At 38.8% G+C, this 261,530-nt stretch overlaps 2 protein-coding genes across 17 annotated transcripts; both read right to left on the reverse strand.

The window, feature by feature from the left end:
* Window positions 1-112,672: 112,672 nt before the first annotated feature.
* Window positions 112,673-167,962, reverse strand: GXYLT1 (glucoside xylosyltransferase 1). Of its 2 annotated transcripts, XM_022572454.2 has the most exons (8): window positions 167,609-167,962; window positions 153,968-154,060; window positions 144,015-144,186; window positions 138,492-138,617; window positions 135,292-135,543; window positions 129,297-129,420; window positions 128,910-129,082; window positions 112,673-121,626 (listed from the first exon to the last, which is right to left on the reverse strand). In XM_022572454.2, the coding sequence occupies exons 1-8, from the start codon at window positions 167,827-167,829 to the stop codon at window positions 121,465-121,467; spliced, it is 1,323 nt and encodes a 440-aa protein (XP_022428162.1). In that variant the 5' UTR covers window positions 167,830-167,962; the 3' UTR covers window positions 112,673-121,464. The 2 variants fall into 2 exon arrangements, with proteins under 2 accessions (XP_022428162.1, XP_022428163.1); XM_022572455.2 differs by lacking the exon at window positions 153,968-154,060 and having other exon boundaries at window positions 167,609-167,958.
* A 3,953-nt stretch (window positions 167,963-171,915) lies between these two features.
* Window positions 171,916-243,432, reverse strand: YAF2 (YY1 associated factor 2). 15 transcript variants are annotated; one of them, XM_089920562.1, is made up of 6 exons: window positions 242,890-243,201; window positions 242,319-242,444; window positions 183,544-183,633; window positions 181,367-181,372; window positions 180,283-180,435; window positions 171,916-179,534 (listed from the first exon to the last, which is right to left on the reverse strand). In XM_089920562.1, the coding sequence occupies exons 1-6, from the start codon at window positions 242,913-242,915 to the stop codon at window positions 179,297-179,299; spliced, it is 639 nt and encodes a 212-aa protein (XP_089776688.1). In that variant the 5' UTR covers window positions 242,916-243,201; the 3' UTR covers window positions 171,916-179,296. The 15 variants fall into 15 exon arrangements, 12 of the variants coding, with proteins under 12 accessions (XP_089776688.1, XP_022428154.1, XP_022428161.1 ...); XM_022572446.3 differs by lacking the exons at window positions 181,367-181,372; window positions 183,544-183,633 and adding an exon at window positions 219,253-219,324 and having other exon boundaries at window positions 242,890-243,062; XM_022572453.3 differs by lacking the exons at window positions 181,367-181,372; window positions 183,544-183,633 and having other exon boundaries at window positions 242,890-243,036.
* Window positions 243,433-261,530: the final 18,098 nt, after the last annotated feature.

Below are 261,530 nucleotides of genomic sequence, written 5' to 3' on the forward strand. Positions count from 1 at the left end.
AAGTGTCCTGCGACATGCACTTTCTGTTCTAAAACCAGGACTATCTGGACAAACTGGAATGGTTGGTCACCCTGGTGATAATAAACTCCAACATCAAGACATTGACTCCAACTCAACATTTTTACTCCAACAGTAAAAAGTAAATCTGCAAGGGGCCAATATGAATCAGTCTAGGCACATAGGTTTATGCTGGCATGACTCAATCCAGGAATATTTTTAGGTTATCCAGAGGAACATTTAAAGCACACAGCCTTCACACAACCCTCCATGAATATTGTTGACCTCCGCTGAACTTTTGAAAGATGATGCACACAGCCATTTTATGCTGTCAGTTCACTACAGATCCTTACACTTGAGCAGAGCTAGGAATAGAGTTAACATTCTTGGGTGAAAATTGAAAAGCTTGACAAGCACAGAAAGGTGATTTCAGCTCCACTTGGCAGTGAGCTGAGGGAGCATTTGGGAGCAGGAACAAAATTCTCCTTTGAAAGTAATTTTGAATCTTCTCTACTACATAAATGCATGCATTGGGGTAAAAATATTCTACTCCAAGAACTGTGTCACCACAATTTTAGCCTGGAAGAACCAGAAAGTGAAAAAGGCAGATATTACCAAAAAAAATCAATGACAATAAAACATCTATAGAATAATTAACTAGACTCCTTGCCACTTTCAAGTACGTCAACCATAATCAAACTATCTGAGGAATTAACCACAAAGTAACTGAATAATTGCCCAGGACCTGCATCTCATTAAAATGGGATATTCCCATACATTCACCATCTATTCTATAACTAAAATAATAATCCACCAGTTTATAATGCTGAGTTGCCTCTAATGGACTTTACCCAAGTGTTACAGTCAATAATACTGATTTAGGAGTTCCAGTTTAGCAGCTGTCTCCCAGCAAATAACCTTTGGAAGTCATTTAACAAACAAATGTTCCTTTTTCCTGAGTGATCTAATCAGCAATCATATGGATTTTCTTTTCTGGTTAAGTTCTAGTTGTCAATTGTAATTTGTAAAAGAAACTGGGAGGAAGTTGGAAACAAAGATGGCAATTACCCAGCTAAACTGGGGTTTGTGTATGGCTGCACACATGTCAGATATGCTTGAGAATATTTTCTATTTCCATTGACAAAATTTCCAAATGATTGCTAGCATTCTTTCTCATATTCTATTGCATGAATAATCACAAGTAAAACTGAAATGAAGATATTCAGTGATGCCCGATCTGCAAAGCAGAGGCAGTGACAATTGTCTCTTGAATTCACAAGGCATAGAGGTATAGTCAGTTTTATCTTTCCAAACCATAATTTTTTCCTTCCCTTCATAGATCAATCGGTTGAAATAACTGCACAGTAAGACAAAGAAGAGTCCCCTGGAAAGTCCAAACGAGGAAGATTGTCTTTCCTGTGCATTATTTGTAGTTTTCCAGGGAGACATCAACTCTCTTACAAAGTATCTCAGGGATTCACCCCACAAAAGCTGGAGCACTGGCATCTACTGGGGGCTTCTGAGCTGTGGCAATGGCCCCCAAAGATTTTCAGCTCTCAAGAGTCTTGTTTGTATTTCTTTATCGCCTTATTCACCAGTTCATTTCCAACACTTCCATTTCATCGTGGGCTGAGTCAAACCAGTGGAGGACAGAATAGCTAGGTACCCCAGATCACGGTCCCCTACCTGCTTCACACTACCTAAATCCCATTCCAAGCCATTTTGCTATTTGTCTTGCAGCTTTACTTATTAAACAGAGGGAAAGAACACCCTTTGCTGCACAATGAAGTTATCCGTTTCCTCAGCTCATCACACAGGTGAGCTTTCCTTCCTCCTGAATAACTAGTTTCATCTGCGATGAAGAGGGCTGAAATTTTACTACTCAACCTGCTAATTTTGCATTGCACCAAAGGGAAGGTCAGTAATCTTGACAGAAGATTTAAAACATAAGGAGCTTAGCAAGCAGGTCTAGGAACTTAACGCGCCGTGCCCTCACAGTGCACTGCTAATGGAGCTCGATTTCACTTTGCAGCTGGCTTTTCAAAAAAGCTGATGAGGACAGAATGGTCCCTCCCTCCCTCTCCCACCCCATCCCCCTGTAGTTCGGCATTTTGTACACCTCAAGACAAGACTAACAAGCCAGCTCTTGGCAGTGAAAGGCAGGACTGCAGTGGGCATCCCGGCTCCCAGCTTCATGAACTCTTGAATCAGCGTAATTTCCAAATACATCACTGTCAGTACACACATTTATCCTGCCATCAAAGAGCCCAGAAATTGGACTGCCATCTCATTCGTCTTTTCTAAAGGTTAAACGAGCCTTTTGAAAAAAATTAGTTATATTTTACTGTGTGTGGATATTAAGTTTTCCTTGAACAGATGAATGGTATGTAAGCATTTCACTCTCTAAAGAAGAATGTAATATTTCTATTTCCAAAATGTACATGCATACATTTGTTTAAAAATAGCTTCCTTCATTATCATAATGATTTTTCCCCCTGTGTTCAGGAGCTCAGGGAATTAGTGGTAAATGTAAATGTAATCAAGGGCACCACTGTGCTCTTAATTTGGCAAGTGAAAACCATTTATATCTCCCATCATTGTGGCAGGACAAGTCAGTTTTATTACCAGAAGAAGCTTGGAAGTAATGTTTGCCATCTGACTTTTTTTTTTTTCACGTCTATGTCTTGCCTGAATAAAAATCCTGGCTTCTAATATAAAGTGTTGGTGCAGTTATGGGGAAAGGTACTGTTGTTAAGAGTGTAAATCAATACTACCTTTCTAGAGACAATCTGCCAAAAATACATTAAAAATGTAAAACCATGACTATCCTTTGACATAGACACTCCACTTTCATAAATTTACCAGGATGTAGTTGCACACGTAGAAAATGATGCATGTTCACTGATTGCTGTTTACAACGGCAAAAAATAACTAAATAAGAAAACACCCTAAGTGTGCAGTAAAAGGCAACTAGTCAAATATATTATAGTATGCAAATAAAATGTAACACAACTATTTAAATAATAGGATATTTGAAATATTGTTTAATAAGAAACATCTTGCACAGTATAAAGAATTCATATAAAATCTACTTCTGTCACAAATATTTATCAAACATTTACTAAATGACAGACAGACATCATTCTATAGCAGAGGTGGACAAACTTTTTCTACAAAAGTCCACATAGTAAGTATTTTAGGCTTTGCAGGTCATATGGTCCCTTCTGCAGCTGCTCAACTCCGCCACCACAGCATGAAAGCAGTCCAGGCAATATGTAAACAAATGGGTGTGGCTATGTTCCAACAAAACTTTATTTACAAAAAATAGGCTGCTGGATGGATTTGTTTCCTGGCTGTTAGTTTGTTGACCCCGTTCTAGACAATTGGGATATATAAGTGATGCAAAACATACAAAAAGCTCTGACTCCAAGGACCTTACATTTTGTAGGTATCTGTTGACCTATATGTATATATGTAAATATGATTAGGTGGATGTTCACCAATCATTCATTAAACAAATCTTTGGTGATTGTGCCAGACACCATGCTATAATTAGCTAACTATTCCATGGAAACTAAAGAGATTTGGTCCCTGCCCTCATAATGCTCATGGTGTAGTGGAGAAGACAGACAAGAAAGCAAGTAGAAAGAACAATAACAGTTTGTTAAAATTTATAAGCAAATAAAATTATTAACATGGGTTATCCGGTTAGTGATAGTCTAATGAGTTTTCCTTTATCCTTTTTTACTTTACTCCATTGTTTGAGGTTTTTACAATAAGCATATTATATCATTTCAAAAACAATAAAGCTAATCTCAAAAAGTTGTAAGTAATGAAAAGGATAAAAGTTTAATTCATATTTTCTATTGAACACATAATCCTAATGGATTTAGAACAGCAGGCAATCTACGTTTTTCACAGTAATTTGTTTCATCTTTGAAACTGTCTACTTAGAATAAAAGGTCTTACTCTTCTCTAAATAAATAAACAGACAAATAGAAATCCTTATCGTTGGGATATGGATGAGGAACTTAGAAAAGGACAAAAGAAACAATTCTTCTCCACTCACACACTAATCTCAAGTGTAAAACAAAGGGCTTAAGGAAGCATAGGCGATCAATGACACAAAGGCTGGCAACACTTTGAGATGACTGACTCCAAAAATAATTCCTTTTATTTTTATTTTGAAATGGAAGTGTATAGTAAAAAATGTGGCTTTCCCCAAAGAGAGGGCTAGGCTTTGCCCTTGACTTCTGGAAGGTAATCTCTGTCATACCTGATGGGAGTATCTGTGTTTAGAGTGGGGGCTGGCCACACCCAAAAAAGCAACCATGTGATTTAGGGTGTGAGCTTTGGGTCACATAATATGAGTCGACCTGGTGACTGAGATCAATCATAAGGGCAATCAATCAATCACGCCTATAAAATGAAGTCCCAGTAAAAACTGTGGATATCAAAGCTCAGGTGAGCATCCTGGTTGGCAGTACTCCGTGTGTATTATCATACACTGATACCAGGAGGGCTATGTGTCCCCAGGACAACAGAAGCTTTCTATTCAGTTCACTCTCAGACTCTGCCCTAAGCACCTCTTCCTCCTGCTTATTTTAACCTATATCTTTTCCCTGTAATAACCATTACCAAGCATATGGTTTGTTTCTGTGAATTCTTGTGAGTCAACTGAGTGAAATATGGAACCAGAGGGTGGTTTTGAGAACACCCCAAACTTGCAGTTGGTGTCAGAAGTGAGGGTGGTCCTGTGGAGGACTGTGCCCTAAGAACCTGCAGTTTGGCTAACTCTGTGTAGAGAGCATTCAGAGAAAGAAGAAGACAAGACAATCTGTTGGTGGAACTTCAACTCTCCATTTGCAGCGAGACTACATGCTCTGGGTCTCTTTCTGCCTTTGCTTCTTCTGAGTCTCAAACATCATTCACCAGATTTAACAGAAAGAATGACTGCATAGTACATTCAGATTTTATAAATATAAAGATGCACAACTATCCTGATGAAAGGTATGTCTTTAGGGTACATTTACATATATTATTTTCATATTTTACCGGTAACTTTGTCTTAGAAAGATTTATATACATTGTTTTTCTTCTTTCATATATAAGAAGCAAATAATGACTCAAAGACTCAAATCAGTGCATTTCTTTGGGGCAAAGAGCACAAATTTTGCCAAAATATTTTCCTGACAGCTTTTTAGTGAGTCAGAAAAAAACATTTCATTTAATTTTCTCATTCTTTCCATTTTTTATTTTTTTAACATCTTTATTGGAGTGTAATTGCTTTACAATGTTATGTTAGTTTCTGCTGTATAACAAAGTGAATCAGCTATACATCAGTATACATATCAGTATACATATATCCACATATCCCCTCCCTCTTGCGTCTCCCTTCCACCCTCCCTATCCCACCCCTCTAGGTGGTCACAAAGCACCAAGCTGATCTCCCTGTGCTATGCGGCTGCTTCCCACTAGCTATCTATTTTACATTTGGTAGAGTATATATGTCAGTGCCACTCTCTGACTTTGTCACAGCTTACCCTTCCCCCTCCCCATATCCTCAAGTCCATTCTCTATGTCTGCATCTTTATTCCTGCCTGCCCCTAGGTTCTTCAGAACCACTTTTTTTTTTAGATTCCATATAAATGTATTAGCATACGGTATTTATTTTTCTCTTTCTGACTTACTTCACTCTGTATGACAGACTCTAGGTCCATCCACCTCATTACAAATAACTCAATTTCATTTATTTTTATGGCTGAGTAATATTCCATTGTATATATGTGCCACATCTTCTTTATCCATTCATCTGTCGATGGACCCTTAGGTTGCTTCCATGTCCTGGCTATTGTAGATAGAACTGCAGTGAACATTGTGGTACATGTCTCTTTTTGAATTATGGTTTTCTCAGGGTATATGCCCAGCAGCGGGATTGCTGGGTCATATGGTAGTTCTATTTTTAGTTTTTTAAGGAACCTCCATACTGTTCTCTATAGTGGCTGTATCAACTTACATTCCCACCACCAGTGCAAGAGGGTTCCCTTTGCTCCACACCCTCTCCAGCATTTATTGTTTGTAGATTTTTTGATGGTGGCCATTCTGACCAGTGTGAGGTGATACTGCATTGTAGTTTTGATTTGCATTTCTCTAATGATTAGTGATGTTGAGCATCCTTTCATGTGTTTGTTGGTAATCTGTATATCTTCTTTGGAGAAATGTCTATTTAGGTCTTCTGCCCATTTTTGGATTGGGTTTTTGTTCTTTTGATATTGAGCTGCATGAGCTGCTTGTAAATTTTGGAGATTAATCCTCTGTCAGCTGCTTCATTTGCAAATATTTTCTCCCATTCTGAGAGTTGTCTTTTCGTCTTCTTTAGGGTTTCCTTTGCTGTGCAAAAGCTTTTAAGTTTCATTAAGTCGCATTTCCTCATTTTTGTTTTTATTTCCATTTCTCTAGGAGGTGGGTCAAAAAGGATCTTGCTGTGATTTATGTCATAGAGTGTTCTGCCTATGTTTTCCTCTAAGAGTTTTATAGTGCCTGGCCTTACATTTCAGTCTTTAATCTTTTTTGAGTTTATTTTTGTGTATGGTGTTAGGGAGTGTTCTAATTTCATTCTTTTATATGTAGCTGTCCAGTTTTCCCAGCACCACTTATTGAAGATGCTGTCTTTTCTCCATTGTATATTCTTGCCCCCTTTATCAAAAATAAGGTGACCTTATGTGCGTGGGTTAATCTCTGGGCTTTCTATCGTGTTCCATTGATCTATATTTCTGTTTTTGTGCCAGTACCATATTGTCTTGATTACTGTAGCTTTGTAGTATAGTCTGAAGTCAGGGAGCCTGATTCCTCCAGCTCCGTTTTGCTTTCTCAAGATTGCTTTCACTATTCAGGGTCTTTTGTGTTTCCATACAAATTGTGAAATTTTTTCTTCTAGTTCTGTGAAAAATGCCATTGGTAATTTGATAGGCATTTCATTGAATCTGTAGTTTACTTTGGGTAGTATAGACATTTTCACAATGTTGATTCTTCCAATCCAAGAACATGGTATATCTCTCCATCTGTTTGTATCATCTTTAATTTCTTTCATCAGTGTCTAATAGTTTTCTGCATACAGGTTTTCTGTCTCCTTAGGTAGGTTTACAACTAGGTATTTTATTCTTTTTGTTGCAGTGGTAAATGAGAGTGTTTCCTTAATTTCTCTTTCAGGTTTTTCATCCTTAGTGTATAAGATTGCAAGAGATTTCTGTGCATTACCTTTGTATCCTGCTACTTTACCAAATTCATTGATTCACTCTAATAGTTTGCTGGTAGCATCTTTAGGATTCTCTGCATATAGTATCATGTCATCTGCAAACAGTGACAGGTTTAATTCTTCTTGTCCAATTTGGATTCCTTTTATTTCTTTTTCTTTTCTGATTGCTGTAGCTAAAACTTCCAAAACTATGTTGAATAATAGTGGTGAGAGTGGGCAACCTTGTCTTGTTCTTGATTTCAGTAGAAATGGTTTCAGTTTTTCACCATTGAGAATGATGTTGGCTTTGGGTTTGTCATATATGGCCTTTATTATGTTGAGGTAAGTTCTCTCTATGCCTACTTTCTGGAGGGCTTTTATCAAAAATGGGTGTTGAATTTTGTCGAAAGCTTTTTCTGCATCTATTGAGATGATCGTATGGTTTTTCTCCTTCATATTTGTTAATATGGTGTATCACATCGATTGATTTGCATATATTGAAGAATCCTTGCATTCCGGGGATAAACCCCACTTCATCATGGTGTATGATCCTTTTATTGTGTTGGATTCTATTTGCTAGTATTTGTTTGAGGATTTTTGCTTCTATGTTCATCAGTGATCTTGGCCTGTAGTTTTCTTTCTTTGTGACATCTTTGTCTGGTTTTGGTATCAGGGTGATGGTGGCCTTGTAGAAAGAGTTTGGGAGTGTTTCTCCCTCTAGTATATTTGGGAAGAGTTTGAGAAGGATAGGTGTTAGCTCTTCTCTAAATGTTTGATAGAATTCACCTGTGAAGCCATCTGGTCCTGGGCTTTTTTTTGTTGGAATATTTTTAATCACAGTCTCAATTTCAGTGCTTGTGACTGGTCTGTTTATATTTTCTATTTCTTCCTGGTTTAGTCTAGGAAGGTTGTGCTTTTCTAAGAATTTGTCCATTTCTTCCAGGTTGTCCATTTAATTGGCATATAGTTGATTGTAGTAATCTCTCATGATCCTTTCTATTTCTGTTGTATCAGTAGTTACTTCTCCAGTTTCATTTCTAATTCTATTTATTTGTGTTCTTTTTTTCTTGATGCATCTGGTAATGGTTCATCAATTTTGTTTATCTTCTCAAAGAACCAGCTTTTAGTTTTATTGATCTTTGCTATTGTTTCCTTCATTTCTTTTTCATTTATCTCTGATCTGATCTTTATGATTTCTTTCCCTCTGCTAAATTTGGGGGATTTTTGTTCTTCTTTCTCTAATTGATTTAGGTGTAAGGTTAGGTTGTTTATTTGAGATGTTGCTTGTTTCTTGAGGTAGGATTGTATTGCTAGAACTGCTTTTGCTGCATCCCATAGGTTTTGGGTCGTCGTGTTTTCATTGTCATTTGTTTCTATGTATTTTTTGATTTCCTCATTGATTTCTTCAGTGATCTCTTGCTTATTTAGAAGCGTATTGTTTAGCCCCCATGTGTTTGTATTTTTTACCGATTTTTTCCTGTAATTAAAATCTAGTCTCATAGCGTTGTGGCCAGAGAATATACTTGATAAGATTTCAATTTTCTTAAGTTTACCAAGGCTTGATTTGTGACCTAAGATATGATATATCCTGGAGAATGTTCCATGAGCACTTAAGAAGAAATTGTATTCTGTTGTTTTTGGATGGAATGTCCTATAAATATTAAGTCCATCTTGTTTAATGTATCATTTAAAGCTTGTGTTTCCTTATTTATTTTCATTTTGGATGATCTGTCCATTGGTGAAAGTGGTGTGTTAAAGTCCCCTACTATGATTGTGTTACTGTCGATTTCCCCTTTTATGGCTGTTAGCATTTGCCTTATGTATTGAGGTGCTCCTATGTTGGGGGCATAAATATTTACAAATGTTATATCTTCTTCTTGGATCGATCCCTTGATCATTATGTAGTGTCCTTCTTTGTCTCTTGTAATAGTCTTTATTTTAATGTCTATTTTGTCTGATATGAGAATTGCTACTCCAGCTTTCTTTTGATTTCCATTTGTATAGAATATCTTTTTCCATCCCTCCACTTTCAGTCTGTATGTGGTGCTAGGTCTGAAATTCATCTCTTGTAGACAGCACATATATGGGGCTTGTTTTTGTATCTATTCAGTGAGTCTATGCCTTTTGGTTGGAGCATTTAATCCATTCACATTTAAGGTAATTATCGATATGTATGTTCCTATTACCATGTCTTAATTTTGGGGGGTTTGTTTTTGTAGGTCTTTTCCTTCTCTTGTGTTTCCTGCCTAGAGAAGCTCCTTTAGCATTTGTTGTAAAGCTGTTTTGGTGGTGCTGGATTCTCTTAGCTTTTGCTTGTCTGTAAAGGTTTTAATTTCCCCATCAAATCTGAATGAGATCCTTTCTGGGTAGAGTAATCTTGGTTGTAGTTTTTTCTCCTTCATCACTTTAAATATGTCCTGCCACTCTCTTCTGGCTTGCAGAGTTTCTGCTGAAAAATCGGCTGTTATTCTTATGGGGATTCCCTTGTGTGTTATTTGTTGTTTTTCCCTTGCTGCTTTCAATATTTTTTCTTCGTATTTAATTTTTGATAGTTTGATTAATATGTGTCTTGGCATGTTTCTCCTTGGATATATCTTGTATAGGACTCTCTGTACTTTTTAGACTTGATTGACTATTTCCTTTCCCATATTAGGGAAGTTTTCAATTATAATCTTTTCAAATATTTTCTCAAAACTTTTCTTTTTCTCTTATTCTTCTGGGACCCCTATAATTTGAATGTTGGTGCATTTATTGTTGTCCCAGAGGTCTCTGAGACTGTCCTAAATTCCTTCCATTCTTTTTTCCTTATTCTGCTCTGCAGTAGTTATTTCCACTACTTTATCTTCCAGGTCACTTGTCCATTCTTCTGCTTCAGTTATTCTACTATTAATTCCCTCTAGAGAATTTTAAATTTCATTTATTGTGTTGTTCATCCTTTGTTTGCTCTTTAGTTCTTCTAGGTCTTGTTAACCATTTCTTTTATTTTCTCATTCTATTTCCAAGATTTTGGATCATCTTTACTATCTTTACTCTGAATTCTTTCTCAGGTAGACTGCCTATTTCCTCTTCATTTGTTTTGTCTAGTGGCTTTTTATTTTGCTCCTTCATCTGCTATGTATTTCTCTGTCTTCTCATTTTGCTTACTTTACTATGTTTGGGGTCTCCTTTTCACAGGCTGCAGGTTCGTAGTTCCTGGTGTTTTTAATGTCTGCCACCAGTGGGTAAGTTTGGTTCAGTGGGTTGTGTAGGCTTCATGTGGAGGGAACTGGTGCCTGTGTTCTGGTGGATGAGGCTGGATCTTGCCTTTCTGGTGGGCAGGACTGCATCCGGTGGTGTGTTTTGGGGTGTCTGTGAACTTACTGTGATTTTAGTTAGCCTCTCTGCCAGTAGGTGGGGTTATGTTCCTGCCTTGCTAGTTGTTTGGCAAGGGTCGTCCGGCACTGGAGCTTGCTGGTCGTTGAGTGGAGCTGGATCTTAACGTTGAGACAGAGGTCTCTGTGAGAATTCTTGCCAATTGATATTACATGGGGCTGGGAGGTCTCTAGTGGCCCAATGTCCTGAACTCACCTTTCCCACCTCAGAGGCTCAGGCCTGACACCCTACCAGATCACCAAAACCCTGTCAGCCACACAGCTCAAAAGAAAAGGGAGAAAAATAAGAAGAAAGAAAGAAAGAAAGAAAGAAAGAAAGAAAGAAAGAAAGAAAGAAAGAAGGAAGGAAGGAAGGATGGAAGGAAGGAAAGAAAGAAAGAAAGAAAGAAAGAAAGGAAGGAAGGAAGAAGGAAAGAAAGAAAGAAAGAAAGAAGGAAGGAAGGAAGGATGGAAGGAAGGAAAGAAAGAAAGAAAGAAAGAAAGAAGGAAGGAAGGATGGATGGAAAGAAAGAAAGAAAAGAAGGAAGAAGGAAAGAAAGAAAAAATAAAGTAAAATAAATAAAGTTATTAAAATTAAAAAATATTATTAAGATAAAAAAATTTTCAAGTACTAAAAAATAGAAAGCAACCAAACCAATAAACAAATCCACCAATGATAACATGCACTAAAATCTATATTAAGAAACACAAAAATCAGAAACTAGTCAGTCCCATACAGCAAACCCCAAGTCTACAGTTACTCCCAAAATCCACCGCCTCAATTTTGGGATGATTCATTGTCTATTCAGGTATTCAACAGATGCAGGGTACATCAAGTTGATCGTGGAGATTTAGTCCACCTCTCCTGAGGCTGCTTGGAGAAACTTCCCTTTCTCTTCTTTGTTCGCACAGCTCCTGGGGTTCAGCTTTGGATTGGCCCTGCCTCTACATGTAGGTCGCCCTCTGGCATCTGTTCCCTGCTCAGCAGCTGATTAGGGGGCTCTGGCTCCCTCAGGACAGGGGGAGGGAGGGGTACGGAATGCGCGGCGAGCCTGTGGCGGCAGAGGCCAGCATGACATTGCAAAAGCCTGAGGTACCCCATGTGTTCTCCCAGGGAAGTTGACCCTGGATCACAGGACCCTGGCAGTGGTGGGCTGCACAGGCTCCCAGTAGGGGAGGTGTGGATAGTGACCTGTGCTTGCATACAGGCTTCTTGGTGGCTACAGCAGCAGCCTTAGCATCTCATGCCCGCCTCTGGTGTCCACGCTGATAGCCGTGGCTTGCGCCCATCTCTGGAGCTCGTTTAGGTGGCGCTCTGAATCCCCTCTCCTCGCGCACCCTGAAACAATGATCTCTTGCCTCTTAGGCAGGTCCAGAGTTTTTCCTGGACTCCCTCCTGGCTAGCTGTGGGGCACTAGCCCCCTTCAGGCTGTGTTCATACAGCCGACCCCAGTCCTCTCTCTGGGGTCTGACCTCCGAAGCCCGAGCCTCAGCTCCCAGCCCCAACCTGCCCCAGCGGGTGAGCAGACAAGCCTCTCAGGCTGGTGAGTGCTGGTCAGCACCGATCCTCTGTTTGGGGATCTCTCCGCTTTGCCCTCTGCACCCCTGTTGCTGCGCTCTCCTCCGCGGCTCTGAAGCTTCCCCCCGCCCTGCCCACCCGCCGTCTCCACCAGGGAAGGGGCTTCCTAATGTGTGGAAAGTTTTCCTCCCTCACAGCTCCCTGCCAGAGGTGCAGGTCCTGTCCCTATTCTTTTGTCTCTGTTTTTTCTTCTTTCTTTTACCCTACCTAGGTACGTGGGGAGTTTCTTGCCTTTTGGGAAGTCTGAGGTCTTCTGCCAGCATTCAGTAAGTGTTCTGTAGGAGTTGTTCCACGTGTATATTTTTGATGTATTTGTGAGGAAGAAGGTGATCTCCATGTCTTACTCCTCCACCATCTTGAAGGTCCTCCCATTCCATTTTTTTAAACGTTACCTAGAACACCAGGGTTTAGATACATTCCATTTTTTCAAAAGAACAACAAAGAGTATGTCTCTGGGAAGGTTTGAGAGTATGTCTCTATGTGATTGAGATCCTGGGGAGTCAAAAATTTCTACTGAACCTTTCTTGGGAGCAGCCTTAGGATTTTTATAATGGCAGCCTCCATTTACCTTTAAGGTAGGAGAAAATCCCTCAAACTTAGTCTGTCATTTCCTTAGAGATTGCTCTACTGGCCCCACCAATCGACTGTGGGTATATCATAAATCCCAAGTCACCCAGGCCATTATTTTTTAAATATCAAAAAATAATCCAGGAAAATTAACGCATAGAACTTTCATTAACAACTTAGGCTGGAACTCAAAAGTATTTCCTCCATGCCTACATTTCACCTGCATAAGCCTTTTATTTTTGGTTTTGAGGGCTTGAATTCAGGATAGATTGAACCTCTAGAAACTCAGTCTAGTTCTGAGCTTGTCCTTGACTCCAAGTTCCAGTGCCTAGCACTTGAAATGATCAGGTGCAATTCAATTATGAAGTCGAATCTGACTTCTTGAAGTGTAAATCCACTGCACTCGAAAAATGGCAAGTGTAAAATGCATTCTTAAAAAGCACTTGACATTTTCACATACAGTTTTACAGCCATGAAATGTGAGGAAATGGCCAAGAATGGCTTTTAAAGAAAGAAAGAAAAAAAAAAAGAAAGAAAGAAAAAGAATAAAAATTCTAATGATTGGTCAGGAGCAGAAGTCTGATTTTTAATTCTTTGTTTTGACTCAGAAATTAGAACTTCTTTAAAAGCTGTGCTTTGTAAAACTCATCTCTGTGAGCTGATTTTTCCTGATAATGTTTAACTTCTGGTTTGTATGCTGTAATATCACATGCTTTTCTTTTCACAAGGACTCTATAGGTTATCTTGATGTGTTTATTCTGCACTTGCAGCCTGAAAAAATCATATAGATCAGGGGTTGACAAACTTTGTCTGTAGAGGGCCAGATAGCAAATATGTTTGGCTTTGTGAGCCAGATGGTCTCTATCAACTCTATAATATCATGAAAACAGCCACTGACAATAAGTAAACAAATATGCATGGTTGTGTTCCAGTAAAACCTTATTTATGTATGCTGAAATTTGAATTTCATATAATATTCACATGCCATAAAATATTATACTTCTTTTGATTAATCTTCAACCATTAAAAAAAAAAAGAGCTATTCGTAGCTTCTAGGCTGTACAAAAACAGACAGTGGTCTGGATTTGGCTCCCTAGCCATAGGTTGCCAACCCCTAATATAGAAGGCAAAAAAAATTTAACAAAATAAAGCAAAAATGGCAGTGCACGTGATCTGAAGTTTTACACATTCTGTGGAAAAGATCTGTTGGAGATCTCAATATCTCTGAGCATAAATAAGCCAGCAAGTCCATGTGACTCCATCAGTGGTTCAATAGGCTCGTTATCCTGCTGAAGTTGGCCAAGCAATGCTCTGGCCTGGCCTGCTCCTCACTGGGCTGCAGCCCTAACACCTAGGAGTCCCAGCCCCATCTAAGCACCATCCTTATACCACCAGCACCAGCATCATCTGGGAGTACACCAGAAATGCACACCAGAAAGACCTCAGGCTCTGCTCCGACACGTCCCAGATCAAAATCTGCATTTTAGTGCATGAAACCGGACACAAACAGGTCATATATTGTGTGACTCCATTTATTTGAAACATGGAAAATAGGTAAATCCATAGAGACAAAAAGGAGATTGGTAATTGCCAGTGTTTCGGGGAAGGTAGGAATAAGCAGTGACCGCTTGATGGGTATAGGATTTCCTTGATGGGGAAAATGTCTTGAAACCAGATAGAGGTGATGACGGCACAACATTTTGAATGTACTACATGCCACTTGATTGTACACTTTAAAACAGTTAATGATTTTTTTTGTGTGTGTGCATTTTAGCTCAATAAAATAAGTGCAAAGTGGTGGTGGGGGAGGTGGTGGTGGTGGGAAGAATGGGGAGATTGGGATTGACATATATACACTGATATGTATAAAATAGATAACTAATAAGAACGTGCTGTATAAAAAAATAAACACAATAAAATTCAAAAAAAAATTTTTTTAAGTGCAAAAAAATTTTCATTTTAAGAAGAACCCCCGGGTGATTTATTCACACATTAAACTTTGAGGAGGCAACTCTGCTAGATGAAGTATCAGGTATTTCTAGTCATTTTCAGTCTGGCTTATAGAAACACTGGGTTTTCAATACAAAGGAACAAAACTCCACTCATTGATACTGATGCACATAGCATCACAATATTAATGGTTATCTAAATATTGTTGATACCTTTTCTTAAACCTTTGGTTTAGGAAATGTTAAAATAGTCTCACTCTTTAAACTCTTTTTCCAAATTTCTTCTACATATTCAATGGGTAAATTCTAATACCTATGAAATATCAAATACGTTTCTCCTATTGAATTTGAGTTTGTGCAATTCTTTTCTTATTCCAAAAGCTGTGCCCTAGCACCACCTACTTCTTCCTGTTATTTATTCAACTATAACATTCTTTAAATATTTTTTTAACTTTCACAGATTAACTCTCCAGAAGAAGTGTTTCCCTACTTGATATGCAGTATATATTTTCTTGTGACAGCTTTATGGTACAACTAAATTTCATACGTTTTTTCAGCCTTCTCTGAATATGCATTAGAAAGCCAACCATCATAATTCTAAACCAATTGGCTTGATTTGCTTTTTTAAGCCCACATCTCACAGGTCTGCTACATTTCCATACATTCCTTTTCCATCTGTACTCCATCCACCTGCCCAAAGTTATTGATTGTGCTGACAGTGAAGGAAACCACAGGGCATTGACAGTCAAAATATAATTTCCATTAGAAAGTCCTTTTGAAAATATAAAGACTATATTTAGACTCTGAACTTTAATATGCCAAACTGTATAGTGGTACCTATTTAATCCAGGTCACAGAAGAAACTGAAAATTGAATATCAACAGCAGATTGGGCCTGCGTTTTTCAAAACTGTTACCAGACTTTAGCATATAAGAAGTTGATATCACAACTTAGCATATGAGAGAAAATCCTGATGTTCAGATGGACTAAGTAACTTAATAAGGCTCATTTGGATGCAAAAATAAATGAGCATCAAGTTAACATTAACTTTTAATGCTTGCCATTTTATGTTAATTTATATTTTTAAATTATGGCTGATTCTTTGCAATCAGTCTACAGCTAATTATATCTCCAACATATAAATCTGATGGAATGCTGGGGCCAAAGAACAACAAAAAATATCCAACAAAGACCTTGGAGACTCAGAACTGTCACATGCCCCTGTCAACTGGTAAAATCCAGCCTGCACAGCAGACCCCAAGCACTGAACTTCTGTCACCATTCCTTCTGTAAGATCAAAGCTTAGTGTGCTTAACCATGGAAACCATATTGATGCACCCTGTTTGAAGATGTTTTTCCTGATTTTTTTTTAATCTTTGTAACTGATGACTCTATCCTAAGACTCAAGAGCTATATGTTAGGTTGATGTAGACTGGATTTTTAAGTAACCTCCAAGCTAAAACAATCTAAATAAGAAATCTGGTGTTAAATACATCCTCCCACCCAACACTTAGTTTCTACATGTTCTTCAAGACACAAGGATTCTTGCAATTATAAAAAGACATCCAGTTCCAGCTATGTTAATGAAGATTTATTCTAATGGCACATTCTCATCAGAACTTTAGATTCTAATAATACAAAAACTAATAGCTATCATGTAAAGTGGCTCTACCCCAAGCCAGGCACTTTGTAAATGCTGTTTATCTCACTTACTCTCTGCAACAGCCCTGATGAGAAAATTGAAAGACACTTAACCAAAGTTACCAATCTAGTAAATGACCAAAGCAGAGCTGTCTTATTTCAGAGCCAGGAAGATATAGGTTGTTCAAATTCAGTTGCTACAAGTTTAACAAATGTTTAGATGTCTGTTAACTACTAGCTTTAAGAATCCAACTCCCACATTTCACAGGTTAAGACACTAAGAGCCAGAAAGTTAAGCAATTTGCCCAAGGTTGCAAAGCCAGCTAGTGGCAAATCCAGGACCAGAACCCAGAGCTCCTGTCTGCTCAGCTGTCTTTTGTCTTCCATATTTTACTGTGCATGTGAGTCACCTGAGGATCTTGTCACAACGCAGGTTCTAACTCAATAGGCCTAGGAGGGGGCCTCAGATTCTGCATTTCTGCAGACCACCGAGGTGAGTATGGGGCCTGGAGCCAATTCTCCATACTGCACTGCCATCATCACTGATAGACATAACAGATCTGGAGATGTGTCTCAGGATTTTAATTAGGAGAAATGACAGCATAAATATTGTCCACTGACCACTAAGGTGACCAACTCATCTCAATTTATCTGGGATTTTCTCAGTTTTAGCACTGAAAGTTTCACATCCTAGGAAACCCTCCAGTCCCTGACAAACCGGGATGGTTGTTCACTCTGTTGTCAACTGGTTGTTCACTCTGTTGTCAACTTGTTGATATACCACACCTAACACAGCACTAAATTGGGAGAAAATGCTGTATGCAATATGGGTTGAAAAAGAGGAGGCAAAGAGTGAGAGGGCTTAAGAGACTGCTTAGAGGGAGCTGGCTTACTGGGCCACACCTGTGCAGACACCCAAGCCCCAAACTCAGAAGGGCTCTTCACTTAGCTTCATTTTCTGCTCTTGCTGTCTTGAAATTCTCAGTATTTTTTAATTGAGATATAATTCCCATACTATAAAAATCCCATTTTTAAAGTATACAATTCAATGTTTTTAGTATATTCACAAGCTTGTGCAACCATCACCACTACCTAGTTCCAGAACTTTTTCATCACCCCAAAAAGAAACTCTGTATCCTGACAACCATTAATCTACTTTCTCTCTAAGGATTTGCATATTCTGAACATTTCATAAAAATGGAATCATATAGCATGTTTTCAAGGTTCGTTCATATTGTAGCATGTATCAGTACTTCAATCGGTTTTATTGTGAATGACATTCCACTGTATGGATATAATGTATCCATTGCATGGATATATTCATGTTTTGTTTATCCATTTATCAGTTGATGGTTATTTGGGTTGTTTTCACTTTTTGGCTATTATGAATGATGCTGCTATGAAGATTCACATACAAGTTTTTGTGTGAACATATGTTTTCAATTCTCTCGGGTACATACCTAGCATTAAAATTGCTGGATCATATGGTAACTCTGTTTAACTTTCTGAGGAACTGCCAGACTGTTTTCTAAAGTGTTAGTAGATTTTACATTTCCACCTGCAGCGTAGGAGGGTTCCAATCTCTCCACATCCTTGTCAACACTTGTTATTGTCCATCTTTTTTATTATAGCCATCTTAGTGAGTGTGAGGTGGCATTTCACTGTTGGTTTGATTTGCATGAAATTCTTAATAAAATTTGAACAAGGGGCCCCTCATTTTCATTTTACCTTGGACCCAGCAAATGATGTAGCTGGTCCTACCTGTAGCAAAATAACTATAAAAGGAAGTCCCGGCACCCAAGATCTACAGTCACTCCTTGTTTTCCCCAGACACACAAAAGGCTGGGGTGTGGGAGGAAGGAGAAGAAACCCACCTGTCTCTGACATACACATCAGACACCTTACAGGAACTGTCAGGTCATCATCAGAGGAGACCTACTGGAATTTCAGTTCACCCACCTTCCTAAGCCTCCGGACATTCACGCTCCACCATGCCTTCCCCTCTCTCACCCCTTCAGCTTGAATTCCTTCAAGTGAGAGGGAACTAAGCCTTTCATTGTTCATTCAACAACAGTTTGTTATCTATCTACCAGGCACTGAGTAAGATGCTGGGGATACCATGGCAAAACGGTTCCAAGTCCCAGGATTCTCAAAGTTGGTAAAGGCTTGGCTTCAAAACCTCCATATCCATGCAAATTCATTCACATTAAATCAAGATTAATGAAATTGTTACAAAATCCGTTTCTGATGGAAGAGAAGGAAAAACAAGAGGGTGTAGGATGCCTTAAGTCAGGGGAGGGGGCAATCTTAAGAGGTAACAGAAAATGGAAGGTGGAGACACAGAGAAGGCTGAAATACTTCATATATTTGCTGAAGAGTGGCCCTGTTTGCTTACCACTGGGCAGGGCTGAGAGCCACTCTGTTGAGGGATGTTTCTGCCTTGCCAAATGCCTAGAGGCAGTTCTGCCTGGCTTGATTTATGAAGATGAGATTGGAACACATTTTTTTTCAACACTGCCTCTTTCCCTGAGGATTTGTTAATTGAGGTATAACCTCTCAAGAGTCATTGAGTAAAACTAATATATTACATTGCATGTTTCTGGTTTCCACCAGGGCAATTATTTCACAATGTGAATTAAAGGGAAGACCACGCTCTTGAGCATGTCAAATAGAAAGCAGTGAATCAGGACCAAACTGGAAGAGGTTGATTTCCCTAATTTACACACTGGAATTAGACTTTATTTCATTTCTTTATCCTATTTCTAGAAATGAAAACATAAATTTCTCCTAACGCGTCAGCACAAGTTAGTATTAAGTGCTCATAGTTCTATTATCTTTGGTGTGTCTTTGACCAGCATTGAGTAGAAGTTGATCACATAACCTTGTATCACCCAAAACTGTACACTTAACCTTTTTCAATATCTTGGGATGGTTACTTCCTATTTAGAAAGATTATAAAATAACCTGTTACAAATTCTAGGGTTTCCTATCACCTAAGGAAAGTGCAAATGGGAGTCCTTAAGCATTTTTATGTTTCTGAAGGCCCAATGAAAATCAAATAATACATCTGCACAAGTCAAAGACAACAAAAGGTTTGTGATTGACTCAAAGTGTATCAACTCTCCCATTCATTAGACATTTGGACTGACAAACATGTGTTGTTGCTGTTGTTTGATTTATATATATATACACACACACTTTATTAATAGAATTATTAAGAGAATAGAATTATATTCTGTATATAATAACTTAATAGAGTTATTTTGGAGATAGTTTTTAAACTGGGTACATGAGGAAGGTGTCAATCACTAAAAGGGTCCTCGATATTGAGAATTCTGGGGAAAACCTGGAATAGAGTATAAAACATCAAAAAAATTCTGTTCCTTTAGCAGCTGTTGCTTTAGAATGCAAAGTTATTTGGGAATTCATGTTCTGGCCCTTCTCATCCTTGTTCACAGCTTCCTCCCCATATCGCAGTCACTCCCACTTGGGACCTAAAACTGCCCACGCCTGAAAAGTAGGGCTTCCAAGCAGGTTCTTGTGTAGGTTGAATAATCAAAATGACTCGCATTGTTAATATATATTCTTGGCAACACCAACTTAGATTTTACTTTTTAATATTAATAGCAACTGTTTTCTTTCTGCTTACTGGAGGGGCTCTTGTCCAGTATGAAAGCCCACTGAAACCCAAAGGATCATCCCTGCTCCAGGGAAGGTTCGAGCAAGGATAGCTATGATTAACCTGGTTCTTCTCTATGGGGAAGTTCTAGAAAGGACCAGGCTAGTGAAACTTCTGGAATTGGGCCTTTACTAAATGAGTTTCATCATTTGTTAGAAGTGAATCTTATAGAAAAGTACCAAGTCTTATCGAAAAGTAACTTTAAGTATGTATATCAACTGTAGAGAACAAATGTATGGACACCAAGGGGGGAAAGCAGTGGGGGGTGGGGGTGGGGGTGGGATGAATTGGGAGATTGGGATTGACATGTATACACTGATGTGTATAGAAAGGATGACTAATAAGAACCTGCTGTATAAAAAAATAAATAAAATTAAATTTAAAAATTAAAAAAAAAGATAACTAATAAAGACATGCTGTATAGCACAGGGAACTCTCAATACTCAATACTCTGTAATGACCTACAAGAATACAAAAAAGAGTGGATATATGTATGTGTATAACTGATTCATTTTGCTGTACACCTGAAACTAACACAACATTGTAAATCAACTATACTCCAATAAAAATTTTTTAATAAAAATAAATTTTAAAAAATATGTATATCAACACGAATGGGAGGCAAGAGCAAGGCAGCCATGAGCCATTGCCTTGAGATTGAAGATAAAGGAGCAACAGTTTCTTGTGCACTCTCATTGTCAAGAGTGGTAGTAATAAAAATAATAATAATAAAGCAAGTGTTTCATTAATACTTTCCTTCCCCCCCTACACACAAAAAAAACCCTGAACGCCTTCATAGCAATCTCCCCTCACTGGAGTTTACCACTCACAGGGAGATGTAAACTAACAAAAGCAAACTCTGGTAGACGGCCTCCACTATACTATCGTGATCGGTAAACAAAAGCTCTCCTTCATCTCAGGCGAGGAGCCTCTGATACTTGTAGCTTCAGACACTGCAGGACAAAGAGAATAGAAAAGGTTGGATGCCGTCTTGTTTTGTTTCAGTTAGTAAATACAGCTACCATTAGCCATAAATACATGCTATTCATATAACATGTATTTAATTTTTAAAAAATTAAAAATTTTTTAAAATTTTTCTTTATTCTACTGGCAATAAAAAGCCATTAAAGTTTTCTGAACAAGCAAATGACATTCTCCAACTTGTGTGTAGGAAGATAACTCTGGTGGCTGTGTGAAGGATGAATGGGCTGGTGGAGAGACTGAGGATGAGGCAGATAGGAGCTTCTTGCAAAAGATGGTGCCAGGCCAAGCCAGGATAAAGTCAGATAGGGGGTGGAGGTGGCAGATAAAAGAAACATGTAAAGAATAAAAATCACTAGCAGTTAGCTGCTGATTAGGGGTAAGCGAAGGGGAGACACAGAAATGATGCTGAGAAACTGACAATGAGAAAGGCATGTATTTAAAAGCTGTAAAGACTATCCAGTGGTGGTTTTATAGATGCTCGTGAACCCTGCCCACGAGCCTCAATGAATGGTAAATGCCCAGTAGGACCAGCTCAAATGACTAGGCTGATACCTGCCTCAAACCAAAAAGGGAGAAGTGAGCCCACGAGTGCAGCACAGCAGAAAAAGCACAGATTTGAAGTTAATTGCCTGGTTTTGAATATCTGCTTATTCCTTTCTCCCTACCACCCTCATGTGATCTAGGGCAGACTACTAACCCGAAACCACTACTGAAACCACTGCTTCCTGATCTGAAAATGAGGATGATATCCCTTGTAAGATTGTGGTGAAAATAAACAGTCATGCAGGATGGCACCTGCTGCAGGCCTAGCATATATCAGGGGCGTGACAATTAGTAATGGTTATTATCAGCCACAGAAATTTCCTGTACGGGGCTCAGAGAGAATGCATGACTTTCCAAGGTCAAGGTCATGTAGTAAATTTGTAATAAAACCAGAACTTAAAGTCAGTTTGTCTAAAGTAATCTTTCCCAAAGCTATATTTCCTAAACGCAAGCACGTGAGATGCTTCCTTCCACACAGCTTCATGTTCTCTGTGTCCTGTGCATACTTACTTTTCAGATCCTTAACAACAGCCAAGGCAAATCACTAAAAGCTTCCATTCCCAATATCAAAACATTTTTCTCCTTACACAGTGCCTATTATCATTTTCCTTAGCCCATGTAACGATTTTTTAAAAAACATTCTGAATGATACAAACTACCACATTGTTTTTGTCATCTATTGTAACAAAACTGCCCCAGAACTCACTGGTTTGACAGGACAATTTGTTATTTCTCTCAATTCTGTACCTTGTCTGGACGCAGGTGGAAGTTTCTTCCGCTCCGCGTGGTGTTGACTGGGATCAGTCTGTGGCTGTGTTCAGCTAGGATCTCAGCTAGAAAATCCAAAATGCCTTCACTCATATGCCTGGCGCATCTGAGGTTGTGACTGGAACAGGTGGGAGCTGTCTGGGTCCCCCTCTCTCTATCCACATTCTTCAGCTGCCTGGCCCAAGCTTCTTTACAAAGCAGCTGGGTCCCAAGGGGCGAAGCAAAAGTTGCCAGGCAGCTTCCGGCCAGTGCTCAGAAGTCCAGGTCAACCTCCACAGCCTTCTGTTGCTCAAAGCAAATCCCAAGGCCTGGCCAGGTATTGCAGGGAGGGGAATAAACCCCACCTCCTGACGTACACAAAGACAGGGAGAACAGTTGGGAGGAAGTGCTGATGGGCGTCTTTGAAAGTATTTACCAAAAGCATTACTTGTCAAATCTGAGCTTCAGAGTCCACAGTGAACTATTTCATTATGATTTTTTAGAAAATATCTCATCCATACATGAACAAAATTTGCTTTTTGTGTCTTTTACCTTTGATTTCCCAGAAAGCATTTAACAATTGGAGTAGGTTGGATTGTGGGCTTCAGAAAGATGTCCAAATCCCTAGAACCTATAAATCCGACCTTATTTGGAAAAACGGTCCTTGCAGATATCATTAAATTAAGAATTTTAAGATAAGATCATAGTAGATGACCCAGGTGGGCCCTAAATCCAATGACAAGTGTCCTCATAAGAGACACAAGAAGAGAAAACACATAAAGGAGAAGGTGATGTAAAGACAGAAGCAGAGATTAGAGTGATGTGGTCATAAGCCAAGGAAGCCAAGGAATGCCCACAGCCACCAGAAGCTAAAGAGGCAAGAAAGGATTCCCCCCTAGAGCCTCCAGAGGGAGTGTGACCCTACTGACAGCTTGATTTAAGACTACTATCCTCCAAACCCAAGAGAATTAATTTCTATTATTTTAAACCACCCAGTTTTCAGTAATTTTTTACAGCAGCCATAGAAAACTAATCAAGGATCTTCCCTCCCTATAATTAAGACTACAATAGGCCCTCTTATCAACAGGGGATACATTCCAAGACCCCCAGTGGATGTCTGAAACCACAGATAGTACAAAACCCTACAAATACTGTTTTTTCCTATACATACATACCTATAATAAAGTTGAATTTATAAATTAGGCGCAGTAAGAGATTAACAACAAGAACTAATAAAAAACAATTATAGCAAACAATTATACTGTAAAAAAATACAATTATACTGTAAAAAAAATTATGTGAATGTGGTCTCTCTCTCAAAATATCTGACAAACGTGATGCCTTTTCCATCTTAACTGAACACTTATCGCACACTGCAGCTATAACTTTTGCAGTTTGACGTTTGACAGCAAAACTAGCAAGAATTTCCTTTTCCCTCTTCACAACTTCACAGGATCAAAGATTCCTTCTTACCATAGATATTAGCACTTCAGCATAGATCATTTTTCTTTCCTTAAGTCAGGAACTTTCACCTTTCTACCCAAAGGAAGCACCTTAGGGCTTTGGTATATCACTCCTCTTGCCTCTGGGGCCATTGTTAAGCAAAATAAGGACGGTTTGAACACAAGCACTGCACCCTGGGACAGTCGATCTGATAACCTAGCCGGCTACTCAGTGACTAACACGTGGGACACTCGACAAGGATCAGAACACAATGGTGAGTCTTCATCACCCTTCTCAGAATAGCGTGCAATTTTAAACTTATGAATAAACATGGTTTTTTTTTCTGGAATGTTCCACTTAATACTTTTAGATGCCGTTGACCAAGGGTAACTGAAACTTCGGAAAGGAGAAGGCAGAGAAGCAGGAACTACTGTAAATATTCCACTCCCATTTTAGGATTGAGATGTACAGGTCCATGGCTCCCATTTTCCCCAGCCGGTCAGCAGAGATACTGCCCAAGTCCCTTTCCCTGAAAACTCAACTTTGCCCAGGTCTAAACCAATCCTGGCTGGAACATCTAGGACTTAGACGCCTCTGTCACACCAGCTCCCTCTGGAAACAGCCTTGCTGCTCAAAAGTTACCAGCCCCGCAAGCCCTCCCTTCATTTGTCTCGCTCGCCGCGAAGGAAGGGTGCGGCTTCCTGACTACGGCGCTCGGGTGGCGCATCACCTACATCCTTGGGTGACTTCTGTAAACCCTGAGTCTCCAGTTTCTTCGGAAAACGTGATGGCGTCGCCTTCCTCCTAGAGCTATCGCAAGAGTTAGCTAGTGGCCGGCTGTGACCCTGGAGATTGTGGGGCCCCCGCAGCTCCACGAACCCCGCCAGGGGCCCAGGCGCCCTCTGCACGCACCTCCCGCCACCTCCGGCCCCGCGCTCCGTCCGCTGCCGCCCCAGCCCCGCGCGCATGCCCAGCGCTGCAGCAGTGCCCACGACCTCGGCCTCCTCGGCCACGAGGACCCGCTGAGACGCGGCAGCTACCAGACCGTGCTTGTGCCCGGCCGGCAGACGCACAGCCCTGGGGCTGGGGAGGCGCGCCGAGAGCCCCACGTTCCGCTGCTGCCTCCCGCCATTGGATCCCAGCTGCGCTGGGCAGGTCCGGGGAGGCCTTCGCCAGTGTCTGGAGGCCGGGCCAAGATGATCTAACGCTGGGACGAGCCGCAGACGCGGCTTTCGACGTCCTTCCCCACACAGTCTTCATCACCGTGGGCTTTCGTTTTTAATCCCAAAAAGGAGGGAAGGAGAGCAGCAGCCCCCGCTCCCAGCCAGCGCCAAGAAAATGGCCTTTCCTTCTTCTTGAGCCCTTCGCCTTACATAGTCTACCTCCGCCAGGGTCCAAAGGAACTACCCTCCCGTCCTATTCCCCACTTAGCAGTAGACCTGCACATCCCTGCCCATCCTGCACAAAAGGAAGGTTTCCGATGCCCAAGAGAGAGGCGCCATGATGAAGACTCCCAAAAGCCCGAGAGTGAAAGGTTTTCTGGACTCTCTCGGGTGCTTGAGGTTTCTTTCCTGGTGTTATAAATTTATAGAACACTTGCTCTGGCTTTATTGCAAACTGTGAGCAAGAATCATCCGCTCTTATCCCACGTTTGTACCGTGGGCCTCCTCTGTAACCTTGAAAGCTGCAGTATGGCCGATTGTTGGCTGCCAGAAGAAAAATTCTGCGGTTGTACGAAACTTGTCTTCCTGGGAGCTCTCCAAGCCCCACGTGAGACCCGCTGCAGGGTGAGGATGTGGGGTGTGGAAACCTCGCCTTTCTCTGTGGTCAGCCCCACACCCCACTCCCCGTTCTGTGGTCCTGTGGCAGTGGGAAAGCAAGGTCAGGAGTTCCAGTGCCCATGCTTATCTGATGAGGACCTTGGAGAAGTTACTCCGTGGGCACAATGGTAGAAGAGCACCCCATTTGCTCTTGTGAGGTCTGTCACGCTTTATCATCCACAATTCGGATGGGCTCAGTGATTAAAACACGCTGCTAGCTGGGCCAAGTTCATCCTGGACCATGTGCCTGTCACCTGGTCATCCCTTTACCAGCCAGCCCCATCCTTTACTGTGCAGCCCATTCCCTCCCAGAAATAGAGCAGCAAACTGAGAGTTTGAGTCGCCTAAGTGTGGCCCATACTCCTGTTTAGAACCCCCAGACCAACTCCTTGAAACAGGCTGCTGCTCGAGGCTGTGGGGAATTTGGGGAGCTTGGAGTAGAGGGGGACAACTGGGGAACAGGAAGCAAATGGTAGAAACTCCATTCCTTCTTCACAGCTGGATGCGGCTTTTTCTTTTCTCTGATTTGTGCCAGGCAGTTGGTCTTTACTTGGCTAGAGCTGTAGTGTCAGGCAGTCTTGACCCAGAGTCGCTGCAAGTGAGGCATGAGTTGGCTGTGAGAGGGTAGGTGCCTTGGCGTTTGTGCACTGGGGCTGAGTGTAAAGCTGTGGGATAGGAAAATAATTGCAAGAGATCTACCAGAAGGGTGAGGGCCTGAGTACAGGGTCTAAACAAAGCCAGAAGTGCTCCTGTATATTAATACTAATTCTTGCACTAAATCTTTTGTGTGAAATCCTTGTATAAGTTGGGATAAACCCACAGCTAGTTCAGCTTGGTCTCTTAGAAACCATTCAGTTCTCTCCAGCCTTGAGATCAGGGCAAGGTCTTAGTCACGGCTTTGCAGTAATCATACAATTCGGTGGTCAAGATTTGAGCCCACGCTGGTTCAGACCTGCCGGGCTTGGTGAGTCTTGACTAGGGAGGAGGGGGTATAAGTGCTATTAGTTTTGTTTTTGTTTTTGTTTTTTTTTTTGGCCACACGCACAGCTTGTGGGATCTTAGTTCCCCGACCAGGGATTGAACCCTGGCCCACTGCGGTGGAAGCCCGGAGTGCTAACCGCTGGACCGCCAGGGAATTCCTGGCATAGGTACTTTTTTTTTTTAACATCTTTATTGGAGTATAATTGCTTTACAATGGTGTGTCAGTTTCTGCTTTATAACAAAATGTATCAGCTATACACATACATATATCCTGATATCTCTTCCCTCGTGCGTCTCCCTCCCTCCCACCCTCCCTATCCCACCCCTCTAGGTGGTCAGGAAGCACAGAGCTGATCTCCTTGTGCTGTGCGGCTGCTTCCCACTAGCTATCTGTTTTACATTTGGTAGTGTATATATGTACGTGCTACTCTTTCACTTTGTCACAGCTTACCCTTCCCGCTCCCCGTGTCCTCAAGTCCATGCTCTAGTAGGTCTGCGTCTTTATTCCCGTTCTGCTCCTAGGTTCTTCATGACCATTTTCTTTTTTTTAGATTCCATATATATGTGTTAGCATACGGTATTTGTTTTTCTCTTTCTGACTTACTTCACTCCGTATGACAGACTCTAGGTCCATCCACCTCACTACAAATAACTCAATTTCGTTTCCTTTTATGGCTGAGTAATATTCCATTGTATATATGTACCACATCTTTATCCATTCATCTGTTGATGGACACTTAGGTTGCTTCCATGTCCTGGCTACTGTAAATAAAGCTGCAATGCACGTTGTGGTACATGACTCTTTTTGAAGTATGGTCTTCTCAGGGTATACTGGCGTAGGTACTTTTAAAAAAGAACGTTTAATGTTATTTTTCATGTTTGGAAAGAGGGAATGTCTGACATTTTTGAAAACCAGCTACAGGAAGTAAAGCTTAATAAAATGTACAGAAACTGGTGATTCTCAACCAAGGAGGTGGGCATAACAGAGTGGCTTTGGAGCAAGATTCTACCAAAGTTTCCATCACAAGGGGTTGGGATTCTTTTGGGTTTTGTTTGTAAAAACACTAGTAGCCTGTAGTAGCTGGGACCTTTCTCAAGGGCTCCTTGACATAAACCTCTCAAGTTTATTTTCTCTTGCTGAAGATCACAGCCAAGAACATTCCCCGGGACCCCAGAACCTGGAGGTAGATAGAAAGTTCCAGAAGGTTTCAAGCAAGGGGGAAGGTCAAGACTGTGTGAAACTCCTGTAACATTCTAGACCATTCCAGATAACTCCAAGTAGGATAGTCCATAAGGTTTATTAACCATCTAACTCTAAGCCTCTCCTTAGGCCTAGAGAACTAGGCCCACTCTAATCGTGCCATCCTGCTGCCTCAGGCCTTTTTAGGCCAAAGCGGAACTTAGAGAGACCCCACTCCCTAAAGCTGAGTCTGGGTTCTTCATGGAAGGGGAGATGTGTGGGAGGCCTTTTGAAGGATCCCCAAATTTGTTCCCCCATTTCTCCCTCCTGCCCCCCACCACTGATATTGTCCTAGGTTTTTCTTTCTTAGATTCTTACCTGCTCTGAAGAGGAGAGGGTGAACCAGGCCGTGGACATTAGCCCCTGCCTTCCGGGTACTATTCTCCAATGTCTGATAGTGGAGAAAGGCTCAGACATGCTCAAACTTTGTCTCTTTTCTCCTCTTGGTCACAAACTAAAACAAAACTACCTAGAAGTTTGGACCTGGCCTGGGGCACTGGGACAACAGGGGCCCACCCTGCCTCAGGCTGTGCCCATCAGGCTGGGAATGGGGTGCAAGGACAGTAGCAGGCTGAGTGCACAGCAAGCACAGGTCCTAAGTGGGGAGACACGGACAACAGGACAGGAATCAAGGGTGTACACGTCTAGGCAATTGTGATACTGTCTTCGGAGTTGATCAGTAGTTTATTTTATTCCTTCTGAGCCAAATTAATTTTTCCCTCTGTTGCCCCTTATTTATTGCTGAGTGAAATGATCCTTCATAGATCCCAGTGCTGAGAGAGTAGGATTTCTTGCTTTCTTCTGAGGTTCTGGCATTTCATTCACTGGGTGCACCTTGCCTGGAGCCAAGATGAATAAGAATAGGCAAAAAAAATTAAATTAAATAAAGCAAGTAAAACAACTGGCACAAAGGACTTCAGGAGATGGTGCCTATTATTACCACTACTCTTATGCTCTGCCTTGTTTCTTTCTTTTTTTTTTTTTTGCGGTACGCGGGCCTCTCACTGTTGTGGTCTCTCCCGTTGCAGAGCACAGACTCTGGACGTGCAGGCTCAGTGGCCATGGCTCACGGGCCCAGCCGCTCCGCGGCATGTGGGATCTTCCCGGACCAGGGCACGAACCTGTGTCCCCTGCATCGGCAGGTGGACTCTCAACCACTGCACCACCAGGGAAGCCCTGCCTTGTTTCTTTAGTTTACACTCTTGATGCCCAGTGGGGCTGGACCTGAACCCCAGTGTGATAAGTGAGGCCTCTGACCCCTTTCTAGTCCTTTCCAGCCACTCCACCTCTCCCAAATGAGCTGTCCTCCACGACTTTGTCACCCAGCTGCTGCACCACTTTTGCTAGGCCCCACCCACTAGATTTGACCTACCAAGATATTGTAGTGATGCAAGTTCTTGGCCTCTTTGAATTAATCAGAATCTCAGGGGCCTGGGCATCAGTATTTTTCAAAGCTCCCCATGTGATTCTACCATGCAGGCAGGGTTAAAAACCCACAATAGGGGATCGGAGGCTATACCTTTTTTGCTCAGTCCTTCTCACCCTGGTCCTGTCGTCTCCTAGCACCCTCCCTTCCCTACTGGCCACTGCTCCTGAATTCCCTGCAAGTCTCACGACCAAGGTCACCCCACTTTCTCCGTACACAGAGAATACGTGTATCCATGGCAGACACGAAGATGCATCACTCAGATATGCCTTCAAGAAAGGACTCGTGGGGCTTCCCTGGTGGTGCAGTGGTTGAGAATCCGCCTGCCAATGCAGGGGACACGGGTTCGAGCCCTGGCCCGGGAGGATCCCACATGCCGCGGAGCGACTGGGTGCGTGAGCCACAACTACTGAGCCTGCGCATCTGGAACCTGTGCTCCGCAACAAGAGGCCCGCGCACCGCGATGAAGAGGGGCCCCCACTTGCCGCAACTAGAGAAAGCCCTCGCACAGAAACGAAGACCCAACACAGCCAAAAATTAATTAATTAATTAATAAAAGAAAAGAAAGAAAGAAAGGACTCGTTGCCCAGATTTGGAGAGAACATGATCACCTGACAGCCTCCAGCTATTTACTCCTTCAGGATCGCCTCAGCTTTGGCCAACATTAGGCTCTTCTGGGGATGCTGCAGCCAGTGACTGAGCGTGACTGTGGTACCAAGAGCCTGACATTTCTACCCAACAGGGACTCCTCTGGGCAACCTTCATCCACGGGCCAAGATTTTGTGAGATGGGCGTCATGTCAGACTGCCCCCCCCACCCACTTCCACTTCTATTCTTTCTTTTTAGAGGTCTTACTCCCCAATAAACTTTCCACACTCATAATTCCATCTCCTCGCCAGAGGACACAGCTGACTCATATGCCCTATTTCACTGGTTCTCAGAGTGTGGTCCCCCGACCAGCAACCTCAGCATCACCTGGGAACCTCAGCATTACCTGGTTAGAAATGCCAACTCTAGGGTCCCCTCCCAGACCTACTGACTCGGAAACTCTGGGGCCCAGCATCTGTGTTTTAACAAGCCCTCTACGTGATTCTGAGGCACAGAGTTTGAGAATTGTGGCCTTGCTGTATTTCAGTAAAAGTTCAAACCACCTGATATCCTGTAGAGTGAAATGAAATCACCTACCCAGGATACTGAGTGCTGCTACTAGAGGTGCTGCTAGCGCCCTCCACTGGTAAGGGATATAATGCAAAATATACCAGACATTTGCCAGTAGCAAGCTACACTTTGCCCTACCCAAGGTAGCACTCTTAGTATTTTACACACTGGGTATGCCCAGTCTGTAACTCTCCAAGCCCATAACCCCAGCAGCCTGGTCACTCCATTGCAAGCAACAGAATCAGTGCAGCAAAATTAACCACAAGGTCAAAATCTGACTTTGAACTGTAAAGATACAGCATTCAACATTTATACTGCCAACTGCTTTCTATAGTAGCTCAAGCATTTAACTTACAGCACCTCCTGATATTTAATTTTTCAGAGCTAACAATGTATTTGATGTTCATAGGAAGTGGACTCAGATATCGGATTAACCTGCTCATAAATTCTACATTTATCTTACCAGGACCTTGTGAGCCAGGTTGTAAGAGCACAGCATGTTTACAAGATTCAGAGCTGACTGCCCGCACCTAATGGCTGGGGCATTTCTTGCTGTGACCCACCCTGAAGGAGAAAGGAAGCAGATCTTCAGACTCTTTGGCCTCTCTTTGTAATGGTTCAAACAGATTCTCTTATTAAAGTTTCCTCCTTAATTACTGACATACGTGCAATTCAAGTTACTTTCTTGCAATTATGTTATTCAGCAACAATTGGTTTTCTAGTTTTAATTGGGCCCTAAATTAGCAATGGCTTTCATGAAAGCCATTACAGTGATTTCTAACTACAGTTTCTGCTGCTTTTTGGGTACATTATATTTCAAACAGAATGATTCACCAGTAGAAGAAGTCACAGCTGTGGCAAACTCTTACGCGGGTTTCTATTAATGATTACAAGTTGGGCGCTATTCTGTTGTACCTGAACATTTGCTGCAAATACTATCCATTGAGCCTTGCTATATCACAAGCGAGGCTGCCTTCTGCCCAGGGTTAGAGCACACAATTCTCTTCGTGATGAAGGTCCAGCCATGTGACCAGCTATTTAGCTCAGTTAAATGGGGAAAAGGATCTATTTCTTACCACTTGCTACTGCAGATAAACATAATACAAAATAAAGAAGACCACATTATTCTTGAAAGCTATCGAAATCAAAATTTTGTTGAACCTGTAGAAAGCATAATCCCATTGGTTTCTTCCTTTCCTAATGGGACCATCTACTCAAATCAGCCCAACAAATGTGCTGAGTGTCATGTATGCACTACTCATTGCAAAGGACACTAAGCTAGTAAGAGACAACATATGAGCTTTGGAGTCAGACCATGTGGATTAGAATCCCAGCTTTGCTACTTCTTGGCTATGTAACCTCAGGCAAATTACTTAATTTCTCTGAGGTTCTATTTTCTCATTTGTAAAATATATCACAAGGTTGTTGTGTGGATGAAGTGATTTACTACATGTAAAGGACTTTTAAAAGTGCCTGCCATGAGGTAATCACTTATTAAATACTAGTTCCATTATTCTAGTTCAAGGTGGCAAGGGCTTATCTATATTGCTCATCACTGTATTCCCAGCATCCGGAATAGTGACTGACAGACGATAAGTGCTCTACGACTATAGAAAGTACCCTAAGAGAGAAGGGGTTTAAAGGAGAGAGTAATTGTATCTAGTCTGGGGTATACCAGTCAGGACATTTGGTAGTAAACAGATGGAACCCCCAAAAGGAATAATTGAGGAACATTTCATGCAATAATTCCATACAAAGGAATGGGACAAATTAATAGAAACAAACAAAAATGGTAAAGCACTGCAGGGTTAGCAACAGCAGAGCACAATTACTGCCCCTAGACCTGAAAAGGCAGAAACTGTAGAGAGGGGCCTCTGACGGGAGTGGCAGCCTTCAGTATGGAGCGCAGTCTCAGCTACCTGTGGCCACACAGGAAGGGTGTCAGGGCAGTAAATACCCTGACCTCTCTCTCTCTATTGCCCCCTGATATTGTCCCATTGGCCAAACCCAATTAGAAGCCAGAGGGTAAATGACACAATCTATGCAGGTCAGCCTCCTAGGCACCCAGCACAGTGGACAAGGGTAGAGAGTGAATCTGGAGAAGTAGATGGAGAACATTTAATTTACAGGGAAATTAGGAAGACATTTTGTAGGGGTGGAATTTAACATGAGCCTTTAAGCAAGGTTGGGTTACGTATGCAAGGTGAAGTTGAAAGGGTGGGGAAGGTGTCCCAGGTGGAGAGAAGAGCATGAGTAAATCAAGACAGAAAATAGATTCAGGAGTCAAAATTAATCCAACTTGGCTGTACAATACAGCACATGTTTGTAAGAAAAGATAAATTTAAAATGTAGATTGGAACATTTCACAGAATGTCTGAAATGACAGGGCAAGACGGGGGACTTGATCTTGGAGGCAGAAGAGGCCACTGAGGTTGGGGGTCCAGCAGATAAGGATCAGTTCTATGGCTTAAGAAGTCTGATTTTATAGGAGTGCATCAAAAAGACCAGCAAGTGAAAAGATGAGTGGTAATAAGATAATTTGAGAAGTTTTAATAATTGTTCAAGGGAGAGAAAAATAAGGCTATGAACCCAGATGTGAGCAACAGGGGTGGAACTAAGGAAGCAGACGGGTTATGTGGGACGTGGGGGACAGGGCTCAAGAGTTCACAGAAAATCAAAGACCATTCCAATATGTCTGACCTGGATGGCTGGACACTTAAAAGGAGGAAGGTAAGGATAAAGGAGATGAGAAAATGTCCAGCTCCTGGGGGCAGAAGAGTAGTGACAAACAAGTCATTGAGTGTCCTCTCATGTATTCCCCACAGACCTTGTACAGACACCCTTGGATTCCAGCCAGCTGGATTCCACTCCAGCTCATTTCTACTTGTACTCATCCTTGTTACCCTGACAGCCCACCGGTTAACCTGATTTGGTTTCCTTGGTATGTGACTCATTTCCAGGTTCCTGGCTCCGTATCATCCTGAAGCTCAATCCTGGTTCTGAACCCTCCTCAGGACTTCAAGCTACTTGTGTACTTCTTTATGGTGCAGAGATTTTTTATGTATGGTTTCTTGCCATATCCTAAGTCCCCAGAACATATTTGATACATAGTAAATACTTAATAATAAATGAATAACCGTGGTATATTATCCAAATAATTTGGAAGTAGCTGAAGTTAATTTCTTTTTTAAGTAACAGATTTTACTGCTCTAAAATAAACATACGTTCAATCAGTTGGTGGTAGGAGGTGGATTGGCGGGGCTATACAAGAACTGGTTGGTGATGGAGAGGGGATTCTACACCTTCCAGGATGAGTTCATGGCAGAGGTTAGACAATAGAAAGCCCAGAGAAGTGTGGGGGAAGATCCAGAACAGGGGTACTTGTGCTTTGCTTCCTGGGTAAAGCCTGAGAAAACAAAAAGCCTCTTAGACCCAGAACCCCCTGCACCAACTGGGTCTCCAGTAGATTAAAAATGGCTCAAGTATACTTAAGCAGAGAAGAATTGACAGCCCACAACCATCAAGTTTACTCATCCCTGAAGTAATGTAGAAGAGTAAAGAAAGTAACCTGTGTCCTTAAGAGGGGCACAGCCACTTCTGTACCTGAGAGGCCTTGACATCTAGACAAGAAGGATGCAGGTGACCAGTATGGCCCTGGTGCCCAGAAAGCAGGGTGGAGCCTGCAAAGTTCAGCAGCAGTTGCAGTGTGGTTAGTGCCCCCAAAGTAAAAACATCTAGCCAGAGGTGTTAGTAGTGGACACAGCATATGACCATGGAAGAAGGAGTTGGGGAAAAGATGCTGTCTACCAATGACACATGGTTACTACTTGAGGCCCCATGATTGGAATAATCTCTGGGCAAAAACAAGTTAAAAGGAGAGGGTGAGAACACTGAATGGATTGAGTTTCCCTACATTTTACCATTATTATGCACTTGACTCGCCTCTGTGTCAGGCTCAGTGGCTGTACATCAGGTACAGTCTTCACAACCTCATTATCAGTAGAACACCCACATGCATGGAGACCTGGTCTGTGGCCCAGGTCAAAATTCCTGCCAATATCTGGCCGTGTGAGCTTCTTGGGTCTTAGGCAGAGCTTACTCTTGTATGTAGTAGCTTCCAGATAGCAGCTTGTTTGGTCATCTCTGTGTTGTGTCCCAGTTCCTCAGTCAATTTATTGAATCTGATTGATTTCTGTGGCCAACCTTTTCTCAAACTCCGGCATGGATTTGGTGGTTACAGACAGATTCAGGGAACTGGACTGGAGCCAAAAAATGATTCCAGAAGGATAGTGAGCTTGTCTCTCATGCAAATACATATCTGACCTGAAAACCTTTTGTTTGTTTCAAGGTTCAACTCCGCAGACTGGCATTTAAGAACCTACACAGACCAATCTCCAAACATTCCCTTAAGTACACATGAAATTCTTTTATTTTCTCTGAGCACCAGGCTTTTCATCTGTCTCAGCTGTCTTTTACATCTGTTCCGTTTATTGCCTGAAAACTCCTTACTTCACCTTCTACTCTCATACACCCCTCAAGTGCCAGGTCTAGTGTCACCTCCTTTTTTGAAAACTTTCCTAACATCCCTGGGCAATTAATCACTTACTCTTTGGGCTCCCACAAATTTGGTACACACTTTCTCTAAGGCATTTTTCACAGTGTTCTCTAATTATTTATGTTTGTACTTTTTCTTCCATTAGTCTGTGAGCTATTCAAGGGGAAGGATTCATCATGTGTCTAACTTGTTTTGAATTATTCCCAGTGTGCCATGCATCTTCCTGCATGTGTGTGTGTGTGTGTGTGTGTGTGTGAGAGAGAGAGTGTGTGTAGAAAATTCCCTGGGAATCGCATAACCCTAAGATCTTCCTATAGAATATGACATGATTAGGTCTAGTGCATTTTGAATTGTTCTCAGCACAATCTCATTCCTACCTGAGTCCCATAAAGGAAACCTCAGTCTCTGAGAAGTTAGATGACTTGTTCCCAAACCATGGCTCCCAGTCCAGCAGCATCAGCAGCATCTGGGAACTTGTCAGAAATGCAGATTCTAACAAATTGGGTATAGAAGGAATGCAGTGCAACATAAACATGTAGGACAAGCTCACAGCTAACATCATACTCAATGGTGAAAGACTGAAAGCTTTTCCTTTAAGATCAAGAACAAGACATGGGCGCCCACTTTCCCTACTTCCACTCAACATATTACTGGAAGTCCTAGCCATAGCATTTAGGCAAGAAAAAGAAATATAAGGCATCCAAACTGGAAAGGAAGAAATAAAATTGTCTTTTTTTGCAAATGACATATTACATATAGAAAACCCTAAAGAATCCACCAAAAAGAAAAAAAAAAGCCTGTTGGAACTAATATACAATTTCAGTAAAGTTGCAGGATGCAAAGTCAATATGCAAAAATCAGGCACATTTCTATACACTAAATGATAACAAAGTATTTGAAAAGCAAATAAAGAAAACAAACCCATTCACGATAGCATCAAAACAAAAACATACTTAGGGAATAAATTTAACCAAGGTGGTGAAAGATCTGTACCCTGAAAACTATAAGGCATTGACCAAAGAACTTGAAGAAGGCACAAACAGATGGAAAGATATCACATAATCATGGATTGAAATAATTAATATTATTAAAATGTCCATAATACCCAAAACAATCTAAGATTCTATGTAATCTTTGGAATTAGAATCAAAATCCCAATGACAGTTTTTACAGAAATAGAAAATATTGTAAAATTTGTATGGAACCACAAAAGATCCCACATAGCCAAGTCAATCTTGAGAAAGAAGAGCAAAGCTGGAGGCCTCACTTGTCCTGATTTTAAACTATACTACAAAACTTGTAATCAAAATAGTAAGATACTGGCATAAGAACAGACACATAGACTACGAATGGATCAAGGCCAGAGCCCAGAAACAAACTCACACATATATGGTTAACTAATTTTTGACAAAAGAGGCAAGAATACTCAATGGGGAAAAGATAAGTCTCTTCAATAAGTGATGCTGGGAAAATTGGATATTCACATGCAAAAGAATGAAACTGGACTCCTATCTTACACCGCTCACAAAAATTAACTTGAAATGGGTTAAAGACTTAAATGAAAGACATGAAACCATAAGACTCTGAGAAGAAAACCTAGGAAAAGCTTTCCTTGACATTGGTATTGGCAATGATTTTCTAGCTATGACACCAAAAGCACAAGAAACAAAAGCAAGAATAATCAAGCAGTACTATATCAAACTAAAAAGCTTCTACACATAAAAAGAAATGATCAACAAAATGAAAAGATAACCTACAGGACAGGAAAAAGATGTTTGCAAATCATGGATAAAGGGCTAATATCCAAAATATATAAGGAACTTATACAAAAAGTAATCTAATTTAAAAATGGGCAAAGGAGCTGAATGGACATATTTCCAGAGAAGAAATACAAATGGCCAACAGGTACAAGCATTCCTTGTTTTACTGTGCTTCTCCCTTTTGCACTTTGCAGATGTTGTGGTTTTTGTGGGGTTTTTTAACATCTTTACTGGAGTATAATTGCTTTACAATGGTGTGTTAGTTTCTGCTTTATAACAAAGTGAATCAGTTATACATATACATATGTTCCCATATCTCTTCCCTCTTGCGTCTCCCTCCCTCCTACCCTCCCTATCCCACAGATGTTGTGTTTTTTACAAACTGAAAGTTTGTGACAACCTTGCATTGAGCAAGTCTGTCAGTGCCATTTTTCCAACAGCATTTGCTCACTTCATGTCTCTGTGTCACATTTTGGCAATTCTTGCAGCATTTCAAACTTTTTCATTATTCTTACATTTGCTATGGTGATCTGTGATCAGTGATCTTTAAATTTTTTTTTTAATTTTTAATTTTTTAAAATTATTTTTTAAACTGAAGTATAGTTGATTTATAATGTGTTAGTTTCAGGCGTACAGCACAGTGGTTCAGTTATACATATATACATATATGTATACATATATGTATATTTTTTCAGATTCTTTTCCTTTATAAGTTATTTAAAACTATCCAATATAGTTACTATACTGTGTAGAGCTATACAGTAGGTCCTTGTTGGTTATCTATTTTATATATAGTAGTGTGTATATGTTGATCCCAAACTCCTAGTTTAACCCTCCATCTAACTTTCCCCTTTGTTAAACATAAGTTTGCTTTCTATGTCTGTGGGTCTATCTGTTTTGTAAATAAGTTCATTTGTTTTTTGTTTTTTTTTTTAGATTCCACATATAAATGATATCATATGATATTTGTCTTTCTCTGTCTGGCTTACTTCATTTAGTATGACAATTTTTAGGTACATTCATGTTGCTGCATATGGCATTATTTCATTCTATTTTTTTTGCGGTACACGGGCCTCTCACTGTTGTGGCCTCTCCCGTTGCGGAGCACAGGCTCCGGATGCACAGGCTCAGTGGCCATGGCTCACGGGCCTAGCCGCTCTGCGGCATGTGAGATCTTCCCAGACCAGGGCACAAACCCATGTCCCCTGCATCGACAGGCGGACTCTCAACCACTGTGCCACCAGGGAAGCCCTATTTCATTCTTTTTAATGGCTGAGTAATATTCCACTGTATATATGTATCACATCTTCTTTATCCATTCATCTGTCGATGGACATTTAGGTTGCTTCCATGTCTTGGCTATTGTAAATAGTGCTGCAATGAACATTGGGGTGAATGTATCTTTTCGAATTATGGTTTTCTCCGGATATATGCCCAGGAGTGGGATTGCTGGATCATAATGGTAACTCTATTTTTAGTTTTTTAGGGAACCTCCATGCATAGTGGCTGTACCAATTTACATTCCCACCAACAGTGTAGGAACATTCTCTTTTCTCCATACCTTTTTCAGCATTTATTATTTGTAGACTTTTTGATGATGGCCATTCTGACTGCAGTGAGGTGATACCGCATTGTAGTTTTGATTTGCACTTCTCTAATAATTAGTGATGTTAAGCATCTTTTCATGTGCCTGTTGGCCATCTGTATGTCCAAATGTAGACATTTGGAGAAATGTCTACTTAGACTCTGATCAGTGGTCTTTGATGTTACTATTGTAATTGTTTTGGGGTGCCACAAACCACAACCATATAAAGATAGCAAATGTAGGGCTTCCCTGGTGGCGCAGTGGTTGAGAGTCTGCCTGCCGATGCAGGAGACACGGGTTCGTGCCCCGGTCCAGGAAGGTCCTGGTCTGGAATGAAACCCATAATGTCTTGGAGGTATGCCTGTATATATACAATGGAATATTAATTAGTCATAAAAAAGAAGGAAATCTTGCCTTTTGTAACAACATGGATAGATCTTGAGGGCATTATGCTAAGTGAAATAAGCCAAACAAAGACAAATAGTATGATCTCACTTATATGTGGAATCCCCCCAAAACTGAACTCATAGAAACAGAGAGTAGATTGGTGGTTGCCAGGTTTGGGGATTGGGAGAAATCGGTGAAGGTGGTCAAAGGGTACAAACTTCCCATTATAAGATGAATAGTCCTGGTGAAGGTGGTCAAAGGGTACAAACTTCCCATAAAGCTGCTAAGACTATAGATCTTAAAAGTTCTCATCACACACATACACACACACAACTATGTGAGGTGATGGATGTGTTAACTAACCTTATTGTGATAATCATTTTGCAATATATGTATATCAAATCATGATGTTGTATAACAAACTTACAACATTGTGTAAGTTGTGTAACAAACTTACACAATGTTATATGTCAGTTATATATATATATATATATATATACACACATATACATATATACATATATATATATATATTATTGTTGTTGTTTGGTCACTCTGCGGGCTGCAGGATCTTAGTTCCCTGACCAGGGATAGAACTTGTGTCCCCTGCAATGGAAGCATGGAGTCCTCACCACTGGACCACCAGGAAATTCTCTCAATTATATCATAATAAATTTGGGGGAAAAAGAAGTGCAGGTTCTCAGGCCTCACCACAGAGCTACTGAATCAAACTCTACAGGACCCCAGCAACCTGTGTTTCCACATTCCTTCCAGGGGATTCTGTGCATGTCAACCACTGTCAAAGACCCACTCCAGGTATCTCTGTGGTTACTAAGGCAGGGGATTGGGGACTGGCAGGGAATGGGGACAGCTGAGGTGGGTGGACGGTTGACGAGGAGTGAATCTACCGCCACAGTGCCTTTTTCTAAGATTCGGGCACTAGTAAAATCCATGTGGGATAAGGTGAATCACTCTTCCATCCCCCACCTGTTGCTGTCCTGACAGATTTTTCATCCCAGCATTTTTGCTAAAATTAGAGTCCTCTGAGGAGGAGGGCTGTACCTTTTCGCCATGGATGAAATCATCCTGGCGCTTTGATGAATAAAGAGAGATCGACATTCTCTGAGAGCTGGCAGACTTCCGGGCATTCTCCGTTGTCAAGGCAGCGCCCATGGAAGACTCTGCAGGGGAACACAGAGCAGTCCCATCACCCCAAGGATATACGCTGCGGCACTCTTGACAGGCAGGAAGACAGGGAAGTGAAGGTTTAGTGTTTCATAATCATTTGGAGGAAATTGTGTTTTATTTATGTTCATTTTTTATTGTATTTGAATTTTTATTACAGCTATTTTTCAAAGATGCAAAAGCATTGGAGGCAATCCTGGGGGAACACGCACCTCAAAAGAATGTGGCAGGGGTCGACCTGATTGGCTAAGGGGGTGAAAATTATTCATATTTTAAAGAGCAGTCTGAAGTTGGCTTTCAAAGGGACCAAATCTGAATAAAACTCGAAAGTTTTAAATTGCGACTATGAAGGACCTGGTTTTAAAAAGATGATTTAGTATAAGTGAATCACAGCGCCACCTAAGTGATGTGGAGAGGAATTCAAACTGAGAAAACAGAAGGAAGAATTGGGGATGAATCTCAATTAAATGGGCTGATTAATTGTGTGGACCACATCAGTGGCTACTTTTTCAGAATCCCCCTTCTCTGACATAATTGAGCCTGCAGTTGGGTCCGTTTATCGTCCCTGGATCTCAGCTCAGTGGCACTAACTCTTCCAGCTGCCTTCATTACCAATGCTGGTCATCAGGGTTACTTCCCCAGTGGGACTGATGGTGTGGCTACCAGCACCAATCAATGAAGTGGGCCAGAATGACTAAGCAGTGCACCTGTGTGTCTGCACTACAAGGAGGTGCATCTCATGTGGAGGCACGATCAGTGTCCCACTCCTACTTGATTAGCAAATGACTTTGATGCTATTGGAACTAAAATGAAAATGGACGTTTTAATTTGAAATTTTTCATGTTGTGATGTTTGCCTCTACAAACATATTTTTTGCAAGAATGTTGAGTTTTGAGATATAGTTTTCCTTTTCCATCATGGTATGAAGTTAGTTATGGGAAAAATATGTTCTCAATAAAATGAGGAATGGCAAACGGAGACAAGGAGCATTTCTTCTCCAATGTATAACTGAAACAGGACACAGGCAAATATTTTAGGGTACAAAGGTATGTGCCAGTGCCGGATGCTAGTACTTTTCTTACAGTATCTGATTTCATAATTCTCGGGCTTCCCTGGTGGCGCGGTGGTTGAGAGTCCGCCTGCCGATGCAGGGGACACGGGTTCATGCCCCGGTCCGGGAAGATCCCACATGCCGCGGAGCAGCTGGGCCCATGAGCCATGGCCGCTGAGCCTGCGCATCTGGAGCCTGTGCTCCGCAAGGGGAGAGGCCACAACAGTGAGGCCCGAGTACCACAAAAAAATAAAAATAAAAAAAAAAAATAAATAAATACATAATTCTCCCTATTATGTGATAATGTGACAACAAAAAAGTTGGTTCTGAGAAGAAACAGTGCCTTTGGAATGGGAAAGCAAGAGTCAAATAAGAACATTTTTGTTGATAAAAACTGTAAATTAAAAGGTTGTAAAAAGGCATTTTGATTAGCAATATTAGCTGTCACTGATTGAACTGTGCCCAGGACTTGATGTTTATTCACTCGTTAATTCAACTCATATTTAGTGAGCTACTAATGTGTGCCAAGCACTAGCGTGAGCTACAATGGTTAACAAGCCAGACTTGTGCGTACATTTACCCAGCTTGTCAGAGCAAGTGCCTACTGTAGTTCACCGCTGAGGAAACTAAAGCCAGAGACATGAAGAAACCTCTGGAGAGTTCTGCTTTTGAAAATACTGATGTCTGGGCTCTACCCTAGATCAATTAAACCAGAATCGCTAAATATGGGGCTGGGGGGCCAGTCTTTTCTTGTAAAGTTCCCTTGGGGGTTCTGATGTGTAGCCAGGGCTTGGGGACACTGCTGCGAGGTCACCCGGGCCGCCCATGGACAGGAAGCCATGAAGTCAGGTGCACGTAGAACATTGCTATTGACTGAACTCGGTGCCCATGCAGTGGTGTCACTGGTTAGCTGGGGGATGATCCCGGGGCCTCATGGATTCTCAGCACAATCTCTGCTCTAGGCCTCTCAGTTTCTTGAAAAGTTCTGTCAAGGTTCCCAGTTTGAAGACAAATATGTGATCCTCTAAAGGCTTTTCACTTAATAGACTACTACACGCCATGCAGCGTGTGTGCTTTGTAACTTCACTTAAGAGGTTTGTTATATATATATCCTGGTGAGAGCAGTGGCAGAGATAGTGGGGGAGGGAAAGCGCTGGGGAAGGCTCCCCTTGTCCTCTCGGAGGAGAGCAAGTTATCGCTTTGTTTTCAAATAATGCAGTTGGTAATGAGTTTTCGGATGTGTGTGAGCTGTAAATCGTTCTGAAAATTGAACTGAAGATACAGTATCGTAAATCTCTTCTTTGGTGGTGGAATATTTATGGGGAGGGCAATCTAATCAGTTATGTGGGTATGCTGTGTCTGACGGCTGACTGAGCGGGACCCTGTACTGAGGATCTATCGCCTATTAGAAAATTCCTCTAGGTGAGCACGCGCCTGTGTCAGCTGGAGGACTATTTTTAATGGGAATGATCAGATGATCCTTTAATAGAATCAATCCGGAATGCACTGGTGGAGCAGGTAGGGATATCTGGGGCAGCACAGTGCCAGGACGGCAAGGATAGGCAGGCTGCACAGTCACCTTCCTGCGGCAGACTCCTCACCTGGTTGCTGTGGAATTTGGTTCCCTAAATCAATGCTTGTTTATTCTAGGAGCTCAAAATTCTACAGAAAGGCACATTTCATTAGATTTGTTCTGAAATTCATTATCATCACTATAAATACCTCTGTGTGGAAAGTAATGAAACAAAGCCAAAAGAAGTAGTGAAATCATGGCAAGCTGTGAGCAGTGAAGAATCAAGGCAGCAGTATATACAACGCTGTCGTGATTTTTCTTCTGAATAATTATGGCAGTTATTTCAAAGATAAAAATCTATAATTACTATTTATAGTTTTCAGACATTTTTGGGGGGGTGTTGTAGTGAAACACTTTTTTCAAACAAAATCTGATTTGCAGCCACATTATGTAAAACGGGTCAAAGGGTGAAGCTGGGGAAGTGACTCAAATCTTGGCCTACTTAGCTTCTAACAGCGGCATCTCCCTCCAAAGTACCTCCCTCATCCCCAAAGTACCTCCACCACCCCAAGGTCATGCCAATCACGGCTCTATAACAGCTGACCTAGTTAGGACTCTCTCCTTTCATAGATGAGAAAACCAAGTCCAGGAAAAGTCAACTGGCAGAGAGAGAACAGAGACAAGGATGCTTGAATCCGTTCTTGCGCTCCTTCCGTTACCCCACACTGCCTATTGACACAGAAGAACTTGGTCACTTTGGGAGAGATAACTCATTTGATTAATTTCACCTCCTTCAAGTCTTTTCTTAAATTTCACCCTCATTTTCCTAATCAACTTTACCCTGATCACTTCATTTAAAGTTTCAAGTCTCCCTCTAGCTCCCTGTACAACTTACACTGTTATATATATATATTCTCACAGCACTTATCATCTCCCTGCCTATGATATCATTTATATAATTTGTTTGTGTTTATTGTCTGACCCCTGCTCCTACCAGCCCCTCCCCCAACCACTCTCCACTGGAATCTCAGGGTCATGAGAGAAGGGCTTTTTTTGGGGGTGGGGGTCTATTTGTTCACTGATGTATCCCTAGTATATAGAACAGTGCATGGCATATAATAGGTGCTCAATACATATCTGCTGAATTAATAAATTTTATGAAAACTGACTATAGATTAATGAGATGGTCTCCACAAGTTATCCATGACTGTCTTGCTCATGACCACGTATAATCAGGTTTTATTGGGGAATAGAAAAGGTTCAGCAAGTCAAATTAGTTCAACCATTTTCACCCTCCAAGTGAAAGGTAATTGCCCTCTGAATCAACACTCTGTGTTAGTTTTGCTTTCAGTAGCATCTGCCTATTGTGGACATGAAGACAGGCATGATAGGACTAGGCTGGTGGCTCTTTTCTTTTTATGGCTGAGTAATATTCCATTGTATATATGTTTCACATCTTCTTTATCCATTCATCTGTCAATGAACACTTTTAGGATGCTTCCAGATCCTTGCTATTGTAAATAGTGCTGCAATGAACATTGTGGTACATGACTCTTTTTGAATTATGGTTTTCTCAGGGTATATGCCCTGTAGTGAGATTGCTGGGTTTTCTCAGGGTATATGCCCTGTAGTGGGATTGCTGGGTCATTTTAGTTTTTTAAGGAACCTCCATACTGTTCTCCATAGTGGCTGTATCAATTTACATTCCCACCAACAGTGCAAGAGAGTTCCCTTTGCTCCACACCCTCTCCAGCATTTATTGTTTGTAGATTTGTTGATGATGGCCATTCTGACTGGTGTGAGGTGATACCTCATTGTGGTTGATTTGCATTTCTCTAATGATTAGTGATGTTGAGCATTCTTTCATGTGTTTGTTGGAAATCTGTATTTCTTCATTGGAGAAATGTCTATTTAGGTCTTCTGCTATTTTTGGATTGGGTTGTTTGTTTTTTGGATATTGAGCTGCATGAGTTGCTTGTATATTTTGGAGATTAATCCTTTGTCCGTTGCTTCATTTGCAAATATCTTCTCACTTTCTGAGTGTTGTCTTTTCATCTTGTTTATGGTTTCGTTTGCTGTGCAAAAGCTTTTAAGTTTCATTAGGTCCCATTTGTTTATTTTTGTTTTTATTTCCATTTCTCTAGGAGGTGGGTCAAAAAGAATCTTGCTGTGATTTATGTCAAAGAGTGTTCTTCCTATGTTTTCCTCTAAGAGTTTTATAGTGTCTGGCCTTAAACAAATGACAATGAAAACACAATGACCCAAAACCTACAGGATGCAGCAAAAGCAGTTCTAAGAGGGAAGTTTATAGCAATACAATCTTACCTCAAGAAACAAGAAAAATCTCAAATAAACAACCTAACCTTACACTTAAGCAATTAGAGAAAGAAGAACAAAAAAAAACCAAAGTTAGCAGAAGGAAAGAAATCATAAAGATCAGAGCAGAAATAAATGAAAAGGAAATGAAGGAAACAATAACAAAGATCAATAAAACTAAAAGCTGGTTCTTGGAGAAGATAAACAAAATTGATAAACCATTAGCCAGACTCATCAGGAAAAAGAAAGGAGAAGACTCAAATCAGCAGAATTAGAAATGAAAAAGGAGAAGTAACAGATGACGCTGCAGAAATACAAAGGATCATGAGAGATTACTACAAGCAACTATATGCCAGTAAAATGGACAACCTGGAAGAAATGGACAAATTCTTAGAAAAGCACAACCTTCCGAGACTGAACCAAGAAGAAATAGAAAATATAAACTGACCAATCACAAGCATTGAAATTGAAACTGTGATTAAATATCTTCCAACAAACATAAGCCCAGGACCAGATGGCTTCACAGGCGAATTCTATCAAACATTTAGAGAAGAGCTAACACCTATCCTTCTCAAACCCTTCCAAAATATAGCAGAGGGAGGAACACTCCCAAACTCATTCTACTAGGCCGGTGGCTCTTAATTCAGGGAGTCGATGAACTTGGATGGGGGAAAGATTACTATTTTATTTTAACTTACCTCTAGCTGAAATTTAGCATTTTATTCAGCTACAAATGTAGGCAACGAACTGCAAGAGACTTTATTAGCAATAGAAATCACAATTTTTTCATATCATGTTATTGTTTCAGATATATCAAAATATTTTCAATTATTCCCACTTCAAAATTATGGTAGCTATTACACTGGTCTCTAGATTTTATTATTTAATGCATTAATAAAGAATCATATATACTACTATATCACAAATTTGTTAAAAATATTTGATATTTCAGTATATTTTGCTTCCTTTGTAATACTATGTATTTTTAAATTAAATAATTAACTTATTTTTTGGCCACACCACACGACATTGTGGGATCCTAGTTCTCCAACCAGGGATCGAACCCATGCCCTCCGCGATGGAAGCATGGAATCCCAACCACTGGACCGCCAGGGAAGTCCTGTAATACCATGTATTGTATTTTATGCTTTCAAAAACATTACTCTAAAAAGGAGTTCAGGCATCATCAGATTGCTAAGGAGGCCCATGGTATTATTTGTACCAGGAGAGAGTACAGTGGGAAGTCCTCGCTGCTGGGTGACTCCAAAGAAACATCCGAGACCAGACTCACAACAAGAAGAGCCGCATCCTGCTCCCCTCTAGCGAGTGTTCTCTAGGTGCCAAGTCTGGCCTCTGCAAGCCCAGTTTCACCAAGATACTTGGGCCAACCCAATGCAATTCTGTAGTAATTAGGATTTCCAGCCCTCAAGAGGTGGATCTTGAATTTATCAGCTATGTGAAGCCCTCCCGGCTACTCTATCTGAAATTTCAACAACTGTACTCCCATACATACTTCCTAAACCCTGTCTTGCTTAATTCTTACTGCTATTTATCATACTATATATTTTGGTTATTTTGGGTATTATCGCTAGAATGTAAGCTACATGAAGGTAGGGAATTCTGTGTTTTATTCATGCCATGTCTTCTATAATAAGTGTGCCTAGAATAATGCTTGGAACAGAGATAATAAATAGACGTCGGTCGAATCAATGAATGCATCTTGACGCCTTTATTTTGAACTATGTTGTGTCTGTGGGGGACACCGGCATCTCTTGTCTTTCTAACTGACCTGTCTTCCTAATATTACCCTGCTGTGTTTAATGGATTGGATGATTAGGTGAGTGCTTTTGTGTTTTTCAGTGACCTCAAATTTTCCTCACTGGATTGGACACCTGGTCCGAATCACAGGCCCTTGGGCTGGACCCTTAGTTCTTCATTACACTAGTCAAGATAGACAAATAGGGGGCACTTGGGCAATCAGTCCTGCACTCATGGCAGACATAACTAATTGATTACAATGCTCTTTTGCTTGGCTCAGGGTTGGTTTCACAGTCCTTCCTAACCTAGTGGTCAGGAAGTACTATTCTTTGGAATGGCACCCAGGATTTACTCTTTGGTCAAGTCCTGAGCTAAATCCTATTTCCGCACCCTTCAGCTACTGTCTGGGATCCTGTTCTAGTTTAAACTCACTCCTAGAATCTTGATGCCTCCCTATACCACTTGCACAGTCCATGTCTGCCTCACCAGGTCCAGTTCATTTATTCAAGAGACTCAGCTCTAGGTAACTTGGTATATCAGTGAACAATATACACAAAATTTCCTGTACACATTCTTGCATGGGGAGAGAAGCATTAAATAATAAACACAACATAGTTAAATTATGTAATATTTCAGAACATTAAAATGCTATGGAAAAAACCTAGAGCAGGACTTAGAGTGAGATTTAGAATTTTCATTCCCCTGCAGGGGGCCAGCTGGACAGTTTTGTTCGATTGGCCCTGTCCCTGTGTGGCCCTGTCTTCTCTGTTTTATTTGCCTAGTGCTCAATCCCAGCTTGGTGTGGGGACAAGTTGTGACACACATTGTAGATGCTCCAAGGAGAGGCAGGGCAAAGCAGGTCTGGGCTAAGCACTGCTGTGGGGAGCTGAGAAAGTAGCTTCTGACATGTTAAATATATATATGGAAAGGAAGTAGAAGTAAAGCTGAAAGCATGCTAACAACAAACTTTATTCTTGCCACAGTTTCTCCTAGGGTTAGTTCCTGCAAAACCTGCTTGAAAATTCAAAATCTAACAAACCTTCATTCTTTTTCATCTTTCCCACTGAATGAGCTTCCTACCTTGAGGCTATCCAAATTAGAATTAATTAAAAGTTCATTTCCTCAGTCTCACCAGCCACATCCTAAGTGCTCAATAGTCACATGTGCTAACAGTTACCATATTGGACAGTGAAGGGATAGAACACATCCATCATCACATAAGATTCTGCTGGACAGCATTGCTCTGGACTGTGAGCTTGGATGGGTCCAGAGCTGAGTGGGTAACTGGGGTTGGGACTGACATATATACACTAATATGTATAAAATGGATAACTAATAAGAACCTGCTGTATAAAATAAATAAATAAAATTAAATTAAACAAAAAAAATTTTCTGCACCATGAAGCTTACATACTGGAGGGCAGAGACAGACTATAACAAATAAACATAATACTTCTTGTTATATTATTACATTTAATATATTATGTATGCCATAAGATTATATCTTATAGGTACTGATTAAATAGTATATTAGAAGATAATAAATGCTATTTAAAATGCCAGTGTTAGACGGGCTTCCCTCGTGGCGCAGTGGTTGAGAGTCCACCTGCCGATGCAGGGGACACAGGTTCGTGCCCCGATCCGGGAGGATCCCACATGCAGCGGAGTGGCTGGGCCCGTGAGCCATGGCCGCTGAGCCTGCACGTCCGGAGCCTGTGCTCCGCAACGGGAGAGGCCACAACAGTGAGAGGCCCGCGTACCACAAAAAAAAAAAAAAAATTCCAGTGTTAGAGGCCAAATGCAAACCAATAAGTCAGATTCTGTGGGCATGAGGTCCTGGCATAAATATTTTTCAGAAGCTCTCCAAATGATTTGAAAGTGCAGCCAGATTTGAGAACCACTGCTTTCATCCATGGAAAATATAATTATTGCTCTGTGGGAGTTCTTTCTTTTGTTTTGTTAATTCATTTATTCATTAATTCATTTATTTAAATAAATAAATGTTTGTTTATTAAAAGGTAGCACCTCCATTTTCCAGCTTTGTTGTAAACACCAGGGATACAGTAATGAAGAAAAGAGACAAACTCCTTGCTCTCATGCTGTTCACACACCAAACAATTGTTTTTTTTCCTTCATCATCTCATTTAATTCTCACAACACACATAGGCAGTGATCATTATTATCTCCACTTTCCAGGTGAGGAAACTGAGCATTCGTCCAGTTAAGAAACTTGCCCAAAGTCATACAACTACTAAGTGACAGAGCTAGGACTCACACCCAGGCCTGGAGGAATCAAAAGACCATATTCTCATAACCTCTCTCATAACTGCATTTTCCCAGTGACAGGCCTTTATGCATGCTTCTTGCCATCTTATTTTCAATACTTCTTATAGACCAGTTTCATGATATAATTTAATGGAATTAAATCTGAACAGCTCAAAATGATGTAATTGATTGCATTCAGTTTCCATAACAAATTACTAATTTGATTCACACCAGCTGATGTGACACCTAGAAGGAGGGAGTAGAGCTGGGTGGGTAGTTAGGCCTTATTGATCCATGACATATGTGCTAACTAACTGTGTAAAAGAAATGTTATTTAAAAATCTCCAATGGGCTGTGATTAAGCAGACCACATAGCTTTCATCAGCTTACCTGTTAGACACCTGGAAATTACTATAATCTGCCTGATAAATTCTGAAATTAGTTTTCATTAAATCTCCCTATATGGGAGATTCAATGAGGATATCTCCATGTATCGTATGAGATACTCTCAATGCACGCCTCATATATGGATCATACGTTTATGTGAGATCATATATTTATAGAAATTCTAAATTTTTGGTCAGCATTTCACATTCAGTACAACTGTGTGTCATTTTAGAGATATATACTGTTATGGGCTGAATTGTGCCTCCCCTACACTTCAATGTTCAAGCCCTGTCCCCCAGGACCTCATAATATGACTATATTCAGAAATAGGCCTTTAAAGAGGTGACTGAGTTAAAATGAGGCCATTAAGGTGGGTCCTAATCCAGTGTGACTGGTGTCCTTATGAAACGAGGAAATTCGGACATACAGAGTGACACCAAGGATGTATGTGCACAGAGGAAGGGCCATGTGGAGACACAGCGAGAAGGTGGCAATCTTCAAGCCAAGGATAGAGGCCTCAGAAGACACCAAACCTGCTGAAACCTTGATCTTGGACTTCTAGCTTCCAGAGCTGTGGGAAAATAAATTTCTGTTGTTTAAGCCACCCAGTCTGTAGTTAATTCTGCTATAGCAAATTAATACACATGCATGTTACATTTAATTAAACAAATGATTACCATTCTATGCCTGACATAAAACTATACTGTTAGGGAGATGTCGTGGACCCTTTCTTCAAGGAACTTACAGTTTCTTAGAAAGACACATACATGGATGAGACAGAGAGTAATAGGAGGTCCAGTAGAGAAAATAAGTGCTACTCCGAAGCGAGATGGAGCAGCAGGGATCCCCCAAAGAAGAGTTTGAAAAGAGGGAAGTACTGAGGTTTGGTGGGGTAGGGGGTAGAATGGACAATAGCACAGCCAGTGAAGGCTTATGAGAGAGTAAAACAAATAGGTGAACGACATGAGCTTTGGAGCACTCATTGCCACTTACTGGATACGTGACCTTCAGGTGAGGGCGGAAAAATGCACTCTTTGTGGGGCTGTGGTGAAGATTCCCTGTGACGGTGCTGTAAGAGTGATTTGCTGACATATATTAAGCTCTCAGTTAAGAGTAGTGGAATTTGGGGAGAACAGTGAAGAGAGCTCACGCAGAAAGAAAAGATTCAGCCTGAGAAACAGTGAAAGATAAGGGGTGTCCTTGGTGAGGACTTGAGACTAATCTTATTGGGAGATTAATCCTCCCAATAAGATTTTCCCTAGAAGGAATATTTTGCTCCCAAACTTACAATACATCCATATAACGATAGCTGACGTTTGCTGAGTACCCATATGTGCCAGGAGCTATTTTAAACATTTTGTTATGTATTAATTGCTTCATATGTATTCATTGCTTATTATTATGAGTATGATAATCCACTGAGATAGGCCTGATAATAATGACCCCCACTTTATAGATGAAGAAACTGAAATGGAAAAAGCTGACATAGGGGGCCCACAGCTGCAGTTATAACCACGGAGGGAGTCAAGAGCTGGCAGTTCTGCCCCAGAGTCCGACTCTGCACACGCACTGGGACCTACATCCTCCTCAGAAGCACGCACAGTGCCCCGCGGGCATGAGCCCTTAGCACCCTCTAACTGATTAATGAGGAAACTGAGGCAAGAGAAGCATGCTGACTAATTACCCAAAACTGTATAGCAGGCAAGTGGCAAAGCCAGAGCTCAGAGTACTTAAAGCCTGTGGCCTGTGCCCTCCCCCAGCTTGGCCCTGGCTCTCATTTCAAAATATGTCACTTTCAGGGATCCTTTTTTTTTTTCCCCAAGAGAATATGTTGACTTTCACCAGACTCAGGGTACTTCCCTTACTTCTCCACATGACTTGGTGACTCTCAGAACAAAACAAAAAAAAAAAGGAAAACTCTCAAAATATAGATTCTGCGACTTCAGGGAGAAAAAGAAATTTTAAATGCAACTTTTTTTTGTATGCATATGCACAAAAAAAGCTAGTAAAATATTTACGAAGGATCTAACTGAGGCAGAGCACATTCACTGCACTTTCTCATTTCATCCTCACACCAGCCCCTGCAGATGGGCAGATGCCATTATTATCCAGTGGTAGAGATGAAGAGACTGGGGATCAGAGAGGGTGAAGTAACTGGTCCAAGTCTGACAGGTCCCCAGTGGTGGAGCAGGTGAATTCAGAACCAGGTTTGTCAGACAGAGGCCACACCCCTAACTCCATGCTTTACTACCTAACTAACGTTCCCACTAATGTGCTCCTCTGTCCTTCCACTCATGCTTTTTCCCACTCTTGAAAGCCTTCTTTTCCCTCCAAATCCTAATTATGTTCCAAAGCAGCAGTTTCCACCTTCCCTGCCCCACCTGCAGCCCTTTACACCAGGACACACAGGCCTCAAAATGACCTAAGGTGGCTGGTTTATATATATACCTATAGCTGATTCAGTTTGTTACACAGCAGAAGCTAACACAGCATTGTAAAGCAATTATACTCCAGTAAAGATGTGAAAATAAATAAATAAATAAATGTAGTTTCCTGTGCCCCACCCCTAATCCAATGAATTATAACCTAGGAGAGTGGGGCTTGACTCTGCATTTTTAACAAGTTCACTGGGGGATTCTGAAGCTCACTGATGTTGGAGGGCACTGGTCTGCCCTATGCCACATGAAATGTGTGTACTAATTACAGGGTGACCCAGGGACACTTGGAGTCTGGCAAGAGTTGCACCAGCTCCAAGCAGGTTTGGTCTCAAAGATAACTGTTTGGCATCTCTCATAAAAGCAAGATTATAAATGTTTATTGGGCTCTTAGGTTGGCCAACCAAAGCAGGATTATTCATAATGTGGCTTAACTATGGAACCAGTTGAACCTTGGTACTGATAACTGAAGAAAGATTAGGTACAGAGCACAAAGTAAAAAAGAACATGGTGCCTTGCAAAACACTTATTTCCTGGGGTTCATGTTTACTGTGTATTTACAAGTCAAAGAGTATGCATACCCTTTCGGCACTTCCACTTCAAACATATAGATGTGTAAGAAAGGAAAATGGATACCAGAGATTTAAATCAAGCTCTGTAAGAAGCCACTTCTAAAAGCCAGGTGGCTAATTCAAATTAAAATATATTTTGTTTCTTTTCTGAATATCAAGGAGGAGCAGAATAGACACATTTTCAATAACATTTATGAAGCATTGATTTTCCTTTCCTTCTAACCCGGGGATACTCCATTCATTTCACAGATACCTCTCTAAATATGAATATGATTAACAATGATGATTTGATGACAGGCGTATGCAGCTTCTTCGTCAACATTAATAGACATTTACTGAGCACCTAGTATGTATAAATCATACAGTGAAATAGGGATTTGAAAAATATTTAGACTTAATGCCCATGAAGACCTAAAGATGACAGTATCTGAAAGAATGATTAAGCTGAGACCTGGAGCAGATCTGGAGCATTTAAGGAGCATCTTCATTCAGTCTGATCAAAGAAATAATAAAACCAGTGGACTGTAAATTTTCCTCAACTGCTTCATCAACTAGCAAGGTTTAGGGAGCAGGAACTGTCTCCTCCTAGCAGCCCTCCTAGCTCTCCAGAGCACCTGTGATTGCACAAATGGTTCCTAGGCCCAGTCGATGTGAGAAAAAAAAAAAAAATCCATGCATCTTCCATAACATTATTTTTGTAGTATCTGTTAAGAAAATGCATATTGTTGAAAGGTAACAAATTCAGTATTATCTTTAAATAACTTGTATTTCATTAAGCACAGCAGTATCTGCATTCTACATATATCTAAAAAGCAGTTAGTTAAATCATGTGGTTTATTCAGGCTACAGACCACTCTTGGTGCACTGGGGAATTTGAAGTTCTTTTTAATAATTTCAAGGGTCAGAAGCAGAGGCTTGAGTCCCACAGGCTAAGATCTGTTGCCCCAGCCTGTCATCTCGAGGGATTCCCTCCCAGGCTCTTCTCATTAACTGGTCTGTGGAAAGACAGCCCTAGTGCCCCAGTGAAAACAAGGAGGTCAGACGTGTTAGGAAATGGGAAGGCTGGCAGCAAACGCTGAGTTTCTACAGATGGTTTACAGCAGCAATTTTTTTTTTTTTTTGCTGTACGCGGGCCTCTCACCGTTGCGGCCTCTCCCGTTGCGGAGCAACAGGCTCCAGACGCACAGGCTCAGCGGCCATGGCTCACGGGCCCAGCCGCTCTGCAGCATGTGAGATCTTCCCGTACCGGGGCACGAACCCGTGTCTCCTGCATCGGCAGGTGGACTCTCAACCACTGCGCCACCAGGGAAGCCCTACAGCAGCATTATTTAAAGCTGTCAAGGTCTTCACCATGTTTAGAATTGGGGACTGAACCTAGACTGGCTCAGAGCAACTACTTCATCCTCTGCAAAGATCTGATTTCACCCCAGAGGCCACCTTGACTGGCTTAAAGCATGATAGGTAGTAAAAGGATGAGGAAAAAGAGCATTGTCAAGTATCTCATAAATGTCCAGTTCTCTCTAAGGGAGGCGAGCATTGTCCTTAGAAATAGTTACACTATAAAACTGTAGGCAGCAGGGAAGTAGGTTAAAGCAGATCATTCTTGAGGTTTATTTCTCAAATGTTAAACATGATTTCAGTTTGGGGTCATCCACGGAGCATGAAGGTTGTGGATAACAGTATTATTAATATTCCATAAATTCTTTATATAGTACTCAGTGGAAAATCATCATTTGTAATATTTATCTGGTGCTTGAATGAGAACATGCAATAATATGACAATTCAATTTTCTACTTTGACATTTCAGATATGACCAAGTCATGATAATCAATCAGCAATACATTTATCATCTACATGAAGCCAATTATGCGCCAATAATCAGTAGAATTTCAAACTTGTAACCTGGACCCGTGTGCAGTGGCAACAGTGAAGGTGGAGACATTTGCTATAATTATGCTGTTATTGCTTCTAACAAAATGTTTTATACCTGAAAGAGCAGGCAGTGCTTTTAAAACCTCAATTCCACTCTGGCTCTTTATTATTAATCGACTTTTGAATCATAAGCTTTTTAGAAGGGCAGTAGGAGATGCAGTCATCATTAAGGCAGCAGGAGTGCATGGCTTTGGAATCAGAAAGACTGTGGTTCAAATCCCGGCTCTTCATTTATTAACCAAGTAACCTTGGGCAAGTGATTTAACTCTCTAAGCCTCAGTATCTCCAGCTATAAAAGGGGTAGTAATAATTACCTCACAAGATTGCATAGGGATTCACCATGATGTAGGGCACAAAGGTGCTCAAAAAACAGGAGCTATCATTAGAACCAAAAGAATATAACCAAAGCTTAAAGGCTTAGATCATGTATTTAAAAGAATAAATTTAAAACTCTCTATATAAGTGAACCAATGTTGAAAGAAGAAAAACATTTAAAACAGAGCACTCATTATAATCAAGTATCTTTTAAAATATTCTGATTACTAGACAACAATTATATGCACTATTTTAGTAATATCATAAAATGGTTGCACTTTGTTCTTTGTTTATTGCATTCTGAAAGCCCATGTTAGAATTATAGGCATATAAACTGTAGCTATTAAGAATGCCTGTGGAAGGCACTTACTGATGCATCATTTAGCCCGTATCTTGTCTTTGGAAGAGAGAAATCCAAATGGCTGCTTCTTTCAAAGATCACCCAGGTACATAGTGTTCATTTGAGGTTATCTATATATTTTTGTGTATGTGTACATGTGTGTGCACATTTTAACTCAGCTTTCCACAGCACCTCATAGGAGTTTTTCTACCTCTATGAGACAGTTAAGAATACTGTCTGGGGGCTTCCCTGGTGGCACAGTGGTTGAGAGTCTGCCTGCCGATGCAGGGGACACGGGTTCGTGCCCCGGTCCGGGAAGATCCCACATGCTGTGGAGCGGCTGGGCCAGTGAGCCATGGCCACTGACCCTGCGCATCCAGAGCCTGTGCTCCACAAAAGGAGAGGCCACAACAGTGAGAGGCCCGCGTACCGCAAAAAAAAAAAAAAAAAAAAAAAGAATACTGTCTGGGGCAAGGAGGGATTTGGAGGTATCCAATATGCATGGGATGTGGCACTATAGGAAGCTTCCCATGAACCTTTTCCTGGTCCCAAAGAGTGGACCTCAGAACTCACAGAGCTACAGAGTTGCTGCCAAGGGATCCTTGAATCAATATGAACACAATCATTCACAGTGTGCAGAGTACAAAAAGCATATTATCACAAAGGATGTGTGTTCCAGTTATCTATTACTATGTACGAATAATAACAGCCACCCCAAAACTCAGAGGTTAAAACAAAATGTATTCTCTCCCATAATTCTGTGGGTTGACCAGGGGTTCTGCCACTCCACCTGGTGTTAGCTGGAGCTCCAGGATGGCCGCAGTTATCCGGGGACTTGATTGGGCTGGAACGTCCAAAATGGCTCACTTACATGGCTGCCTCTTGTTGACTCTTGGCCAGCAGTTCAGCTGAAGATGTCAACCAAAGCACCTACATGTGAAATCTCCATGTAGATTGGGCTTCTTAGTTGGGTGGCGGGGCTGAAAAAGGCAGCACCCACAAAAGGGACCATTACAAAGAGCCAGATGGAAGCAGCAAAGTTTCTTATGACCTTGTCTTGGACACCACACAGTGTCATTTCCACCTCATTCTATTAGTCAAGCAACTCACAGGGCTAGCCTGATTCAAGGGGAGGGTGATTAGATTTCGATTCGGGGTGGGAGAACTGCTATTTTTCAAGTTTTTCTATGTGTAATAGCTAGAATACTAATTTATTGAAGCACGTATTGAATTCTTAGTACATTTTAGTCATTAAATATTTTTCAGTCAGCTCATAAAAATGTATAAGCAATTTAACAAGGTGATTAGGAGTTCAAGCTCTGCTGTCAGACAGCTCTGAATTTAAATACTGACACCTATAGGTTGTGTAGCCTTGAGAAAATCACTAAGCCTCGATTTCTCTACCTCTAAATTGGCGATGGAAATGGACTTGACAAAGCGGTTCCCAGGATTGCACAAGAACATGCATGGCAGATGCTCAGGACTCAGAAACAGTGAGCCCTTGTAGTTGCTGTAACACTGGGATTACAGCTCTAGCTGACTCTCTCCTTTCTTCTGGCTCCCAGCCCCCTCCCCCATCCCTCCCCTCACGTCATCTTCTATCGTACTTGAATGGATGGATTGCTACAATGCCAGACCGGTTTGTGGCTGGGAAGCGTCTATAGGTAGAAACTTACTGGAAAGATGAATTTTAACATTTGCTCATGCAAAAAAAAAAAAAATTTATTAATGTCAAACAAAATTTAAGGGACATGATATTGTTGGAAAAAAATGAAAAACTTAAAAAGTAGCCCTATTATCATTAAGTATCTTTTTTCAAAAATTCTTAAAATCCCATACATGACAAATAAGCCAGGAGTCAACTACTACGTATTAATCACACGTGGTGGGTCAGTTCTGGTCCACTTGCCCCATTTCTTGGGACTAAATTGACAAAGAGGCAGGAGTGGGCTCTAGGGTATAATGAGTTAAAAGCAGTATCTGAGTGCAAAGTGGGCAGATCAGGTCTGAAGCCCAGGAATGCAGGAGGAAAAGGGGCTGCAGGCCAACACAGAGCAGATAATTAGGAACCAAAAGAAATTCTGAATTCAGCCTGCGCAGTTAGGGTAACAACGGTAGACTAAATAAATGGGGGGCAGGAAACCAAACTGGGAAGGAGCCAAAGGTCAAATAGCAGAAGTATTGGAAGTTCACAGAAAAGATTCTGCTGGCTTTCTTGGGGCTGTTCTTCTTACTGACTATTCTAAGCAATTCTTCCCCTACCTGGAGTAGAAAACTGCACTGGTGTGGCTTCTGACCCAAGCTTAGTCCAGTCAAACCCAAGTTCAGCCCAGCTAAGAGCTCAATGTAGGAACTGAAATTCTGCTAAATTGAAATCTTTTAGTGAAAGGAAGGAAGGGAGTTCTCTGGCCCTAAACTATGCAAGTGGCTGTCTCATGAGGTGAAGTGGTCCAGCAAACATCATGCATGAGGTTTCATTCCCATACTCTGAAGCCAACAAGAGTTATGCACATGAGCAGAACCATGGAACCTGCTTTATAACGTGTTTAGGAAACTCTGAGGGTGAAAATATTTATGAAAATTCCATGGACAGGACCCCTCTCTGGGTATCATAACCCTGGTATGTCATGGATAAAATAAGGTTCCGACAAAACGCTCCAATATAAAGCTTTTTTTAAAAGGTTGATAGAAGACTGATAGACCTGCCTACATCTGCATTCCACACTGCAGTAGCTCTTCTTATGTATTAGGACTCCAGTGCATAATGCTTTTTCAGTAATAGCATTTTTCCCAGTTCTTGGACTATACCTACAGATCCGCAAGTAGCCTGTCTTCATCATCCTCATGTTTGGTGCTATGTATTAATAGTGTTGAAAAATGATTTATAGACAATGCATTAGCCACTGAAATTAGACTCACAGTAAGACATTCACATCTTATTACATACAGTATTTGTTATATTGTTGACAGTAACTTTTATATACTTACCCTTTCTTAATTTATAAGCTAGAAGACAGAGCTGTCATTTAACACTCCCATTCTGGTGCATTTCCTATTCTGTTAGTGCCACCAAACAAGAAACAGCTTGCTAGGACTGCTGGTCCCTTGAGAATTTCCCCAATACACTGATAGCCACAGCCGTCATCTATTCACGACCTTGATGTGAATGTCTTATATATTTTTGTTTAAACTCAAGAGATCGTAGTTGGATGATTAGGTGGTTCAAATGAATCTCATTGCTTTTTGCCCCCTATCCCCATCCAGAGACCTTCTTTTCTAAAAATGCTCATTGGCCACACTACATTGTCACTGAAAAGAAGGGCCTACCTTTGATGATGCTGAAATGACTGTCCCACACCTTCAGGTAGCCATTTATTACTTAAAACCATGATACCAGAGAAAATGACATTTATATCTTGTAGAATTAAATTCTGCTGACTACTCCCTGCCAACTACTTGCATTTAAATGTACACTTAATTAGATGGGAGTTTATCCAGGCAAAGGTGCAGATCTGCAGTCACCAGGCCATGTGGAATTGACTGTCACTCATTAAAGTTATCCTTAAGATAAAGATTTAAATCTATTTCATTTCCTTTCTTGGTATCACTAAAGTAAATAGGACTAAGACATGAGAATTAAAGGAGATTTTCCAGCCAAGAACATTGACAGCTGAAATATAATCAGTTTCTAAGATTTATAATGCTATTGACTTTTCTTGTGCATCATAAATTTCACTGCTGACTCTCTGCCTGAGTTTTATTATAATATCATATCATATTAGGGAGATCAGAGTTGCTGGTGACAAATGAAAATCACTGATACGAAAACAAATTCCCATTATCAGCTCATCACCTAATCATATTAGCATCTTTATATCTTATTATCAACTTTTTTATATAAAATAACATTTCCTAATGACAGGGATTTCACTAATGCTGTATGAGAGGGACTAATATCATTTGAGAGTTCTCGTCATGCATATCCTACTTGAAAGCAAAGTGTATTTGTTTTCTACACAGACTTTGAAAATTTCAGATGAGTGTCTAGCAATTCAGGCAAAAATGATGGTTTATGGAAAAGCTATCTTCCTGATCGGCATTGAGGGTCTTTCACAATTTGGTCCCAAACTTCAATTAACAGCATATTGACTCACAAAATTTGAAGGTAGTTACAGCAGATTTTTTAAAACCCCAATCAGCTAACCTATTGAATGCAAAGTGGAATAGATCTAATTTCTTTAGTTATCACTCATATTATTCTCAAAGTCAAATCAGCATAAAGTTTAGCTGAGTTAACTGTTACCCGACTCCAAGTGTTTGCCGATGCCACTGAATGAGAGATTTTTACCTATTTCTTAGCAAACTTTCTTAGACTGGTTGAAACCTGATAAAGGGAAAAAACAGCATTTCTACAATTTATTTTTTAGAATGTGACCGAATCACTGGAGTTTGTGGCTATATCTGCAAGATACTGAACTAGTCAATCACCTCAGCAATTCAGTATGACAACCAGTCAATGCAGTGAGAAAATCAATTTCATCAGCTCATTGAACTGAACTGATGCCTGTGGACACATGCAAATCGAAGGCCCTTCACAGCTTCCCATCCCTACTTTGGCAGCTGCTTCTCTCTCGCCGGTGGGATAAGGTTCTCACATAGCCAGAATTCCACAAAGGGGGACCGCAGCTCTTGCACGTATTTTTAAGTTCCCCTGGCACCTGGCACGAATGAGAAGACACTGGCGAGGCGGCACCAAATGAGAAGACACTGGCCAGGCAGCACCAAATACCTCTCCTGGCCAACTGCAGCCCAGGGCCCCAGAGAGCAGGCTGAGCTCCCTTGATGAGGACTTCCCCGGCTGTCCTCTCAGTCCTTCTAAAATCCAGGGTTCACCTTTGACCCTGCTATGAGAGTATGCTCCCAGTGATTCTCAAACTGATGTTTCAGTCCTCTCCAGCATTTCATCCAAGAAGCTGACTTACCAGGCCCTCATTTCATACCTCCATAGTCAGCCAAGAGCTTCCAGAATTCTAGAGTGGTTAAACAGCTCAACTTCTCATGAACCCTCCCTACATGTCACTGGCTGAAATGTAAGTGCTTGAAATGGAGGGGTCTGTCTTTATAACCCATGCAATGAATAGCAGATCATGGGGTTCAGTAAATATTGAATGACTGGATTAATTAACTAATTAATTTAAAGCAGTGGCTCCCAAGCTTTAGCTGGCATTAAAATAAATTACCTGCAATCTTTTTTAAATATGGATTCCTGGACCCCATTCCCCCCAAAATGTTTACTTAATAAGTCCTGGATTGGATGCAGATTTTAACAAGTAAAAATCCAAGACTGGATTTTTAACAAGTACACTGGGTGACATGTTTTGATTTAAAGTATCAGTTGTCTTCCAGTGATCTGACTCTTATTTTATTTATTTATTTATTTATTTATTTATTTATTTATTTATTTATTTATTTTTGGCTGTGTTGGGTCTTTGTTTCTGTGCGAGGACTTTCTCTAGTTGCGGCGAGCGGGGGCCACTCTTCATCGCGGTGCACGGGCCTCTCACTGTCGCGGCCTCTCTTGTTGCGGAGCACAGGCTCCAGACGCGCAGGCTCAATAGTTGTGGCTCACAGGTCTAGTTGCTCCGCGGCATGTGGGATCTTCCCAGACCAGGGCTCGAACCTGTGTCCCCTGCATTGGCAGGCAGATTCTCAACCACTGTGCCACCAGGGAAGCCCCCTGACTCTTACTTTAAAAAACAAACTATGTAAATGTTTGCTATAAGACATATTTTCTAAGTTGACCCATTTCTGCTGCAAGTGTCTATTTTTGCTGTTGTTTTGATGCATCATTTATTTAAGCCTAGGAGAATGACCAAGCATTTAAAATGTATTTCCAGCCCTGAGTTTCAGTGGGAATTAGTTGGGAAGCCGTCCCTAGTGAAACGTGTGAAAACATTTTCACACAGAATACCTGAAAGTCTTAACAAATGTCTCCCCTCCCGTGGCTTTCTCATGACCTCCGCCTCATGAATTTCCAGGCACCCAGCATTGGAAGGAAACATGCCCAAGTCCCAAGCAGTTCTCACCTTTAAGGAGAGGTGAGAGGAGTCAAGGAGAAGCCTAACTATGTTGTCAGGCTGAAGGATCAAGTGAAACAAGGAACAAGCCAGCTTCCTGGGAAGCTAGTAGAAGCCAGTAGAAGAGAGGAGGTTAGAAATGTTATGTCTCTGCCGGCCTCTCAGCTCCTCCTGGCAGGAGAATTACCCGCTGTTCTGTGCTCCTTTTCTCACTAGCATATGTCTACATTCCAGTGCTTTTTACAGTACAGTCTACTTCGTAGCCCACAGTTTCCACGAGTCCATAAGCCCTTCAAGGCAAGGCCTGTGACTGACAGTATCATGATTAAGAGCTTGTTCTAGAGGCAGACCCCAAATTCAAGTCCAGGTCTGCTACTTCCTGGCTGTGTGGGCTTGACAACTTACCCGCTAAGAGGCAGCTTCTTCATCTGCCAAATGGACAGAATAATAACTTCCCTGGAGGAATGGTTGTATGAATTAAGTGAAATAATCCATGTGAAATGCTTAGCAAACCTGCTTTGTAAGTGTTGGGTACGTATTAGCTCTTATAATTACTGTTCATTTTGTGTCCCCAGGAAAACTTGTGATAAGCGGAATGGAAATGAGGATTCTGATACCCATCCTACCACAGCCAGCCTCTAGCTCCAGCTGGGCCCCTGAGGAAGACAGACGTCAAGGCCAGGCACATGTCCACTTCTGGTCACTCTAAGTTCTGGCCACTAGCCTTATGTGGAACACCTAACCCTGGTGTGCCTGGACCAAAAGCCCAGGCCAAGAGATCTCCATGGCCTCTTCTGGGTCCATCCACTCTCATCCTGGCTCTTAAAGTTTCACCACTCCATGGAAAGAAGATGTACAGAAAAGGAATGCTGAAGAAGAGAATGGCCTTCCCTAAACCACACTCCTAGGTCAATCCTGGCATAATTATTAATAAGACACCCTCTCCCAAGCACACCCAGGTTTGAAAGATAAATTCTGTGGTTATCCAGCCCCTACACACTGGAGGGCAAGAGTCCCTCCAAGTCACTTGCACCAAGTTGGAAATAGCTCAAGCCTGTCGTGTGACACCAGCCTCGTGGGCTAACAGGGAAAGAAGCTATACAGGAGAAGAACCTCCAAGGATGTAAACTTCAGGCCCTACCTCCACTCTGAAAGGCCTGCCCTGGAGCCTTGCGGCCCAGGTGTATCCCTGGGAACTCCTTTGTCCCTGGACCCCTGTCGAAGCCCCTCTTTCTCAGTGGGAGGGAGCCCGGGGACACCTAGCTCCCAGGAGAGTTTTAAAGAGGCCTTTAAACCGCCACTCCTAGTAGGGTCCCCAAACATTTAAAGAAACTCAAAATATGAACTTTCACTTTAGGAAAAGCTTTTCCATGGACTTGAAAGCTAGCTTGTTTTTGATGATCGTAACATTCTTGGGTAAGAGACAAAAGACAATCTAATAAACTGCTGGTTGAACAGTGGTCACAGACTATCAAAGATACAAGTCCAAAATAACAATAGGGCTTCCCTGGTGGCCCAGTGGTTGGTAGTCCGCCTGCCGATGCAGGGGACACGGGTTCGTGCCCCGGTCCGGGAGGATCCCACATGCCGCGGAGCGGCTGGGCCCGTAAGCCATGGCCGCTGAGCCTGTGCGTCCAGAGCCTGTGCTCCGCAACGGGAGAGGCCGCGGCAGTGAGAGGCTCGCGTACCGCAAAATAATAATAATAATAATAATAATAACAAAATAACAATAAAAACCGCAGTCAGCCACAGTAACTCATTCCTGTCAGCACTTTACATTCACAATGTGCATCCATGGCCTCATCTCTGCCTTTCAACAGCACTACGAGCTCGGCATTGTCAGCCCAAAGTTCACAAGTGAGAAAAAGGGCACCAAGAAAAGTGTTTTGCCAAGATTACACACATGTAAGCGGCAGGCCTGCAACCTGAATACTTGGCTCTTGATTTCAAATCTTTGATTCTCTTTAGTACAATCCACCACATCATATTCAGATTAAACTTGAATTCAATTATATAGAAAAAAAGAAAAGGGAAAAATACAGATAGAAGGAAAAGCCAAGGAGAAACCATTTAAGAAGTGCAGGCAACATCTCTGACCCACCCTTTCAATACAAACACGCCATGGAAGGAGCAAATGATTAGGGACAGGACCACACTATCCACTAAGTTTACCTCTGTCCTCAGATGCTTTCATAATGGAGCATCTCATCTTACTGGATGTGATTCGAAGATTTAAAGGTTTGTATTTTGGGACAACAAACTCCTCAACGCAGATTAGCTAGTTCATCTCATGCTCAACCCAGGGAAACAACCATATATTAGCTATAGGAGGAAAAACCCCAGGGAGGGACAATGACAGGCCCCACATGGCACCTGCCCAGAGCTGTGGCTGCTCCAGTGTCCAGCGTCCCACAGTTGAGGAAATGCTTTCACAGACCCCACCTCACGCAATCTTGTCAGCATCCCGGAGACAGGGAGAGAGAGTGCTTAAGATACTGCGTTGTGTTTTTTCTGTCTGCATTTGTGCTACAGGGAAGGAAGGGATGAAGCGGTTAAGACTCAGGCTGATCAGGCCCCTAGGAGTGGAGCCTTTCAGAGACGGGAAAGGGTTTTGTGCCCAGGCTTTGTCCAGAAGCCACAGAGCTGCCTGCCTCCAAGGCACAGGGCTTAGTGCAGATGCCAGCTGTGACCACACGGGACTGATACTGGATGGTCCTCCCCAAAAAGCAAGCACCACTGAGCCTCCTGGGTTCTTGTCAACCCAAGGGAGTTGGAAGAAGCCCCAATAATGACTATAAGTAAGTGTCTTGCTCACCTTGGGAGATAAGCACCCACAGTTATGTTGATGTTGACTCCTTGTTTGTTTTTAAATTAAGAGAATTTTTTTAGAGTAAAGTTCACAGCAAAATTGTGGTGAAGGTATAGAGATTTTACATATACCCCCTATGCCCCTACACATGCATCGCTTCCCCCCTGTTATCAACATTCCTCACCAGAGTGGTACATTTGTTTCGATGTTTCAATGGATGAGCCTACATGGACATATCCTAATCATGCAAAGTCCATAATTACCACTAGGGTTCACTCTCGGTGCTGTGTATTCTTGGGGCCAATGTATAATGACATGTATTCACCATTATGGTACCACATGGAGTATTTTTACTGCCCTAAAAATTCTCTGTGCTCTGTTTATTCACCTATCCTTCCACCCCCCAACCCCTGACAACCACTGATCTTTTTATTGTCTCTATACTTTCGTCTTTTCCAGAATGTCATAGAGTTGGAATCATACAATATGTAGCCTTTTCAGATTGACTTCTTTCAATTAGTGATATGCATTTAAGTTTCCTCCATGTCTTTTTATGGCCTGATAAGTTCATTTCTTTTTAGTGCTGAATAATATTCTATTGTCTGGATGTACCACAGTTTATTTAACTGTTCACCTACTGAAGGACATCTTGGTTGCTTCCAAGTTTTGTGTTGACTTTTTTTAATGAAAAAATATGAAATTTCTTGCAGATCTTATTTTGTGATTGCAAATTTTTTTCCACCTGTGAATGAGGAAAAAATAAGATGCCAAACATCCAGAAAAATCATATATTTGAGTTATAAGGGCAACATTTGTTGTGGAATGAGGCACTCAGTTTATTAGGCAGAATGTTGGCTAATGTATGCTTCTCCTTTGTTTCCTGTACAGACCTCAGTTGTTTAAAGTGACTTTGGGGTGTCCCTGTCTTTACTGACTTACTGGTCTCTAACACCAATTACCATCCCAAGTATGTGACATCAAAACAACTTGTATGGCTCCTTGGAGACACACAGAAGAAGGGGTTCCCAAGGCACACAGTCATTAAGCAAGTTTTTGTGCCCTGGTGCCAGGGCCTTTCCTTATTATATAAGAAGTAGCTCAGTTTAATGGTTCCTTGCCATCGAAGAGTCTATGAATAAAAACTCACTTGATATTCATCTAGTTGAAAATATCTCCTACGCGTGTCCTGTTCTGCTTTCTCTGCTGCATTCTGAATTTTGGCTTTTGCTTGCTTTTAGTATCTGAGGATTTGTTTTCTTGCTTTCAAGCTCAGCTATAGTTAAGGGTTTCTCTTACATTGAATCCAGCATGTCTCTGTGTTCAGAGCCTGAGGAGGGCTTCCCATAGCACCCAAGTTTGCCATTTTCAGGGTAGTCTCCATAAAAAAGTTCATTCACTCATTCAATCAAAATTTTTGAATCCTTAAGAGGTGTCAGGCAGTATGTAAGGCACAGGGGATGACATAAACGTGAGGGAGATGAAAAGCCTGTTCCCAACCAGCTCATAGCCTAGAGGTAGACCACAGATGAACTCCAGTACAATGGGGCCCCGGGCCAGCCTAGGCACGTGCAAAGGGAACAGAAGCAGAGCACTGACCGTTGACTGTGGCAGGAAAGCTGAGGAAGGCTTTGCATGTACAGCTGTGTGTGATGACTGTGACCAGCCAAAATCTACCCATGATCAGCATGTCAGTGACAGAAATTAACTTTGACATTTCTGATCCGAACCTGTTTTAAAATGCAATAGGGCATAAAGTAAAGTGGGTTGTTAGACTGTTCAGGACACCTGGGTCAAAGTTCTCATTCTGAATCTACGGGCACTTGAGAGAACCCTTGTACACTTCTAAGCATCACTTTCCTACCTTATTATTTAACCAGTTGGGTTAAATAATCTCTAAGATCTCATCTAGCTGAAAATTATATGATTATTATACTGAACTGTTGTCATTTTCCCACAAAAGCATTTTTATTCCATTATTTAAGGAAATAAAGCTAAATGTATCTGTTTGCCAAGGTCAACAAGTGCAATTTAACTAAAGAAACAGACCCAGAAGAAGAAACAGACGCAGACCAAAAGACTAAAGAGAGGAGAGATTGCTGGTGAGCATCAGATGCAATTAGCACAGTAATGCTGGAACACAGCAAAATGAAACTGCTTGTTTAGTATCAATGAGCAGAAAATCGTTTTGACTGAATATCTGCCCGTCACCGTCGCAGCCACAAACTTCTCAAAGTTACGAGTCACATCTTGTCATTGCAGCTCACTACCGAGCATCAAGGGACCCTTAATAAATACAAATTGGTTACGAGAAAGAAGAGAGCATCCTTTTCTTGGTATCTGTTGGGGGCTGCTGAGAGCAGTCTTTCAACCTCCCACGGCAACCATCGGGTCCTTTCTCCTGATAAGCAGCTGGTTCCCTTAGCGGTAATGAGCACTGTTAACCCAATGCATTAAGCCCCCTAGATCAAGGATAACAAAAACTATGTCCTTGAGAGCACAAATCGGTATGAAGTGAGGTGAATTATGATGCTAAAACGTAGCTTCAATTGCTCACCCAGTTCTGAATTTGTTGTTTACAATATTCAGCTCAGCTCTGCCAAAATTGGGTTCCAGTCCCATTACCGAAGGCAGGCAAAAGGGGAAGCGCAGCGCCACCTGCTGTCTGACTGAGGGGAGAGCTGACACTGTGAAGGAATTACTTCTGTGTTCTGAAGGTGTTTCTTCCACGTTCTGTAAAGCAGTTCTCTCTGATATCAACGAATACATGAAATTTACTTGTTAAATTTTTATTATTTATTATCATTTATTTATGTGTGATATTCTAGATAAGGGTCTCAGACGAAAATGAGGTTTGAAGTTTAAAATCTAGTTTATAATATTTATGAATGTCATAGAATCACAGCATACATTTTTTTTAATCACAGCATACCTTTTTTAATAAAGCATCTGACCTTAATTACAGTTCTTTCCCTTGCATTCTTTATAAATACCACAAAATTAATGCCATACACAAAGGGAAATATTGCAGAGGGATAATGTATTCAAACAATGTTATAAAACAGCACCTTTGAGTTAAGATAAATATTTTTTAAATAACATATTAGAACTTAAAGAATGATTCAAAAGTAGTCTTCTTTCCTTAAAATAGCTGAGGTTTTGCACTGGGTTACTGATCTTTCCTTAGCTGGATTCAGTATGTAATTCTATTTTAATGAAGCCTATTTTCAGAGCTGACAGTGGTGCACTGGGATTCTTTCAACTATGAATGAATATGCCCTGGACAGGACTAGATACTGGTCTCTAACTTGGATGATTTGGGGCTTATGTGACCAGAAAAAAATGGTAAACAGGATGTCAAGGACAGCCACAAAAGTCTCGGAAACCTTACCTAATGTACAGCCAGCCCTAAAATTCTGGATTGAGACCACAGCAGAGACCTGGACAGAGAAGCCCAAAGGCAGCTTCCTCTGGCATCTCCTGCCAACATCTTATTCCAGGTGTTGATTTTTACTAAGTTTCTACTCCTGTAACTTGAGGTAGGAGTGACAGCAAGAGATAAACAATGCTTGTTTTTTATTATAAATATTCCCAAAAATATTGGGAAAGAACAAGATGCTAGAAATAGTATTCATGAAACAAATTATAAATTAAGCCATAAGAAACTACTGCTACTTGACTATTTTTTACCTTAAATAAAGCAATTTCACATACCACTTAGGAAATAGGAAACTCGAGGAAAGGTACACTAACATGGATGTGACTAGTGAATAACATTCCTTGTAAGTGCAATTTTTAACTGCACAAAGTTTGTTCACAGCCAAAGCCATGTTTATGCAACATTAAGTTTGTCGAATATTTTAGCTTGCTTCATGAGTTTTATCAAACAGAATACACTGACTCAAATAAGATTCCAGGAGGGGCTATCAATTTGGGTGTTAAGGCTTAGTTTCTCATCCTTCTTTACTAATTAAGTTTCTGTCAAACCTTTTGTGTTATAATATAGATAAGAACTACATATGAAATTAACTAATAGATATGCTACTTTGCAAAAGTCCATTTTTAAGGCAGTTGCTTGAAGGTAAGAAAGTACCTCCTCAAAGAAATAAAAAGTGGTTAATTTCCCAAGCCAATTCATGAGTCTGCGTAATTCATCATACAGTTACATTATGACGTTATTTTACAAACCAAAATGGCAAGCCCAGGAAACAGAAAGCTAAAAAGGAGAAGGAAAAGGATCAAAACGTGGCATTGTGATACTTAGTGTTCGTGACACTATTTACAGTATTCTGCCATACTATGTTATTTTTAAGTACTAAAATACATATTTAGTTCTGGATAATACTGTTGCTTCAATATTTGAAAAAATGTGAAATCTGAATCCTTTATATATTCAAAAATCAGTGACTCAATTCTTCAATTTATGCCACGAAACAAACCTGTGCTCATTTTTTAGAGCTGGGTAAGACCACACCCAAAAGGTTGCAATAAGTAACCAAATGTGCAGTTGCAAGGCTTCCACTGAAAGGGTAAGTCTTCTTCCAATTCAAAGACTTTCTGAGCAAGTAAAATATGAATCTGTCAGTATTGACATTGATAAAGATCTCTCAATCTCAGTCTTTAAGACACTAAGGAAAAAAAAGACAAACCCGAAATGTTTTTTTCAAAACAAAATATTGAAGCTTATGATAATAAAAAGATTGTCAGTCTCAAAAATACTCAAAAAGTACTCCTCAAAGAGATGGCATTGTTTGAAGATGAAAGAGTCAAAAGTAAATGTCTGGAGTTAGCTTCTAACTTGCTTCTCCACTTCTGACAGGTACATAGAAAAAGCATTATCAGCAGCTGAAAAAATTTGTACAAAAACATGCTTGCAACTGAATAATGATACCGTTGACCTAATTTCTTTTAAGTTAGTGCTTCTTAAAAGAACTATAAATTACAACAGATATTTGATTTTACATTTTGTGACTAATTTTCTTCATTTTATAAAGAGCCCATTTAAGTAAAGCATTATTTTATATATTTCATTTTTTAATAATTTTACTATTATAATGCTTATTTATGTTCATGAATTTATATTTTACTTGAGGTTTTCTAGGTTTACAATTTTTATATTTGAAATGTATGACTTTTTAATCCAACTGAATTTTAAGAATTATGAAATTTTGTTTTAAATAAATTATAGGTGATACATGTATTTCAGTGTTCATTTCACTTAAAATCAAAATAAATACTGAAGTGCCAGAAATGTCATTTTTTTCTGGTATATCATAATGTCTAGTGGTGCTCAGAGACAACATGTTGAGGAGGAAAGAACGAACTAGGACCCAAGAGACCTATATTTCAGGCTGAAATAAGACCTGAGGCCATAAATAGTGAATGGTACCCCTTCACCAATATGTAATTAAAAATTAAAACAATACTAAGTCATAAACTAAACTCAACAGTCTTTATTTTTCTCATAATGAATAATAATTTTGTTGTTAAATATTAAAAAATATGACATGCTTCACCCATCTACAGTTCAGTCCTCCCCAGTCTCCTTCTGCTGCCGACTCTGCCTCTGTTCACAAGTGACTTCACCTCTCCAGGCTTTTCTTTATAAACACAATAAAGGATTTTGATTAGATGACATCCCGCCTCCCATCCAGCTCTAAAGAATTACTCCCTGCTTCTAGTCACTGCAGAGTCAGTCCTAGGCAATTGTGACATTGTGATTTATAATAAGATATATATATATTTGGTCTTCATCCCCATTTCTGGCACAGAGCTCCTAAAACCCTTGGAATTTCCTAAGAGGTGAGAGGGATTAAGGTGTCTCTTGTTATGTTAATTAGGTGACTTTGGACCCTACCTAAGGATGGGAACTCGTTGCCAGGAGAACAAGCCATGTGATTAAAGGGTTGGAATATTTAATGCCACTCTCAGACCTCCAGGAAGGGGAGAGAGGCTAGAGATTGAATTCAATCACCAATTCCCAATGATTTAATCAATCATGCCTATGTTACAAAGTCTCCATAAAAAACAGAAAAGATGGGATTCAGAGAGCTTCTGGGTTGGTGAACACCTCACCCTATGCATCTCTTCTATATCTAGTAAGTAAATGTTTCTCTGAGTTCAGAGGGCCGCTTTAGCAAATAAATTGAGGCCAAGGAGGGGATCAGTGGAACTCTGGATCTGTAGCTGGCCTGTCAGAAGCACAGGTGACCACCTAGAGTTGCCACTGGCATCTGAAGTGGAGCGGATGCAGTCTTATAAGACTAAGCCCTTAACCTGGTGGATCTGACTCTACCTCCTGATAGATAGTATCAGAATTGAGCTGAATTGTAGGACACCCAGCTGCTGTCAGAGAATTGCTTGTTGGTGTGGGAACCCCTTTCCCCCACATTGGGAGTTGGTTGCAAAACCTCTTAGCAAAGTTTATGAATACCTTTGAAATCTTCCTACCTCCCTTTAAGACAGAAAACTGTTGAACTAATTCATAGGACTGTGTGAATGCATGATAGATAGCCTTAACACTTCCAGGTGTGTATTTATTTTAATATTATTAACCATGAGTCTCTAATTAAGGGGATTTCAGGCATTTTTTAAGAATGATTTTTTTAGGAGTGATAAGCATGGTATTTGCTGAGAACAAAGGCTTTGGTGCATGACTGATATGGATTTAGAGATTGACCAGTTCTACCAGAGCAGCAGGTACATGGATTTGGCAAGGGCATGGAAAAATAAGCACTCTCAAATATTCCTCTAGGGAGAGTAATTTGGTTATATGTTTCAGATTTTCAAAGGTATGTATCCATTGGCTGGACAATTCCACTTGAGGAGTTTGTCCTATAAATTTATTCACAAAAGGCAAAATTTAGGTAGAAGGACCTTTATAAGGCTGAGTATGCTACGGTGTAGACTGAGCTAGTTATCCTCAGCCCCCCTCCCCACCCTTCTATACTCTGTTCTGTGCTACTGAGACTCTCAGTGTGCAAACTGCCTTTTCCAGCCACCCAGCTGGCTTCCCATTTGGTTCTGCCAGTAAGAGATCCTGGAAGGTAATGAGAAGGCCAGAGAAAAAAGACAAACCTTCTATTTCTGGCTCTGCCCGTGTGGTGGTTACTGCTGGTGGCTGGCATATACTGTCATGGCAGCAGAAGTCCGAATTCAGTACCCCAAGAACCATCTTTTCAGCTATTTCAGTGTGACCTAAGTGCACAGATTCAGCAGGTCCAGAAGCAACTGGCTGCAATAGTATCTCCAACAGAACAGCGCTGGTGCGGGTTTCTACTCAGGGGTATTAGTGCCTTCTGATCTCAGATTATCACGCCATCTTCCATTTTTCCCAGGGCTCCCTAAATCTTCTAACTTCTGCTGTTCCAACCCTTCTAGGACCTTTCTAACCAGTTTCCTATGTTGAATTCCCTCTGTTTGAAATACACAATAAATTCTGTCTTTCAAAATGGTCCTCAAATGATACAAAGATCATTCATTCCAGTATTTAATAGGAAAATACTTTAAAACAATATAAGTGTCACTCAACAAGGGACTGGTTAAATAAACTATGACACATAAAAACAATGGAATACTATACAGCTGGCATAAAGACTGATGCATCTCTATATGCACCAGTATGAATAACCTCCAAGTTATTACAGTTAAAAAAAAAAAGCAAGGTGCAGAATATCATGATAGTATGCAACCATTTGTGTCAATCTCTCTTCCAGTTGAATTTTAAGTTCACAGACCCTGTATTCTGGCCAACCAGATGGTTTAACTGGCACCATGGCCATGCTGAGGCCAAAATACCTTTCTAGTTTTCTCTTTGCTATTTCCTCTTTTTACCTCCTTCCCCACAAAATACTGTTTCTGTCTATGGTCTGTGGTTGATGAAATTAATGTGGGTCTAAAATATATGATTGGATTCTTGGATCATTTCTTTTGTTTGAGATGAGACTATAAGACTACAGTAAGTCCCCTACACATGAACAAGTTCCGTTCCGAGAGCATGTTTGTAAGTCCAATTTGTTCGTAAGTCCAACAAAGTTAGCCTAGGTACCCAACTAACACAATCGGCTGTATAGTACTGTAATGTAATAGATTTATAATACTTTTCACACAAATAATGCATAAAAAACAAATACACACAAAAAATAAAGAAAACTTTTTTAATCTTACAGTCCAGTACCTTGGAAAGTACAGTAGTGCAGTACAACAGCTGGCACACAGGGGCTGGCATCGAGTGAACAGGCAAGAAGAGTTACTGACTGGAGGAGGGAGAGGAGGCGGGAGATGGTAGAACTGAAGGATTGTCAGCAATAGGAGACAGAGGGCAAGCTGCAATTTCACTCACGCCTGACACTGATGGCTCAGGTTCTTGTTCCTTGCTGTATTCAATTCTATCTACCCTCTTGAAAAAACAATCCAGTGATGTGGATGAAAACCAAATATATATGAGAAATATATTTGGTTAAGTGAATGACCAAACATATATTTCTTATAAATCACAATATCACAGTGGGACTTTAATTTTATTATGGTGATGAGAAGAAGGAAAATCCACTTTTTGTACTTTGTTTTGAACAACAGAAGAAAGATTTAATAGTCAAGTGTGCTTTAACTTTCTAATAGAAAAAAATATGATATTAATGAGAAGAGGAACTTAAATTTTTCTGTGAAATCCAGGTGTTTACTTGACAGTCAGGGGATGCTCAAATCAAATTCGAGGTGTATTGCTGGCAGATATGTCCAGTGCTCTAGAGACAAAGGAAATGAGTGACTTCTCCAGGGTAGAGAGACTTCTACCTCTACCAGAATTTATTGTGTATGTAGTCTTCAGGTTTACTTAATTAATGCTCTTCCTTGACCCACTTCAGAATTTCTGTGAGCAACATAAAAGAGGAATTTACAAAAGCCCTTCAGGGGCTTCACTACCTTTTTAATTAGTCCCAAGAAGTAGCTAACATATTTGAAGTGACTCCATAAAGATCCAAGCAGGATTTATCAGTCTGGAGTTGGTCAGAGAACAGAGCCACTACAAGTTTTAAGAAATAAGGAGTTTAACATAGGAATTAAAGTCTGCAGCTGAAAAAGAAGAGAAATAGTGACTAACAACCTCGATTTAGTGGAAGAGAAGTAGCCAGAGCTCACATAGGGAAGCCTGAGAAACTGTTGCTCGTGGTCACCAACACCGGCAGGGGGAGCTCTAGAGAAACCTGCCAAGCCATCACTTGTGGCCGCCTGACTTGCTGTGAATAATGGCTCTTGCTTTCACTTTCAAAATCTCAATACAAGTTTCTCTCTTGCCCAACTCTCGCCATACAGGGAAAGAGTTTCTGAGAAATGTAGTTCCAGCTTTACATGGTGCCTAGTTGGGAATGAACAATCTAGTACAGGGAACTTCACTCTTTCCTCCACCAAAACCTTTAGCATTGGACACAGTTGGCTGCTTCCTTCTTTTCAAAGTACATTCTTCCCTTGGGTTCTGAAATATCACTTTCTCTTGGATCACATTTTACCTAGTTTCTATTTCTCAGTCTTTTTTGATGCTTCCTCTTCATCTCCCAGAGATCAGTCCTGGGACCTCCTTGCTGATCTCATCTGGTCTTATGACTTTATATAATATCTGTGTACAGATGACTACCCAATGTACGTCTCCAGCTCAGATGACCCAAAACTCTTGACTCATGTATCCAAGTGCCCTCTTCTCTGCTCACACGTCTAGTAGCCCAAATCAAACTCTTGATTACCCCCAAGAAAAAGTTCTCCCTCAGCCTCCCGCATCTCAATAAATAACACCACCATTTGCTCATATCCAGTCGTTTTTTTATTTTTCTCTCATCCCAAAGCCGATGCATCACCAAACCCTATCAGCTCTATGCTCAAGATATGTCAAGAATCTGTCCACATCTCATCACTTCTACCTCTGTATCCCTGTGCAAGTTCCCATCTGGATTTCTGCAATGGTCTCCTAATCCACCCCACCCCAAGTCTATTCCCAGTACAATAGGCAGAGGGATCCACCTAAAACATACAACACACCTTAGATCACATCACTTCTCTGCTCAGAATTCTACAAAGACTCCGTTTCATTTGTTGTCACAAAGGTTTGCCCTGGCCACCTTTTATAAAGCAACAACCCCATCAGCATACCCCTTAGGGTCTATCACCATCTAACTACTATGTATTTATGTAGTAGTCTATTTCTCTGCTGTGAGCTGTGCTGCATCTCTCTAAGGTTCCTATGTGAAGCCCTAAGCCCCAATGTGTGATGTTTGGAGACAGGTCCTTTGAGAGGGAATCAGGGTTAGATGAGGTCATGAGAATGAGGTCCTCATGATAGGATTAATGCTCTTATAAGAGACACCAGAGACCTTGCTTCCTCTTTCTCTGCCATGTGAGGACAAGCTAGAAGGCAGCCATCTGCAAGCCAGAAAGAGGGCTTCACCAGGAACTGAATCTGCCCACACCTTGATTTTGAACTTCCTAGCCTCCAGAACTATGAGAAAATAAACTTCTGTTGTTGAAACCACCCAGTCTGTGGTATACTGTTATGGCATCCTGAGAAGATTAAAACAATCCACTCTCCCCAACTAGATTATAAGATTCATAAGGAACCAGATTTTGTTTGTTCACTGCTGTATCCCCAGCACCTAGTTGCCACTCGACATACAGTGTATTTGTGCAATGAAATGACTGAATGAATGAGTTGCCCAATATCTTAGCTAGAATGTGGCAGAGCTTGAACTAACTCAGATGCTAGCTGATAAAAACACAATGAAGGATAAGTTTTCTATCTTAATTGTGTGAATCTAATTTGCAAATGATAATACAAGCAACACATCATGAATATTCTAGTACATTCAGAAAATAAAAATATTAATTCTTCCTCTCAGCCTTTCTCCTATATGAAAGATGTGGTCATCCACTTGGGAAAACCTCACAGCATATCTATCCCAACACAAACTTCACCCAGTAAACAGCATGTGAGGATTCAGAGAGCATAGCATTAAACTCTACTCCCCATTCAAACCACAGAAATATGTTTCTTTCTTGAAAGCTTTTGCCGAGCTAACTCCCAGTACAAGGGCCAGCCAGCACTCTTGAGGTCCTGACTTTAAAACGATGGCGTAGCTTTTTAATTCCCCAAGAGGGAGTGCATTTGTTAACGAGACATGATTCACAATGTGAATTAGCTTCTGAGAGTCATTCATCTGGTTCCGCTAACACAGAAAACTCAAAACCATTCAGACTTCTTTCCTTGAGACTACTGAAAATAAGATTCCTTTCAAAGCAGTAAGTAGTAATTGTCCCTGAAAATCAAGGCCAAATGGGCCAGAAATGAGAAGCAGGATGTAAATTCTGAGTTTGGGCCCACCAGAGCCAATTACTGTAACAGGGACAATCTTGGTGTCTTTATTTGGAAGCTTGAGGTAGGCTGTTTACTGCAAGTTAAACGAATTGATGTGTTCTCTATGTGTAATTGAGGAGAAACCTGTTGGGTCACAAATTCATCCAGTAATTGCCTAGGATTCCTATGAGAACGCTTACATAATTTCCTTTGTATGTGTTTTCCAAAAGGACATAGTCTCCTATCCAGTGTTCTCTAAACCCCACTGATTTTCTTGGTCTACAGTGTGTTGATTTTCAGCCCATCGTGTATAAGGTGAAAGGAAACAATAGTTGTATATAGAAAATATTGATCTGCAACCATTGATTCAAGGCCCCATGGTATCAAAAGATTAGTTACTTTTAAGAGAAGTACTAAAGGTGACTTTCAGCTACTTTTTATTGACTAACACAAGCCAGATAAATCCTTCTATTCAAAGCCATAGACTCTTCTCCAGAAGCCATAATAAATAGACTATTTTACTCCCTTGCTTGAGATCTGAATAACACGGTGAACGTATTTTCCAAATACATATAAACATGTGCTGCACTATTACCAAATAGTTCACAATATTTAAACTTAACTATAATAGTAAATAATACATTTAGCATTTACTGTGTCCCAGGAATTGTTCCAAGTGATTTACATATATTTATCTATTTAGTGTTCACAATACCCTCGAGTTAGGTACCAATATCATTCCCATTTTACAGAAGAGTAAACCAAAACATAGAAAGATTAAGTAACTGGTCCAAAGTCACACAGCTAGTAAGTAGCAGAGCCAGGCTTTGAACTCAAGTAGCCTGGCTCTAGAAGTTATACTTTTAAGCACTACACAATGGTACCACTCAAATTTTAAGGAAAATGTGAGAAAATGCATGGGTCAAAGATGCAAATAGGGTTTCCCTGGTGGCGCAGTGGTTGAGAGTCCGCCTGCCAATGCAGGGGACATGGGTTCATGCCCCGGTCCAGGAAGATGCCATGGAGCGGCTAGGCCCGTGAGCCATGGCCGCTGACCCTGCGCGTCCGGAGCCTGTGCTCCGCAACAGGAGAGGCCACAACAGTGAGAGGTCCACATACCGCAAAAAAAAAAAAAATTAAACGTAGAATTGCCATATGATCTAGCAATGCCACTTCTGGGTATATACCAGAACGAATTAAAAACAGGGATCTGAACAGACATTTGTACACCCATATTCAAAGCAGTATTATTCACAATAGCCAAAAAGTGGATGCAACCTAAGTATTCACTAATAGGTGATTGGATAAACAAAATGTCATATATACATATAATGGGAATATTATTCAGCTTTTAAAAAGGAGGATATTCTGACACATGTTCAACACGGATGAACACTGAAGACATTGTACTAAGTGAAATATGCCAATCACAAACAAACAAATACTGCATAATTCCACATATATGAGGTACCTAGAGTAGTCAAACTCATAGAGACAGAAAGTGGAATGATGGTTACCAGATGCTGGGGTAAGGGGGAAATGGGGAGTTACTGTCCAAGGGCATACAGTTTCCATTTGAGAAGATGAAAAATGTTCTGAAGATGGATGGTGGTGATAGTCGCACAAGAATGGGAATATATTTCATTCTACCAAACCGTACATTTAAAAATGGTTAAATTTTATGTTAAGTATATTTTACTACAATAAAAAAGAACACATGTGTTCATTTGTGCATGCATGTAAATAGATAGATCAATAGATGATAGAGCCTCTCTTTTTTGTACTAATTGAAGCTGTGAACACTGTTCTGAACCTTCTTTTCTTCTCATAACAACATATCTTAGAGAGAATTCAATATCAGCACACTCTTTTAAATGGCTGGTTGATATTCTATAGTACAGGATACTATAACTTATCTAAGCTACCTGTTATCAATGGTCATTTAATTATCTACAGTCTTTTGTTACAATATACAATGCTACAGGAGCAACATAAAATCCTCTAGAATAGAAAGTACACAATAGAGCTTGTATTAGTCAGGATAGACTAGGTAACATGGTGTTAAAAGAACAACCCCGAAACCCTTTACTAAACTCTCAGATTCTCTTAATACAGCAGGAGTTTGTTTCTTACTCATGTGACACAGCCTGCAGGAATCAGCAAGGGCTTTTGCTCCACAGAGTTCCACCATCTTCTTCATCATCCAGAAAACAGCCTCCCTCCTTGATCACTGGGCTTCCTACAGTCTCAGCCCAGAAGTAAACTCATATCTCATTAGCCAGAACTAGTATTTTCTCCCTCTCAACTGAAAAGAGGCTGAAAAAATGTAGGAGAATAAAATAATCTATTTCAGTAACTCTTCCGTACTTCAATCACACAAATAGAAATAATTTCCTCACTAAGGTAAATCCAAAGTTTGCAAATTATTTATGGAAGGCTTTTTAAACTCTCAAGTGGTTATTTTTCATTCAACAAATATTTATATCACTCCTACCATATGCTGAGTGCAGGAACATGGTAGGCACTCAATAAATATTTGCTGAATAAGCAAATAAATGATCCCTAATTATGTTAGTAATTGCTACCATTTCTCCTAGAACAATCCAACTACTAGAAATGGATAGGAAAAGAATAAGAAATGACTTCTGTCTTCTCACCTAGTCACTTGACCAAGAGCCCAAATTAACTAAACTTCCTATTTGAGGGCAAACCTCCTCATCAGGAGAACCAGGAATCTGACTAAGCTCTAAGCTACAATTCAGCTATGGTTATTGCCCAATTCAAAATTCTCATTGTTTCAAGGTCAATCCATGAGCCATGGTTGGCACTTAAAACATTTCGGCTTACACCTCACATTTGCATTCTGCACAAACATTATGCACAGGTAGAAGAAGAGGATTCAGCTTAATCCAATAGCTAATTAGCAACACCTGCACCAAGGAACTATTAGCATCTTGCTATTAGGTTACTGTCTGCATTACAGGATAAGTGATTATGCCTGTCAAATTACGACAGGACTTGTTTCATTTTTTAGTTCATGTATAAATTTAAATGCCATTTTTTTAATGTCCCACAAAATGTTTAGATATGACATTGCTCTTTTTGAATTGCAGTTACAGATTTCGGTTGTCAATGACAAATTTACAATTAAATTCCTAGAAAACTTCAAGGTTGTATTTACATGAATAAGCATATCCTTTTAATTATTAGTATCAGAGTATCTCCTCTACTCAGTCTACCTGTTCTCCCTAAGGCTCTAGTGCCTAGATATAAACTCTAAAGGTAGTAACATGGGTTAATTCTCAAAATTTTATGCCTATGCCTAAAAGAACACCCAGCATGTGTAGGTACTCAATGTATATTTGTTGAATTAATTAACTCAGCTTCTGCATCTATGTTGATGACTCTCAGCTCTCCACTCCTAACCACCCTCTAAGCTCCTGGCTTCAATTCACTTACAAAATATATTTCAGTATTTCACATTTCTACAGACAGTATATGCTCTACTATGATAACCATTTAATTATTTTCTAGGTTTACAGTCACTCAGCTTAAGATAAAGAATTCACAGTATCCCTTGTCCACATGTGAGCAAAATCTTTTTTCCTCTAGAGAGAGGAGTGGTCAAGATGATGGAGTAGGAAAACCCTGAGTTCACCTCATTCCACAGGCAAACCACAACTGCAGTTATTTACAGAGCAATTATCCATGAAAGTGACCTGAAAACTAGCAGAAAAGACCTACAGCTAAGAACAACAACAAGACAGGCAGATGGGGCAGAGATGCAATACAGTCAAGACCCACACCCAGATAGGCAACCCACAAATGGGAGGATAATTATAATTACAAAGGTTCTCCCCAAGGAGCAAGGGGTCTGAGCCCCACATTGGCTCCCAAGGCCAGGGGTCCTGCATCAGAAAGATAGACCCCCAGAACATTTGTTTTTGAAAGCCAGTGGGGCTTACTTTCAAGAGAGCCAGAGGGCTGTGGGAAATAGAGACTCCACTCTTAAAGGGCACACACAAAATCTCACACACTCTGAGACCCAGGGCAGAAGCAGTAAGCTGAAAGGGGCCTGGGTCAGACCCACCTGATAATCTTGGAGAGCCTCCTAGAGAGGCAAATGCAATTGAAACTCATCCTGGGGATATAGACCCTGGCAGCAGCCATTTTTGGAAGCTCATCCCACCACAAAGACACTGGTACTGGTAATCCTCCCTCCAGCTTATTAGTGCTGGGACCTGGCCCCTCCCTATAGCCAGTCAGCATCAGCCCTGGGATGCCCTAGGCCAGGTCCCTACCCACCAGCAGGCCAACTGTCATAAGACCCCCTGAGCACCCAGCCAACCTGGGAAACAGCCCAGCCCACCAGAGGGCCCAGGACCTAGCCCCATCCACCAATGAGCCTGCACTTGCCCCAGGACCCCCAGGGGCCCCCATAGCTAGCCATCAGATTAGCCCCCCCACCAACAGGCCAACACCAGCCCCTGGACCACCACACCTCACAGACAATCAAGTCAAGACCCAAATTACCCACCAGCAGGCTGGCACCACTCGTAGTGGATACCCAGGACCCTGGCCATGCCCAGGGAAGTACAAAGAGTCCCAAACAGAAACAACCCAAAGAGGACCATACCAAGACACACTGTAATTAAAATGGCAAAAATTAAAGATAAAGAGAGAATACTAAAAGCCGCAAGGGAAAATCAACAAGTTATGTGCAAGGGAATTCCCATGAGGCTATCTGCTGATTTTCAGCAGAAACTCTGCAGGGAGTGGCATGATACAAAGTGATGAAAGGGAATAAAAGAAAAAAAAAGCCAACAACCAAGCATACTCTGCACAGCAAGGCTTTCATTGAGATTTGATAGAGAGATAAAAGTTAAAAGAGTTCAGCACCATTAAACCAGCTAAACAAGAAATAAGGTAAAATTACTCGAAGTGGAAAAGAAAAAGCCAAAACTAGAAATATGAAAAGCACAAAAGGAAAATTCTCATTGGTAAAGGCAAATATACAGTAAAGGTAGTAGATCAACCACTTATAAAGCTAATAGGAAGGTTAAGACAAAAGTAGTGAAATCACCTACATCCACAATAAGGAAAGGGATGTACAAAAGAAAAGGATATAAAATATGATATCACAAACAATAAACATGAAGGGGGGAATAACACTGCAGAACTGTTAAAATGCATTTGAACTTAAGAGATCAGCAACCTAAACTAATCATGTGTATGTACCTATAGATTGCTATATATAAACTTCATGGAAACCACAAACCAAAAATCTATAATAGATACACACACACAAAAAAAGAGAAAGGAATCCAAACATAACACAAAAGGCAGTCATCAAGTCACAAGGGAAGAGAGCAAAAGAAGAAGAAGCCAGGAGCAAAAAAGAACCACAAAACCAATTAACAAAATGGCAAATGAGTACATACCTATCAATAATTACTTTAAATGTAAGTAGACTAAATACTCCAATCAAAAGACATAGAGTGGGGCTTCCCTGTTGGCACAGTGGTTAAGAATCCGCCTGCCAACATGGGAGACACGGGTTCGAGCCCTGGTCAGGGAAGATCCCACATGCCACGGAACAACTAAACCCATGTGCCACAACTACTGAGCCTGTGTTCTTGAGCCCACGTGCCACAACTACTGAAGCCTGTGCACCTAGAGTCCATGCTCTGCAACAAGAGAAGCCACCACAATGAGAAGCCTGCACACTGCAACGAACAGTAGCCCCTGCTCACTGCAACTAGAGAGAGCCCGCACATAGCAACAAAGACCCAATGCAGCCAAAAATAAATAAATTAAAAAACAAAAAGACAGAGAGTGGATGAATGCACACAAAGACAAGACCCATATATATGCTGTCTACAAGAGGCTAATTTCAGATCTAAAGACACACATATCTGAAAGCGAAGGAATGGAAAAATATATTCCATGCAAATGGAAATGAAAAGAAAGCCAAGGTAGCAATACTTATATCAGACAAAATAAACTTTAAAACAAAGACTTTAGCAAGATATAATGAAGGATATTACATAATGATCAAGGCATCAATCCAAGAAAATATAACAATTCAAAATATATATGCACCCAACATAGGAGTACCTAAATACAGAAAGCAAATATTAACAGACATAAAGGGAGAAATTGACAGTAACATGGTAGTAGTAAGGGACTTTAACACCCTACTTACATCAATGGACAGATCATCCAGACAGATAATCAGTAAGGAAACACTGTCCTTAAACAATACATAAAATCAGATAGATTTAATAGATTATATAGAGAACATTCCAGCCAAAAGCAGCACAATACACATTCTTTTCAAGTGTACATGGAACATTTTCCAGGAGAGATCACATGCGAGGCCACAAAACAGGTTTTAGTAAGTTTAAGAAAATTGAAATCATATCAAGCATCATTGCTGACCATAATACTATGAGAGTAGAAATCAAGTACAAGAAAAAAAATGCAAAACCTACAAACATATTGAGGCTAAACAATATGTTACTAATAACCAATGGGTCACTGAAGAAATTAAAGAGGAATAAAAAAATACCTGGAGATGAATAAAAATTAAAACCTAATGATCCAAAATCTATGGGATAAGGCAAAAGCAGTTCTAAGAGGAAAGCTTATAGCTATACAAGTCTATCTCAGAAACAGGAAAAATCTCAAATAAACAACTTAACCGTACACCTAAAGAAACTAGAAAAGGAACACACAAAACCCAAAGTTAGAAGAAAAGAAACCATAAAGATCAGAGAAGAAATAAATAAAATAGAGACTAAAAACAACAACAAAAGAAAAGATCAATGAAACTTAGAGCTGGTTCTTCAAAAAGATAAACAAAATTGGTAAACCTTTAGCCAAACTAATCAAGAAAAAAAGGAGAGGGAGCTCAAATAAATAAAATCTGAAATTAAAAAAAGTTACATCTGACACCTCAGAAATACCGAGGATCATTAAGAGATTACTATGGGGCTTTCCTGGTGGCACAGTGGTTGAGAGTCCGCCTGCCAATACAGGGGACACGGGTTCGTGCCCCGGTCCGGGAAGATCCCACATGCCATGGAGCGGCTAGGCCCGTGAGCCATGGCCGCTGAGCCTGCGCGTCCGGAGCCTGTATTCCGCAACGGGAGAGACCACAACAGTGAGAGGCCCACGTACCGCAAAAAAAAAAAAAAAAAGAGAGAGATTACTATGAAGAATTATATACCAATAAAATGGACAACCTAGAAGAAAATGGACAGATTCTTAGAAATGTACAATCTCCCAAGACTGAACAAGGAAAAAACAGAAAATATAAACAGACCAATTACCAGTAATAAAATTGAATCAGTAATTAAAAAAAAAAACTCCTAAAAAACAGAAGTCTGGAACCAAGATGGTCAAACAGGTGAATTCTACCAAACATTTAGAGAAGAGTTAACACCTGTCCTTCTCAAATGATTCTGAACAACTGCAGAGGAAAGAATGCTTCCAAACTCATTTTACAAGGCCAGCATCATCCTGATAACAAATTAGACAAAGATGTCATAACCAAAAAAATCACATGCCAATAACACTGATGAAAATAGATACAAAAATTCTCAACAAAATATTAGCAAACCAAATTCAACAATACGTTAAAAGGATCATACATCATGATCAAGTGGGACTTTTCCCAGGGATCCAAGGATGGTTCAATATCCACAAATCAATCAATGTGATGCACCACATTGACAAATTAAAGAATAAAAATCATAAGATCATCTCCATCAATACAGAAAAAGCTCTTGACAAAATTCAACATCTATTTACAATAAAAACCTCAACAAAGTGGGTATAGAAGGAACATACCTCAACATAATAAAAGCCACATATGACAAGCCCACAGCTGACATCATACTCAATGGTGAAAAGCTGAAAGCATTTTCTCTAAGATCAGGAACAAGACAAGGATGCCCACTCTCATCAATTTTATTCAACATAGTATTGGAAGTCCTAGCCACAACAATCAGACAACAAAAAGAAATAAAAGGAATCCAAATTGGAAAGGAAGAAGTAAAACTGTCACTGTTTGCAGATGGCATGATACTATGCAAAGAAAATCCTAAAGATGCCACCAAAAAATTACTAGAACTCATCAATGAATTTGGTAAAGTTGCAGAACACAAAATTAATATGCAGAAATCTGTTGCATTCCTATACACTAACAACCAACTACCTGAAAGAGAAATTAACAATCCAATTCACAATCACATCAAAAAGAATAAAATATCTGGGAATAAATCTAAGGAGGTAAAAGACCTTTGTATGGAAAACTATAGACACTGATGAAAGAAATTGAAGGTGACACAAACAAATGGAAAGACATACTGTGCACGTGGATTGGAAGAATTAACATTGTTAAAGTGCCCATTCTACCCAAGGCAATCCACAGATTCAGTGCAATCCCTATAAAAATACTAATGGCATTTTTCACAGGTCTAGAACAAATAATTCTTAAATTTGTATGGAAGCACAAAAGACTTCGAATAGCCAAAACAATCTTAAAAAAGCAGTATGGAACAGGAGGTATTACACTCCCTGATTTCAAACTATACTACAAAGCTACAGTAATCAAAATAGTATGCCACTGGCACAAAAACAGACACATAGATCAATTGAACCAAGAAGCAAACCCACATTTATACGAGCAATTAATCTATGACAAAGGAGCAAGAATATACACTGAAGAAAAGATAGCCTCTTCAATAAACAGTATTGGGAAACTGGACAACTACATTCAAAAGAATCTAACTGGACCACTTTCTCACAGCATATACAAAAATAAATTCAAAATGGATTAAAGACTTACATGTAAGACTGAAACCATAAAAATCCTAGAAGAGTATGCTCTTCTAGGCAACATACTCTTTGATGTCAGTCTTAGCAATATTTTTTTTGGATCTCTCCTAAGGCAAGGGAAACAAAAGCAAAAATAAACAAGTGGAACTATATCAAACTAAAAAGCTATTGCACAGAGAAGGAAATAATCAACAAAACCAAAAAACTGCCTACTGAATGGGAGAAGACATTTGCAAATGATATATCTGACAAGGGGTTAATATCCAAAATATACAACATCAAAAAAGCAAACAACTCAATTAAAAAATGATCAGAGGACCTGAATAGACATTTTTCCAGAGAAGACATACAGCTGGCCAGCAAACACATGAAAATATTCTCACCATCAGTCATTATCAGGGAGATGCAAATCAAAACCACAATGAGGTGTCACCTCATAACTGTCAGATGGCTATTATCAAAAAGACAATAAATAACAAGTGTTTGCAAGGATGTGGAGAAAAGGGAGCCCTCGTGCACTGTTAGTGGGAATGTAAATTGGTACAGTTGCTATGGAAAACAGTATAGAGTTTCCTCAAAAAATTAAAAATAGAACTACCATATGAGGGGGAATTAGATGAAGGTAGTCAAAAGGTACAAACTTCCAGTTATAAGATAAATGAGTACTAAGGATGTAATGTACAACATAATAAAGACAATTAACACTCACAATATTATAATGAAAGTTGTTGAGAGTAAATCTGAAGAGTTCTCATCACAAGGAAAAAGTATATTTTTTTGCTATTTCTTTAATATTGTATCTATATGAGATGATGGATGTTCACTAGACTTATTGTGGTAATTATTTCATGATGTAAGTCAGATCTTTATGCTGTACACCTTAAACTTATATAGTGCTGTATGTCAATTATATCTCAATAAAACTGGAAAAAAAATCTTTCTTGCTCTAGTCCTGGAAATGGGCTTTAGAGCTAGTGTCTTAAGCTGGGACCACAAAGGTGGTTTTAGAAATCTAAGAGTCTTATAATATTCACACAAAATTTGTGTTTCATGGGTTTCTCTCTCTCTCGGTGTAGGAGCGGGGTTGTTGCAGGACTGTATCTGTGGTGTTGGCATGTTGGTGATCCCAGTTGCAACAGAACATGTTTGCAGTGGCAGTGTAATGGCAGTGGGGGTAGTTCAAGGTCCATGTTCATGGTGTCCATGCAGGGCTGGTGGTGGTTGCTACAGGACCATGTGGGCAGTCAGGACCAGCTACGTAATTCACACGGCCTAGTGCAAAGTGAAAATGTGGAGACCAGTGTTCAAAAATGATTCAGCAATCCAAGGCAGTGATAATAGAGCATTAAACCAAGTGTGAGCCCTTCTGAACATGGCACCCTGTGCAGCTGCTCAGCTTGCAGAGCCAGGAGGCCGGCCCTATTAGCAGTGTCAACAAGGTACAGATGATGGTTGCTATGGGTCCACGTTTGTAATGTCAACAAGTACTGATGCTTGTTGCTGCAGGACCAAGTTAGTGGGGTGTTTGTGTTTGACAATGCACAGCCTAGCTCCTCATGACACTGCCCGCCATGTTCAACTATTTCCAGGTGTCAGATCAGCTAGGAATCCTCACTCACCTATATTTGATAAATGCAGGTTTACTGGGTTTTGCTGTTAAAATTGCAGGAGGTGCTCAGCAGGTAGCTCCCCTTTCTTGTTGTTTTTTTTTTAAGACACATTAGTGTTTTGTTGCTGTTGTTGTCATTTTTTATTTTATTTGGTTGCACAGGGTCTTAGTTGCAGCAGGTGGGATCCTAAGTTGAGGCTCACAGTATCCTTAGTTGTGGCTCTCTGGCTCCTTAGTTGCAGCACGTGGACCCCTTAGTTGCAGCAGGCGGGCTCCTTAGTTGTGGCATGTGAACTCTTAGTTGCAGCATGCATGTGGGATCTAGTTCCCTGATCAGGGATCGAACCTGGACTCCCTGCATTGGGAGCACGGGGTCCTATCCACTGCTCCACCAGGGGAGTCCCTCCCCTTTCTTGTTATACATTCAGGAAGACCGGGTGGATGCTGGGCAGACACACCATGGCAATATTACCTGGGATTGACCAGGTCTTGTTCCAACAGGAGACTGGCCTTCTCATCCTGTGTGTGGGCTCCTTATGGAAGAGCTGGGAGCTGCTGAAGGAAGACTTCCTTTTGGCACTGACCCAAGGCAGAGATCCTGGCTCAGAACTGCTTCTCTACCTTCACCCTGATGAAGCTGTGGCACTTCTCTTCACTGGGCGGGGCAGCCTAGGGTTCAGACATATGCAGCACCCCCTTCTCATGGACTACAGAGTTAATGCCATCACCTTCTACTCTACAACTTCTAGTAGGGGTGCTTGGCCCTGGCTCCGCCCACCTCCAAGCCCAGTAGACACTGGGTCCTGGAAGGGAGGAGGCTTTTTCTCCTTTTCCTTAAACACATACACACACATACACACAAATAGAAGAAAATAAACACATTTTACCCACTTCCAAAAAAAAAAAATGGGGTGGCAGCAGTGGCTTCAACAACAGTAAATTCCAGAAATAGCAGTGCAAGCTGCATCTTCTAGTGCTTCACAGAAGTATAGCAACGGATTCCTCACCAGACACTTCTGTAAGGGTGGGTTTGGATATTTCTTCCTGGTTGCCTAGTCTCATCCCCGATTCTACAGCTCTCCCAGAGGTTCTGTGAGCTACCAATGTCTTAAAAACATAAAGTCTCCTTTCTATTTCAAAATCTGATTCATTTCTGTAGCTTATAACAGAGAACACCAACAGATATGTGACTTACGTACATTTACTGGGAAGCGGGCTATGGCTTTCGTCAGATTCTCACAGAGGTTCTCTGTTTTTAGAATCAAACCTAACTGAATTCCAGTGTCAACTCTGTCCCTTCCTTGCTTCATGTCCTACTTCCCTCTTATATAAAGCGGGTTTAATAAAATCTACTTTGCAGTATTTTCTGAGGAATAAGCAATAATTCAAGGGGGAAGTATCTGGCATACATGCACTTCATCAAGGTTAATTCCCTTTCTCTAGACTCCTTTAAACTATAAATAAAACTTAAGTTTCATTTTAAGAAAGGGGGTTGTAAGGTAGAGTTTAAAAACAAAGTTCAGTGATAACATAAACATACTTAATATTTGTTAAAAAAATCAGGTATTCTAAATTTATTAAAGATGTTTTGAAAATACAAATAAAATCTACAGAAAACTGAGATGAGATTAAAGTATTCTATAAACAATACAGGGAAAGATCAACAAAAAACTGGGCATAAGAATTAAATACCATTATAGTTCAAGATCGACACAAATGTTTCATTTCTAGGACTGATAAGTCAGGTGAAGTCCATTTGCATAATATCACTGAATTTCAGAACGGCATTTGATAGAGTTTCATTATATTTGGTGATGACCTTGTTAGACATGAGATAAGACCTGTGCTGGAAGTGACTCTGTGTGGTGGATTCATAACTGGTTGAATGACCAGAGTCTAAAACACAGATTATGGATTGAGGGAGCAGGGTTTAATGAGGCACATCATAGGCAACTTCCTTGGTTGTATACATATGCTTCTTATTACTTTGGTGAGGCCAGTTGAATCAAGAAATACATAGTAAAAGCCTACTATATGTCATGCATTGTACTAGGTACTGAATATACAATGGTGAAAAAATATATATTCCTGCATTCAGGATCTTACAGGTTAGTGAGGAAAAGAAGTCAAGGATATGACCATTATAATGTAGTTTGATAAGTGCTAGGATTAACATAAATACAGAGTACTATAGGAGCTCAGAAGTGGGCCACGTCACCCAGTAATAAACAAAGTCCTAAAAAAAGTGATGTCTCAGTCAAGCCTTGAAGAATAAAAGTTAGCAGAGGAGAAAAGAAGTACCACAAAACAGTATGTGCAACAAAACAGTATGTGCAATCACAAAACAGTGTGTGCAAGAGTATGTGCAAAGTATCACAAAACAGTATGTGCAACAGAATGTCTCAATTCACTCAAATTGAGATAAAGCATGACCTGTTCCAAGAATGATATTTCTGATTGTATGTATGGAGCAGGGTATATGATGGTCGAGTTGATGAGAGATGAGACTGGAGGTGACATAAAAGAGTGTTAGGGGATCATTAGATAATATAAGAAGAATCCATGATGATTCTGGTAAGCCAAAATGATAAGCTAAATACAACAAGAAATTTAAGAGGGATAAATGCAAGTTTCAAAGTCTAACTACTCAACGATGGGTGGAAATGTTTAAGAGCATGAAAGAAAGGCACAGGGATTTTAGGTGACCACAAGATTAATATGATTTAAATGAGTGAGAAGGTAACCCGTAGAAGAAACCTCTTCAAAATCCTAAAAGGAAGAAGTCAGAATCTGAATTTATGGTGTGATACTTGCCTCACCATAATTCAAATTTTGTGTCATTGTATTTGCCTTCAAATGTCTAAAGGGATTTTGACATGGAAGAAGGGTCAGACTTGTTCTCTGAGGCCTCAGAGGACAGACCCGGCATGAGGAAGTTATGTTACTGAACTCAGGTTCGGCTGCTCACCACTCAAAAGCAAACAATCGAGGGGCAAGTGTCGGTAGAAAGGAAAGTTGCTTTATTCATAAAAGCCAGCAATCTGAGGAGGAGGTGGACTCTTGGCCAAAGACCATCTCCAAAGATTCTGCTCAGCCATGGCGATTTTTTAAAGGAAAAGGCGGAAACAATCTCAGTTAATCATTAAGGTAAGAGATTAGATTGTCATTTATCCGTTGTGTGCAGACCCGCTGACTTCTCCTGATGCCTTTGGATGCTGTCTTGCCCACCTGGCCCACCTGCAACTGGCTGTCCTCTGGCCCCTGTGGTCTGCCTGCAAATTTGCTATACTGGGGGTAGAGAGTCAGTCATTCTTTAACTACTTAATTCTTCATTCCTACTCCTTTTAATCCAGGAAAGGAGTCAACAGGTTAGGCAAGGCGGGAGTTAAGTTAAATGTTACCTACCGATCTCATTTTTATGATTAAGGTCTGAGGAAAACAGAGACGAACAAACAGAAAAGGGGCCAAAAAGCCACTTACAAATCCCCACTGTCGGACATCATTCCATTTCCATGAGACTAGGGGCAAAGGCCCATCTGCCGTAACTGCTTGCTGCTGAGAGGGCATCAAATTCTTAGAGTGAAAAATGTCGACATGGGTCTGTAGCATCTCTTTGCTGACAGTTTTAATTGCCTGCTTATATACATGGGCAGAGCAAGCTCCAATTATTCTTACGCCAACCAAGATATAGATTATTACGAGCAATAGTGTTAATCCCATTCTTGGCATCAGGCACTGAGTCTGTGACTCCATTGTCCTAATCATTAACTGCTTGAGCCTGCTCTTTTGTGATTCTGGGAGGCCTGGGAGACTTCAGCTTTTCTACAAATGAGAGGCAGGGGACGTAGAGGGGCCTTTGTTCTTGGGGGTAGGGGGCACTGCAGGGTTCTGCTCAATTCCAGTTAGAGGAGAGCACATGTTCACTCAAGAGAAGAAAAAGTTTCCGCCTAAGCCGTCAAAACCAGAATGGGCTGACTGGTGCGGTGGGGGTAATTGTGTTGAAACATGTTCAAGCGGAGGCTCGTCCATGATCATTTAGGTGGATGTCTCCAAAGACCTTCATCCACGACTGACCAGGTGTAGAAGAAGCGGAGATGATAAAAAATGAAGAAGAGATGTCCCTGCCTTCAATCTAATATCATGCTTGACATAAAGAGTTGCATGGTATTTAGTAAGGCATGTTAAAATCATACTGTCACTCAAAACTGTCCTATTTTGGAAAGATTCTTTCCCCTAAATATTAGCTTTTACAACTCCTTGTGTATTTTTTTAATTATATTGCCAAAATATTTGTTATTTCATTTTTTTGCAATTAAAATAGCATTGATTTATGACCTAACATAAGCAAACACACTCTGACTCTAAAGACTGAAAAGCTGTTCTCTGTGCATGCCACCATGAAAACCCATCCAATAATCAAGGCTCCACGCTTCCTGTAAAATGGACTCAGACTTTGCCTCCAGCTGTACAATATAGAACCCTGTAGACAACATTTTAAAATTTGCCATTAAAAGTATAAGAACGTTTTCCAGACCCTACAGAAAACTACTCTTTCAGACAATGGGAATCACTTTTTTCATAGCACAAAACTGAAAAAGGCACTATAAGTCAGAAACTTTATACTCAGAGAGCACATGTATTCATTTATTTCAAATTCCATCTGAGAATGAACCGCAGCAGCAGTGACCTACAATTTGCTAGACTGATTTAGCCTAAAAAGACCCAAAATAGCCTTTCTACTCAGCATACAGTATCTACTCATCTATTCTGAGAATCTAATCTTTGCTGAATGCTTTCTCCAGGTATGGATATTCTTTGTGATATTCACTTGACTTTGATCATCAATTTGATAGTTTAGCCTCTACTGCAGAAAATGTTCTCCAGTTTAAATACCTCGTCTTAAATCTATTACAGAAAACTGTAATAGATTAGTCAAAGCAAGGCACTTTTATCTATTTTAGAATTTTTAGAGAATTTTAAGAATAAGACATTTTCAACTTGCTAATTTTCATGGGTTTTTTAGAAATAATAATAAACTGATTTTTATAATGGACTCAGTAAAAACAATAGTTTGCCAATCTTCTCCTTTATATCAGGGACTAAGAAAAGTAGGTGAGGGAAGAAATAAAGCACAATGGTTTTTAATATTTCTCTTGCATGAGGTAAGAACTCAAAATACCTTCCAAAATAAATGTTACCCACTTTTCAGAGATGGTACAAAAATTGGCACAATGTATAATCAATAGGGCCTGGAAGTTTTACTCTGTTATGCTGATTCTATGAAATTTCTTTAATTTTGTACAATATAACTCATCTAACAGTATTAAAATTAAATGTAATTTGAAATTAATGATGTGAAAATTTATTTCAGTTATCATTTAATCAAACCACTTTCATAATTTAGCTAGTCACCTTGGCTTCCCAGAAACTAATGAAATAAATAGCATCCCAGTGGCAGGGGGGATGGATTTTGGCATCTGATCTTTTATTACAACTCAATCCCTGACTACCTCTATAAACTTGGACAAGTCACTTCACTTCCCTGGTCGCAGGTCCTTATCTGAAAATAGGTACATATTACCTATGTGTCTATCACCATTCCTGTCACTGGCTATGGATTGGAGGTTCCAGTGAATCAAATTGGGTTTGATTAATTTGCTAGAGTGGCTCGCAGAACTCAGAGAAACATTTTACTTGCTATATTAACCGCTTATTATAAAAAGGTATAACTCAGGAACAGCCAAATAGGAGATGCATAGGGCAAAGTATGGGGAAAGGGCCCAGAGCTTCCATGCCTTTTCTAGGCACACCACTCTTTCTGAATCTCCACGAGTTCACCAACCTGTCCTTTTGGGTTTTTATGGAGCCCCATTACACAGGAATGCTTGACTAAATCATTGGCCATTGGTGATGAATTCAACCTCCAGACTCTCTACCATCCCAGGAGGTCAGATTGTAGGACTGTAAGTTCCAACCCTCTAATCACCTGGCTTATTCTCCTGGCAACCAGCCCCCCCAATTAGGTGGGGTCCAAAAGTCACCTAATTAACATAACAAGAAACACCGTAATAGCTCTCATCACTTAGGAAATTCCAAGAGTTTTAGGATCTCAACTGGGTGAAGACCAAATATGTATTTCTTATTACAAGTCAATATCATAGCACTATGCAGGATATACGCAAGGGGTGGACACAGAAAGTAACAGATAGGGTCTTATTTATACGATATGATCAGAATTACAGTAAAGATGACAAGAAAATGGGATCACAAATATAAAACACTTGGCATATAAAAGGCATTCAATAAATATTATTACATTGCTTTAGAACAAGATATGGAAAAAATTCTGAAATGCAAGTAGGTAGGATTGGAAATTTAAAGGAAGAGCAGGCTAGATATTTTCAAATTCTTTTCTATAAGATACTTAGAAAAACTGGATCAAATATAATAGTCATTCTTTCCAACGCATAGCTGAATTCATTAAAAAAGAAAAAAAAAAAAGGTATGGAAAATTCCCAAGGGCCAAGTCTAAAAAGCAAGTTGTAACCCACAGTTGTAGGCTGACACTGAAAGTGCAGTTGGCTTTAAAGCAGTTGACACTTCCCATTTTCTAAATGCTTGAGTTTTAAGGGCGACCTCAAGACAGAAAACAAGATCTTGAACTTGCAAAAGATAGGGATTTGGAGTTGAAGTCCCAGTGCTCACACTCACTGAAAAAGAAGGCTAGAAAAAGGCTGTCTGCCTATCAGCAAAGAGGAAACACAAGAGATTTGTCTGTCTCGGCACAGACTTAGAGTGTTCAAAATAAAAATAACCTCTGAGGGGCTTCCCTGGTGGCACAGTGGTTGAGAGTCCGCCTGCTGATGCAGGGGACACGGGTTCACCCCCCGGTCTGGGAAGATCCCACATACCGTGGATAGGCTAGGCCCATGAGCCATGGCCGCTGAGCCTGCGCGTCCGGAGCCTGTGCTCCGCGACGGGAGAGGCCACAACAGTGAGGGGCCCGCGTACCGCAAAAAAAATAAAAAAATAAAAACCTCTGAGATTCATAACTACAGGTTATGAATCTGCATTTGGGATTAAAATTCAGCCTCTAATTGGTTTGGGAAACCCCAAAACAGTAAATTAACATATAAAGTTCAGGCAAACATGATAATCACAATCCAAAATTACAAAACACACCAGCCATGAGGAAAAATTAGCTGAGATAAGAGATTAGGCCCTCAAGAACTTCAGCTATTGGAAATATCAGATAGAGAATATAAAATTAGAATGCACAAAAGAAGCATATAGTGACTCCAAAGTAAAAATCTAGAAAAGATTACACTGATGATGGGGTAGAATACACACAAAAACTTAATTAGAAATACAAATTAAGCTGAAAGATTTGGGTGAGATTTGGGGAGAATGGGTGACTGTAAAATGTAATGGTATTTTCTGGAGCGTGTCTGAAATTTAGGCAGAGTCCCAAACTGTCTCTAATAAAATAAAATTCATTATATCACAAATTTTTTAAACTTTTAGGACTGAAAAATAAACTGTTGAAATAGTCTCTTCTTCAGTGAAACAAAGATTCCTGTGAATATAATATAATGTAATATAATAGGATGCCTGAGGACATCTTAGGCTTTCATTAGAACTACCTTATTTAGAAATGAAACAGCTATTCATTTTACAATTTTGATCAAGGATCATTTTGACCAAGAACCGCTATTAGAAAAGGAGCTTCACAAAATTGGTATCTTGTTATGTAAGCCCAGGGTTGATCAGGAGTGTGCGAAAGAACAGATGTAAAAAATGTGGGTGTGTACAAGTCAGGACACTGTCGTTTTTCCCCACTTTGTATCTGCTGAGACAGTAGTCTTGCATATCTGCGCCCAGGCTGGCATGAGCAGAGGAAGGGGAACAGGGAAGAAGCAGGACACAGAAAGCACAAGCGGAGTCAGCACTTGGGCTACATCATATGAATAACATGACTTTTCTGTGTGGCTGTGTGAAAGTGCTTGGGCTGGAATTATCCAACCAGAACAACACCCAAGGGAGCCATTTGCCAGGAAAGTGGTGTGGCAGTAAAAGGAGGTCAAGGGAAGAGGCTGATCTGGACCCAAAGGTCCCATAAGAGGGGACTTTGCAGTGGGGACCCCGTCAGAAAGCCGGCACCTGCACTCTGCAAGGAGTTATCTGCCATCAGCATTACCAGAAAAGCAACAAGGAGCAGATTGTAATCACCCAAAGAAGACAAGGGGTGCTTTCCTTCCCTGCCATCCCTTCCCCAAGCTCTAGAAAGAAGACAGAGGAAGAGTAACAAGTCTGACCAGCACTGGGGGAGAGTTTTTGATCAGATATGAAATTAAAGTTTTTAACTGGACTAGATTATTTTAATAACAGAAACTGACCAGAAAGGTATAGGATTTGCCCAAGGTGTTGTTAGGAGGTTGGAAAGTAGTATTTGGCATAGAATTATTAAAGGCGGCTTCTACTCCACTGTTTTCCATGTATTGTAGTTAAAATTGTGTAAAAAGCAGAGAACGATACGGTACTCAGTTTCCAATCCCTCTGTTAAATAGTAGACCTACATTAGAAATGCCAGTTTTTCTTGTGGATTGAAGTTTACAGTCTATCTAGAGGGATGCGGTTCTCAGACTTAAACGTTAATGCAAAACACTTCACATAGGGACAAGGGGTTAAATGCTGAGTGCGTAGCACAGACTATGATTTGAGAGGACAATACTGTGAGCCACCCAGTCAGTTTCACGGACAATATAGGACCTAAGCTGTGCCCGATGAGATGGATATAATTTGCATTGATAAAGCGATGTTGGGAGGATTTTGCAAGAGGAAGAGGTAGCATGGGCCAAGGTGCAGAGGTGGCAATCCAAGCATCATGCTCCTCCTGGCTGCAATGGGATTTGTGTGAGGGAACAATGGGACAGAAATTTACAGAAAGAGTTCAAGGTCAGATTTTAACAGCCAGGACGTATCAGCCAAAGGAATTTGCATCTGATTGGATAAATAATAAGAAACCATTAGTTTTGCACAAAGGCTTTTGAGATGATTGTCAAAGGAAGACAGAGAAAGAAACATTTAGAAAAGGAAAGCAAACATTTATTTTCTAAGAGGGCAAGAGAGTCAGACTTCAGAAGAATTGGCTGGCCAAAGTATTTAAATTTAAAAGCTGCAAAATTGCCCAGGTTACCGAGTTTACATTAGTCTGTCCATGAAGGAAAAACAGTAGCTTTCTCACATGATTATCATATTCAAAAACTCACGACATATCTTCAGACACCAACATGGCAAATATCAAGTATAAAATGGTTTACAGGAAATATTCAAGGTTTTGCTATGCAGGGGCCAAACTCAGTCAAGGTGACCTCATTATTTTTGGTTTATGTCAGAGCATTACATGTTTTCTCTGACTGTCATATATGATGTGCCTAATCATGTTGGAAGCAGGGTAAAATGTCACTTTTTGCTTCTACAGGATCAAAGTGGAATTTGAAGCCAATAAACTTGACACTGGTGTTCAGTGGTGTTGTTGAGATGAGCAGAAGTCTCTGTAGGTCTGAGCCACTGTGTTTTCCAGCTTCACCACGAAGAAATTGAGGCAGAGGTGTCAACTGACGGCTCAATGACATATTCCATGACGTAGCTGGGCTGCGGTATGCAACTGACAGCATGGCTTCCCGTTCCACTTCTCCAGCCCTTCTGATTAGCCTGCTGAACCATTTTACTTCTCTTTCAATGATAACTACCAGCAAATTAATTCAAGTGTGGGTGTTTTGGAGTTGCTATCAACAAGACAAATGATACAAGCCTCACCAGCAGTGCCCATAATTCAGTTATTCTTAATTAGGCAGTGCTAATCTGAGGAAGAACCATCCTACAAGATCCTTGATGCCTCCCTGGATATATCAGCATTATTGTCAGAGCACCTGCCTCCTAATGGCTAGTTCCAAAACATATGATTTACTTCTTATATTATTATATTGTGGGGTTTTCCCCCTTGAACCTGGAATGTGCAGTTGGTGTCCTGTTATTACATTTTCATCCAGCCACAGAAGGAGCAATGTGAGGTTACAAATATGCCTCGGTGGTGTCATACCGATTCAGACACTAAGAGATTCCCATTATTTCCGCTACCTGGCTCCATCTGCTTCTGTGTTGATGGAAGGAAGTTCTTTCTGAAGTCTTGACTGTATTGGTTTGGTCTTTGCTACACAATGGACTTTCTGTTGTTCAATAATTATTAAGTATAAAAAATACGATACTTCTCTATAATATGCTTTATAAAGCAGAGAATTTTTTCCATACATGTCATTCAAAGATGCAAATTCAGACCTTCCCATGTCTTCATTTGTGTCACAAAATGATTTTTTTTAACAGAATGTCGACTTGGATTTTTCTGTTATCCTGATATTGCTGTTAATTTAGTCACTCTTTGTACTGATCTGACATACACAGGAGGACCAAGTGCCAAAATAGATGAACAGCTCCACTCCTTTGAGATTACAATTGTGTCTATGAGCACATGTATAAAACTGCATTAGGGCAGTGGGAGTTGGTGATGGGGGTAGGAGGGGAAGAAAGAAGGATAAATTATAGATGTTTTAGACTTGGGAGTAAGAAGAGACTCTCAAAATGCTCTGAATAAAATTACATCTTTGTTGATATTTTTCCTTATATAAAATGTTTTTACTGTTCTTTGAAATTATGATAAACATGGTTACATCACAAGTAATATCTGAACAGGATTGAGAATACTTCAAAGATGTTTTGCTCATCAACTGACATCTTAAGAAATTCACTTAAAAATTAAATTGTACATTAATACAATGTAAATTAAAATACAAATAGAACTTCCCCTTTAAAAGTAATTTTTGAGAGCAAAGCTTGTCCTTGGAATTTTTGTCTTTTCTCCACTGGTGGCAGTTTTCCCCTCTGCTGGTTTGATGGCATTTTATTGAGAAGCATTGTGTTGTCAATAAATAGGGTGGTAACCCTGAGGTAGGAGGGACCGTCTGCCCAAACTGGATTCTGGGATGAGACGTATGTCAATCACTACAGCCTTTATGGTGTGTGTGGTATAATACATATGCCATACAATTTAACATCTTAACCACGTTTAAGTGAACAGTTCAGTAGCGCCAGGTACATTCACATTGCTGTGCAACCCATCACCAGAACTCTTCTCATCTTTCAAATCTGAAAGATTTGAATCTATTCTTTTAGATTGACCGTGAGTCAGCATTTTAAACACAAGTTTAAAACTTTCCTGAAGGCTGTGTTTGCTGCAGTAGCAGGGGTAGCAGGGGTGTAGGCAGCTGTAGCAAAGCGAAAAAGAGGCTGAGGGGACAACCCAAAGATGGCGGCTTAGAGCACCCAGGCCAGACTTCATTCATGGAAACTCCAACTTCCTCGGCCATCCTCCCGTTAACAGTCTTCAACCTTCCTTTTTCAACCACAGCTCTGTACTTCCACCCTCTTCAAGCCACAGATGCTCCACCTTCCAGCCCAATGTTTATAAACAGCACTGCATAGGAGAAGTATTCCGAGGGTTAGGAGGTGGGGGAACGGCTTCTGTGAGTACAAATTTAGGAAATGCTGCATACTCTTCCCCTCTTGGAAATTCCCAATGTTCATTTGCATAATAAAAGCTCCGACAAGACTTACAGTGAAGAAATCAATGTAATTTTATAACTTTGTCTAAAATAGCCCTTTCCAAATTACTTGACTATGTACCTTATAACATGATGGTTAAGAACACAGGTTTGTGGATTCATGACGCTCTAGATTCCAGGACCAACTTTGCACTTACAAACTACACCAAGTTACTTGCCCTCTCTGGGCCTTGGTTTTCACATCAGTACAATAAGTTAAATAACATCCAGCTTTTCAAGGAAAGAAGGAAGGAAGGAAAGGAGGGAGGGGAATCCTATAAACTCAACTCTATGATGACATGGATTCAAAAGTATAGATTTAACCTAAATGTAACAGTAATAGCAAAAAAAAATAAGTCAAGATCAAAAAGAACTACAAGACGCTGACAAAATATTCCAGATTCAAAGAGGCTAAAGAAACAAGACAATTTAACACAATGTACGAGCGTGGATTAGAGCTTGAACCAGGAAAAAAAAAGCTATAAAGGACATTATTGATTGATAAAATTTGATATGGGCTGTATTTAAAACAATAGAATAGAATTGTATCATTGTTAAATTTCTTGATTTAAATTATTGTACGATGGTTATGTAAGAGAATGTCCTTATGTCTAGGAAACACACACTGAAGTATTGAGGGTAAAGGAGACATAATGTATCCAACTTACTCTCAAATGGTTGAGGGAAACCTCAGAACCACAAGAGAGAGGGGTGGGGTGGGGGGAAATGATAAGGCAAATGAGGCAAAATGTAAAAGATTAAGGGTATACAGGAGTTCCTCGTGCTATTCTTGTAACTTTTCTAGTTTGAAATATATCAAAATGAAAACTTACCTAAAATTCATGATAATAGATATAAACATATATAATGGCTAGCTCAGGGCTCATCTTCTCAAAAACACCTGTGTCTAATGATGCCTTGTGCTGGGTATCTCCCACTTGTCCCTCCAGTTCGGCCTCCACCACCTTCCTCGCCCCTGTTTGATCTCTGGGGGTCTGTCTTTAAGGACTCTATCAGTGGGCTCTGTGCTCTCTGGTCTTTAGCTAGATTTGCCCAGTGGGAGATGCTCTTTGGGTTCTGGCAACCTCTACCTCCCTGCTCTGCCCCTTTGGGCTTAGAAGTGATAATAGTTCCCCAGCGCTATGAGCCCTGGATATTCCAACATTCTGTGTTGTTTTCCCTAAACCTTGACCACACATTTGTAACTTCATTTACCACACCTCAGCTACCCAGTTTGAACATGCTTCAGTATATATACTCTCTAGACGCTGGAGACACAAAGACGGCTGAACATGAATGATGCTTTCTGATTGCTCACAATCCAAAGTAAAAAATGAATGCTGTTAAATAAAATACATTGTGATACCCTCAGTCATAACCTGAATTACTAAGGAAACTTCCCTCAACACTCTCTCACCTGGCCTTATAGTTTGGAGATTAATCCTTCCTAAGTGTCCTCCAGCTCCATCTGAGCAGTCCCCAAAGGGGGCCACCTCATGGGCACCCAGGAGCAGGGTCTTCAGTGTCTTCTGCTCTGGCCTCCTCGTGTTCACCTGCCACTGTGTTTGATGACAATGACACATGTAGGATCACCATGCCCCTGAGCCCAGTTAATGTGGCCATAACTCCTTCCTCAGAGGAATGAACCTCCCTCTTGATTTCATAACAGTATATCAGAGAAAATGTAGTCAAGGTTAGTGAGAAATTACTAACAGTCTTAGAATAATGGAGTATTATAACTTTACAACCAGCACTCTGCTCTGGAATGTCCTGCTGTCCTTCACCTGACCCACTCACTGCATCAGTCCATCACCAGAAGCACCCCAGCCTAAACTTTCAGTGTTAAACAATTGAGAAGATTAACGAACAGATCAAATAAATCCTCAAAATGATGGGAGACTAAGCAGCCATTAAAGTTATGCTAAAGATCTATATAAACAATAGTGTTTACAATGGTTGAAGTGAGAAAAAATAGGTTACAGAACTCCTTGTAGTGTATGAATTCATACATACACACACATACACACATATAGGTACATATACATATAGAAACATATATACACAAAAACATATATGTATGCACTTATACACACACATACACACACACATGTCATTGTCAACTTTGTTAACCTGGGAACTCTGTTTCCCAGAAACCTCTTCCCTGTCTGGCTCTGAGCTGGAGCTGGCAGCCACACGCTGAAGGAATTCCCAGTTAGATACACTGCCAGATAGACCCAGACTTGCCTGGTGGTTTCCAACTTGTCCTAATTCTCATTCCACACCCAAATCTTCTGCTGCTGCCACAGCAGTACCCTATACCAGCCTTCACTCCACAGAGGCAACAGCTTCCCAGAGACTTCACCACAAGCCTCAGCTTTGTAGTGGGATGTGGTAGGGCTTCTCAGATTTCCTGCAAGCTCTGCTTGTCCAACCACACTGGTGCTTCAGGAGAGTAGCTAGTGGCTCTTTCTCAATCCTCCAACTCCCCCTTCTGGACTCTCACTTCTCCAGCTCCCCCCATAACTTGTTATGGTCTAATTCCTATAACCAATCCCTTTTTCTATAACATCCACGGCGACTCTGCTTCCCTGACTGTACCCTAACTGAAATAATACATGAATGTGTGTAGGAAAATGTCTGAAAAGGTAAGTGCTAAATGGAAATCCTCATTATGTCTGAGTGGTAGGCTTATAAGGTTTTTTTCTTTTTATTTGTTTGTGTTTAATTTTTTTTTAATAATGACCATGGATTAACTAAGTTTAAATGGTTAAAGAAAAATATATTTTACATGGCAACAATCCAGTAACAACCCATTCTTTTTTTTTAATACTAGTTTCAGGTGTACAACATAGTGATTCAATATTCTTACAAATTATAATCATTTTAAATTTATTATAAAATATTGGCTATATTTCCCATGCTGTACAATATATCATTGTAGCTTATTTATTTTGTACATGGTAATAATCCCCCTCCCCTATATTACCCCTCCCCACTTCCCTCTCCCTACTCCTAATCACTATTTGTTCTCTATCTGTACCTTTGTTTCTGTTTTGTTATATTCATTCATTTCATTCTTTTAGATTCCACATATGTGCTAACATACAGTACATACTATATGTTATGTCCTTCTCTGTCTGACTTATTTCAGTAAGCATAATACCCTCCGGGTCCATGCATGTTGTTGCAAATGGCAAAATTTAGTTCTTTCTTATGGCTGAGTAATATTTCATTATATATATTATATATACAATATTATATATAACATATATAATATTGTATATTATATATATATATATATCTTATATATGTTGGCTAACGCTGCTATGAACATAGGGGTGCATGAATCTTTTCAAATTAGTGTTTTCATTTTTTCCAGATATATCCCCAGGAGTGGAACTGCTGGATCATATGATAGTTTTATTTTTAAGTTTTTTTGAGGAACCTCCATACCATTTTCCATAGTGGCTGCACCAAATTACATTCCCACCAACAGTGCACAAATGTGCCCTTTTCTCCACATCCTTGCCAACATTTGTTATATGTGGTCCTTTTTTTTTTTTTTTTTTTTTTTGCGGTACGCAGGCCTCTCACTGTTGTGCCCTCTCCCATTGCGGAGCACAGGCTCCGGACGCACAGGCCCGGCGGCCATGGCTCACGGGCCCAGCCACTCCACGGCATGTGGGATCCTCCCGGACAGGGGCACGAACCCGTGTCCCCTGCATCGTCAGGCAGACTCTCAACCACTGCGCCACCAGGGAAGCCCATATGTGGTCCTTTTGATGATAGTCATTCTGACAGGTATGAGGTGATAACTCATTGTAGTTTTGATTTACATGTCTCTGATGATTAGCAATGTTAAGCATTTTTTTATGTGCCTGTTGGCCATCTGGATGTATTCTTTGAAAAAATGTCTATTCAGGTCTTCTGCCCATTTCTTAATCAGTTTGTTTGTTTTTTGATATTCAGTTGTATGAGCTGTTTATATATTTTGGATATTAACCGCTTATGGGTCTTATCATTTACAAATATTTTCTCCCATTTATTACGTTGTCTTTTAGTTTTGTCAATGGTTTTCTTTCTTTCTTCCTTCCTTCCTTCCTTTCTTCCTTCCTTCCTTCCTTCCTTCCTTCCTTTCTTTCTTTCTTTCTTTCTTTCTTTCTTTCTCTTTCTCTCTTTCTCTCTTTCTCTCTTTCTCTCTTTCTTTCCACATTGTGAAGCTTGCAGAATCTTAGTTCTCTGACCAGGGAATGAACCTGGTGAACCCAGGGCCATGGCAGTGAAAGTGCCAAATCTTAACCACTTGACAACCAGGGAATTTCCTGTCAATGATTTCCCTTGCTGTGAAAAAGCTTTTAAGTTTAATTAGATCCCATTTGTTTATTTTTGCTTTTGTTTCCTTTGTCTTAGAGACAAATCCATGAAAAAATTGCTACCATTTATGTCAAAGAGTTTTCTGCTGATGTTTTCTTCTAGGAGTATTTTGGTTTCTGCTCTTACATTTAGGTCTTTAAACCATTTTGAGTTTATTTTTGTATATGGTGTGAGAAAATGGTCTAATTTCATTCTTTTACATGTAGCTGTACAGTTTTCCTGTCACCATTTGTTGAAGAGACTATCTTTTCCCCATTGTATATTCTTACCTCCTTTGTCATAGACTAATCGGCCATAGGTGAGTGGGTTTATTTCTGACCTCTCTATTCTGTTTCATTGATCTATGTCTCTGTTTTTGCACCAGTACCATACTGTTTTGATTATTGTAGCTTTGTCATATAGTCTAAAGTCAGCACGTGTGACATCTTCAGCTTTGTTCTTTTTCTCAAGATTGCTTTGGCAATTACAGGTCTTTTGTGATTCTATATAAATTTTAGGATTATTTGTCCTATTTCTGTGAAAATGTCATGGCTATTTTGATAGGGATTGCATTAAATCTTCAGATTGCTTTTGGTAGTATGGACATTATAACAGTATTATTTCTTACAATCTATGAACATGATATATCTTTCTATTTGTGTCATCTTCAGTTTCTTTCACCAGTGTCTATAATTTTCCATGTAAATGTCTTTTACCTCCTTAGTTAGATTTTTCCTAAGTGTTTTATTCTGTTTGATGTGATGGTAAATAGGATTGTTTACTTAATTTCTCTGATAGTTTGTTGTTAGTGTATAGAAATGCAACACATTTCTGTATATTAATTTTGTATCCTGTAACTTCACCAAATTCATTGATGAGTTCTAGTAGTTTTTTGGTGGCTTCTTTAGGATTTTTATGTACAGTATCACATTATCTGCAAACAGTGACGGTTTTACTCCTTCCTTTCCAGTTTGGAGTCCTTTTATTTCTTTTTCTTGTCCGACTACTGTGGCTAGGACATCCTATGTTGAATAAAAGTGGCAAGAGTGGGCATCCTTGCCTTTTTCCTGATCTTAGAGAAAATTCTTTTAGCTTTTCACTGTTGAGTGTGATGTTAGCTGCAGGTTTGTCATATATTGCCGTTATTATGTTGAGGTATGTTCCCTCTATACCCACTTTGTTGATAGTTTTTATCATAAATAGAGGTTGAATTTTATCAAAAGCTTTTTCTGCATTTATTGAGATAATCATATGATTTTTATTGTTCAATTTGTTAATGTGGTGTATCATATTGTTTGATTTACAGATTTTGAACATCTTTGCATCCCATGGATAAATCCCACTTGATCATCATGTATGATCCTTTTATTGTATTGCTGAATTCAGTTTGCTAATAGTTGGTTGAGGATTTTTGCATCTATGTTCATCAATGTTGTTGGCCCGTAATATTCTTTTTCTGTGATACTTTGTCTGGTTTTGGTATCAGGATGATGCTGGCCTCATAGAATGAATTCAAGAGCATTGCTTCTTCTGCATTTTTTGGAGTAGTTTGAGAAGGATATGTGTTAACTCCTCTCTAAATGTTTGGTAGAATTCACCTGTGAATCTATCTGGTCCTGAACTTTTGTTTGTTGAGAGTTGTTTTATTCCTATTCAATTTCATTAATGGAAATTTGTTAACTCATATTTTCTATTTCTCCCTGGTCCAGTCTTGGGAGATTATACATTTATAAGAATTTATAATTGTACATTTATTCTAGCTTGTCCATTTTATTGGGGTATAATTGCTGGTAGTAATCTCTTATGATCCTTTGTATTTCTGAGATATTGGTTTTAACATTTCCTTTTTCATTTCTGGCTTTATTGATTTGAGCTCTCTTTTTTTTTCTTGATGACTCTGACTAAAGGTTTATGAATTTTGTTTATCTTTTCAAAGAATCAGCTCTTGGTTTCTTTGGGCATTTCTTTCTTTCTTTCTTTCTTTTTGTCTCTGTTTATTTCTGCTCTGATCTTTATGATTTCTTTTCTTCTACTAATTTTGGGTTTTGTATGTTCTTCTTTCTCTAGTTCCTTTAGGTATAAGGGTAGGTTGTTTATTTGAGATTTTTCTTGTTCCCTGAGGTAAGCTTGTATTGCTAAAAAATTCCCTCTTAAAACTGATTTTGCTGCATCCCAGAGATTTGGGATCATTGTGCTTTCATTTTCATTTGTCTCCAGGTATTTTTTTATTCCTTCTTTGATTTCTTTGGTGATCCATGTTTGTTTAGTAGCATATTGTTTAGCCTCCACATGTTTGTGTTTTTTGCAGTTTTTTCCTTGTACTTGATTTCTAGTCTCATAGCATTTTGGTCAGAAAACATGCTTGGGATGGTTTGAATTTTCTCCAATTTACTGAGACTTGTTTTGTTGCCTAGTAACAACCCATTCTTAATCATTTGTTACACAGGAATACTAACAAGAATGAATAGGACTCAGACTGGCTGGCATCAATATCAGAACCTCCTCTCCAATATTCAGCCAGAATTACTCAATTTATTCCCTGGGACAATTAAGGCATCTCTGAAATATTATGGGTTTTTTTTTTTTTTTTAAGGAGAGATACAGAATAATTATAAATTTTCAGACTTTTTATCACCTCCACATTCCTTCCTTGATTCTTTTCTCACCCTGGAAAAATTAATATATAAATCTTAATTTTACAAAGAGAGAGACTGACACAGAGGGCAAATGAGAGTCAATTAAAAAATTAAATTTTTATATTTAATGTTTTTCTAAAACTATTCCAAATAAAGATCAAAGATATCTGTGAATATATAGAGATTCTGTATGGATTTGATCAGTCTTGGGTGGGAAGGGGTTTTTTGTTTGTTTGCTCTTTCAGGATAGGTTGATTTTTCTATAGGTCAAGTGGGCACATGTTTGGAATAATTAATATATTATAAATTAATTTTACAGATGACATTTTGGTATTAAAAGGTTGGCAAATTGTCAGCAGATTTGACAATTGTTTAAAAATGAACATTTTGGGACTTCCCTGGTGGTCCAGTGGTTAAGAATCTGCCTTCCAGTGCAGGGGAGGTGGGTTTGATCCCTGATCGGGGAATCTAAGATCCCACATGCCTGTGCAGAGCCATTAAGCTGGTGCACTCTAGAGCCCATGTGCCACAACTAGAGAGTCCACGTGCCACAATGAAGAGCCAGTGCAGCTCATCTAAAAGATCCCACACACCACAAAGAAGATCCAGCGTGCCACAACCAAATAAATAAATATTTTAAAAAATGAACATTTTATCAAATGAATCTGTAGGGTGTAGCACATAATTACAGAGCTGTGGATATGATGCTAAGCTATCAAAAGGAAAAGTACGAGATGAATTGGACTCCTAGAGCCCGAGGGTAGTGAAAAACACATTACAGCACTCTAATAAACTGCCCATCTCAAATGACCTAAAGTGGTATTAACATAAAAACAAACAGAAAGTCCCTTTAGAAAAGAAAATTAAATGATTTATTCAGTAGCTAACTACATTTTCCCCAAAAGACAATATAGTAGTAGAAAAAGGAAGAACTACAACAACAAAGCAAAAGGATACATATTTGTTGCTTTGAGGTTAAGAATAAGAGCACTAAAGTCTGCTTTTGCCGCTTATAAGTTGCTTTGCCTTAGGCCAATAACATACCATGTCTCTCAGTTGCTCCATCTATAAAGTGGGGATAGTACTATCTAGCTCCTGGAACTGTCATAAAGATTTCATGAGATAATAAATATAAAGCAAAAAGCATCATATTTAGTGCTCTACCTTAGAAAAGGCTTAGCTCCTTTAATATAAACTCATGTGTGGGGTGAAATAAGGAGATTTCTGAAAGCAGATGGAGCTTAAAACACCCAGAGTTTAGCTAAATGAGTCTTTCACGTGTAATTAGGGCCACTAAAAATGTAAGATACTAAAGTAAGAAGCATAGATAGAAAAGAAAATCAAAACCCTTCATGTTGGGACTTCCTTGGCAGTCCAGTGGTTAGGACTCTGCACTTCCACTGTAGGGGACTCGGGTTCGATCCCTGGTTGGGGAACTAAGATCCCCTATGCCTCACAGCACGGCCAAAACAACAACAACACAACAAAAAACTCTTCATGTTAAAAACAACAAATTGCCTAATTAAACATAGCAAATTGAACTCACATACTTACCTTTGTTTCTTCACTAAACTGCACCAAAATGATAGTAAAACAGGAGAAGCATACACCCACATGGACACCTTCATACTGTTTTCATAGTGGCTGTACCAATTTGCATTCCTACCAACAGTGCATGAGGGTTCCTTTTTCCCCGCATCCTTGCCAACACTTGTTATTTGTTCTCTTTTTGATGCCATTCTGACAGGTGTGAGGTGATATCTCATTGTGGTTTTAATTTGCATTTCCTTGATGATCAGCAGTGTTGAGCATCTTTTCATGTGTCTGTTCGCCATTTGTATGTCTTCTTTGGTAAAATATCTATTCAGGTCCCCTGACCATTTTTTAATCAGGTTGTTTGGGGTTTTTTTTTTTTACCTTGAGCTGTGGGAATTATTTGTATATTTTGGATATTAACCCCTTATCAGATGCATCATTTGCAGATATCTTCTCCTATTCTGTAGGTAGACTTTTCATTTTGTTCATAGTTTTCTTCACTGTGCAAAAAGCTTTTTAGTTTGATGTCATCCCATTTGTTTGTTTTTACTTTTATTTCCCTTGCCTGAGGAGACATATCCAAAAAAATTGCTAAGATCAATGATATCATAGAGCTTACTGCCTATGTTTTCTTCTAAAAGTTTTATGGTTTCATGTCTTACATTTAAGTCCCTAAGCCATTTTGAGGTGTTTTTTTGTTTTTCTTTTGTTTTTGTTTTGTATGTGGTATAAGAAAGTAGTCCAGTTTGGTTATTCTGCATGTAGCTGTCCAGTTTTCACAACACAGTTTATTGAAGAGGCTGTGTTTCCCCGTAGTATATTTTTGCCTCCATTGTCATAGCTTAATCGACCGTACAAGTGTGGGTTCGTGTCTGGGCTCTCTATTCTGCTTCATTGATCTATGTGTCTGTTTTTGTGCCAGTACCATACCGTACTGATTACTGAAGCTTTGTAGTATAATTTGAGATCAGGGAGTCCCCAGAAGTTTTCTTAAAATCTGGGAGCAGGCCTTTTCATACCATTTCTTCATCCACGCTAGCTAGAAAATAGACATGCTAGATGGAACCAGAGGGCATTTTGTTACCATTGTTAGAAATCATTTATTGGGAATGACAAAGAAGCGGCCAAGAGGGAGGCTGAGTTCCTGATGTTCCAAATTAGCCTTGAAAACCCACATTTATGTGAGAGAGAAATAAGCTTCTATCTTCTTTAGGTCATCATTATTTTTGATTTCTATCACTTGTAGTCAAATCTCATCTCAGGTAATCCAACCTAATACACAAACTTAGGAAAGTTTTCTTTGCAAGTTATTAAGTTCTAAAAACATGTATATAATATGGATATATATAACATGTTTCTTATTTATTGTGTTATTTAAATCCTATAAGTACATCTGATATTTTTGGTCTTGATGTACAAATTCTGAAAGTTTATTAAAGATTGATACTATGATGGTAGCTTTATCAATGTCATATATTTCTGGAAGATTCTGCTATATGTAAACATTTTCTATGATGTTTGATGCATAACAATTAGTGTATATTTTGGTAGACTACTATATGAAATTTTTAAAAATTTCTTTGTCCAATTTTAAACTTTGGATCTTGATTTTACTCTTTCTGATATTACATTTGATTTCTTTTTAAAATTTTTCTTCTATGCCTTTCCCCATTCCTTTATTTTCCTTCTTCCTTTGTCACTTTGCTTAGGTATTGCAGGATTAACCTCAAAGTGTCAGAAGACGAACTCTTTCAAAGGGTGCTAGGCCTGCTGGGAAATGGCCCTTAAATTCACCCATTTTCATGGTAAGCACTCAGAAATATTGTGGGATTATTTTGTCTCTGCTGAGTGGGAAGGCACAGAGTTTGAGTTTCTAGAACAGTAAGAATAGGAGGGAATAGGAAGAGATGGGGAAAAGAAGGCGATGAAAATCCTGTGAGAATGACAAGATAAGATCTGTCAGAATCCTTACGCAATGCAGCTACTCATATCCACACATGTATGTCCCAGGGAAATTACTGGAGACTAAATAGCCCATACCACCATCAGGCAGCTTTCTGTGTCATCTCCTGCCTTGTCTAAACAAATCCATAAATTTCCACATCCTTTTCTATAAAGAAATATTACATCCTCTAATGAAATGGGCATTTTTCCAACAATTACATTATCATTTTGTTGCTAAAGTTACCAGATATATTTCTCACAGAGAACATGAAGCTAGGTTTTATTTAAACCAAACATCAAGATTTTGGTCTGTATTTTAATAATTTTGTTTATATAAAAATGGTACATGCTTATTTTAAGGAATGTCTAGCATGAAGACGACTAGGAGGAGGAAAGGCAGTTAAAAAAACAAAGTTAACATTTATTGAGACCTCTTTATATGTCAACATTATTTTAGGTACTTTGTGGATATTAACTCATTTAATCCTCACAATGGCTTGATGAAGTAGGACTATTACTGTACACATTTTACAGATGCAGAAACTTAAAATTTATTAACTTGCTCAAAATTACAGTTATTGAGAGGCAGAGCTGCTGTCTCAATCCCCCAACCCCCAACCCCTGGCTCCTTAGTTTCTCTTATACTTCTCAGCAAAAAGTTAACAAAACTATCACCACCTCAAACTCCACCATCCACATAACTATCACTGTCAGGTGAACATCATTTCATGGATCTTTCTTTACATATATACGGGTGGAATGATAAGTAGAAATACTTTTATGAAATAGGGTTATACCATGCGTGTTATGAAGGAATGAATGATTACAAATAGACAAAAACTAAGAGCATATCTTGCACCAAGCATTGTGATTCATCTAATTTTGTGATTAAAACTTTAAAATAAATAAAAATTTTTAAATGAGGTTGATATCCTAATACATTTTTAAACTAGTAAAGGCTTAACACTTTATATACCCTCCTTGCTTTCCACCTCCCAATTGTTTGTGGATTACATTATTAGATTAGATTAGATTCAGATATGTTATCGTAAACCCCCACTATTTCCAATTAGCCCCATAATTGAATGCTTCACTGTTTATTGTAAATTCTTTTATTATGGCGTCTCCACTGCTGAGGTCTCTGTATTGATTCATCAGTTAGTTGTCTGCTTTCATTTATAAGTAGGTTTTTCAAGGACAGCTCAAGGGTTTACCATCTTTTGAGTTCATGCATGTTTGAGAATATATGCATTTTGCCTTTATATTTGAATGAGATCTTCTTTGTTATAAATGTTAGAGTCATTTTCTTTCATTCAAAACCTTGTAGACATTTCCTCTGTCTGTTGAATGTTGCGCTCCAGAAATCTAAAAATAGCTTGATTTTTCTTTTTTCATTCTTTTTTTTGGGGGGGGGTGCCTAGGAGCATGATTTGCTTTTTCTAATAAAAAAAGATTTATCTGAAGAAATCTGTCTTTATTTTTGAAATTTTACAACTTACCTAGAATATATGTTAGTACTCAGAAACAAAATTTCCTGAAATAAGATGTGCTCTTTTAACTTGCTGATTATTCTTTTATAATTTTCATTCCAAGGAAACTTTCCTGTTCCATGTGTTCATGCCCTATTTCTAGTTTGTGGTCCTTTTGGATTTTTCCTAATTATGATGATCTATCTTTCTTTTTCATTGGCATTTGACTCACTGTACCTTTCCTCTATGTCAGCAATTTAAGTTTCAACTGTCTTTTCTGTTCCTTTCTAATTTACTTAACAAACTTTTAATGACCTCCTTTTAATACTCAACTTGTTTCTTAGACCTACAATCTCTTTTTAAAATCTCATTTAATTGTTTTATTTCATATTTGAGGCTTACCTTAATGAATTCATGAGCTTAATAAGTTGTTCCCTAGTATGAAGCACTTGAAGGAAATTTGTTCTTTAGGATATAGTTTCTTCTAGGTTGGATTTTTTTTTTCCTGTAGTATGACCCCATAGTTACCATGCCACTTTTTAAATTTTATCTTGCTCATTCTTGGACAGCTCTGATGAGATCCTCTATATCCTGTGATAAAGTGTAAATTACTTCTCATTCATCCAACAAGACTTTATTGAACACCTATGTTCCAGGCATGTATCAGTGAATAAAGCAGAAAAAAAAATCCCATTTATATTCTGGTGAATGGGAGAAGGGGTCGTTGATTAAGAAGAGAATGGTAATAAATAATAAACATAGTAAATATATTACATGTTAAGGTGATAAGTACTATGGAGAAAAAAAAATAGAACAAAGTAAGGAGAATTGAGAGTACCAAGGTAGAGACAGGTACAAATTGCAACTTTAAATAGGCAGTCAGTGTAGGTGTTCTGGTTGTCTATCATTGTGTAACAAACTACCCCAAAACTTCAGTGGTTTCAAGTAACAACCATTTTATATTATATGATTTTGTGGGTCAGGAATTTGGGTAGGGCTTCTGTTCTACCTGATGTCAACTGAAGTCACTCAGTGGTTTTCAACTGGTGGCAAGTTTGGGCTGGAGGATCCAGTATGACTTCACTGGTCCAAGAGGGTTCAAGATGTCTTCACACACATGCCTGGACTTGGCAGAGATGCTGGAAGCCTAGTTTCAGCTGGGACTCTCTCACTCCTCATGTAGTCTCAGGATGTCTCCAGGTGGTTTCTACAGAAGGGTAGTCAGACTTCTTACAAGAAAACTGAGGATTCTAAGAGTCCAAGGTGGAAGTTGTTAGTCCCAAAGATAAGCCTGCCATACTGTACTGGTCTAAGCCATCACAAACCATTCTTATTAATTCAAGAGGATGGGAAATAAACTCTCCCCTCAACAGTAGTGTCAAAAAATTTGCAGCCATCCCTTATTCTTCTGGTAGGTTTCACTGGGAATTGACATTTAACCAAAGATTTGAAGGAGATGAAAAAGTTGGCCAGGGAAATATTTAAGAGAAGATTTGCGGAGAAAGGAAACAACAGTGCAAAATCTTCTAGTTGGGAGATTGTCGGGCATGCCAGTGTGGTGGAGAAAGAGTGAGCAAGGCAACAGTATTAAATAAAATTAGAGAAATAATGCTGGCAGATCCTGTAAGGTCTTGTAGCCACTTAAAGGCTTTGGCTTTTACTATGAGTGAATGGTGTGTCACTGAGTGATGAGCAGAGACATGACATGATATGACTCATCTTTTGAAAAGGATCAGTCTAGCTGCTATGTTAAGGATAGACTGTGGCTGGTTGCTGCTGGCAACAGGGTCACCATTTAGAGTCTGTTGCATTAATTCAAACAAAAGGGAATGATGGTCTAGACAAGTGTAGTAGAAGTAGAAGTAGGGAGGAGTGGTTGGATTCTGGATTTAATTTAAAGGTTGATGCAATAGTATTTTTAATAGCTTAGATGTGTCATGTGTATGAACAAGAGGAAAGTAAAGAATGACTCCAAAGATTTTAGCCTGAGCAACTAGAAGGATAGATTTGTCATCATCTAAGTGAAGAAGATTCTAAATAGAGTAGGTTTAAGAAAAAAAATCAAGAATTCTGTTTTGGGTATGTTAAGTTTGGGATGAATACTAGATATCCTAGTAGAGATAGCAAGCAGAAACAAGTAGTAGAGGAGAGGAGACTGGAATTTGGCAGACATCTTAATTGATGATATAAATTGGGGACACGGTCCATGTTTGTAAAGGCATTGAATGGATGAGATTGCTGAGAGGCTCTGATACACTCTAGCATTAAGAGAGTGGGAAGAAAATGGAGTGCCAGACAGAAACCTGAAATAAGTATTGAATGAGGAAAGAGGAAGACAAAGAGTACAATGAAATGGAAGCCAGGTGAAGATGTTTCAATGAAGAGAGTACTTCTTCAAATTCTGTCACATGCTACTAATAGGGCAAATAAGATGAGGATGAGCAATTGGAGATTGGAATTAACAACACACAAGTTGGGAATTCCCCGGCAGTTCAGTGGTTAGGACTTGGCACTTTCACTGCTGAGGCCCTGGGTTCCATCCCTGGTTGGGGAATGAAGATCCCGCAAGCCATGAAGCGAGAGAGAGGGAGAGGGAGAAGGAAGGAAGGAAGGAAGGAAGAAAACACAAGTCACTGTGATTCAATGTTTTTATAGAACGCTGAAACTAATACAATATTATAAATCAACTATAATTTTTAAAAAAAGAACACACAAGTCATTGGTGATCTTGACAAGAGAAGAACTGGAGACAGAGAATACAGACAACGCTTTCAAGGAGCTTTCCTGGGAATGATCTAGTATAGTGGAAAAAATTATAAGGTAAAGAGAAAGCAGGAAGAATTAATGGAACATTGTTCTTGAGTTACACAAGAGAGGACAGAATCTGTTACCGAATTCAAGTGTGTGTGCCCGACACACAGTGAGGCGAAACAATACCAAAATGTCAGAGTTTGGAGCAGAGAAAGGTTTATTGCAGGGCCATGCAAGGAGAACAGGGTGGCTCATGCCTTAACCCCCCTACCTCCCCCCACTCCCCAAAAGCTTTCAACAAAGACCTTTTATAGGAAAAGTGAGGGAGGGGCGCGGTTAGTTGCTGCAAACTTCTTGGTGCGGGATCCTTTGTTCTTGAGGTCAGGTCACTGTCAGGTCACGATGTTCCTGTAAACCTCTACCAAAACAAATGTTATTCTAACTTCTGACAAGAAAGGGCAAGGTCCCAAGGCTTAACTTTAGCCCTCTGAGGTCCAGGCCCTGGCTAAGGGGAGGGGGTCCCTGCGCAGGACAGTTACCCTGACTGAGAGCATTCGTCCCGCACCCAGTCTGGGTCTTCCTGCCGGTGCCCAAGCCCAGCTAAGCAGGCAGATCTCAGCTGGAGGTGCCCTCAGGGCCAGGTCCCCAGACCATGCCCAGGCGTCATCACTGAGGGAGCCAGGTGCCCAGGAGCCAGCCGGCCCTCAGGCCACCCAAACAGGGGCCAGGTCCCGAGGTCTGCGACCCATGGAGACAGCTGCCGGCATTAGGCCGCAGAGATGGGAATAGAGGAGAGGTTCACTGCTGCTTCAAGGCCTAAGCCCAGCCAGTGGGCAGCCGTGGCGAGGGCTCTGGAGCTCTGCAGGACACACCCCCAGCCTGTCCCTGGGGCTCCCAGCTCAGCCACTGGCCCGAGGCCGCAGGGCCTGGGGGGCCCCGGAGAGAAGGCCACGATCCACCTCTCATTGCACTCTCTGGTGTTGAGGACCACTGCGAGTAACCACCGCGTGTGCTAACAGCTAACCCGCCCCGCCTGTTACAAATCTAGCGCAAAATGAAGGGACTGGCTTTAGACGGGAGGTGTAGCAACGTGGGGAAGCCAGAATCCATGGGAGCAGACTCAGGTTTATTACGGATTTGAGATCAATGTTTGTGCATGAGTAATCAATGATCCAAAAAGTGGGCTCTAAGGGTATGTGAATCATATGACCTATCATCTGAAGTTGTGTAGTAGCTTCACCGTAACCTTGCTAGCATGGAGCTTCCTCTCATTCTCTCTCTCTCTCTCTCTCTCTTTCACACACACACACACACACACACACACTTTCATTAAAGGATTTTCACCTCTTCTGGTTTAATTTCTTTCACTATCAACGAGGGTATACATTTTTGGGGAACATAATTTTACTTAATGTCTTTTTAAATAAAATGGCCAGAGTTCAAACACTTTTCCAAATTTACAAAAAACAAAAAACTTCCAGTTTTATAAAACATCCCTCAATTAAAATTCACTGAGCGGGCTTTCCTGGTGGCGCAGTGGTTGAGAGTCTGCCTGCCAATGCGGGGGACGCGGGTTCGTGCCCCGGTCCGGGAAGATCCCACGTGCCGCGGAGTGGTTGGGCCCGTGAGCCATGGCCGCTGAGCCTGCGCGTCCGGAGCCTGTGTTCCGCAGCGGGAGAGGCCACAACAGTGAGAGGCCCGCGTACAGCAAAAAAAAAAAATTCACTGAGCTTATCTGTGTGTCTACCATGTACAGTCACAGTGACAGATACCACTGAAAAAACAGAAATGATTTTTGCCTACAGAGTTTGTACTCTATGGAGCTGTGCTGTCCAAGATGTTAACCATGAGCCACAAGTGGCCACTTGAAATGTAGCAAATTTGAATTGAGATGTGCTGTATGTGAAAAATATAGGCTTAGTACAGTATGGAAAAAATATGATCTTGCTAACATTTTTATATTCACTACATGCCCACATGATAATATTTTGGATATACTGAATTAAGTAAAATGTATTATTAAAATTAACTGCAAGTGCTTTTTACCGCTTTTAATGTGGCTACTAGAAAATTTAAAATTAAATGTGTTTGCATTATATTACTGTCAGATAGCACTGTTCTAATAGATTAAAAACCTCTTTTAACCAGTTAAATGGCCCACTTAAAATATTTTAAATGCTAAAGAACAGTAGGTAAAGCACAGGTAAAACTGAGGGTCAAATTTTGTTAATTTCTACAAATAGATTTTTTAGAGCTATTCAAATGTATTTTAATACTATTCAAAATGTATTTTTAGAAAAGAATAGAAAGGTAAAGGAACCCTGAAGTAACAATATTCAGACATGCCAGTCTCACAGAAATGTAACTATTGTTATTTTATTATTATGTATTTCTTACATTTTATATTACTTACAAAAACTTCCCATTTAATTTTTAAAAATTTTAATAATCTGATATTTACTTTGATTTTTAAGGTACACTACAATTTATTCACGATTTAATGCACCTTAAATTACAACTAGAAAAATGGTAAAAGTAGTTAACAACTATTTCCCCTAACAAGTTAAAACTCATTACTTACGCTTTCATACTTCAGAAGTCCATACGCTAATCTCTACTTAAGTACACTACTGTGACATAATATGCAGCTAAAGAACGAGGTAGATCTAATGTATCAACAAGGAAAGATATCATAATATACTGTGTGAAATAAGGCAAGTTGTAGAAGCCATTGTAGAACCAAGCCCGTGTGTGGGTACACTGTGCGTACACGTGCATAGCAAGACAGGGAGGATACACACCAAATGCTCTTAGGGGTGGATTGTTAGGAGCCTTACTTTTTACTTCATATACTTTTAATTCTTCAGTATTGTTTGAATGTTTTTCAGTGAGGGCATTTTGTAACTTAATAAATGATTAAAAATATGATAAAGGTTGCTAATAACTATTAATACATTTCTCAACATAAATTTAGAACTTTTAAACTCTCTTGGAAGTAGTCATCACCTCAATAATCTTTTAAAACCCTTCAAGCTATCACTCTAACCAGAAAACCATTGTATAAATAATAAAATATGTAAAACTGAGAACTGTTGGATCATAATATTACCGAGACCCATTAAGGCACAATTACACCCTGGCACAGAAAAGGTACTCTTCTCTAGATGTGAAATTTGATCCTCTGGGTAGTTTTAAGAAATACTTGGGGACTTCTTTGGTGGCGCAGTGGTTAAGAATCTGCCTGCCAATGCAGGGGACACGGGTTCGATCCCTGGTCCAGGAAGATCCCACATGCTGCGGAGCAACTAAGCCCGTGCACCACAACTACTGAGCCTGTGCTCTAGAGCCTGCGAGCCGCAACTAGTGGGCCTGCATGCCACGACTACTGAAGCCCGTGCGCCCTAGAGCCCGTGCTCCGCAACAAGAGAAGCCACTGCAATGAGAAGCCTGCACACCGCAATGAAGAGTAGCCCCCACTTGCCACAACTAGAGAAAGCCCGTGTGCAGCAGTGAAGACCTAGCGCAGCCAAAAATAATAATGGTAATAAAAAGAAATACTTGGGCCAGTAAAATCATCTAGGTCTGTTGCCTACCCAATAGCTATCTTCTAAGCCCCTACCCTTCTACCCCACAGACTTCTAAAAGAACCCTGATGTTATTTCCTTTCCTGTGAGTATACATTCTTCAAGGGAGGCTATATTTAAGTTTGGGGCAAATCATGGCCTGAGCCAACCAGTGAAGTTTTATTCTCTTTGCAAAGTAATTGTTTTGGACACAGATATTGCTATGGCTATGAGAGCAAGTGGCACCTTCCTCTTATAAAAAGATATATTTTTGCATCTGGTTGTCACTTGAGACGCAGAATATTGGCTGTCACTTGGGGGCCGTGGGGGGAGACACAGCTCACATGGTGAGAACAGTACTGTAAAGACAAAAGGTACCTAGGTTTCTGATGACGTTGTCCAGTTGCCGAATTAGTCAGTCCAGGAACTGCCCTGACTTTTAGTTATCAAGCTTCCCAAGCCTAAAGATTCCAAAATTGCTTCTGACTGCTAGAATAATTCAGACACATCACTTGAAGAAATTAGGTATTTATTGAGTAGATGTTTATTTAGTAAGAACAACACAAAGTTTCTCAAGAAAAAGATGATTTGAATCCCCCCAAAACAGAACAGGGCAACTTTCCATTATTCTCAGGTTACAACCCAATCTATAATCTTATACTGACCCTCCCTTTAATAAATGTCAAGATACACAAAATACTTGGAGGAAGATATCCAAATTATCCTAAAACCGTCATATTTTCAGGTAAAAATCAATTTAAGAGTAGTAATCTCTGTGTAACACAGGACACCATAGCTGCCTTCCTGCAGCTTTAGAATCATTACTACTCAAAATATTAACATATTTATGCAAAATGCTTGTGAAAAATGGAAACACCTTCCAGTTTCTGACTTCGGGAACAAGTACAAACCACCATCTCCTTCATAAATCTTCTGTTACAACATCCATCAAAAGCCACTGGCCCAGCTCTCAGATACTGACAACAATGGATGTGATGCAATGGATGACACAGTTTACAGCTACGCTACAAGCCCTGAATTATTTTTGCATAACATTCCAATATTCCCTGAAGAGATTTTATACACAGGTTGAAAACAGCTATCTTCCATCATAGTCAAAGTCAACTTACATTTTAAATGAAAGGTACACTGTTGCTTTTCTTCAGTTTTTACAAGGAGTTGCTATGATGATGTGTGTTTGACTATGCTCACAAATTCAGACTGTATATGCAAACTACACATAATCAGAGGCTCCACATCAGGTCTTAAGTTTGGCATTAAAATGTCTGACCACAGACCCTCCAAATAACATTCACAGCATTAGAACTGACAGAAATTTTCCTTTCTTTTTCTCTCCGTATCTTTTCAAAGGTTCTCTTTTGTTTGAATACTGGGTTCATAGAAAATTCTTAAGAAACAATCCCATCAGACATTTGGAATTAATTGGTAGAGATGAGGTGACAATAGATATTTTCCATTTAGAAGTTTGACATAGACTTGTAATCAGTTTTAAATTGCCTAGTCCAATATGCTATTCCATGTTCTCGTAATTCTGTAATTGCTAGATATTTGGATTAACATCATATTCATTTTTAGTTAAAAAAAATTCTTGCATCACCTTTCACACCTGCCTTACGTTTATATAATTTAGTTTTAAAAATCTAGTTTCATGTTCAATGAATTAAGAAACGACGAACACCAGGACAGTTTAGCCAGACTTTAACAGGCAAAAAAGGGTTGCTTTGGCAATGTATAAAAGGATAACTGTTACAGTACTAATCATTATTTAATCTACTTTTATTAAATATTAAAATTCAATAAGGCAATTGTTTAAGATGCTTGAAATTACATTTAATAAAATGATAACTGGCCCCACACCTGACATACTGCTTCCCTAATTCTTCTCTATTTTGCTCTAAGGAACGAAAAGTTATTTAAAAAAAAAAAAATCAGTGGTCTCCCTAAATCACTACTGATTAACACTAAGGTGTTTATTACTTACAATATAAACTTCTGAAAAAGAAGACACTGAACACTTTCTTTTTAGGTTTTTCCATTTAATGTACTCCTGCTGCCTCCTGTTCTCTTTAATCCATTCCTAACACTTCAACTGGAAGTATGCCTATTGAGGAATCAGGAGATGTGATGTACTGTTTAAGCTGCCATTCATTCAAGGCAGGGCAGTGGTTCCCAAATCTAGCTTCTTATCAGTATCACCTGGGAAAACCACTGTGATAGATTCCTGGGCCCCCTTCAGATCTGATATGGCCATCCCCTCCTCCTGTGTTATTTTTTTTTTGTGGTCAGTCCTGCATAATCCAGCATCTGGGAAGACTAAAAGAATGTTAAAAAGGAAGATATTTGTCATCGTGTTTCGACAGGTCTTAGCTCACAAACTTGGATCCAATTAACAAAAAAATACAAAAAAAAAATACAATGTTGAATCACAGCACTAAATGATCAGTGAGTAGAGTGACTGGGAAAAGACTTTAGGATCAACAAATCAAACAAAGGTATCCTGGCTGCCCCTTCCATGAAAGCCAGCACAATTCCTGAGCCCAGAGGGCCTCGTGAACTGAAACAGAGGAAGGCAAGCAGACAGTGGTACAGGCTGGGGTGTTGCAACTCAAAAAGTGACTGTTCCCACACCTCCGCTCTCTACCTCTACTTCTCGATTTCCCCACTCTCATCCCCTCTCTTCTTGCACTCTGCCTTTGGCCATTCTCACTCTTATTCCCTTCTCTTTCCTCACTTTTCTCACTTCCTCTCTTTTCCTTCTTCCTTTGATCATTCCTTTACATCATTCTTTCCTTTGCTTTCTCTTCCTTAAAAATTCTTCCTTACATAATCTAAGCAAATTCATACCAGAGATAAAAAACATTCAGCCTAAAACAGAATGATCTGTTCAGGAGACAACAGAGCAACACAGAACTTCAACAGTAATGCTGGTGTGGCATGATACAAGCCATGCAGCAAATCCATTCTCTCTTCTGGGTCTCAACTTCATGACTTCTGAGTCTTACGAGGTGGGAAGGGCATATTGATTGTTCACAAACTTATGGCACAGAGAAGGTTAAATGATATGCCTCGGGTCCCTAACCAAGAAGAGAATCCAGATCTAGTTCACAGTCTGGTTTTCCTTCCATTACACCAATAACATCTGACTGAAGGCAAGATGAGAGAGCAGGGAGTAAGCAGTAGTATTGTTTCAGGCTCTGAAGTGTCCAAAGGTAAGTGGGTTACCGTATACATTATGAACTACTCTTCATAGGGAAAAAAAAAAGTATGTATTTTCTTAAAATGTAAATCACAATATATATTTTCTAAAGGTTTTCCAAGTTCCTCTAATTAGAGGTGGCTACTTCACATAAATGAGGGCTGGCTACATTATAAAGTCATTCCGCTTTGGTAATACTGCAGCCCAGAGATAGTTCTGAGGTCAGAATTGTTCTAACACATAGACTCAAAGGATATAGAATGTAATTCGTATAAACTGCATAGATACACCATCTTATGGAAAGAAATATAAAACGTTCTCTAAGCTGTTCTAGAATTTAACCTCATTAATGCTGAGAACTGCACTTCTTGAGACTTCTCAAGGAAAAAGTTACCCTATCTAAAGATAAACTCAGAAAACTCATTTTAATATTGTTAAGGACTTTTTGTGATACCCTAACTTTCAGGTAAACACAGTCCCTAAGTGGAGAGTTTTCGCCATAAACCAATTTATGGTAAAACGCTCAATTAGGTCAGGTCTGAATAAACCACATGAAGAACCTTCCAACTGATCCACAATGTAGAGTGTGTAACCGTGTAAATAGGTACAACAGGTGTGAGACCACAGCACACAGTCCAGTTAAACTATGACCACACTCTACCCAGTCCCAATCATACTAGAGCCTATGGGGCTAAGAGTCTCTGTTCACTAAGGAAATTAAATCTAAGCAACTTCCTAATATAAATTTGTATCGTGTCAATAACCCCAAGTACTTCCGCTAATGTTTCAGAATCACATTTATAATCCACCAACTGTGCCGAGAATTGTGGTCCTACCTTCAACCTTCAAGTTGGCAAAATGATTTCCAGGGGTTCCCAAACTGACACCAAAATCATCTGAGGTGCTTATTACAAATAGAATCATAATGTGACTTATTTTTGCACTCTGATTCTAACATTGTAGTCAGTAAGGGAAATCTGCCTAAGAACTGGATATTAACCGAAGCCAAAGGGGGTATGATGTCACTGTAGTTACCGAAGTGTTCACAGAGGTGAAATAACATGATGCCTGGCATTTTAAGATACTTCAGCAAAGGAAAAAGGGACAGATGACACAAATGTGGTAAGATACTGACGTGTCTGATCTGGACGAGGAGTCCCACTGTACTGTTCTCTCTACTTCTGTGTAATGTGCAGACCCATCTAGACATGGGGTACCAGAGTCACCAAAGGTGAGGCCCAGGAATCCATTCTCAGCAAGGTCCCCACAAGAGTCTAATGTAGCCAGGCCGCCAATGGTCTCACCTGGGGACCATTAAAAATGATCCTATACCCTCCAAACTTCAAAATTCTAGGGACCTCATTTTTTATTTAGCAAATCAACTTCAACAAGTTCACAAGTTCTCACAGTCACCACGGTGCTCTGCCAGGGACGCACAGACTGTGCTCTCTGAACGCTTCTGTCCAAGGGTGCTGGGCTGGCCATCAGCTTCTAATCTGCCTTTCTTAACACCTTCCTCTCCCAATTTGTCCCTGACTGAACTGCAAAGACCGAGGACCGTCTTCCACGTCTCCACAGAGGGCACTGTGTCTTCATAAACCCAATCACCACTATTTTCACAAAGGTGATAGTCTTCCTTCATGATTTTCTCTTCTCTATTTAAGCGTTAAAATGTCAAAAGGAGAAAAAGAAGTTAACCATACAGTACTTGGTAAAATGAGACGTGTGCCCCAGCACAGTACATGCTAAGTACTCAGAATCTACAGCTATAGAAGACAGGTCAAAAACACTAAGAGAAGTAATATTTTCTTATTGCCAAGATAAAAAAAAAAAAAAAACTGTCTTAAGTGATATTCAAAGAAGGAGGACATGCACATCAAACCAAATCAAAACTAGTTTTTCTATAATCAGATGTGACAATCTTCTGAAGCCAATCAACCATGAAAGTTGTCTAACTTAAAGTAAGGCTCTATACGTATATTTGCTTCTTCAAAAATATCTTGCAAAGCCATTTTGAGGTAGAAGGAAAAAGGTTTAAGTGGACCACTTTTTTTCTGCTCCACTGTAACTATAATGACTGCTCACAGGAAGTACATAGCTTATGCATTTTGGTCCCTCACATTTTCCACCATCATATAAGTACACTCGTTAGGTTCTCATTTTATTATCAGTATATTTATTGTGTCCAGAATGCCCAGTAAAGCTGAAAATTTTCATTTAAAGTGATAAAAAATTTCCTAAAATACCTAATTAATAATCTTAGATATGACTTTTGGCAAGACAGTTAAGCACATACAAATGAAAATTCTACGTTTCACAAATACACACAGAGACTAATAATCAAAACTTTCAGTCTTCCCTCTCAATTTTAAATGTGCAGTTTACTTATAAACTAATAATAATTTTAAGCATGATTGTCACAAAAATATTTTAAAACAGAGATGAAATGTATAAAGGCACACACAGATTGTCGATAGTGACATCAGTTACATCCCATTTCTTTAGAAACAGAACATTTTCTGCTCCTGTAAACAACTTTCTTTTCTCACACATTTAAAGTGAGGTTAGTGCTGACATAAAATTATTGCTATACTCACAGTTTGAGTGTTTCCACTGTGTATGAGGTACATTTTTCTCCAACCATACATCCCTACTGCTCTTACCCACTTGAGAGTAAGAGTCAAACAAAGTCTGTAGGCTATAACCATTCAATAATATCTTCATCAATACTAGAATGATAGCAAATAGCATTACAAAACATCAGAAATCAAAAATATCTTCTTGTTGGGGTCCAAGACTTCAACTTATTCTTCATTACATGAAAATACTGCTCATTAAACTTCTTCGGGAAAAAAATTATTCTGAAGATGAATAATTCTTTCCTGAACACTTCATCTAAGACTATTCCTTCACACACATCCTCTGATATTTTGTTGTTTTAATTCATTTGATCTAGCGGTCACCAAGAATCACCTTTCCTTTGGTGGTCTATCATAACGATCTTGTATGCTTTTCGTCAGCTGTTTGATAAATATTTTGTAAATTTTTCCACAGTATGTATGCACTGTCTTTTGTAGTTCCAGTTCTAAAGGCTTTAATAAAGAATGGATGTTGTCATCTTCAAAAGAACACTAGAGAAAGAAAATAAGACAAAGATGTATATAAAAATTTCACTCTATTCCCAACAACTTCTTCTTCAATCAACTTTACATTGACAACCTCCGTTTAAAGTCTCACAGAAAGTATGTGCCCAACAAATAATTTCAATGAGTTTAACAGACTACGATCTCACAGGAGGAGGGAGAGAGTACGGGTAACTCACTGGGGGTACTGAGGAGAGCCCTTCAGAGAGGAGCATGGAGGCAGGGCACTCCAGGCCAAGGCAAGAACATGGTCAAGGGCAGAGAAGACCAGAGATACTGACAGGTGTGAGATGACAACCAAAAGCTCGAGGTGTCTGAGAGAGACTAATAAGAGCCAAGAATCACTCTGGTAACTCTGGTGAGGCTGGACTGGGAAGGAGGGAGACGGAGGCACAGAGCGCGAGGAATGCAAAATGACAGCACAGGTCAGTGCTTCCCACAGAACTCTAACTGCACAAAGGGATCCCAAGGATAAAGATGTTTGAGAACTGCTAAATACCAAGCACTCTTGGGGGGATTCACAGTGGCACATGAAAAACTATAAAAACAGAAAATACATCTGTTGGGTATTGTTTGGCCCACTAATTCCAAAATATACTTTTTACCCTTTTCACCATAAAATATATTAATAGCCCAAGGAATATATTTTGGAAAACACTGTTGTTCATAGTTAAGTGCAAATAACCTGTGAGCTTAGTATTTTCAACCAGGTACATTTTTTCATTTAGTATTTGCAACTACAGTCAGAAAGACTGATGGGGCTTGAAAACAGAACATTTTACGGGAAAAGTTTGAAGTCAGTGAAAAATGCAAAATCCTGAAGGAAATTCAGAATCTGAAATCTAGGAGGGCTGCATATGACCTGAGGTTCACTACGCTGCCACTGAGGGAGAGGAAATAAAAGCACCATTTGAATCACAATTAGTGAGTCTGTAGGAAGCCACAGCCCATCTAGGGAGAACAGGCTGAACGTAGATGCTAATTTAGAACATGGACGTGTAGAGCTGCAAAGAGATCCTAAACCTGGGTGCCTCTAGTGCAAGAAAACTATGAGCATTAACTGCATGAAACCTTCACTCTTGGGGTGGTTTTTCAAACCTAATTCCATATACTGAAGATAAATATCTTGAAGTATTTTTGCAAACCAAAAAAACCCCAAAAAAACAAAAAGAGGAGAGGCTTAACTGGGAAGAACGTAACGAAAATAACAACAGCTAGCACACAGGGATCTAGGAGAGACTGCTGAAAGCTGGACTGGTTAAAAGAGGGCCCTTCCTACATGCCAGGCATTGTTCTAAGAGCTTTATACGTATTAATGCACTTAAGCCTCATACCAACTTCATGTAACAGGACATCACTATTTACAAAGCAACTTAAGGCAGGGGGAGAATCCTCCCAGTTACAATGCTAGTTAGGTGGCTAAGCCAGGAGTCCGCCTCAGCTGCGAAAAGAAATCGATAGCTAGTGGGAAGCAGCCGCATAGCACAGGGAGAACAGCTCCGTGCTTTGTGACCACCTAAAGGGGTGGGATAGGGAGGGTGGGAGGGAGGGAGGTGCAAGAGGGAAGAGATATGGGGATATATGCATATGTATAGCTGATTCATTTTGTTATAAAGCAGAAAGTAACACACCACTGTAAAGCAATTATACTCCAATAAAGATGTTTAAAAAAAAAAAAAGTCAACAGCTTTACAACCACACAGCACTGCTTATCCAAAACAGCAAACGCAACTGTGCCAAGTCAGTTTCAAAAACTCTGTTAAAAGATGCAGCTCTGTTAACAGTGGTAAACTGTGCTGTGCTGTATACAGACACGTCTACATTTGTCTGGGGTTATGCTGAAGAAGGTCAGGTTTACCTTACCTTCTTCAAGGTTTAACACCTGTATTAAGTGATACTGTCAAGTAACATTTCACTGTGTATAAGCAACATACTTGGACAACTGTGGCTGAGAGGTGAGTAATAATGGGAAGAGCAAACTGTGGTCTTTTTCTTACTCTACAATGACAAAAAATGAAAACATAACAAAGGTGTTTAAAAGTAAACTCCCAGGAATACTAGAGATTCAGTTCATCCACTTTCATGTGATTTAAATCCCAGTTTGTGGTTAAATTTCTTTTTTCTTCACTGGGAAAGTCTTTTGATGAGTATTTTCCCAAAATAAAAATAGTGCCTCATGAATTAGAGCTCTTTTAGTCCAACATATAACACAAGTAATTTGCCCTTTACGGGAGAAGGTGATAAATCACCCAGATGTCTACCTGTAGTACACAGCCGGAAGTCACGCCCTCCACCAGCCACAGACTCTGCAGTGTCCAGGAGTTGTGCAGCATGGAACGCACATCCAGACGTTCCCTTTCCCAGAGGCCACATGTGCCCTTACCTGACTGGGCGCCTCTTCCCATACTGAGTGCTACGTTTGACTGGTCTGCACCATTCCTGCCTGCCTGGTACTCATCCTTCCAGCTCAGTCCAAAGTCAGCTCCTCTGAGAAGCTCTCCTGACACAGTTAATCACTCCCTCCCTCTTCACTGGCACCGCACCCAGCACACAAACTTTTAGGAAGGTCATGTTTTATATCTAAGACTGTCAGTTGAAGGCAGTGAATAAATAGTGAGGCTATGATGACCACAAGTAGATAATTAAAGGCATTTTCAAAAAACAGAACATGTTTTAAAAGTATGGCAGAATGGCAGGCAGTTCAATCTGACAAATGCTGAGTGCCAACTATGTACAAGAAGGTTGTGCAGGAGGGAAATGGTCGAGAATCCCTTGCATCTCTGCAAATCTACTGCATCTTATGCAAATAGAAGAAGGGTGTGAAGTAAATCATAGGTAACACAGAAACACCAAGAAATCTAATAATTCAAACGAAATACAAGAAGCAGAAAATATTTTACAGAGCAATAAAATATTTTGTTCCCATTGCAAATCTGCAATTTTTAATCTTAGTATGTTTATTCACTCAGCAACTAATATTTAACAACTATGTGTGGGCTGTAAAAACTGATTTGCTGGCAGACAGAGCCATGCATTTACATTTTAAAAATGGTTCACGTCCTTATTGTTCACAGCATTCGATGGCTATGACTAAGCTTCTGTCTGACACTTGCATAAATGCCCTTGTCTAAACTGCAATTCTTTTAAATTACACTTCTCACTGAATTATAGATAAGGCAAGATAAAAACACTAACCAAGAGCACCAAAAAAGACTGATTAACTTCATTAAGTTGAAAAATGGGTAATATGGCTATTAATATGGACCCAAAACAAACATTAATCTTTAATTACTTCAGTATTTGAAATAGTTTTTAAAATAAGATTTATTTTTTAAAAACCAAGTGTAATTCATCAGCTTAAAACCAATACTCAATTTTTTTAAAGTATACATTTATAGAAGATCAGAAAAGATCAAATAAAACTAGTAAGATTTAATTCCTTAATAATGTTTTTTTAAATGATCAAAGGCAACAAAGAAATCACATTTTTATAGGAGTGCATTTCTTTTCTATCCTGCAAAGTCTCAGAACCCCAAATGTACCTTTTGTCATTTTTATTACCTCTTGACAACCCATGATAAAGCATTATTAAAATACGATATTGATTTCTGAAGGCATACAAGGTTGGCTACATGAAAATGAACATCACTAAATTTTATAATTCTTCAGTGAGTGTAGCTGTATCGTGATAAACTGATTATTCAGAAACCTTCTCTCTCAGGTTTATAGGACAAGAAACTTAGCAAAAACACTAAAACTGTAGCCTACAATGCTGTCAGCACTTTGCCTACCACCAGGTTTGAGAAACTCAGATTTCCAGGAGAAACCTTCAGCTCCTTGTCACTGCAGACCGTCACCTTACACAGCACATCATCACCGCATCTAGCCCAGCCCTGCTGCTGCCTCCCTTCACCCATCACCCCAAACAGCTCAACGCCTGACCTCCTCTCGGACCTTCCACAACCCTGAGGCTTTTTCTCAGGCAATTTTGGCCCAGCCTGCTCACCTGGCAAACTCTTACTCATTCTTCAGGGCTCACTTCAAATGCCTCATCAACAAACCCTTCCCTGGCTCTTCGGGGCAAAACTTGCACTCTTTCACAGTCCTAGTACAATCTGTGTCTCAGGAGATTACAGTTCAGTATCTTTATCCCCATTCCTATTACTGAGGCTGTACTAGCAAACAATGAGAGCAGTCACGAGCAGATACTGAGCATCTAGCGAACAGGGGCATCAGCTCTTCTCCTGACCCCCACGCTTACACCAAACCACTCCTGTTATTTTATTTATGTTTCTGTCTTCAGGTCCACATAAGATTAGACACAGTCTAGCAGAGCAGTGAACACACCCATGTGAGAGATGAGTGCTCACATACACTTCTCCCCAGGTATCAATGAATTAGCTGCATGGATAGCACTTGATATAATGCTCCTTAAGCAAAATCATAAATCCAGTCCTTATTTGGATTTGCCCCAAGTCTTGGTCCCCAACATATTCAGAGACCTGGTTCATGCATCATCTCCCCCTGTCAATCCACCTGAATTAAACAAGAGCACCGTAAGAACAAGGAAAAAAAAAGAGAGAAGAACAGATATCTGGGGTGGTGGGGCCAGTATAATTTTTTCCCAAAATCAATACAAAGTAAACGCTTAAAAGAGAAAACCCCATTTACAAAGGCAACAAAGAAGATAAAATACTTAAGGATAAACTTAAGATATGTTCAAAATCCACAGTATGAAGAAAACTATTAAACATTCCTGAAAGACACAAATGAAAGACAGACCTTGTTCTTAAGATGTCTCAACACCATTAAAATGTCAGCAGTCACTAAGTTAATATGTGAAGGTGATACACTCCCAACAAAAAAACAAGTTTTTTACGTAATTGAATGAGTTGATATTTGTGGAAAAATAAAAATACAATAGGTAGGAAAACACTGAAAGGACAGGCTACGAAGAGGAAGTAACCCTATCAGATATTAAAATACAGCAGAAAGGCTTTATAATTAAAAGTGTGCAAGAGTACAAAAATGGACAGACCAATGGAGCAGAACAGAAAATCCAGAAATTACAAATGGAACTTTAGTATATAATAAAGTCAGTATCTCAAATCTTTGGGTTACAGATAGACTTTTAAATAAATGGTGTTGGGACAAGACAGCTATTTGGAAAAAGATCAAATTAGACCTATTCCTCTCTCAAAAGAGTAAATTCCAAATTGAGCAGGAGGCTAAATGTAATAAATGAAAAAGTATATAGGTGAATTTTTCTATAAGCTGAGTATAGGTAAGGAAAGACTTTCTAATTACTACTTTTTTAAAAAAAGGTTTTAAATTTGATTACATAAAATTTTTTAAAAACAACTTTGAATGGTAAAAAATTCCATAAACAGTCAAATTGGGAAAAAAATTTACATCAGATATCACAGAAAAAGAACTAACATCTTTAATACACAAAGAACTTGCAACAAATGGTGGGGAGGTGGGGAGTAGAGACCGAAACTCCCTCATGGTGATGACTGTACAACTCTGTAAACATGCTAAAAACCACTGAATTATTTATACTATGGGTGAACTGTGTGGTATATAAAATATGTTATCAATAAAAAAGATGTAAAAATAGCTGTTAAATATATAGAAGGATGTTCATCTCAATCATAAGAGAAAGGCAAATTAAAATTAAACTAAGATTCCATTTCTCACTCGTTAGAATGGCAAAAATTTTTCAAGCTTGGTAATACACTCTGTTAGGGAGGCTGTGAGTAACAGGCCTCGTCATGAACTGTTGGCGGGAATGCAAATAATCCCCACGTAGGGAAAACAGGCGGTATCTTCAATTAAAATTATCCCATGTCCAGGAATTTACCCTGAAGAAACATCTCTCAACAATACATATATGTGTATGGCAAAGTTATGCACTGCTGTGTTATTTATTATTCAAAATGCTGGAAAAGACCAAAATGTTCAAACATAAGAGATTAATTGAATAAACTCTGGTACATGCACAAAACGGAATATCATACAGCTGTTTAAAGAAAAAAAGCATGAAGAAAATATTTATAAATGCCCAAATTTCCAGAATACTGTAAAAAAGGCAAAGCGCAAATAAAGATGAACAGTATGCTACTTCTCATGTAAGAAAAGGGGAATTACAAAACATACACGTATCTACTTACCTGTACAGGAAGGACAAACCAGAAAATGAAATTGGTGATGGGGTGGGGGGCCTGGGGTGGAAGGATGGGGGAGGAGCGCTACTTCTGAGTAAACCGTTATATAGTTTCGACTTTTTGAAGTATATTAATATTCCTCATATCAAACTAAAGTTAAATCAACAAAGATGAGGGGAAAAAACTTAAAACTGAAAGCATACAGAAACACATGAACCCAACTGTATTTCCAATGAATGAATAACCACACTGAAGGAAGGAGAAAAGAACTGATGCAAGTAACTTCTGTACATAGTACTGAGTACACACCCTCGTCTGGGGCAGGGGAGGGGCGGGGGGAGGACTAGAAACAAATCCTTTATAGTAGGCTGGTTTTTCAAGAACAGAGGAGCAGAGATAGCAGTATGAATGGAGCATTTTTGAAATTAGTTTAAGTGTACTGCAGAACTAAGCAAAAGAGGAAATATTTTATGCTCGGAGCCAGGATTCTAATTGTGGAAGAAATGAGATAAAACAGAAACAAAGTAGGAGAAGGCAAGGAAGGGGCCTAAGGGAATGGAACTGGAGGCACTGGTGTGAGCACATGACTGTGTGTGTTTGTATATTTGTATTTCCCAGCTCTGCTGCTGAAAGGGCTTAGAAGGGAAGACACCCTTGTAGCAATAAGTATCGGAGTTCCTTTGACAGCTGATTTCAGGGTGAGGGCAGGGAATGTATAACAAGACGAGCCTGGGATATTTTCTTTGGACAGAGAATGCGGAGGTACTCAAAATAATGATGGGAATATGTCAAATGAGCACAAGAGGTAGCCAAAAGGGCTCCCGATCGCCAAATCTGGCACAACTTCAGCATCAATATAAATAAAATTGAATACTGCATTATAAATCATGGAAAAAAATATATATCAGTGAGTTCACACTGATAATGTATAGATCAATAAGTGGGCAAAGGGGAGTGCTCTTCCTTACAGCAGAACGCCAAGTGCCAGAGCTAGGTGTGGAAGGAGTGCTGGGTTTATAACTGATGAACTAGGGTAAAGGATATGCAAATTCTCTGTAAGCTTGCGAGTATGTCCACAAAAACATTTTTTTAAAAAAAGCTTACATTTCTCAGTGCTTCATAAATAGCTCTAAATGCTGGTTGCTTATCATCATGGTAAACACCTCTGTTCCCATGAAGAATAAAGATTCCTTCTTCTTCGGCTTCTTGGCAATTGCTTCCATATATGCAATGATCTGGTCGATAATTCCATTGACACGGAAAAACAAAAAGGCTTTCTAGGCAGAGACAAAACAAAAAAGCAAACATACCCTAATTCCACAGAATTAATACTTTGCAAAATTTTAGTTTAAATTTAGTTTACTCTGTCTTAAAAAAAAAAGTGATAGCCATTAGTATAAGCCAAAATCAAATAAATGCATTTCTCCAGTTCTGACTAAATATTAACTATGATTTTTTTTACAAATGCAAAGAATAAATTTAAATGATTACCTGGATTATGAAAAAATATGATATTCAACAGATCTTGATCACCCCATGTGATGTTCAGTTTGTATTTTTTAAGCAATGGCATAAGTATATCTCCCCATCGTAGTCGCACAGAGGTCATATCATTCTGTTGGTAAATACATTAATGAGATTCTCAGGCTTCCAGGTGTAAAACGGCAGCATAATGACAGTTCCCCATTCTTCCCTTAGCAATTGTTACAGAGCAAGGGGAGAAGTGTAAACTTTCTTTCTTTCTCTTTTTTTTTTTTGTGGTATGCGGGCCTCTCACTGCCGTGGCCTCTCCCGCCGCGGAGCACAGGCTCCGGACGCGCAGGCCCAGCGGCCATGACTCACGGGCCCAGCCGCTCCGCGGCACGCAGGATCCCCCCCGGACCAGGGCACGAACCCGCGCCCCCTGCATCGGCAGGCAGACTCCCAACCACTGCGCCACCAGGGAAGCCCAGAAGTGTAAACTTCTGTTTCAAAACCAAGTGACTCTAATGTAAACGTAAATGTCAGTAAAACTGTCCAGCTGGAGTGCAGAAGATAACAAAAGAAGGTATCTGAAGCTGCACAAAGAAGTGATAAAACTAACAGATGTTGGGGAGGAAAGGGAAAGAAAAAGTATGTGGTAGTTTAAGTACTATGACTGTGACCTCATCTTAAAAAGCAGATAGCTTTAGTACCTATGTCATATGTCTAGACACAGTACCTATGTCTCTATCATACAGCTGCTGAGGAGCAAACCTGTTAATATATAAATAAAAAGTACTAGGAAAAGTACCTGGCACAGTGTTAGCTATTATTGTCACCATGATCATTATTATTCTTAGTCTGATTTGCCAACCCTTTATAACTGGCATTTCAAAGAGGTCATTTGAAATTGATAAATCAAAAATAGATACTGAATTTCGTCAGATGCCTTTTCAGCCTCTATGGAACTACTCATAGCTCATACCTAAGGAAACAACAGAGTTGAAAGAGGGCTGGGGATCATGTGAACCTGGGGTGAAGTTGAATACTAAGTCTTTTATACCAGTTTGACTCTGAAACTCTCCAGACTTAAACCCGTACTCCTCAAAGTACAGTTTGCAGTGTGCTGATCAGTGAATTTTTCACGTCCTCTACAAGATTTAAGTACACAAATTAAGAGTAAGATTTAGAAACTTTTATAGCAATTTTATGTGTCTTTAGTCTAATATTTTCCTAGTAATTTATTTACATTATTTTTAGAAAAGCATTGCCTCATGACAGATTGTAAACAATGTTTAAAAAAACACGGATTCTTCTCCACGGATAGCTTAAAAAACATTATTACAAGCTATTCTAGGATATATAACAAACACAATGGAGGTATAAACAATCTATACTTTGAGAAAGAAAAGTCAGAATTCCTGGGAAAAAAACTACGTATTTAAACTAAATATAATCTGCTATAATTGTATTACCTTTGTGTGAAGTTTCTCAGAATGCAGTAAATACAGTAAACTATACACAATCGGAAATAAATCTGGAAAATGACTGAAACAAGTTTTACTTAAGTAAATATTAAGAAAATACTTTATTGAAAGGATGACTCTGAAATAAGTCACAGATCATGTTCACTAAATGTTCTTAGGATCTGAAAAGGAAACTTCTGAATTGCTCAAAAGGACCAAGACCAGAAACAGATTAAATAGACAGGACTGGTGGACCCCTTGTACCATGTCAATGTTCAAGTCTTCACTGGATTCTACTTATGAAACAAAAAAAATGTATAGAGAGACAGAAATACACCTATTCAAAGAAATACATCTATTCAAAGAAAAGAAAGATAAAATTACAAGGTCCAGGGCAGTTTTAGGGAAAAAAGAAAAAAATCAAGGGGTGGGAGGTGGGGGGGGCCTTTATAATACACGTAACGGAAAAGTCCTACTAGAAAAATACTGGACAAGAAGCAATAACACTAACATTATTTGCTGAGGATACAACCTAGAATATCCAAGACAACCAATGAAAACTATGAGAAATGAGTTTAATAAAGAGGCATCATATGTAAAAAGAGCTCAAGTCAACAGAAATGGAAAAATGGCAAAGTACAGAAATAGTCAAAGGATATGGCCATACAGCCATTCACAAAGGAGGAAACAAAAATGGCTAAAATTTGTATGAAAAGATTTTCATCCCACATTGGTGGTACAGTGAGGAAAGTAAAAATTAAAATACATGAGATATTTTTCAGCCATGTAACTACATATTCATACTAGTACACACAAACAATAAAATCAAAACATTCTTTCTCCACAATATCACACATATTAAATGTGACAGGCTATATGTACTGACATAAAAATCATTTATATATTTACTAAGTGAAAAAAGCAAACTGAAGATATATAAAAGAATTCTACATATAAATGCTAATGTACATGTATATCTGTTTCAAAATACTTTTTTAAAGGGTCTGAAGAATACACAGCAAAGTTTATAATGCCATTTGGGCAAAGGAATGAAACTGAGGAGAGTGGTGTGTAAAGGGGGGACTTGTCTTTTTACTCTATATGCAATGAATTGCCTGAATTTTTATAAGCATGATTTAGTTTTGTAAATTTTTTTTTAAAGAAAACATTTTTAATCTTACAGTCCAGTACCTTGAAAAGTACAGTAGTGCAGTACAACAGCTAGCATACAGGAACCGGCATCAAGTGAACAGGCAAGAAGAGTTACTGACTGGAGGAGGGAGAGGAGGTGGGAGATGATAGAGCTGAAGTAGTTTTGTAATTCTTTAAAAAGATGTAGTTCTAATTTACTAATTTCAGCAAACCTACCAAAATGCACATGCATTATATTAAGATAAATTAGTTTCATTTCTAGAACTATGTATGCTTTTGAAAATAGACAGACTCATTATTATCATCAGTTTAGGTTACAAACAAATATAAAACTGACAGGTGGCTATTCCTATTATGTTCCAACAATGCTAGAAACTGAGAATTCATCAATTCCCAAAGATTAGTTACTCTCCTAATCTCTGAAAAGTTCCATCCCTTTTGGTAAGATGTTCATTGATATTGGTTTAAGCTCTACATGTAACACAATAAAAGCCCTCCATCACATACATCTTTCAAATATGTAAAAACGACCCTCACAGCCACCTCACAATAAGTATTCTCTTTTTAATGGCCTAGTTTCTAAAACTTCTGTCTGGCCTCTGCCAGTAATTATGTACTGAGTTGCTACTTTACGCCAGACTCCATGCTAAATATTCTGAATACAAAGCTGCATAAAAGATACACCCTGCCCTCAGCAGATGGAGAAAACAGGCAAAAATTACTTTACAAAGTAATATATGGCACGACATGAACAGGGTACAGTAAATATACAAGAAAAAAATTCTCAAGATGCCTTATTTATATTCTCTGGTTTTTAGCTAATAAATAGAAAAAGGTTAAGAAATATCTTAATAGAGATTCAACACTGCAAATACAATCATAATACAAAATACAAAGCAGTATCTTAGCCAGTGTTATATCAATGTCTATCAAGCATTATGAGAAAAAAAACAAAAAAGTTAAAATTTTACTATTTTAATTTTTAAAATATATAATTATAATACATCAGGTTGGAACTGAATAATCATGAATGGTAGGACTGCGTGACAGCAAAGCAAAGACTTTAAAACATGGCCATGGCCACTGTCCTAAGTGGGTAATCTTACAGCTTTTCATGTGATAGGCACTATGGGGTAACATTCATGGATCTGCATGAAACAGTTTGAAAAGTTATTACAAGTAATTCAGTTACATCACTAGAGCTCTAAAATTTAAGATCTGTGCCAGAAATTATAGAGTTAGTAGGAAAAAACAAGGCAATGTTTGCTAAAGGTATGTTTGGAAATCAGGAAAAATAAAGGTATATGAAAAACAGAACTAAAAATCAATAAATTTTGTAGAAACATATCAGCAATCATAAATACAATTTTAGAAACAGAGTAAATCTGTGTTGTTCCCACTGGGCAAGAATAGAGCTGTTTGAAACAGAGGGATAGTAGGTATGAAGTAAATTGTGCCTACTAAATTAATGTACTATCACACTCCTCATATTTTTCTTCATTAAGTCATTAATACATAGAAAAAAACAAAAGCTTGAAATTTTAGAAATTATTTCCACTCTTATATCTACATCTCTAGCTGGTTTAGAACATGCCACAGACAAAAAGAAAAGGGAAAGGGGAGAAACTGTTAAACATGTTTAAGAATGATATTTAAGTAAGTAAAAGGTAAATAAAAAATAATCAGAGATTTGAACTATATAACTGCAATTTGAAATTTTCTTAAAAATCAAGTAATGATGTTACACTAAATTATCTCTAAGGTTATTGCAACACTACACTTCTCATAATTCTAAGAATTTCAAATGAAGAGCTCCTGAGCAGTCACATTATTCCTTAGCACATAATCTTACAGCACCATCTTCTGGTATAATATTACTGTGCATAGTCTAACCATCAGAAAAGTAAGAAAACTCATGGTATGACACCTGTTTTATTTAGTAAAACTTTATGGTACATGAAATTTTAAAACTCAAAATATATTAAAAAATTGGGTAATTGAAGAAAGATGTTCACTTGTAAGCAAAAGCAAAGGTTACACTGGCCTCATTAATGCATTCATTTGTGGAAGACAAGAGTGAAATGAAATCAAGATTTCAGAAAGGTACAGAAAATGGGAAAGCTAAAAAAACCCCTAGGTTTACTAGATCTTTACAGAAGACAAGAGTGATGGGTATTAACTGTCTTAAGAATGAAATGGCGAGATGTGGGTGGTGAAGGCTACCAAGCAGTACTGCTGCCTAGAGCAAGGATAAGAAGGGACAAGAGATTTAAATCAGACATGCCGAAAGGAGTATTAAGTAATGGTGTAAATTCTGGTCCACCAGAAGCCATAAGAAAAATACCAGACAAATATATATACACATACAAATATACATATATATTACATATATATTCATACCATAAAAGACATACTATCCCTTGATGTTTGATTTAGTACTAACTAGATGTAAAAGGATAAACAGTAAGTCTCTATCAGTGTTTCAGAAGCCACTGCTTTTAGCTAACACTGAAGTGCTTACTATGTGTCATGCTCTGTACTAAGCATTTTGAATGGGTCTCTTTTAAATAGACAACCTACATAAGTCCATTTATTATCTCTATTTTTCAGCTGAGAGCACTGACATTTGAAAGTTAACTAGTTGGCTAGTGGTTGTGGTGAACAGGTGGCAAAGCTAAACGTAAGGCTAAACCACTTGACCCCAATGCCCCCAGACTACGACTTAAGGACTCATCAGCATGAAAATGGTAAACAGTACAACACACTCAGGTGTTCAGAATATGCGAATAAGAGAAGTTAAATAGCCTCACTCTTCTACTGACCCCACAATTTGAGCGATGAGAAACACACAGGAACTTTTTTTTTTTAAGTTAACTTCCAATAGCACCAAAATAGCCAACATTTCCTATGTGTTAGCCTCCCTTCTAACTAATTTAGCCCTCACAAAAGCCCTATGACATAGGTACTGTTATCTATCATCCCATTTCACAGATGAGGAAATCAAAGCCCAGAGATGTTCAAAACTTACCCAAGGTCTCAGCGTCTGAACCAAGCCAACGGTTCTTAGCTCTTAACCACAATCTGTGTTCCCCCAAGACGTACCACAGTTTAGATTCAAGTATTATGAGGCTGCACAACTACAAAATGGCAACCCCTGCCTGGAATACCAATCTAGGAAGGTGATGTTCACACTTGCTGCGCTGTTACTTCACTGCAACACCGTCTGCTCTGACCTACTGTAATGCTCTAATAAACAGAATACTAAGAACACACTTTTCTTCAATTATTCTAGGTAAGTGGAAAAATTCTGAATAGCTCCATCTAGTTTTTAATAAAGCAAAATTAAACTGGAAACCAAACAATAAGGAGGGAAAAGAGAGATAAGTTAACCTGGATCGGTGACTTACCTTGAAATACTTCCTTCTCATTCTGGTCATGTTCATCAACATAACTCCAGAGTTCACTCCAGTTTTTCCATAGTATGGATGTCTGGCAAAGCGATTATACCAGCCTATTCGAGGCTCTTCATGTTCTGGTGCCATTGCAGCAATTTGTGTGGAATTAAATTTCTTTAGTAAAGACCAAATATCATCAACGGGCCGTAAAAAAAGGATATCAGTGTCGACATACAATAGTGAGTCAACTTCTTTCAGGATTAACTGTGGGGAAAGATATTTGAATCATTAACTATAACTCTATTTAATATAAAACATGAAAGAGGCTTTCATTATTTAAAAAACACCTAAGAGAGAAACTAATTGACATTAATTTTTAAAAGTAGTTTTTCCCAAGTCTGTCATTTTTTACAAGAGCATATATAGATAGTCTGCTAATCTCTTTAATTAACTTTTAGAGAAGAAAAGCTATAAAAACAAATCAGAACAAAAACTCAATACTAAAAATTGGAAGAAAAAATAAAAGCAGTAGCCTCAAAGACTAGGGTGGAAATGTTTTTCATAATGGAAAATAACATTAGCTTCGGTGAACTGACATATCGAATCTTAATTTCCTGAGGTAAATACAGAAATTAATCAGTACAAATGAAGATCTTCTCAACTCGTCCCCTCAGCCTGTAACACTAATGGCCAGCACCTTTACCTCATTCTGGGCTCAGCTAGCAAATGGCAGAGCCAAAATTGAAATCCACACCACCTAACTCCAGAACCCATCCTCTTATTTCTGAGCTTACTACCTCCCAACAAATCGAAGAAAATGTGCACTCACATAGCAAGGGCGAAGACAAGACTTGTCTTGGAAGACTCGCTATGTCACTTTCCGAGAGACGTTAAACCTCCAACATGCATCTCTTATAGGAATTTTCAAGGGTACATTTTTATTTCTGCCTTACCCATATACTTTAGAATGTGACTCCTGCGAATTTAAATGTATTGCCTATCCCAGTGTATTAGTAAGACTCAATGATTAGGTTAACCTAAAGGTTTTTGGTTAAGAATACAAAGACGATAAGAGCTTGATCTTCATTCTGCTCCTTTTCAAAGCTGCTACCTCCTCCTGCAGTTACGAAGATGAGCAGTTACGAAGCTGAAATCACTCCATGCCCCCACTGATTTAGTATCAGGCTGGGGAAAAATATCTGACAGTTGGCTACAGAGCCTGAGTAGAGAAGGCTCACTTGTTCAAAGACTACAATTAAAAGGGTATGTACGTATGTGGATGTCTGTTCCCCTCTCACTTTTTGCGGGACGAAGAGTGAGGGAAATTGTTTTTATATCAACATTTTGCTTCTGTACCATGAGACAAATGTGTGTTTACAGACTTTTGTATTGTTAGCAATCTAGGAAGACACTACAGGAAGCTCCAGGGTTACTGTTGGGAGCCACTGCCAACTGGAGTTCACACATAAGGTTAAATAATAACCACGTCAGTATTTTTCTATGGTTCCTTTTGGCGGAACAAGGAGTTGGCAGAGCTTACATTGGTTCTTTTAATCCATCTATTTTAGAGGAGAAACTTAGTTAAAAAAAAGGATTTTACTTAGAAAAATGAAGAATCAATTTACTTAGATCTGGTTAAGTAAGAGTGAAGGACGAGGACAATTTGACAGGCTTCAAGTATTTAATTTTAGTAGTCAAATTCCATTTAGGAATTTAACCAGATTACATCATTAAATGATCTGGCAAATTTCCTATCAAGACATCAACAATTAAACTTGTTAATAATGCAGAATAAAACAGAAGAGCAATGACTGTAACCTCATGCTTCTTTCATCATTGTTTTTCAGTGACATATCTGTGTTTATTTAATGTCATAATGTGCTTGTTTAATGTCAGCCTCCCACATCAGACAACAGGCTCTATGAAAACAAGCAATCTGTCTGTTTCATTCATTCCTATATACCCAGCACTTCATTACAGATACTTGGTAGAATAGAGGCACTCAAACTATTAAGTAAATGATGTAACATTGCAATGATTCAACATAAGATTTTTTTTTAATTTTTAAAATTTAAGGCCTACATTAAGTACCTAAAACTTCTTAGGCTTTTCCCCTTTAATCCCTTATTTGTGTGCTTCTTACAATGAAAGCAGGTAATGAGAAAGATATCCTAGGATCCAGATTTTTTATGCTCAGCAATAAAGCTACTGGTTAGGCAGACTCAGCTATCAAAATGTAACTTAATTTTAAATTTTAACTGACATCCTGGATTTGATAAACTCTATTCTTAATATACTAAGAATTGCCTTAATCCACTTAATAATAACAAGTAACTTAAGTTTCTTCCCAGTAATTCACCTTCCAGAAACTTGTGAGCTTCTTAAACTCAGTATTTCTAACTACCGTAACTATTTTAAACATTACAGTGGTTCTAACAACTACTGAGAATTTTAAAACTATCAGTGAATTCAATTCAAAATGGAAGAGGTAAGCTGGCTTCTGAATATTTTTATTTATTTTTTCTTTTTTGGCTATACCATGCGGCTTGCAGGATCTTAGTTCCTGACCACAGATCAAACCCGTGTCCCCTGCAGTGGAAGCTTGGAGTCCCAACCACTGGACCACCAGGGAAGTCCCTGAATATTTTTAGATTAAAAAGAAATAATCAGGGTTTATCACCAGAGACCACCACCAAAGAACAGACCCATTGAATAAATGGTTCCCATTTCCCTTCGAGTTCACGTGGCTCAAATTTTGTGTCTGTGTTAAAATATCAGCTAGAAAAGGTGAACTGGCTTGCTGTTAAGACAGAAATGATTATCTAATGATCTACTTCATTTCCCAAATTATAAATGAAGTCTGCACCTGGCAGGTGATCCTGCCACTGCATTCCGCCTGGCAAAGACTTGGCTCCATTAAGACCTGATGACCTCTAACTCCTTCTTAGAGATGAAAGTTTATAGCAACTGAATAAATTAAAATGTAAGAAATAGTATTTCAACAGAAATTATTTACATTTTTCGTTTTTAACAGAGGTTTTTTTATTCTATCTTTTATTTGTTCTATGGGAAGTTTTTCTTTCTTCTAATGTTCAAAGGGAAAATCATACATGTGTGTTTATTTAACTGATCTATATGGAACTCTTCATTAACTTGTGTGTGTAACAGCAACATGCAAACAAACAAAAAAAACACTGGAGAAAAAAACTTACTGGCAAGAACAATCTCTGGGAAGCACACGGTTTAAAGAGCTTTTTCCATTCTGCTGCATTCTCACTTGGAAAAGTTATCGGGTATAATGAATAATTAAATGTTTGTAGAAATGACCAGCTGTTAAGCTAAAATAAAAAAACAAATAAAAAATAAAAGAACTCGGTTTAGATTTGTTTCTCTTTCTCTGCAAAATCATAAACCAACAGATTATTTTTCAAAAGTTAAAATTTAAGATGTTATACATTGTATGTCATACACACTTAAGAGAAAGTTAGATTCTTCTTTCCCACCATTTTGTTTTCATTCAAAATCTTAAAGTCATTCCAATATGCTAGAAAGACTCCACCATAAAGATCTGAGGGACAATTGAAGTTATAAGGATATCAACCACAAAACCAAAGTGGAAGGAGCCTTACAAACTGTTCGCCTCCATCAGCTTGACCTAATGTATAAATCCTCTCAATCCCTAAACAAGTTAAACTCAGAAAAATTAAGCACTAATTTTATTACCACAGTATGTATAACAGAAAATAGTTACAATCCAAGTCAGACCAATGTGAAAAACTGATTAGAAAATATTTATCTATATAGATTCAATAGTCCTGGTAATAAAATATTTTGATAAATACATATCCAGTGCTGATTTTTAAAAAAATCATTACAAAAAGCAAAATCTGATTTTCTGATCTGAAAATTTATAATGAACACGTTTACTCTTTAGCATCCCGAGTGCAATTCAAGACACTGAATTGCTTCAAATTCAGTTTAAGTATTACCTATCACTGCTGCTTAAACAGAATTGTTGATTTAAATTTCCTACAGAGCATTCACAATTTTTGCAGGAAGAAAAAAACTAAGCATTTTATATAACAGGCTGAAGATGATCTCTTTTTGAATTATGTCTGTGTTCAAGTAATTTTTACTTTTAAAAAATTTTTTAAAATGCTCAACACATATCTATTTTTTATTGTTTTATCTTATTTATTTATTTTCAGTTGCATCGGGTCTTAGTTGTGGCACACAGGATCTTTCATTGTGGCGCTCAGGCTCTCTACTTGTGGCGTGTGAGCTCAAGTGAATGGGCACAGTAGTTGTAGTGCGTGAGCTATTTGTGGCACGCAGGCTCCAGACAATGTGGGCTCTCTAGTTGTGGCGCGTGGGCTCCAGAGTGCATGGGCTCTGTAGTTGCGGCACGCAGGCTCTCTAGCTGTGGTGCGCAGGCTCAGCAGCTGCAGTGCAAGGGCTTAGTTGCCCCGCAGCATGTGGGATCTTAGTTCCCTGACCAGGAATCGAACCCACATCCCCTTCCACTGGACCACCAGGGAAGTCCCTGTTCAAGGGATTTTTAAAAACATTAATTCCTCCCTCTTTCTCTCTCTCTCTCTCTCTCTCTCTCTCACACACACACACACACACACACACACAAACAATGCCTTCCAACACAGTTTAAGGGAATAACTTTACTTCCAACACACTGTTTTGATGTATCTGTTAATTAGTTTCAAACACTAGTATTTTATTTTCCTTGCGTGACTTATAAATCACTTAAAGATCCTTTCAAGGGACTTCACTTCACAACTACAGGGCCCACGCACTCTTGAGCCTGCGTGCTGTAACTGGAGAGAAGCCCACACGCTGTAACCAAGAGCCCAGGCACCGTAACGAAACATCCCATGTGCCACAACTAAGACCCGACACAGCTAAAAATAAGTAAATAAATAAATAAATAATTTTAAAAGAAGATCCTTTCAATACCAACTTCAAAATGAAATCTTAGTCGTTCTTAAAATTCTAATATCGAATCATCTTTTCTGCAGTAAAAGCACATTCCACAAAATATTTGATTCTCCTTCATCAAAAGCAAAACCAAACAGTCTCAGAGTTAACCATGATAGTTAAAGAAAAACTAAGTTTAAAAATATAGTATATATCATACAAGCAATAACTCAGCCAGATTTGAAGACAACACAGAAGCCGCATATAAGATGAAGCAATAAATTTATTTTACTTTTATATTACATTTTCAAAGGTTTCCACAGTTGGTAGCAATCTCTTACTATTCTCTGAACTGTTAGGACGAGATTAATTCCTCAGTTAATATTTTAGGAAACAATCCAGATAATAAGATTAAGATCACAAAAGCACATATCACAAGTACAGATACCAGAAATATTTTAAAACAGTAAGTAAAGCTTTTTTTCTGCGTTGTTTTTTAATTGAAGTACAGCTGGTGTACAATATTATATAAGTTACAGATGTAAGGTACAGGTACACAATTTTTAAAGGTTACACTCCATTTATAGTTATTATAAAATATTGGCTACATTCCCACAGTATATATAGGATATACTGTGGTGTAAAATATATCCTGTAGCTTATTTTATACATAATAATTTGTACCTCTTAATCTCCTACCCCTATACTGCCTGTCCTCCTTTCCCTCTCCCCACTGGTAACCACTAGTTTGTTCTCTGTTAAGTGTGAGTCTGTTTCTTTTTTGTTACATTCACTAGTTTGTTGTAATTTGTAGATTCTACACATAAGTGATATTATACAGCATTTGTTTTTCTCTGACTTATTTCACTTAGCACAATGCCCTCCAAGTCCATCCATGTTGCTGCAAATGGCAAAATTTTCATTCTTTTTTATGACTGAGTAGTATTCCACTGTGTGTGTGTGTGTGTGTGTGTGTGTGTGTGTGTGTGTGTGTGTATACCATCTGTTTATCCATTCATCTGTTGATGGACACTTAGGTTGCTTCCATATCTTAGCAACTGTAAACAATGCTGCTATGAACATTGGGGTGCATGTATCTTTTCTAATGAGTGTTTTTATTTTTTTCAAATATATACCCAGGAGTGGATTGCTGAGTCATATGTTAGTTCTATTTTTAATTTTTTGAGAAACCTCCATACTGTTTTCGACAGTGTCTACACCAATTTACATGCCCACCAACAGCATATGAGGATTCCCTTTTCTCCACATCCTAATATTTCTTATTTGTGGTCTTTGTGATGATACCCATTATGACAGGTGGGAGGTGAGATCTCATTGTGGGTTTTTTGTTGTTGGTGGTGTTGTTTTTGCGGTACGCAGGCCTCTCACTGTTGTGGCCTCTCACGTTGCGGAGCACAGGCTCCGGACATGCAGGCTCAGCGGCCATGGCTCACGGGCCCAGCCGCTCCGCGGCATGTGGGATCTTCCCGGACCAGGGCACGAACCCATATCCCCTGCATCAGCAGGCGGACTCTCAACCACTGCTCCACCAGGGAAGCCCTCATTGTTTTTTGTTTTTTTTTTTTTGCAGTACGCGGGCCTCTCACTGCTGTGGCCTCTCCCGTTGCTGAGCAACAGGCTCCGGATGCGCAGGCTCAGCGGCCATGGCTCACGGGCCTAGCCGCTCCACGGCATGTGGGATCTTCCTGGACAGGGGCACGAACCCGCGTCCCCTGCATCGGCAGGCAGACTCTCAACCACTGCGCCACCAGGGAAATCCCTCTCATTGTGGTTTTCATTTGCATTTCCCTGACGATTAATGAGCAACGTTGAGCATCTCTTCATGTGCTTGTTTGTCCATCTGCATGTCCTCTTTGGAGAACCGTCTATTCAGTTCTGCCCATTTTTTAATCAGGTTGTTTGTTGTTTTAGATGGTGAGGGTTATGAGCTGTTTATGTATTTTGGATATTAACCCCTTATTAGTCATATCATTTGCAAATATTTCTCTCATTCAGTAGGTTGTCTATTCGTTTTGTCAATGGTTTCCTTTGCAAAAGCTTTTAAGTTTACTTAGGTCCCATTTGTTTATTTTTGCTTTTATTTCCTTTGCGCTTTAGGAAACAGATCCGAAAAAATAGTGCTATAATTTATGTCAAAGAGCGTTTTGCCTATGATTTCTTCTAGGAATTTTATGGTTTCTGGTCTTACATTTAGGTCTTTAATCCATTTTGAGTTTATTTTTGTGTATGGTGTTAGAGAATGTTCTAATTTCATTCCTTGTAAAATAGCAAGTAAAGCTTTAAGCCTCTTGGAATCCAAGATTTTAGCAGAAATCTAAAAGACTTGAGGTCACAAGTAGTGTTTTTCACTTAATATGCAAAATGAACTAATTTAACCTGAAAAAAACATCGAATACTTTTCCTACATAGATCAAGCAAAAAACCCAAATCAGTTTGACAGCTTAACTGAGTGTAGATAGAGAGATAAGAGATGGTGCGGGGATAATCATTATCATCTTCACCACCATCTCAGGACACAAGGTAATGAGATTTCAGGTGAAGTTTCTTCTTCGTATATGTTCTCCCTCCTATATTTATCTGTTCTCCTCTTCTTGCACAGGAATAATTTTTTTTGTTAAGGTTATGTGGCAGTCCTGATTAAAAGGGTATATTGTCAACCCACACAAACAACTAGATATGGTCACATGACTAAGTTGAAACCAATGAGATACTGGCAGGAATGTCATGTGCAACTTCTAGAAAGTTTCCTTAGAAAGGAGGAGGAGAACCCCCTTCTTCACTCCTTCCTCCGTCATGTTGGCTAGAATATGAGTGTGATGGCTGGAGCTTGAGTAGCCATCTTGGATCATGAGGTAGAAGCTTTATGTTAAAGATGGCTCAGCCACAAGAGAGAAAAAAACAAAATCCCTGAAGACACAGCGCTGCCATATACCACAGACTGCCTACTTTTATATAAGAGAGAAATAAACTTCTATCTTGTTTAAGCCACTGTTATTTTGGGTTTTCTGCCGTTACAGCGAAACTGACTGTAACTAATACAAAACCAAAATAAGAAACGTTCTTACCAGAGCAAGAAGCTACTTCCCTCCATATTGTCAATTAAGAGTTCCCTCCACTCAAAACAGAATTAAAACCTTTGTGCACACTCTGATTGAGGCACTCTCAAGCCAAGGATGGGAACACAATTAAGAAGTAGGACTTCTCAGTCAAAACATCCTGAAACTATATAGTCAGTAAAATAAAACCTCCATGCTTGGCAAAGGACTCTAAGTAGCCTAACTCCTTTTCAAAAACAAGTCTTCCTCTTACACCCTAGATCTGGAAGTGCAGATGGAAGTGGCAGCAGGGGACAGTCCCCACTCTTAGAGGGCAGAGCTGCAGAATACATTTTTTTTTTTTAAGGAATTTTGCTTTTTAAAAAAATTTTATTCATTTATTTATGGCTGTGTATGGCTCTATGTTTCTGTGCGAGGGCTTTCTCTAGTTGCAGCAAGTGGGGGCCACTCTTCATCGCGGCGCGCGGGCCTCTCACTATCGCGGCCTCTCTTGTTGCAGAGCACAGGCTCCAGGCTCAGTAACTGTGGCTCACGGGGCTAGCTGCTCCGCAGCATGTGGGATTTTCCCAGACCAGGGCTCGAACCCGTGTCCCCTGCATTGGCAGGCAGATTCTCAACCACTGCGCCACCAGGGAAGCCCTAGAATACATATCTTTGTTCAACAACATTTTACTATATATACCATTAAATATTCAACTATACAGGCTTGACTAAGTCTCAAATACTTACTATGCCTTTAAAACTATCATGCAGTTGATCTTCAGCAAAAATATGGAACTGAAGAGGTTTGATGCTGAAGATAAGTGCTGACTTCAACATGGTTAGAGTTTCTTCCAGTCTTTCCCCACAGGCAACTACGGCTAGGTGCACTCTCTCAACGGGCTGCATTTTCAGACTATACCTGATAGAAAAGAAAACCACATTTTCCAACAGTGTTAGTATAGGGTAACATGTTAACGACATGGTATTCTGACCGTGTTCAAAGATTAAAGTTTGAACAACAAGGTCCTACTGTACAGCAGAGGGAACTATATTCAATATTCTGTAATAAACCATAATGAAAAAGAATATTAAAGAGAATATATATATAACTGAATCACTTTGCTGTACACCAGAAACCAGCACAACATTGTAAATCAACTATAGTTCAATTGAAAAAGAAAACTGAAGTTTGAACCTTCTATTTAAAAAGCAAAGACAAATCAAATTACAAAACAGTATAATGTTGAATCAATCATATATATATATATATATATATATATATATATATATATATATATATATGTATGTATACCCTCAACCAGCCTTTCTCAGCTAACGTTCCTCACCAGGAACCACAAAACACAAAAAATGACCACTTCCGCATTCCCCCAAGAATGGTACATAACTAGCATCATTCTGGATGCACGGGAGAGAAGTTAATTCACTACTCACTCTGGATGCTGTAGGACATTAGGGCTTAATTCTCTCAAAGAAACCCCCACTTGAGAAAGGGAGCAGCACTGATTTGAAGGTCTTCCATTTAATTTTTAACTATTTTACTTAAAAAAAAATCTCAAACACACCAAAGTAGAGAGAAGACAACAGTAAATCTCCATGTACCCATCTCTCAGCTGCAACAATTATCCATTCAAAGGTATTCTTATTTCCTCTAAAACCCCTCCCCACAGCCCCTTCCACTAACCAACAGATCATTTTAAAGCAAACCCAGATATAAATTCACCCACAAATATTTCAGTATTATATCCAATCATCAACCATGCTGATTACAAGAAGTTTCCTTCACATAAGTTTTTTTGTTTTGTTTTGTTTTGTTTTACTGTGCAGTCCCATTTATCAAGTAATCAGTGAGAAGTAAAAATTTCTGAGGTGGTCTAAAAATACTAGTCAAACACTAGTAGCACATCATTTTGGAAGGAAGGAAAGATTCCTAAACCCCAGTTATCAGCCTAGGCTATGTTGGACCCTACCTCTAACACAGAGCAGCAGTGCAAGCACCTTACCACTGAACCAGTAATACTCCACCATCATACAAGGAACAGAACTAATTATGTGTGACTGCATTGTTATTAAACAATTAACATTTACAATATGAAATAAAGACCTCATCTGTAATTAGGACATAAAATAATCTTTTTGGAACTGACAGCTAAAGGTATGTAGGAGTGGAAGGCAACATAAAACAACCTAGTAGCACATTAAAGTATTATAAAGTACAAACATTCCAAAACTAAAAACATACAAATTTGACTTTAACTCAATTTTTAGTTACAGAGATCCTTTCTGTAAAATGTATAAGGGGATTACAAATAATACTGTTTAACGTTAATAGTTGTATGTATCCATTACTGAAATTTTGTAGTAGCAGGGATGGGTGATTAATCATTTTTCTTAAATTTATAAGCTAAAATTATCGTGGTTATGTTCCTTAGCACAGGACTTTGGAATCTTGAGTATTCATGTGTCCGTGTGTCAGAGTGGACCCAGAACTGTTTCCTGAGGAAAATCTTGGTCTTGCTCATGGGTAGTCCCTCAACTGGCCAGGATATGAGAAAACAGAAAATGATGCTAAATAACATTAAATACAAACAATTGACTATATAAAACACACCTAAATATCAAATTCATACAACTTAATGTTTTAACATTAAACATTTGGAATTATTAATTTTTTATCCTATTAATGATAAAGTCTGAATATATATAACGTGCTCCTGCATCTACTATGGATCTATTCAGTCATATTAACAAGCTTGTTTGCCAAGGGCCCAGAGACATTTAAGGACAGCAGTTGAAACTGACGCTTTTCTGCTCTGAGTTCCTGAGGCCTGAAAATGCGTTCACTTCTCTTACATGGGACATCTCTTACCTACACAATTACTGGTAACTGTCAGCCTTCAGCAGAGGAGCAGAAAGGCTTTTCAGCATGAATACTTACCTCCTAGAAAACACAAGAGTCATTTCCTTCCCTGATCCCTCAACTGGGAGGCTGAAACCCAATACCTTGATAACCTACCCTTTATTCAGACTAATGGGCCACTTATTCTAAAGATGACGTTCTTTAAAAACAAACAACAACAACTGCTTTTAAGAAAAAGAAACCTTCCCTGGATAATTCATGAAGTTAAACATTACACCACTTTGTTAATGGTATTCAATGGAGAAGTCACATAAAAAGTGGTATTGTTGGAAGGGGAATTTACGATTCGAGAAGCGGTGGTGATAGTTCATTCTTCATCAAGTTATTAAGATTATCATTAAATTAAGATATAACATCAGGTACATACTTTGCCTTTAAGATTTACATCAATCTACCAGGAACTGGTTTTTATGAGTGGTTTGAGGAGGGGACAACTGCATAATTTTGCACATGGCTATCCAGCTATCCAACCATCTTCTGTTACAGGGTTACCAGAGTTTAGCCTTCCACCACTCACCTGCTGTGCTACCTCTTTCACTCATAAGGTACAGCATAAGCTTGGGTCTTTTGAAAGCTCTGTTCTTTTCCACTGACAGGAATTAGAAAGAAGCAGTGCCTGTGTCCTCGTCTGCACCCTCTATCCATTCCCCTCGTTTCTGTTGAGCCCCTCAGTTTACAACTTTGGAGCCCTATCAGAGGGGAGACTATCTACACTTTCTATACCTAAACAAGGGGACATGAACCCAGTTGGCCTCAAAGCAGTGGAAGCCACAATGACACAAGTAAAAGAGAAGGCAATCAAGACACACAACAATCTCGCAGAGCTCTCCATTGTCTCAGCTTTCTGATAAATGCCTCCAGGTCCTGTTCCTCATGAGGGTATAAAGACCCTCATTAAAGCACCAAGATTTGAGAATCTATAATGGGCTCGGATTGCTTAACTGGCCATAACTAGATCCTTCCCCAAAGCTAAAAGCCTAGAGATTTAAAGAGTGAGCCATAACAGTCATGTGCTGTTTGGCACAGAACTCTCAACATACAGAAGTATAATAAACCTTCTCAAGAGAAATAAGTCAAATGTTCTTCAAGGAAAAAAAGTCCTTCTAAGGTCAGTCCCAGGGACTCCTGCTCTCAGGCACTGCAGAAAGGCTTGTTCTAATCACACTGCTAGCACTCCTTCCACCAATTTCTATAAAAGCAGTAGTACTGTCAACAATATTGCATTTGTTTTTCTGTTATGTGTCCCTTTTTAGCAAAAGCATTATATACAGTACAGACTCCAACAGCTAAACTGACAAGACAAAACATATTTTAAAGATGTCTCTGCTCACCACCCTGTCCCTAGACCCAGGAACAGGAAGTAACTGCAACTGGAAGAAATCTAAAGTGAGCTTTTACACTAGAGGAAGGGATAACTAAAACCTTCAAAGAAGTTGTAGGGAAGTAGCCATTCAAGTAATTTTGGTCCCAACTGAATGGTGTTAATATTGTCAGGATCTACAAAAATATGCTATGTATTAATCACAGTGTGAATAAGAGAAAGTCCCTGTGGATTTAAAGAAATGTTATCCGAAAAGGACATTTTAAAGTCATAACCTACTTTTCTACAGATATATGATTAGAAGAAATGCTTCAGATAATTCAAAGGTAACACCTGAGGGTCCCCATGACTAAATCTGGCATAGCCTGAGCATAGACTAGAATTGTGACAGCAATGATTGGTAACACATTCTATTAAAAAACTGAATCAGTGAGTCCAAAATGATACTAAATAAAGAGTAAGGCGGAGGGGGAACCCTCCTTTAAAGATGAATACCAACCAATAAATGTAGAAGGAATGACAGAATTACAAAAAACACTATTTTGCACTCACTATTGCAATAGATGATTTGAACAAGAGTAATTAATGGATGCTAAAACCACAGAGTATCAAGGTATTATCCCCACACATTACAAAAGGGATAAAGATACTGTTACGGTGTAGAAATGTGACACCGCCACCTTAACCAGGGGATCAAACAACCAATCATGTTAACTGTCTGCCACCACATGCCTCACCATAGAACGCCCAAAGAGCACAAGATCTCCTGCGCAATATTGCTGCCAAAGATCCTGAATCTAATCCTAAGGAGACAGGCAAATCCAAATAAAGGAACATTCTGTGAAACAAAACAAAAATATCATGTCATGAAAGAAAGACACCAACCACCACGCCTCCCTGCCCTGTCCCCCCCTCAAAAAAATGTTTGGGAATTGTTCTAGAAAAAAGACTAAATAGATTTAATAACTGAATGCACTTGTTCCTTGACTGGGTTCTGAATGGGGAAGAAAAGATACAAAGTTCATTAAAAGGAAAATAAGGAAATATGAATATATATAAATATAACATTCTGTCAGTGTTAAATAACTTGTAAGTGCCAATTTTGTTATGTTGGTACTGAAGACTATCCCTGTTCTTAGGCAATACATGATGAATATTTAGGCTGTCGCTCAAACAGCCAAAAAGTGGCAAAATGTTACTAATAGGTAAATATCTAGTGACAGGTATGTAGTGGCTCACTATGCTATTCTTATAACCTCTGTAGATTTGAAAACTTATCAAAGTAGAAAGCTGAGATGAGGAATCCAGAAAAAAAGTTAACACAATGTTTTACATGAAAATTCTAATACAAATACTGTAAACAGACTTACAAGCCTTAAGAATAGACTTATTTTAAGTAACATTTCTGCTGTAAAGGAATAATAATTTTTCTTTTTTTAAACAGCATCAAAATTTAAACATTAAAAATTTTTAATCAAAATTAAAATTTTTTAAATCGAAATTTAGCATCAAAAGCTTCCAGTGTGTTCTTCTAGCCTATAATTAAATTAGTGTTTTCTCTATAAAAGAAAACAACATATAACAATATTTAGCCTAGTAATTAGCATTATAATTAAGTACACAGACTCAAAGTAAACAGATTAAATTTCTGATAACAATCTCCCCAAACTAAAAAATAACTGCCACGAACTTATCTTTAAAAACTTGTGGGCTTCCCTGGTGGCGCTGTGGTTGAGAGTCCGCCTGCCGACGCAGGGTACCCGGGTTCATGCCCGGGTCCGGGAAGATCCCACATGAAGCGGAGCGGCTGGGTCCGTGAGCCATGGCCGCTGAGCCTGCGCGTCCGGAGCCTGTGCTCCGCAACGGGAGAGGCCACAACAGTGAGAGGCCCGCGTACCGCAAAAAATAAAAACAAAAAAAAACCTTGCAATTGAACAAAATTGGAAAACTATATTCAGAAACACTAATGATAATTTCCTTAATGTGTAGCTCTTAAAAAAAAGTTTTTCCTCTTACTATAAAAAAAAGAGTTGTGGTGAATTAATATACTAAGGTAAAACTACTTTAAAGGTTGTATATAAATCACTCTGGGAACAAAACACAATACTTAAAAAAAACTCTGCAAGGTTTTATGCAAAGGATTAAAAAAATCTAAAAATTCAACATTTTGTAAGTATTAATTGTTAAAATATAATTTAAAATAGTCTGTAAAAATATACCTCTTAAAACTAGCATGGGACCACTTAAGATAACAGTTCAGGTAGCAAATACACAGACTATGAACTGAGAATCAATTCCCATCATAGAGAGAAAGATTAAATATTTTAAAAGCTCAAGTCACATAATAATATTAAAATTAAGAGATTACATAATGAAAAAAAACTACAATTAAAAAATGAAACAAATATTTGTAATCAATGGCAAAGGTAGAATGTATTATTCTAAGAGTTCATAAAATAAGCATTAAAAAGCTCAATAGGTAAATATCAATACAGAAAGTACAAACAAAATTTAAAAAGCCAAATAAATGCAGAAATATATTCAAGAAATAATCAATGAATATAAATCAATAATAAGCTATCATTTTACTCTAATAAGTGGCAAAATTATAACTCCCAATAATGAATGTTAAGGTTATGGTGACACCAGTACACTCACACAATGCTGGTACAGGCTTAAATCTGTATAATTTTTAGAACATAAGTGATATCCAATTCTTTTTAATGAATATTTGAACTCCTTTCACATGCTAGACACTGGGGATAAACAAGAAAGCCACAATCCTAACCTCACACAATTTATAGCTGTTGTGAAAAGACAGATTTTTGAAAGATTTAATCAGAAAGCATGGTTAATTGCTTAAATAGAAAACAATCAAGGTTGCTAACTGGGCTCACTACACAAACATCTAACCTAGTCTGAAACTGCTGGGGAAAATTACTAGTCATTTACTGGTTGCCAAGCACCTTGCCAAATAATGGGGCTTAAATAATGAACACCACGTGGTGTCCGTCTGCGAAGTCAACACTCCAGAAGTGGGTAATGATTCGCAACCACAACAGATGCAGCAGGTACAGTAACTATGAGGATACAGAGAAGGGAGAAGCGGTGGGCACGGAAGGGAGGTCACAGTGGCGGGATAAGAAGTGATTCCACGGTAGTTAAGGGACAGAAAGGAAGAGGCCGGCAGGAGCAACAGCATGAAAGGAGACGGGCGGGAAAAGTTACTGCAGACTGATTGACGTGTGGGAAGCCCACCATGAACCAAGACACAAAACCCAGATGAGGGGAGGTGTGAGGGGCTAGCCCAAGTCAGCAAGGTGAAAATCACCACCGTGCAGCTGGAGACACAGCTCGGGAGCTCAGAGAACAGCTCTGGAATGAAGGTATCAGTTAAACCATCCAGGGAGCAGCAGAAGAAAGAGCAGAGTCCTAAGGAGTTAGGACTGGAGAGAGGAGTCCAGAGGCGGCGGGAACAAAACCTGAGACGACAAGAGCCAGAGACGGACAGAGTCCAAAGGAAGAAAGAGGAAGTGGTAACAAGAAAGCACATTAGGGCTCAAAGAACAATTCCGAGGTCAGAGGTGACTTCAGTGAGAGCGGGTTTTTTGTCAGGTGGTGGCCGGGTGCTGCTCCTAGCGGGCTGAGGTGTGAAGGTGTTCTTTTTTTGTTTTTTAAGGAAGTAAAGCCAGTAGGTACTCATAAATGTTTGCTGGTGACGAGAAAGAACAAACAAAGGATGCTTGAAGGAAAGAGGCTAGAAGCAAGCTGCGGTAGGGACTTTGGTTTGTTTCAAGGACAGAAGAGGCAGAAGAGGTGTGAGCGCTGTGACGCCACCGGGGAGCAGTCAGGGGCAGACAACTCATGCAGATACAAGTTACTAGAAGCACACGCACAGGAACGGCGAAAACACTTGCGGTGGGTATTGAGGCGATTTGGGCTTTTTTATGTTATTTTATGATCACTGTATAATAAATTAATTGGGAGGAAATAACCCCCCAGAGAAGTCTAATCAAAATACATAAAGAATTCAAATTGGAAACGCTGGGACAAGTCTGGGGAGAAGAAAATGGTGCCAGTTATAAGGGCCCACTGGTGCCAGGCAAAATGGGAGAGCTAATGGTAGCCGAGGGGATTTCAGAGAAGCTTCCCCAGGTGGGCAGAGTCAGGCAAAAATGAGGTGCTATTTAAATACTGAAATGGAGGGGGAGAATGACATGGCAATGGGACAGCACTTTAGCTTGTCGGCACATTGGAATAGACTGAATAAATAAGGGATTCCCAAGAGCAAAGTAAGAAACTAAGTGTTGGGCTGCAGCATGCAGGCCTGCAAGCCCCGTACTTGCCCAGCTTCAAGACCGAAGGAGGAGGCCAGTCAGGCCAGCGGAGACATCAATGGCTTAATGGATGGGGGGAGCTTACATGTCGAAAGCAAGGTCCTGGAGCAGCACACTACTGTGTGCAGATGACATGGCAGCAGTGTTTGCTGGGGGGCGGGGGGAAGGGGTAATCACTTATAGGGAGAACTGACCTCAGGTTGACTCACTGGTTACCAGGGAAACTAGCAGAGGAGCATGCTCCTCACCATCCCTTTGATAAGCTATCATGGAGGAGATGTTCTGATTTAAAGGTCAGAACCATCACTAGTTGGGGCAGGGGCAAGTATGTAGGAAGGTCAGTCATGTGAGTAGGGTGTAGGTGAGGCATGGACTGGTCGAGCAGGGGACGTACAGAGAGCAAGAGAACAGCCATCTTGGGTGGCCTGATCATACTAAGTTTAAGAGATTTTACATAATGATATGATACATGTAACAAGATGGTTACAGATTTATACTACGGATGTAATATTACAGGCAGAGAGTATAACTTTTAAAATCTCAAATTTAGGAGAGTAAAAAAGCACAAGGTTTACAATATCATGTATCTATCCACATGTAATTCCTTCCAGGGAATACTTGGGAGCTTTGGGAAAATAGTGAGTTGGAGAGACTCAAAGAAAAGGAATACTAAGCAGAGGCTCCAGGATTCAGACTAGGTCAACTTCCCTGGGCTTCTGCAGCAGAGGAGGTAGGAAGATCATTACTCATGCCGTAACTTACGAAAGGGCCTGGGTTGTATAAATCAGAGTATACAGGGGCTTTCAACCTTACCCAGCTCCCAGAGTGAGCAGATTTATGTCAGGTCGGAGATAGCTAAGTGGTGCTTGTCATTACTCTATTGCTAGAAAACTCTTTAAAGGATGAAAAATATGGAGCTCCCATTCTCCAAAATTATGAACAAGCTGAATGGTAAGATTATCTTGAAAAAGTTAGTTTTTAAAAGTTTACATAATCTGACTCGACTGACCCATATTAGAATTTCAATCATCCAATCTTTTCCATAGCAATGAGATACAATTAAAATATGTTCTTCCCACCTGGAATATGTCACCTCTTGTCCTTAAGCCTGGCTAATTTCCTGTTCGTCATGCAGTCACTCCCTTAAAAACGCCTTCCCTGATGCCTCCCTCCTACTTCTCCCATCTTTGTGGCTATAATCTGTCACCCTCTATTAGAGTCTCAGGTTGACTAGTGTGAAGCTCCCATCAGAATGTAAGCTCCAGAAGGATGGGGCCATGTTAACCAGACTCAGTCTGATTCTTAGCACCTAGCACTGTGCCTGGCAAATGGAATGAGTAGAATTAAAATTCAAATGAATCATAAAGAAATTTTATTATTGGGAAGGGCACTTTAGGCTACAGCCTCACTCTCCCCTGCTACTATCTCAGAGAGTCTGATATCCCATTCCTACCAATACTTGTTTCCTTCGTTGAAGGTTAGAGCAGGAAGGGACCTGAGAGTCAGTCAATCCAATGCCTTCATTGTCCAGAGACGTGAACAAAGCTGCACTAGTCAAAAACTTTAAAAAAGGGCCAATAAACAATGTCATATCATTTGCTCCTTCATTAAACACTTATCTTTATCCTCCCATTCCCCAATATTCAACCCCTCTGCTCATAACCAATATAATCCTTCCCCAGTTGTCTCCATTTGCCTACAAAATGTTTTTTCAGTATACCAGCTTTAAGTCAGATAAATGCTATATGTCGGTAAATGTCAGTGGAAATCTACCTTTATTATCTGGTTACCACTTCATTACCTGTTACCTAAAATTTGATCATAAATTGTCCTAAGAACAATGGTTTATCTTAGTAACATCTTTAAAATTTTTTAGATCATTTTATACACAGTATGTATTAAAAAATTAGTCATAACTACTTCAAAGTGGGAAAAAAGAATAGAAAACCCAATCAGAAAACTAATTATTTACTTGTATAATAATATTACAGGAAAAGAAACATTTTTATGACCATATGACCACATTTTTATTACACTCCAAAATTTATTAGCTACTATCTGATCTTACCTACACTGATCTACCAATTAAATATTAAGTGCCTACCTAAAAGCCGCTTCCCAAAAGCAGTTCATTCCACAAACATCAGAGGGCAGCATCCAATAGGGATTCCAGTAACACAGAGAGAAATCTTTACACCTAACAGAGTAAGACAGAAATAGTCCTATGTGAGTATTTTGGCTTAAAACTAACAAGGAATTTACTCAATAACATAAAAACTTACTGTTCTATTTTTTACAGCAACAAAACTGCAAATTCAACTTGCTATGGTAACTTGAGGATTTCTGGAAATTGATTTCTCCCTTACTTAGGGTAGCACTACTTTAAATAGAACTTTAAAACCTTTAGGCAAAAAAATACCACAGACTGGAAATGTTTTTTAGTCATGAACGCTCTTAATATATTAAGATCTCCTCCTAAGATGACACAGAAAATATTGGAATACTTCTAAAATTTTCCTTCCTTCATGAACTGCACATATCCCCCTTAGAATAAAATCCATTCTGCCAAACAAAACATTTGCTTATCCTGAAGCAAAATTTAAGCCACAAATGCTGGTAGAAAGGAAAGAGAGAATCTTTAAATGCTTTTAAATTAATCCTCAATCCAAGCTTAAAACACCAAGTATCGTGTTTTAAGTTGGAAATAAGAGACCAAGTTGATATTCATGGCTCAGTTTCATTACCTACACATCTCAGTTTCACTATATTTCACAAGCTAAAATGGGGGATCAAATGTGGACTTTCTTCTTAGATTGCAGGTTGGAGCTAAAAAACCCCACAAATACACAACAACAACTGCTCACATTACAAAAAGTTATGTTTTTCATTGTTATTCCTTTTCAAAACAATAGTCTAGTTGGAAATTCAGTACAGTGGAGGCTTGGGTTTACAAAAGCAAGTATGAAGTCAGAGTGAGTCACTAAACCAGGTCACCTCATGTGCCATCACCATTAATTCAATTATAAGTTACTGTTCTTACAGTGAAAGGTCTATGAAATTTCATATTTGCAACATCTCTGATCACACCTCTCACAAATGTCAACAGGCTAAGACAGGGGGTCTCAATCCAGGATGTACAATGAAATCACCAGAGAGCCCTACACCAGACCTGTTAAATCAGAAACCCTGAGGACAGGGTCAGGCACTGGTTGCTTTTAAAGTCCTGCCTAAGTTATTCTGTATACTACTGCATGAAGAACTACGTCAGAATTTTTAAATGAATGGAAAAAAGTGACACTATAATTTGTTTTTTCTTGAAATGGACACCGTTTTCAAGCACAGCGTAAAAAGTTAACATATCTTAGTTGATAAGTCAGAAAATGTGTGCAGACCAGTAAAATGTACAACCTGATCAGGAAATTTGTTGGTCCCCTTCCAGGTGTGGTCATGTAGTTTTTAAGTCTTGCACTTATTTGTAGAGACAGGCTGAGTGGAAGTGGCAACAACACAGAGTTTTTTTCAGATTCAAGAGTTCTCACATCCATTTAAGCCTCACAAGAAACCTGTTCAAATAGGTATCTCCATCTTTCAGATACAGACATCATCAAAGCTTTCTTTCAACAAATCCACAATTTATTTATAATCAACACCTAAAGTGCCCCTTTGTTCCAGGAAGGAAATAAGTTGGTTATTCCATCTCCTTCTGTCAAATCTTCCAACAGTAGAAAATGAAAATAAAAATGAAGTCTCAAAGAAAATGACTAAATTTTTTTGTAAAAATGACTGCTTGAAATTGTGTATTAATACCATTTTCTGCCTCAACTTGTATTGCTCCCAGCCCTAGGCAATCATGCATCTATTTTCTGCCTCCATAGATAAATGGAATCATATAATATGTGACCTTTTGAGTCAGACTTTTTTCACTTAGTGTATTTTCAAGGTTCACCCACTGTAGCATTTATCAGCACATTTCATTCCTTTTTATGACCAAATAACATTCCCTTTTATGAATGGATGGATATACAACATTTTCTTTATCCATTCATGAGTTAATGAACATTTGGGCTGTTGATACTTTTTGATTATAAATAATGCTTTTATGAACATCCATGTAAAATTTTAACGTGAACGTATGTTTTCTATTCTCTTGAGTATATATATATATATATACACATACACACAGACACACACATATACATATACACACACACGTGCGCACACACACCCGTACGAGAGGAATGGCTGGATCATGTAATCAATGTAAACTGATTAATGCAGATGAAATTACAGGGAAAAAAATGTCAAGTTTTAGGTAACTTTCTTGACCATAACTCAATGTCAGAAAACACAGTTTACAGAAAGAATGTTCTCTTTCTGTCTTTCTTTAATGGAAATATAAAACATATGCACTAGTGAGTATACATCCTCCTTACCATTAAAAAAAAAAAAAAATAAAACACTGAGCTGCTGCTAGCAAAAGGGGGCATAATTTATTCACAGTTTCTTATTTCCCAAATTTACATTCTTTCACTTCTGAAAACTTGGTTTTAAAGATTAAGATAAAGAGTAGAAACTCATACTGAGAACTCATTATGTACCAATAACTATCACTACAAGCAATAAATGAGGAAAAGCAACTAATCTGAGACAGACAGTACTTGTATTTTCAGGCCAGAAAAAAAAAGTTTAAAAATATTGGAAAAGTAAAGGTACTTATCCAAGTTCCGATTATTAGCTGCTTTTGCTTTTATTCCTTAAAACTACTGAAAATGGAACATTAGACATACAAAATTCAAAGAGGTAACTCTATTAAATAATTTTAATGGGGCAAAACTGTAGCTGACCTAAATGGGTATGTCTTCAGTAAACAATGACATCCAGAATCAGTGAAGTCCATAAATGCAAAGTTTTTCCATTGTGGATCAAACTGAAATAAAACTTTACCATGACTCATCCCCCTGTTTCATATGGCTTAATATTTCTAGCTCTAGGTGGCTTGTCTACAAGCAAACTGATCAAGGGATAGCACAGGGATCTCTGTGGTAATACAACAGTCTGTATCCTGACTGTGGGGGTGATGACACGAATTTCACTTACGTGATACAACAGCATAAAACTGCACATACACACGAGTGCAGGTAAACTGGTGATGTCTGAAGATGGTCTATGGGTTGTACAATGTCAATTTCTGGGGTTCTAATATTCCACTATGTTGATACACATATATTCCAGATACGGTAGCATTACACTAAGCTCGTGTAAAATGTTACTACTGGGGAAAAACTGAGTGAAGGATAAATGGGGTATCTATGAAGCTTCCTGTGAACTTATATTTATTTCAAAAGTTTAAAACAATAAATGATTCACAAATTAAATTCCTCCAAATTTCAGTACTTGAAAAATGTTTTAAAAATTGAGACATCAGAATCAAGAAGAACTACAATCCTGCAGCCTGTGGAACAAAAACCACATTCACAGAGAGACAGACAAGATGAAAAGGCAGAGGGCTAGGTACCAGATGAAGGAACAAGATAAAACCCCAGAAAAACAACTAAATGAAGTGGAGATAGGCAATCTCCCAGAAAAAGAATTCAGAATAATGCTAGTGAAGATGATCCAGGACCTCAGAAAAAGAATGGAGGCAAAGATTGAGAAGGTGCAAGAAATGTTTAACAAAGACCTAGAAGAATTAAAGAACAAACAAACAGAGATGAACAATACAGTAACCGAAATGAAAACTAACGCTAGAAGGAATCAACAGCAGAATAACTGAGGCAGAAGAATGGATAAGTGACCTGGAAGACAGAATGGTAGAATTCACTGCTGCGGAACAGACTAAAGAAAAAAGAATGACAAGAACTAAAGACAGCCTAAGAGACCTCTGGGACAACAACACAACAACATTCGCATTACAGGGGTCCCAAAAGGAGAAGAGAGAGAGAGAAAGGACCCAAGAAAATATCTGAAGAGACTATAGTCGAAAACTTCCCTAACATGGGAAAGGAAATAGCCACCCAAGTCCAGGAAGCACAGTGAGTCCCATACAGGATAAATCCAAGGAGTAACATGCCAAGACACACAGTAATCAAACTGGCAAAAATTACAGACAAAGAAAAATTACTGAAAGCAGCAAGGGAAAAATGACAAATAACATAAAAGGGAACTCCGATAAGGTTAACAGCCAATTTCTCAGCAGAAACCCTACAAGCCAGAAGGGAGTGGCATGATATATTTAAAGTGATGAAAGGGAAGAACCTACAACCACGATTACTCTACCTGGCAAGGATCTCATTCAGATTCGATGGAGAAATCAAAAGCTTTACAGGCAAGCAAAAGCTAACAGAATTCAGCACCACCAAACCAGCTCTACAACAAATGCTAAAGAACTTCTCTAAGTGGGAAACTCAAGAGAAGAAAAGGACCTACAAAAACAAACCCAAAACAATTAAGAAAATGGTCATAGGAACATACATATCGATAATTACATTAAATGTGAATGGATTAAATGCTCCAACCAAAAGACACAGGCTTGCTGAATGGATACAAAAACAAGACCCATATATTTGCTGTCTACAAGAGACCCATTTCAGACCTAGGGACACATACAGACTGAAAGTGAGGGGATGGAAAAAGATATTCCATGCAAAGGGAAATCAAAAGAAAGCTGGAGTAGCAATTCTCATATCAGATAAAATAGACTTTACAATAAAGAATGTTACAAGAGACAAGGAAGGACACTACATAATGATCAAGGGATCAATCCAAGAAGAAGATATAACAATTATACATACATATGCACCAAACATAGGAGCACCTCAATACATAAGGCAACTGCTAACAGCTATAAAAGAGGAAATCAACAGTAACACAATTAATAGTGGGGGACTTTAACACCTCACTTATACCAATGGACAGATCATTCAAAATGCAAGTAAATAAGGAAAGAGAAGCTTTAAATGACACAATAGACCAGATATATTTAATTGATATTTACAGGACATTCCATCCGAAAACAGCAGATTACACGTTCTTCTCAAGTGTGCAAAGACCATTCTCCAGGACAGATCACATCTTGGGTCACAAATCAAGCCTCAGTAAATTTAAGGAAATTGGAATCATATCAAGCATCTTTTCTGACCACAATGCTATGAGATTAGAAATGAATTACAGGGAAAAAAACGTAAAAAACACAAACACATGGAGGCTAAACAATACGTTACTAAATAACCAAGAGATCACTGAAGAAATCAAAGAGGAAATCAAAAAATACTAGAGACAAATGACAATGAAAACACGAGGATCCAAAACCTATGGGATGCAGCAAAAGCAGTTCTAGGAGGGAAGTTTATAGCTATACAAGCTTACCTCAAGAAACAAGAAAAATCTCACATAAACAATCTAAACTTACACCTAAAGGAACTAGAGAAAGAAGCACAAACAAAACCCAAAGTTAGTAGAAGGAAAGAAATCATAAAGATCAGAGCAGAAATAAATGAAATAGAAAGAAAACAACAGCAAAGATCAATAAAACTAAAAGCTCGTTCTTTGAGAAAATAAACAAAATTGATAAACCATTAGCCAGACTCATTAAGAAGGAGAGGACTCCAATCAATAAAATTAGAAATGAAAAAGGAGAAGTTACAACAGACACCGCAGAAATACAAAGCATCCTACGAGACTACTACAAGCAAATCTATGCCAATAAAATGGACAACCTGGAAGAAATGGACAAATTCTTAGAAAGGTATAACCTTCCAAGACTGAACCAGGAAGAAATAGAAAATATGAATAGACCAATCACAAGTAATGAAATTGAAACTGTGATTAAAAATCTTCTAACAAACAAAAGTCCAGGACCAGATGGCTTCACAGGTGAATTCTATCAAATGTTTAGAGAAGAGCTAACACCCATCCTTCTCAAACTCCTCCAAAAAACTGCAGAGGAAGGAACACTCCCAAACTCATTCTATGAGGCCACCATCACCCTGATACCAAAACCAGACAAAGATACTACAAAAAAAGAAAATTACAGACCAATATTACTGATGAATATAGATGCAAAAATCCTCAACAAAATACTAGCAAACAGAATCCAACAACACATTAAAAGGATCATACACCATGATCAAGTGGGATTTATCCCAGGGATGCAAGGATTCTTCAATACACGCAAATCAATCAATGTGATACACCATATTAGCAAACTGAAGAATAAAAACCATATGATCATCTCAATAGATGCAGAAAAAGCTTCTGACAAAATTCAACACCCATTTATGATAAAAACTCTCCAGGAATCTACCTCAACATAATAAAGGCCATATACGACAAACCCACAGCAAACATCATTCTCAATGGTGAAAAACTGAAAGCATTTCCTCTAAGATCAGGAACAAGACAAGGATGTCCACTCTCACCACTATTATTCAACATAGTTTTGGAAGTCCTAGCCACGGCAATCAGAGAAGAAAAAGAAATAAAAGGAATACAAATTGGAAAAGAAGAAGTAAAACTGTCACTCTTGGCAGATGACATGATATTATACATAGAGAATCCTAAAAGTGTCAACAGAAAACCACTAGAGCTAATCAATGAATTTGGTAAAGTTGCAGAATACAAAATTAATGCACAGAAATCTCTTGCATTCCTATACACTAATGATGAAAAATCTGGAAGAGAAATTAAGGAAACACTCCCATTTACCACTGCAACAAAAAGAATAAAATACCTAGGAATAAACCTACCTAGGGAGACAAAAAACCTGTATGCAAAAAACTATAAAACACTGATGAAAGAAATTAAAGATGATACAAACAGATGGAGAGATATATCATGTTCTTGGATTGGAAGAATCAATATTGTGAAAATGACCAAACTACCCAAAGCAATCTACAGATTCAGTGCAATCCCTATCAAATTACTAATGGCATTTTTTACAGAACTAGAACAAAAAATCTTAAAATTTTTATGGAGACACACAAGACTCCAAATAGCCAAGGCAGTCTTGAGGGGAAAAAACGGAGCTGGAGGGATCAGACTCCCTGACTTCAGACTATACTACAAAGCTACAGTAATCAAGACAATATGGTACTGGCACAAAAACAGAAACATAGATCAACGGAACAAGACAGAAAGCCCAGAGATAAGCCCACGCACCTATGGTCAACTAATCTATGACAAAGGAGGCAAGGATATACAATGGAGAAAAGACAGTCTCTTCAATAAGTGGTGCTGGGAAAACTGGACAGCTACATATAAAAGAATGAAATTAGAACACTCCCTAACACCAAACACAAAAATAAACTCAAAATGGATTAGAGACCTAAATATAAGACCGGACACTATAAAACTCTCAGAGGAAAACATAGGAAGAACACTCTTTGACATAAATCACAGCAAGATCTTTTTTGATCCACCTCCTAGAGTAATGGAAATAAAAACAAAAATAAACAAATGGAAACTAATGAAACTTCAAAGCTTTTGCACAGCAAAGGAAATCATAAACAAGATGAAAAGACAACCCTCAGAATGGGAGAAAATATTTGCCAACGAATCAACGGACAAAGGATTCATCTCCAAAATACATAAACAGCTCATGCAGCTCAATATTAAAGAAACAAACAACCCAATCCAGAAATGGGCAGAAAACCTAAATAGACATTTCTCCAAAGAAGACATACAGATGGCCAAGAAGCACATGAAAAGCTGCTCAACATCACTAATCATCAGAGAAATGCAAATCAAAACTACAATGAGGTATCACCTCACACTGGTCAGAATGGCCATCACCAAAAAAATCTACAAACAATAAATGCTGGTGTGGGGAAAAGGGAACTCTCTTGCTCTGTTGGTGGGAATGTAAATTTATACAGCCACTACAGGGAACAGCATGGAGGTTCCTTAAAAAACTAAAAATAGAATTACCATATGATCCAGCAATCCCACTGCTGGGCATGTATCCAGAGAAAACCATAATTCAAAAAGACACATGCACCCCAATGTTCACTGCAGCAGTATTTACAATTGCCAGGTCATGGAAGCAACCTAAATGCCCATCAACAGATGAATGGATAAAGAAGATGTGGTACATATATACAATGGAATATTACTCAGCCATAAAAAGGAACAAAATTGGGTCATTTCTTGAGACATGGATTGATCTAGAGACTGTCATATAGAGTGAAGTAAGTCAGAAAGAGAAAAACAAATATCATATATTAATGCATGTATGTGGAACCTAGAAAAATGGTACAGATGAACCGGTTTGCTGGGCAGAAGTTGAGACACAGTTGTAGAGAACAAACGTATGGACACCAGGGGGGAAAGCTGCGAAGGGGTGGGGATGGTGGTGTGATGAATTGGGCAAGTGGGATTCACATGTATACACAGATGTGTATAAAATTGATGACTAATAAGAACCTACTGTATAAAAAAGTAAATAAAATAAAATTTAAAAATTAAAAAAAAAAGGGCTTCCCTGGTGGCACAGTGGTTGATAGTCTGCCTGCCAATGCAGGGGACACGGATTCGTGCCCTGGTCCAGGAGGATGCCACATGCCGCGGAGCGGCTGGGCCCGTGAGCCATGGCCGCTGAGCCTGCGCGTCCGGAGCCTGTGCTCCGCAATGGGAGAAGCCACAGTGGTGAGAGGCCTGCATACCACAAAAAAAAAAAAAATTGAGACGTCATGCTCTGGATTAAACAAAGCATTTAACAGTAACAGTCTCCACAATAACAGTCCTCAAAGTTAAAGTTTACTTAAATGCAACAGCAGAAGGTCTTTCATACTTTTAAATCAAACTGAAAAAGATTTTTTTCATTTCTAAATGTCCATGATAGCCATGAGGCTTTAGTGAAAACCATCTGCATTGTGGAGAGTCAGTGATAAGTCTAGGCATATCCAGCATAAGAATGTGGAAGTCTGAATGAGGTGCCTCACCAAAGATGCACCTTAAAGGCACGGATACCTGCACTGTGACTGCAAGAGAAATAAAGATGCTTACAGTCATGTTAAAGGAGAACATTCCCATGGTTCTAACCACCATTATTTAAAGATCAGTTCCTGCACAACTCATTTTCAACTAAAAATTGTCTTCAGACATCTAAGTCAGGTCTTCTTTTTCATAAATATCTAGTGTCATGAATATTCAAGAAGTGTGAAAAGAACTGCTTATACGCAAATGGCAATGAACAATTATCTAACCACTTCAAAAATAAGTTAGCATCACACTGTACAACCTAAACTCTCTCTCGAAAAAAAAAACTGAATTAAAGATTTAAATGAAAAAAAAAGGGAAAAAAAACCCACTGGTAGAAAGTTTTTCTATGCATGACAAAAATAAAAATGATAAGGAAAAAACTGCCAATCTGAACACATAAAAATTTTAAACTTCACGTGGCATACACTCTGAAAAAAATTTAAGTTAACATGTTGGGAGGAAGTATTTCCAACAGGTATGACACACAGATAATAATCTTAATGTTTTAAAATAGGATTTCTATGTCAAAAGTACACAGTATTTTCTCATTAACCTAATCACTTTCCTGTTCAAAAGCACAGAACAACATTAATTAATTTACTAGTCAGGTTTGTGCTAAGCACTTTACAGCTATGTGAAGTATGATCTTCAGTGAACTGAAATACAAGGTGCAAAATACTGGTTTTTATCTAAGATGTCTCTGTATCAACAAAGCAGAGATTAAGGTGGGTTTAGTAAATAATTCAGCCTTCTTCACTGTTCACTGCCTAACTCCTCTCTTCTTCAAAAATAACTGCAGGGAAGAGGCAAAAAATTTCTCCCCCAAAAAACAATAGCGCAAAAATAGTGGTCAAATCAGTCTCAGTTAAATCAATGGTTCTCAATCTTTGGCTTTGTAACAACAACCTGGAGCACACATCTAAAATATAGATTCCCAAGCCCCACTCCCAGGGACTCTGGTTTAGCAGGTCTGGACTGGGGCCTGAGGACATTTTTCCCAGAGGTCAGAAACTGAAAAAAAAAAAAAAAAAAAAAAAAAATCATTTAAAATTTAAATGATCAAAACCATCACTGAATTAGCTATATTTTTATTGTGCCAGGCACCATACCAAGTAATCTACACAAGCTATTTTTTTCAATTCCCACAAACAACCCAATTATCACAGATACTCTTACCTCTTTGTAACTGATGAGGAAACGTGTTCAAGGTTAACACAGCCAGTGAGTGGCAAAGCTGAAGTCTGTTTCCAAAGCCCTGACTCTTCCCACTCTACATTTTCAGTATATCCTACTAGTTAGTGTTCCTGGGACCCAGCAGAAACCATAACTTGATGGCCTGACCAGATCTGAAAAGGAAAGTAAGGTGACTACCTCCCAGTTAACAGTCATTCACAGTAAGGGTGTGACGAGTCCAGAAATGGTATCACTGAAATGCCTGGTAGTTTCTTGGTTCCCTACTACCGATATGCTGTACAGCCTCAATGGGATGAAATCTTGATAATCGCTGTCATCAGTGAAATGTGAGAATTTAATCACCCAGAGTATCTAAAAAGCCAGATCATGGTTTAACTCCTTCTGAAGTACTGACATCTGGTCAGTGCTTTAAGATAAGTGCTTTAGATTGAATACCTTAAATACAGTCTGTCCACACTGCGCACCTTCAGAGAGTCCCTCTGTGTGGAAGAGCCACTACCTCCCAAGCATTCCTCTCCACTGGCGCAGCACTCCTCTCCAGCGCCAGTCATGGGATTCTGTCTGCAGTATGGATGTGCAAGGAACACAGCCCAGAGAACCAGAGGCCCCCATCCCAGGCAACATTGGCTGATCCAAGGATGGGTGTGTGATGCAAGTCCAATGAGAGCCTTTTTCTAGAATTTTCTACCTGAGATTAGAGATGAAACACTACAAGAAGTTGAAAGACCCCAGGAACAAAGCCTGTCTACAGCAGAAGAGGAAGAGTCCCCAGTCCTTGATGTCCCTGGAACTGCCCGGGGAATTCTTCCTTCAATCCTGTTCCTTCCAGCAACCCATAGAAGCCTATAAATATCTGTTTTGCTGAAGTCAGTTTTAATGGACTTTGGTGACTGACAACTAAGAATTCTGATTACTATAAATTAATTAAGGTAAATACAAACTACATTTTACAGGTAAGAAAAGTGAAGCAGAGAGGTGGTCAAGGTTTCACAGGAAACAGGGCCGGAATGAGACCACAGGTTTGTCTGACACTAAGATCTACCCATTTTCTAAATACCAAAATAATGGATTCAAACAAAATGAACTCACTAATAATAAATTTCACTGAAAAATTGTTTCCATCATTTTCTAGTTTTTACTTTGAGAACGTGCAAGGACATTTCCAAGTATTTTGTTGTCGTGGAATTCTGTGCAATGAATATTTTCTATAAGGTTTGACCACTGGAACCTATTGGGTATAACCATAATCCCATGTTTCAAATGAGAGAGAGAAATAATAGTTTTAATCTTTGAGGTAAGACAGCTTTAAAAAAAGTAAGAATGCAATGATAATCAAGTCCTACCAAAAAAAGGAAGATGTTGCTTGCCTCATAGCCCCATTTTCCACTGATGTAATGCTATCTAGACTAGGTTCTTATCACAGCAGCTTTATAGATAGAGCACTTGCAGAGCAATCAAAGGATACAGTTTCTAATGCTGGTACTGATGCCCTCTGCACCTCCACCAAACTATACATAGGAAAAGAGGTTAAGAATACCTACTCCATATCCCATGGTAGCCAAAAAAGTTGACTGAACTCTATGAGAAATCTAAAAAGATGTTATAAATGATAATATTTAAAATGAAGAGTCCTGATGTCTTAGGAATCTTCTGACCTTAATCAAATCATAGGCTACAAACAATCCAGCTTTTCCAGGGTGCTCCTCTGCCCACACTTCTTTACAAAGAATGATACACCTTCAGGTGTTTTTTTTTTTTGCTTTTTTGGGGTTTTTTTTTTTTGCGGTACGCGGGCCTCTCACTGTTGCGGCCTATCCCGTTGCGGAGCACAGGCTCCGGACGCGCAGGCTCAGCGGCCATGGCTCACGGGCCCAGCCGCTCCGCGGCATGTGGGATCCTCCCGAACCGGGGCACGAACCCGCGTCCCCTGCATCGGCAGGCGGACTCTCAACCACTGCGCCACCAGGGAAGCCCATACACCTTCAGTTTTAACTCAAATGTGTGCCTCATTTAAAATGAGGAATTATGTTGCCCAGAGGACCTGTAATATACAGCTTTTTAGTTGACTCGACTCTGACACATCAAACTTCAGATTTCAGTAATGGCTCTATAAAACATTCATTAAAACTGAAGCACTGACTTTCTGAATTTCAAATAATGTAATTTTCTTAAAATTAGCTAGCCAAGCAGATACAATTTATAAAAATTTGTCACAAAATATTAAGTATCTCAGACAAGGCACTAAAGATGAATGTTACTCTATCAGATTGAAATGCTAATATCATAGTCCACTTTCATTCAATGTTTTGATAAAAATGTTGCTTCCTGACAATTCTACCCAATGCAAAAATAGCTTCTTCCCCATAACTTTAAATAAATGCTTCACTGGAACATAACAGACCACCATTAGCTTTTCATGAGCTCATCCAGGTCTTCAGTCACGGCCTCTCCCAGAACAGATAATAGCGTTGACAAACCTGGCTCTGGAAAGCAGCTCTGCTTTTATTAACAGAGTCCTGACTGTAATCAAATCACAGGGTGAAAACAGGACAATCCAGCTTTTCCATGCTGCTCCTCTGCCCAAACGTCCCCTTTCATTTTGGGAATGGCCATCAACTCTCAGAAGAACATTAACAGCCTACAGCTGATCTGCGCTCCCTCCTCCTATCAGCCCGTAGGAAGTTTTTCATATCAAAGCAGCCTTTGCCTCTTACTAAGGGAGCACACGGAGTAAGAGAGGTGCCCACAAACAGAGGAGCCTCGTTTTCAAGGAAGTGGAAACGCTCAGATTTTGTTAAGCATTCGTAATGCGTTGCTTTTTCCATTTAAATCTCATGTTGATTCCAACTCTGACAGTGATCTGTGTAAATCCACTTATGTCATTATGCTTTTTAAATTCCGATTTTAAAAGAGAAACACCTCTATCCCAACACACAAAAAGACGTGGGCATGTTAAGTATCGCTTATTTTTCTTAACTTGCTGTAAGTTTCACGACAGCCCGATCGTTTCCTGAAGAAAAATTCACAGTCCGCAGAAATGCTCTATCCAAATTTAACTAACCGGCAAATAATGAAAATTTTAAGCATTAACAGGAAATTTAAATGTCCCATTCAGGAGGGGGGAAAAAACTGAACTAGGGCGCCAGCCCGACGTTTAAATATCTCAACTTGAACGCCATGGAAACAAGAGGGAATTCCCACTAGCCAGACAACAAGAAGGCTTTGGTAGGACCCTCTTATTTTCAACGAATTCTAAGAAAAAAGGAAAAAGAAAATGCAACTGTCAACTAAGAGTTGAAAATTAATTTCTAACTGCTGTGAATAGTGCCTAAAGAATGGGTCTGAAGACAAACACAAAAAGCGTGGGGTGCTCTCGGACTGGAGCAGCGCTGGGCTCACCCCCAGGGTGAGGAGGAGGGAAACGAGCAAAGGGGATCAGAGTCTGCGGCAAAGAAGCGGGAGACGCGGGCCTGGTGGCGGGAGGCGCGGGGCTGACCCGCAGGCAGCCCGGGTCGGGCGTAGCCCAGCTACCCCGCGCCCCCCGCCCTGGACCCCGACAGGGAACGGCCCGTACCTGTCAGACGGGCCGGGATGCGCCGCGGCGCCCGCGCTGCCCGCCCCTCTCCCGGCGCCGCGTCCGCCGCCCGCGAGCCAGGAAGCCGCTGCGGCCTGCGGCTTCCCGCCACCGCCGCCCGCTCCTTCCTCCAAGGACACGGCGAGCTGGCTGAAGGCGTAGAGGAGCGAGCAGAAGCCACAGGCCAGGCACAGCACCACGACGCGCAGGTAGCGCCGCATCACGCCGTCCCGGTGCCGCTGCTGCCGTCGCCGCCGCGCCCGCCCGGGCGAACTGGCGCGGAGGGAGCGACACCACGCAGCCGCCGGCGCAACAAGTTCCTCCTTCGCCACGGCCCCGCGCCCGCCCCCCTTCCTCCCTGCCTCCCTTCGCTCTCCGCCCACCACCTTCGAGAGCGCGCGGACACCCCGCCCCGGAGCCCCGGCCCCGCCTCCGCCGCGGGCCTCTCCCCAGAAGGTGGGCGGCCGGACGCGCCGGCGCACTGAGCGCGAGGGGGGCAGGGCGCGCCGGGTGGGCTGGGGCCAGCGGGACGCGGGACGCGGGACGCGGGACGCGGCTGGCGCAGGGTCTTGGGCCACCGGCGACCCCGGGAGGGCCACTCTCGAGCCCTGTGGCTCCCAACTGCGGGCGAAATGATTGGGGCATTTGAGGCAACCGACCCAAATTCAAATGATGGTTCTTCCACGTGGTAATTTGGGACGCTGAAAGCCCTAAATTCTCTGAGCGTGTTTCTTCGTCACTAAAATGGAGATGACATCCACATTATAGGGTGCTTGTAAAGATTAAATTGCTTAACGCACGAAAAAACCCTTGCACTTAGACGGCACTTGATTAAGCCATTTCTCACTTACATCCTTCTCAGCAGGGACTTCCCCAGCCTCTAAGATTCTATAATACAGTCGGTACGAGCCATTTTCACCCAGATGTCTAATTACCTCCTAATGCCCTTTAGGATGCATATCTTGCCTCCCATCGAGGTTGTAAGTTCCAATAAGGCTGAGGTTCAACCTTTTATGCCTTTTTGATCCTCCTCACAGCTCACCATTCGCATGTCCAAAACAATTAATATTCTCCCTAAAGAGCTTTGCCTTTAGCTTTCCATTTCTTTTCCCTCTTTCTCAGCCATATTTTCACTCCATTCATTTATTGAACATTTACAAAGCATGTGCCAAGCACTGTGTGAGTACCTTGGGGTACAAAGACGCCTAGCTGGGGCATGGGGGTGGGACAGTGGATACTTGTTAAGTGCAATACGACCATACAGGCATTAGGATATAAGCCTGTAAAGGTGTGGGCACACATACAAAACGGAGCAATCAGTTCTGCCTGCGGGCATGGTTAAGAGACACTTTACAATGTTAAAATGAAACACAGACGCCAGACTTGAAAATTCCCTGAGCGAACAAAACCAGTTAGTCATACAAGCAAAGCTTAATTTAGCTTATTTTGCGGGATAAGAGGTTAACTTGACCTGGGTTACTTTTTGCTTATGCATGTGAAAATCATAAGCAGACCTAAAATAGTTCCCAAAAATTGGTATGAGGTAACCACTAACCAATTCCCTTTCATTTAAGAAAAGTCTAGGAGGGGTGGGCAAAATGGGTGAAGCGGGGGTGACTTACCTGGTGGTCCAGTGGCTAAGACTCTGCACTCCCAGTGCAGGGGGCCCAGGTTGGATCCCTGGTCAGAGAACTAGATCCCGCATGCCGCCACTAAAGATCCCGCACACGACTAGGAAGATCACATGTGCCACAACTAAGACCCGGAGCAGCCAAATAAATTTTTTTTTTTTTTAATGGGTGAAGAGGATCAACTGTACGGTGATGGACGATAATTAGACTTGTGGTGGTGATGACTTTGCAGAGTATATAGGTGTTGAATTATAATGCTGTACACTTGAAACTTATATAATAAAAAATAATTTAAAAAAAAGAAAGAAAAGCAGTTGAATACTCAACGTTTGAAGTTTAAACTGCAAAAAAAAATGAAAAGAAAGGAAAAGAGAAAATTATAATATTTTAACCAGTCACTGTAGAGAATACACACTCACAGTCTTCACAGAATATACCCCTGAGCCTCATTCCATATTTTGGTTTGAGTGCTCCCAGTTTGCTGTCTTTTTGGTGTACACACAATAAACTTTTACTAATAACTATGTAAGTGACTCATAGGTTTTACTTCTGTTTTTTGTGAACTTTTGACTGTAGCAAAAGTGGCCCTAGAGTCTAGAGTGTGGTAAGAGAAGTAATTCCAGGCTGAGGAATCAGTGAAACAGGCTCTTGGGTCAGGGAGCTGTGAAAAGTTTGATATCACCAGTTAAGTGAATGCAAAAGAGGAGAAGATGAGCTATAAGACTAGAGGTTGAAGGGGTCAGATATCGGAATGCGTTATTTAGTACAGCAAGGAGTTTGAACATAATCTGGCAAGGAGCTTGAACGTAAAATGTTGAACCATTGAAGGGTTTTTAAATTAGGACATAACATGGTCACATTTGCCTTTTGGAGAGCAGATTCTGGCTGCAGTGTAGAGGCTGGGACAGATTGATATTGGAGCCAGAAAGCAGCTACAGTGCCAAAAAGTGAGGGAAAGGAGGCTTTAAATACACACACACACACACACACACACACACACACTCTCTCTCTCTCTCTCTCTTCATGGAGAAAAATCATGCTGTTAAACTGTTCAAATTGCAGTTGGAGCTTTGAAGAGTTTGGCCATGAGAAACAAGATAGGGAAATGCTGTATAATTAGTGGTAGCTCTTCATTTGGAATCCCTACACCAAATAAGTGCTGGCTCTGTGACCATGGGAAAGTCACTAAACAAATTTAAGCCTCAGTTTCTTACCCTATAAGGATTAAATTTCTTGCCTTACTTGACAAAAAATGAAAACTAGCATGCTATCAAGCTGTGAATAGAATGAAAACATACACTTATTCATTCAATAAACATTTATTGAATATATTCTACATGCCAGACAAGGGGCTATTCTGTACTGCCCCCAAAACTGGAGACAGGCAAGTAAAAACCACGACAATATAAAGTTAGTCCTTTCACTACGCCTTACGATTCTTAGAGAAATAAAGATAAACTTAATGAGGTACAAAGATGGATAACAAAAGCATTTATAAGAACAGAAAATAGATTTTCACAGAGAAAACTAAAGGATATGGTACCAAGAAACTAGAGTAAGAGCTAGCACTCAAAGTACGTTTAACTTAAAGAGATGCTAACTACAATTGTTTCTATTTCAACAAACTAAATGTAATGAAAATAAAGAATAATTTAATGACCCAGAGATTGTTAAAATACTAGAATGGCAATATTCATTTCTGCGACAATATATGGGAAGAGCATATCCGGAAGAACAATCATCCATTTACTTGACATCAGGGTTCTGGACCATATCATCCCTTTAGGTTCCTTTTAATCCTGTAATTAAAGAGGAAATTCTGTTGAAAAGTATGTAAGGCATTCCAAAAATAGAAATGATTTTTGTATTACCCACACACTGTCCCAACTGGTTATCCTGGAGTATAAGGAGCTGTGTGAATACTTCTGATCATTTCCAGGATTCACACATTTTGATATTCCTAAAATTAATTGTAAATTATTGAAAATATTTTTTGCCATAATGGTTAGGCATTTCTTTCACTTACTGTGTGTATGTATGTGTTCTTAAGTCTATTTTTTCATCTCTAGACCACCCTCTTAATTCTCTAGTGACAGGCTGGCTATATCCAAATTTTTTTTTTTTTTTTTTTTTAACAGTACGCGGGCCTCTCACTGTTGTGGCCTCTCCCGTTGCGGAGCACAGGCTCCAGACGCACAGGCTCAGCGGCCATGGCTCACGGGCCCAGCCGCTCCACGGCATGTGGAATCTTCCCGGACTGGGGCACGGACCCGCGTGCCTTGCATCGGCAGGCGGACTCCCAACCACTGCGCCACCAGGGAAGCCCCTATATCCAAATATTTAATCAATATTGATCTTCCCTTCATTCTGTCAAAAAAGGTAAATTTAGGTGGACAAAAAGAAATTTAAAAGTAGCAACATTAGTTGTTTAAATTATGGAGATAGAGACCTTCTCCATGACCTGAAAAACTCTCAGATTCAGGATAATCCAAATCTCAACAATCGTATATTCAAAAGATTAATCTTGATTTTTCATATAGCTCCTAGTACATGCTGGATATATGGTAGACATTCAATTAATGAGTTTTGGGGGGTTTTTTAATGTCTTTTCCAAGACACTCTAGAGCAAATTTAGGTCCTGCTCAGCATTTCCTTCCCAATTCTACCTTTTAGTACTTCTTAAAAAAAAAAAAAAAGACGTCCTGTGGGGGAAAAGGTAAATTCTATACCTTTTCATAGTAAAGTTCAAAGCTTTTTAACATAATTTCCACTTTATAAAGGTCTATGCATAAACTAACTTAATCCTGATAACAATTATACTTTATTCTTTTAACAAACAAGGAACCTGAAATTCAGAGAAGTTTGTTAACCACATGGCTAATGATGAAGATCCATAATTCAAATGGAAATCTTTGAGGATCCAAAGTGCATGTTTGTTTTTTCCCTTATACCATGCTATCTCACTGTGAAAAAATAAATGCTAAACTGAGTGATGCAAATTAAAAGTAAAAGCAAAAAAGATGTTATATGAAAATCTCTTAGATTGGTCTTGGGAATTAAAACAAATTAAACTTGCAATCACAGAAATACAAATCACGGGGTTTCCCTGGTGGCGCAGTGGTTAAGAATCCGCCGCGGGGGACGCGGGTTCGAGCCCTGGTGCGGGAAGATCCCACATGCTGTGGAGCAACTAAGCCCCTGCGCCACAACTACTGAAGCCCGGGCGCCTAGAGCCGGTGCTCTGCAACAAAAGAAGCCACCGCAATGAGAAGCCCGTGCACCGCAACGAAGAGTAGCCCCTGCTCGCTGCCAACTAGAGAAAGCCTGCATGCAGCAACAAAGACCCAATGCAGCCATAAGTAAATAAATAAATTTATATTAAAAAAATACAAATCAGATTAGTTGCAGAGCACAATCAGAAATTCACACTAAAATTGAAAATCATTCTCTCCTCTTGTTGGCCTCTAGTGAAATTTCTTCATTTTTCACAGTCCATTTCCTAGAGACCTTGTTGGGCTGGAGGAAAAAGTTGGAAAAGTATGTTGTCAGTTGGAGCAAAGAGTATTTCATTTTAAGTGTTCATTCAGACTTGTAAATGTGGGAAAATGTAGGGTAAGGGGGAAGACGAAAGAGTAAACTGATTCTCTTCATGCTCAAAAAACTCAGCTATAGATCATAAGATTAGAAAAAGTGGCAGTGGAAAACTAAGTGGGGACACCTCAACTCCTAAATAATCCTAGAATTCAGCTAGTATTTCCATCCACAAAGGAGAGAGATTATGAAGCGGGCAGAGTGGGGAGGGAAAGAACGAATATGCTATGGACCATCCTTACATTTCTCCCTGGTTCAATCTTCAGGAAATCTGCATTCCCATTAATAGATTATAACCTATTATTTTATTTATTTATTTATTTTGCGGTACGTGGGCTTCTCACTGTTGTGGCCTCTCCCGTTGCTGAGCACAGGCTCCGGACGCACAGGCTCAGCGGCCATGGCTCACGGGCCTAGCCGCTCTGCGGCATGTGGGATCTTCCCGGACCGGGGCATGAACCCGCGACCCCTGCATCAGCAGGCGGACTCTCAACCACTGCGCCACCAGGGAAGCCCTACTGTTATTTTTTTAAAAGACTGTCAGTGAAATTAAAAGCTAGATTTACAGGGAAATTTAGTCATGAGGAAAATTAGAATTAAAACATACATGCACAAGTTCACCAAAACCTGCCATCAATCAAGGTCATGATTATAATATTAAGTAACAGATAAGTCTCTGGACCCAGATTCCCCAAAATTGAAAAATGAAAATAATTAAGAATTCTGATACTATTACACTTCAGAAATACAGTACTTAGTTGAAAAATAAAGTCAGAATTATTGTTATCTATATTCCTTTCTGTATAGAAGCTACATCCTAAATAGTCCTGTTATGTTTGGTTTTTCTTTTTTTTTAATATTAATAGGTTTTATTATTAATAGGTTTCACATGTTGAAATGGCTTTTCTTTTCACATGTCTATATTTTATTTTTAATAAAGTAAAAAAAATTTTTTTTCTTTCTAATTAAGTTAAAGTGTCCCTTAAATTATTTATCTTATCCTATACTGGAAACATCATAGGCTTTTACATTTTCTCTTATTAAAGACCAAAAGCTACCTCTTGGACCTAAGGCCAGATCACTGTTTTTTAATTCTGAAAACAGCCTACTTTTCTTTTTCTTTTTAATGCTTTCACTACATTTTTGTCCTTTAGGAGTCTTCTCCCAAACTGGTTTTATACAGTATCCCAACTCTTCTCAATCTTGCTGACTCCAGAAGTGAACACAGGCTAATTTCATTGTTGCTATTAGTCTGAATTAAAAGAGGTTAGTGAAAATAATACACATACAAAGTCTAAATTAGTAAATCTTGGTACCCAGTTTCTGAATTCTCTTGAAAAAAGAGTTAATGAAAATATGAAGATGAGATGGTAGCTTTCATCCACATTCCCTACTTCCAGGTAAGTCAGCAGATCCAGGTTTACCTGCATGTAATTCAAGACCTGCCAAACTTGTGTATTATTTCCACTCCTCAGGAATTCCAGTTGGATCCATTTTACTGGATCCTTGAACTGAAAATTTCACGTAGGGGCTTATCCTCACAACTAAAATGAAGCAGTTTTTTTGAGATTTTTTTAAAAAGTATTACTATTTAGCCTTATGTACAAAAGAGATTTGAGGAACTTTATAAGAACACAAGGGAAAACGTTAAGTAGATAAAAACTGTAGTTAGATGAAGTTAAAAATGTAGTTAGATGAAGAATAACAAGTTAGAATATGGATATGCAGATGACTGAGTTCTATATAATTATTAAAAGTATGCCTAATTTTAATCTGAGATTTCCCACAACTAAAGCAAAAACTGAGGACAATCGATGATTTGCATTGTTCACAAGAAAAAGGCAAACTGATTTCTCAGGTTGAAGTAAAGCTTTTCCTGAAACAGGTCTGAATAAATTTTCTCATTTGGATTCTGAGTGATGTAATGTTTCCTCAATATTCTCACAAAAAGGCAACAGGAGACCTCATTCAGCTGTTTACTGATTTTTAAAAATTAGTATAGGAAAATGATAATCTCACATTACATGCCTTAAAGTCTTTAACTTTTGAAAATTCAAACTGGAGTAATGAAATGGTAGCTGGCTAAAATTACTGGTGACACCCAACATTACCAGCTGCAACTATCAAGATGAGATCCTAACATCTCCACTGCGGACTTACAGTGGATACTCAGGCCAAGCTGAATTTTCTAGGGGGAAAAAAAAAAAAGGAAAAAGAAAAAAAAAAAATGGTGGCAAGCACTCCCTCTTCTGTTACTTCTGTATCTTATATGTATTTTTATTGTTGAAATAATGGCATTGTATTTACAGATCTCTCCTCTAAGATGTGAGTTCCACATCTTTGTCCTCTTTGCAACCAACCCCCAGACCAGTGCCTAGCACACAAAACATACTCAATAAATGTTCACTGAATTGAAAACTGACATAAAGAAAATCTAGATCAGGAAAATAATGAAAGTATTACAGCAGTAAAATAGCTACTACAGTCTACAACTCCTACTGATGGGGAAGAAAGAAATCACCATTGAAAAACAATTCAGAACATGAAACATGTCCCAGAGAACTAAAAGCTTTCAGAGCTCTACTTGATTTTTCTATATAAGTACCTAGTCTTATCGTGGCATTTCATATGCTCCAGAATTGGCCCATTCCACAAAGGCTGGAATATCTGCACTGGCTAAATACAAAGCCACATTAAAAACATAACATTTAAATTATCTGGGCTAGCAGGGCTGTGCACTCAGGAAAGTGTTCATATAATTCAAGGTAAATCTCTATGACAACTTCTAAAAATGAACTGGTTTTGAAGAAAATCATTTTATAGTGATTACACATATTGCTGCTCTAGTAAACAGTCTACTAAACACAACTGAAAACTTAATGACTGAGTCATTACAAAGATGATTTATCATAGCTTGTTTTAAAATTTTTCTCAAGAGACCGAGATGCTATACATTCTATCTGTTCTCTCTCCCTTCTGAGTGATTCTTCTCTGCTATCATCGACTACATCACAATCCCCATTTTCTAATTTCTGCTACTATCTTTGCTTTTTCTCCTTCCTCCTCCCTCATTTTTTTCCCCATTTCTAACGTTCCTTGCCTTTATTATTAGGGCATCTTCTTTTTCATCACTCTCAATAGCCAGGGAGGGTGTTCTTTTCCTTCTGCTTTCACAAACGATCAGTCACATCCTGTATTCTGCAATCTTCACTGTCTCTTGAGTCTACTCAGCTATTTTTGTCACTGATGACTTTTCTACATTTCAGTTTTTCTACATTTCAGTTGTTCCAGACACCTGAAGGTGCCTGAGGTTGAAGAGGGGAGCCAGTGCTAGTAAGTCGAAGTATCACTTTATGATTACCCTTCTTACACACACATTCACTCTTCTGTTTGCACTTGATTTTCAAAGTACAGTACAGAAATTTCTATCAATGGCCCAGTTCCTACTTCAGGTCTTCAAGATTCCAGGAAAGAGATAAGTGGCAGACCAAGAAAATAAGTAAAATAAGGGTTTCAGTGGAAACTAAAACTTCTAGACCACTCAGCATGAATGTATATAATAAGCTATATTCTTTTCAGGCAATAAGAACTTCTTTCTAAAAGAAGGGTAATAAATGTTACCAACTTAGAAAAGCAAAGGTTTTTCTTCCTTTTTTAATGTTTTCACTTTGTCTACAGTCATCACTATAATTTTAGGAAAGCATTTAATAAAAATAAAACCTTTAAGTTATTGTCAACTATTTCTACTGTGTAATATAAAAGGTTTAAGAATATGTATTCTTGTATGCCTCAAATTATATCTTCACTCTTACTTATATCAAAATAAGCTAATAAACTCTGAAAAACATCCAAATGCTCTTTTTGTATGGAATTTGGCTAAAATAACCCACTATTAAAACCATAGGGTAAGTTGATGAACCAGAGCTAAAAATATACCCTAAGCCCAGGCTCTGAACCTTTTTGCATATTTTAACATTAGGTGTATTTATGGAATTTGAGTCTGTTTCCTGGTTTGGAAGTGTATTTGAGGTAGGGTGAAATGAAGACAGGAAAAGATAACTGTGATTAATGAAAGGAAAACAAAATATCAAAGTAGCCAACTCAGCTTATTTCTCCTGTCTCATAATGCATACCATCAGGTTCTTTAATTACAGAAAGACAGCTGGTCTGGGATCAGAGCAAACATCTGATGTAAAAAATTCAGTTTAACCTACAGAACACAATTCCTTTTGGGCATCCAAGAAGGCATGGAAACAAGTTTTGTTACAAAAAAAATTATGTTTCTGTAATGGGATTTTACCTATAAAGATAGTAAAGGCTCACATTTACTGAGCATAGAGTACGTGTCAGGTAGTTGTTAAGAATTTTGTATGGATTGACATTTAATCCTCCCAACAACCCTATGAGTTAGATATGATTACCATTATCCCTGTTTAATAGACGGGAAAGGACCTTGAATGACTTACTCAAGCTCACTTAGGTTCTACAACAGAGATTCAGATACCAGCCATCAGTTAGCATTCTCAAATTCCATGCTAACTGTCTCCCTACTATTTAGAAAGATGACTATGCCCCGTTCAGGTAAAATCCCATCTTCTGTCAGATTTTTCTCTCTTGCAGTCCATTTAAAACATATCCAGAAAGTATTTGATCATCATGATAAGACCCAGTACCTCCAAAGAGTAATTTTGACTTAAAAATTAGAATATTTTCCCTATTACAATTAGTACTTGTAGTTTTTACTATGTCTAAAAATGAATATATATGTATATATATAAAACATTTGGAACATGTGAAAAAGAATAAAATAAGAGAAAAAAATTTTCATGTTTTAAAAGAACATACCAGTCATTTGGGGTTCCACTGAAAGTATCTTAAAAACAAATAAAATTCTTTCATTTAACAACACTAAAGAATGAGGTATATAAATGTTTTAATCACAGACTTTTACTGTATGCAATTAACTGTATTTCACAACTTGCATCTTACAAAAAAGACAGTACCATTGCTCCTGTAAAAAGTACTGCAATTAAACAGAAAATTACATTACCACATGAAACCACCAAATATCACAACTGTCAGGGTCTACAGTTTTATTTCTTTCTTCAAATGCTATCATGATGTTTTTATGTGATATTCTGTATCCAAGTTATGATTTAAAGTTCATTTATAGTTCAAAAGTCTCCTATAGGTGAATACATACTCAACAAATGGCTAAGAGAAAGCAGGAGACCCTAGAATTTAAGTACTGTGTGGTTTCTAAGTTGGATTTTTAGAAACAACAAAAAACACTTTTATTAGTTGTAAACAAAAATGCAAAATCTGTAGTCATAAAAATATTTTATTGGTAAATTGACATAATAGTTAGTGGGGCTGTAAATGCTTTTTAAATTTTACGATATTGATAAATGCATAAACTGGCAATTGTTTCTGAAAATAGGGTACTATAATTTTTATAAGAATTGTTATATTTAATAAGAGGCCAATTAAACTGATTAAAGATTAGTTATTTCTCAGTTCTGTGCAACAGTTCCCATTTCTGTATTAATTAGATTCACACTTCTATGACCCTGGATAAGTTTGGGGCAAGGAAACAGTGATAAAACTATTAAGTTAAAGCTTTTCCAAAACTGCAGCTTTTAAAATATGACAGGTTTCTTCTCTTCTGTTTTTGCCAAATGCTTATAATTACTTGAATTTTAATGTTCTATATAATACAGAAAATACCAGTGTTCAATGACAATAGCACTAAATCTGAATTATAAAGCCATGTAATCAATGTTTTATTGTTTACTAGTCTGCTAGTAAACATTACAATAAATGAATGTTTTGAAAGATAAGCAAAAAATCCCCCCCAAAACAGATAAAACCTAAAACATAATTCAGGAACAATAATTTAGTAAAATGTGTCAAAAACATTGGCAATGGTTCATACAAATTCTTTATTTAATAACAATCTTCCTATTTAACCACACCAAGTACCAGCAGGTGTATTTAAGAGGATAACCATTAAGAAAATTCTGTTGTAGCAACAGTTGATTAAATTGATTTTTGACTTGTATACATATAACTATTTGTTTCACAATTCTCAAATAATACATATTTAGGCAGCTTGCACTATGTTATAAAAATTTAAATTCGTTACATGCCAATAGTAGAGAATTCAAGAATTATGTGTTAGAATTCACTAAACTAAAAGTGAAAATAGACTTACCAATAACACTGCATAATGAGTAATTCAACCACATTTTCATGGCACCTTTAACTGTGGAGACCAAAATGTTAAGTCTGGAAATGTTTGGTAGGCATAGATTGCAATAAAATCTAACAAATTTCTATTTTATGTAAAATGCAAATTATGGATTGTGCATGAATATGTTTGTCATGAAAATGTGGTACTTCTTGGCATAATCTGTGTATTTGCATGGTATGACAGAAGTGACTAGGAAATTGGAGAAAATAAACTTTAATGAGATTCTCCGTTCAATGATGAGGCTTCTCCTCTGGGTGAAGATGACCTGGACATTCCCCTCTCTGTGTTATCAGAGCTGGAGCCACTCTGACTGTGTTGATCTGCAGAAGCAGCACTAGATGCGGGCGGTGACTTCGTTTTCTCCTTAAAGTCTGTAATAATGACTGTCAGATCTCCAACGGTAACTTCCAAATGTTGAGCACTACTCCGATCCACATTTTTCAATCTTGGCCTAAACACAAAAGATGATAAAATTTTAAACTAGCTTTTCTCTCTACCAACTTTCTGAGCATGTAATGCATATTAAATTAGGTAAAAATAACAAAACAAATACATCTATCTTTAAAGCTCTATATTCATGTGTAACTAGCCACAAAAATATAATTAAATGTTTGAAATCATTAACATTAATCAAGCCAATCATTCCTGAATCTTCCTCAACATGACAAAAAACTCTGGGAGTAATGTTCTCTTAAATGTGCTTTTATAGCTTTATCATAATTTTGCAGACAGCTTATCAATTTTACTAAAATAAATGTTTTAGAACAGCAGTGACATAGCTGAATCACAGAGGAAGCTGACAACAGCTAAGGTTGAGTTATATGCAGGGCTGTTACTCCACTGATGTGCACTGTCTGTTCTGCCTGGACCCATGACCATTTTGACTGGTTAAAGCTCATGCAAATATCTGTTCAGTATTGTGAACATCACTCCTGGCTTTATGAGTGAAAAAGAAACATTTCAAACACAAATGTCTTGTAATCTAGTAAAACAAAAACAAAAACAAAAAACAGAAAGTGTCCTCACACTTAATTTAATTTCTAATATACCTTCAACTAAGAAAAACACTTTCATGATATAGTAAAAGAGATGAAATCTTTTATTTCTACTTTATATACTTTATATATTGATGTTAAAAGACAATATTAAATGGTTAATTTTATTACTTCAAAAGTGCCATTAAAACACTCTAAATTTACCTGGTTTTCTTATGACTGTTCTTTTTGCTAGTTGTTTCCTTTTCACTTTTTTCTTTTTCTACTTTATCTTTTTTCTCTTTCTTTGACTGTGTAGGGGGCACAAACTGCTGAGTAACCTGCTGTGCAACCAACTGGGAGACAGGCCGAGGTTTCCTGTGTGCATGTTAAAAAGAAAGGTTTTTTTATTACTATAATTTAAGAATGTATTTTTTATGAGAGAATAGCTCAAATTATGAGAATAGATATATGATTTCACATATAAAAATTTCTCATATGTAAGGTAATTCAGATGTGCAATTTAACAGATATATATATACACACACATACATTACTGTCTTTCCTATCCAACAAAAAGAGAACTATAATAACAGTTAAAAGTTATAGCCCAAGAGATATAGTCAAACCATTAAAATGTAACTGTTACATAAATCGACACGAAAATTATTAAAAATGTATATCAAACTGTGCTTATGGGGAAGCACACAAAAACATGAATTTTTAAAATTAAACTTGAAAGTTCACACTGAAATAAAATCTAAATTTATCGCTCTTCTCTCAGAGAAGGAAATACCTCACCATCTGTTACAATGGCTATTCTTTTCTTTAAAATCTTTCATTTATTCACTGAATAAATATTTGAGTGTCAAAATTTCTCACTTCTTACTGCTCAAATCTTTGAGGTTCCTTATGTATCCAGCCACAATTTCACTGTGGTTTTTTGACCTTGGAGATCTGTCCAGTGCTTTGAGACTTGCCTAACTTACTCACTTATTCATTAAAAAAAAATTTATTGAGAATCTACTGCAGAAACTGTACCGAGATAGATGAAATGTTGCCTGACTACAATCTTTGGTACCAGTTGTCACTTTTGGTACAAGTATTAGCCCAGGGTCAAGGATGCCTCCAGCTTTACGGTAGAACGTGGGCAGCTGAGGTCAAGATTCAAAGTAAATGGTCTCTAAGTTCTTAAAATGAGAGAGAAAAAGACAATTGAGGAGGGAAAAAAGGTGGGAAGTTAAAAGCAGAGAAGAATAAGATAAAAATACATTAAAAAATACATTTTAACAGATGGTCTATAAACAACAGTAATCTATTGCCTGGAAAATCCTGACCCTATTCTGGTCAGTAGAGTTATTAAAAAACCTTTTCCTTTGTTGCTCTAAAGCAAGACAAAATAGAAACCAAAGAGAAAATACTTCATAATCTAGGATTCAAAGCTGCAAGGAGGAATCCTTTGAAGGAGGAAATAGGAAACGCAGTATATAAAACATCTTAATAGATGGGTACTGAATTTTGTTTAGAACCTACAGAGTCTGAAGTACAGGAAGGATATCCAGGAAAGATGTCCAATACACAATTTAAAAAGCAGGACTGACACAGATACCAGGGTCAATGATGTAAATTAAGAGTTACACAAATGAAAATGATATTGAAAGCATGGTAATTAATGGCTGAGCTTGTTAAGGAAATGAACTTTAAAAAAAAAAAGGACTAAAGTAGTGATTCTCAAATTTAAGGTACATCAGGATTACTGGGAAGTCTTGTTTAGCTTGCTTAGCTCTGCTCCCAGGGTTCTTATTTAGTAGGCCTCGGGGTGGAGCCTAAAATTTGCATTTCTAAATAGCTTCCAAGTTAAGGGGAAGCCTCTGGTCCAGCCACCACACTTAGCAGAGAAGCTTGAAGAAGTGCAATATATTGATACTACTGCAGCATAAAGTTTGAGATGGAGAGCAGGGAGTGGCAGAGAAAAAAAAAAAAGGCTGGACAGATAGGAAGGAACCCGACAATGAACAGCGAAGGAGTTTGATTTACCTTTAAAAGACAGCAGATCACTGAAGAAATTCAGACCTGAATTTTACAAAGATTACTGGCAGCAATCTGGAGGGGAAAGGTACTACAGAGGCAGGGAAAGCTACTTTAATAGACCAGGTAAAAATAAAAAGGGCTTGAACTAAAAGGAAGCGGCAGTGGGCTTATTTAGAGACAGGCTGAAGAAGCAGAATCAAGGGGACGTGGTGACGAATTAAACGTGCCTTTCTCACTTCTCAACCAAAAAATATTCCTTTAGCAAAGCATACAGAAATTCTTGTTTGTCCTCATGTAACCAACGCTCTGTGGATGAAATCAAACAAAAAATAAAGTCTTAGATGTTGATAAATGCTATGGAAAAAAAAATAAAGTAAGGAACACAGGGAGTGTTAAGGAAGGAGTTACTGTCTGTTTCCTCATCTAGGATATACACTCCACAAGGAAAGGGATGGTTTCAGGTTTATACATCACTGGATAACTAGTACCTAGCACAGTACTGAAAAAATACTAGATATTTAATATTTGTTGAAAAATGAATGAATGATAAAATCAGGCTTAATGAGGAACAAAGATGTTTTAAAAGACAAGGAATACTGTCTCGATGCTTACTCATGGGCCAGGATCAACCACTCACTACACAGACGTAAACAAGTAGTGAAAAGTTAAGAGCAGCAAGAATTAATTCCTCTTTTAATTATGCCGGAATATGGAAAGAGAAAGAAAGTACAAAGGTGTGACAGGTTGTGAAAAGGTTTGGTTAGACTAGTGCCTGGTGAACAGTGAGTCACCTAAAATTAAGAGTCACTCCAAGCTATACAATGGAATTGAGGGGTAGTCATCATTTGTCTCCTAAGGTATTATGGGTCTCTGAATCTCTTCCTGCCATAACAAATGAAAGTTTGACAACATCCTTTATTATAGTTTGTACTGTCGCTCCCTTCGTCCCAAAATTTAATGCAAAATGAATTTATAAAAATGTTAAACTAAATTACAAGAAAATTGTGAACATTAAAATAAATTTACATTCTAGAGTAGAAATCCTGAAGTTCCTAGCAATCAATAAATTGACATTAATTACTGAGAGGCCATTATCACTAACTTAAGATATATAATAATTTATATTCTCTTTATTTAGTGCTGCCTTTAAGTAAAATTGAATATTTTTCTAGGTTTTTCTGGATTCATTAATAATCTCAGTACTCAGTGCTGTTTTTCCCATAAGATGTAACTGTCTCAATCATGGACTCTCTGATCATGAAGCTTTTCAGGAATATAACGATTGTGCTGTGGTTAGGTACAGAATATTTTTATAACATTATCAATCACTCCCCCACCCCTCCAGCATTTGTCTCCAAGTTGGTGTCCATCAATTATGTGACACAGTTCCTCAATCACTCCCACTTTTATGTGAGAGAAGGGATAATCCTAATTCCCCAGCATCATGGATCTTACAACTGCTGCCAAGTCTTTTTCATATTTAACAGGTTTTCTCTCTCCAGAATCTTCCTAGAATCATTTTCCCTTTTCATATGACCCATAAATCTGAAAATGAGGGAACGCCCTGGTGGTGCAGTGGTTAAGAATCCACCTGCCAATGCAGGGGACATGGGTTCAATCCCTGGCCCGGGGAAGATCCTACATGCTGCGGAGCAACTAAGCCTGTGCACCACAACTACCGAGTCTGTGCTCTAGAGGCCACGAGCCACAACTACTGAGCCCGTGTGCCACAACTACTGAAGCCCATGCAGAGCTGGGCTGTGCTTTGCAACAAGAGAAGCCACCGCAATGAGAAGCCCGTGCACCACAGCGAAGAGCAGCCCCCGCTCGCCACAACTAGAGGAAGCCTGCGTGTAGCAACGAAGACCCGATGCAGCCAAAAATTTAAAAAAAAAAAAAAAAAATCTGAAAATGAAAGCATATCAGTACAGCACGATTTGCTCCATGAAACCATGAGGAGAGTTAAATAAACTAACATTTTTTAAAGATTGACTTATTTAGCTATTTTTGGCTGCGTTGGGTCTTCGTTGCTACATGGGGGCTTTCTCTAGGTGCAGCGAGTGGGGGCTACTCTTCGTTGCAGTGCGCAGCACAGGCTTCTCATTGTGGTGGCTTCTCGTTGTAGAGCGCCGGCTCTAGGCGCACGGGCTTCAGCAGTTGCAGCACGTAGGCTCAGTAGTTGCGGCATGTGGGCCCTAGAGCGCAGGCTCAGTAGTTGTGGCGCACGGGCTTAGTTGCTCCACAGCATGTGGGTTCTTCCCGGACCAGGGCTCGAACCCGTGTCCCCTGCATTGGCAGGCAGATTCTTAACCACTGTCCCACCTGGGAAGTCCCTAAATTAACATTTTAAAACAAGTTATGAATCTAGAATTCTTCTAAGTGTTATATTCTCAGTGGTAAGAACAAAATACTCAGTAAATGTATACTCTCTTACAAGGTAAAAACCAATAAAGAAAGAACATTAGCTGACCTGGTCAGGTGAGAGACTGCAGTCAGGAGACAAATTAGAAGACCACCACTTCATACTAGAAACGATGGTGCTGGTCATGCTGGGTTTGTGGATTTTATAAAATTTAAGCAAAGGTGTCCCTGAGGCAAGTGGAAATGTGAGACTATTGTTCTGATAAGCAACCAGTAATTTCTGTACGTGGCATTGTTTGTGGTTGATTTTGTTAGTTTTTAATCACCAACAAATTTTCTATAGTGGTTCTCTTCTGCCTCAAGAAAAATATTATTTTTTTCAGTAGTTGTTATGTCTTTCTCTCTCTTTTTATCCTAACTTCTCCTAAATGTGTAGTAATTCATTCTTTTTTCACTTAAAGATAACGACTTTGCTCCTCTCTTCTAGGATTATTTGATCTGGTTCAACTTTGGGAGAAAAGAAGCACAAAATATGTGTTTCCATGTAGCTTAACTATTGAAATAAGGTTCTCTGCTGCTCTCTAACGGCCTGAATGAGTTTTAAAGATTCTTCAACGAAGGCAGGAGGAACACAGCTTATGATGATCTTTGTACCCTATCATAAAGTGACTCAACTTCACCATGCTCTATTAAAAAGAAAGCCCTCCTAGCTCTAGGGGTCTTAAAAAAGTTTAACTATGATCCTTTTTCTACTTAGTGAGAAAAATCTAGAGGATAGTAGGGAATTTTAGAGGTGGGAGATAGTTAACTTAGGATATAAGGGGCAGGGTATTATTTACAAGGTGTGCCTTTTTTATGTTCAGCGATTTATCATTCATGATTTTGACAGTACACCTACAATGCTAAAGGTTCTGTGATAAGGAGGAAAAAAGGTCATCCAGTGCTATCCAGACATATCCCAACTGCACTCTATTGTCATCTACTTGTTCACATACGTCATTATTAGCTGTAACGTGTAAAATATGATGTTCCAAAATTTTGAGATCCCTATGTGTCCCTATGTATCCTTCATAAATAGCTCAAACAGACTGTCTGTGTAAAGTCTGGCAAGTCTGTTGACTTACTGTGACATGAAAAAAGGGGGGGAACATTTCAACAACCGTTTACAGATAACAATTATTCATCAGATATAGTTTCTAACTGTGTGTCTGCCCTCCACCCCGCAATAAAAATCCTGTATGCTAAATACTATAAGAAAAATGTTTTAAGCTTGATTAACCTCATCACAACAATTTAGCTTTGTCAAGTTGGACAGGCAAAACAAATATGATATAAAACCATTGCTGATTCTTTTCTAAAGGAGGCAGCATTATTCATAGCTCAGAAAGAGGCAATCTGCTTCCCAACACTAAAATATATATAGTAAATTGAAGCAGTATAAATCTCAATGAGTTAAAAGGCTGAACTTAACCCAAACCTGTTGTGAGTCTGCTAATACACTGCTAACAAAAGTCCAAAAATCTAACCAAGGAAGATTTTTATAAGCAAGCCCCCTGTTTGACGAATGTATTACACACTTAACACGTGTCAGGCACTATCTAAGGTGCCGGAGACCCACCATGAACAAAACAGACACAGTCCTCGCCCTCACAGTTTGCTTAGTGCATGGGATAGAAGCCACACAAAAGGAAACTAACTAAATAAAAGTAAATTTTGTCAGAAGCCCTAAGAAGGAAAAAACGGTGTGCTGTGATTTTAAAAATTAGAGGACTTACTACAGGGTGGAAAGCACTTTAGTTCATGTTTAGTTCATCACCATGGGCTGCCACCCCCCTTTTTAAGTCATTTTATGAATAATTTACAGAAGTAAGAAACAATTAATATTAAAAATTTTAATAAGACTTTAGAGTGTAGTTAAACCCAATTTTTTAATTCCATTTGAAGGTATATAGACCTGATATAGATTAATGTAACTAATTCCCCATCAGCTGTTAGGCCTAATCCTAGGAACATATCTAATCTTGTAAACAGTGAGTGATTCCTGATTTCAAATACATCTCTAATAGACTTTGGCTTATCTTTACTTCCACTTCTTGCACTTGCATCGTCAAAACACTTTACTTTGAAAACCCTGATGGCTCACAATTTTTTGAAAAGGGGACAGCCATTCCTTGTTCCAAAATTATCAAACATTGCCATTTCTAGACTAGGTATACATCCCTACCCTTCAGCATCTGTCCACTTATGAATCGTATCAAATAAATTTTGATGCCAAATATCAGTGAAGATGAAAGAAATCCATCACTTGTCCTAATCCTAGGATAAAACAAAGGTGGTTCAGGTTCACGGTCACAAAATACTGCATGATAAAGTCCTTTCTGTCGAATGACTATTCACCTCATGAGAAACCATACTCCCTTCTTAAGTCCTTAAAGATACATTGTTCACATAACGATTCGTGACTTTGCGGAAAAACTCGTCCAGGATATTCTCATTTGAAGGCTCAGAGAGCTCTAGCACCATGCAGCCTACAAAGCGTTAACAAGCATGAAGGGGCTGTAAGTTACTCAGCGTGAATTCCCTGGATTTCTCCCCAGGCCCTGGGAAGTGCTTTCTATGGACTGGCCTGCTCAATGTATCTTCCCTTCCCAGGATTTCTGCCCAGGATTTCTGCCCAGGATTTCTGAGGTAGATCTTATCTGATAGATCCGTTTTTGAGATTTTGTGATGAATCATCAGAAGGAAAGGAAGTTAGGAAGAAACCGCTGAAACAGGGTTTGCTTTGTTGTGGGGCCTGAAGAGGTGTGAGGAGTGTGACTTGGGGGCCAAACTCCTCTGGGAGGGCAGAGGTGGAAGAGGGAAAATGATGGCCAAAACATGTTGCTGCTGCTACGTGACTTTTTTCAACGGCTTCGAGAAATACAAATAAAGGATCTGCTACTTTATTTTGAAATGGTAAAAAAAAAAAAAAGAGTGAATTAATCTACAAAATAAATTAATGAGCTTTAGTGGTCGTCTTTCTCCTGTGCACTTTAATATTTGGTGCATAGGACACTTTTATTTGACGGGTTATTTAATATTTTAAAAAGAAATGTGCATCACATATCTGCGGAACCCCTGCAGCAGCTCTGCAAACTCGTGGTCTTCTAACTCTTCTGCAATGCTGTTGATCTTTTTATGGCTGTGTTCTATTTCCCCAACTGGACTCTAACCCCTGCGTGGGAAAAGATCACATCTTGCCTGTTTCTGTATCCCCAACACCTAGTACAGTAGATCTTACGTGTATCAGATACTCAATAAATGTCTCTTAATATTAACAATTATAAATACCAGTTAAATATGATGCATAAATACAACTATAAATCAGTTGTGTAAAACACTGAGTTAACTAGGCGCCAACTTTCAAGGATTCACTGTCTTGAAGAATTTGCTGATGTCATTTTGCTTTTGAGCCATTTACTTCCTTTTTCATGAAAATGGAATGAAGGGCTTAAGGTACGACTGCTTTCCATAAAAACTGATGACTGAATCAAAGGATAAAAGAGGCCTTTCTAAGTGGTTTTCCCCACCTCCAAACAATGAAATAATCTACTCTGATAAAACCAGCACTATCTGACTCACCAGCAAAACTCAAATGTTACCTACACTGATGATACTCAAATGCTTTCTGTTATTGTTTCTGCAGTAGAATCACCATGCAAATAAAATCTTACAAGGAATCTCAGTGTATAAAACTGAAAACAAACTAACTTCTATTGAAGCTGATGTGGAGACATCCGCTTCAGCCCCCATCCACTCAGTGCTCATCCTTGCATCTCCCAGTTAGCCCTGAGGTGTGGCTCTGAGAAAAACAATTCAAAATCTGCTGATCCAAGGTATTCACACTAAACTAATGAAATTTACACCTCAGGTTCAATGCACTCTTTCTCATCACTTGCCTTAGTTTGCTTATAGAATGCAGTAAATAGTATCCTTCAATAGTTTAAGAATCTATGTTGAGTATTTTGAAGAGTTCTAACTCCAAGGTCTACATACATTTAATTTTCAACATCAAGCACTTCCGCAGATGCCCAGGACAAAATTTTCCCTAAACTCCTGGGAGGTGGTGGCAGGAGAGACTTGATTCCTTGGCAGCTACAGAGATACTTTCTGGTAAGTACAGACAAAATAGATGACTACATCAGCTTTATACAAACTAGGTTAGAGTGCTCAGCAAATTAAGTCTCTGAAAAATCCCTCAAATCATTAAACAACATCACAGTCCACTTCATTTGAAAGACTAAGGACATGCTCCAGAGCTACAAACAGGTCATACTCAACTTTTCCTTCCCCTTAGCCAAAGAAAAATCAAGTCCTTTCACTTCTTCTTCCATATGACTGGAACAGTTCCCCTCATCATTCCCAGGAGCACCGCTCTCGCCTAACCCGACAGCCACCTCTGCGCTACCTCACTTGCCTCCTTGCCTCCTCCCCTCCAATCCAGGGTTACTCTTCCTTACATTCATTTATTTAACAAACATTTACTAAGCACTTACTATGTTCAAACCACTGTTCTAAGCACTGAGGAGAGAGTACAGAACAAAACTTTTATTGTGTTTATTTATTATGGGGTGACCTTGATTCTTATTTCAGAGAAAATAGAAGCTATTCAATTAACATTTCTACAAGCTGCCATCTGTGCCCATATACTCTAACTTCCCTCTCCGTATTCCTATTTAAGGCCATGACTCTATCTGCCAACTGGATCCCTTCTCCAGGACACCACTCCTGCTACTGACCTCTTGCTCTCCTGCTCCAACCATATTTCCTTCTCTAAGTTATTCCTGTCAGCATACAAACACATTATGATAGTTCTTACCTTAAAAAGAAAAAAAAAGAAAACCCATCCCTACTTCCACATCCCCTTCTAGCCACTGCCCCATTTCTTTCTTCTCTTTTCCGCAATAAGCATCAAATGATTTGTCTATACTTACTTTCCTCCCTTCTTTCATGGGCTCACCTCTATCAGGTTTTTGCCCTGACTGGACATTCTACCAAACGTATTTCTTTCAAGGTCATCAACAATCACTTTACCACATCCATTAGTCAACTGTAACTCACATCTCGCTCGGTCTTTTCAAGCCATATTTTACAGAGTTTATCATGCTTTCCCTCCTGCAAAACTATCTTCACAAGCCTCTAGAACACCACACTCTTTCGTTTTTCTCCTGCCTCACCTGCTTTTTTTTTTTTTTAATTTATTTTTGGCCGCGTTGGGTCTGCATTGCTGTGCGCAGGCTTTCTCTAGTTGCGGTGAGCGGGGGTTACTCTTCGTTGCAGCACGCGGGCTTCTCATTGTGGTGGCTTCTCTTGTTGCAGAGCACCGGCTCTAGGCACATGGGCTTCAGTAGTTACAGCATGCGGGCTCAGTAGTTATGGTGCGCAGGCTTCAGTAGTTGTGGCGTGCAGGCTCAGTAGCTGTGGCTAGCAGGTTCTAGAGCACAGGCTCAATAGTTGTGGCTCATGAGCTTAGTTGCTCCGTGGCATGTGGGATCTTACCGGGCCAAGGATCAAACCCATGTCCCCTGCACTGGCAGGTGGATTCTTAACCACTGCGTCACCAGCGAAGTCCCACCTGCTATTCTTTTACAGTCTTATTTACTGGTTCCTTCCTCTCCTTCCCAATTTCTAAACTTTGGAGGGGCCAGGACTTAATCTTCAGGTATCTCTTTTATCTACACTAACCCTCTAGGATGGGCTACTCAAAGTATGGTCCATCAGTCCAACTCCCAGGTATCAGTACCTGGGAGCCTCGTAGAAATACAAATTCTCAGAACTTGCCCCAACTACGGGTATTTTTACGCAAGCAAAAGCTTGAGAAATGGCTGTGCTAGGTGATCTCATTCAATCCTTGGCTTTAAATACCATCTGTACAATGGTTCTCAGCCCTGGCTCCACGTTAGAATTAACCTGTGTTGCTTTTTAAAAATAATTACACCTAGGGGGCTTCCCTGGTGGTGCAGTGGTTAAGAGTCCGCCTGCCGATGCAGGGGACACGGGTTCATGCCCCGGTCCGGGAAGATCCCACATGCCGCAGAGTGGCTGGGCCCGTGAGCCATGGCCACTGAGCCTGCGCGTCCGGAGCCTGTGCTCCGCAACGGGAGAGGCCACAACAGTGAGAGGCCCACGTACCGCAAAAAAAAAATAATATTACACCTAGGAAAAAAGAACTTAAATTTTGCTAAATCTTATAAACTAGATATTTAAACTGAAATTAATAAATTGAACATTAATTTTAATAATGAAAATAGTGTCTGAATAATCTTTTCTGGGCATAAAAGTTTTCCTCAAGGACATACATACACTCACACACACACACACACAAAACCCCTCATGTTGAAACATATGAAAAAATGTGATCCATACGATCCAGCTATTCCACTCTAAGGTATTTATCCAGAGAAGGAAATATATGACTACACAAAGACTTGTACACAAATGTTCACAGTAGCTTTATTTGTAGTGGCCCAAAACTGAAAACAACCCAAATGTTCATCAACAGCTGAATAAAGAAAGAAGTTCACACAATGGAATACTACTCAGCAACAGAAAGGAATCAAGTACTGATACATGCAACAACATAGGTGAGTATCAAAACAATTATGCTTAAAGAAGCCACATAGAAGAGTACACACTGTAAGATTTCATTTACAGAATTCTAGAAAATGCAAACTAATCTACACAGAAAGCAGATCAGTAGTTGCCTAGTGACTGAAGATGGGAGGGAGGTAGGGATAGTAGGGAAGAACTGAAAAGGGGTACAAAGAAACTTCTGGTGATGATGGGTATGTTCACTACCTTAATTGTGGTGGTGGTTTCACAGATGTATTCATCTGTCAAAACTTATCAAATTAAAAAAAAAAACTTATCAAATTGTACACTTTGTGCGTAGTATATCGTACGTCAATAATACCTCAATAAAAGCTGTTTAAAAAAATGTTTAACCTAACCACTAATCGAATTAAAACAGAAATACCTGAGCCCCACTCCCAGGTTAAACAAGAATATACAGGGGTGGGACCAGGCTCAGAAATTTTTTGAAAATTCCCAAGCTGATTATAAAGTGTAACCAAGGTTGAAAATTACTGATCTATACGATACTCCAAAATTTGCATCACCAGCCCCAGTGTCTCCCCCGAAACTCCAGACTTATATAACCAACTGCCTACTTACATCTTCATCTGGATATTCAGTAGCAACTCAAAATAACTTATAATTTTGATTGCTCCCTCTTCCCATTCTTCCATTCTTTGACAGTCTTCCTATCTTAATAAATAGCACTCCATTTTTTCAGTTGCTTTGACCAAAACTTAAGACACAATATTTCATTCCCCACTTTCTCTCACACCCACATCTAATTCACCAGCAATTTCTGTCCACTCTACCTTCAAAATATGTCTAGAATTGGATGATTTCACACTACTCCCACTGATAACCACCCTTGCAATAGTTACGAAGATAACCAATGTCCCTGACTCCTCAACTGTTTTGCTACAGACTATTCTCCCACAAAGCAGCCAGTTGATCCTTCTAGATATAAATCAAATTATACCACTCCTCTCCTAAAACAATTCAACGGGTTCCTCCTCCCCACCCAAACCCCTTCCCTAGTTATACTCTGGCAACCAGAGTATATGGCAACTGAGAAGAAAATCCCAAATTCTTGCTCTAGACTGCAGCCCCATATGATTGAGTCCCTCTTCCTACCTCATCTCCTATAACTCCCCCCCTCTGGAACCCTCTGTTCCTGCAGTCTTAGTTGGCTAGGGCTGCCATAACAAGATACTGTAGAGTGGGTGGCTGAAAGAACAGAAATTTATTTTCTCACAGTTCTGAAGACTAGAAAGTCCAACATCAAGGTATGTCAGTGTTCAGCTTCTGGTGAGTGCTCTCCTTCTGGCTTGCAGAAGACCTCTTTACTGTTCCTCACATGGCAGACAGAGGGAGAGAGATCTTTTTCCTCTTCTTAAAAGGCCACCAATCCTATCCCATTAGGACCTTATCCTTATGACCTCATTTAACCTGCATTGCCTCCTAAAAGCCCTATCTCTAAACACAGTCACACTGGGGATTAAGGCTTCAATACACAATGGAAAGTGGTGGGGGGCAGTATGTGTGTGTGTGTGCACAATGTAGTCCACAGCACCCAACCTCACTGGCCTGTGCCTGCCTGGGCGTTTCCCCTGTGATCTCCTCTGCCTACTCACTCCCTCGCTTCTTCCATGTCTCTGTACACATGCCAACAGTTAGGGAAGTCCCTCCTAACCTGACATAAAATAGCACTCTCCTCTCCAACTCTACTCCCCTTCTCTGCCTATTCCTGTCTCCCTCATTATGCTTTATTTTCTTCAAAGCATTTGTTTTTACTTACCAAATTACGCATTATTAGTTTATTGCCTGTCTTCCTTACCAAAAAAGAATACAAGCTGCCTCCCACCCCCATAAGTGTAAACAGGCACCTTTTTCCTGTTTTATTTTGTTCAACGCTGTTTGCCCTCTTCCTGTGGCATAAAAACAAAACACATCCTAATGTGTTTTTAATGGATGGGTGAACATGAAACCCTCCTACTCAAAAATTTCCAGGGACCTTAGGTGATCCTACAGCAGTTTCCCAACCCTGGCTGCACATCAGCATCACAGGAAGTCTTTTAAAAAAGTACAATACTTGGGCCCCACCCAGACCAACTGAATAAAATTCTCCAGGAGTATTTATCTGGAGATAAAAATACTTGAAAACTCTCCAGGTATTTTTCAAAGCTCCTCAATTGCTCTTGTGCAGCTACTGGCTTACAGAATAAGATCCAAGTGCTAGCTAAACTGTCAGATTTCTCCAAGTCAGACCCTAGGATCTGTCAAGTGAAGCAAATTACTGCATTTCACCTTGGAATACTTTCCTAATGTACCCAGATCCCATCCCTTCCAAAACGCATTCTTTATCTACTCTAGCCTATATTCATCTCTCCCCTCTCTGAAACCCTACAGCACATGTGGACTGTTTCTGATAACCATAGTAAATACATATATACCATGAAGTATAGCTTAGTCCCATTTTAAACTACTTATATGTATATTTTTAATCCCCCACATATGCTACACACATACTGGACACAATAAATACATGTTGAATAAAGAAAGTTTGTTCCTAAAATTATTTCCCTTTTCAATTTGTACTAAACCTGAGAAAGGGTGCATGCTTGAATCTTTCCATTAAGAGCCACTTAAACCAGTGGTCCCAAACCCTGATGACAGATAGGAAACACCTGAGGAGCTTTTAAGAAACTATATCCTTGAGCTTCCCTGGTGGCGCAGTGGTTGAGAGTCCGCCTGCCAATGCAGGGGACACGGGTTCGTGCCCCGGTCCGGGAGGATGCCACATGCCGCAGAGCGGCTGGGCCCGTGGGCCATGGCCGCTGAGCCTGCACGTCCGGAGCCTGTGCTCCGCGGCGGGAGAGGCCGCAGGAGTAAGAGGCCCACGTACCGCAAAAAAAAAAGAAAAAAAAGAAAAGAAAAAAGAAACTATATCCTTGTCTGGACCCCACCTTTAGGAGTTGTGATTTATTTAGCCTGGGATAGAGCCCAGCTATCCTTTTGTATTGATAGTTTGGTTTTTCAGTTTCTAAGGCGTTTCCAACGTGCAGGACAGCTGAGAACCAATGACCGAAATGCATCAAATTCGGAAGCTCTACCTTTTCTAAATACAGAGATTTGGCAGCATTAAAAAGATGTTAACTTACAGTCTGCAGAAAACAGCACTCATATTTTCCAAGCCTTTCTTTTATGATATTGATGAACTCGTACTGTACTTACTGATCAAAATGTCTATTTTAAGCTAAAACAAGTCTTATCCAGAGATTAATTTTCTGTTTTATGGTCCAGCTTCCCTTCTAGTAATCCATATTTAGGGAGGACTTACTAGTACAAGCAATGTTTCTTAAGTTTCTCTTCTTTTCTTCATTCATTTACTCATTCATGAAAATGTTTATTGTGGCAGGCAGCCTTCTTCTAAGATGTCCCCAATAATCTCACCCCCTGGTATTCCTGTTCTTGTCTCATGTTCCTGGGAGTGACTGGACCTAATTAAGTGCTTCTAATGAATAGAATATAGCAAAATTGATTGATGCCGTTTCCAAAATCAGGTTACCAGAGGACTCTAGCTTCTATCTCTCTCACCTTTTCTTGTCTTGTTGTGAGCGCCTCTGTAAAGTGGCCCCCATGACAAAGAAGCCTCTGTTCAAGTGAGGCCTGCCAACAGCCACCTGAGTAAGCATGGAAGAAATTCCTCTCCCACGAATGCCTTTAGATGACCACAGCCCGTGAGAGACCCTGAGTCAGAAGCCCCAGCTAAGCTATACCCAGATTCTTGGCCCACAGAAATGGTGAGGCAGTTTATGTTTGTTGTTTTAAGCAGCCGAATTCTGGGGTAATTTGTTATGCAGCAACAGGTATCTAATATACTTATTGACACCTATTATATTCCAAGTATTGAGATGTCATCCTTCGTTACAGAAAATCTGATACCCATACTGGAGGATGGTCTCTCTGATACACCTAGCTCTGATCCACTGAATCTTTATATGTTACATAGAGGTTATGGTACTGACTTAGCTCACCAGGGGACTACAACAAGTCACCCATCAGATTATAGCACCTTCAGTGTGGGACAAGTTGTCCTGTGCTTGAGGTTACTCAAGTAAATACTTGATTTGTTCTTCACTTAACGTTCTCATACAGCTGTTCCAACTGGTATTTCTTTTCACTCCTTTGTAATGTTCACCTTTATTCTGTGCTGTCAGTTATTCTTGTTACGCAGTTTACTTTGTGTTGTCTGTCCTTACTCCTTGCTCTATTGCTTTTCCTCTGCTTCTTGGCCTGGTGTGGGTAAGACAGTGGTTTTCAGAGTCATCACCAGGCAGCAGCACTGCTCCTTTCATTTTTCTCTCTCCTTTACCTTTTACCAGCCAGACCTGTTACTTATGTAATAATCAGATCTGTGGCTGTTTTAATAACTGCTCCTGGAACAGCTCAGTGCCATGTTTTCAAAGCCTGGTTTATGTACCACCAGTGGTCCCTGTCATCTGCCTGCTCCACAGACAGCCTGGTATAATCATAAATTTAAAAGGTAAGATCAATTATGATTTTTCACTGAAAACTTGTTATTTTGTAATGTATAATCCAAACTCATAGAAGTTGCTTTAGCTCATAAAAGTAGAGATGAAAATAATTCCAGAAATGCCAGAATTCACTGAACAGGGCTTCATTAGAATATAGAATGTCAACCAGTATGACAGGTAAGTGAATCTGCAAGTATTGACGTGTATGCACAAGCACCTGGAAAAGAAAAGTATGAATGGAAAGCATACTGATAAATATCTAAAAACTGTTTTGTTTTGTTTTTTAACAAACCAGCATCCTGTCACCTTTCGTGATCACAGTATAATCCTCTTTCAAATAGTGGCATGAGCATTAAAGCTTTTAAATTATTTTCAAAAATATAGTACTTTTCTGGCAAACCAAGTAAGTTTTTATAAAACAAGGGCAAAATATGCTCTTTGGTATAAAATCAATGCACTCTGTCACCAAAAACGGATAAATCAAAAACTACAAAGGCAGCGTTCATAGTTGTACTCAGTATCAAAAATATTATAAAGAGAAGCTTTTTTAAAAAAAATTCACAAAGTCAATGACATGTTTAAAGGGAATAATTAATACTATTACTTGTGCATGCTAGCAGGTATTTTTGTTTCACAGTTGGAAAAAACCATAAATGTGAAAAAAATCAAGCAGTTCTTACATCATTATAGACAACCTATTTCAGAGAGAAATGATCAATGATTTTGTTTGATTTATCACTGACATCCCAAGCTACAGAAAAGTTATTTCCAGTAGAGTGAAACTATATTAAAAACTGTGAACCACAATGTCAGCTGCAAAAGGTGGGTTGGTTGGGGTCAGTGCTGATAGAACAGCAGCTATTTGTGTAGATATCAAGCTATAAAAGAGACTGCAGTTGACTGCCTAACTACACGTTGCTTTAGTGTTCAGTGTATAGCTGGCAATCAAAAATACACCTCCCAATTTTGATTCAATGTGATCAGAATGGTCATAAGGTTTTTTGCTATACAAAGAAAACATTATTGAATATACTGAATTTTCCACCTTAATATAAACTGTTGCAGTAAAAAGTATTTAGATTTCTTTAAGAAACTGGTAACATCTGAAATGATCATTTCGATGATTTCTAGAGATTTGCTCAAGTAGTATACGTATCTGAACAATATGTTTAAAATCTTGAATAGTATGAATATGTTGATTTAGGGTACAATACAATAAATTTAATTTTTAGTTTAAGAAAAAGCCAAATATAGTATATGGGGTTGATCACCGAGAGATTGACTTTCCCACTAAAAATAACCAGGAAGTTAATTAATATTACATTTACCACTGACTCAATTTGAAATATGCGAACTTTCAGCATTTTAATGAGACAAAGTTGATCAAGAATCTGAGAGTTCAAGAAACAGCTTAAGAAACTATCTGTAATTTTGGAGTCATGTTCAATTTTAACATCCAGAATTATCTGAGCAAGCCATTGCTTGTTACCATTTCAGCAACCTATAATTGTAAGTTAGCAGAAATTAAGCAGGAAAAGAAATATACAATATGGGTAACCTGATCTATAGAGTTCAAGCTCACAAGCCCTATAGATCATCTAGTAAACAACATCTCTTTCACAGATGTGACTTATTATAAATATTAGTTTTTAAAATACTATTTTGTTTTTATTACTTTACAGTGATAATTTTTTTTTTAATTTACCAAAAACTAGTGGTATGCTTATATATCCTTTGTGTTCCAAGGATACAAAACGATTGAGATTCAGTGACATAATGTTTGAGTCTGGCTCTTAAATAAGATTACCTGGAGTCTAATCCTACTCTGATACTTACTTAAAATCTCATTTCTCATTTATAAAACCGTAACTGTGGGAAGTAAATATTGTGGGGAGTAAAAGTTGTGAGCATGAAAATATATTAACACATTGTCTTATACATAATAAGTATTAACAAAGAACAAGAATAAACTTATTTTTTCTTCTTCTTTGAGGTTATCCAAACAATTGAGTATATAAAAAATCTGAGGGCTTCCCTGGTGGCGCAGTGGTTGAGAGTCCGCCTGCCGATGCAGGGGACGCGGGTTCGTGCCCCGGTCGGGAAGATCCCACATGCTGCGGAGCGGCTGGGCCCGTGGGCCATGGCCGCTGAGCCTGCGCGTCCGGAGCCTGTGCTCTGCAACGGGAGAGGCCACAGCAGTGAGAGGCCAGCGTACCACAAAAAAAAAAAAAAAAAAAAAAAAAAATCTGAAAGCTAATATGTGAAGGTACTACTAAAATATGATTTAGGAACAAACACATCCTTATAAGAGTTTAAGTTTTTCATACTTTGTCATCTTCAAACAAAATGGCAATGCTACACTATAAAATCCCAATTTGGAAAAAACTAAAAGCTATTTGGTTTATTCACTTCACCTCTGTGTTTCCCAGTTCCAGAGTTGGGTTAGATGACTGCTGCTAGCCTCCAAGACAGTCTCACATCTCTTGGCATTCATGCCCTTGAACAGGCTCCTCCTACAATGAACAGTGCTAATTTGTACCAACAGAAGGATACTGCAGAAATGGCTATAAGTGGGACTTTCGAGGCTAGGTCATAAACAACACTGTGCCTTCTATCTTGCTCACTCTTGATCACTCACTCTGGGGAAGCCAGCTGCTATGTCATCAGAACATTCATGCAAGCCTAGGGGGAAGTACACGTGGCAAGACACTGAGGCCTCCTGCCAACAGCAGCCAGTGTGAGCGCACCATCTTGGAAGCAGATATTGCAGCTGAGTCAAGCCTTCAGATGACTGAAGCCTCAGTTAACATCTTAATTGCAACCTCATGATAAACCCAAGGCCAGAACTACCAAGCCAAGCTGCTCCCAAATTCCTGACTCACAGAAACTGTAAGAAAATAAATGTTTTGGAATGCTGTTACACAGAAATATATCTGTTTGCCAAAAATCCAGGTGAAAAGACAGTGGTTTCTGGTGTGGGAAGGGGAACATGGAAGACAGAAAGGGAGAGGAATGGGAATAGACCTAATCAAAGTGAACAGAAAAAACAATGCAAAGTGTTAAAAATGTTTTAGGCTGTTATCTCTAGGTTTCAAAGATCATTTTAATTTTCTTCTTTGTCCTTTTCTATATTTTCCACACTTTTAACAATCTATCTTACTTTTTAAAATAAAAACAGAAATATGCTTTTTAGTTCTAAAAACTTTCTAAATTTCATGTGTATAATCTTATTAGGTAATAATCTACTTGAAAATAACTGAAGGTCAACTGTTGAGATCACTACTGACTTCAAAGCTTCACCTATTATTTGTAGTGAGGTGGATGAACCTAGAGTTTGTCATACAGAGTGAAGTAAGTCAGAAAGGGAAAAACAAATGCCGTATGCTAACACATATACATGGAATCTAAAAAAAAAAAAAAGAAAAAAAATGGTCATGAAGAACCTAGGGGCAAGACGGGAATAAAGACACAGATCTACTAGGGCATGGACTTGAGGATATGGGGAGGGGGAAGGGTAAGCTGGGATGAAGTGAGAGAGTGGCATGGATATATATACACTACCAAATGTAAAATAGCTAGCTAGTGGGAAGCAGCCACATAGCACAGGGAGATCAGCTGGGTGCTTTGTGACCACCTAGAGGGGAGGGATGGGGGGGAGGGAGGGAGGGAGATGCAAGAGGAAAGAGATATGGGAACATATGTATATGTATAACTGATTCACTTTGTTATAAAGCAGAAACTAACACACCATTGTAAAGCAATTATACTCCAATAAAGATGTTAAAAAAAAAAAAGCTTCACCTATATGCAAGGCACTGTGCTTAATGTAAGAAGAGACTAAAAGATGAAGACGACATGGTTCCTAACATCATGGAGCCTCAATTTAGTAGGAGAAACTGTCAGGAAGAACTCAATAATGGCCTAGAACATGGTATATTCTCAATAAATATTTGTTGAATAAATATGAGGGGTAGGAAATACTAAAAGAGCACACCTACAATTGGGAGAGTCAGAGTGGAAAAGAAACGTGTCAGGGAAGCCTTCCTGAGGAGCTGGTAAGTAAAGTGAGCCTTACGTGTAGAGACAAAGGTGGAACGGCAAGTTGGAACCAGACTATGGAGAGTTCTGATTGATAGCGTCAGTGGTCTGGAGTCTGGATTTTATTCTGGAGGAATAAGGAGCTATCACAATTTCAATCTATATGCTATTCTCTCTAGCATGTTTGAAATTTTACATAATGTTATAGAAATAAAAGTTTAAAAGTTGAAGCTTGTTTTGACTCCTCATTGCTGACAATGCAAGGGCATCAGGGTCAGACTGGAAGCAAGGAAAATCATTAAGAAATCATTACTATAGTTGAGAGAGAGGCGGTAAGTGTCTGAAGTAGGGCTTTAGGGGCTATGTGAGAGAGCATATTAAGGAAAATACTCAGAAGTCTATTTGGATTTGGGGGTGTTGAGACAGAGGGGAGGAGTAAACAATGACATCAAGGTTTACAACTGATGCCTAAGGGCATGATGATGCCACAATAGCAGAGACGTACTTAAAATTTGCTATTTGGCCTTACATATGTATATATGTACTAACACATACATATATACAAGTTATCTATATATTATCTGATGTTTAAATGTTACATACATTATATATTACAAAAGTTATATACAATATATAACATTTGCAGCAGATATAAGATCCTTAGAAATTTTATTCTCATTATGTTTCCTAGGTTAATATTAATATTAGATGAGATTTCATAAGTACCAACTGATGGTATACGCTACAGATAGGGAAGGTAAACAAACCCACTCTAAGTATCAGAAGAAAACTACCTAGTATAAGCACATTTCGTTGATAATTCATATACAAATAATCAGTTCAAGACAAAAAACAGGTTATGTGATATATATATATATCACTGTAGCATATACTTTCTAAATAATAAAAGCAGCTACATTTAATTTTGAAAATGTTAATCACAAATTGTGATCAAAATTGTCTGTTTTAATATATTATACAATGCCATACAATTTGCTTTTGTCATTTTCTTTAGATTGTTTGTTCTATTTAATTCAAGATGCCTACAATCACAGAGATCTCATTCTAATTTAAAGAATGTTCTTTTAAAGATACCTATCCTGTAATTAGAAAGATTTTTAAAATATTGAGCCCAGTAATACAAATCACTGCTAGTCTGTTTCCTTCTGATTATACTACATATTAATTTTTCAGAGGCATAAGTAATCAACAAATGGTTATTATCTTCTGTCCGCTAACAGAAGATTTAATTCATCCTTTGTAAAGTTCTCCAAAATTTGGATTAATGACTATATATGAAGTTTAGGGCAGAATATCACATTTCTTAGAATAAAAACAGTATTCTGAATGTAAATAAATATCCACATGTTTGCCAAGACAGATTTAGCTCTAATCAGTTAAAGTATATCACAAAATAGTAAGTGACCAACTTAAGTTGTACAGAAGTGAACTAAATTAACTTAGAATGAATGGATTATAATGATATATGCCAAAATAACTAAAAAGGGGAATTTAAGGTTTAATGATAACATCAAATATAAAGAAACATGCAACAAAAAAAGAGGCTTACCTAAAGTAAAAGAGGGTAGGAAAAGACTACAGAAGGACTTTCTAGTGATGAACAGAGTCCTGATTTAGGAAAGACAAATGTCCTCTACTCTCGGCATGTCTCAGCCAAACACAAGTGAACTCCCAGCTTCTCTTTCCAAAGACAGTAAGGAAACCAGTTCAGGATCCTCTATCTCTAATGATCCTAAGAGATTTAAGTTAAACTTACTTTCCAAATCAGCTGAGGAAATAGCTGTAATTTTCCGTTCCATCCCATAGTTCCCAATCTGATTCATACTAGCCAAAACTTACTTTAGAACAGAGCTAAAACACAAACGTATGGTTGAAATGACAAATTTATAAACACATACAAGAAATCAACCAGCAGGCATAAACGACTACTTCAGATCTTTGCTTTTTAATAAAAGGAAAGTATAAGGAACAACAGAAGTATATTAGGTCCAATGAGATAAATAAAAAAGAAATTTGAGAAGACAAACTTAAAATCTTACACAAGATTACAGCAGTTAACACGCACTATGTACTAATAAATGGAAGCTATGTGCAGAAATTTTTGGTGGACAAGGCCACAAATAAATTTTACTAAAAAACACTGCCACTAAGTTAATATAGACCAACAATGACTACAAATCAACTCGGTTTTTAAAAATAACATTAACTTTCTATAAAAGCACTTTCTTAACATAGCATTTACTAAGTTATCATAGTTATCAACTATATTTAGCAATTCACTAGTAATAGTTCAGTGCAAATGAAAGATACTATACATTAATATTCAAAGTTAAATGTAGTCAAACTGAACATTTAGGACCTGTGCATTTTATTGTATGTTAATCACACTTCAATTAAATAATTAAATGTAGCAAGACTTTAGTTATGAGTAACTGAAGGTGAAATATTTAGATAAAATTGATTTTTCCAGCTAACTAAAATATACATTTCAAAAAAAACAAATCTTTTTTATTTTGTTCCTAAAATTTATTACATGCTTCACTGTCTTAGTAAATAGTATAACATATAAAAGCTATTAATTTTTTAAAGATGTCTTATGTGTGCCAAGGATCATACTAAGCTCTTTACATTCACTAACTTATTTAATTTCAAATTCCTTTTTATATGACAAGGAAACCAAGGCTCAAAATGTTTAAGACATCTGCAATGATCATATTCCAAGTCATACTCAACTCCAGGTCTGCCTGACTCTAAAGTCTGTACTTTTATTTTTTTTCCCAGCTTTATTAAGGTGCAATTGACAAAACTGTATATAATTAAGGTGGACGTGATATTTTGATATACGTATACATTGTGAAATGGTTACCACAAACTAACATATCCATCACCCCATGTCACCTGTTTTTGTGGTGGTGAGAACATTAAAGATTTACTCTTTTAGCAAATTTCCAGTATACAATATTACTAACTACAGTAACCATGCTGTACATTAGATGTACTTACTCAACCTGCATAACTGAAACTTTGTACCGTTTGACCAACATTTCCCCATTTCTCCCACCCCCAGCCCCTGGAAGCAACCATTCTACTCTGCTTCTATGAGTTCAACGTTTTTAGATTCCACATATATGTGACACCATGCAGGATTTGTCTTTCCACAGCCCATACTTACAACATGTCACAAGGCTGTGTTGTCTTGCTTACTCAGAATCACCTTTTAGAACCTCATGCAGCATGTTATTCTGGAGCCATTAAGATGTTTTGGGACATCTGCCCTTATCTGAAATGGCAGTTCCAGAATGCTGTCTCCTTCTAGCTGGTGATTCTTTTCTCTCCTGTCTTGGCATCAGCTACCACTTCTCCGTATATCTGATTTGGGCAACCTTAGTCTTCTCAGTCACAACTCCAAGCCCCAAGCTGCTTCTAATTTAATATCTACCATAATCAAAGAAGAAGGGAAAATTGCCAAGAATAAGATCTTATCAAATTGGTGATCATATTCTATACAATTGTTTTACATCACTGTTAACAACTGTGACACAAAAAAATTGCATGAAGCAGAATACGGTTGTAATTCTTAAAGCTGCATACAGCACTCCAGAAGCTAATGGGGGAGATGTGGATGATGAGGAAGAGGTGACTACAGAGCTCCCTAACCCTTCTGCAATGAAAGCAGCTCTGCTTTCCCTTTATTAACTGGAGCTCCAAACAAAATTATATGAGATTTCATTTTTATAAATTTATTTATTTTTGGCTGCATTGGGTCTTCACTGCCGCACGCCGGGCTTTCTCTAGTTGCAGCGAGCGGGGGCTACTCTTTGTTGCGGTGCACGGGCTTCTCATCGCGGTGGCTTCTCTTGTTGCAGAGCACGGGCTTTAGGTAAGCGGGCTTCAGTAGTTATGGCACGTGGGCTCAGTAGTTGTAGTGCATGGGCTCAGTAGTTGTGGCTCGCGGGCTCTAGAGCGCAGGCTCAGTAGCTGTGGCACACGGGCTTAGTTGCTCTACAGCATGTGGGATCTTCCCGGACCAGGACTCGAACCCGTGTCCCCTGCACTGGCAGGCGGATTTTTAACCACTGCGCCACCAGAGAAGCCCTATGAGATTTTTTTTTTAATGGGAAAACTATTAAAATAAACTAACCAAAAACACTGTAGGACTGTGTTTGTGGAAATTACTGAAAAATGGCTGAAAATTCAACGAGGTGGATAGTTCTTGAATCTAGTAACCGAATGCCCAGAACAAACACTGAATGTTATCCCAAGGGTTTGGGGATTACTTCAATATCACGCTTCTCTAATTTCTATAACTCTTAGCACATCTAGAACAAAGTTAAATAATACTGATGAGAATTTCCTTGCCTTGTTTCTAATATTAATATCACTTAATTTCTAATATATCTCCATGAAGCACTTTCCTGATTGTGGTTTTGAGGTGCATATTTTAATTATGTTATGGCTTTATTAAAGACTGTTTCCAGATTTTTTAGGAGAATGTTTTTACATTTTTAAACTCAACTAATTGAGGTTTTTTTGTTTTGAGGTTTGGGAAGGTTTCATGGTTTGGTTTCTAGTTCTTGCTTTTTTATTAACTTAAAATTTCATTGTAGAGTGTATGGTTGATAATACCTTTTTCCTCCCAGTTTTCTTTCTAGTACTTATTTTTGAAAATGTCACATGGGGAATAAAAAAGGTGTCATTCTTTTTACAATAAAAAAGTATGATATATTATATTAGATTTATTGACTATATAATTCAGAGTCTCCATATCTCATATTTAATCTCTCTGATGTGGCAAGGACTGAAAGATGTTTTAAAGTCTCCCGTTACTGTTATATTTCTTTCTCTTCCTCCTTGAATTTACAGTTTTCACTTTAAACACTTCAATGCTTCATCTTTGGAAAATAAAGATTTGTGGTTCTCTTCATATTGGTAACTGTATCCTTGATTATTACAAAGGGCCTCTCTTTTTTTCACCTGATGTTTACTGCTTTTAATTCAACACTGTCTAGCAATACCATCCAATGATTAATTTTTTGTTTTTATTTGCCTAGTATCTTGTTTTGACTATCCATTTACCTCCAACCCCCCTAGTAATTTTGGTCTAGATATCTCTAACATCAAGTGTGTAGCTGGGTTTTGTGTTTTATCTAATCTGAGTCTTGCTGAACAGCTAAGCTTATGTCATGGGCTTCTATTGTTTTAATAAGCACATATGATCTTGCTTCTATGTTTTCTGGGTCTGTTTTTCCTTTCATGCTCATTCTTTTTATCTTCCATCTTTTGCTACACAGTTATTCACATATTAAACAAATGTTTACTGAGCACCTACTATGTGCCAAGTACCATACTTAGTGTTAAGAACACAATGGTAAACAAAATGTTAGCTACATACATACAATTACAAACTGGTTTTGTTCTTCCCCACCCCCACTCAAATACCATTAGCAATTCTAACAGGAGTTGGCGTAGATAAGGCTTCCAAGGAAGATTGCTCACATGATCTGACATGCTCAGACTTAAATAATACAAAGGAGGTGCTCCAATGAAATAGTGGGAGAAAGATTATATTGGGCAGAAAGTAAGCAATGAGTATACAAAGGTGGCAAAGAACTCGGTGGGCTATAGAAACTGAAGGGAAGGCTGAAGGATATTGAGCAAGGGGGAAGAACTACATGAGATTAAGAGGTAGAAAGACCATATCAGGTCTTCAAATGGGCCAAGTTAAAGAAAGAATCTTGGCTTTATTTTAGGTACAATAGGTATCCTGAAATACTTTTAAATTTTAAACGTAGAGAATGAAGCGTGACACGTACGGAACTGAAGAGACCAAGTGGTACAGTATTAGAGTAGCCCTGACAGGAGACGGTGGTGACTTGGAGTAGTTGGCAAATGGTGAAGATGGATCCAAAGATTTTAATCAAGGTAGTACTATCACTCTTCCTCTTACCCTTCTCCCAGTTCTGGAGTTATGTGGTCTACTTTTAGACCTATTCAAGATTACTTTTACATATAGTATAATTTGGTTGTTTATTAAAAAGACATGCTACATAAACTCATTCATTCAGTAAATATTTATCAAATGTTTATTACTGCCAGGAAACATTCTAGGCATGGGAATATAGCAAGAAAGAAAAAAAATCCCTAGACTTGCAGAGTTTACATGTTGTGAAATAAAACTAAGTCTTCTTTATGTATCTCATTATGTCCTACCATAATATTCTAAATTGGGTAACATTAAAGTATTTTTTGATGTAGTATAGTCATTCATTCACTCAACAGACATTTACTAAACACCATCTATGTACCAGGTCCTACTCTACAGGTATACAGAAATATCCCCTCATGAGCACACATATTAATTGCTGGAGATAGGCACACACATACACACACACACAAATATATATATATATATATAATTTATCTGTATTATTATAAATAAGCATACACATATATATTATTATATGTGTGTATGAGTAGAAGGTAGGAGTAGAATAAAAATAAAGCAGGGTATGGGAAGAAGCACAGAAGTGCTATTTTTCTGCAGGGAAATCAGGTAAGCACCTCTCATGAGGTTACTCTTAAGCAGAGTCCTCAGTGAAGTGCAGGAGGAAGCCATGCAGGTATCTAGATGTGAAACATTCCAGGAAAGGCAAAACCGACTGTAAAGGCCCTGAGGCAGAAGGCTAGTATGTTCAAAGAACACTAAGGTGACCAAAATGTCTGAACTGCAATGAGTGAGAGAGAAAATGGTAAAATCAGTCTGAAGAGGTGGCCAAGGACCAGACCATGCAAAGCCCTCCTTTTCTACAATGGAGATAACTTGGAATTTTATTCTAAGTAGGATGGGAAATGAAGTAGGATGTGAAGGTTCTGAATAGGAGAATAACATGATCTGACTAAAGTTAAAACCAAAACTACTTGGCTGCCCTACTTAGAATGGTCAAAATCTAGAACACTGACAACACCAAATGCTGGAGAGGATGTGAAGCAAAAGGAACTCTCAGGTACAGTCACTTAAGAAGACCGTTTGGTAGCATTTTATAAAACTAAATATACTCTTACCATACAATCTAGCAAGCGTGCTCTTTGGTATTTACCCAAAGGAGTTGAAAACTTATGTCCACACAAAAACCTACATATGGATGTTTACAGCAGCTTTATTCATAATTACCAAAACTTGGAAGAAACCAATGTCCTTCAATAGGTGAATGGATAAATAAACTGTGGTACATGCAGACAATGGAATATTATTCAGTGCTAAAAAGAAATGAGTTATCAAGCCACCAAAACACATGGAGGAATCTTAAATGCATATTACTAAGTGAAAGAAGCCAATCTGAAAAGGCAAATACTGTATGATTCCAACTATATGACCTTCTGGAAAAGGTGAAAGTATAGAGACAATAAAAAGATCAGTGGTTGCCAGGGGTTGGAGGAGGGAAGGATGGAATAGGCAGAGAACCGAAGACTTTTAGGGCAGTGAAGCTATTCTGCATGAGGTTATAATAGTAAATACATGCCATAATATATTTGTCCAAATCCATAGAATGTGTAACACCAAGAGTGAATCCTAATGTAAACAATGAACTTTGGGGGATAATTATGTTTCAATACAGGTTCATCAATTATAACAAATGTACCACTCTGGTGGGGATGTTGATAATGGGGGAAGCTATGCAAGTGTGGAGGCAGGGGATATATGGGAAATCTCTGTACCTTCCACTCAGTTCTGCTCTGAACCTAAAACAGCTCTAAAGAATAGTCTATTTAAGAAACAAAAACTGATTGCTTTAAAAGAGTGAATATAAACGGTATGAATGACATATCCCCTTGCAAAACAGTCTGGGGGAGATTTTAAGGTAATGTCCTTCTTATAGTTTCCCAAGTCAATCACATTTAGAGTTTGTGGTCCACAAGGCAAAGCTCTGAGACATGAAGATCTATAATTAAACTCTGGCTCTGCTACTGAATGACTTCTGTTCTTATGTAAGTCACTTAACCTTTCCGGACACTGCTTTCTTGAGAAAATAATTACAATAATAATAGTCATTCTGCAAAGGGGTTTGTGAGGATCAAATTAAAATGAGCACTGGAAACTTTAAAAAAAAATTACCTGGCTGCTATTTAGAGACCAGATGGTAGGGGAGCAGAGAGTAATCACAGAAACCAGTTAGGAACTTACTACAATAGACAGGCAGGAGATGATGGTGGCTTATATTAGGAAGGCAACAACAGAGTGTGGAAGAAGTGGCAGAATTCCAAATATATTTTGGAGATACAGCAGACAGGATTTGTAGATGAATAGGAAGTAAAGGATAAGAGAGAGAGTGAGGGGAGAGAGAATGTGTCATCAGAAAGAAGGAATTTGGGGAGAGAAATCTAAGTTCAATTTTGCACATTAAGATTGAGACACCTAGGACTTCCCTGGTGGCACAGTGGTTAAGAATCCGCCTGCCAATGCAGGAGACAAGATATCGCGCCCTCGTCCGGGAAGATCCCACATACCGTACAGCAACTAAGGCCATGTGCCACAACTACTGAGCCTGCACTCTAGAGCTCGTGAGCCACAACTACTGAGCCAGCGTGCCACAACTACTGAAGCCCGCGCACCTAGAGCCCGTGCTCTGCAACAAGAGAAGCCACCGCAGTGAGAAGCCCCCGCACGGCAACAAAGAGTAGACCCCGCTCACCCTAACGAGAGAAAGCCTGCATGCAGCAATGAAGACCCAATGCAGCCAAAAATAAAAAATAAAAAAATAAAAAAAAAAAAGATTGAGATACCTAGAAGACACGAAGTGGAGTTGCCTAAATAACTGTCTAATGTTTCACACTCAAAAAAGTGGGAGATGTTTACATCTAACTTATTGAAAACACTCACTGTTTTACAGCCACATCTTAAACATGCATATGGTAAATAGCAAGACCTTCCAAATGCCAATATCAGTTAAACTATTATACCAACAGGTGATTAAAACAAGACAGACATGGTTTTAACCCTTAGTTTACAGTTTAGTGTGAGAAACAGAAAATTCACAAGTAATTAAAATATATGCACTACGGGAGAAGTCCAAAATGGAGGAAGAAATTTAGGCAGAGCTAAAAACTACCTTAACATCACCTATAAATAACACTCAAATGCTGCACTCACTACGCTGGGTGACGTGCACTGACCATAATGGGTATTATGAACATAGTAGGGTTAGGAAGAAGATAGAATGGGATTGAGATTCTACTAGAAGGGAGATGGAGTAACAAAGAGGTAGGTTAAGAAAGACTGGAAACTCCAAACAGGTACGAAAGTTAAACAAAAATTAAGACAAGAAAACAGCCCAGGAAACCCCAGAATCTGAGCATTTATATATTCAGAGCCCAAGTAATCTCATGTTAGAAGAATAAGGTTTGGCAGTCTTTGAAATAATTTACAGAAGATTGTTCTGCTGGTACTGGGACACACGGATAACCATCAGAGGTTACAGATTCATTTACTGAGAATAATCTTCTTAAATGTCCCTCATCTAGGAAAGATGAAACCAAAAAGCTATTAAAATGTAAAGTCACATGTCTTGTACCTTAATTATGGCTTTATTTTGCAGTATGTTCATTCTCAAACAGTGTCAACTAGGGGAAAAAAATGGGTTGATTTGAAAATCTCCAAGCCCTTAGTATCTTAGAGAATGGATGCTCAATTCCCGTAAAGTAAGATGTTAGATCTCACCTCATAAAAAAGAAGTCTGCATGTAAGGAAACCTTCTGCTTCAGAGCAGTGACTTTGAACCAAGAAAGGACAGGTTTGTTACCCTGCTGGGATGAGGGAAATAACAATGACAATAATGTGCAGTCAACGCTTGAACAACAGAGGGCTTAGGGGTGACCACCCCCATGCAGTCAAAAATCTGAATATAACTTATAGTTGGCCCTTTGTATCCAGGGCTTCTGCACATCCATGGATTCAATCAGTGGCAGACTGTAGTACTGTATTATTTACTATTGAAAAAAATCCACGTATAAGCAGACCCATGCAGTTCAAAGGTCAACTGTATAATGCTACCTACTATAGCCCATGTAGAAGATCTGAGTCTGATATTCTGATGAAAGGAGGAACTGATACTCTGATTAAAAGCTTATAGGAAGGAAACTTTACAATTTATCTAAAGAAATTAAGTAGGCCTGGATATAAGAAAACATTACAGAAAGACCTAAATGGTCTGTCAAATTTAGGAATGCATAGTAGGGTTTCAGGTTACCAATAATCAATAGTAAAGCTAAGCACCTATGAACAGGTGAAGCAATAAAAGAAAAAAAAATACTCAAAGCATCTTTAATGAGAAGTAACAGATGGAGAACTATATAAAACCAAATGTTTTTCAGATGCTCCAAATCTGCACTGTATAATACAGAAGCCATATGTGGGTCCTGAGCACTTGAAATGTGCAAATCTGAATTGAGATGTGCTCTAAGTATAAAATACACCCCAGATTTTTAAGACTTAATATGAAAAAGATTGTGAAATATCCTGCTAAAAACTGAAAGGGTAATATTTTAGATAAATTGAGTTACATTTTAATTTGGCCACAAGAAATTTTAAAATTATATATATAACTCCCTTTTGTGGCTTGCATTATATTTCTACTGGACAGTGCTGTTATAAATTAGTCATGTTTAATGTGAAGGCTTAAGTTAATATGACTATTTTTAACATTTTCATTGAATTTAATAGTTTGTTCCTTTAGTACTAAATTCCTCTTGGGTACATCCTGAATAAGATGATTTTAATGTGAAGAACAATGACAGCTTACCAGACTGTCCAGAAAATAGACTGAATCAAATATCTGGGGAGGGGCTTGAGCCAGCAGGATTGTTCCACCCAATGTTAGCCAGGCTCTCTTCATGTTATCTCTGGCAAAAGGGTTACATAGTGAGAAAGAAGCACTATGTACACATAGAACAGGATTTGACCAATAGTTTAGTCAAATCCATCCAGGATAACAATAAACTTTGTTTTAGGATTTTTCTCAATTACAATCCTAGTGTTAAACTTACAGTGTAAGATAAATATCTTTCACTATGATTTATTCAAGCTTACCCATTCTCAGCAATTTTCAGATATTCAAATTCACCCTTTGGGGAAAGAGCTCGCCTAATTTCAATTTGCTATAAAGGAAAACACACCTCTCTCATTAGGGTGAAAGGAAATAACTGTATTACTTTTTATGAGATACCATGACAGATTTTAAAAGATAGTGCAATTCTCATAAACACTAATACCATCTGGAAACATTCCATGGTCCATCTGGAAACTTAAAAAGAATGTTGTTTTAGGAAATTAAGAATTTCACAAACAAGATACAGAACATAAAAGTTTTACAAGATAGCACTGACTCAAAGACAGAGAATGTAATATCTGAGAAAAACAACTGAACTATCCCAATATTACAAGACTACTAATTTTAAAAAAATGTATTGGACTCAGCACAAAGAAATTATATTGGATTTTAGAGATCCAATATTTCCTACAGATTAAAATATTTCTCAAGTCAGAATTCTCTGGCACAAAACAATTCAAGACTTCATATATAATTCTCAGTCAAATCGCCTTAGACTTTGGTAATCAGTTGAAGAAATGGAACCAGTGGAAGACACCCTAGACGGCTAGAGGAGAACTTTGGGCGCAGGTGTTAGTTAATTTGAGAGCGAAGTGTCAAAGTGCATTCATTTCAACATCCAGGGTTCTACTAAGCACAAGGTATTAAACTAAGTTTTGGAGATATAATGGTGAACAAGCTACAATCTCTGACCATTATAGAATTTATTCTCTCATAGTTTTGTAAAAGAATAAGAAGTAGGATTGCCATCAACATTTCATTGCCCGTTTCTCTTGCCCCAACTCAAGACATTTCCCCCTTCTCCTATTTGTATATGGAGGGGAAAGGGTGGGGATGGAGAAACAGGGAAGAAGAGATAGGGACATAACATACTGAATTAAAAGTATTTTTCTCATCTCTTTCCCTGTTCAACTCTGAACTCCTTAAAGAGAGAGGGTGAAAGCACCCTATCCCCAGCACCTAACCCAGGGTCTGGCACTTACCTGCTGCTCACTATCTCAGAACTAGACTAAATTACAGCCATTTTGCTAGGGCCACTGCTTTTTTCTTTTTCTATATAACCAATACCAAGAATAAATAAAGATTAAAACAATAAAGGTCAATCTTTCCAGTGTTTCCTTTTACAAAAATAAGCATATACATACATTAAGTGCAGATGTTTAAAAGCTATAATGTACATATTACTTTACTTATATTACTTTTATATTGAGGAAAAACATGCAGTTCCATAAGCTAGTTTCTTTTTACCACTATCATTAAGATCTCCCTCACCTCCCAACCCCATCCAGAGGTAACAACTACCATGAGTTTGGTGTAAATGAGATCATATTGTATGCATCATTCTGCAATACCTTTTCCTTGCATTTATGATGTCTCTCCATATTTATAAACATCAAAAGGTAGCATGCCATAGTGGACTCTGGAGCCAGGCCACTGAGGTTCAATCCTAGCTTTGAATCCCAGCTCTGCTATCTACTACCTATGAGAGTAGGTAGGGTTATTTACCCCTCTATGCTTCAGTATTCCCATCTATAAAATGGAAATAACGACAGTACCTATTTCTAAGTTCTCATGAGGACTAAAATACTTAATGTTTATAAAATGCTTAGAACTATTCCTGGGCATAGACAGTAGAATCTGTTTCTTAAATTTAAAAAAATCACTGACAATAACCTAATCATAGATCTAGGTAATTCTTCATTAAATAACTTTTATATCTTATTTTATTTATCCATGCCTCTTATTATAGACCTTTAGATATTTTTTCCAAATGAATATCCCTGCATAAATCTCCCTGGGCAAATGTGCAAGTTTCTCTAGACTAATACCTTGAATAGTAATTGCTGGATACTAGATATGCACATTTTAAATTGTGTAACACTTATCTGATCCGGAGCTTTGCAATCTAATGGGTGAAAATCGATGGTTCCTAAGTTCTTAACTACATTTCCCTACAAATGAGGCTAAGCACCTTCTCAGTCCAATTTCCAGTTTCCTCTGCTGTGAATTACCTTACTATCCATTGTTCATTTTATTTGTATCACCTATAGTACCTCTTTTGATCTTTACGTATTCTGGACACAAATCCACTGGACATTACAGACATTACACATATCTCCCAGGTGTGACATTATGTTTTAGTTTGGTTTACGATGCCTTACATTAAACCTAAGTTTTTCTTTTTGAGGTAGTCAAATCCTTGATGGTTTTTTATCCTTGAGGGTTCATTCTTTTTTTCTTGACTTGTTAAAGAAGGCCTTACATATCCTAAAGATACATAGTCTTCTATACTTTCCTCTTTTTTAAAAACAGTTTCTCATGTTTAGTGTTCAATTCAACCGGAATTTATTTCTGCATATGGTCTGAAGTAGAAATCTAGTTTTCCCCCATATAGAAAAACCAATTCAACAGTCTACATTTTCTTTCCCTGATAGAAAATGCCATCTCTAGCACCTAACAACTTCTCAAATATATATGGATCCATTTCTGAACTCTCTATTCTGTTACATTAATCTGTCTTTTCCTGTATTAAGCCTATATTACTTTAAATACCATAAGGCTTTACTTTTCTTTGAGGTATAATTTATATAAAGTATACAAGTACTCTACTATGTACAGCCTGATTTTTAAATATGTACACCCTTGTATGATCCAACTCAGACCAAGATATTAACATTTCTCATGCTCCAGAATGCTCCTCATATCCCTTCTCAGTCAGCACCATGCTTCCAAGATAACCACTATTCTGATCTCGATCACCACAGATTAGTTCTGTTTCTGAGCTTCCTAGAAATGAAATCATACAATATGAACTCTTTTGTGTCTCACTTCTTTTGCTCAACATTTAGCCTAGAAGTTTCATCTCATGTTGTGTGTAGCAGTTTATTTTTTTTCATGCTATGTAGGATTCTATTCTATATATCATAATTTTAAGATTAGTCTAGATATCCAACAGCGCAACTCCCTCTTCTTTGTTCTTTTTCTTCTTTCAGAGCTGTCTTGGTTATTCATGTGCCTTTACTTTTGTATATGAAGGTCATTTTCCACCAAAAAAGAAAAAAAAAAATCCTACTGAGATTTTTGTCTGAAATTACATATAAATCACAGAGAAGTTAATTTTTTAGCAATATGTATACTTCCCACTAATAATAGTATATCCTTTTATTCATGTCTACTTTTATGTCCTTCAATAAAACCTTGGGTACTTTACAGAATTTGCTGTATAAGAGGTATTTTTCATTTTCTAACTGGTTGTCAATTTGAATGTTGAGCTTGTATCCAGTAACACTGAATTCTCTTATTAGTACAGTCTGTTGATTTTTTAAAAAATTTTTTCTAGGGATATGTTCATCTCATTTTTCTTCCTTTCCAATCCTTTTGTATTTTATTTCTATTTTTTTCTTATCTTATTAGTAGAGATATATTTGTCTTATTCCTGACGTTAAAGGGAATGTTTCTAAGGTTTCACCATTCAGCATGACACTTGCTGTTTGAAAGACAGCCTTTACTGGAAGAAAAAAGTTCATTTCTCTTCATGGTTTGAGGGTTACCTTTTTAAAAAACATTAATGAGTGCTGAGTTTTATCATATACTTTTACCAAATCTTTCAAGATTTTTTTCCCTAAATCTTACCATATAAATTACATTGATATAATTTTCAAATATTGAACTATCCTTACATTCTTATCCTAATTAAAATTTTTCAAGAAAAAATAAAATAATAAAATTTTTATCTCTGTTCATAAATGAGATTGAATGTAATATATTTTCCCTTGCATATTCTTTTCAGTTTAGGTTTCAAGGCTAAATTTGGCTGATAAACAACAGGGCAGCTCTCCCTCTTTTTCTATTATCTGGGTCAGTTTGTATAAAATTGGGATTACCTGTTCCCCAAAAGTGTATGCGAAATTATGATTACAAAATCACAATTAAATCTAATCCTTCTGACACTACTTCACACCAATTTTAGGATGGCTTTAATCAAAAAGAGAGATAATGAAAATGTTGGTGAGGGTGTAGAAAAACTAGAACCTTCATACATTGCTGGTGGGAAAGTAAAATGGTACAGCTGCTCTGGAAAACAGTCTGCTAGCCCCCCAAAAGGTTAAACAGAGTTACCATATAACCCAGCAATTCTCTTCCTAGGTATACACCCAAGAGAAATGAAAACACATGTTCACACAAAATCTTTCACACAAATGTTGGTACCAGGACTGTTCATAATAGGAAAAATATAGGAAAAAAATCCAAATATCCATCAACTCATGTGGTATATCCACACAATGCAATACTATTTGGCCATAAAAAGGAAATGAAGTATATTGATACATGCTACAACATGGCTGGACCTTAAAAATATTATGCTAAATGAAAGAAGTAAACCACAAAAGGCCATAAACTGTATGATTCCATTGTGTGAAATGTGTAGAACTGGCAAATCTATAGAAACAAAGAGTAGATTAGTGGTTGTCTAAGGCTTGAGGGTTTGTGGAGAATTGGGACTGACTGCTAATATGTACATGGTTTCTTTCTGAGGTGATGAAAATATTCTAAAATTGACTGTGGTAATGATTGAACAATTCTGTAAAAATATTAAAAACCATTAAATTGTACATTTTAAATGGATAGGTGGTATGGTTTATGAACTATAGCTCAATTAAGTTGATATTTAAAAAAACTTCTTGGGGAAATTTACTATAGCTTCAATGTCTTAGTGGTTTTTAGTTCCTATGGATTTTCTTTTTCTTGTACAATTTTTGAATGATTTTTTCCCTAGAAAACAGACCATTTCACCAGGTTTTTAAAATTTATATACACATAAATTAATAGTGATTTCTTATGGTTTTAAAAATTACAATTACTATTTGTAATTATATCCCATTTTATAACTTTATTATTTGTGTCATCTGCTTCTTGGTACTTCCAGAACTTAATCAACTGAAAAGAACCAGCTTCAATTTGAATGAACATTGCTACTATTTCTATTGTTGATTACTTTCTATTTCATCAAATTCTACTTTTATTTTCATTTCTTCCTTCCTTCTTTCTTTGGTTTTACTTTTTACTTTTTTTAGTTTTTTGAGCTGTATATCCGGGTCACTTATTTTCTTTCAACCTAATACATGCATTTAAGGTTATACGTTTACCCCCAAGCACCACTTTTCTTATATCCCTCAAGTACTGATACAATGCTTTTGTTGTGATTCAGTTCTAATTATTTCATAATTTCCACTATTATTTTTAATCCTTGAAAATTCTTAGTCATTTTTTCTTCGATATTGCTTCTCTACCATTCTCTGTATTCTCTCTTCTGAAACTCTAATTAGAGATACGCTGGAGCTTTTCAATCTATTTCTAAGGTGTCTTAGTTTTTATTTTCTATTTTTCATCTCTTTATCTCCCTGTGTTCTAGTCCTGGAAGAGTTAGCCAGTTTTATCTTGAAATTAACAACTTCTATCTTTAGCTACATCTAATCTTCTATTTTGCCCGATGATTTTTTTTTAATTTATTTATTTTATTTATTTATGTTTGGCTGCATTGGGTCTTTGTTGCTGCACGTGGGCTTTCTTTCGTTGCGGCGAGCGTGGACTACTCTTAGTTGTGGTGCACGGGCTTCTCACTGCGGTGGCTTCTCTTGCTGTGGAGCACGGGCTCTAGGTGCGTGGGCTTCAGTAGTTGCAGTGCACAGGTTTAGTTGCTCTGTGGCATGTGGGATCTTCCCAGACTAGGGATCGAACCCATGTGCCCTGCACTGGCAGGCAGATTCTTAACCACTACACCACCAGGGAAGTCGCCCAATGATTATTTATAAGTAGGTATATTTTTCATTTTCAAGATTTCAATTGGTTAATTTATATATCTACATATATTTTTTTCTTGACTGTTCTTATTCAATTATAATGGAATATGCTCTGAATAATGAAAAAGGAACAGATATACTTTAATCTAATATACTTTTAGGTGAAATGTTCTTTGAAAAGTTCTCCATTATAAAATTCTTCTTTAATGTCAAAAAAAAATACTTCTTAAGAGCTCTCTTGAATGCTGTTCTACTGAATGTTATCTCACTGTGCCTACCTGCATCAAGGCATGGAAAGAATAAGTCCTATTATTGCCATTTTAGAATTAGAGAAACTGAAGCACAATAAAGTTCTTTATAAAATACTTTCTCCCCAACTTTTGTTTGAAAAATATCAGAGCCACAGAAAAGTTGAAAGTACAATGCATACCACCATACCCTTCACCTAGATTTTAAACTGTTAAAATTTTCTAGATCTGCTCTCTCTCTCCTTTTCTCTCTCTTTACATACACATATCACCACATCCCGATACCCACACATTATTCTTCTGAATTCATCATGATATTTCACTTCTAAATATTTCAGCGCACATCTCTACAGAACAAGGGTATTCTCATACCATATCACACTAAAAACACCAGGAGACTGAAGAGTCAGCAGATTCGAATCAAACACTTAAATCATCTGACTAACTGTTCTTCATTTTGGCTTGTCTAATTAGACCTGAAGTGGTTCTCTGGTGATTATTTAGAAGTGACAATCAATCTGTCAAAAAGCATTTCCTTCCTTCAGTGACCCTGAAATCAGATTTCATTTACTGCTTCATCAGACAGGTATCTTAAATCCAAGCATTTCTGAAAAAATCAAGCAATAATCTTCTAAGATATTCCAACCTCAAAAATCAAGTATACTACTACACAGAGTCTTAAAGCGAATACAATCGAATTAACACTCTCAAAGCTATACATTCTTTTCTAATGTGCAATGGAAGTTTATAGTGTATTAAACAATTATAATTTCACTATACCAGCTTTGAAGGAAAAAAGTTGTTGTTCTTAAGAAAAAATACACAGTACAAACAGGATTGATTAGCCAAATGAACCCGTTTTATAAATGAAAAAACTGGCAAGTATATTTGTGATTCTACATAAAAACTAATTTTTCAATGGGCACGATTTAATCTCAGTCACTAATGTTAGGAAGTAAGATAACACAATAAAATCCTATCCTTGCTCTCAAAGACCATATAAGTCAGCTTAAGAGTTTTATGTCAGAAGAAATAACAATCAATACAACCTGAAGCTAATATTTAAAGCTAAACTGTGTCATACAGATAAGAATTATACCTACAATCACAGAAATATTTAAGATCAAACTACAATCAAATAATAGCTAATAAGAGAAGTTACTATGTGCCACTAGGCACTGTTCTAAGTACATTCTAAGAATTAGTTAATTCAATCCTCATAACAATCTCATTTTTCCACTGAAGAAGCAGAAATAACAGAGATGCCAGCATAAAAGGATTTATGTAAGGGGTAGGACCTGACCTCAACCTTAAAGTATAGAGAAGAAGAATGAAAAGAGGGTCATTTCAAGAAAATGGAAAAGCACAAGCCAAAGCATAAATATGAGAAGTATCCTGGTAAGACCAAAACAAAAGTTTCAAATTGAAGAAATTAAGGCTGGATAAATAGGACGGGATTAGATTACGGGAGGCCCTAAGTACCCAGCAAATGGATGAAATTTTATAAACAGCAAGAGCACGGCACCACTACAGGTCTTTATGTGCTATAAGTGGCCTTTTAACAATGGTAACCTGGTAACAATGCAGAATGAGTGAGAGAGAAATGGGAAGCAAGGAACTCTGTCCAATTCTAACATTTACATAAATAAATGGGGTTGGTACATGAGGAATCACAGAGCTCACAGTGAACCAACTATGTCACCCCTTCACATCAATAAGCAAATCCATTATGAACAATGAAGTGGTAAGTATAATTGCAACACACCCTGAATTATTTCCAAATATACCTTCAATGAAATTAAAAGGTACATTGAAAACTAGGTCAGTAAGAAGTAAAACTATTCTTGCTGTTTAGTACTGTGCCAAAAGAATTTAACATAAGCAGAAATTTTACAGTACAAGTATCTACTTCAATAAAACAAACATCACAAATAAAGGAATTAAAATAATTCAACATATAGCTTCCTCACACTGCTTTAGAACTATTGCACTATTTATCAAAAGGTAGTAAATATATAATTTTTATAAACAGCTATTATGTAAATGTATACTTTAAAATTAATGTCACATTTATTCATGTACCCGTTAAGCACTAGGTATTTATCATCCATACAGTAAATTCTATAATCCACATCAAACTTACAAAAAGAGGCTATCCCAAACAACTTCCTCTCTTTGTAATTAAATGAACTCCTGAAGAGAAGAAATGTGGGGAAAAAATCTTAAGTCTGTGAAAACTAGATTACTTACCAGCAACTTGAGTTATCCTATTGGGTCTTTTCCCTCACAGATCCACCTCTCTTGCCCTTCTGTCCAGCATGAGAATCTTCCTGATGGGCATCCACTGGAACTGAGGGGGCATGCAGTACAGACGCATATGTAAGAAAGTTGGGGGGAGGGGATTTGGGAGATGCTAGAGACATGCTTCAGTGTGCTTGCTTACCTTCCTGAAATTGGAAATTTCAACGGTCCCTTGGTCCTCGAGGCATTCACAATAACTTCAAAGAATGTGGATCTGTGGAGATTACCCAATAGGAGAACTCCAGTTACTGGTAAGTGATCCAGCTTTTTCTTCTCTATCAGAATAAGAAAATTATTTAAATTCATTTGAGATTATTAATACATGTAGAACTACAGGGGACAGAGTTGTAAACTCATCAGATTATTATATATGAATGCACCAAAGTAAATACAGAAACAATGTGCTAACTATGAGGTCAACAGAAACTTCTGGCATTATCAGAAACACAAGGAAAAGAAAATGATTTGAATGGTTTCATTTTAAAATCTCCAGCTGTAACAACAGCTATATTTTAATATATAAAAAATCAGCTATCAGACTATTCTATCTCACTAAAACACCACCATCATTTTTTAATATTAGTAAAGGATAATTAGTTGATCAAAATCTACCATTTCTTAACTAGCCATTGTCATTAACATTGCTTGAATTTTGGTGTAGAGGCCACCACAGTGGATTAACAATCTGTAAGACTTCAGATAAAAAGCATCAATGCAATTCCCATTCATCAGTCAATAAGTCTTTAAAATAACCATTTGTCACCTACAACAAACCAACCACATACACATGTCCACAAAAAAAAAAAAAAAGGTATGCCAGGCCACTGATAAACAATGATGCTGATTTTAATGTAAATAATTGTACAAAGTAGTACAGTAACATTTTTGATTAACTGTTATATTTTTTATTTTTATAGCAATAAATTATTTTATTTTACTTAATTTTTTTCCATTTCATTTATTTTTTTTACATCTTTACTGGAGTATAGTTGCTTTACAATGTTGTGTTAATTTCTGCTGTATAACAAAGTGAATCATTTATACGTATACATATATCCCCATATCCCCTCCCTCTTCCATCTCCCTCCTACCCTCCCTATCCCACCCCTCTAGGTGGTCACAAACCACCGAGCTGATCTCCCTGTGCTTATGCAGCTGCTTCCCACTAGCTATCTATGTTACATTTGGTAATGTATATATGTCAATGCTACTCTCTCACCTCCTCCCAGCTTCCCCTTCCCACCCGCCCCCCATGTTATACTTTTTAAATTGGACCTGTCATTGAAAAACAAAAAACTATTCCTAACAGAAGAAAGTCTCCTCAACAGAACTTTATTTCAGGTTCACATGAAGACTGCCTTTACCTTTAACTCAATACATATTAATCAGGTACATGTTCATTTTAATGTGCTAGAGCAGTGATGACTTCAAACACTAGCTCTTACTGAAGATACAGATACGTTTCAGTTATAGTCTTCCCTGCTACCATTATGCTCCTATTTAATAATTATCCCCTACCTTCAAGAAACATATGGTTTCATGGTTCTTCGTTCTATGGAAAAAATTAAAGATAATGTATAGCTTTTCCTTTAAGAGTAAACAGGATAAAATTAGGTATAAAATCATTACTCAACAAAAAACAAACTGAAAATGTAATTCTAATGAAAATCTTAAGTGTCAATCTTGTTATAAGGTAGTATTTGTATTTGGTAAAGGCTGACAGCACCATGTCAACCGATTTTTCCTAGATTCCCACTTAAAAATACAAATTGTCTCAGATAAATTATATCCATCTTTATATAAATCTGAGTTTTAAAAAATAACAATAATTAATGCATTAGCTTTTTTTTTTGGATGAATTAGGATCCTTTGCTTTTATTTTTCCTTTCACTTTTTTTTTTAACATCTTTTTGGGAGTGTAATTGCTTTACATTGTTGTGTTAGTTGCTGCTGTATAACAAAGTGAATCAGCTATACATATACATATATCCACATATCCCCTCCCTCTTGTGTCTCCTTCTCACCCTCCCTATCCCACCCCTCTAGGTGGTCACAAAGCACCCAGCTGATCTCCCTGTGTTATGCGGTTGCTTCCCATTAGCTATCTATTTTACATTTGGCAGTGTATATATGTCAATGCCACTCTCTCACTTCATCCCAGCTTACCCTTCCCCCTCCCCATGTCCTCAAGTCCATTCTCTATGTCTGCATCTTTGTTCCTGTCCTGCCCCTAGGTTCTTCAGAACCTTTTTTATTTTAGATTCCATATGTGTTAGCATACGGTATTTGTCTTTTTCTTTCTGACTTACTTCACTCTGTATGACAGACTCTAGGTCCATCCACCTCACTACAAATAACTCAATTTTGTTTTTCTTATGGCTGAGTAATATTCCATTGTATATATGTGCCACATCTTCTTTATCCATTCATCTGTCAATGGACACTTAGGTTGCTTCCATGTCCTGGCTATTGTAAATGGTGCTGCAATGAACATTGTGGTACATGTCTCTTTTTGAATTATGGTTTTCTCAGGGTATATGCCCAGTAGTGAGATTGCTGGGTCATATGGTAGTTCTATTTTTAGTTTTTTAAGGAACCTCCATACCATTCCCCATAATGGCTGTATCAGTTTACATTCCCACCAACAGTGCAAGAGGGTTCCCTATTCTCCACACCCTCTCCAGCATTTATTGTTTGTAGATTTTTTGATGGTGGCCATTCTGACTGGTGTGAGGTGATACCTCATTGTAGTTTTGATTTGCATTTCTCTAATGATTAGTGATGTTGAGCATCCTTTTATGTGTTTGTTGGCAATCTGTATATCTTCTTTGGAGAAATGTCTATTTAGGTCTTCTTCCCATTTCTGGATTGGGTTGTTTGTTCTTTTGACATTGAGCTGCATGAGCTGCTTAATGCATTAGCTTTCAAATGACCCACTCAGGCAAACAGGGGCACTACACAGAACTCAATTTCTAACTGTAATACAGAGATAAACGCCAAAAGGTCCATCTAGTTAACTAGATTCCTAGTTAACATCTGTTCCCTGAAAAGTAAGCAAGTATGTGGCATGAAGGTTCTACGTGTTTGGATTGATGCAACAGATACAGGAGCAATAATCCAAATATTTTATCCTTATGGTATAAGCTAGTATAAAAGTTGTCATTAAGAACTAAATGATAATTTCCAATTTTAATTTATAGTAACACATGCAGTCTCCATTTAGACTCAGATCTTATGAACTGAAAATAAAATCAAGCGCATTTTTAAAAATAATTTGAGAATCAAAATATATTGAAAATATTTTAAGGTAACCAAAAGGTTCACTTAAGAGACCAGTATTCAAAGCTGTTTGTTGTTGTTATCATAGCATAAGCTCAACTAAGATGGATTTTATCAGAACAGCTGAGAAAAGAAATTCCAGAAATTAGGATACTCTATTCAAAAGTATCCTCTGTAAGCTCTAATAATTGTAACGCCCATCCACAAAAAGGTACTCCTTAGTAATCAAGAACCTAATCAAGTGTTTCACTAATGAGAATCTACTGCATAAAATCAATTTCAACTTTTGAAAGAACTGTTCAGAAAAAAAGAGTTATTTAGCTAACTTTCACTTCCACTACTACCCATTAGTTTAGACATTATATTTTGGCCAGAAGCAACTTAAATTACAACTGGTTTTGTGATTCCAAGTACATTATTTTCTAACTTTCAATTAAGATTTAAAATTCTAATGTAAGGTATTATAGCTGTGGAAAGTTGTTCGTGGTAAATCCTGGACTTGAAATGCTTTAGCAGTGTAATAAAATTCAACATTATACATATATTCACACATATTTCAGTGACATTATTGATGGTTCATAAATATGGGGGGATGTGTGTACCTCAGTTAACCAAAATAAGGTCAAAAGTGAATTATACACTTACTTACTAATGTTATTTACAGAAACTGTCATCCTTTTTTGCTCCTTAAACAGCTCATCAGATAATCCGTTTCTTAATTAAATTTTCCTTTCCTTCAGCCTTATCCACTACTTAGCTCTACATAAACCCATAAAGAAACAAACAAAAAGAGTACTATTTTCTTAACATAAATTAACCTAAAATCAAGATGGAAAAAACTGTATTCATCTGTAAAATAGGGTAACAGCAGAACCTACTTCACAGAGCAATTGTGAGGATTAAGTTAATAAAAATATAAGTAATGCATTTAAAAACCATGCCTGGAATCTAACCATATATCAAATTGTAACATAACCACCCAGAAATTGAATTATTTTCAAATGATTTTATACATCTTTAAAGAACTATTAAAAAATTCTAAGTTTAGAGATTTAGTGTTTGTATTAATTTTGGTACAGTTGGCTCTCTTTATCCAGGGGTTCTGCATCCACAGATTCAACCAACCATACATCAAAAATATTCGGAAAAAAAATTCTACAAAGTTCCAAAAAGCAAAACATGCTAACAACTATTTACATAGCACTTATATTGTATTAGGAATTATAAGTAACCCAGAGATGATTTAAAGTATATGGGAGGATGTATGCAGGTTTATGTTTAACTCCTACACCATTTTAGTAAGGGACTTGAGCATCTTCAGATTTTGGTAACCAAGAGGTCCCAGAACCAATCCTCCATAGATTCCAAGGGATGACTGTACTATTATTTTGAGACTATATTCTTTATATTGCAAGATAAAGAAAATAAGTAATTTATGGTATTGATTAGGAATCACGATGTGCAACATGAAAGAGATACAAGAACACATGAATATTAAAAGTGCAAATACCACTTATACAAAAATACATATAATTTGGAAATAGTTAAGAAACATTCTAGACAGTAGTTACTAAGTAAATCACTATCATTATCCTACCAATATATAAATTATATCTGCTAATATTACAAAATCAGTCATTCCATTAGATTTACTAGTAAAGAAAGCTCCTCAGACCGTTAAAGTCGCCAGAAACATTTACACAAATCATTTTCAATGTTCCAATACCTGATTTTTATTTATAAGCTAGAATTTTAGAACTGCAACTGCTGACAAATTCTAAAAGTATGAGAAAAATAGTACATATTCATGTTCTTGACTGACATTAGACAGTAAAGATACTAATATTCAATCTGTTCAGAAATGCTGAAGTGGAGGGATGCTAGCAGGTAAGCTCTAGGTCCCTAGAACCACTGCTCTGGACAGAACAGCTCTCCATTTATCTATTTTATATTTTGGGTTTCCTCCATAAGCTTCCCTTTCAGGAAAGAATTCTGCAACCACCACAAAAAGTTTTAAACTTTAAAGGACCGTGTGATGAGCAGCCTTTTAAGATGGTCTGCAATGATCCCACCTCCTGATATGCACGCCCTTCTGTATAATCTCCTCCCTGAGTATGGGCTGGATTTAGTGACTCACTTCTAAGGAACAGAATTTGGCAGAAGTAATGGATGTCACTCCCAAAATTAGGTTATAAAAAGACAGTGGCTCCCGTTTTGGTGACTTTCACCCAGATATCTTGCTTTGGGGTAAGCAAGCTGCCATGTTGTGAGCAGCCCCATGGACAGGCCCACATGACCAATAAATTAATGTATCTGGCCAACAACCAGAGTCCTGAGGCCTGCCAACAGCTGGAAGCAGGTATTCTAAGGCCTGCTGACAACCCTGAGTGAGCTTAGATGTGGATCCTCCCTCAGTTGAGCCTGAGAGATCCTGAGCCAGAACCACCTGCTAAACGGCTTCTGAATTCTTTTTTTTTTTTTTTTTTTTTTTGCAGTACGCGGGCCTCTCACTGTTGTGGCCTCTCCCGTTGAGGAGCACAGGCTCAGGACGCGCAGGCTCAGCGGCCATGGCTCACGGGCCCAACTGGTCCGCGGCACATGAGATCCTCCCAGACCGGGGCACGAACCTGTGTCCCCTGCATCGGCAGGTGGACTCTCAACCACTGCGCCACCAGGGAAGCCCCGGCTTCTGAATTCTTGACAAGGAAGGAAAGAAGCAAGAAAGGAAGGAAGGGAGAGAGGGAGGGAGGGAGAGAAGATAATAAATGCTGATTGTTTTTGGCCACTGAGTTTTGTGGTAACTTGTTATAAAGCAACAGGTAACTAATATGGAAAGCATTACAAAGTAATTAGTATTAAGCTAAAAGTTGCAAAGTGACTATTAATTAGGTTCCTAAAAAGGAACTCACAGAAAATATGAGTTAATGAGCGGGGGCCCAATTTGGAATTTGGTTCTTGGTTTTTAGGTCCAAAAATTCAACCTAAAGCTAAAGCAGGTAAGACTCAACTGAACTATACCAACCAACCTCCTCAAACTGATTAATAAACCACACACCACCTTCCAGGGCATTTCCTTCCCAACAAATCTGGACAGAACCAAAGCATTACAAAGAATTGCATTATGCACACAGTCTAAGTGTGCAGCAGCCCTGAAAATTGGTTGTTGTGTCTACAAGCTACTTTTTTTAACTGAAATTTTTTAAAGTTTAAGATGCAGTTAACTTAAATATAAAGAAGCCTACATTACTACAACTCCAGAATAAAGCACCATTCTAGCAACCGCCAAATAACATCTCTCACTTCCTACCACCTCCTGTACTATGCTAAACACTAACCAGTTGGCTGTGTGGCTTTTCTTTTTATATTATTTTATGCTCTAGTCATTCTTCCTAAGGATGCCTTAATCACATTAATTGATCTTCAACAATATTTTGATCTCCCTAATTTGACAAATACCCTAGTCCCATAATTAAGCACCACATTTTATAAACCATATCTTAAAATGGGATACTTCTGTAGAAAAGTAATATCCTCTATTCTTAATAGTTTCTAGTTCAAGGAAACATTTTCCTGATCCTAGTCCAAAATGTGAGAAGCATTAGTCCTTCATTAGCTAATTATAGTTAGTATCCAAGTTAAAGATTGGTTGGCCAAAAGGTTCGTTCGGTTTTTTCCGTAAGATGGCTCTAGCAGCACTTAGTTGTGTTTAACTTCATTCGAAACAATTTTGTTAGACTGTATGTGACAGCTGTCATATCAGCGTGCATTTTTAAAAAAGACTTATCAAATTGGTGAATTTCTGTGTAGCCAATTTTTTTTTTTTTTTTTTTTTTGTGGTACGCGGACCTCTCACCGCCGTGGCCTCTCCCGCTGCGGAGCACAGGCTCCGGACGCGCAGACTCAGCGGTCATGGCTCACGGGCCCAGCCGCCCCGCGGCACGTGGGAGCCTCCCGGACCGGGGCACAAACCCGCGTCCCCCGCATCGGCAGGCGGACTCTCAACCACTGCGCCACCAGGGAAGACCCTGTGTAGCCATTTTAATACTGAAGATGGAAGAAAATAAGCAACATTTTCGGCATATTTTGTTTTATTATTTCAAGAAAGGTAAAAACGCAACTGAAACACACAAAAAAGATTTGTGCAGTTTTCTGAAGTTTCATGCTGGAGATTTCTCACTGGACAATGCTCCACGGTCAGGTAGACCAGTTGAAGTTGATCAAATCGAGACATTAATTGAGAACAATCAACGATATACCACGCGGGAAATAGCCAACATACTCAAAATATCCAAATTAAGCATTGAAAAACATTTGCACCAGCTTGGTTATGTTAATCGTTTTGATGTTTGGGTTCCACGTAAGTTAAGTGAAAAAAACCTTCCTGACCGTATTTCCACGAGATTCTCTACTGAAACATAATGAAAACATTCCGTTTTGAAAACAAATTGTGACAGGCAATGAAAAGTGGATACTGTACAATAATGTGGAACAGAAGAGATTGTGGGGCAAGCGAAATGAACCACCACCAACCACACCAAAGGCCGGTCTTCATCCAAAGAAAGTGATGTTGTGTATATGGTGGGATTGGAAGGGAGTCCTCTAATATGAGCTCCTTCTGGAAAACCAAACAATTAATTCCAACAAGTACTGCTCCCAATTAGACCAAGTGAAAGCAGCACTCGACAAAAAGCGTCTGATATTAGTCAACAGAAAACGCATAACCTTCCATCAGGATAACACAAGACTGTGTGTTTCTTTGACGACCAGGCAAAAACTGTTACAGCTTGGCTGAGAAGTTCTGATTCATCCGCCGTATTCACCAGACATGGCACCTTCAGATTTCCGTTTATTTCAGTCTTTACAAAATTCTCTTAATGGACAAAATTTCAATTCCCTGGAAGACTGTAAAAGGCACCTGGAACAGTTCTTTGCTCAAAAAGATAAAAAGTTTTGGGAAGACAGAATTACGAAGTCGCCTGAAAAATGGCAGAAGGTAGTGGAACAAAAGGGTGAATATGTTGTTCAATAAAGTTCTTGGTAAAAATGAAAAACATGTCTTTTATTTTTACTTAAAAACCCAATGTGTATTTGGCCAACCCAATACACAAAAATAACAGCTAACAATACTCTGAATGTCAACAATTATGTCAACACGATAAGGAAATCAATCTTTTACTTTGCAGTTTCAAATTCTTTTTCTCACCTTTTCTGACCATAATATTAAAATTAATCTAATGAGATTCTAAGCCCTGTATTAATTTTCAAATCAATTCTTAATAACTATCTCTAAAACATAAGTGCATATTCTTGATGTAAAACAGTTATTTATTTTTAAATAAATTTATTTATTTTATTTTTATTTTGGCTGCACTGGATCTATGTTGCTGCACGTGGGCTTTCTCTAGTTGCGGCAAGCGGGGGCTACTCTTCATTGCATTGCGTGGGCTTCTATTGCGGTGGCTTCTCTTGTTGCAGAGCACAGGCTCTAGGCATGCGGGCTTCAGTAGTTGTGACTTGCGGGCTCTAGAGCACAGGCTCAGTAGTTGTGGCGCACAGGCTTAGTTACTCCGTGGCATGTGGGATCTTCCCGGACCAGGGCTCAAACTCATGTCCCCTGCACTGGCAGGCAGATTCTTAACCACTGCGCCACCAGGGAAGTCCTGTAAAACTGATTTATAAAACAATGGCAAATTTTTCTAATATAATAAGTTTCAAATAGTCTGATGTCAACAGTAATAGTGCAACCTACTGACTATATTCTAAATAATAACTTTGTTATTCAGCACTCATAAAATCTGAATTATGGATATTAAGTTAAATGAACTTATACTTCTCAAAAGAGATAACCCACAAGTGGGCTTATTAGAGCTTGTCTAGCATGGCATTAAAAGGTCACAAAATTATTTTTTGCCTTAAGAAAAATCTGAATCATGGGCCTTCCCTGGTGGTGCAGTGGTTGAGAGTCCGCCTGCCGATGCAGGGGACACGGGTTGGTGCCCCGGTCTGGGAAGATCCCACATGCTGGGCCTGTGAGCCATGGCCGCTGAGCCTGCGCGTCCAAGAGCCTGAGAGACCACAAGAGTGAGAAGCCCGCGTACCGCAAAAAAAAAAAAAACATGGATCACATCAAATCCCATATACTCCACAATGACTACCACTTTACAGACCAAATATACTGTACAGTTTTATGAAAAGTGCTGTGATTTGCTTGGTTAGCTGACCTAATGCTAGGATTCATTCCTTCTAAAAACAGAAGATAAGGACTTCTTCGAACTATACATGCTCCCTCACAATTAACTATGTAGTTTTCCAAGAAAGCGGTCCAAGTTGTTGTACTTACCACTTAAAAAATTCTTGATACCAACATGGACCCAATTTTTTAAATTAATTTTATTAATTTCTATAACCAGGAGTTACCTGTAAAAGTAGAGGCTTGGTGATATTTAGATAAGAATGCTCTAGATCATTAGAGCACTCTTCCTTGAAACAAGTTAGTTAGTAACATAATTTTACTCATCTCCTGACCTACCATTATTAATCTCCTTTATTAGATATAATTTAGAACTGTTGTAACTACCATGGAAAGCTTAGTGCAAGCACTATGCAGGATTATAATCTTGTTACAATTTAAAATATAAATGTTAATGCAACACTTGTTAAAATAAACATTACACAGAATGCAAAGGAAAAAAATTAAGATTCTGATGAAAGTAAAAGCCATTTGCCCTGGCCAACCACATCCCCTCCTTTTGAAAATATTCTCTTCCCTCTATTCCCATAACATTACACTCTCCTGGGCTTCTCACTCCCTCCTTAATTTTTCTTTCTCCTCTATTTCTTTCTTCATCTTTGTAGGATTCTCTTCTTCCACCACCACAAGGAAGTGATGATGTTTCTCAAGTTTCTGTCCTGGATTCTCTTTTCTCATGCTGTTCTATCTATTCTCTCCTTGATCTGTCTTGATCTGTCTCACTCCCATGGCTTCAATTTGGTCATGTATGCTGATGACTAACAAACATGTATTTATAGCCCTGATCTCCTTCCTAAGCTTAAGCCCCACATATCCAACTGCCTCATAGATCCCCCTTCTCAGATTTCTCTCAGATGCTTGAAATTCAACAAACCTAAAAGTGAACCACTACCTTCCCCAAAACCTGTCCTTCCTCTTGTTTCCGGTCAGTGACAAGTACCACCATTTACCTAGCTGCATAATTAAGCCAGAATCCTGGGATTTATCCTTGATTCTTCCCTCTCTAAAACCCAAATTCCTATCTCTCACAACCATATCCAACCATCCATCAAGTCCTATACATTTTCTACTAAACATATCTAGAATCCATTCACTTCTCTCTCCTACTGGCATTATCCTTGTTTGGGCCACTACTGTCTCTTGCCTAGACTACTGCAACAGCTTCCACCAAATAGTTTCTCTACCGCTAGTTAAGATTCAACACAATAATCACAACTTAGAATAAAATGCTACTTGCTGTGGTTTCAACTATGTATTGTGTCAATGACAAAAGAAAACATTTTTTAAACTGCTGAAAAAATTGAGTATGAAGGTAATTTAGGTTGACACAAGTTCTTTTATGAAGTAAATGGGCATAATTAGACATACTCTACCCAACTCACAGGCCCATGAAATGAAATGAAATGATGTAAATGTTCCTTAAAAACAAGTGGAAAACAGTTTAAAGCAACAACAGAATCAGATAAATGATAAAGAGACTTTGCAGTTCGGTTAAGCATTGTCAGTACCTAGGCAAGACACAATGACAGACACTGGGATTTTTTATTAATATCATTTACAATTATTACCATTATTATTAACTAAAAACTATGTTAAGTTCCTTACATCGTTTATCACATTATCATCACCACAAAGCCCTATGGTTAGATGACCATACATGGCATGGTGGGGATTTAAACTAAAACGTGATTCTGGACCGGTCGCACTACTCTCAAGGAGATTACAGTTCAGGGAAGGAGAGAGAAACAAAATGAAATATTTTCAATACACTGTGTAAACATAATCATCACATTTTGCACAGAATGCTTTACGAGTAATTGAAAGGGCATTAATTCTGGCCTATGGATAAAGAAATGCTTCTTGAGAGAGATGATGCCTTGAGCAATCATAAAGAATAAGAAAGAAACTGTGGAGGATAAGAGAGTACAAAGCAGAGGAAATAATATAAACAAGACACTGTGGCCTAAAAAAGACCATGACCGTGCCGTCTGACCATCCAACCTTGAAAGCAGACTTACTCTTTAACTCTGACAAATAGTTAAAAAAAAAACAAAAAAACGCTGCTTTTAACTATTCAATTCTTAAGTCTATATACACTGCTTACCACTATTACACTACCAAAGTACTTTCTAGATGTAAAAACTTTTACTGGTAAGGCCCAAATGTTTATGTGACAGTACACATCAGCTTAACACACACACACACACACACACACACACACACACACACACGAAGGGAAGAGAAGAAACAGGCAGAGAGGGAGGAAAGGAGGGTAAGAGGGTGAAAATATCCCTGAAGCAATTTGTGGAAGTATTATTTTTTAGTAGAAAACACTTCTTATGTTCTGGTTTTGTCAGTCACCCACTAGAATCCACACATTCGACAATAGGTACTGTTATATATGGAAGTCTATTAATATATTACCACTCATGTATTTCACTGTTTCAGCTAATATTTTTTGAGGACTTACTGTATGCCAGGCACTGTGCCAAGTACTTTACAAGAATTATCTCATTTAATCCTCACAACAACACTTGGTTATTATCATCTCCATTTTACAACTGAAAAAACTGAGGCTCAAAGTTAGTAACTTTCACAAGTTCACATAGCCAGGAAGTGGTGAGACTAATATATAAGCACAAATAGTTGAGCTCCAGAATCAAAACTCTTCACCACCATACTACATAATTGCAAGCAACTCATAAATATCGACATTCTTTTCTTTTTCCTGCTTTCCATTATGAGTACACATAAAAATTAAAAACAAATACACAGTGGAAAAATAAAACTAGATATATTTTCCTGCACTAAAAACATGTATAATGAAATCCTACATAAGTGGAAGATGGCAAGACTACAATTAAAATGTAAATTACCAAGGAATATTACAGAAAAGTGCTGTGTGAATCAGAGACATTAAGTTTACGAAAAGTTGGCAACAAGGGAATACTGAGCAAATTTGATAACCACATTCATATAGATGATGAAATAGCTTAAGTTTTATCAAAAAGTACAATTTGATGACATTATGAATTTAAAATATTTTTCATCTGTAAGTTGTACTGCTCATTACTCATCTAATCAATGATTATAGAGCCCTGGGCCTTATCAGTCTTGGTCTTAAAAAAGAAAGCAAAATGTCTAAGAAGATGGGTGAGAAAAAAGGAAAGGAACAGGGAAGGAGGGAGAAAGAAAAAAGGCTTTTCAAAGGGAAAAGCTTCAAATCTCCCCACCATTATACAAAACTCATTATTAGCTCTTCCTTTTGAAATGTGAGGCTAAGAAGTCCAGTCACAATTAATCCAGCCTGTGCTGAGCAGAATTTGAGTGGTAGAAGGCTAAATGGACAGAACAGGGCAATGATTCCCAAAAAAAAAGGTTTTAATAGCAAAACTCATTTAGGAAATGAAAATTAAGAGAAATCCTAACAAACAAAATGTATAAGAGCATAGATGATCTGGCTGAAGTGCAGTGTGGGAACACAAAGACCCACTTGTTTGCTCCCATTGGCAGCCACTGAGATAATTTCAGGAGATCTCGGGGCTCCAAAGAGCACAATTTAAAACCTCTGGGCCCTTTTGAGGGAAGGACAGCTCTCTCTACGCCAAGAAACCTGTTACTTGATTCTTACTGGCAAACCCGTCTCCTCCTTACTCCCTTATTTCCTGCAACTTGCTCTCTCACAAGAGGCTTCCCAAAGCTGGCCCTGAAAGAACAGTACGGCTAAAGGAATGGATGGCTGTGCGTTCAATGCTGTGCTAACATCTCTCTGGCCTGAGAGATGTTATGATGGTGGGCTTTCTTATTTTCCTCCTTACACTTTAGTATCTTCAATGAACATGTAATGCTTCTATCATCAGAAAAAGAGTTATTATCTTAAAGAAATAAATAATTCTATCCCCCATGCCCAGGTTGCTTACGTTCACACTTGAAACTACTGCTTTATTAAGATTTACCTAGAACAGGAAAGATTTTCTAGTAAATAAAGGAATGAGAACATTTTAGAAAGTAGGCTAGGAGACTCTGGGCCCTGGGTAGACAAAAAGTAAATTAAAAAAAGGATGGAGAAAGATGAAAAAATGACCAAAACAACTTTGCCTACTTTACAAATACACATAGAGCTCTACTTCCTGAGTAACTACTTCTCTGGCATTGAATATAATCTACTTGCTGCTGTTTTAGGTTGATCATTGCTAGTATATACTATAAAGGATGGTATTGTGTAAAAGAACCCTGATCAGACTATAAAATATGTAAAGGTGAAGTGATTTAGCTCATGTCTAAAAACTGTCAGAGAACTGTACAAATTTTTTATCACACATTCACATACAGTCAAATTTCTAATTTGTTATACTATCAGAGATTCTTAGAATTTATATCACAAATAAAAGAGGGAAATAATATTTACTGGGATTTTTCTCCTAAGAAATACTATGATATCAAAGAAGTCAAGATATACAGCACAATAAAGGTTATTGTAAAAGACATCAAAATGAAGTTTGACATTTTAACTTCAAAAATATTTCTTAAAATAGAGAAAACAACCGACCGTCATTTTGTTTTTCATTCACTATAGTGCTAGCCCAGATTTTAACATAAGTTCTTATATCAGTTGTAAGTAGTAGGTTTAATGTTAGAAGTTCTCAAGATGTACAGCACTAGATGCAGGTATAATGAAATTTACAAGAAGAAATCCTTAAGAAGTTACTTGCTACAAATTTGAATGCTACCACAGCAAGGTAATAAAAAGGACTTAGAAATCCAAACATTTGAATCTAGCACTAACCAGCTATTGACCTTGAACAGCTCAATCTTTCCAGGCCTGTTTTCTTACTTGTCAAGAGGCTACTAAGCTAGAGCCATGAGTCCCAACAAATAGAAAAGACCTCACCCAGCAGATTGCTATGCATTACCTGGCAGTTCTCTAAGGCTGCAGGACAGCAAGAATCCTCCAGAGTTGAAAATCCCAGAGGAAAGGGTTTGGAAACAATAGCGGCCTCAACAATTTCAAAAGTTTAAATAATAACATCTCTACCCCATACCCCTCAAGATCTTCCCCCTGAAAATTATCTTATCTCCACCACTAAGGTTTCAAGAAATAAAAAATAGCCTGTCTCAGAAAATGACTAAACACTTTGGAAGCTCTTAAAAGGTTCCTTCCAGCTCTAAAATTCTCAGTAATTCTGTAAATTTCCATAATAAACAACATTACAGAACAAAATGCCTACTGAATCTTTTTTTTTTTCTTTTTTTTTTTTGCGGTACGCAGGCCTCTCACTGTTGCGGCCTCTCCCGTCACGGAGCACAGGCTCTGGACGTGCAGGCTCAGCGGCTATGGCTCACGGGCCGAGCCGCTCAGCGGCTTGTGGTGTCCTCCCGGACCGGGGCACGAACCCGTGTCCCCTGCATCAGCAGGCGGACTCTCAACCACTGCACCACCAGGGAAGCCCCCCTACTGAATCTTTTAAAACAGATGATTATCAACCACAGGTCATATATAATAAAAGGTAGAGATTTTAGCAATCATGAAAGCCAATGAACAAAACACTGTTAAGTGTTCAGTAAATATTTGTTAAATAATTTAGTTTCAAAGTCACGATGACATAATAATATTTTACACACTTGTAAAACCACTAACATTACAAGTTATAAAAGATAATTATTTAAGGAAAATGTGTCTTTAAAAAAAAAAACACCTAAGGTTTCATTGAATGAAAACTTGATACCCCACAGAATGCTAATCTTTCTACCAAAGTATGTTGGCCAGATATCTAACCTTGAAGGAAAGAGGAATAAGCAAAGAAACCTAGAATAAGCGTGTGCAGAATTCTAGAATTTTGTTCACTTGTGATAATTTATTTCCAATAACTCACACATGTATATAGGAGGGTTCTTTTCCAAATAATGACTTAACCTGTATCAGAATTGCAACTTTTTCAAAGCTTATTTAAAAAATAATAATAATAACTTCCTTTCTAATACCTATATTCCTCTTTCAACAAACCTTTACTGAACACCTATTATTTCCCAGGCACTTGGTTAAACATCTTCAAAAAAGATAATGAAAAACTCATATTCCTCTTAAGAAGCTCATAACGAGAGTAAATGCATACATCTAACAGAACCATAGTATGCTAAATGATAGAATAAAGGTAAGCATCACAAATTGACTTTGAGGAACTAATTCCAGGAAGAGAATACAGCCATCCTCCTCTCTCTGGCTAATTTGTCCCATTGAGAGAGAATAAATACTCAGCTTCATGAGAAAGACAAAATTAACTCTGGGTTTATGAGGAAATGCTGAAGTTAGATAGAGATCACAATCAGAGATATCAACAAGAAACACAAAGGAATGCAAGTTTGGGATGGGCTTAGGAGAATGTCACAGGGACTAGATATGTGAGCTGGATCTTGAAGAATAAGCAGTTAACGAGCAAGGCAAAATAACAAATTCTAGAAAGATATCAATGACTAATCTTTTTAGCTTAACTGAACAATTAGAAATAATAAAGAAGCACAAGATGAGGGAAAATTCTTTTTTCAACGTCTGCCTATTTCTATAGTTATATAGGTGTCTGCTAATTTGTACAATTGATTTATCTTTGAAAGTAACATGTTCATAGATAACATAATACTGTCTCAATCATAAGGTAAAAATTACTTCCATTTGAATTATAATTAAATTTAATTCATTCCATTAATTTTAAATTCAGTGTAGTTCAAACAAATGCAAAATCTGAATTCTAAACTATTTTTCAATTATACAATCTCAAATACAAATCTATGTTTAATATATTTTAGTTTTTGATAGGCTCTTGACATCAACTATTTTAACTTTAAATATCACTTAACAGAGAACCCACAATTTAATCGAGTAATAAAATATATTTTATAATATGCTGTACTCTTTCATGACTTCAGTAGTTTAGGAGAAATACTTCTCATTTTCAGCTATACTAAGTAAATTTCAGTAATCTAAATAACAAGACCTAAAGAAAATGCTGTGAGGTAATAAATACACAATTTTCCAAAGTTATACCTTAAAAATGCTAAGGTATTCATGTACAATGTCATCCTTGAAATAATGCTACAACATGAAACTTATATAATGTTATATGTCAATACAAAAAATGATAAAGCTAAAAATGTTCTAAAACTGAGATAAAAGTTTTATTTTCTCTTGTACACATACATGCTTTTGAGAATGTGTATAAGAATAAAATATGGTAAGACGTGCTAAGTTCTTTATGTTTTTATTTAATCTTCAAAATAATCAAATACTGTGTTATAAAAATACTATTCCCGTGTTTAAATACTCAGAATCCCTCATCTCAGTTACTCATCTAACTGTAAAAATTGTGCTTTTAATCAAATAACACAGTATAAAAATATGAAGCAAAATTGTGAAAATAAAAATAATGCTGAATCAATAAATACCTACAAATTATGGACAAAATAATCTGGTAATATTGTTACAAATATAATCTCAAAAGTTATTGGAGGGCTTCCCTGGTGGCGCAGTGGTTGAGAGTCCGCCTGCCGATGCAGGGCACACGGGTTCGTGCCCCGGTCCGCGAAGATCCCACATGCCGCGGAGCGGCTGGGCCCGTAAGCCATGGCCGCTGAGCCTGCGCATCCGGAGCCTGTGCTCCACAACAGAAGAGGCCACAGTAGTGAGAGGCCCGCGTACCGCAAAAAAAAAAAAAAAAAAAAAAAAAGGCTGCCAACATCAAATACTGCTGAGGTGACATGGAAAGAAGACTGAGATTAGGTCCCTGAGTTTAACAACTAGGTCACTAGGTTATATCAGAGCTCTCACTCAACAAAGGATAAAGGAAAGGGAAAGAATGCCTGCCGAAGTAAACCTGCTGTATACAGAAACCAAAGCTAATAAGACTCTATGCCAATAGTGTATAAACTTTTTGCTCTCAGGAACTCTTCACACTCTCAAAAGTTAAAAGAGCTTTTGTTTATCTAGGTCTTATCTAAATCAAGAAATAAATTACTATATCGAAAATAAAAACTGAGAAAAAAACTTAAATATACATTGTTTCATTTTTTAAAAATCATATTTTAATATAAATAATATACTTTTATGAGAAAACCCTATATTTTCCAAAACAAAGATAACTTTGTGTCAAGAGTTGTAATTGTATATTTTTAGCTTAGAGGTACTCAACTACCCAGCTTAATAGAAGACATCTGGATGGTCATATCTCCTTCTGCATTCAATTTGTTGCAATGTGTTGTTTTGTTTCAAGAATATGAAGAAAATCTCGACTCCCACAACTATGTAGTTGAAAAAGGGAGGAGTATTTTAATAGGCTTTTCAGATAATCGTGGATATTCTTCTTTGATACTAAATAAAAGCACAACAAAGAGCTGTTTCTCAAACGTTAGCTGCACATGAAATCTGGAAGCACGTCAATGAAGTTTTCATAGTGTTCCCTTAAAATCCATTGGTTTATTTTATACTTTGAGTGGATTATCTATGCATGGTTTTGTAACATCATACATTGGTTACTGGGAAATACTGGTTTACTGAGTGATGCAAATTTTCCAAATGTTGACAAACCACATAATAAAATATCAGAAATTATATTCATTGATATAACCATCTGATCTCATCTTTAAACTGCTAGGAAGCTCTTAAGCTCACTGTAGTAGTTACAAGTTTTCAAAAATTCTAATTTTCACTTGAAAGCTCAATTTTTATCATTGGCAACAAATATTATCAATTGTTTTCTCCGAAGTGACAAACTTACTGTGTTCATTTTTGAGAAAATTGCTAAATATCCAAGTCTGAATAACCACAGTTCGCCAGGCATTCTCTCAAATAAAAATAACGTTCTATGAAAAAAGCTAGTTCTGCTCAAAACTCAAACAACTACAAACAACTCCAACTGCTCTCCCGCGACTCAACCACACTAGTTTGGTATGCAGCAGGAGTGCTTTACTTGTACTTCCCAGTTCATCAGACAGAATATTAAAAAAGACACAAGACTTGCTAAAATTAGTCATTTTTACTGCTTCATGAACAATATTATTAAGTGAAACTAGCATTATTTTTACTGCATGTGCATGGTGGTGAAGATTACGAAGAATATTGCAATGTGGTGCTACTGCTTTGATTTATGCTAAAGAGCCAGCAGTTTTACTCACCATTGCCTCTGCACCACCTCCTCAAGTGTCAACACAGTGAAAAAGGCAAATAAAATCTTAGTATGATTATGAACTCCCTAAAAGGTCCTCAGGGACCCTCAGGGTTCATCAGATCACACTTTGAAAACCACTACTATCCAAACACTAATCACTTTCAAAATTTCTCTTAAACAATGAACCCGTGTGACTACTCTAACCCAAGATGTAGAGAGAAAAACAAACCAACCAACCTCCTAGAATAAGGAGTCTCTGAACAACACCTGTGTGGTAGCTGGAAAGGCTCCTCAGGTAAGGGAGGCTCAGAACTCAGCATTCTGAAAAACAGACTGACTGAGATGGTCCGCAATTCTTTTCTCACATTCCCACACCAAGGGTCTAGGAGAATCTGTGCCAAGCCTCAAATTAGAAGACAGAAAGCAAGTATGACAAGACAACAATGATACTGGAAAAGAGTTTTATCAGATGATAAATGGTTTAATTTTCTTCAAAATGTGAATTTTATACTGTTTACTTCCATTTTATAGAAGCTGAAATAACTCATTCTTTTTAACAACAGTCAGATCCTAACCATAATACTTGTTCAATTATAAACACTATTTCTTTTAACAAGAAAATTTCAGCTCACACATAAAGATTTGCTAATACTACCTCATGTACAGAGTTGGTTACAATTCAAAGTGTTTCTGAATTCTCAGCAAATCATAAAATTTTACAGAAGAAACAAACATCTATTTTGCCCACCACTGTATGTCTAGTACCTAGCTCAGCCCTCGTACAAAGACGTTCAATAAAAACTGCTGAATGTTGAAGTGGTTGGAATGAGACAAGAATTCACTGCCAGACTCCTAGTATAACACCTAGTACTCTTGCTAATATGTGAAATCTTTCTCATCGCTCTCTAACATAACATCTCTGAGAAACCTAAAGGGACTACTACAATTTATCCTGAGAAAATATAACATTACCTGTTACGCTTGAAATTACATTTGAAAGCCTGCTCTGGACTAGGTGTTTTATAGGTTCTCATTTAGATCACAGTTCAAAACCAAAACAAACAGCTCTAACATTTTCATTTTTAAGTATCTGCGATCTGAATTAAGCATTAATTTCTACTCCTATATGAAGTGGCAATAAGATACTAGTCTAACTCAATATATTGATTGTACTACTCTCACACACACTATACTAAATATTTCTTTTTCTCTGATGATTCAGAATGGTTCTCGATTTCTTAAAGTTTCTTAGGTTTATATTTGAGACACTTATTGTGTTAAAAGAATTTCAAATATAAAGATGAAGGAAACTGTGTAGTACCTTTGAAAATAATTGTCACTGTAACTTTTTCATTTTTACATTTTTCCTGTCAGTTTGACATTTATCATTGATTCTTTCACAAAAGCACATTGTAGAAAACTTCAGTTTTGAACTATCTAGTTATTTAGATTCTAGATTTTTAAAAAGATTAGTGAAATTTAAACTAATTAAGGCCAGCAAGTACAAAATTAAAATTCAATCAGAGAAATGGCACACACTTAAAGAATATAATTTATCAATTTAGGAATTGAAGCTACTTCAAATCACATTTCATTTTGAAATACTGCTATCATTTCATTCCATACAGTTATTCTGGAGAAGAACATGACCTACCAGGGATATTGCCAAAGGAAAAGGTCATCTGTTGCAATATAAAGGATTTGAATCAGATATCCTTTAAACAAAAATGACTGTCAGAAAGACTTTAAAGGGAGGTCATGGGGCTTCCCTGGTGGCGCAGTGGTTGAGAGTCTGCCTGCCGATGCACGGGACACGGGTTTGTGCCCCGGTCCGGGAAGATCCCACATGCTGCGGAGCAGCTAGGCCCGTGAGCCATGGCCGCTGAGCCTGCGCGTCCAGAACCTGTGCTCCGCAACGGGAGAGGCCACAGCAGTGAGTGGCCCGCGTACCACAAAAAAAAAAAAAGAAAAAAGGGAGGTCATGGACTCCATCTTCTCTGGAGGTTTAAAAAGAAAAGATTTTTCAAATTTCTGGGATTGGCTTAGACTTGGCCTCACATATGGTGACTAAGACAAAATCAGTTCAAAGGTGAGTCTGACCCAAGGGATTCGAGTCCTGTTTGTCAGTCACAAAAACAAGTAATTAGCAAACTGCATCCCTGGGCTCTGCAGCTATCCAGTCCCTGCTTTAGTAATTGCCAACCTTATTCTTGAAATTACCCTAACTGCTAATTAACATGTCAGTCGTAGAGAATTATTTCTTCTAACTACTGAAATTTTTGCTTCTCCAGTGTTATGTAGCCCTTTAATCCTGTTTTTCTAATATTACCAGAGAGACAAATATTTTGTGGTGCAATCAATATCTGCCCTATTAACAGTGCCCTGTTCCATTGTTCTACCCAAACATGGATTCCACTCTGAATTTCAGAAACAACTGGAGAAAAATAACAGGTAACAGAGAAATTAGAGCTCTTAGGGTTAACTTAGGGCCAAAATCAAGAGAAGAGACAAATTCAGAGAGAGGAAGGAAGAAGCTGAGAGGGTCGTAGTGTAGAACACTTACTTTTAGGAACAGAGTGTCCCTTAGACTTCTGGTGAGTTGCCCAGAGCCTCTTCAGTTTCAATCCAAATGACAATGCTTCTCTGAGTCCTTCTCAAGTAATGTTTCCACCACTAAAAATTGGATCTATAAGAGCTCAGATGTACTGGTAAGAAATGTCAGGGGCCCCCATGTGGGCCTCAAGCCTCTTTTAAACTAGGCCCACTTCTCTGTCCTGGGCCAACTCCCCTGTGCACTATATTCCTTCTTCTTCCAGGTGCCAGGTATTCGGCCTGTTTCTTCTCTTCTGAGCTGCCACCACCTACTCTATTTCTCAGGGTTCCTCTAACCCCAAGACTGGCTGTGGAGTAGGACACCAGCTTCCCCCCTTCCTTGCTGTCCCTGCAAATAAACATACAGGCTCTTCTAGTTTCAGTATTTTTCTAGTGGCTACAAGAAAATAAGAGAGGGAACAACAAAAAGCAACAATATCGCACCAGAGATTAAGATTGTAAAAACTGTCTCCACATTAAAGTTCCTGCCTTTTCTGAAAATTGCTTATTGAGCGTTTAAAAAAGTAAAGTACTAACATAGACATACAAATATAATCTAAGCCAAATCCAACCCTATATAGACTTAGAGATACAAAGATACTCTGCTTTTCAAAATACTTAAATCACGGGTCCAAAAATAGTTACCACATTCATTTTAGCAAATGGTACTTTTTTCTTTTTAGCATGTTGTTATATTCCCTTGAATTTAGTAGCTGTTTGAAAATTTGCTTTTTAAAGGACATGATTAAAATATTTAATATATTTTATCCAATGTAATGAGAATTAATATACGAAAAGCATATTGTGGTTTACAAAAAGACAGGTATGTCAAAAGCAGCTAGCTTCACTCAGCAGATCTTAAAATTTCAAGTTTTGACAACCATTTATGTGTTCACATTTAAAAATTTAATAAAATGCTGTAAATGGTGTTTAAAAATCTGGATATCTCATTTTTAGGAATCTAACTCCTACTGAATATATTTATTCCTCTAATGTTACTATTGTATAGCCCTTTTTAAAAACAACAGTATAATGCATTAGTATTCTCATGATAATCCAGTTTCTAACAGACTTTAATCAAGAGTATATGCCATCTAAATATTAGGCCATAAATCACAGTAACTAAGTGCTGGCAGATCAAGAATGCCACAGACTTTGAATTTCCTGAATGATTTTCTTTACCCACTTAATACACTTAAGAGGTTTTTTTAAAGACTCTTATCATACTGTAAGCTTACAATAAAATAAAGACCGAAAATAAGCAGAGATCATTTTATCCCATTGGTATAGTCTAACAGATTGCCATCTAATCAAACTAAAGATATTCACTTTCAGAAAAAAATGTGTCCCTGTGACTGGGCTCACCTCCAACTATTTATTTATACAATATTAGAGGACCTGGGATTAAAAACACTACACAAACCCCTGATCTGACCCTTCCAGACGTCTATGTAAAAAAAAAGGAAGCTTAATCTGTTGTGGATTCTATAATCAGATACTTTTTTGAGGAACGACATTAAATTACATCTTTCGCTCCTAAAGAGGATTTCATGGTTTTTCTTTGATTCCTGCACACTAACACAACAATGCAGCCAACGTTATTACATCCGGACTGTGTGGTGGGGAAGGGGTAGGGGGCGGGGGGGCATTACACCCAGCGACACGAATTAAATCGCAGTAGCTAATGCCTCCCTTAAACAATTTATTCTCTCTTGGCAGCAAAAAACGTTCCAGCCTCTTCAATTACCCCTCACCGCAAAGCATCGCTTGGGTCGCGATCAATCTGACCCAGTTCCTATCGCGGCCACCACCTCAGGCTCGCCTCCGCCCGCCGGGTCTGCCAGTGTCACGGGAGGGGGCGGCGGCCGCAGGGGCGTCCTCGGCGCCGCGAGCCGGTGGGCAGGCGCCGCGCGGGGCAAGCCCGGGACTCACCGGGTGGAGGTGCCCTTCCGCACATCGCACATCATGCACTTGAAGGCCTCGGCGCTGTTCCGGAAGGTGCAGACGCTACAGTCCCAGTAACCCTCATCCGAGGACGGCTTCGGCTGCCGCTTCGGCCTGCAGAACACAACCCGGACACGACGCGGCGCGGGGTCACCAGCGGGCCGCGCCCGGGCCCCGCGGCCGCGCCCGCCTCGCCCCCCGCCCCAGTCCCGCGACCCCAGCCCTGCAGGCCCCCAGCGCGCCAGGCTCCGGCTCGAAGGGGGAAGGGAGTCAGGAAGGCGGGGGCGTGAGCCCGGCCGCAGCAGCAGCAGCAGCCGCCGCCGCCGCCGTCGCCGCCACCGCCGCTCGGACACCCCGAGCTGCCGCTCCGGCCGCCGCCATCGCGACTCCATTGTGGGACGGCCGGCGCCGGCCCCTCACGCTGCAGCGCTCGCGCAGCGGCGGCACCGCCCCCGTTTTCGCCCTGCTGCTCGGGCTGCGAGCGAGGCGGCCGCCCGAAGCCCGGCGCAAGGGCCCCGCCGCCTGCACAGTCCGGGCCCGGGGGCCCGGGCGCTGTTACCTGGTGGGGCTCTTCTTGTCTCCCATGGCTTGGCTACAAACGCACGCCGAGAGTCGCCGCCGCGGCCGCTCTATTTGTCAATAAGGAGGATAATAAGACGGGCGGAAGCGGGCGGGGGAGGAGGGAGGGGGCGGGGAAGGCCGCACCGCCGAGCTCCGGAGCCGCCGCCGGATCCCACGCAGCCTCCAGCTGTCGGGGAAACTCCTGCCTGGGCCACGTGACCCGTGCCCGCCAACCAGCGGCCGCGCCGGAGACTTCAAACGAGGCCAGCGCGGCCCAGCACTCGCGGCGAGTTCGCGGGCTGCCGCGTGGGGGTGGCCGCCGCAGCCTCAGGCGCGGTCACCGCCTCTCCGCCCGGTGCCGCCCGCTTCCTGTCGGCATCCTGGGAGCCCCTCCAGCGAGAGATGCTCTGTCATCCTGCGCGAAGCCTGGTCCAAGGCGGGGGCCGGCGTTCAGAGGTCAGCCCGACTCTGGAGCAGAGTGCGCGACTGCGGTCTCCAGGTAGAACCGCTTTCCGGGCCTGGGCGGTCCTTGGCGTCTCAGCCCCAGCCCGAAGGATACCCGGGGGCAGGCGGCAGCCACCAGTGAGCGCCATTGCTAGGTGCCTTAAGGCACTTGGTTTTGTGCACACAAATGCTCTACCAAGTAGGGATTGTCGCCCTTAATTTGGAGGAAACGAAACCGAGGCTCGAGAGGTTAGGTGACTTCCTCTATATTACCTAATTAGAAAAGGATAAAGCCAGGAATCTAACCCTGGTTTAATTCCAAATGCGCTCTTCTCGCTTCCCAGGCCTCTACAGTAGCTGCTTTAAAAAGAAACAACAACAGAAAACACTCCTAAAACCTTTTTTCTTCTTTGTAAATAACGAGATTGCATGTGCCCTGAACGTTGTTAAGAAAAGAACACTTTCCTCCCAGGTCTCATTCCCCTAGCGTACTGGATGCCCTCGTGTTGTACTGGACTCTGGCAACCCATCCAACTGGTCTCTGAAGCTCCAGCCCCACCTCCTCGATCTATTCAGTAATTCACAACCAGATTAATAATAAATGCAGGTAACATTATGTCACCACGCTGATCAAGAACTTTGCTAAAGCTCTGAGACTCCTTAGCCTAATAACACTTTTTACTACTATGTGCTGGCACTTGGTAAATCTCTTTACATAAATGCATGTTTTAAAGGGCTCAGAGTACTATGCAAATGTTCTCATCAACTAGCCTATCCCTACATTTGAAAGAAGGAATTTAGGGACCAGGTTAAATGTTTTCTTTAATGAACTGGCCAGGATTAGAGCTCAGATACCGCGTCAGTCTTTCACCAAGTCATGCTTGCTTTTTTTTTTTTTTTAATTGAAATATAGTTGATTTACAGTATTAGTTTCAGGTTACAGCATTCAGTATTTTTACAGATTATACTCCATTATAAATATAACAAGATAATGGTTATAATTCCCTGTGCTGTACAATATATCTTTGTTGCTTATCTACTTTATACATAGTAGTTTGTATCTATTAATCCCATACCCCTAATTTGTCTCTCCCTGCTTCCCTCTCGCCTTTGGTAGCAAGTTTGTTTTTTATATCTGTGAGTCTGTTTCTATTTTCAAGCCCTGCTTTCTGATTAACCAAATCAGGTTTGCAATCTACAGCCGTTTCTGAACTCATCGCACCATCTGTGTTTTTTGCAAGCATCGCTTCTTATGACTCAGACCTCAATTCAGAAACCCAGAAACCATGAGGAATATGATTGAGGAAAGCATACAGAGATCTAAGGCCTAGTCTTCAATCTCTCAGTAATGTAATGGTAAATTTAGGTAAGTCACTTCCTTTTTTCCATCTGTAAGATAAAGAAGTTAAAACTATTATCTCAATGCAGGTCCCTTCCAACTAAGGTATTGTGATGTTTTTAAATTCCTCAGCTGGATGGATTATCAAGGAGATTAACAAAAATTGGCCTACTTGCAAAAGTGATGGCAACAAAGTATTTTTAAATCAGAAGAAAAGCAAATGGAGCACTCTAAAAATCCCCAACGTGCAAATCACCATTTCGCTAGAATATAACATCCACCATTATAAACTAACCTTCACCTCTGAATCATAAATTCAAGAAGGGCAGGAACTTTTATTCATTGTCTTCATCACTGCATCTCCAGCCCCTAGAATAGTCTGACACATAGTAGGCAGTCAGTAAATATTCTCAGAATGAATACATTCACCTGTGTCACAATTCTACAGTGAGGTAATTTTTTTTCATACCAGGATTTACAGCCTGTTAAGCACATTCTGGGCAGTGGATCATCAATCACTGCTGAAATTTACAACTCTCCAAACTGTACTTTACAGCTCTGCAATGTAGTCCCTGTAGAAGAACCAGAAACCCATTTTCTGCAAAATACCAAGGCACATGCCCTTGCACTGTACCCACTGCCTCCCATTTATTGGTGCTTATCTTAGAAAAACCCCTTCCTGTACTAGGCTTCCATGGAGACAGAGATACAGGAGCTACTTCTCCTACTTCACCACAAAAATCACACCTTTTTCCTAAAGTGTTTCTTACCTGTCTGGAAGAGTGGCTGGCAGAGAAGAGAAAGATGCTTGTCACTAGATGGTGCAGGTTCTTACCCATTCATGTATCCTTTTAGTACACCAGAGTTCAGTACTTTAGACATGCAATTCACTAGGGTCACTTGTAAAATGGTACAGTTTAACAATAGTTTTTAACCATTTAACAATAAATTCTTGATGTTTTCTAATGCTGTACCTTTTAAAAATTAAAATAATCCCTGGATTCCTTAGTGGTCCAGTGGTTAGGACTCTACGCTTCCACTGCAGGGTGCCAGGGTTCGATCCCTTGTCAGGGAACTAAGATTCTGCAAGCCACATGGCACAGCCAAAAAAAAAAAAAAAAAAAAAAATCCGTGGGCCATCAATATAATAATATTAACTTCCATTCTCTTATGCTTCCGAGAATGGTAGAGACTGGAGAAGTTACTGAAACGTGCATGGGCTCCTGCACACAGGATTCTGTTCTCTGTGGAGGTGGATAAAAAAGATTGAGTGCACCTGTCTTATATCAAGAAACTGACCTTGGGTCCCAGAGACCCCAGGCTGTTCTGATTAGTCCTGAGTTTATATCAACAAGGCAAGCATAACAACAGCAATAAAAACTATGTATTAAAGTTTTATATATAGTTATTAGGCAACAGGAGCTATTACCTGAAATAAGAAGTACCACCTTGTTTATCAACTGGAATTTGAGGGGAAAAATGGTATAAATGAGGCAGAAATAAGCTACAAACCTTCCCTGAAAGAACTCAAAATGAAGTACAACAATAGCAAGCTACAGTTGTAAAACCAATCACATTTTAAAAGGTTGATTGGTTTTTGTATAGTCAGTTGGTGTTTTGTTTTTACAAAATGGAGATACCTTTATTGATGTTTGTTGGTCATAAAAATTATATGTTACCAGTTGTATTAGCTTCTGGGGTGCCAAAACATAATACCACAGACTGGGTGGCTTAAGCAACAGCAATTTCTTTTCTAACAATTCTGGAGGCTGGAAGTCCAAGATCAAGGTGTCAGCAGGGTTGGTTTCTTCTGAGGGCTCTCTCCTTGGCTTACAGATGGCCGCCTTCTCTGTTTCTTCATCTGGTCTTTCCTCTGTATATGTGTCCTAACCTCATTTTCTTATAAGGACACCAGTCATATTGGAGTAGGGCCTAACCTAAGGACCTCATTTTATCTTAATTACCTCTTTGAAGACCCTGTCTCCAAATACAGTCACATTCTGGGGTACTAGGGGTTAGTGCTTCAACATGAATTGGGTGGGGGGACAGAATTCACCCCATTACACCAGTGAAAAAGTTCAACAAAGATTTTTTTAAATAAACATATCCAGCACATTCTTGTAACACTACTGATACAGATTCACAGTCCTCATCTGAAACCCTTAAAGGCTGGATATGTTTCATAAGTAACACATTTGGGATTTTTCAAAAGGCAGTATGGTCCAAAACTGTGTAATTACCTAACACTCCACGTGGGTTCTGAAACAGTGACCTATAATCAAATGCATTAATGTTTCTGCAAAACATATAAATATTCACACTAAGTGGAAAAATAAAGTCTATAAGTTACTTCACATCAGTTCTACTCAGGTTTTACTGCTAAATTATTACAGATCAGGCAAAATGTGAAAATACTTTCAAGTTTCAGTGCTTTTAGATTACAGAATTGTGGACAAAGGATTGTGGATCTGTAAGAATTTGAGGATGAATTCAGATTGAAAAGGTGACCCAAAATTTCATTCCTAAATGCTCAGTGGTCCTGCCTTGATTTGGTTGCTGAAATTTGCGTTAACTTTTACATTTGGACATTGAACTACTAAGAGGTGCTCTCAAGAATGTTCTGGGTTGAAGACATGTCCTTCCTACCCTCACAGTATACCAGATACCCAGCTTTCCCTTTGTAATCAGGATCAATCTCTCCACCCAAAAAGAGCTGATCCACTGGCTCAGTAGCATGAGGAGCACTAAATGCCCAACTGGCAGTTTCATCTTCCAATCCAGTAGAAGAACCATGTTGTGGCCCCTTTTGGAAGCATTCTTTTTTTTTTTTCTTTTTTGCTGTACGCGGGCCTCTCACTGTTGTGGCCTCTCCCGTGGCGGAGCACCGGCTCTGGACGCACAGGCTCGGTGGCCATGGCTCACAGGCCCAGCCGCTCCGCGGCATGTGGGATCTTCCTGGACCGGGGCCCGAACCCGTGTCTCCTGCATCGGCAGGCAGACTCTCAACCACTGCGCCACCAGGGAAGCCCTGGAAGCATTCTTAACGCAGGAATCAAGATCTCCAGATCAGTAGTTTGATGTTAGGAGGATGGAAAGCAAAAATTTTGCAATCAGGTTTTTATGTATAATAGTGAGAAGAGCCACTCCCACTTTCATCTTTTTAGTCCCGTGTTTAGTCTGGCTATGGGAGAGACACACGACACACTGGGCTCTGATTCAAAGCATATATTGCATTTTAAGATGTAAGATGTGGATGATGTAAAATGTGAAACCACATTCTTTCTGGATGTTGTCTTTAAACTGACTGAATCTTGAGTAATCCACTCCACTGTTCTATCTGGCCAGGCCCTTAATCAGAAGCAGTGTTGTACAGAATAGAATGAAAATGAATAAGGCATTTTGTGAGTCCATGGACGGTGGTGCCAGCAGAAGCATTATAGGCAGGGAGGGCAAATCTATATCATATATATATATATATATATATATATATTCCAGTGAAAAGATCTCTGTCATCTTCCACGAGGGAAGTAGTCCAATATAATTAACCAATCAGCAGGTAGCTGGTTTGTCCTTCCAATGAAGGGTGTCAAACAGAAGACCCAGTGTTGGTCTGTGCTGTTGATTAGTTAGGCACTCAGCAGTGACAATGTAACAAGGCTACAAGGTCAGCCTTGGTGAGCAGATAATATTGCTGTGCACATGCAGAGCCTCCATTTCAGCCACATGGCCACTTTGCACATGGGTCCATTGAGAAAGCATTAGGGTGGCTGGGGACAGTGGCTTACAGACATCAAGAGAGCATCATTTTGTCCACCTGATTATTGAAAGCCTCCTCTTCAAGTGATGCCCTTTGGTAAGAATTTGCATGGAACATAAATATCTTCATATACCCTGTGCCTGTTCTGAGAGGTCTATCCATATACCTCTTCCCCAGACCTTCTTGTATCAATTTTCCAACCTTGTCCTCTCCAAGTCCCTGACAGTCCAATCTAAATGTTAGCAAGTGCTCACGAATCACTGAAGATCCATACTTCTGATCATGTTTCAGTCCAGAGGAAGTGGACAGTCCAATGTGTTGCTCTCGATTATGCTCGTTAAGAGAATTTCCCTCCACTACTGCCCTCCAGGGCCACCTCTCCATTGGAACTGTAATGATACAACCATCCACCTTGATGCCAGTATATCATGAAGAACCATTTGTAAACCAGTCCTGGGTTTTTCACCTTCCTCCTCAATAAACCAGTTATAAGAAACTCCCATAAGGCTGTAAATATAGATTGAAGGAGAGGAAGAGTCACTGTTGAAGGACACTTCATGCAATTACTTGTGTCTTCCATCTTTGCTCAAATCTAATATCATATACAATTTCCACTCGATGATAGATTGCTGCCAAGCACAATCAGCCTTATCATTTGGTGGTCCAAATAGCACTCATTTCATAAAAGGAAGCTCAGTTATTGTGGTCACTTGATGTCCCATGGTTAGGCATTCAGTCTCTACCCAGGGCTAAATAGCAAGACTGGAGCTCTTCCTAAAAAGGAGAATAATTATCTAAAAAGGGAACATGGATTTTCTCCAAAGCCCTAGCGGTCTGCACTGTGATTTCCCTTTGGTGCAAAGGATATCTGCTTACTACATAATGGAGTGAATATTTTATATGTACAGCTATTTGAGTATTAAATAGCACCATTCTTATAGATTTTTTTTCTTGTTAAAAATTTTTCTTGGGGACTTCCCTGGCAGTCCAGTGGTTAGGACTCTGCGCTTCCATTGCAGGGCGCATGGGTTAGATCCCTGGCCAGGAAACCAAGATCCTGCAAGCTGCACAGCGCAGCCAAAAAAAAAGTCTTTCTGTTAAAAGTGTTTTCTTTGAACTTACAGTTACCGAGGGGAAGGATGGGGGAAAGGGATAGTTAGGGAGTCTAGAATCAACATGTACAGATTGCTATATTTAAAGTGGATAACCAACAGGAACCTACTGTATAGCACAGGGAACTCTGCTCAATGTTATGTGGCAGCCTGGATGCGAGGGGAGTTTGGGGGAGAATTGGATACATGTATATGTATGGCTGAGTCACTTTGCTGTGCACCTGAAACTATCACAACATTGTTAATCGGCTATGCTCCAATATAAAATAAAAAGTTTTAAAAAATGTGTTCTTTAATCTGCTGGTCTTCAGTATTTTGTTTTGGTTTCATTCTCATTATTTTATGTTCATTTTTCCTTATGTTTTCCTTCTTTTGTTTTCTACAGATACTGCCTTTTCAATTGCTCGTTTCCAAGTTTTTCTCTTTTATTTTAGTTTTCTATTTGACACACTTTCTTCTCCTTAGGTTTCCTGTTCTTTCCCAACTCCACTTTTATCTCTGTATTTTCTTATTAATTCTGTTTCATTTCTACTAGTTCTTATTAGCTCCATTTTAAGTTTTTAACACATGCCCCTGGGATAAGTTTTTTATATTTATCCTTATAGATCTTACAGATATTCAATGGCAAAATTTACAGTCTATGAGAATATTTAATGTAGTATGGTGGGATTAGCTGTTGAGAAGGTCATAACTTTGATATTCCTAGCAATCCAAGTGTTCAAAACTGAAATAGTCTTTGTTAACTGCAGTCATACTGCATCACTAACTCTGTTGGGTGCCTTCACACATCTGCATCTTTAATATGAGAGGAGTGCAAGGAAAGCAACTCCATGTGCATATCCTATAACCAAGTAAGTTAATGGTGTTGTATTTATTATAAAAAGGAGCATGTTAATAGACTCCACAGTTGTAAAGATTTCATCCTCAATCATATATTAAGTAATTTGATAGACTTCCAATACAAAATATAAATACTATAGCTACACTTAGAACCCCTAGTAAAGTCAAATATATTTTAAACATTTTTATATTAACATGTTTGACCCAGAGAAGTCTACTGTAACATCTGAAAATTTTATTAAGTGCCCCAAATCTTTCTGCCAATAGCACAAACACAACTGCAATGTCAAATTTCTCACTAGTGAACGTAATATTTCCCTTATACATAATCTTGGAGACAGATGTTTAAGGAGAAACTTCAATCTGTTGTCATATATCTTCATATGAAAGTGATTGAACTAGCATCGGTTTTTGCAGTAATATAAATAAAACTCCAGCAATTCCTACAAGGATTTCTTGCAGCAAACACACTGCCATTTAAACAGTACATTTCATTAGTATATTCTCAAAAGTATATCAGTAATATACTTAAGTAACATATTTTACATGTTATTTATTGCTTCATATTTCTCAGATTAAATATATTTTTACATTTTTTTTTTTTTTTTTTTTTGCGGTACGCGGGCCTCTCACTGCTGTGGCCTCTCGCCTTGCGAAGCACAGGCTCCGGACGCACAGGCCCAGCGGCCATGGCCCACGGGCCCAGCCGCTCCGCGGCACGCGGGATCCCCCCGGACCGGGGCACGAACCCGCGTCCCCTGCACCGGCAGGCGGACTCCCAACCACTGCGCCACCAGGGAAGCCCATATTTTTACATTTTAATATGAATAAATTTTGACAATAAGCAAAACAAAACTGTTTGCTTAACCAGTGGTTAAGGGCATTATCCATAGGCAGTTTGCTTGAATTCAAATTCTGGCTCTGAAACTTACTAGCTGTGTTACCTTGGGCAAATTACCTAACCTGTCCCTCAGCTTTCACATCTATGAAATGGAGCTAATAATATTAGGTATTTATAGGATTATTATGCAGGTTAAACAAGTCGATATATGTAAAGCCCTTAGAAAGGATGCAGTTTTTCTGAGGTAACAACAGAATGGCTAGAGCCAGACTAACAGTTGCTAATCGCAGCTCTACAATTTACAACTGCCTGGTTAACATTGGACAAGTTATTAAACCTTTTAAACTGTACCTCAGTTTCCTCATCTATAAAATGGGAATGATACTAATACTTGCCTCGTAGAATTATTGTGGGTTGATATACATAAAGTACTATGGTTAGTACACAGTAAACTGTATATAAACATTTCTTTTTACCAGCGGCTGAATGCCAGTGAGGGTTGAAAGCCCTAAAAACTTAGTGGAACTTTTAGGCAGCCCATCCTCCCTGGACCCACTGATACTCCTATGTGGTAGCCAGGCCAAACACAGGGATTTCTTCTGCTCAGGGTTCCCTGTGCACTTCAGACAACTAGAAGTTTACAGATAATAAAAATTATTTATCTTTTAGATGAAAACAACAAGGAGAGAGGTATATAATCAGCTGAAGGTTGTAACATAATTGAGTTGGCTCTGGTTTTCCTACTTTGGAACTGTTTTTAATCTAGTTGTTTTTTGGTATCTAAATATATGTCAAATGATTTATCATTAAGCTTCTCTGGTCCTCAATTTTCTTACTTGTAAAATGAGAGGATTGTACTAAAAAATCTCTCATGTCCCTTCCAGGTATAAAATTCTAAAATTCTAGCATTCTATCCACATAGTGTGGTCTGAGAGAGAGATGGAATCTCAGTTGCTGTTTGAATCAAGTCCACAGCTCAAATACCACGCACTGTTGGTAGCACCTGCCTAAACTGTAGGTCTCTACAAATCCTATAATTTCTTGTTATTATGGAGAAAAGGTACCAAAGTTAATTAGAATGTTTATAATGTATGTATTTCCATGACTAAATTGCCATAAAACTCTTGAACTACTTTGGAATAACAGAATTTTATAGGTTTGAAAGTTTCTAAAATCCTTAAAATTCCAACCTAAGTTTTAAGTTTAAATGAGGAGATATACATATATATATATATATATGCACACACATATATATTCTTCACACAGTTAATACACTTTACAAATGCTAGATGTGATTTTTTAAAAATAATTTTATTTATTTATTTTTGGCTGTGTTGGGTCTTCGTTGCTGCGTGGGCTTTCTCTAGTTGCGGCGAGCAGGGGCTGCTCTTCGTTGTGATGTGTGGGCTTCTCATTGCGGTGGCTTCTCTTGTTGTGGAGCGCGTGCTCTAGGTGCACAGGCTTCAGTAGTTGCAGCACACAGGCTCAGTAGTTTTGGCTCGCGGGCTCTAGAGCATAGGCTCAGTAGTTGTGGCGCATGGGCTTAGTTGCTCCGTGGCATGTGGGATCTTCCCGGGGCAGTGCTTGAACCTGTGTCCCCTACATTGGCAGGCAGATTCTTAACCCCTGTGCCACCAGGTAAGTCCCTAGATGTGATCATTTAAAAAATCAATCTTATTTTAACAAAAGAACTTTATAAGTTTATGGAGATAGAAACCTCTGGTTATTTAAGAAGCATATAGAAGTCCTTGATTCTAAACTGACATCAAAGCATTTCTATGTGATAAGATGTCCAAGTAAGATTTCATGTATATGAAGTCATGCCAGTTGCTAGGAGGATAAGCAGCTTTACTTTGATGGTTTTGAGTTTCCACATTTGCTTTCAGCTCCTCTGCTAGTGGCACATACTGCACACACCCCCACTCCCAGATAAATTTCTCTGGTGTTTTTAATAGCAAGGCATTTTTTCCACTGCCTTTTAGTTTTATCAGATAGCAGAATAACTAATCTGTTGGCAAAATTTGTTCATATATTATTATGGCTCTTAGTATGTCATATAGTGGTTAATTCTATAGTATTCTTTAATATATGGCTTGGGTTTATCGTTGCAGTAGTATAGTGATCCACTTACCAATGCATATTTGAAAGACAGCTTTTGGTGCAGAATCACCTTGTCTTTATCACACCTGGCAAAATGTTTACATTAGCACATCTCCTCACATACTGTGCAGTATCTGTGTTGATATTTTTCATGATCATATACTCATTGTTTCACTAATCACCTTAGTTGATCTACAGGATTATTTTTTTCCTTCAAGCTTTATTGAGACATAATTGACATACAGCACTGTATAAGTTTAAGGTGTACAGCAAAATGATTTGACTTACATACATCACGAAATGATTACTGCAGTAAGTTTAGTGAACATCCATCATATCATAGAGATACAAAATTAAAGAAATAGAAAAAAATGTTTTCCTTGTGATGAGAACTCTTAAGATTTACTCTCTTAACAACTTTCATGTAAATGTACAGCAGTGTTAATTGTTTTTACCATGTTGTACATTACAGCCTTAGTACTTATTTATTCTGTAACTGGATGTTTATACCTTTTGACTGCCTTCATCCAGTTGTGCCTCCCCCATCCCTCCAACCTCTGGTAAACACAAATCTGATCTCTTTTCCTATAAGTTTGTTTGCTTGTTTGTTTTAGAAGTATAATTGACCTATAACACTATATTAGTTCCTGGCATACAACGTAGTGATTCGATATTTCTATACATTTCAAAATTATCAACATGATAAGTCTAGTTACCACCTATCACCATACAAAAATATTACATAATTACTCACTGTATTCCCCACATTGTACATTTCATACCTGTACATTTTATTTATTTTATAACTGGAAGTTTGTATCCCTCAATCTCTCTTACCTATTCCTCTCCTCCTTCCACTGCCCTCCTCTCTGGCAACCACCTGTTTGTTCTCTATATCTGTGAGTTTGTTTCTATTTAGTTATGTTTGTTCATCCATTTACTTTGTTTTTTAGATCCCACATATAAGTGAAATCATACAGTATCTGTCTTTCTCTGTCTGACTTATTTCACTTAGGATAATACCCTCCAGGTCCATCCATGTTGTCGCAAGTGGCAAGGCTTCTTTTTTATGGCTGAGTAATATTCCACTGTATATATATGTGTGTGTGTATATATCACATTTTTTATCCATTCCTCAGTTGGCGGGCACTTAGTTTGCTTCTGTATCTTGGCTATTGTAAATAATGTTGCTATGAATACTGGGGTGCATGTGTCTTTTTGAATTAGTGTTTTTGTTTTTTCTGAGTAAATACCCAGACATGGAATTGCTGGATCATATGGTAGTTCTATTTTTAATCTTTTGAGGGATATCCTTACTGTTTTTCATAGTGGCTACACCAATTTACATTCCCACCAACAGTGGACAAGGATTCCCTTTTCTCCACATCCTTGCTAACACTTGTTATTTGTTGTCTTTTTGATAATAGCCATTCTGGCAGGTGTGAGGTGATATTTGTGGTTTTGATTTGCATTTCCCTGATGGTGAGTGATGTTGAGCATCTTTTCATGTGTCTGTTCACCATCCATATGTCTTCTCTGGAAGAATGTTTATTCATGTACTCTGACCATTTTTTAACTGGGTTGGTTTTTTGATGTGGAGTTGTATGAGTTCTTTGTATATTTTGGATATTAACCCTTTATCAAATATATCATTTGCAAATATCTTCTCCCATTCAGTAGGCAGCCTTTCTCTTCTGTTGACAGTTTCCTTTGCTGTGTGAAAGCTTTTTAGTTTGATGTAGTCCCATTTGTTTATTTTGCTTCTGTTTCCCTTGCCTGAGAAGGTATATCCAAAACATACTGCTAAGACCAATGTCAAAGATCATACTGCTTATGTTTCCTTCTAGAAGTTTTATGGTTTCAGGTCTTACATTTAAGTCTCTAATCCATTTTGAGTTAATTTTTGTGTATGGTGTGAGAAAGCATTCCAGACTGATTCTTTTGCATGTAGCTCTCCAGTTTTCCCAACACTATTTATTAGAGAGGCTGTCTTTTCTCCATTGTACATTCTTGCTCCTTTGTTGTAGATTAATTGCCCATATAAGTGTGGGTTCATTTCTGGGCCTACTATTCTGTTCCATTGATCTGTGTGTTTGTTTTTGTCCCAGTACCATACTGTTATGATTACTGGGGCTTTATAGTATATTTTGGAATCAGGAAGCATAACGTCTCCAGCTTTTTCTTCCTCAAGGTTGTTTTGGCTATTTGGAGTCTTTTGTGTTTCTGTACAAATTTTAGATTTATTTGTTCTAGCTCTGCAGTATATCTTCCCATCTGTTTGTGTCATCTTCAGTTTCCTTCATCAGCTTCAGATAGTTTTCTGAGTACAGGTCTTTTACCTCCATAGATAGATTTATTCCTCGGTATTTTATTCTTTTTGATGTGATTGTAAATGGGATTGTTTTCTTAATTTCTCTTTCTGATAGTTCATTGTTAGTGTATAGAAATACAACAAATTTCTCTATATTGATTTTGTATACTGAAACTTTACCAAATTCCTTGAGGAGTTCCAGCAGTTTTTGATGGCATCTTTGGAATTTTCTATGTGTAGTATCTTTTCAAACAGTGACAGTTTTACTTCTTCCTTTCCAATTAGGATTCCTTTTATTTTTCTTGTCTGATTGTTGTGGCTAGGACTTCCAAAGCTACGTTGAATAAAAGTGGTGAGAGTAGGCATCCTTGTCTTGTTCCTGGTCTTAGAGGAAATGCTTTCGGCTTTTCACCATTAAGCATGATGTCAGCTGAGGGTTTGCCATATATGGCCTTTATTATGTTGAAATATATTCCCACTTTGTTGAGAGTTTTTATCATAAATGGATGTTGAATTATATCAAATGCTTTTCCCAGACCTGTTGAGATGATCATATACTTTTTTTTCTTCAACTTGTTAATCACACTGACTTGTATATCACACAATTTGTATACCACACTGATTGATTTGCACATATTGATCCATCCTTGCAACCCTGGGATAAATCCCACTTGATCACAGTATATGATTCTTTTAAGTATTGTTGAATTTAGTTTGCTAATATTTTGTTGAGGGTTTTTACATTTATGTTCATCAGTGATATTGGCCTATAATTTTCTTTTTTTGTGTTATCTCTGTCTGGTTTTGGTATCAGGGTGATGCTGCACTCGTAGAATGAGTTTGGAAGTATTTCTTCCTCTGCAAGTTTTTGGAATACCTTGAGAAAGATAGGTATTAACTCTTCTCTACTGTTTTTGACATTATATTTTACACCTTTTTGTTTTTTGTAACTCTTAACTATTTATTGTGGATATAGATGATTTTACTACTTTTGTCTTTTTACCTTCCTTCTAGCTTTATACATGGCTGATCTACTACCTTCACTGTATATTTGCCTTTACCAGTGAGATTTTTCCTTTCCTAATTTTCATTTTCTAGTTGTGGCCTTTTATTTTCTGATTAGAGAAGTCTCTTTCTCATAAAGCCAGATTTGTGGTGCTGAACTCTTTTAGCTTTTGCTTGTTTGTAAAACTTTTCATCTCTCCTTCAAATCTGAATGATAACCTTGCTAGGTAGAGTATTCTTGGTTGTAGATTTTTCCCTTTCATCACTTTAAATATATTATGCCACTCCTTTCTGGCCTGCCGAGTTTTTGCTGGAAAGTCAGCTGATAGCTGTATGGGAGTTTTCTCGTGCATAGCTTGTTGCTTTTCCCTTGCTGTTTTTAAATTTATTTATTTTATTTATTTATTTTTGGCTGCACTGGGTCTTCGTTGCTGCACGCGGGCTTTCTCTAGTTGTGGCAAGTGGGGTCTACTCCATTGTGGTGTGCGGGCGTCTCATCGTCGTGGCTTCTCTTGTTGCGGAACAATGGCTCTAGGCACGTGGACTTCAGTAGTTGTGGCTCACGGGCTCAGTAGTTGTGGCACACGGGCTCTAGATTGCAGGCTCAGTAGCTGTGGTGCACAGGTTTAGTTGTTCCATGGCATGTGGGATCTTCCCAGGCCAGAGCTTGAACCTGTGTCCGCTGCATTGGCAGGCGGATTCTTAACCACTGCACCACCAGGGAAGTCCAACCCTTGCTGTTTTTAACATGCTTTCTTTATTTTTCATTTTTGCCATTTTAATTGCAACGTGTCTTGGTGTGGTCCTCTATAGGTGGATCCTCTTTGGGACTCTCAGTGCTTTCTGGACCCGGATATCTGTTACCTTTCCTAGGTTAGAGAAATTTTCAGCTATTATGTCTTCAAATATGTTCTCTACTGCTTTCTCCCTCTGTTCTCCTTCTGGGACCCCTAAAATGTGAATGTTAGTATGCTTGATGTTCTCCCAGAGGTTTCTTAAACTGTCCTCATTTTTTAAAATTCTTTTTTCTTTTTTCTGTTCAGCTTGAGTGACTTCCACTATTCTGTCTTCCAGGTCGCTGATCCATTCCTCTGTTTCATCTGAATCTACTGCTGATTCCTTCTAGCATATTTTTTAAATTTCAGTTATTATATTCTTCAGCTCTGTTTGGTTCTTTTTTATATTTTCTGACTCTTTGTTAGAAACTTTTAACTTCTTACTGTGTTTATCCATTCTTCTCCTGAGTTCTTTGAGCATCTTTATGAACATTACCTTGAACTCTTTTGGGGGTAGATTGTTTACTTCAACTTTAGTTAGTTCTTCTTCTGGAGTTTTATCTTGTTCCTTCATTTGAAACATATTCCTCTGTCACCTCATTTTGCCTAATTTTATTTTTATGTATTTGGTAGGTTGGTTACATTTCCCAGTTTTGGAGAGATGTCCCATGGGGCCCAGAAGCATACTCCCTTTGGTAACCAGATCTCTGTGCTCTAGGGGTGCCCTCTATGTGGGCTGCATGTATCCTTCTGTTGTGGTGAGCTGACTACTGTGGGTGGTATGGTAGGCATAACTGGTCCCCAGCCTGTTTGGTTGCCAGGCCCTGCCTTGTGCAGAGGCTGCAGGCCACTCATGGACAAGGCCACATCCTGGCATGGCTGTCTGCATGGCCAAGGGAGTCCCATGCCTGGTGCCAGCCTGCTGGTGGGCAAGGCCAGGTCACAAGGCAGCTGGCTGCAGGACCAGGGGTCCTAGAGCTAATGTTGACCTGCTGGTGGGCAGGGCCAGATCCTGGGGCGGCTGTCTGAGGAGCCCAATGTATCCTTGAACTGATGTCAGCCTGCTGGTGGGTGAGGTTGGGGGTCCATGGAATCCCAGGGTGGTGCCAGCCTGCTGGTGGGGGCACTGGGTCTTGACCTGGCTAGCTGCAGGGCTGCAGTTGTCCCAGGGCTGGTTGGTGGGACTGAGTCCTGGGGAGTCCTTCGGCTGACTGTGGCCTGCTGGTGGTTGGGCTGAGTCCTGACATGTCTGACTGTGGGACCACAGGGGTCCCAGAACTGGTACCCACCCCCTGGGAGGGGAGGCCAGGTCCCAGGCCTAGTGCTGGCCCACTGATAAGTGAAGCAGGGTCCTGGGGTCTCTGGCTGTGGGGCACGGGGCTCCTGGAGCTGGTGTTGGACTGCAGGTGGGCAGGGCTGTGTCAGATGACTAGTTGCAATGCCTGGGTTCTGGCCCACTGGTACGTGGTGCCAGGTCCTGGGCCCTCTGGTGGGTGGGACGAGGTCTGGGGCAGCTGGGACTCAGGGGGTCCTAAGGCAGCTGGCCTGCTTGTTGGTGCGGCTGTGTCCCTCCCCAACTAGCTGCTTGGCTTGGGGGTATCCCAGGACTTGTGTTGACCAGCTGGTGCATGGGACCAGGTTTCAGTGCTAATAAGCTAGAGGATGGATTCCAAGATGGCTCTTGCCACCACCAGTGTCCTGGTGGTAGGATGAGCTTCCCACAATGGCAGCTGCCAGCATCTTTGCCCCCAGGTGAGTCCCAATAGCCTCCTTACTCTCTGTGAGACTCTCCAATAGCAGCAAGTTCATCTGAGCAAGGCTCCTTTCAAATTACTGCATCTGCTCTGCATCTCAGAGCGTGTGAGATTTTGTGTGTGCCCTTTAAGAGTTGAGTCTTTACTTCCCACAACCCTGTATCTCTCCTGAAACTAAGCCCTGCTGGCCTTCAAAGCCATACATTCTGGGGGCTTGTCTTCATGGTGCAGGACCCTGGGCTACGGAGATTAATGTGGGGCTCTGACCTGTTGCTTCTTGGGGAGAACCTCTGAAATTGTAATTATCCTCCAGTTTGTGGACTTTTTACCTGGGGGTATGTACTTGAAGGTACTACGTCTCCACTCCTCCTACCCATCTCGTTTTGGTAGGATTATTATTATTATTAACTACACTTTTCATTATCATATATGTGATTATTTCTAAAAAATTATATTTTGATTTAATACAGTAAAATTCACTCTACTTTGAGTTTTGACTAATGCATAGAGTCACAGAACTACCCCAATAGTAAAGATGTACAGCAATTTCATCACCCAAAAAGTTTCCTTCATTCAGCCCCTTTGCAGTCAAACTTCCCCTCAATCTCTAACTCCTGGCAACTATTGATCTGTTCTCCACCCCTAGAGTTGCCCTTTCTACCATTTTATATAGATGGAATCATACAGATATATGTATATAGCTTTTTCAGTCCAGCTTCTTTCACTTAGAATAATGCTTTTGAGATTCATCAGTGCTGTTCCTTGTGTCAATAGTTTGTTCCTTTTTATTGCTGAGTAGAATTCCCAGGTGATTTATCCATTACCCAGTATAAGGACACTGAGTTGTTTCCAAGTCTGGTGATGTGAATAAAGCTGCTATAAACATTTGTATGCAGGGTTTTGTGAGAATATAAATTTTCATTTCTCTTGGGTAAATACTTAGGACTGGGATTGTTGGGTCACATGGCATTTTATGTTCAAATTTATAAGAAACTGCCTAACATCTTCCCAAAGTTCCATACCATTTTGCATTTCTACCAGCTGTGTATGTGAGTTCTAGGTGCTCCATATATGCATCAGCACTTGGTATGTCAGTCTTCTATTTTTTTTTAACTACAGTCATTCTTGTGAGTATATAGCAGCATCTCATTGTGTTTTCAATTTGCATTTCCTTTATGATGAACAATGTTGAGCAGTTTTTCATGGGCCTGTTAGCCATTTGTACATCTACTTTGGTGATGTATCTGTTCAAAACTTTTGTGCATTTTTAAAAATGTGGTTATTTTTTATTAATGTTTTCAAAATTTTATATATATATAATATATATAATATTTATAATATTTAACTTATAAAATATATATTTTATATATATAATATATATATAATATATATAAATTTAACTTTTTAAACCATTTATAATTATATAATTCACTGGTATTAAATACAATCACAATGTTGTATAACCATCACCATTACCTATATCCAAAAGTTTTTCATTATCCCCAACAAAAACTCTGTACCCATTAAACACTAACACCCCCTTTCCCCTACCTTCCCCTAGTCTCTAGTAACCTCTATTCTACCTTTTGTCTCTATTAATTTTCCTATTCTAGGTGCCTCATATAAATGAATGTTTGTCCTTCTGTGTCTGGCTTATTTCCCTAAGCATAATGTTTCAATGTCCATCCATGTTGTACCATATATCAAAATTGCATTCCTTTTAATGGCTGAATAATATTCCATTGTATCTAATTATTGAGTTTAAAGAGCTCTTTTTACATCTGTTTACAAGTCCTTTTCCATATATGTAAGTTGCAAATATTTTCTTGCAATCTGTTGCTTATCTTCATTTTCTTTGAGGTTTTTGAAAGAGGAAAAATTTTAGTTTTGATGAAGTCCAATGATCAATTTTTTCTTTTAAGAACTATGGTTTCGATGTCATACCTAAGAACAGTTTGCCTAACCCAGCGTCACAAAGATTTCCTCCTATGTGTTCCTCTAATGGTTTAAAATTTTGCTTTAGGTCTATGATCCATTTTAAGCAAATTTTTATATAAAGTGTCAGGTATGAATCAAGTTTATATTTTGCATGTGGATTCAATTGTTCTAGCACAATTTGTTGAAAAGACTAACCTTTCTCCATTGAATTGCCTTTGTACCACTGTCAAAAATTAATTGACCATATTTTTGAGGATTTAATTCTGGACTCTGTATGTTCCATTGATCTATATGTTTATCCTTTGGCCAAAAGCACACTGTCTTGATTACTATAGATTTATAGTAAATCTTGAAATCAGATAGTGTGAGCCCTCCAACTTCTTTTTCAAAATTGTTTTGGCTATAATTGTTCCTTTGCCTTT

The sequence above is a fragment of the Delphinapterus leucas genome, chromosome 11 (assembly GCF_059928025.1).
Source record: "Delphinapterus leucas isolate spDelLeu-1000000601 "Yukka" chromosome 11, BTC_Dleu_Yukka2, whole genome shotgun sequence".
NCBI lineage: Eukaryota > Metazoa > Chordata > Mammalia > Artiodactyla > Monodontidae > Delphinapterus > Delphinapterus leucas.

Bases quoted from the DNA above. Each gene is read 5' to 3' on its own strand.
- GXYLT1 (XM_022572454.2), bottom strand. From the start codon at position 167,829: ATGCGGCGCTACCTGCGCGTCGTGGTGCTGTGCCTGGCCTGTGGCTTC. The intron at 144,187-153,967 runs GTAGGCACTTAA...CTTTTCTATCAG, and splicing joins TTTTGGGAAGCGGCTTTTAG to GTATAGTCTGAAAATGCAGC. The intron at 135,544-138,491 runs GTAAGTTTTTTT...CTTTCCCCACAG, and splicing joins CCCAGAGATTGTTCTTGCCA to TTAATCCTGAAAGAAGTTGA.
- YAF2 (XM_022572444.3), bottom strand. From the start codon at position 242,722: ATGGAGTCGCGATGGCGGCGGCCGGAGCGGCAGCTCGGGGTGTCCGAG. The intron at 180,436-219,252 runs GTAAGCAAGCAC...ACATGCACACAG, and splicing joins AAATTTCCAATTTCAGGAAG to GAAACCTCGGCCTGTCTCCC. The intron at 179,535-180,282 runs GTAAATTTAGAG...TTTTGTGTTTAG, and splicing joins AACAGTCATAAGAAAACCAG to GCCAAGATTGAAAAATGTGG.